This window comes from Vanellus vanellus, assembly GCF_965231255.1.
Source record: "Vanellus vanellus genome assembly, chromosome: 6".
In the NCBI taxonomy this organism is placed as follows: Eukaryota; Metazoa; Chordata; class Aves; order Charadriiformes; family Charadriidae; genus Vanellus; species Vanellus vanellus.
Window position 1 is genome coordinate 19,354,973 of NC_138911.1, and position 243,793 is coordinate 19,598,765.

At 39.5% G+C, this 243,793-nt stretch overlaps 2 protein-coding genes across 3 annotated transcripts; one reads left to right on the plus strand and one right to left on the minus strand.

The window, feature by feature from the left end:
- Window positions 1-35,402: 35,402 nt before the first annotated feature.
- Window positions 35,403-86,767, minus strand: AP2A2 (adaptor related protein complex 2 subunit alpha 2). Of its 2 annotated transcripts, none has more exons than XM_082485418.1 (22): window positions 86,638-86,767; window positions 68,911-68,979; window positions 58,339-58,481; window positions 57,520-57,713; window positions 55,731-55,860; window positions 54,690-54,791; window positions 53,208-53,316; window positions 52,564-52,711; window positions 51,967-52,135; window positions 50,715-50,852; window positions 49,888-50,070; window positions 48,853-48,950; window positions 48,446-48,677; window positions 47,442-47,615; window positions 45,322-45,485; window positions 42,522-42,604; window positions 41,627-41,742; window positions 40,699-40,808; window positions 39,789-39,905; window positions 39,514-39,583; window positions 38,898-39,032; window positions 35,403-38,096 (listed from the first exon to the last, which is right to left on the minus strand). In XM_082485418.1, exons 1-22 carry the CDS (start codon window positions 86,702-86,704, stop codon window positions 38,019-38,021), a joined length of 2,829 nt encoding a protein of 942 aa, XP_082341544.1. In that variant the 5' UTR covers window positions 86,705-86,767; the 3' UTR covers window positions 35,403-38,018. The 2 variants fall into 2 exon arrangements, with proteins under 2 accessions (XP_082341544.1, XP_082341543.1); XM_082485417.1 differs by having other exon boundaries at window positions 52,564-52,714.
- A 6,050-nt stretch (window positions 86,768-92,817) lies between these two features.
- Window positions 92,818-220,443, plus strand: CHID1 (chitinase domain containing 1). The gene is made up of 13 exons (XM_082485554.1): window positions 92,818-92,838; window positions 96,057-96,223; window positions 97,613-97,762; window positions 98,593-98,725; window positions 99,734-99,778; window positions 101,128-101,234; window positions 102,700-102,761; window positions 111,949-112,041; window positions 138,523-138,624; window positions 140,993-141,148; window positions 213,307-213,387; window positions 218,264-218,306; window positions 220,288-220,443. Exons 2-13 carry the CDS (start codon window positions 96,071-96,073, stop codon window positions 220,384-220,386), a joined length of 1,224 nt encoding a protein of 407 aa, XP_082341680.1. The 5' UTR covers window positions 92,818-92,838; window positions 96,057-96,070; the 3' UTR covers window positions 220,387-220,443.
- Window positions 220,444-243,793: the final 23,350 nt, after the last annotated feature.

Sequence of the window (243,793 nt, forward strand, 5' to 3'; positions counted from 1 at the left end):
AAGGAATGTACTTGAACCACAAGAATGAGTGTGTTCGAAAATCTCATTGTCCCTGTTATTTAGAAGATAGAAAGTACATCTTGCCTGACCAGTCAATAATAACTGGTGGGATTACCTGGTAAGTGTGTCAAATTTAAAGATTAACAAACTGAAAATGGAGACGAGGGGTCTTCTTATGTCTCTGTTGAGGGTTAATGGCAGTAAGCAGCTAAGCACGACACAGCTGCTTGCTCACTCCACTTCAGCTGGATGCAGAAGAGAATCAGAAGGGCAAAGGCAGGAAAATGTGTGGGCTGAGATAAAGACAGTTTAAGAACTTTATTAATAAGCAAAAATAAGCTTATTTAATAAGCAAAGTGGCATGCGCAATAAAAGCTAGGTAAGGAATTAATTCACTACTTCCTGTCAGCAGGCAGATGTTTAGACATTTCCAGGAAAGCATGACTTTGTCATGCATAATGGTTACTCGGGAAGACAAGCGCCATAACTCTGAACATTCCTCCTTCCTCCTTCTTTACCTGAGCTTTTGTTGCTGAGCATGACGTTGTATAGTATGGAATATCTCTTTGGTCAGTTCAGGTCAGCTGTCCTGCTGTGTCCCCTCCCACCTTCTTGTGCATTCCCAGCTTCCTCGCTCACAGGGCAGTGCAGGAAGCAGAGATGGCCTGGACATTGTTCAGCTAAAACAACATTGTGTTATCAACACTGCTTTGGTCACAAATCCAAAACCTGGCACCATCAAGCTGCTATGAAGAAAATTAACTCCGTTCCAGCCAAAATCAGTACAGTCTCCTTTCTTTTAATAGCAAAGGTTTATTTTTTAAGACATCTCTTTTGCCCTTTCCTAAAATACAAAAACTCTTAAATGAACAAAAAACATTTTACTTGACTTAAGCTTCAAAATATTAAGGAAAAAAATTAGAAATAGGTAAGATCTGATTATTCCTAGTAGGAGATTTTGTCAACAGCATCTGGACGGCTGTATACAAACCTGAAGGATGACTTGATAGGCCGTCATAATAGTCACTTTCAAAACTGATGTTACTGTATACTACAAAAAGTAAAGAGAGGCAAGTTGACTCCCATTCCATTTTGAAGAATGGAGAGGAGCTAGTAACATAAATGAAATATTTCCAATGGTGAGAAACATGAAGCCATTTAAAAAAAAAAAAAAAAAAGGAGAGAATTGCATTGAAATTCCTTTTATTTTTTCCCCTAGCTACTGCGTTAATGGGAGACTAAGTTGCACAGGCAAACCTCAAAATCCTGCAGGTATGGGTCTGATATGGTTTACTTAGAAGCATATTCCTTTCCCCTATGTTGTAAAATTGCTACTTCACAATCTCTCCAATTTTTTCCTCCTTTTTCCTAGAAAGCTGCAAAGCTCCTAAGAAATATGTATCATGTTCTGACACTTTAGAAAACAAATATGGAGCTGCATGTGCCCCTACCTGTCAGATGCTGGCTACAGGAATTGAATGTGTGAGTTTCACAGTTCTGGGATATTTGTCCTCTTGAGAGAGGAAGAATGGTCTAGTTGTTACTCAGAACTTGACTATGTTCCTTCTAGTAAAAGGAAAGGAGGTACTTTTTCTAACACGATACAATTAAAGATCAGACTTTTTTCCACAGACTGTGGACACTAAAAATTTACATATATTCAAGAAGAGATTACAGGAATTAAATTGCATTAATTAATGAATGAGATTATATTAAATAAATAGAATAAATATCCATTAAGGGTTTTTAACTACATGGCTATTGCCTCTGGCTCAGGTACTCCATAAGCTTTCCCAACTGTCTGCTGCTGATGGTCACAGGATGCAGGAGACCTAGGCTAGGTGGCCTTCTGCTCTGTCCTGATGGGGTTATCTTACGCCTTTGTATTAAGGAAACAGACTAATTGGAAGAATTCTAATAAGCTTCCTAGAATAAGCTTTCTTCTGTTGTGCTTTGTTTGAAAGATTGGTAGTAATGAAAGATAAATTTTTCAGAATCTTCAAGTATGTTTAATATCTCACAAAACAGGTATATCTGACAACTTCAGTGAAACTAGTTTAATTGACTAGTATATTAGTACAAAGAAAATTACAAAACTGAAATCAAGTCAAAACTAGAACTTAGGACAAGTTCACTCGACACCATTCATATACAAGATAAAAGATGTCTCATGCTTCTTTTCGTTTTGCAACTTATTGATCATTACCAGATACCCACTAAATGTGAATCAGGCTGTGTCTGTGCTGATGGGCTATATGAAAATCTCGATGGCAGATGTGTTCCAGCTGAGGAGTGTCCATGTGAATATGGTGGTCTTGCTTATGGAAAAGGTGAACAGATCCAAACTGAATGTGAGATCTGGTAAGAATCACACAGTTTTTTGTTGCGGAACCTCTGTTTCACTAAACTGTACAACTACATAACAAAAGCATTTAGTTGACAGGAAAGTAGGAAACAGCAACAGCTGAATGGAAGGAATACGGTGACAAAGCACAGAGGTCATAAAGAGAAGCTTAACATTTGACAATATACATGTATAGACAAATGAGTCATGGTACTGGCTTCAGGGATAATTTCTGCCATAGGCACATCCAGGAATAAGGCCATTCAGTAGGCCCTGTAAATATAAACTACATAAGGTCAAGGATTAACAACTCCACCTCAACAAAGACCAGGGCAAAATCTTCCTTCTTTTCTGCAGATGAAAGCAACCCCCCACAAAAGATTGTTTTAATCTCTTTAGCAGCATTTTCAAAGTACTTTATTCCCTTTCCAGTTACTACTCTAATATTAAAAAACCACCACCCAAAGTACACAGAACTGTTCTCATTAAGAGCAAAAATAAATGAGTTTTATATTCTTTCTTTCATGAAAAAGAGCAAAAAAGGCTTAAGATTTCTTCTTTATCGTGAATTAATTTTCTAGGCAGTCCATAACCTTTAGTTATGGATCTTACATTACTTGTAACTTGGTCACAGTGTACACAAGTCAACTAAATGAACATTTTATCTGTAAAAGTGCATGTATAGAAAAAGAAGTAGGTTAAGGTGGCATTTCATTGAAATCTGAATACGATTTCTCTTCTCACTCCCAGCTCTTGTACAAAAGGCAAATGGAAATGTGTTCAGAAATCAAAGTGTTCCTCAACATGTAATCTGTATGGAGAAGGCCACATCACCACTTTTGATGGACAGCGTTTTGTGTTTGATGGCAACTGTGAATACATATTAGCTATGGTAATCTACCTCTTACTGCTTACTTTGGCAGTATCTTAGCATCAAGAAATAGCTTGATTTAAATGGCTAATGAAAATATCCTAGGATGCATCTATAACCAATAGGGCGCTTTGACTCTTTATAAATACTTATTGTGGTTTTATATTTTCTGCTTATTTCAATACTTGAGATGAAAAGATTTTAATTCTCAAAACAGTTTTTACGTGCAATTACAACCAATTTTAGATTTAGTAACATGTTTAAATAGCCATTGATACATATGTATTCCATACTGGTCAACCATATCTTTTAGGGAAGCGATGTCAGTTTGACTACCAAATCAGAGGTCATCAGCTCCCAGAACAGGCAGAATCAGAGTCATGACATTGTTAAGCTTTCTTTAATTTTTTATGCTTTTATGTTTGAAGTTGGAAGACTCCAGACACAGTGTCTATTGGGTCTTTGTGCTCTTTGTGGTTTGTTTTAATTTTTTTTAGGATGGCTGCAGTGTTAATAGACCTGTTTCCTCTTTCAAAATTGTTACTGAGAATGTCATCTGTGGGAAATCAGGGGTTACGTGCTCCAGATCCATCAGCATTTACCTTGGGGTAAGATCTTCATTCTGCTGTTATCCAGCTCAATAGGTATTTTAAGACCATGTTTGCTTCTCTTTTGGCAGCTTTAGCTGGGTCTTTGAAGTGATGTCTTGTCAGTAAAATTACATCCTAAACTTCCATTTTAGTAGGAATTGCCATCATTTCTTTTTTCAATTCCCATGTCAATGTTTCAGTCCCTAAACTTCTTGCCTATGTAGAACCTGTAAAATTTTGAATTTTACTGACTCAGTGGCTCAGTCAAAAGATACTGAATTCGCCCCCTGCCAAAGTCAGGAAAACAATAGCATAAAATTGAGGAATTCTCATCATGGATGATTATCAAAATCTCTCCAAGTTTCCCTAAGTCCAGGTAATATCTGCAATTCAAAATATATCCAGATCTTACCTGAGATATATCCATGAAACTACAGCAATGAGCAGTTACCTCTTTTCCACTGCTGTGTGACATCTTCCAGAAGTGGGCAAGTTTTACTCTTCTCAGTTCTGTGGGACAGTAATGCCCAGTAGTATCAGATCATCTTAGAGTCCTTCATTATCTGACAAAGAGAAGAATATTGAACAGATGAGATTTTATCCCAAGGAACAGTCACTACAAGCAGTACACTTTTGCCACATTACTGACTAAATACTGGCAGTTTCACTTGGTCAGTGCAGTGCCGCAAAAGTTTGTTTGCTTAGGATCCAGTTTCATAAATCCATTCTCCAGCCAAATCTTTCTGTTGAAACACTGCAGTGTGACAGAAATAAAGTTATAAGAATACACATGAAGGTGGGAGATAGTGAAAGAGCTCAAGACAGTGCTATTTGCTTTATAACTTTTTGATTATTCTTAGGAACACATGAAAACATACGTCCTCTATTCTGCTGGCTGCATGTAGATGATGATATTATTCCCACCGAATGCAGTCAGAATGCTAGCACACCTAACAACAAGGGTAGAACAATGACAGATATTTTTGTTTCCCATGAGGATCTGAATAAGCATACAAAATAATTCCAAGGGGGTAAAACAGTCTGTAAAATAGAATCATAGAATATAATAGAATCATAGAGTGGTTTGGGTTGGAAGGGGCCTTTAAAGGTCATCTAGTCCAACCCCTCTGCAATAAGCAGGGACACCTTCAACCAGATCGGGTTGCTCAGAGCCCCGTCCAACCTGACTTTGAATGTTTCCAGGGATGGGGCATCTACCACCACTCTGGGCAACCTCTTCCAGTGTTTCACCACCCTCAGTGTAAAAAATTTCTTCCTTATACGTAGTATGAATCTACCCTCTTTTAGTTTAAAACCTTGTCCTCTCACTACAGGCCCTACTAAAAAGTCTGTCCCCACCTTTCTTATAAGCGTCCTTTAAGTACTGAGAGGCCACAATAAGGTCTCCCCAGAGCCTTCTCTTTGCCAGGCTGAACAACCCCAACTCTCTCAGCCTGTCCTCATAGGAGAGGCGTTCCATCCCTCTGATCATTTTTTGTGACCCTCCTCTGGACCCAATCCAACAGGTCCATGTCTTTCCTGTACTGAGGGCTCCACAGCTGGATGTAGTACTCCAGGTGGGGTCTCACCAGCGTGGAGTAGTGGGGCAGAATCACCTCCCCCACCCTGCTAGCCACTCTTCTTTTGATGCAGCCCAGGATACAGTTGGCTTTCTGGGTTGCTAGTGCACATTGCCAGGCCAAGTCCAGCTTTTCATGTACCAGTACCCTCAAGTCCTTCTCGGTAGGGCTGTTCTCAATCCTTTTGTCCCCCAGCCTGTATTGATACCGGGGGTGGCCCCAACCCAGGTACAGGACTTTGTACTTGGCCTTGTTAAACCTTGTAGGCCCACTTCTTGAGCTTGTCCAGGTACCTCTGGATGGCATCCTGTCCCTCAGGCGTGTCAGCCACACTACACATCTCGGTGCCATCTGCAAATTTGCTGAGGGTGCGCTCATTCCTGCTGTCTGTGTCATTGATGAAGATATTAAACACCACTCATCTGTCCAGACATTGAGCCCTTGACTGCTACTCTCTGGATGTTACCATCCAACCAATTCCTCATCCAGCAGTCAAACCCATATCTCTCCCCATCAAATCCATATCTCTCCAATATAGAGAGAAGGATGTTGTGGGGGACTATGTCAAAGGCCTTACAGAAGTCCAGATAGATGACATCCATAGCTCTTCCCTTGTCCACTGATGTAGTCACTCCATCACAGAAGGCAGGACCTGCCCTTGGTGAAGCCATGCTGGCTGTCTTGAATCACCTTCCTGTCCTCCATATTGCCTTAGCATAGCATCTAGGAGGATCAGTTCCATGATATTCCCAGGCACAGAGGTGAGGCTGACAGGCTGGCAGTTCCCAGGGTCCTCCTTTCTAACCTTTTTAAAAATGGGTGCAGTGTTTCCCTTTTCCCATTGACCGGGGACTTCTGTCTGCCAGGACTTTTCAAAAATAAGTGGTAATGTCAAGACAGTCTGTAATAGCACAGCATCTGATCAAATGCAATGATGTGACACAGAGTAAGGAAAATACTGAAACTTGCTACATTCTAACATCCAGATAAATTTTATTCCAGAATTTGACATTCATACTGCGAGATGAAACCTTCACTATTTCTGGGGAAAATCCTGGAGTAAGATATAACGTGAAAAAGAACGCCCTTCATCTGATGTTTGATATTATTATCCCACAAAAATACAACATGACCCTCATCTGGAATAAGCACATGAACTTCTTCATCAAGATCTCTAGAGAAACACAGGTATTGCAGAATAACTTCCTCAGTAAACTGTCCTTCAATTCAGATTGAACTGCACGTTTGATGACAGTTGCCTTGACTCTATATGATGGCAAAGGTTTTTCAGAGATGCTACTAGCAATTAATTTTCATCATTATCTCCAAACCAGCAGATATTTTCACTGGAGACTGATTTTTAAGTGATTATCCTACTGCATGCAGGAAATTTTTGAGCGAAGTGCTTGTATTCGATACAACTGTATGGTTGAATTTGATCTCTAAATTATAACAGTTTACATTTTAGAGGAGAAACACATTCATCCACTGGTGGACAGAACTTCATGCACAAGGTGCTAAGAATGTACGAGAGAGTATTTGTAGATCACATGCACTAAAAAAGCACAGGAAACTGTCAGTAATCAAAAGGGAAGGCAAGTAATTGTAACTTGCTGAACTGGCATGACATTGCTGCTTTCATTTAAACTAGGAAACTATATGCGGTTTGTGTGGGAACTATAATGGCAATATGAAGGATGATTTTGAAACTCGAAGCAAATACGTGGCATCAAATGAATTGGAATTTGTCAATTCTTGGAAAGAGAATCCTCTCTGTGGGGATGTATACTTTGTAGTGGACCCCTGTAGCAAGAACCCTTATCGTAAAGCATGGGCAGAAAAGACGTGTTCCATTATCAACAGCCAAGTCTTTTCTGCCTGTCACAATAAGGTAAGAATTGATTTGGCTTTCTTTTTATTTATAGGCACAATCTGTATTCTACCAAAATGCTAACACTCCAACACTTGATTTTCTCTTCCCCAAAGTGCTTTAATAATATATATATTAATAATATATATATATATAAAGTTTTATGGCTATGTTTTAATAAAATATATAAAAAATGTTTTGGGGCTCTCATTTATGTTAATCTGCATCTTTTCATATTTGCACTTCACCAGCCCTTTTGTAAGCATAAAAGCTAAGTATGGCCTTAACTGATTAGTTAAAAATATCAGCGTGAAAAAGTACCAGAAATTAGTCAATCTGTTCATGATACATAGCACTGATCAATGCACTGTTTACTCTTTTAAAACCATTTAGCCTTTGTTAGAATACTAAAAGCCTGAAAACACTTGTTATCATCAGTAAATCAACAGCACTATTTAGAAGATGCAGATCAGTCCAAGAGCAAGATATCATCGACCCCCCTTTTTTTTTTAAATTGCCCACTTTGTCGAAATGAAAATACCACAAGGTTCATCAGAACCAGGCCTTCTGAAGGAAAACATTCACTTTCAGGAGGTGAAAACAAGCGAGAAATGTGGATAGTGCTGCAGTGCTCATCCATATCCATGGAGGGTGCACAGCTGACAAACTTAGACACTTGTGCCTGAATGAATGTGGGGGGTTGCATGTTTTTTTTTAGCTGACTATACACAATATGTGCAGGACTAGCATGAATTTAGAAAAAATAGGAAAAAATAGCTTCTTAACAAATTGGCACAAAAGAATCCTAGAAAATTCATTACTTCATTTTCCAATGCAGGTGAATCGTATGCCCTATTATGAGGCCTGTGTTCGAGACTCTTGTGGTTGTGACATTGGAGGGGACTGTGAATGCATGTGCGATGCCATTGCAGTATATGCTATGGCATGCTTAGATAAAGGTATCTGCATTGACTGGAGGACCCCTGAGTTCTGTCGTAAGTTTCTTTAAGCTCTCTTTAAACAGGTTTAAAAGATTATTATTGATACAGTGAGTATTATTAATATAGCAACATAGGTAATGCTTAATAAGCACCTCCTAAGTTGCATTTTCTTTATGGGAAAATAGCTGACTTCAGTGACCTAGGTTTTGAAATCTGTAGTTTTCATTTATGCTAAATTAACCAAAATATTCTATCTCTTTTCACCACGGAGTAACGAGAGAGAAGATAATGTGGTAACAGAAGGCAGGCTGTTTCTTCTTCTGTCGCTGTATAGTGAACTGTCAGTTTGTCAGCAGAGGGAGTATGAAGCTGTAAAAAAATATGTTTAATTTTAGCTATGATGAAATCACCTTCTGTGTGCAAGTCAAGGAAATAAAGACAGCTGTGTTGGCTGGAACACTGTAAAACAGGGAAAAGATACCAAGGTATTCCAGAACACCGTATATGAAGGAAAAAAGAGAATGAGTATGTTATAAATCGATGCTAGAGTTGTCATCTTTGATGATTTCTTTTCAACATTTCACTATATTATGCATTAAAAATTGTGGAAATGCCTGCATAGTGCATTTGCAAAAAGGAAACTGACTTCACTGAAGCCTAAATTTCAATTTACATCAGAAGCTGATAACTTCAGTGACGAAATTTTTGATTCAAACTGTTTATTAATTTTGTCTTCCCCTTAGTCCTTTGAAAATAACATGCCATTAATTTGAAAAATGCTGATTTCTCTCTTACTTTTACCTTTTTTAGCTGTCTATTGTGAGTATTACAATTCTCATAAAAAAACAGGAAATGGTGATGCTTATTCCTATGGCTACAAGAATGACAACTGCACCTGGCATTACAGGCCTTGTAATTGTCCAAATCAAAACTACAAATATGTCAACATTGAAGGTAATAAGCCATACTAGTGTAAACCAGGAAACTGTAACATAGTAATTATTTTCAATGTTATTTTTTAAATCAGTCATGGTATTCTAACTGATGCCATTTTTGAAGCAGTTTTGCTGATCTTTACCTTACTACTACTACTTTAGATACATAATCAATTCAGTAGCTGTACTACATCTAGCTTTATATTGAGCTCAACCTATCTTGAGGAGAAGTTTTATGACTTGCACCAAATCAAAAGAATACACTGTACTTAGGTAAGAAAACATGTGGAGAGAGCAGTTAGTAGTCTTATTAGACAAATGGATATAGTTGGAGAAATCAAAAAAATTACTACATAGACAGACCCTTCTTCTGAGAAAGGAAATGCATTGGAAATGCTTACCTGAATAGATGATGTTGCAATCGATAAAACTTTTAATAACAGAAATGTAAGGTATCAGATTATAAATAGTATTAATTAAATGATGTTGTCTGAGAAATGTAAAAGAAACTTCTCTTCCCCTTTTTTCAGGCTGTTACAATTGCTCTCATGATGAATACTTTGACCATGAGAAGGAAAGATGCATGCCATGTGGTAAGCAGCAACCTATATACTCTTTCTCTACTGTAACTGGAAAACAATACTGAAACATTTGTATATTCTCAAAGAAGGTATTTTTCCTAGTACCTCTTAATTAAAGATGAAATACTGGAAGAGGTTGCCCAGAGTGGTGGTAGATGCCCCATCCCTGGAAACATTCAAAGTCAGGTTGGACGGGGCTCTGAGCAACCTGATCTAGTTGAAGGTGTCCCTGCTCATTGCAGGAGGATTGGACTAGATGACCTTTAAAGGTCCCTTCCAACCCAAACTATTCTATGTTAATAATGAGTGTTCATCTAACATAACTTTCAATCAAAATAACCCTATTATCTGTACTGCTAGTATGTAAAACTTCAGTTGGTAAATAAAGTAATGAAAAGAACTAGTTAAAAGAAAGATTAGCATAGGAAATGCTATAATACAGAAGCTGGATGAACCTGACTGATGTTAGTTAGCAACATGAAAAGTTATGTTCATTGTAAATGTGAGTACTTTTCAAAATGTGGGTCTTCCTGAAAGTGTATTGGTGTTCTGATATACGTGAGGGGCTGCCCCAGCAGAGCTGTGGGTCTCAGATATATTCAACACCTTTCATTAAAAAAGAGGACATATATAATAAGATCAGACCTAGCTAATGGACTCTTCTTAGCAAATCTCTTCTTAAGAGATTTTCTTTAAAATTGTTTTAACTTAAGGTTTATTACCATATGGTTTACTTCAGTGAAAACCTATCTTGTTAAATAATGTTTTGGATAGACTCTGTCTGCACAGTTTGGATTTTCATGCAGATGTAAAAAAAAAAGTCAAGGACAATTTTTCTCATATTACAGAATTCTAACCTATGTAACCAGGATGTCAGCTAGTGATCTCCTTTACATACAAAAACCCATGTTTCCATTATCCATGAAAAGTGGGGTGCCCTTAAACATAAAAATCAAAAGAAGGGTAGCAAAAACTTACTCATGTTCATTATTACTATGTAATGAGATGTATTGATTGTCATTGTTTAAGTCCTTTGATGTGAACTTTACCACTGAGATATGTAATATTGCGCATTTTCAGGAATATATTACTAACACAACCCCTAGAATCCAATATGAAATTTGGCTTATTTGGATTATTTTAATATGCTTTCATTCACAAACTTAACCTGTTCTACCTTTACACAACAGGATATGAAAGCACTAGTACCACACCTGAAACATCTTCACCTTCAACAGGTTAGTTTACGTAGTTGACCAAACTAGTATTTACACACTGATACCTGTCCTGATAAGTGTTTCCGAGGTAATATCCTTTTTTGTGTGATATAGTGGCATCACCAGTTTCATATGCATAAGTTACAATGATGAAAAATAAATTAGTATCATACTTATCACAAAAATTTTACCAGATATATCTTTTAGACATATTAAGAAAAAAGATTGTTGAGAGACAGTGTTTCTTGAGTGTACTGAGGCACTTCCAGATATCAGTAATGAAATATCTCTGTTAGTCAATAAGGACTTCTATCTTGACTCTGATGGACAGTCAGATCAAGCACACTCTCAGCAAATTTATAGATGACACCAAGCTGAGTGGTGCAGTTGACATTCCTGAGAGATGGGATGCCATTCTGAGAGACCTGGACAAGCTCAAGAATTGGGCTTATGTGAACTTCTGAGGTTCAACAAGGCCAACTGCAGGGTTCTGCACGTGGGTTGAAGCAATCACCAGTATCAGCACAGGCTGGGGGACAAAAGGATTGAGAACAGCCCTACCGAGAAGGACTTGAGGGTACTGGTACATGAAAAGCTGGACTTGGCCTGGCAATGTGCACTAGCAACCCAGAAAGCCAACTGTACCCTGGGCTGCATCAAAAGAAGAGTGGCCAGCAGGGTGGGGGAGGTGATTCTGCCCCACTACTCCACGCTGGTGAGACCCCACCTGGAGTACTGCATCCAGCTGTGGAGCCCTCAGTACAGTACAGGAAAGACATGGACCTGTTGGATTGGGTCCAGAGGAGGGTCACAAAAAATGATCAGAGGGATGGAACGTCTCTCCTATGAGGACAGGCTGAGAGAGTTGGGGTTGTTCAGCCTGGCAAAGAGAAGGCTCTGGGGAGACCTTATTGTGGCCTCTCAGTACTTAAAGGGGGCTTATAAGAAAGGTGGGGACAGACTTTTTAGTAGGGCCTGTAGTGAGAGGACAAGGTTTTAAACTAAAAGAGGGTAGATTCATACTACGTATAAGGAAGAAATTTTTTTACACTGAGGGTGGTGAAACACTGGAAGAGGTTGCCCAGAGCGGTGGTAGATGCCCCATCCCTGGAAACATTCAACGTCAGGTTGGACGGGGCTCTGAGCAACCCGATCTGGTTGAAGGTGTCCCTGCTTATTGCAGAGGGCTTGGACTAGATGACCTTTAAAGGCCCCTTCCAACCCAAACCATTCTACGATTCTATGATGCACAAAATCCCTCAAAAATTCCATCATGGTTCTTAGTGGTTACTGGCCATATAACATGTTGACAATTTAAGAAGGTCTTCGTGGAAATGTATGACTAAGTATACCAAAATCCTATAGCCTGTCCCAGGAAAGGAATCTATATGTACTTATCTTAAATTTGTTAGAAATTCCATTAATTTCCCTGAAGACAGATGGTATTGGGAAAACATTACACTGTTGGCTGTGTGAATAATAAAATACAATTCCATCTCTGCTGCTATGCACAAGTATTTATACCAAATTCACTTTAAAGTGATAAAGAAAAATGTATAAAGCTTCTTTAAGAATTCCTGTTTATTGTATTCACTGCACATAATAGCAAAGGAGTAGATGGATGACTTCTGTCAAATGTCTCCTCTAAAAGGTAATGGGTTTTGATAGTAGTTACTACTAATATTTATAGAGATAGTGGTTTTACTTCAAAAAATAATTTTCAATTTATATAGGTATGTTATCAATAGATTATCAAGAACTATTTCTTATTCTGTAATTATTTTTTTCTCTTAGTAACAACACAGCCTAAAGTTACAAGAAGCTCTACCACAAGTACCTTACCAACAGTACCTAGTATTTCTTCTTCTGTAGCTACTGTATCAACTGAGTCTACAAATCCAACAATAACCTCAAAAATCACAGTTCCAAGAACTTCATCAGTATCACCTCTTGTCACAACAAAGTCAACAACTGGTAGGTTTTTAGTGTTACTGTCTAAAATTATAGCAAACCCACTCAATACATAGTTGAGATATCACTCTATTAGGAAAGCATTGCAAGCTGTCTCAACACCCAAGAATAAGACTCCAAATCATGAAGTAGGCAAAGCAGGCTTTCAGAAAGGAGTTTGTAAATCAGAAATGTTCAGAAGTGTAGATCAAAAGTGCATGGAAAGAGAAAGGATGTAGACACTAGGTTAAAAATACAACCAAAAATCACTTGTGTGACTCATCTGGGAAGCACATTAGAAGTCCTACAAGTACTGAGCCAGCTCAGCTCCAGTCAGATTTATTAGCTCAGCTTCAGCCTCTTTTCCACAACAGGTTCAGTTATGCTGTCATATTCAAAGAGCACCCAACCTATTAACTCTAATTAATGTAAGCAGGCTCCAAAGCAGAATCACACAAGTATCAATGCAACAGATTTATCTAGGATTCTAGAGTCCTGCTCTCAGGAGGATGACTCCTACAACATAAATTATTTTCTGATTCTATTGCTTGTGGAGACTCATAAAAACACGTAGCTTCCTACCAACATGCACTTTAACTAATAAGCCATCCTGGACCCAGGCTGTCAGGAAAGCAAAGTTAAAAAGAGGTCCCACAGGAGTCAAAAAACAACTTCAAAGGCTGCTGTTGTGACAGAGGATTTATGCACTGGAACAAGGGAAGTCCTATAGTATGATGTTATTTAGATTTGTAATACAAATTACAGAAAGTTGAAACTGTGGCTGATATGGAACATAAGAATAACCAATGAAATTGTCATTTGGGCAAAGTCCATACAGACTTTAGCTGATAGGTGACAACAAAGCTAACTTAAAAAAAAAAAAAAAGTTGTATAAAAAATAATTTAATATAGGAAAAACATAGAAAATGAGAACAAAGAAAAGTATGAGATAATAGAAAGCAAATACGAGTAGAGAAAGATTTGGCAAGCTTATGAGAACATGAATACAAACAATTACATGAAAAATATTCAAAAGATCAAGGGTGAAAATGAGATCTCTGGAATACGGTAGCTTCTTCATAATTTATCTATTTTTAACTATTCAATGAATTGATTACTTACATTATTTATTTTCCTTTACTTCAAAAGAACACACAACATCAATTTTTACCACACCAAACATGACTACAACCATCACTACCCCTTCCATAACTACCTCAACAAAAAGAACCAGGACCACTAAACCAAAGCCAACACCTGTTGCCTCAACTGCAGCTTCAACAGAGACGGAAAAAGTAAGATTCACCATACCACCCTTCAAGAGCACTACCAAAAAGGAAACGGCAACCACCTCAATACCTACTCAAACCACATCTCCGATCACAGCGTTCAGCCAGCCTAAACAAACAACAGTAGGTAAATATGACTTTTTGATATCTGCCAGGTGAAGCCATCACTCACAGGACATATGTTTATGTAGTCCTTATAAAAAAAAAAAAAAAGCATTCTTACTAGTTGTCTTAACACTGCAAATAGATAGAAAAGTACATGGATAACTAAAGAAGTGCGATAAAATTGAAAATTTGTGTCTTGCGTCTGACATCCAAATACCATCTTAAACCTAACATTTCTCTTTGAGGTCATACTCTACACTTCCTCCAAATTTAGGCAAAAACTCACTATGTGTGTCCCCTAGCCATTGTAACAAATTGTCCCAAAAATGAACATTGAAAAAAGGAAATTGCACTTCAGGATGTCCAGTACTTCATAGACGAACAAGGACAGTGTCCTCTGAGTCTGTATGACAACATGAACTGCTAGGTTAGCAACTAACACAAAAGGCTATGACAGTGTGTGTGTGGAAGTATACTGCAGTGGGAGGGCAGGTGTACACTGTCCCAATCCATGCATCTCCCACAAAGTACTGTTGGGGTGCACACGTCTGGGTCTTCTTGTGACAGCAATTACAGCTTCCTCTGAGGAAGTATCACAACTCACTTTAACTAGGAACCTTACCAACCCCCAACCATTAATAATATCCATTACAGAGAGTGAGGGAACCCAAGCAACCACTCTGCACCACCAAGTCCCAGTAGGTGAGTAAGAGGGAGCTGAGAGATTGCCTTGGCCTAAGACTATGCTTCACTTACCCCAGATCTCCTAGGGGATGTTCTTACCCAGACTGGAACACCTTGGAGGGGAGACATGAACATCCAGAGAGATTCTTCTTCCCTCAGGAGCTCCAGGAAGAGGCAGGGGGTGCTGAATTGTCAGAGGGCACACTTCAGGCCCAGTTCTTGCCCCGTATTTCTTTGGGAGGGATTCATTAGCCCATTTCGCCCTCTTGCCCAGTAAGACTCAGTGGGGTCTAGTCCAGCCTTTCTTGCCCCAACCCATACCCTGGGGCTTCTGCCTGGGAATTACCCACTTCCTTTGCCTTCCACTCTTGCCCTGCCACCCTCAATCAACCTGTGTTTTTCTCTCTGCAGTTGTCACCCACAGAAGACCAACGAAACCACACGTTGTGCAGCATGTGGTCACACAGAAGACTACCCCTGCCACATTCACCAGCAGCACCTCTGTCCTGAGAGAGGCCAGCCCTGCCAGCAGCCCAGAAGTTCCACTGACAAGGATGTCTCCAAGCCCCAGCTCTTCACCTGTCACCTCAGCCTTATCTGCTTCTTCCCCCTCCTCAACTGTCTCCTCAACATGGTTGAGACCATCACATCCTGGTAAGGCTCCCTCCTGCCCTTCCTACTCCTCTGCCTGCTCCTTCCAGCTCCCACCATTCTCTCCTAAGCAGCATGTCCCACACAGGCTTCAGTTTTGGTGTTTGTTCTCAATTCCCACTACCCTTGCCATGGGACACCTGGGATCCAGGCAGGTCCTAGGACATGACCCTGCATGTGACCCCAACTGCATCCTCCTCCCTTGCCACTTCAGGGTTTTGGCTCTGGGGCACAGACCTTCATTAGGGTACGGTCATCTGTGTCTTCCTGCCCTACAGCTAGCAATCAGAAACAAGCTAACACACACTCCTTCCCTTTTCAGTGGTGCCCTGAGAATGCACAGTGTGGGGAACAGAAGGCAGTGAAACTGGCAACTTGTCTCTAGTTTACACCTCAGGACAGTTTGGGGTAGAAAGCATGCTTTCCATCCAATGGATGCCCAGGCCCTGGCACACCCATTACAATGGTGGTCAACAAATGCCACCTCCTTGCCCAATGCTGACCCTGGGTGCAAAAGAGTCACCAGTGGAGGGTGGGAAGAAGGTGTACACTCAAATCCAGGCTAAAGTTTTCCCACTACGACCCATCAGGCTCTACATGCCTGAGTTGTCTTGGCACTGAACAAGAAAGGCTCCTCTGAGGAGATACCACAACATGCTTTGCCCAGAATCCTTCCCAAGACTCAGCCATTCTTTTCTCTCATCCCTTTCTTTGTAGCAAGGGAGCCAACCAGAGCTAAGACTCCAACTAGTAAAGTAGTAACAGGTGAGGTCTCTGGTCAGGAGAGAGCTAAGAGTGATCTTTGGCCTATGCCTGTCTCTTCCGTAGCCTTGGCTCTCCCATGAATCAGTCCAGAACAATCTGCAGCAGGCAAATGGTAGATTGCCTGTCAACCAGTGGAATCCAAAATGAAAGTAGCAGTATCTCATCCCCATTCAAGAGCTCCAGGAGGAAGGAGTCACAGATAAACTGCTAGCGGTCATCCTTCAAAACCAGCCTGCAATTCTCAGAAGCAGCAGGATGGGATGGGACACATTGAGGCTCATGGCCCCGTTCATTCACCTTTAAAACGAGATTTACTGAGACACAGTTCTGCATTACTCATCAATATACCTCTCAAAAACCTCATAACCTCAGCACTGCATACATGACCTACATGACATTTCCATCTTAACTGGTTACCCCCAAGTGAACTGTGTTTCCTCCCAACAGCCTTCACCCACAAATTGACAACCGTGCCACACATTGTGCCACCTCTGACCACGCAGAAGACCACAGCCACCACCTCTGCCAGCAGCACCTCCAAGACCTCTGTCTCCACAGAGGCCAGCCCCGCTAGCAGCACAGAAGTCCCTCTGACAAGGACCTCTCCAAGTCCCAGCTCTCCACCTGCTCCCAGCAGCCCGCTCAGCACTCGGCTGCCACCTGCCACCACTTCCACAGTCTCCTCCGCATCTACCCCAAAACCTACACCTACAACCCTAAGGACCAAGCCCTCTTCCCCAATGACGAGTGCTGCACAAGAGTCCCCCGCATTGGAGACCTCTGCACCCTCCACAGCCAAAACCAGCCCGCTGCCGTTGCCTGCTGCTTCTCCCTCCTCAACTGTGTCCTCCACATGGCCGAGTTCCTCACAGCCCCGTAAGACTCCCTCCTGCCCTTCCCATCACTCTGCCTACTCTTCCCAGCTCTCACCCTTCCTTCCTTCTTGCCATACATTATCTCATCTAAGCACCTTATGACAGTTGTACATTTTTTTTGTTGCTTAGCCCTCCTTTTCTGTTTCCGTTGGCCAGCCTTGTGCATGGTGCATCTTGGGCCTATGTACTGGCTCCAGTTGGGATGCAGCTAAGTTTCTGTTTCTTAGCATTTTTCTGGTGCTTTGTTTTGGATGTATGTCCAAGCCAGCGTTGATTGCACAAAAGTGCTCTAGCTATTCCTGAGGAGTGTTGGCACAGCATCCAGGGATTCTCTGTTTCTCATTTTGCCTGCCAGGGAGTGGGCAAGAGGTGGGCAAGGTTTTGGCTGAGGACACATCCAGGATTGCTGGCCCAGAGTGGCCATGGAGACACTCCATATTACAGAACATCACGCTAAGCAGTAAAATAGGGCGGGGCAGGGGGGGAAGTTTTTCCCAAGTAGCCATTGCTCACAGACTGGCTAGGCATTACCCACCAGTGGGAGGAGGTGTTGCCTTTGCATCTCATGGGCGCTTTTTGCATTGTTTTGCCTTTAGTTTCTTCAGTTGTGAAAACTCTCCGTATCTGGACGTGTGTAGGTTATCTTTTTGCTTTTGCACTTCTGATTCTCTCCCCATTCACGCTCAATTGGAGTGAACGAGTGGATTGGGTGGGCTCTTACTGTCCAGGCAGGGTCAACCCACTGCTGACTGGAACATACATTGCCCCCCCTTCCCAGGACTAAGCAGGACAGGGAAACTTCTAGAAGGAGCCAGAAACCCAACCCACCCTCTTGCCCAGGGAGACTCAGTGCGGGGCTGCTTTTGTGGCATGAGGCCCAAGCCTGGGGCTTCTGTCCACCTCCTATACCCTTCCGTCTTAGCCTGCCGAACTCAGTTGACCCATGCTTTCCTCCCAACAGCCTTCACCCACAAATTGACAACCGTGCCACACATTGTGCCACCTCTGACCACGCAGAAGACCACAGCCACCACCTCTGCCAGCAGCACCTCCAAGACCTCTGTCTCCACAGAGACCAGCCCCGCTAGCAGCACAGAAGTCCCTCTGACAAGGACCTCTCCAAGTCCCAGCTCTCCACCTGCTCCCAGCAGCCCGCTCAGCACTCGGCTGCCACCTGCCACCACTTCCACAGTCTCCTCCGCATCTACCCCAAAACCTACACCTACAACCCTAAGGACCAAGCCCTCTTCCCCAACGATGAGTGCTGCACAAGAGTCCCCCACATTGGAGACCTCTGCACCCTCCACAGCCAAAACCAGCCCGCTGCCGTCGCCTGCTGCTTCTCCCTCCTCAACTGTGTCCTCCACATGGCCGAGTTCCTCACAGCCCCGTAAGACTCCCTCCTGCACTTCCTTCAACTTTGACTCATTTTATTGCTCTCATTCTTCCTTCCTTCCTTCCAGCCTGCCTTCCATCCTTTCTTCCTTCCTGCCTTCCTTCTTTCCTACCAGCACATGCCACTTGGCCTGCTGTTCTAGTGCTTGCCCTCCATTCCCACTTCCTTTGGCATCCATTCTTTCGTATGGCCTAGCTTTGGTTTATCCCTGGACACTGTTCTCTGCCACAGAGCCTGGCCTGCCAATCTGGGAGGCGGCAGATGGTGGCAGATGGTGGGCTGTGCCTGTTCCTTCGAGGGAGACACACACATCTGGAGAGGCTCCTCTCCCAGGGAGAGGCAGAGGGTGCGTGGCATAGGGAGGCATCCTTGAGGTGCTGTCCTTTTCAGATGCTCTCCTTGTCCCCCTTTTTGCGGGAGAAACCAGATGGCAAGGCTGAGGGCAGGAGCCAGAGAACCACTCCTCTTTCTTGCCCAGCGAGACTCAGTGCTGCAAGGCCCTGCCTTTCTTCCACATGCCCCCTGACAGGTCTTCTCCACGCTACTTTGCCTTTCCCTCTTGACCTTCTCTTCAAATGACCCTTGCTTTCCTCCCAACAGCCTTCACCCACAAATTGACAACCATGCCACACATTGTGCCACCTCTGACCACGCAGAAGACCACAGCCACCACCTCTGCCAGCAGCACCTCCAAGACCTCTGTCTCCACAGAGGCCAGCCCCGCTAGCAGCACAGAAGTCCCTCTGACAAGGGCCTCTCCAAGTCCCAGCTCTCCACCTGCTCCCAGCAGCCCGCTCAGCACTTGGCTGCCACCTGCCACCACTTCCACAGTCTCCTCCGCATCTACCCCAAAACCTACACCTACAACCCTAAGGACCAAGCCCTCTTCCCCAATGACGAGTGCTGCACAAGAGTCCCCCACATTGGAGACCTCTGCACCCTCCACAGCCAAAACCAGCCTGCTGACGTCTCCTGCTGCTTCTCCCTCCTCAACTGTGTCCTCCACATGGCTGAGTTCCTCACAGCCCCGTAAGACTCCCTCCTGCCCTTCCCATCGCTCTGCCTACTCTTCCCACGTCTCACCCTTCCTTCCTTCCTACTTTGCTACCAGCACACGCCACTTGGCCTGTTGTTTTAGTGCTTGCCCTCCATTCCCACTTCCTTTGGCATCCATTCTTTGGTAAGGCCTACCCTTGGTTTGTCTCTGGGCACAGGCCTCTGCCACAGAGCCTGGCCTGTCAATCTGGGAGGCGGCAGATGGTGGCAGATGGTGGGCTGTGCCTGTTCCTTGGGGGGAGACACACACATCTGGAGAGGCTCCTCTCCCAGGGAGAGGCAGAGGGTGCGTGGCATAGGGAGGCACCCTTGAGGTGCTGTCCTTTTCAGATGCTCTCCTTGTCCCCCTTTTTGCGGGAGAAACCAGATGGCAAGGCTGAGGGCAGGAGCCAGAGAACCACTCCTCTTTCTTGCCCAGCGAGACTCAGTGCTGCAAGGTGCTGCCTTTCTTCCACATGCCCCCTGACGGGTCTTCTGCCACCCTACTTTGCCTTTCCCTCTTGACCTCCTCTTCAACTGACCCTTGCTTTCCTCCCAACAGCCTTCACCCACAAAAAGACAACCGTGCCACACATTGTGCCACCTCTGACCACGCAGAAGACCACAGCCACCACCTCTGCCAGCAGCACCTCCAAGACCTCTGTCTCCACAGAGACCAGCCCCGCTAGCAGCACAGAAGTCCCTCTGACAAGGACCTCTCCAAGTCCCAGCTCTCCACTTGCTCCCAGCAGCCCGCTCAGCACTCGGCTGCCACCTGCCACCACTTCCACAGTCTCCTCCGCATCTACCCCAAAACCTACACCTACAACCCTAAGGACCAAGCCCTCTTCCCCAACAACGAGTGCTGCACAAGAGTCCCCCACATCGGAGACCTCTGCACCCTCCACAGCCAAAACCAGCCCGCTGCCGTCGCCTGCTGCTTCTCCCTCCTCAACTGTGTCCTCCACATGGCCGAGTTCCTCACAGCCCTGTAAGACTCCCTCCTGCACTTCCTTCTGCTTTGACTCATTTTCATTGCTCTCACCCTTCCTTCCTTCCTTCCAGCCTGCCTTCCATCCTTTCTTCCTTCCTGCCTTCCTTCTTTCCTACCAGCACATGCCACTTGGCCTGCTGTTCTAGTGCTTGCCCTCCATTCCCACTTCCTTTGGCATCCATTCTTTCGTATGGCCTAGCTTTGGTTTATCCCTGGACACTGTTCTCTGCCACAGAGCCTGGCCTGCCAATCTAGGAGGCAGCAGATGGTGGCAGATGGTGGGCTGTGCCTGTTCCTTGGAGGGAGACACACACATCTGGAGAGGCTCCTCTCCCAGGGAGAGGCAGAGGGTGCGTGGCATACGGAGGCACCCTTGAGGTGCTGTCCTTTTCAGATGCTCTCCTTGTCCCCCTTTTTGCGGGAGAAACCAGATGGCAAGGCTGAGGGCAGGAGCCAGAGAACCACTCCTCTTTCTTGCCCAGCGAGACTCAGTGCTGCAAGGCCCTGCCTTTCTTCCACATGCCCCCTGACGGGTCTTCTCCACGCTACTTTGCCTTTCCCTCTTGACCTTCTCTTCAAATGACCCTTGCTTTCCTCCCAACAGCCTTCACCCACAAATTGACAACCGTGCCACACATTGTGCCACCTCTGACCACGCAGAAGACCACAGCCACCACCTCTGCCAGCAGCACCTCCAAGACCTCTGTCTCCACAGAGGCCAGCCCCACTAGCAGCACAGAAGTCCCTCTGACAAGGACCTCTCCAAGTTCCAGCTCTCCACCTGCTCCCAGCAGCCCGCTCAGCACTCGGCTGCCACCTGCCACCACTTCCACAGTCTCCTCCGCATCTACCCCAAAACCTACACCTACAACCCTAAGGACCAAGCCCTCTTCCCCAACAACGAGCGCTGCACAAGAGTCCCCCACATTGGAGACCTCTGCACCCTCCACAGCCAAAACCAGCCTGCTGACGTCTCCTGCTGCTTCTCCCTCCTCAATTGTGTCCTCCACATGGCCGAGTTCCTCACAGCCCCGTAAGACTCCCTCCTGCACTTCCTTCTGCTTTGACTCATTTTCATTGCTCTCACCCTTCCTTCCTTCCTTCCAGCCTGCCTTCCATCCTTGCTTCCTTCCTGCCTTCCGTCTTCTTTCCTTCATTCCTTCTTTCCTACCAGCACACGCCACTTGGCCTGCTGTTCTAGTGCTTGCCCTCCATTCCCACTTCCTTTGGCATCCATTCTTTGGTATGGCCTACCCTTGGTTTGTCTCTGGGCACAGGCCTGTGCCACAGAGCCTGGCCTGCCAATCTAGGAGGCAGCAGATGGTGGCAGATGGTGGGCTGTGCCTGTTCCTTCGAGGGAGACACACACATCTGGAGAGGCTCCTCTCCCAGGGAGAGGCAGAGGGTGCGTGGCATAGGGAGGCACCCTTGAGGTGCTGTCCTTTTCAGATGCTCTCCTTGTCCCCCTTTTTGCGGGAGAAACCAGATGGCAAGGCTGAGGGCAGGAGCCAGAGAACCACTCCTCTTTCTTGCCCAGCGAGACTCAGTGCTGCAAGGCCCTGCCTTTCTTCCACATGCCCCCTGCCGGGTTTTCTGCCACCCTACTTTGCCTTTCCCTCTTGACCTTCTCTTCAAATGACCCATGCTTTCCTCCCAACAGCCTTCACCCACAAATTGACAACCGTGCCACACATTGTGCCACCTCTGACCACGCAGAAGACCACAGCCACCACCTCTGCCAGCAGCACCTCCAAGACCTCTGTCTCCACAGAGGCCAGCCCCGCTAGCAGCACAGAAGTCCCTCTGACAAGGGCCTCTCCAAGTCCCAGCTCTCCACCTGCTCCCAGCAGCCCGCTCAGCACTTGGATGCCACCTGCCACCACTTCCACAGTCTCCTCCGCATCTACCCCAAAACCTACACCTACAACCCTAAGGACCAAGCCCTCTTCCCCAATGACGAGTGCTGCACAAGAGTCCCCCACATCGGAGACCTCTGCATCCTCCACAGCCAAAACCAGCCTGCTGACGTCTCCTGCTGCTTCTCCCTCCTCAACTGTGTCCTCCACATGGCCGAGTTCCTCACAGCCCCGTAAGACTCCCTCCTGCCCTTCCCATCGCTCTGCCTACTCTTCCCACGTCTCACCCTTCCTTCCTTCCTACTTTGCTACCAGCACACGCCACTTGGCCTGTTGTTTTAGTGCTTGCCCACAATTCACACTTCCTTTGGCATCCATTCTTTGGTAAGGCCTACCCTTGGTTTGTCTCTGGGCACAGGCCTCTGCCACAGAGCCTGGCCTGTCAATCTGGGAGGCGGCAGATGGTGGCAGATGGTGGGCTGTGCCTGTTCCTTGGGGGGAGACACACACATCTGGAGAGGCTCCTCTCCCAGGGAGAGGCAGAGGGTGCGTGGCATAGGGAGGCACCCTTGAGGTGCTGTCCTTTTCAGATGCTCTCCTTGTCCCCCTTTTTGCGGGAGAAACCAGATGGCAAGGCTGAGGGCAGGAGCCAGAGAACCACTCCTCTTTCTTGCCCAGCGAGACTCAGTGCTGCAAGGTGCTGCCTTTCTTCCACATGCCCCCTGACGGGTCTTCTGCCACCCTACTTTGCCTTTCCCTCTTGACCTCCTCTTCAACTGACCCTTGCTTTCCTCCCAACAGCCTTCACCCACAAAAAGACAACCGTGCCACACATTGTGCCGCCTTTGACCACGCAGAAGACCACAGCCACCACCTCTGCCAGCAGCACCTCCAAGACCTCTGTCTCCACAGAGACCAGCCCCGCTAGCAGCACAGAAGTCCCTCTGACAAGGACCTCTCCAAGTCCCAGCTCTCCACTTGCTCCCAGCAGCCCGCTCAGCACTCGGCTGCCACCTGCCACCACTTCCACAGTCTCCTCCGCATCTACCCCAAAACCTACACCTACAACCCTAAGGACCAAGCCCTCTTCCCCAACAACGAGCGCTGCACAAGAGTCCCCCACATCGGAGACCTCTGCACCCTCCACAGCCAAAACCAGCCCGCTGCCGTTGCCTGCTGCTTCTCCCTCCTCAACTGTGTCCTCCACATGGCCGAGTTCCTCACAGCCCTGTAAGACTCCCTCCTGCACTTCCTTCTGCTTTGACTCATTTTCATTGCTCTCACCCTTCCTTCCTTCCTTCCAGCCTGCCTTCCATCCTTTCTTCCTTCCTGCCTTCCGTCTTCCTTCCTTCGTTCCGTCTTTCCTACCAGCACACGCCACTTGGCCTGCTGTTCTAGTGCTTGCCCTCCATTCCCACTTCCTTTGGCATCCATTCTTTGGTATGGCCTACCCTTGGTTTGTCTCTGGGCACAGGTCTCTGCCACAGAGCCTGGCCTGCCAATCTGGGAGGGGGCAGATGGTGGGCTGTGCCTGTTCCTTGGAGGGAGACACACACATCTGGAGAGGCTCCTCTCCCAGGGAGAGGCAGAGGGTGCGTGGCATAGGGAGGCACCCTAGAGGTGCTGTCCTTTTCAGATGCTCTCCTTGTCCCCCTTTTTGCGGGAGAAACCAGATGGCAAGGCTGAGGGCAGGAGCCAGAGACCCACTACTCTTTCTTGCCCAGCGAGACTCAGTGCTGCAAGGCCCTGCCTTTCTTCCACATGCCCCCTGCCGGGTCTTCTGCCACCCTACTTTGCCTTTCCCTCTTGACCTCCTCTTCAAATGACCCATGCTTTCCTCCCAACAGCCTTCACCCACAAATTGACAACCGTGCCACACATTGTGCCACCTCTGACCACGCAGAAGACCACAGCCACCACCTCTGCCAGCAGCACCTCCAAGACCTCTGTCTCCACAGAGGCCAGCCCCGCTAGCAGCACAGAAGTCCCTCTGACAAGGACCTCTCCAAGTCCCAGCTCTCCACCTGCTCCCAGCAGCCCGCTCAGCACTTGGATGCCACCTGCCACCACTTCCACAGTCTCCTCCGCATCTACCCCAAAACCTACACCTACAACCCTAAGGACCAAGCCCTCTTCCCCAATGACGAGTGCTGCACAAGAGTCCCCCACATTGGAAACCTCTGCACCATTCACAGCCAAAACCAGCCCGCTGCCATCGCCTGCTGCTTCTCCCTCCTCAACTGTGTCCTCCACATGGCCGAGTTCCTCACAGCCCCGTAAGACCCCGTCCTGCCCTTCCCATCGCTCTGCCTACTCTTACCAGCTCTCACCCGTCCTTCTTTCTTTCCTTCCTTCCTTCCTTCCTCCCTTCCTTCCTACTTTCCTACCAGCACACGCCACTTGGCCTTTTGTTGTAGTGCTTGCCCACAATTCACACTTCCTTTGGCATCCATTCGTTGTATGGCCTACCCTTGGTTTGTCTCTGGGCACAGGTCTCTGCCACAGAGCCTGGCCTGCCAATCTGGGAGGCGGCAGATGGTGGCAGATGGTGGGCTGTGCCTGTTCCTTGGGGGGAGACACACACATCTGGAGAGGCTCCTCTCCCAGGGAGAGGCAGAGGGTGCGTGGCATAGGGAGGCACCCTTGAGGTGCTGTCCTTTTCAGATGCTCTCCTTGTCCCCCTTTTTGCGGGAGAAACCAGATGGCAAGGCTGAGGGCAGGAGCCAGAGAACCACTCCTCTTTCTTGCCCAGCGAGACTCAGTGCTGCAAGGCCCTGCCTTTCTTCCACATGCCCCATGCCGGGTCTTCTGCCACCCTACTTTGCCTTTCCCTCTTGACCTCCTCTTCAAATGACCCATGCTTTCCTCCCAACAGCCTTCACCCACAAATTGACAACCGTGCCACACATTGTGCCACCTCTGACCACGCAGAAGACCACAGCCACCACCTCTGCCAGCAGCACCTCCAAGACCTCTGTCTCCACAGAGACCAGCCCCGCTAGCAGCACAGAAGTCCCTCTGACAAGGACCTCTCCAAGTCCCAGCTCTCCACCTGCTCCCAGCAGCCCGCTCAGCACTCGGCTGCCACCTGCCACCACTTCCACAGTCTCCTCCGCATCTACCCCAAAACCTACACCTACAACCCTAAGGACCAAGCCCTCTTCCCCAATGACGAGTGCTGCACAAGAGTCCCCCACATTGGAGACCTCTGCACCCTCCACAGCCAAAACCAGCCTGCTGCCGTCGCCTGCTGCTTCTCCCTCCTCAACTGTGTCCTCCACATGGCTGAGTTCCTCACAGCCCCGTAAGACTCCCTCCTGCCCTACCCATCGCTCTGCCTACTCTTACCAGCTCTCACCCTTCCTTCTTTCTTTCCTTCCTTCCTTCCTTCCTCCTTTCCTACCAGCACACCCCACTTGGCCTGTTGTTTTAGTGCTTGCCCTCCATTCCCACTTCCTTTGGCATCCATTCGTTGTATGGCCTACCCTTGGTTTGTCTCTGGGCACAGGTCTGTGCCACAGAGCCTGGCCTGCCAATCTGGGAGGGGGCAGATGGTGGGCTGTGCCTGTTCCTTGGGGGGAGACACACACATCTGGAGAGGCTCCTCTCCCAGGGAGAGGCAGAGGGTGCGTGGCATAGGGAGGCACCCTTGAGGTGCTGTCCTTTTCAGATGCTCTCCTTGTCCCCCTTTTTGCGGGAGAAACCAGATGGCAAGGCTGAGGGCAGGAGCCAGAGACCCACTCCTCTTTCTTGCCCAGCGAGACTCAGTGCTGCAAGGCCCTGCCTTTCTTCCACATGCCGGGTCTTCTGCCACCCTACTTTGCCTTTCCCTCTTGACCTCCTCTTCAAATGACCCATGCTTTCCTCCCAACAGCCTTCATCCACAAATTGACAACCGTGCCACACATTGTGCCACCTCTGACCACGCAGAAGACCACAGCCACCACCTCTGCCAGCAGCACCTCCAAGACCTCTGTCTCCACAGAGGCCAGCCCCGCTAGCAGCACAGAAGTCCCTCTGACAAGGACCTCTCCAAGTCCCAGCTCTCCACCTGCTCCCAGCAGCCCGCTCAGCACTTGGATGCCACCTGCCACCACTTCCACAGTCTCCTCCGCATCTACCCCAAAACCTACACCTACAACCCTAAGGACCAAGCCCTCTTCCCCAACGATGAGTGCTGCACAAGAGTCCCCCACATTGGAAACCTCTGCACCATTCACAGCCAAAACCAGCCCGCTGCCATCGCCTGCTGCTTCTCCCTCCTCAACTGTGTCCTCCACATGGCCGAGTTCCTCACAGCCCCGTAAGACCCCGTCCTGCCCTTCCCATCGCTCTGCCTACTCTTACCAGCTCTCACCCGTCCTTCTTTCTTTCCTTCCTTCCTTCCTTCCTCCCTTCCTTCCTACTTTCCTACCAGCACACGCCACTTGGCCTTTTGTTGTAGTGCTTGCCCACAATTCACACTTCCTTTGGCATCCATTCGTTGTATGGCCTACCCTTGGTTTGTCTCTGGGCACAGGTCTCTGCCACAGAGCCTGGCCTGCCAATCTGGGAGGCGGCAGATGGTGGCAGATGGTGGGCTGTGCCTGTTCCTTGGGGGGAGACACACACATCTGGAGAGGCTCCTCTCCCAGGGAGAGGCAGAGGGTGCGTGGCATAGGGAGGCACCCTTGAGGTGCTGTCCTTTTCAGATGCTCTCCTTGTCCCCCTTTTTGCGGGAGAAACCAGATGGCAAGGCTGAGGGCAGGAGCCAGAGAACCACTCCTCTTTCTTGCCCAGCGAGACTCAGTGCTGCAAGGCCCTGCCTTTCTTCCACATGCCCCATGCCGGGTCTTCTGCCACCCTACTTTGCCTTTCCCTCTTGACCTCCTCTTCAAATGACCCATGCTTTCCTCCCAACAGCCTTCACCCACAAATTGACAACCGTGCCACACATTGTGCCACCTCTGACCACACGGAAGACCACAGCCACCACCTCTGCCAGCAGCACCTCCAAGACCTCTGTCTCCACAGAGACCAGCCCCGCTAGCAGCACAGAAGTCCCTCTGACAAGGACCTCTCCAAGTCCCAGCTCTCCACCTGCTCCCAGCAGCCCGCTCAGCACTCGGCTGCCACCTGCCACCACTTCCACAGTCTCCTCCGCATCTACCCCAAAACCTACACCTACAACCCTAAGGACCAAGCCCTCTTCCCCAATGACGAGTGCTGCACAAGAGTCCCCCACATTGGAGACCTCTGCACCCTCCACAGCCAAAACCAGCCTGCTGCCGTCGCCTGCTGCTTCTCCCTCCTCAACTGTGTCCTCCACATGGCTGAGTTCCTCACAGCCCCGTAAGACTCCCTCCTGCCCTACCCATCGCTCTGCCTACTCTTACCAGCTCTCACCCTTCCTTCTTTCTTTCCTTCCTTCCTTCCTTCCTCCTTTCCTACCAGCACACCCCACTTGGCCTGTTGTTTTAGTGCTTGCCCTCCATTCCCACTTCCTTTGGCATCCATTCGTTGTATGGCCTACCCTTGGTTTGTCTCTGGGCACAGGTCTGTGCCACAGAGCCTGGCCTGCCAATCTGGGAGGGGGCAGATGGTGGGCTGTGCCTGTTCCTTGGGGGGAGACACACACATCTGGAGAGGCTCCTCTCCCAGGGAGAGGCAGAGGGTGCGTGGCATAGGGAGGCACCCTTGAGGTGCTGTCCTTTTCAGATGCTCTCCTTGTCCCCCTTTTTGCGGGAGAAACCAGATGGCAAGGCTGAGGGCAGGAGCCAGAGACCCACTCCTCTTTCTTGCCCAGCGAGACTCAGTGCTGCAAGGCCCTGCCTTTCTTCCACATGCCCCATGCCGGGTCTTCTGCCACCCTACTTTGCCTTTCCCTCTTGACCTCCTCTTCAAATGACCCATGCTTTCCTCCCAACAGCCTTCACCCACAAATTGACAACCGTGCCACACATTGTGCCACCTCTGACCACACAGAAGACCACAGCCACCACCTCTGCCAGCAGCACCTCCAAGACCTCTGTCTCCACAGAGACCAGCCCCGCTAGCAGCACAGAAGTCCCTCTGACAAGGACCTCTCCAAGTCCCAGCTCTCCACCTGCTCCCAGCAGCCCACTCAGCACTCGGCTGCCACCTGCCGCCACTTCTACATTCTTTTCTGCTGTAGTTCCATCCACCAGCCCAGTGCCTACCCCCCAAACCACTTCTTCATTTAGGTCTGCTGAGAGTACTACGTATTTCTCCTCCCAAAACACCACGTTTACTCCACATGGCAAAACATTTTCATTAGTAATTCCTACAAGTATCTCTGCCAAGTCCACTCCAGTTTTGATCCCAACTGTTTTATCTACAACAATTACCATTGCTCCCAGTGTTATCACTACTGCTTCTACAGAGTCCGTTGAACAGACTTCTTTCCAAACAACAACATTATCCACTACACGCACTACGTCATCTCCTTCTTTCACCTCTAGACTTTCAACATCCTTGTCTTCATCTGTACCATTAACTGCACCACAAGGTAAAGTATATTCACGTATTTTCCTCTATCATGCTTTTGGTTTTAGCACATCATTTCTTTCATGAGTGTATGAATTATTACATTACATATTCTTTGGATAAGATACCATTTGTATGCATTGGCTCCATCTTTTCTATTTTTCCTTTCCGCCGTTATTTTTTGTAGAGTAGTTTTCTGAAGTCTTTGATTTCATAACAACAGATTCCTGGCTATATACTGATGTAAATATTATAAAGCATGAGTTAAGGAGGTTGACAGGATGAGAGTCAAAGAATCGTTTGGTTTTTAATCTTAAAATCCTAGTTAAGCAGTGCAAGAAAGATAGCCTGTCCAAGTAAAAGGTATCTCTTGATGTACCCTGAAGTCCTTGTTAGCTCTCATACCCTTTCTGCACATGAGCAGTTTTTGGTATCTTTTGTATCTTTTCTGCAGGATACTACTTTCTCAGTTTTCAAGGCACAGTGGTGTTTTTTGGCTCCTGTGCACCATTAAAATCTAACATGTTTTGACTCAAGGAATACCACATTCTACAATTTCTGCACAATTTCCTGTAAAGGGTTGCACACAAACTAACATCGTCTCTACCGGTTTTAAATGGAACTGTCCTACTTTAGTATTTCCACTATAGGAGTCAGGAACTCTGGTGTGGATGCACAAGAGATATCTATACGTTTTTAACTGCATTTATATAGATAGCAGAGGCCTAGTTTCTAGTCTTATTTAGAAACAGTGAGGCAGAGAGTCTTCATTCAGTGCTTCCTAGGATATGGATTAACCCTTCTAAGAATAAACCAGAACGACATATGTACTGTTCAACCTATGAATAGAAGGTGGATTTCCTGTGTGGTTCTTTTTTGTATGTTTATTTCTTTTAACCACTGTTTTAGGACCCAGAAAAGATTTAACACCTTAATTTCAGCTACTTTCCTCTTGCCTTCTCCACTGCTATATACCACTTTCACTGTTCTCCTTTTCTGTGTGTTGAATTCCTAAAGAAAGAGCACCTTCACCTCCAACAAGTTACAGCCTTCACTTGCCTTACCATTTTCAAGAATTAAGAGGAATAGGTAGCATTGTAATAGGCCTGCCCTTTTCTACCCTGGTTAATAATGAGATTATAAGTATTTACATCTTTTTGTCTTTGAAGCACGTGTTCAAAATTTTTCCACAGACCTATTTCATTAGTTGTCATGAATCTTCACACAAAGTCCTCCGTTCCATTGTTCGAATCAGATCAACTGAACCAGAAATTTACCTCTAACAGCAACAAAAATGAACAAAGTGGAACACCATGCTCAAGTCATCCAAGACATCACCTGAGTCTTACTCCAGAAGACTGATTCACACAAATTGTCCCAAATAGTCACCTAAAGAAGCTGTATTTGTGTTTAACTACTACTCTCATTCATGTGAGAATCAATATATAACAGTGTATATATATAGTCAGCTGTAGCAGAACCTTTCATCTGTTTTCGCTGTTAACCTTGTCAGAAGAATGCAGCTTGTACAGGTCCGTCAGCTCAGCCCCAAGGCATGGCAGAATTAGCTATCTGCAGAACAAGCAATTAAATGCACACTCTGTCCTTCTTCCTGCTGTTACACAAGTAATGCAGTACCAAAGAGGCTGGTTTCAGGTTTTTTTAGCAGAAAGGAGACTCAAATTGAACGACTGTGTGAGCACTGCGAAATGTAAGTTTGACCCAAGGAGATGGGATTCTTTCTACTGCCCCTTGCTTTCCCCACATCCTCATACTTTTCACCTCACAGAACAGGAATCTCAGTAGGACCTCTCATAAGCAGAAGGATTTTCCCCAGTATAAATATGTTTTTCATGCCTGCTTTAGGTTTTGTTCACATTCTCTTTCTAAGAGAACTGTTTCAAAACAGTGTCTTTTCCTACCATACTATTACCAGGTTTGTTCCTTGCAGTTAACCGACAGTACCTCCCAGTATTTATTGCAGGAGTTCAGAAAGTTGCTAACAAGTTTTTCTCCTTTCTGTGCACATTTTTCAGACCTAAACTGAGCAATTATGGTACTTTTCAGTCTTGCAGAGTATTAACAATACCTTTCAGTCCCGAAAGAAAAGTTAAATAGTGGCCCACTTCCTAGCTCTTATAAATTAAGATATAAATTAAGAGATACAGGTATCGTACCTTAGTCTAGCATCCAGTTACTAGTTGCCTTATTTTCCAATGACAAATTCCCAAATTCCTACTATAGTATTAACTGAGCCTTCTGCACAACAATGTTCAGGTTTCATTCATAACCCTTCAAGTAGGGAACCCGAACGTGCTTAAAAGTGCATTGTACAGAAGCAGTGCAAGAGGTGCCTAAGTTGCCTTCAATAGTATTCAACATCTTTGTTCTCCTCAATATAAACTTCAGACACAGTCTTCAAACTCATTGGAAAAACCTGTGTTTTCAGTCAGCTCTTTGCTTCATGAAGTGCTTAGTGTCTTGCTTCAAGTCAGGAGAAAATGCAAGATCAATCAATACATATCATCATTACCTGCTACGTAGCATTACGCATTCCATCTAGTAAGGAAAGACAGACTTTGGGCAGGCATTGCAATTGCGAACTTTTGGCTGCCTATAACTAAATCATTAAAATTAGTAGATTAAACATTTTTCAAATAAGTAAAATTTATTACAAATTCTGTGAACCAGAACTAATTCCCCCAGAATTAGCCAACTGGTTGTTTTATTTGCATCTTTGTGTTCTCATCAGTGGATTAGAGATTGTTCCTCCTGGACTGAATTTGCACTATATTCTTAACAGGATGTTTTTGCTTATTTGTAACTCCAGGGACTTGCATTTTCTTAGCTATCCTCCAGGGTAACTATCTTCAGTGCCTAGTTTAAAACCTTCTCTTGCTGTGTTACTCACCTGTGACGTGTTAATTGTCTCCTGCAATAGGAATGGTTTTCCGTGAAACAGAGTATGGAGGCTTTTGGCATCCAACAAAGGTCATTCAAGACGACTATGACAGATATAATTTTTTCTTTTTACATTTGACAGAGCGTTGTAGACAACTCGAGTACGAAGAAAAAATAACTTACAAAGGCTGCTCTACAAATGTCACTTTAAGCAGATGTGAAGGATTGTGTCCATCTTCAACAAAGTAAGGATAGTTTAGAGATTGTATAGTACTAAAGTTGTTTCTTTCTCTTATTTGGCCATCTGTAAACAGAGATATTTGTTAACTACCACTCCTTTATAATTCAGGGAGAAAAATGGGGTTGGCATCTGCCCAGCAGTGCAATGTTGCAGTTTAAGCCAGCTAACTAAAACCAATGCTAATAAGGTCATTTAATAGGTAGGGATTTACAATTTAAACAAGGAATGTTGTCTCACTTCCTTATTTTTTTTACTTAAAAATCCATAAGTCAATGCTGCAGTTTTGGGGGCTTTTTTCTTTGTTTGCTTTTTAAAGATGGAAAAGGTCAGTTAGACTACAAATACCTGTTTTCAAATAGCCAAGACAGCAAAATAAGAAAATTATCTCACCTAAATACATAACGTCACTTCAGTTGTCTCATAATATTCTCCTAATAGTCTAATTCAGGGATATTTTATAGTTACAAATGTGCTGTCTCAGTCTGTGCGGTTCTACTTGCTCATTAGTAGACTGTTCAGGCAGGGAATCAAGGCTTCAATCAAACTGAACTGACTGCAGCAGTATTAGAGTTCACAGTTATTTGGGAAAAAAAAAAATAATTAAAATTGTTATACTACCAGCAATCCAAGCAAATACAACATTCAAGAATAAAAAAGCAATGAAGTGGTTCACTTTTGCAATAGCTAATTTAAATTAATCCTGAAGCTAAAAGCTATCCCCTTCAAAGCGAGTTCAGGTGTCCCCCAACATTTTGAAAACTGAGTGAGTGACTTCACACCTTGAGAGTTTTCAAAAGGGCTGTTAAGCCTGGACAAACATTTTTAGAGTTATTAACATTCATCACAATCCCCAAGAAAGTTGTGGTTAAAAACCTGTTCTGTTTTAGTTGAAACCAGGCACACTTTTCTCCCCTTTAGGGAGATTTTTACATAAGTATTTTTTCCATACCACTCTTGTTCCCATAGCTGAATTCTAGCCTACATTTATACAAATTCTCACTGACCAAAAAACCCAAATTTGTTTATTCAAGCTATCACTTCACCAACCTGTGCTTCATTCCTGCTAATTCAGCAACATACATGCAAGACTACTACTGACCTCGCAGCCCAGAATTGACATTATGCAGTCATCAGCTTAAATTCCGGTGCTAACAGTTCAGAGGAAGAAAGGCATTTTCCTTCCTCCATGAACTGTGCAAAAGGAACATACACAATTCAGCATCTTTGTTAACAGATCACACCAGAGACCTTTTGCCAACTGTAAGTAATCCAGTGCACAGCTTAAAAAAATTTAAGCGTGTAGTTACCTTATGATTTTCAGAAGTGCAAAAGGAGAATGGGGAAATAAAATCCTATTGGTTTTCCAGTGAGGTCTGAGGCCTAATAGCTATAAGCCCTTTGAAAATTCAGTCTTAAAAAGGAAGGCAGAAACTCAGTATACCTGAACTTCTACAGTCGTCAAGAGAACAAGACAATTGCTGCACTGTTTTTTAGTTCTGTAGCTGACAGAACTGTTAAGCTCAAAGGGTTGTGCTCTTTTCTCTAAATGTTCCACCATAAGAAAAAAAAAAAAAGTTCAAATACTTGAAAAGCTGAAAGCCTAAAATACTATATACAAATCCTAACTGATCCTCCCTCTCTTCCAAACAGGTTGGATGTTGAGAAGATGATGGTTGCCACAGTATGCGGCTGCTGTAGGCCACTTCAACTTCTTAAGAAGGAATTCCAACTACCTTGCCAAGACCCAGATAACCCTGGAAAAAGGCTCATTACAGAAATAATTATATTTAATGGCTGTGTTTGCAACTTTGACAGTTGCATACACTAGCCAAACCTCCAGCTGGCCTCAGACACCTTTTTTTTTTTTTTTTTTTTTTTTTTTTAAAATTAAACACTGATCACAATTTAACACTTCCACAGTGACTGCTCATTTCTGGGAGTTCTCTTGTGTTGATGTTGCAGTGAGGCTTCCTGAGCAGCTACCTGAACTGTCAATAAAGTTAATAGATTATTCCTGATCAGGAGGAGGTTGGGGAAGGAGGGGTGGGGGTGCAGGTGGGAATAAAAAAAGAATGGGGCAGGTGGGGGTTGGGAGGGAAAACCATGTCAGAGACTGTCTGGCTTTGCTCAGGGTGAGATTTAACCAGGGGCTAAAAACCGGCCTATGCACTGTGCAATAACAGAAATTTGACTTTCAAATAAAGTAGAAGGAATTGAATTTGCTAACTTATTTCTCATTATTTAACCAATTATTTTAACTGCAAATAGTCTGCTTGGTTCACTACAGTTGAGCTAGGATCTGTGGAATAGCCCATTACTTCCCTGGGAGAGGAGACAACTGAGGTGACCCATTCCCTTTCTTCTGAAAGTGAACACAGCACTTGTGCTTGTCATCCATGCACAGCTGTTGTCAGAAAGCAAGGTGCTACATGAACCAAAAGCTAATTGTGAGGTTTCTACATGTTTCTAGAAATGTCCCACCACATTAAGGGTACATCATTAACACAGACACACCGCTTTTGGACAAAGCGGAAATTTGATTTCTTGCAGAGAAATGCCCTGCAAAGACCATGTGTTTAACAGGACACAGGTAGTTCACTCACAAGAAATTTCTACTTGCTACTAGTAGAGAGTACTCTTCATGACTTTGTTTGCAATTCATTTAAAAAAAGTTGTATGAATGCACAAAAGCTCATAGTGCCCAGGGTTTTTTTTGTGTGTTTTTGGGGGGTTTTGTCTTCTAGCAAGTTTTGGAGAAGTACTAAGAATCTGAAATATATATTTAAAGTTTGAGTGAGGTTATTTAGCAGTGTAGATACTCTTCTTTTACAGCAACATCAATGTTTTTTTACATGTTCTGCCTCTGCGTAATACAGGTGCGTGCTTCATAGTCTCAACCATACTCCATCGTTAGACCAGTTTAGTGCAGCAAGTACTGTTAATATACTTACTGTTGTTAAACACTATAGGAAGAAAGATTTTACACCAAGTTTAGTTGTTTGGGCTTTGTTTGTTGTTTGTTTTTTTTTTTGTATTACAGCAGAGTATTGCAACATGTGACCAAACACACCAACAAAAAACCCATAAACAAACTCACTGGGGCAGCAGAGATTTGCAGGCCAGGTAAGACTCAACTGAACACAACCCACCAGTAGTTTGCGGGAAAGAATTTACCACTACACATCAAATGTTGTTCCATAGCCACCATTCCATGCAAGTATTCTTTACACTTCCATGTCCCCAGACAAAAAAAGGACAGTTGTATTACTGTTCTAATCATTTATTTAATCTTAATACGTTCTTCTGATGAATATAGTCTAATATATAGTCTTCTATATGAAAATTCTCCACTTAATTTGACAGAACTTTGTTTTATACAAATAAGACAATCACCATAGATGTTACATACTGGAGTGTAGGTCAAGAATGAACATGCGCTACCTGTTTTGCTATTCAGTTATTTTCACATGTCAATGCCTAAAAATACTGTACTTAAAAACAATAACACTGTTTACTGCAGAAATTACTTTGTCTGCTTGACAGGATACATCACTTTGGTAAGTTAACCATCATTCACAAAAAAATAATCAAGTATTTGTCCTTAATTTTTTCATGTTTCTGCTCATGGCTCCATTAAGCTGACATTTAATACAAAGCATGAACAGTCATAAGCTTAACACAGTCACCACTGAAAAGACACTTTCCCTTACCCCCCGTCCTTCCCACATTGTAGCACAGCTTGAACCAAAGCAAAGTGAACTAAAGTAGTGCAGTGTTTCACGGTGTCCTTTTACGAGGGCACAGAACATTTTCAGGGGGACAGATATACAACAGGATTTGTAAAAAATGAAGTAGAAGCTCCTCCCCTGTCTTTGCTAAGACTTCCTTTACTTCTGCACATCAGATTTTTAACATCGCAGCCACCAGCATGGTTAAGGTAACAGGACTAATGAAAAGACACATGGCATCCAAAGGATAAAACATAAGGTAGTCCATTAGAATTTTGCCAACTGTCCAAGATGACTGCAGGAACTGCTCATGATTTTCAAAGACAATGTTTGTGATCAGAGTCTTGATTAGCTACTTGAAAGGCTATAAAAGGGCCAATTTTCAAGACAACTTTTGCAGAAAGACCAGGTCTATAGCCAAGTTTCCACTCATAACATCTAGAGTTACCAGCCATTTCTGGAAAAACAAAACAAAAAACCCCACCACCTCACAAAATCCACACACCACAGCCAAATCTTTGTTCCTCATTTTTCACTTGCACTCAAACCAAATTGTATTATGCAGTTCCACCATTTAATTCAAAGCACTGAAGAAAAAAAAAAACAAGGCACACAATCCCGTAGAATGCTGTCCCCTGCTGTGTGCTGGCCAGCATGACAGGAGCCTCATTTAAATGTATTTTCAATGTCATCACTATCACTCAAAACCTTTATTTCATGGGCATACTTGGCTGTATGTGTTGTGAGACACCAGTCCCAGGCTTCCTTTAAATAACCTCAGGGAAATCTTGATCTGAGGTTCATTTCTCATGTCAGAAGCAGCTGACATTCATTGTGACCTGCAGTACTCACTGTCAACTGCCCACAGTTTCTAACTGCACTACCTCAACTGCTTTGTTTTAGCAGCCTTTGTTGCATCTCAAGGCTTGAAGAGTGTGAGCCAGAGTTGTGTCCACTTACTTCTGCACAGAGGCTGCAAAGACTTTGCTGATGTGGAACAAGTTACATAGGCTTTGGTTGTAAAAACCACTATAAAAGCTGAACTTTTTTGGTCCTTCTACTCTCCGTCTCAACACAAGTCTTCTACACCATGTTGGATATTTTTACCACCACTGACAGACTGGAAACTGTTCAGATATCAGTTATTCAACCTCTCAAGTTTTAACATTACTGTACACCGGGGAAAAAAATATTGTTTAAAATTACATTTTCATCTAACAGTGCATGCCTTACAGCCCCTCAAGGGCCCATTTCTTCCCACTTCTCCTTTTATACAATACCAGACTCTGCAGTTAGTTATATCACACCATTAGCACTATTACTTGCTAAGTCTGATGGGAAACAGAATAAACACAGAATAGAATATTTAACTTCAGTTTGACTAACAATGAACAAGCATGTTCTCATTCACCACCTACCAGAGAAGCTCACCTCCTTATTTGAGATAAGCAGAGGGATTAAGAATAGCTTTTGTGTTCAATCCACTTTCCAAAGATCAGAAAACATTAAGATGTAAAGGATTACAAGATTAATTCTTTAAGACTCTGGCCCTGTGGCATATTTCAAATACAAAAATTGGTAACAGTTAACATAAACATTCACTTGAATCAGATTGAAACACATCTTGGAATCTGCCCTTCCATCCAGTACAAGACTCGCAGCAATGTTCAACTTTACAAAATGTTGACTCCGCATTAACATCTGAATTAACCTTACTGAGCAGCATGACATTGGATTCTTTCAGCCCAGAGCAGAGGGAGTACCTGTTAAAGGTGCTAAGACCGAACAGTTACTAGCCATTTCCAGTTGAAATCCTTGGTTACCACATCTAAATCAATTTCCCTTTAACAAGTTTAAAAGTCTGACCTCTGCAAAAAAAAAAAAAAAAAAAAGGAGCACAAGACAGCCCTCCCACCCTTTGTGTAACACACTAAAAGCCATTTTTAATGTAAAAAGTCACTTCCCTGTACTGTACATTTTATAGTCTTAATTTCAAACAAGGGTCAAGTCCTATTAAGGCAGGGAGCTGGTATTGGTTAACATTGCAGTACTCAGACAGTGATGTACAAGACATTTATTTGCAGTATGACGACAGCGATATAAATGGAAAAACCCAAACTGACACGGTTAATATTAAAACTGTTCCGAGAGCAATTCACATAATCTCTGAGATACAGCTTCTTTACTTGTTCGTAGTGTGAGCCTATACATCTGAAAAAGAACATAAAATATTATTAATTTTTTAAACAGTTTGACATTAAATGAATGCACAGTCAACTAGTGAAAGCTAGCAGTTACCTCTTACTTGTTTTCTTAGATTTGTTAGGAAAAAGACCTCAAGTTAAAACATTCAGAGGCAGCCAACCACTGAGTAATACAGCATTTTCAAACCACAGTCTGGAGTACGTCTTCAAACCCTTGTTGAGAGTTACTATTGTTCTAATATTTTTAAGCTTTAACAGCAAGGTGTTGTCCAAAGTTTTTCTTTAAAAGGAGTAAATGTTGCGGGAAAAGTCTAAAGACTCTCTGCCACCACTTCTTCAGAAACCAGGAGACTTGCCACCCAAAACTTCTAAAATTTTGATAAAACCTCTATCAAAATGCTTGAGGAAAAATCTTAACATTGTGTTTGTTTTCTTGTTGTCTCTTTTAGCCAATCATTCCTTTATTAATCCAAAACAGCAAAGAGAATTATACTTAGTCATCTTGTCCAAGGTGCACAAAACAGAAACATTAAATGTTTTCAACTTCCAAGAGAAGATGAGACTCCAATGGACAGTCTAGAATAATACAGTGATCTCCTCCAACAGGAAGAAGAATTGCTATTAAGAAGCAGCTTACCAAACTGGGCCAGGACCAGCTGCTACAATTCCATTTCATGTTGGAGTCCGTGGTCAAAATTAGCTATTGCAGTAGTAATTTTAAATAAATACCTTAACAAGTTTCAAATATACCCAGATATTTAGTGCAAATAATAACTTGTATTCAAGCTGTAGACACTTAAAGAGATACCTGTGCCTGGAGGTTGGGCTCAAGGCGCAGCAAGCATCCAATCTGAGTAGTTTTTGTATGTATGATACCAGCACCAACAAAGTTAGCAGGATTGGGATCTACCTCCTCAAGTAGGGCTGATCCAAAGCCAATTATCTGTGAAAGAAACCCAGAAGATTTAGATGTGCGGACAGCAGGACACCAATACCAAGTCTACCCAAGCACAGCCACCACCAACTAGCAAAACAACTGAGAAATAAGCTAGATTCAACAGAAGTCTCTCCTGTTTTTGGTAAAGCCATTCCTGTCTCACACTAGTCACTTCTGTTTTGCCTGAGGCAGCCAGTTCTACGAAAAGTCACTTTTTTCTTTTGTAACTGGTGACTCTAGTATAAATTAAGGCTTTAAGTATCTTCCAATTCAGTTTTAAGCACCAAGTTGGAGTTTTCTTAAATAGCTTCAAGTAAGACTATATCTAATTAAAGCTACACTGAGAAACAGCCCACTCAACCCAGCACTGACAAGGGTCAGGATCCTTTAAAAGGATGATTCAATTGCCATATAAACCAAGATGGACAAAGTTTGCTTATACCACTACGCTTGCACTACAAATTAAAAATACCACACTACCACCCACCTTTGCTTTTGTGATCTCTGCATCCATTGGGTGTTTTGCTTTAAAGATATTCTGTACTTCTTGTTTCGGACTGCAAGACAAAGCAAGATCAACACATAGTTTAACATGTGTATTATGTACAGCATTGTTTTACAGCAACTAATTATATTGGGAGAGTTTATAACTCACAGGATTAAGTATGGGATTGGACACTGCACCAGCTACATTCACAATGTACGCCTCCCCCTGCCCGCCCCCGCCTTGGCCCACAAGAACCCCAACCCACAAGTTCTTACTTGCTCAGTTGCTTCCAACGCTGAAAAAAGTCTTGAGAAGACATCTCTGTTGGCTGGAAAAATTTATTCAGTGTGATGGGTAATTTTACCGAAAGATTTTGAAATGTTCCACCATACCTGCATATGGAATAGGAAGAACAGGGTGTATGCAGCACAGTGTCACCAGTCTCTCAGCCTAAATCAACCAAGCAATTGAGGATGATCACTAAGGTGCAGTTGTTTATGATTAAAATCCATCAACTGCAGATAACATTATTTCTAAGATACAGTTTTAATCCACTGTTAAATATATTTATTTCATGTGCCATCTAAGCAGAGCAAAGTGAATTGGCAGAACTTCTAATAAGGATCTCTCAGTTTCAACATAGGTTGTTGTCCTTCTAGATAGCACCCAAAGGAGTGAAAATATATACCTGTGAAAACACATCAGTAAGAATCAGTTTAGACTAGAATAACAGAATGTAGCTCAGAAATGAGGATTTCCCAAAGGCTGATGTTGAGTGGACATAATGAGATTCTATTTTTGGCTGCATGCATTTCCAGTCCAAGTTGTTTGCAGAAATGTTCTTGGTTTCCAGAAGGGAGAAGTTACTATGCATATTCCTGTCAAGATTTCTTAAGCAAACAGGAAGACTGTTTTATACGCATAGCGGAAAGAGAAGTCATGGAGACATTTTATCAGTAGCTGCTTCTTGATTAGGTGTTTGTTGGTTTTGGTTTTTTAACCACATTGTTCCAAGTGGATTCCCTACCTTCCCTAGGTAGCTTAAAGCATTGTTAGATCAATTTTTCAAGTAAGTAATCTACCCAAGACAGCTTTATGTGTCCACATTCTACAATTCAATCAGAAGACCAGGACAAATTTAATATCTTTCATCTAATTCACTAGCGTTTGAATCCTGTGTTTTACCTGAATTGAATGTTCAGGATTGGAGCTTCCATAAAGTCTGACACACATTCTATGTTCACAACCTGTTGAACCTGTGCTCCTCCATCCACTGTGGGGTCAACAGGTTTTGTCTGAAGATTCAGGCATAAGAAGTGGTTAAGGAAACTGATCAATGAATTGATAACTTTTTTTTAAAAAACAGCATTTCTTCTAATAAGCTAGATGAGGAATTAACATCGTGTCCACTCATTCTCTACATGCTACTTATTATTCAAAGCTCAATCCCTGTACAGCAAAATAAGATTTTTTTTCACACTGACACACCTAGAAGCCATAACCCCCACAACTCTCAGTTATATGGATATTCTTAAAGAAAGATGCCCTCAAAAAGGTATGAAGGCACAGACAGATTTCATGATAAAACCCACAAGACTATCTCATTTTGATGTGAACATTACAGTGATGCTTTGAGTCAAACAAGTTTGATTACATAATCTCCAAGAAATCCTAAATTTGCATGACCAAGTGTTAAGGACAAACTGTAAATTAAGAGCTTATTTTAAAGTATCATCATCTTTGTGTACATGTTTTCTTCCAGCTCCACCTCAAGTCTGAGATTATCTGCTAATGCAGGACTTGAAGGACAGACACCACGCTTACAGCCCTGATACTTCACTACAGTGGAGAAAGCTACAGTGTTACATTACATATTTAGTCAGCCTAATCTCTCCTTATTTCAACAGTGAATTTTGTGTTTGTAACCAGAGCTTTAAGGAGAGAATCTTCCATCCCCGCTCAAGACTTGTTCTTTCTACAAGAAGTTTACTTTAGAAATGTTATCAGCAGAAAGAGGTTTCTCATTTCTTCATGTTCAAGGACACCATGCCTCAATCCAACAGCTTGATTACAACTCTGAGAGGCATAAAACACAAAACCCAAATAAGAACACAGACGCGCTACTGCATTTAAGGATATTTGACTGTAGATCATCTGAGCAGATTACTGTTGGAGTAAAATTCAAGAACTGTGTTGATGTCTTATTACCATAGAATATGAACATGCGTCCTAGAAAGAAAAGAATCAAAAGACATCAGAATTTTTAGGGCTGTCACATGTAATCGTATTGAACTACTTGTCCTTCAAGTATTTAATACACTGTCTTTCTACCTTTCTTTAGAACAACTTTTAAAAACATGCCATAATTTACATGGTTTATCTTACCAAGATATTAACAGTTCAAAATGAAATAACAAATTAAAACAAATCAGACCTCTCCCACAGTAGCTGTCCCACAGGCAGTTAAATAATCAGTAGAAGTCTTTCAGTTGCCAGAGAACATTACTGCTTATGCAAACAAGCTATTATAGTACCAAAAGTGATGCAGAAGGGGAGAAGCAAGCAATTCTAGTGCTGGCCTGTGTTTGATTCCCAGCTCCTTCCTAGATGTTTTTGTCATCTTGTGCATTAATGTATTACGATAGACATGTCTGAAATGTATTCTGTATCATATTAGAATAAGCTATACTGTAAGATATAAAAAATGAGGAGAATGGTCCTTTATAACCCCGGCTGTACCAGACTTACAACCAGACAGCAAGAGCTGGAGCTTACAGTACCCCTTAACACTCCCATTTCACCTCAGCTGCCAGAAGAACCAAAAAATTTAAGGAAACAAGAACCCACACAGAAGCCAGGGACACACAAACAGAGAAGATCTTACAACAGGTTAGGCCTGAAATCACATTTCCCCCTAAGTAGCCAAAAAGTCAGTCCTATCCGCAATATCATGCTTGCATTGGGTTGATAATGCAGACAGTTAACCACTTCACCAGTAAAGTTCTTACCCAGGTTCTGTCGAAATTCAGATTTCAATCCAATTTGTAGCAACTGATTTTCAAATAAGACTCCATTATTTTTACACACAAACCTAGGGGAAGAGGGGGAAAACATGTTGTATATTGACCCATATTAAACAATATTTAGAACCACAAAATTCAGGGTTTACACAGAGGATGAAGATTGTGGTTAACCTAGAGTGCATCAGTCTGTGAGAGAGGCCTTTGCAGAAAACTGCAGTTAGAAACAGCAATTTTACAACCAAAACCACCACTTGTAGGATACTAAAAGAACTGAAATTTTTATTTGATAGGATGTCTGACAAACTACGAAGGAAGCCACAATATGCTATATATATACACACACACACACACACAGAGTCTATAAAGGACCAGGCAACAGACTAGGATTTTTCTTATTCATATTCGTGACAACTTATGAAACTCATTACGTTGGTGCAGAATTGAAAAGTTTGAAGCTTTGACTGTTTAAACCTGAAAGAAAAAAGAATCCCTTGTTTTATCAGTTCTGTATCACAGAAGTCAACTGAGAGCTGTATTTTTTTTTTTCCATTTTCAGAGAGGAAGCCCATTCTGCAGTGGTTTCAGTCCTTTCTGTCACTCTTCACTTAAAAGTAGAAGAGGTGGTGAGCAAATATAAGCCTTTTGCATACAAGGCATCTTAAACATACTCCTAAATATCAGTACTTCTGACTATTTATCCTTATGTTTTTCTTTTATTTGTGAATAGTTGCAAAACTTATTATACAACTGGCATTGCCTCATTTTGGAGCAGTCTGACAGCACTGACTCAGAAAGGCAACTCTAACCTGTGCATTCCTGACCTTGTCATAAAAACCACAGCATCTACAGAAGTGTTCTAGTCACAAGCCTGACAGTACATGTTTCTCTAGTTTTGCTGGTATTAAGTTAATGCACAATATAGTTTTGCTTTATAACTATATTCTGGAAGTTGCCCAGCCTTGCAAGGTTTTAGTATTGCTTACTTGTGAAAAAGCTCATCAGCATCATGCACAGTATCAGCTGGTTCCTCAGAAACTACCTCAGATGAAGCCAGGTCAGGGCTAGTTCAGGCAGCACAAAGGAAGAAAGGCAGTAGCGACAGAGATAGCAGGAGTTAGTAAAGACAGCTTAGTGCTTAGTTATTTCTTTTACCTCCTTCCTCAAAAATGGCACTGTTGAGTTTAATGCACGAAAAGTTTATTAGCTGCCCTAGCTCAGTACACCTAGAAAAAGGTATTAGGCAATGTGGTCCCCCGCTTCTCTCCCCCACCCCACCCCTCCCTGATCGTCAGGGAGCAGCAATTCTTCCCCAAGAAAGGAGACAGCTGAAAGTGTTCGGTAGCTTAAATTTATACCTCTTAAAGAACCAAGTCATTTTAGGTGTTTAATTGTGACAGCAGAAAAGTTTTAGTTCAAAACCATAAATGTAGATCTATTTTAATTACTACAAATGTGCGCTTTGAAGCAGAGGCCTCACCAACCTTAGTGGCACTTTTAACCATAGCTGCACAATCCGTTCTTAAAAACACGCAAATATTAAGTGTAGGCAAGAATATATGGGCACACAGAGAATGACTTACCCAAGTAACAGATTAGAAACAAAAGTGACAACAGCACTAAAAAGAGGCAGGAAACTGTAAAAGGCAACTTCTCAGTATCATTAGAGAAGCGTTTCATCATCTACAGACAGACCAAGGGGTTGGGCAATGCTATACTTTCTTCTGCAGAAAGAGAAAATTCTTTTTAGGTAACTTTTGCTTATGAAGCTACTAGCACTGGTTTCTTTTCTTCCTTTTTTTTTTTTTTTTAAAAAAAAAAAAAAAGCTCTAACAAGCTTGTGTATCTTCTTAAAGTCTTTGTATTTTGTAGCACAATTAAACATTGCTTATTGCCTTCCAAGAGAAACACAGGATCAAGTCTTAATCGCTGCAAACCTGCAACAATGCATTGTCTAGTATAAAATTTTGATGAAAGCCCCGATGATCCAGGCAGATTAGTTTCACTAATTATGTCTTTTATATTAAGATAAATTCCAAATTTGTCATGTCAACATTCAAAATTTGGACCTTGGCAACAGCAATATGCTCTCCGGCCAATGAGACAACAGATTTTTAAAGACATTCTGTGATCTTATACTATTTATTTCCAAAATTTTAGCCAAAGAATATTCAAGCATAGCCACAGTGGCTTTTAATATTAAATGGATTGACAACACATTGCACCTACACTAGGTAACATAACTAGGAAGATACTTGTATCAAATCCCCTTAAAAAAAAAAAAAAGGCACTCTTTTTTCCACCCTTTTCACACTTGTTTGTCAGACAGTAGCAGAACAATTTAAGTATATCTTGAAATTCTGAGAACCAGTATCTCTGAATATACTCTATCTCACTGTTCCAGTATCAGCTAGCCATAACTGGAGAGACACAAGAATACTTTATGGAAATAAGATAAGAATAAACGTATGCCTATCAGGCCAGATATATTGAGATGCACAAGCAGCTTAGTTTAACAAAGAAGCAAAATCAGCATGAAAACTAGACAATACTGTGTGGCTAATATCCTCAGGTTGATTACTACAGACTCAGTTTTTCCATGAGCAGAGATATTCTGTAAAGATAGCACATCCAGCACAGAGTTCAAGAATACCCCTCTTGCTGCACAACTACCAGGAATGCATTCAATAAGCTGGAATAAAACCAAAAGTTATTGTATGTCTTTTTCTCTAATCTTGTTTTAGCAGAGAAATTATTTTTCAGATTCCTTACAGCATGACTTAATTACCTTGCAAAGTTGTCATCAGAACCAGGAGCAAGAGGTGCAACTGCAGAAGGTGAATCTGAAAATACATCCACCAGCAGGCTACCACTAGAGGACGGTGGGGGAGCTGAATTGGTGAGAGGAGCAGCACCCAGACCCAGAAGATCTGCAGATGGAGAAGGAGTAGACTAGGGAAGACAAGACATTTTGGTGTTAACACTAGAGCAAAACTAAAACAAAGCTGTCTCTTTTGCACAGACAACTAAGCTATGACAAAGTGCCTCCCCCCACCCCAAATCAAGCTTTGAATGGATGAAGGAGGCTTCAGGAAGGTAGTTATCACCTTGCATTTCAACTTAAGGTCATTTACAGATGTGGGTTTGTTTTTTTTTTTTTTCCCTTTGAAGAGAGTTATGTCCATCTAATCATTAAATAAATAATAATAAAACCAAAATTCATCTGTCTAAAATCTGATTCTGCAAAAGAATGATGACAAAGTTTTTCTTCCTCTCTTCTCCCCTCCTAATTTCAAGGGCATTTAAGTACTGTAGGGAATAAAATTCAAGTGTGTTGCTTTTCCTTCATGAAGAATCCAGCAAGAAAGGCAGTGGCTTTTACACAAACCTAAATTAAAACATCATAGCATCTTTAAATTGACTTTCAGTTTAGTCCTGGGTTTTTAAAGCTTGGTAAACCTTAGAAAGAATGTAAAACCTAACCATCACAAAAGCAGAGCCTATAGCCAGTTCAAGCTGTAAACACTAAAAGTACAGGCAAGACCTTTACTTTTTTTTTTTTCCTCTCAAATAGAACAAATCAAGTAGCCAAAATCATGCAACAGAAGCTGCAGGTATGTGCTCAAGTCATGTGCAAGAACAAAGCACAGACTTTAAAGGTTCATGTATTAGACATCAGCAGCCCACAATACACCAGATACGCTGAAGGTGAGTCATGAGATGCATTTGTATTGAGTCTGAAATTTTGTTTTTGTAACCCAACTCAAAGTTATCATATACTCCAAAGACTGAATTTGATGCAGTGTAATGAAAATTTCCCTGGCAAAAAAATTTTCAGAAGCCAATCAGGAAAAACTACCAAAACCAAACAGCTGAACTCCATTTCAGAACATATTCTCAGCATCTAAGCCAGGGTCACACCAAAGCCACTGATGAAGGTAACATAGTGGAGTTTCTTACATGGCTGCAATATGTAAAGTGAAGCTCATAAACCCCAACACAATTTTAACTGCCAGTCACCTCAGTCAATTTGGCATGTAAAGAAAATTTGGCAACTTTTCTGCTGGCAAGGTATTTCTCTCCATTCAAAGATGTTGCACTTGAAACATCTACTCGTACATACTGCTATGACTAAGAGTTAAAGAATTATACTTTAACAAACTGGGCAGGGAGTGTGCTACAATACTTCCTCCTCTTAGGTAATCTACTACTACATCTCAAATATAATTACAAGTTACACTAGTCATTAAAAGCAGAAACAAGTATTACATCATGGGAATGATTCACCCTACCAGCTTTAATTGACTATAAAATGAGAAGTTTCTGCTCAGAAAAAAGTAAGACTGTGGCCTCGTCTACCATAACTGAACTCAAATAGTACTGTCAAATAGACAGTACTAACATTATGTTGATTTATGGACATTCACATTAAGTCAAGTGTTATCCACTTCTAGTAAAAACAGTAACAACCTGAAACAACATGCAAACGATCTACCATGTTAGACAAAGCAGAAGAACAGCTAACATTATGAAATTTAAATTACTCTTTGTAAATACGTTAATTTAATCATCTTACCTTCATGGCAATTTCACCAGCAAGGAAATTCCCATTTTTAAGTTTATAGCAATATTTTTCAAAGTAACAACATAAGGAACTTTTTTTAGGCTGCAGACATTTTGTCTCCATTTACGTAAGATTTCCAAAGGAAAACTGCATCCAAGCATCCTGGGGGGGGAAGCAACTATATGCTCCCCTACTACTTTATAGCAAACACTCAGTGTCCTAAATTCGAGATGAGAAGTTTTAAACCCCAAAAAAGCCACTTTAAGGAAACCATTCTTTTCTCATTTACGCACTGTCAATTTGTGCACTGTCAAAGTTAGTGAAATAACAGCTTTTAAACTCACAACAGCACTGGCATTGACAGAGGCAGGTTCAGCACTTCCATTCATATCAGAGCTCCTCTCCTTTTTGATTTCTTCCAGGTCAGTAACTGTGCCTGGGCCTTTCTTCTTCTTGAGTTTAGCCAAAATAGAAGACTCCCTCTCTGGAAAGGGAGGCATTTCTTCCAGCACTGTAGCCTTATCACAGAAAAAAAAAAAAAAAAAAAAAGTATTAAACTTACAGAAAAAGCCAAACCAAGTTCTGAGTCTTTGAAGATATACACCCGTATAGATTACTTCTGCTTTTGCCTCATGCAATTATCTACACAGAAAACAACTATGTAGTTTACTGTACAGTGATGGAGCAGACTTTTTTTTTTTTTTTTTTAAAAAGCAAGAGTTACTTAAAACTTTCCTCCCAAAGCAGTTGTTAAAGAGAACAGAGCATATCACTTCTCTGGTACAGTGCTATTAAAATAAAATAAAAAATATAAGTTAGATCATAGGAGACTTAAGGACCACGAAGTCAAACAGACCTAGACTGAAACAAAAAAAAAAAATTACCCAAGGATCTAGTCAGCCCTAAGCATTTATTAGCTGTCAAGACTAAGCGTACTATGGTCTGGCCAGACCTGAGATCATCAGGTTAGAACTGTGAAGAAAATCAGAAAAAAATACAAGTTTCCTGGCTGCCATCAAGTAAGTCTTCAAAACAAAGCACTAGTCATCTTGGTATCTGAATACTGTGGGACTCTATTATGCCACCTTTCTCTGGCTTCCCAGCTCCAGATTAGCATGCTGTAATGGTCATTTGTCCCACTAAAGCAATAACAACTTTGGGTTTAGCTCTAAATTAAAGATGATTGCAGCTGAATTAGGTACACTAAAAGAATTGGCACCCACATTGTGGATCCTTAATCCTGCATTAAGATTTCTGAGCAATCAGGTAAGGTTTAGCAGAGTTTAGTTGTTGACAGAAGACACAACTAGAGTTCTGCATAATAAAGAAATATTATCTTTATACCTACCAATATATCAGTACTTGCAATAGTACTGAGCCTCAAATACTCAACAGCTCTCTGCTGCAGCTCAACATCAGCATTCTTTAGCTGACTGTCACTGCGCAATACATCTTGAATTGTAGTTTTGATTTCTGGAAACAGGTTCACAAACTTGATGTAGGTAGACAGAAGCAGAGCTCGGGTAGGAACACTACACAGGTGAAACTTGGAATGTAGCAAGTTGAACTGGATAAGGGGACTTTAAGACAGGAAGAGAAAGAATTCATTCAGTTTTTGTAGACATGATAATTCTTAATGCATTACTAGAAAGAGCTGAATCATTTTTTAACTGGCATTTAGGAATATTAACTAGACATTAGATTCTTTACAGAATGTGTTACTACTTCACTTCAGTATTGTAGGAGGTGTTTTACCTTGATCTTGGATCACCTGCTATCAGATTTCCGAATTCTCCCAAGATGTAGCCACCTACTTTTACAAGATTCTCATGGCATGCTGGAGCTTGGAGAGCCTGTAAGAACACACTAGTAGTCAAGGGTCTGCAGTGTATCTAAAGAGATCTTTTCTGTCATTTCCCCATCCAGTTTCCTAGTCCACTTTCCTGTAAGAGCAGGCCATAGATCTAGGCACTTACAAGAAAAGCACAATAGATAGTATGACTTTATAGAAGACTCTCTAACATAAGTATTACTTAAGAGAACTCTTAGGCCCATCTAGCAGCACTGTGGATTTTTGAGGACAGATACAGCTGTTTAGGTTTCCCCTTACATCTTTAGGGGTTTCAGAAGGATATTAATATACTTAATTAAAAGTTCTGAAAGTCAGCTTAAACATTCAGGAAAAGAAATTAAAAAAAAAAAAAAAAGTGGAAAGCCTGCATGAAGAGTCCAAATGAAGTCAGAGCAACAAAGCTAGACATTTGGAAGTGTACTCCTTTTGATAGTTCAAATTCCAGTTCTATCAGATCCTGAACAGAAAGAATGGATATGTGCTTCCAAAAGGATCATCAAGTTAGCATGAGTGTTTTGGATTCCTGCATGCAGAAAACAAAACAAAAAAAACAGCAGCAAGCCACGCTGTAAAAGGCTTCTATTGTTACTACATTTCAGTAATTTTCCAGGTGATGTAATTTCCTTACTAAGCCACCCACCAAAATAATAAAAACACCCGAATAATACAGCCTGCCCTCCCTCACCAAAAGCAGAACAGCACCAGGTGTATTCTACATTACTTAAGCCAGAGAAGCTTCTCATCACCTTAAGACAGTATCTGGCTCTGAAATCTATGATGCTAGTTTTACAGAGAGCTTCAGTAGTGTTTTGTTGAAACACTCGGGATCCTATTTTATTCCTCCCTAACATGGGGAAGCATACACACCTGCTAGATCATGTGGTGTTTACTTAATTCCTACCTTGTTTTGAAAGCAAATTGAAAACAGTTATACTCACCTCAAAAACAGTCTTTGCTGCATACCCTTGAACATCATCCCTGTTGATGACAATCTGAATAACTCGATACCACACTTCTTCACTGACATAGTCACCGGCAATGCGAATCAGATTCAAGATTGTATCCACATACCAGGTATAATCCACTGCATACTTCTCAGCTAGAATTGCAACTTTCAGAACCTGAACACATGTAAGAAGAAAGAAGGTTGACTAGCTTCTACTATAAGCTATATACCAAAATTCACTTTCATATACACCTAGTGATACCCCACAGTAGCACAGAAGCCTCAGTTTCAGATGCGTCAGCTTGCCTACTTGCTCCCACAGCTAAGGGGAAAGATGAACATTGACATTCTGTGCCAGAATACACTAGTTGCCAGCTACATTAATGCTTTCCTCATAATGCATTCGAGTATGTTGCACCTGTGGCTTTTCAACTGTGTACCTAAGCGATCAAGAGTGATTTATTGAACATTTTTGTTTGCTATTAAAACACCATCTAAACCATCACTGAGACAGGACCAAGTAAGAAATTAAAGACCTCTTAAAAAAAAAAAAGGGGGGGGGTGGGGTGGGGGGGGCAGACAACGATGACATAATGGGACACTAAAATAGCAGACCAGAGTCACCAAAATACAGCTAACTTTCAGGTATTACTAAGATTCCTATAACCTGAAGCAAACAATCAGCGTAGGAAGAGACCTCCACATAATTTGTTATCAGTTGCATTTATACTGACCTATTCTTTTAACAGTAGCAAATTAACAGAACAAAATTCACATTATCTGCCAAGTCAGAAAAAATTAAGGAAACAAATATCTCACAATTTCTTCTCTAATGGAATAATCAGCAGTCTCCAAGTAATTGAGCATTTCAGCCACAATCTGTTGGGCGTTACTTCGGTCACACATTGCGTATAGGAGATCTACAGCTCTCTGTCGCACACTTACATCTCTTTCAGTCTGTAAAAGTACACACAGCAAAAAGTCATGATGATTTCATCTTTATTTGGAAAGCACATGCAACTTACTATAATCCAAATTTGAAACAAATGCATTTTCATAATCTTTCAGATGCAGAATACCCTTCACATAAGCTATGAGTTTCTCACAATAGTCTCATTTTCAGTCACCTAGAAAGAGGTCGCTGGAGACTCAAGACAGCTTCCTGCTCTTAGGTAATATTACAAAAATTCAAATCATCAGGTTTTGTTTCTGTAGTATACATATCCAAATCAGTACAAGTGCTGAAAGGATGGAGGATTTTGTACAGAATACTCCCACTACTACCCTAACTAGGGTGAATGAGTTTGCGGTCCACTGTACACTGCATAACTGGCATCACTGGCCACAAATGTACTAGTAACTGGATGAAATTGTCAAACTGACATCAGGCCAATGGGCAACTAGCTACCTGCAGGCTTAGTGTTGGGCTTGCCTTGTATCAACAGAAGTCCAGCTAAAACAGGTATGTACTTTGAAGTTAGACAAATATATTAATATGCTACAATATGAGCTTGGAAGATGACAAATACATGAAAACACTGAAGCATGCAAGTAAATTTAGACGCGAAACAGTCTTCCTCTTTTGACTTCTGCTTTTTCACATAAACATGGCCTGGGAATGCGTCTTTCTGGTTTCTTGACTTTCTGATTCTGCAGCAGGAGGTGATCTGCTCTACTCCTCCCCATAAGCTACTGCAATGAAGGAACAGTGTCTGAGACCAGCAAGAGTGATAAAACAAAGTCTCCCCAGAGTTATCCGTTTTGAAAATCCATGTTTTGAGAGTTTTTCATCTTCAGTCTACACCAAAGTGTTACAGGGGCCACAGCTACAAGTATCAGGTTTGCTAGTGAGCTGCAGAAATAAACTGAATCTGACCTCCATCATTGCCAGCACAGCAAGATTTTGCAGGATTAAGGACAAAAACCTAAAGCAGAGTTCTTAGAATAACTCATTTGGTCCCCAATTATTATTAGCTTAATTGGGGATGGGGGGCTTGGGGTAGTGGAGAAGAGGGCATTGAGGCAGGGGAGAAGACAACACTCAAAACAGACAGCACATGTAAATATTTACCTTCAATGCATTGATAACTGTTTCTATGTGTGTTTTCACAGCCTCATGTGAGAATTCAGAGCTGGCAAGCGTGCACATGCTTTCCAGTGCTAGGTAACGCAAATTAGTTTCCCGGTGCTGCAAGAACTGACCTAGTTGGTTACAGGCACGGACTAGTAGATTTGGCTCACTGCACAGAACAGGAGAGAAAGTGAAAGGGTTAAAAGCAACAGGTTTGAGAACACCCAATACAGAACACTATTTCTGCAGTGGAAATTTCTTACAATGCTTTACAGAGTCTGCTAGAATGCCCCGATGGTGAAATGAAAATTCAGATACTGTGAGCAAATAATCTCTGTTGGATTAGAGTGGTGGGGTCAACACAAAACACCAAGAAAAAAAGAAGCAGCAAGAAACAAAGCAATAAAAAAAAAATACGCTGACAGCACAGTTCATTAATACTGTTCAATTCCATTGCTGTGGCTGTGTTCTAATATAGCAAACAACTTTCTGTTCTCCCCACTGCACCCCCAGTAAAATTCCCCTCAGTGTTCAAGACAAAGCCACAGCTTTTCCCTTAAAAAACCCTCTCATAATAAAAGTGTTCTCACAACTCACCTGTCATGATGTATAATTAAGCTTATTGCCTCAAACAGCACAGCATTCTTTGCATTTGAGTGTTGTACTTTTTTTGACTTTGGTGGCTCCTGCGCTTTGTTAAGAATAGTTTCCAGGCATTCTGTTAGACGACCACGTACCGCAGGGTCTTCTGGAGAAGAATAAGCCGTTGGACAACTTCATTTTCCTCAATACCCTAATCCCTACCTTAGGCCTTCCACCTTGTTAAATCTGAATAAACCAAAGTATTCTGACACATTAAAAACAGTTCACCGTCTCCCAATATACAGTTGGCAAAAGAATTGTAAGCCACAGTTCTATTTGGGTAAAAAAAGACAAATATGATCTGCACTATAATATATTTCAAGGCTTAAATATAGTTGATAACATTAAAGAATGTTTAAAATGGCAGTTGCAACTGGCTTGTAAGATGCACACTGGTTTGACACTTTAAGCTATGTTACAATTAAACAAAATATAATTCAAAAGGCCACAATCTGAAACATTCGATTGTACAGACTTCAGTATCCTTGTCTTAAGGCAATGTGCTTGCACTCCAAGTTATGGTAACACTACAGCACAGTAGCTCTTTGGAGACAGTGTACTGCATAAAGAGATGACCACTGTTGTGATTTGTGCATTACCTGGAGGTGGATAGCACTGTAACAGCCTCAGAAGTTTCACAGACAACCAGGGAGCAGGAACAAAGTAGTAAGTATAGTCCTGAAGATCAGTTGATGCAGAAGTTACAATCTGTGAAATAAGCAGAAAGCATGTCAGCTACTGAAGTTAAGTGATGCACAATCACAAGAAGGACCCAAAGAACACTGTAGGTCACTTTTGACAGAGGCTTATAAAACTGCATCACTAGCAATGTTTAATTCAGTAAATTAGTTAAGTGCAAGTTGTTATACTGTGAGTATACCACCAGGTTGCCTAATAATAGAAATTCAGTTCTAGAGATACAATAGTTGAGGAAGTCTCTTCCTGAAAGCACACTTGCTTTTCTTAAGAATTAAGACAACCATCTTGTAATGCCAAAACGTTTAACTAGAAGCTTGAGTTTCTTCAGTTCAGCAATTCATAGATTCAGCCAAGAAAAGCCTAATATAGTGTTATAGTTGACTGCTGATAGGTGAACTTGGAATTCCAGCACAAGATGCTATAACAGACTGAACTAAAGCAGAAGGACCAACTAACACCTTCAGCAATATTGATACTCCAGAGCAAAGAACAGAGAGCACCCCTCTTCATGGTTTTCTTCCCCCCCCTCTGATTCTAGGGCAAGCATGAGTTTGGCACTAGCTATGCTTGAAGAAATCCTATCTAATTCTTGCTGCTCCATAACAGATAGCATTGTGCTTCCCTCAGCACTCCCTTGCTTTTTAAGTATTAGACAAAATCTTCATATTTGAGGAGAAATTAAATTTCTCTGAACTACAAGTAATTTTGGATGTAACACTGATAAATCTTGTTCTAAAATACACTTGTGAAGTAATATCCTCCCATGTCTTGCATACCTTCCAAAAGACAAGTCAGATAAAACAGTAACAATGTTTTCCAGCATGAAGATGCCAACTTACAGAAACGTCTCTCCATTCTTCCCCGCACCCTCTGGCCCTGCTTAACCCCCTACAGCCATTTACAGAATATCAAATATTTATAATTATTAGCCTAGCAGCAGCTCAAAAGAGAAAATAGGAAGAAGATTCATCTTGCAAGAAGCTTAAAATGCAGGCTGTATTTTTGAGGGTTCTGTGGAGGAGTTTGCAAAATCAGTCTTTGATCCAACTACTCTTTGGTGCTAAGAGTAACATAAAATGAGGATTAAAAAAAATAAAAATCAACAGCATCATGAGATTCTTTCAAATAAAAGTAGCTGAGAAAGACACCTTTTTGCTACATAGACTTGGAGCATAGCAAGGGTTACACCAAGAAAGTTTGGGCTACCTAATACAGTTTTCTGCCCTGGTAAGCAACAAGTGTTAAAAGAGATTAGCTGAACCAGCTACAAGAAGTGAAACTGAATCATCTTCACTTTTAATGGTACACTAACCTAACCTGACCTAGAAAGCTGAGTAAATTAAGCAACAGTGAAGTATTATCAGGGTTATCGTTGAACTCACTCTGCTTAATCTAGACACTGCCAAGGAGACTGAAGTTTTAAACTCTTCTGGGTTCTTCTGTGCCAAAGTCGTGATCAGACTTGTAGCTGCTGTAACCACACCCTAGAAAAAAACCAAAGCAATACATTCAATTTTATACCAGTTTAAGACGCTGCCCATTAACACCTTTCACTTCAAGTGTTTAATGTACAACAAAACTAAGTTTATCCCCATGACAAAGTCCCACATTAAAAAGCCCTTTATTTGGCTACCAGCTAGATTAATTATACATCTTCAAAATCCAATAGGAATTTCAACAACATTATACTGCCATGCTTGCAGAGCATTTCATGCTATTTTTGCATTAGCATTGCCTCATGTTTAGATAGTACATCTAAACCAGAGAGCTATATTAAAATAAAGTCTAGATGCAAACTGTCTTCTTACACATGAAAAGCATGAGTAGAAGAAATAGGATGCAGCAGATCATCCAGGAAAGAATTCCCAACATGAAGAGAAAGCTTTGTGTAACACAAGCATTTCATATTACTGCTGAAATACAGGTCTTAATTTCATAAAGTAGCTAGACAGGGGGAAAAATAAGAGTGTCTTATCTAGAACAAAAGGTTTCCCTGAACCAACAAGATAAGAATGACAACATGGACACCACAGGACAAGGAAGTCCAACCACTGACAAATCAGGCCTTGCATTTTTAGTGCCGGTTTAACCTTAAAAGGCCTAGGAAAATTAGTATGCAACGTGACTTGGGATCACAGGGCAGAAGATTAATTTATTTACAGCCAGAGTAAAAGAAGAACTGGTGTATACCATTCTTATATCTCCAAGAAAAAGTAAGGTAAAAAAAGGTTTATTGAAAATTAATATATACAGTAATTAAAAAAGGACAACAACTCCTTTTATTTCTTTCCAACCCTGAAGAAAACAGCAACCCACTTGCTTGAAAGACTCGCAAAAAAATAAACTAATAGTGTATTTAACAGCAGAAATGACATCATTCTCTATATAGAGTAGGCCCAAGAAGCATAATGAAGCTGATTTACCAAGTGCTGGTCATTGAGGAGATGTACCACTCTAGACGTCCAGTCTCCCATGGGAACAAGGTCAGGAGAAGTTCTATATAAACGCAGCAAGCACAAGGCAGCACTCTGCTTCACACTATCCATAGTATCTCTGGATTTAAAATACAGTGGTTAAGTCACAGCAATACTTTCAGGCCATCATTATGCATCACTCTTTGCACTGACTCAGCATCCCAAGCCAGGTAGCATCTTGTCAACAAGAGTTGGAACAGAAGTTCACCAAATTCTTCCTATGTTACAGCATTTGTCCTTAACTTTCTCCAGCAAGTTTAACTAGTCAAGTTTTCAACCATTACGTATGTCAAATAGCCTCTACAATGATTCTTTGGAACTTAAGAGTGACTTTTCACGTCTTTTTAATTAGAATTGAAAGGTCATCATTAGATAAGCACAAGCTGATCTAATCACAAGAACAAGCTTCTTCCAAACTGGCTCAAGTCAAACAGTTGAGGTACACTACATTATGCACGTGACCCAAGCTGGATCTTCTGATAGGTCCTGCATATCAGATACAAAGCATTATCTACTCAACAGCTTCACTACCTACAGCTAGCATGCAAGTCAGGTAGCTATCATCAAGCATGCAACCCGCAAATCCATTCACCTTGCCATCTGTGCTGCTGACACAGAAATGGACTATTTTAAGAGCATCATGCTACTATTCTAGTTCAGTGAACTCCCTCTCACAAAGTAGAGAATTAAGCATTTTTTTATTTTTGCACAAACAAAAGCTAAAAAAAATGTACTGAGCACTGAACGTTTTAAGAGGCAGTTTATACCGTGCAATTGTGGTTAAATTGTTAAAATTGGTTAAATGTTCAGAAATCTCCGCATCCCCAGGAGAAGTTCAGCCCACCTATTCTTTATTCGTTTACCAATGTAAAGTTGTATCTTGGTTAATAAAAAAAAAACAAAAACAAAAACAAACCACACACCAAACGAGAAGCAAACCTGTTCCTCCCCTCCCTGCCCACTCTCTCCCTCCAACTTATATTCAAGCCAAGGGAGCTACACTAAAGTTGCAAATGTAGATGAAAGTGCTCACTCCGCATAAATCACTTAGATATGACAAGTACATATACACATTATATATATATTCTTTCAGAAATGCAGAAGGAATGAGGCTCTGAAAACTGATTTCAGAACATAAACTCAGCTCTAAGTTTAAACAAGTCTGAAGTGAAGGTGCTGTGCTCTGTGATTGATGACCCTAAGTAAAATTATCAGAACTTTAACGTTATCTTATTAAAACCCACGACTCATCATCACAGTGTTGTCTCCACTATGCTAGATGGAGAATAGCACCTGGCAAAGGCCACACAACAGAATATTCTCATGTGCCTTATGAAGACAGGACTATTTAAATAAGAGTTTCAGTTTATAACAAAATTCGTAGTGTAAACATCTATGGAGGTTCATTTATTTCTTCTTTTCATCAGGAGAGATAAGGAAAGTAAAACATACACATTTCAGAGGAGTTCACTGCCACACATTTACACAGAACAAAAACTTGATCACCACACAAAGCTGTAAAAGCCTATTCAAGATATTGACGTACTGTTAATTTTCACGTTGTATTTGTACACTTATACACCCAACTCCACGCTCAGGTATATCAAAGTATCTGCAGTTATTGGAAATTGTAACTATTTGCACTGCAAGCCCAGGGATGGATTAAGCTGCTGAAATGGAACCGAGTTGCTGAAAAGGTTTATTGGTGTTGTATTTGAAGGTGGTGTGTCATACCTACCCAGCTACAAGTATTTTTGGAATTTCTCCAGCAAATGCTTCCGCCATCTCCCGGCTACCCACATTAGCAATACAATGCAGAGCAAGCCCCATGAAAGTGGGGTTGCGGCTGGCCAGGTCATTCTTGATCGCATTGTTTATTAAGCGGATCAGCTCACTGTTAGAGTTCACTAGTACGGAGATGAAGAGATATCCCTGTGATTCAGAAAAAGGGAAATTAAAATTGATTTTAGCTGACTTAAATTATGTTTTCTGTTAATGCCACAAGTAACTCAGACATACAGTTCTCCAATATCAAATATAAGGGCAGAAATAGATATTTAGACAGTAGAGCAAAGGCTAGAAAGATTAAGTGAAGTAAACAAAAATGAGTAAGTTCAGCATTACCGTAATTTATCAGTTTTAAGCATTGCATAAATCTATTTCAGCATATATTCAAATGATTATTTTAGATGAACGATAGCAAATCAAGAATTTGGCTTATTATTCAGACACTAGTAAGTTACATGTACCTGATAAACACAACCTTACCTAGGAAGATTTAAAGAGATATTCTGAAAATTAAAAGTTTATTTACCTTTTAATGCAAGACTCAAGGCACTTTCTTATCAAGAATAATAATTTTACAGAGTGCACATTTTAGCTTTTAAATTAGTACAAGATTCCCTGTGCACAAAGGTGTTTGAATTTTAGAACCACTGCTAGATCTAAAATAAGGCTTTAAGCCGGGGTTGGGGGGGATGAAACAGAGCCCTTTACAAACTATACAGCTGAGGCAGGAACAGAACAGCTTATCTTTTACAGAGACCGAGTTACTCACAATTTGTTTCTCTGTATATCTATTAGAACTGAGCAGGTTTACAGCCTCCATGTGACCAAAGTCAATGTCATGCCCCAGCAGAAAGATGAAAAGCAGTTTGCAGACGTATTTTTTCTTACTGTAACCATCCAGAGCCTTGTCACCTGGAAAGCAAGAAACAAAGAACAATTAAGCCTATGTTGTTCCTATATCTGCTTCTCCCCCCCCCCCCCCCCCTCAGTTCCACTGACGTACCTCATCACATCCTACAGTAACAAGACTTCCAGGTACACCTAGCAATTAAGATTGACATTTGATTCACTATGTACCACCCTACAGAAGAGGGACAAACTTAGGCTTCAACTATTGCAGTACCTAAATCTCACAAATTCTAAATGTATTATTTCAGCTTTTATTCACTCTATAGTGAGCAAAATACTAAATACATCCACTTATCTCTGACTTAAAGGACTATAAGTATTCACATCATTTTGTGCTGAATACATGAATGTTATCACAAACCATCAACAGATGTCAGACAATCAAACAACTCCTGGGTTTTAAAAACAACTATTCCCCACCATAGAACACAGATAGCTTCTAGCTCTTCCTAATGGCCCAAGACAGAAAAATATGTAATTCTAAAAAAGCTGAGCTGCCACTGATTCAACAAGACATTCACATGATACTAGTTTTAAATATTTATTTAAATCTGAAATTCATTTAAGGGAAAAAAACCCAAAAGCTGAAGATTAGATTAATACTAATTCCATTTACCATTATATCTATCCTAAAAGACAGTCATAAAATAATGCTATCATCTAGTCCCTGAATTATCCTGCTATGTCCTTAAAGTATTTTCTTGCTAAGAGGCAGTACATACATGTTTACTCAATTTTGATTTTCCTGTTTCTGTTAAGAGCAGCTATGTCTTCTGTACACGTTCTTATTAAATCAATTATCAAACCGTTATCATAGTAAAAGGTCTTAACACACTTCCTGAAGTACACCACAGTAGAGAACCCATTAGCAACAAAATAAAAACAGAAAGTCTTTTTAGAAAAACAGAACGATAGAGGTATATCCCAAAGCCTTGAAAAGACACATAAAATGAGATTACTATGAGAGCTTTAAAGTGTTTGTAAAATGAGTGTATTCATAAGTGTTTCAGTTTTAGAAGAAAAATGCATCCCAAATTAGTTTGGGCTTATGTTGCAGTATTGCTGTATTTCAGAAGCTTGTAAAAATTACATTGAACAGTACAGCAGCTTACAGTTCATCAGGCAGACCACTTCTTTTCCTGAAGAAAAGGGCAACACATGAACATACACTTTTTGCAGAACATTCTCTCCCTACCCCAAATCAGGAGACAAAGGAGTGCGCACTAAATCAGGCAAGCCTGAATGCTAGTGAGTTCAGTCAGGGTAGCAAAATTTTGATAGATGCTGCTGCCTAAAAGGCTATATAAGCTCCTCAGCCTCTGCATTCTGGGCCCAGAATAACTAGTCTGTCAGACCAGTGTGCATTCCTTAGTGATGGGCAAGTTCAGCCAGAATAGCACTGCATAAAGTAAAGCTTAAATAGGATACGCCTAAATCATTGCCCTTACCAAAAAAGCGCCAAGCTGCGTGTTTTTTTTTTAACTTCAGATTTATGTAATAGACAGCTAAATAGATCATAAAGAATCTTAAATACTATTAAGTTTCTCCTCCTTCCTTCTCATCCACGGGTGCAGAAGCAGGTTAGATTTCCCATGCCACATACATCTACAGCTCCCAGAGATTTTTTTTTTTTTTTAACATGAAATTCACTGACTGTATAAAAACAGGAACCTTACCACTATAAACTAAATTTACAGTTTGTGAAGGAGTGAACACTACCATCAATATGTGAAGCTACATAATGTTGGTGAATCAAGAGAAAGCACACTGAAGTAGACAATAAAAAGTTGTGTCTAAAGGCTGCAACAATGCATTTTGGGGGTTGCTTTCTATTTTGAATCTAGAAACTTCTATTATTTATTTTTATTTCAACTGAGAAAAATTAAAGCACACAATTGCTATTTTAATACATACAGTGATACCCTCAAATCTGAGTCTTTAGACACCCGTTGATTTTTATTTTTTTTTTTAAACTGGCACAGACAGCACATCAGTTGCCAAGAAAAAGAAGCTTTACCTCAAAGCTATTTTTATGCTGCACAAAGAAAAGTTGCCTTCAGGTCCATACCATGGAAGCCAATACATGTCACATTTTACTTAGATACATGAGGCAGTGTTACTGAGGATACTTGTGACTGAAACCCTGCTACACTGGATCCTGTCAAGATCCTCTGACAACAATCAGCTCTGCAGAAAGCTGCCCAAAGACACATTTCCTTCAAGTCACATTTACAGTTTGCTGCCATAAGGCTATTTTCCTGCTGTGTCAGCAAGCAAATCCAGGGCAGTTTGCTTTACTAGACATCTGAATTAACATCAGAAGAACCGCAGCTGAAACATCCAGACTGAAGGCTGGGGAAGGGGGGGTAGAACGGGGAAAGTGGGTCACACATTCCCCCCCTCAGCCGCCCCCCCCCCCCCCCCCCTTTCTTTGGAAGCGATATGGCCAGAGGGAAAAGTAGATATGCAGCCATGTCTGTGTCTCCTGTGGCCTTCAAACAATGGCTTGAGCAGCAAAGGAATAAAAGTTTTTTGTATTTGTAACAGGGGAAATAAATACCTCCTGTTTTACTATTTTCCCAATAAAACGGTACTAAAGAGCAGAAGCTTCCTCCCATCCCATCATGGTAGGGAGGGGCAGATCAAAGATAGATTCCTTAGGAGAGGCAGAAAAAGGCAGAATGAGGGCTTTAGTTTTTAAACATTTTTCAGCTGCTTAAGAAAAGTTTCTACAAACTCTTAGGATCTGATTTTCAATTGGTCTTCTGCATGAGATCTGGAGGGAAAAGAAATAATCAGTGAGTAAACCAGGGGGTCTTTATATTACTTAGCAATAAGAACATGCCAACTCATGACAAGCCAGCTGTTTCCAGGTGACTGATTAAAAAGGAACAGGTGATGCTGGATACCTTTACCAGATACTGCTATGATTCACAGAAGGGGATGCTACATCAGCTGTATCTATTTTAATCAGTGCTCCTCTAGTGGCTGAAAACCACACAATTGAAGACTTGCTATGGTATTTAATAGTATTAATATCATTAGTTGCTTCTCTCAGATACAGATACACTGGAAGGCATCAGAAAGCAGCTTCACATGAACTTTACCATAAGCAAAAAAGAAAACCCCAACCAGTCTCCAAGACTGGAGTTCCCAGGAGTCCAAGAGATTGAACTGCAGCTGCCTGTTAGGGTACAATCCATCAGCAACAATCCATCAGCAACACACAAAATCCACAAGTATAAACCCTATTCTCTCATCTTCTCAAACAACGCTGGTGTTGACTTTACAAGATCAGAAGGGAAGAGGGAGTATAGAACACTGCAACACAATTGCCTAATGAAGAACGCAGCAGATGAAGGTACATATACTCTGAACCACATGGACTTTCATAACAAAGTATTTGTCATGGTTTGGCAATGCCTTTTTTCAGGTTTAGGACCCAGCTACTTAAAGCATTATGTCCTGCCAAGATACTACTATTTTAAGAGCTCAGATTAGCAAGGTCCTTGGATCTTGGGGTATTTGAAGCACTTTTGACAGAAACTACGCCATGCAATCAAGCTCAAAACATATCACCGTTCTACTAACAAGGAAAAAAGCAGCTTCATTCTCCATCATGTGCTATCAAAGAACAATATTATAAAATCAGTAACTGAAACACTTTTAAGACAGAAAAAAAATAGTTTACTGCTTTCAAAAGCTTCTCTCCTTTGTATGCAGAACTGAAGGCAATCTGAAGGTTTTCAACAACAGGCAGGTTTACAAACTAAGCTAAGTAACAGTCGCTAGAACTCTTCTTTAAAGCCTTATTAGTTCCCAGCAATAACAGAACAACATCGTCTTTTTAAAAATTTTATTACTTAATTAGCTGAGCAATTTGACAGAGAGCATGGCAGTCAAAGGTACCCCTGTAGTTGTCCAAATCCAGCTGTGTTTTGAAGAAGTCTTTAAATCAGGTTCTTATTGAAATTTCAAGTATACCTATTCAATTCCTCTGCCTCCCATGTAGCATTTACAAAGAGTAATAAAGGTTCTATTTTAAACATTACTAACAAGTCTCATTGCTTAAGTATATGCCAAAGCAGTACAGCTTCCCCCAGCCTCAAGCAAACATCCGAACAAGAGCCGAAGGAAGTCTCACACGTTCCGTTATCTTTATTGCAAAACACAATCATTTCATTTAACTCAGCTCATTTTTAAAAGTTTTCAGGAATATTTGCAAGTACTGCAAATCAAGTCAGCAGAAACAGGAAGGATTCAGAACATACATCAGCAGGTTTTGAGCACAGTGGACATTTCAAAGGCTACTTGCTTTCCCTGGAAAGTTTATTAATAATTTCTTTCTTAGAAAAATGACTAACAGCTGACCAGCAAATAATACTATTATTAAGAAATAATTATTGCTTTCACACTTCTGTGCATCACCTCTCTACCATTTCAACAGGGAAGTTTTGGTTTCAGTGCTCATAGATCTCTCTCACACAGCCTTCCAAAAAGGATGAAGTAAGGCACAAATGCATTATGAAACCCTTTGGTTCCCAGTCAGCACACTTTCTGCCTCTAATTTGGACCTCAAGTTAAAAAACAGCACATGATTTTAAATTTATTCCGGTATACTTAAAAGCCTGCCTGCTGCACTGTTACAGAGCCTGCTACCAGAGCCAGAGAGGGCAAGAACACAGTTTAGTCCGGTGGGATGTTCACTGGGGGGGGGGGGGGCATAGAGGGTAAGGGAGGCTGACAAGTCCAGTCTCACTAACATCCAGATGGTTGCTATCTAAAAGACAAGACAATCTTAGCTTTTAAAACTTTTTTAAAACTGCAGTAATGGCTTATGCAAAACAGAATGGACAACATCCTGAAGCGTTTCTTTGCATTCAGTGTGCTTCCTTCCTAGCTTGACACTGACCTATGTTCATGCAGTTGACAGCAATCCAGTGCTATACTGTATCAGAAAGCCTACTACTAGCTCAGAGGTTAAGAAAAATTAAGTATATACACATATACAAGATTTGTCTTTCCGTAACAGTAACAGTCCAAGCCCTTTGAATTAAAGGCTGAATATTTGTGGCAGACAACCCATACAAATCCATAAGATAGTAATTAGTTACTACACTACTACCACCAGAACAGAGTATTGCTAGAGCAGCCCTACAACTCAGGTGATATTTGAAGCCTAGTTTTACTTCCAACAATTTACTTTGTCAGTGAAGACACTTTATTATTTTACTGTCTGATTGCATTCATACATCTCTTAGATGATCAGAAGACAGTGTGACTAACCAGACCCACCTTAAATATAAAGACTACACTTTCATAGCCTGCCAGGAAAACAATTTACTCTTATACAGCTTCTGTTTAAAACAGGTATTTAGAGGCTTATCTTGAACTTCCTGCAAAGGGTTACTGTGCAGTTTGGGACAGAGAAATTTGGGAAAACAAGTGAGCTGAAGCAAAAAAATAAAAGCAGAGATTATCAACTAACACTGGGGCACTTCTGCACAAGACAAAACTAAGATACACTAGCATGTCTGAAATCTAGCAGCCACTCTTGTAACACAAACCCTATTAAGCAGTCAAAACGAAACTAAGATCTAATGCCAGACCTGGAAAAAAGAACAAGCCCAAATCAAGCAGAGAACAAAGTTCCTTTGAGTGCAGAAACAGCTTATAGATTTGTGGGCAATTTCATTAGTACTCAAATTCCACCCTGAGAGATCAAAATGACACAACAAATTAATAAACCAGGTATTTTTCCACTCATTTACAAAGCAATTACTATTCTGACAGCCAGACTTCCAGTTTGGCTCAAGCATAAGAGCAAAATCAGCTTACAGTCTGAACATGTAAAACAATAGGAATAGTATTTCTCCACTTCACACTTAACTCCTACAACTTCTGCTTTATTACAATTGTGTAGCTTCTCTCTACTACACACATCTTATCTCAGTTAATGCAGCAGCATTTAAAGCAACCGTCAAGGACACATTGACCTCAGCTATGGTGCTTCCTTGTGCTGAAACAAAAGACAAAGTCACCTTTAGTACAGAGATCCTAGATTCCTTCTGAGCTCAGAGCACAGAAGCTGGATCAGAACCCAACACCAATGGTGTACAATCCGTCAGATCAAGAAAAGTAAGACTTCTCCAGAGATGTGCAGCCCCATCCCAGCCATGTATACAGGGTATTTTAAATAGCAGGTTACCCAACAAAAGCAGGTAACAGGCTTGCCAGCTACCTGCATGATAGAACAAAAGTAGAAATACTTAGCCTCTGTCTGTAACAGTGTAAGAATATACCTTGCAAGTTACATGGGGTGGGTGTCTAGATACTGCAACAGAGTTTGCCAAAGAGTATAAAGGTCCAGAGGAAGGAAAGGATACTTGTGGTATACCAGTCTCTTATGCCAGTGTCAAGCAAGAACATATTTGTGTCAAGAGGCACTACTGCCAGCCTTGCTTCTTACAGTCAGACCTTCCTCTGGTTATAGTAATGCAGCCAGTCCAACAGCTGCATCTTCAGACAGGTAATTAACCCAGAGCCCCAGTATTCCCCATAATTATTTAGCAAGGGACTCCATCTTAAGTTCATAGTCACACATTTTTCTTAATCTAAACTATTTAAAAACATTTTTAGAAGTCAGAGCTACATAAAAAAAAAATGGGTTAAACTGAATGATCTCCTCTTAAACCAAGAATAAAATGCATTATGAAGGTCTGTTTATTTTTATACAGCCCTTCTGCAAGGAAGGGCCAGGCAGCACCAAGCCCACGTAGAACTTCTGCAACAGAAAGATACACAGCTATCACCTCCTCACACTCTCAGGGCCTGAAGCAGTTACACAACAAGGTGTCCAAACTCAGCTTCTTCCAAATTGTGACATTTATGTCTAGTTTCCATTCAGGCTATATCAAGTTATTGTCTTCATTTAAGTAAGATTTTTCACCTAACAATCCATACAAATTTGGTAATAAAGTGGACATTATGAAGGTTTAGTCATCTTCACTCAAGCTACTGAATGAGCACATACTGATATTTATTCAAAACCATTTAAACTGTGCTTAAAGGATGCTACAGAATGTATGCAGGCTAAAGTTACTGCACTACTTTGCTGAAAGCACCTCTACTCTCTGATCATTGTTTCGTGGTTCTACACAGCCAAAAGTTCCTATGATCGTTTCTCCCCTGCATTGTGATTAACCAGGGAAGAATTTACTGTGCGTGTACTTTTAACTACTTTTGTACTTAAGCCACAAAATACCTTGCAAAACTGAGGCACAGAACTGAACGAATTTTTTTTTTTTTTTTTTTTTTTTTTATGAACTGTGCCATCAACAGCTCTTTAACCTATGACTACTCAGTGATAGTACAGCTACCAAACTACCTATGATAACCAGAGAATGCTATTCTGACAGAATTCAGTTCACTCCAAGTTTCATTACTACCAACTTTTCTTAAAGTTAGTAGTAGAGTGGCTTTATAAAGACATTCACAGAAAAGAACTGTGAAGGCTAGTTCTATCGTGTTAGGCAGCCTTTCACTGGAGGTGATATTAGTAACCTACTGAATATATGTTCGTTGACTCTCCACAGAGCAACACTCAGGATGACTGACATTTATGAAATACTGAATTGTATGTTGGTGTTCATTCCGTGATCCCCAAATGGAATTTTTGCACTTTACCAGTAAGTGCACTCAGAAGGCATAACTATTATTAGCATCAATTTTAAAGGTTGTATTAATTGCTGTTGTACCCAAACAATTCAGATTTAACTCTTTCACACTCACAAGTTTACAGAAGTATGCAGGTGGACCCAAATAGAGTTTAACTTGTGTTACTCAAAACATGTAAGCTATCATTTTTTCTAGAATGCTTAGCTTTCATATGGAATAGAGGTTTGAATCTAGCTTCCCCATTTCAGTTTGTGGATTAAAGCTTTTCACATCAGGTGCAAACATAAGGAGTTGGACTCATAAGCAGCAAGATACTAACTGCTCCTATCTAAAGGAGATTACCTAATAGGATTTGATCACAGCCAAACAGTAAGAACTGGAATATATACCTGCAAGTCAGTATTTAAACAGCCTTAATCATTATGAATTTTCCTGCAATTCCTTATCACATTCCTTTACAACAGCATGTTTAACTCTGTCAGAGAAGTAAGCAGGTCTGACTGAACATCCTTCAAGCACACTGGAACACACAGTAGGCAGTGAGGTTCTACAGGAGCTTTAATAACTTTTTTTTATGTCTTTTGAAGTTTTCAGATTTTCACCGAAAACTGAAGACTTAGTCTGATGAACACTTCCAGTTTCATTAGTGAAAAATTGATTAGGTTTTGCAAACAACCTAACTCATGCCCATCAACCAAATAAAGATAAAAAAGGTGGTGTAGCCTGAAGTTAAGTTGCTGAAGAACTAGATTTCTGTGTTAGTGTGATGGCAGCAAGGTTTCCAGCTAGGCATTAACTCTAGTGGTTCCTAATAACAGAAGGGCATAGGTGGAGCAACTGTTAATATATATACAGGGAAAGTGACATCCTGCTTTCTAGAAAAACCTGTGCTGTTTAAACAATTAAAGAATTTAGGTGCTGAAATGAATTTCAGCAACAGCCAATAACCAACAATGCTGCTTTCTGACAGCAAGTAGTTTTACAAACACAGACTAAGAGGAAAAAAAAAAAAAAAAGCAGTCTTGGTGGCTGCAACTTCCCAATTAATCAACTTCGTAAAATTAGTTGAAAGATAAAGTAACATGAAACTTTGAAGGACTTAAGTGTACAGAAACTTCTTAGAAAGTTTTTAATTAAACTCAGTCTCTTCATCTGAAAGACATACTTAATTTGTCTAGTATTGATCTTGCTTGGAGATTAAACCACTTTATTCAGAAGTTACAACTTTATGATTAAATTTATTAGGCAATAATATGATCCACTTTAATCGTACAGCTGGAACTAAGAAAAATGGCTGTTCCTCTTGTATGCAGGTTTCTAGTAGACCCTTGAACTATGTGCTAGTTGCTCAGTGTGCATGCATACTTAGTACACAAAGGCAGTATCTGCTGGTTACTGTCTGGAAAATGGACACAAGTTTTAGATAGACTACTCCATCACCCAATCCAAGACTAAAACAGACTATGCAAAGCCTGCTAGTTATGGCAAAAATCAGACCAACAGCAGTGTTAGATGGAAGCTTTGCAATGAAAAGGAAATAAAATAGAATGTGACAGCATAGGGTGGTAACTAAATGAAATTTCCTTTTTCTATTTACCCTAGAAAAAATAGCCATTAAAGTTTCCTTGCTTATCCTATAACTGAAGTTACCAAACTGGATAAAGTATGCTGGAATTTCTAAAAGAAAAACATTAGCACAGAGGCATGTAATGGCTTCTAATTTAGAAGAATTTAGTTTTTCTTGAGTGTCTTGCACTATGGTCAACTTTTCCTTCTGAGCTGCTGTTGACACCCAAGTTTTTGCAGATCTTCATATGCCTTTAAGACACATACCACTTAAAGAGCAGCAACAGATCCCTATGAAGTTCAAGAAAGTTATTTCAGGCTTTGCTAATGCATTGAGTATTCCAAATACATACACTAGTCTAAGTCAGGATAGATAACTAAGGTAAACCAGTATACAGAAAATTCTGAAGCCGCATATACGACCTTTACCCTGCAACGCTTTATCTAGCTACACACACAACCTCACATCTATTTAAATGGAACGTTTGCCACAGTCACTACTGGCAGAACTCCATTCAAAAGCATCTCAACCACCGCTCAGAATCTTTAAAATTTGAAGCTACATACACCAATTGAATACAGTTACAGCATGAATTTTACCATGTGTTGTTTAAAAGTGAATTGCTGCCCCTTGGAACTCAGACGGATAGAATCAGTCACTGCATATACTTTGCTTCATATGAATAATTTGTATTGCTGTTGCTTATGGGAGTGGTCAAGATGTATGGCTTCATCAACTACATATTTTTATCTTAATTCTGCTAGAAGACAGCCTAACCCATTACTTGCCTAAAGCGGCTGGGTCAGGGCGGGAGAAGTTTAAACAGATTCTGTTTTACTGGAAATAACTACACCCACCCACATTTCTTCAAAATAGTTCATGGCCTTCTGGAAGAAAAAAGGCTGAGTAGTCACATGGTTAGGAGGCAAAGTATCAGAAAAAGTTTGTGAACAGTAGCTCAATTCTTTGATACAGCAGGAAGTTTTCTTCTGTTATGGCCAAGAGTCATAGGACTGTCAAGAAGTTCATTCGTTAAGAGAACATTTTCAATAGTTATTCTAACAGCCTGCTCCAACGTTTTGCTTGTGTCAGCAGTTGATAAAGATATCTAAATGTGTAAAAATGAAAACCCACAGAAGAATGTCATATGAGGAAATATGTATAGTTTAGTATGATTAATTCACTTACCTTTAAATTTTGACCGAATGTTTGCTAGCTCTTTATTTATCCTCTTTATCTCCGCTTCTTTACTTTTGCCTGAAATCAAAAGAACAGACATCAGGATACACTCTTTTAGACAGCCCTCTGCCACCCTAAGCTTCTTTCCACCCAACCACGCTGTGTGAACATACAAACGTCAACAGGAATTATGAAAAAACTGAATTTTACTTCCAATTTGACTACTAGGTCTACAGTGGTCTGAAGGAAAAAGTCTCCTAAGCACAATCTTACAAACAGCTTGAGTTATTCCTCACCTTAAGGACAAGCCTATTTACTGTTTCTCTATTGAACGGTCATTCAGTTCAACAGCTTTAAAAACACTCTTCACCAACAATGAAAAGGAAAAGCAGTGAACTTATGAGTAGCCCAAAGACCTCAGATAGATAGGATACATGTGTAATTTCAGACTTTCAAAATGTCCTATGAAAGTCACTTGAAAAAACAGAAATATTTAAAATCCACATTTTTATTAGGTGACTTTACCACCTCAGGCTTCTCAGCACAGTTCATATTTCATATGAACTTTTGATTCCAAGAATGGGTATTAGCATATCTAATGCCAATTCAAATTATATATTCAGAGAAAAAAGGTGCAGTTTGAATTCTGGCAACACAAGCTTATTCAGGTAATACTTGCATTGTCCAAATCAAAGCTGCTGATTAGCATTTTAATTTTTGTTGATTGATATTCTATAGAGGTCTGGCTCCATTATCTCCCACATGGGTAAGCAAGTAAAATATCCAACTTGGTTGCTTGAAGTCCGAGGGAATGCAGCAACACAGAACAGGTTGTCTAGTTGTGTTGGAAATTCAGACCCGTAACTACTCAAACTTTCAAGCAGTTTCCAAAACTTCAACTAGCAGCAGAAAAAAACAGCTTCCTTTATTCTTCATCACATATTTGGCTACAAGATTACGAATAGAAGTTTCCTGGGCCCATCTGAAAATGTTCCAACCTCATGAGTAGTCGGGGATCACATGCCCTGCTTTCACACCACTCTGACTACAGCCAGTGCAAGGCTTGAAGAGCAGATCAACACCAGCATTCTGAAGCACCTCCAATCTCACCTTTTTCTTCCACATAAGCAAAGCAACAACTCACAGCATTTAAACATCCTATTACAGCATTTAAACATCCTATTACATTTGCATGTCCAAACCTCCCGTGTCACCCAATGACTGTTAATCAAACCTTTACCATTCCAAAGATGATCTAACAGCAGGCCAGATGACAGGTGATTAAGGAACTCAAGGAAACAAGTGCCTCAGGTAGGTTAATAACAAAGTATTTAAAGTATTAGGGAATCCCATGCCAAAAAAAATTAATCCAGATTGTAATTTCTTGATTTAGACTCAAAAAAAGAAACTCACATTATGCACTTCTGAAGTCAACTCTTGCATAAGATGCAGAAAACTGGTTTATATTATTATACCTATAATAAAGGCCACAAGAGTACAGACAGGAAGACTAGCACACTGTACAAATGCAAACAAGTTGGGCCCAAAACAGAAGCAACTACTTCAGTTTGCCTTGTCATTTTAACAAAATAGCTACAGATTTGCTTAAAATGGATTTTTTCCCATTTACAACACTGTTTTATAAAGGGCACTGCTCAAAATACTGAAGTGCAGGGTGCCTTGACAGGCGCTCCACATGAAAAAAAAACAAAAACAAAAACCAAACCACCCCAACTTCCCCATACCCTAGACTGAAAAACTACCTACTTTTACCTACTCATCCACTTACTGCTTTTAAGATTTTCAGAGCTCAATAACTCATAGTACCTGTTCTAAAGCAGGTTGCTATCTCTACGCATCTTGGTTTTCAGATAAAGCAGGAGATATGACCACAGTTTCAATCTAACCTAGAAACTCCAATTAAATTCTAGAATGACAAGGCTAGGGATCACAGTATACTTCCATCAGTTATAAGATGCATCTGATGGGACCACAAAGTTTAACTAGTTTTCACTAATCAGTAGAAATATAGAATAGTTTAGGTTGGAAGGGACTTTTAAAGGTCATCTAGTCTAACCCCCCTGCAATGAACAGGGACATCTTCAGCTAGAACAGGTTGCTCAAAGATCCATCCAAGCTGACCTTGAGTGTTTCCAGGGACGGGGCACCTACCAGCACTCTGGGCAACCTCTTCCAGTGCTTCACCACCCTCAGCATAAAAAAAAAAATTCTTCCTTATACCTAGTCTGAATCTACCTTCCTTTAGTTTAAAATCAATATGCCTTGTCCTATTGCAACAGGCCCTACAAAAAGTCTGTCCCCACCATTCTTATAAGCCCCTTTTTAAGTACTGAAAGGCCGCAATAAGGTCTCCCCAAAGCCTTCTCTTCTCCAGGCTGAAGAACTGCAACTCTCTCAGCCTTTCCTCATAGGAGAGGTGTTCCATCCCTCTTGATCATCTTTGTGGCCCTCCTCTGGATCCACTCCAACAGGTCTATGTCTTTCCTGTGATGAGTGGTCCAGAGCTGGATGCAGTACTCCAGACAGGGTCTCACAATAGCAGAGTAAAGGGGCAGAATCACCTCCGTCAAACCACAGACCACCCTTCTGTTGAAAGCATTTGGCCTTCTTGAACCTCACAAGGTTCATTGGGGCCCATTTCTTGAGCTTCTCCAGCTTCATCTAGATGGCATCCCATCCCTCAGGTGGCTCAACCACACCACTCAGCTTGATGTCATCTGCAAACTTGCTGAGGGTGCACTCAGTCTCACTGTTTATGTCATTGAGGAAGGTATTAAACAGTACTGGTCCCAATATGGACAGCGTCCCTATACACCTCCCAGTATACCCGTCCCTGCTTCCACTGCCTGTGCATTTCACACAACACATTATGAGTTTTCTTCTAATTTAACTTGCCAACCTAAAGTAAGCTGGTTTTAAAGCTTTTACACTATTCACTGTACCATCTAACGCTTGAAGGCCTAAACCACGACATCTACTATAGATTTTAGATTTGTCTTAATTGGATTAGATTATTTGTCCTGTGCACATGGCAGAGATGCTCAAGTGTTTGTGTCTAAGATACTTGCCAGCATTAGGAATTCACTACTAGACTGAAGCAAGTCTTTTGCTCTTGAGTCCGTGCTCTATGAACAGAAGGCCATAGTAACATACACCAGAAGAGTGCAAGTGTTTATGTAAATAAAAAACACTCCAGTTTTGCTAAGCTATCACATTAGCACTTCCCTTATTTCAGCAATCCATCTCCTCCAGATGAAAATTTTAATTCCTAAAATTATTAATTTATTTTCCCTTTACCAAGTGAAGAGCACATCTCATTAAAATATTACCACTGAGTCTGGACATTTTGTACTTCGTTTAGATTAATGGGGCAGAGAACATCGATCTCAGTCTGGGATATTGCTAACCTGAATAGGATACTTAGTTACCCAAGTTTGAAAGCTAGGTCCTTGGTCTATATTTTTAGGTTCTGTTTGCAAGGACAGTGCATTGCAGTATTTACTTTACATTATTAGCAACTGTTTCCTCTAACCTCAACAAGCAGGGCAATAATCACTCATGTTAAAGATGGGGCCATAATGGCCATAATTTTATTTTAAAAATCACCAAAACTTCTCAGCAAACATTTCAAGCAACATTATCTACCCATTATGCTCGCAGATTATCAGTTACTGGCAGAAACTGGGTTCTTTGTGTCCTAAGCAAGCAACAGAGCATTAAGGGAAGTCTGACTAAAATACTTCAGGAATTTGTGAAGTCAGCACCTTTGGTAGAAATGGATTGCAGCCTCAGCAACATAAGAATCAAAATCCCACCCCCTGTGCACACAGCTGTAGCAGTGAGTTGACAGGAACAGTCATATTAAACAGCAAATTCACATCTGAAGGTTTATTCTCTCAAAGTTAAAAACTTGCACAGCATATGAACAAAAGCCTGTTTTGAATAGTTCCTTCAGGCTGTTCCTATTTTGAATGCTGTATATAGTCTCATCTAGACCTTCATGAAACATAAATAGCATAGCAACTAGCTGGTGATAAAAGTTTAACTCCATACATTGGAAATCAAGTTGAATAATTAAGTCTTACATTATTACCAATTACAGTCTATACATGCCTGAAATTGCAGTTTTAGAGAGCAGCACTAGTATATTGGGTGTTAAATGTCACTGAGGATAGTCATATAACAATGCTTAGGATAACTCATGAGTTAAAACCAAGCTGAAGTATCCAAAACCAATCCTGAACTCCAGCAGTTATATTGCATAGTAACCTTATTCAAACTTAATTTACTGTTTACATTAGAGGATGACAAAGCAAAACCTCACAGTGACAGCTAGCTTCAGTTTGTTCCACGTACAGAAAAAAAGAAATCAAAAACCCAAAGACCAATTTTTAGCTCAATCTTCTGTCCCACTAAGCACAGTGTGGGGAGGTAGGAGGGTAGGCAGGGGCTGTTAAAATGTGTTTAACTGAGCACTTCTCATCACATTACTCAGCTGTGGTAGCACTCACTGAAGAAATTTCTATGAGCATATTTGATTTTTACCATCACTAGAAACACATAAGTAACCTTAAGGATGGTTAAAAAGGAAGATGACCACTACTGATGACAGCTGAAGGAGTGCTGTGCTGCAGAACTAGAGGCTTACATTTTAAAGCTTTCAAAGGCAATTGCTCCACCTCACTTCCAAGCTGTTACACAGCTTCCAGTTTCAAGAAATTATCAGAGCTGAATTCCAACAAAACATGCTGTATCTAAGCTATTCAACTTGGAGAGGCTTAATAAAGGTCATGTCATGTATACAAACTGACGGGTAGAACAGTATTTAAGCAAGAGCACAACATGATTATGTTCCACACCAGTTCAGGTGACCTGAGCAAACAGGTACCCAGTCACAACATTGTCCAAGGCACTTAGGCGCCATTACTTCATATCTGGCAGTTTGTCAGGCTTCACACTCTCCTGTACTGCCTTTGTTAGGCAAGGTAAATTTAGTCAGTAGTGCACAATTATCTTTAATTACCATCTTGTTTAACAAAGATAGACTAGTGAACATCAAAAGTCATCCAGCTCTTCAGAGAACCAATTACTATTCTTAAATCTAGCAATCCAGGCTACACTTAGAGCTTCAGTACTGCACGAATAACACCTCCATATCTCAGTTTGGAATTTTCCATCACAATTTGCAGAACAAGACACAGGAAAGGGATTTTTTTGAGTTCATTCATTTGAAGAGAACACTTGACATACCTTAATACTGACTTGGCAGCAGGGCTGCAAGACTAATCAAATGCTTCAAGGTTGGAATTAGTGGGTTGCTTGTGGCTCACTTAAACAGTGACCTGCTCCATCAGGATTAACTTGCTATACTAACTGTAGAGACTGCCTAAGCCAAATTTGAGGCACAAAGCGCATCTGTGCTGAAATGCTACAAGTTCTTAGCTTTCATACAAACCATTTGGAGCCCAGTATACTTCTGGCCAAGTCTACATATTTATTTCCCAAAGGAACACAGAAGCACTTACTCTATACAGGTCTCTACACAAATACTGAGCAGAGTAGATTTCTGCAGGCACGTTCTTGAGAGACAGGTATATTAACAACATTTAAAGCAAAAAAAAAAAATTACTCCACAAAACTTCAGATGTTCCCAGTACTCATCTGGCTCCAATCTGATTATGGCCAGCAGCCAGTGTAATTGAGCCCACCCAACAGTTCATTTACTTTGAATTTATGCACAGGTCAGAATGGTTACATCATGTTACCTCTTTGCCTTACTTGCCCCATGGCCATCTGACAATCCTATGATTATAAATGTGCCATTAGTGTGAAGAACTATAAAGCATGTAGGGTAGGAGGCTCTATTAGCATAAAAAAGCTTGTCAGTGTGTTCTCTCATGCTTCTTGAAGGCAAGTAGCAGTGTCAGTTACTATCTGTGGCACTACCATTTGTCTAACAGAACGTGTTTGTTCACATTCAATGATCGAACAAGCCTCAAAGACAAGACAACTCTTATTTTGTTTAGGAGAACAGTAGTACAAATACTGCCAAGGCTAAGAGCAGCAGCTTCTCCTCTGAGCTCCACAGTGGCTAGGAACATCTACTTGGGAAGAACACAGTTCTTACACAAAAGATAAATTCTCAATTTTAAACATATTGTTACACATTTCCTTGAGAGCTGTGAGCCATTGTTTTCCAAACGTAAGATTTTTTTCTATTTTATTATGTTTCCATCAGCCTCTACATTAGGAGCATCTAAGCTGATTAGCAAGTTAAGTGTGAGACACACCACAGTCAAACTGCTACTAGTTTCCCTTCAACAAAGTATGTTGATATAGTTTCATAATCAGTTTGATTAAAGGCTATACTTCTTAAAAGACAAGAACTCCAGACTGTTCCTTAACACTGCTCTCCTCCTGGCATACACATTCCTGCTACTTCCTTGTACTGCTACAGGTCAGTTAGGGAGCCAAAGAGCTGAAAGCAAAATTGATTTATTTAATATCCAAAGGGTAAGCCATATCAGCTTTACTACAAGTGATAATGACAGAAGAATTCATGACCAGGTAGAGAACAAGTTCAACACATTCACCATCCAAACACATTTTAGTTAGCATAAAGCAATCAAATTACCCACTTCCCTTACCTATTGCTAAAATACCTTACAAGCATGATGCTAAGACTATACTGCATTCTCAAACCCTGTTGTCAGAGGACAGAAAGTGGTTGAAAGAGGGGGTCCAAACCAAAACAAACACTAGCACATCTGCAGTAAAAATGGTAGAAATACTTATAGGAAAATATGCACATAAAAGTAATCAGTGCATCCATTCTTGCCTTTGTGAAACAGCTTTTATAGTACTTATATATCATATCAGTAAATTAAACCACTACTTTAACCTGTCAGCAGAACAGATACTCATGTTACAGCCCTAGAGTATAGATTAGTCATTTGCTATGCAGATCATTAGCTTTGTGAAGTAAAACACCAAATCCATCCTCCACCTCTCTAATCCCTCAGACAGCTCTCAGCAGAGCAGGGAAGAGGGCCAAAAGGGATGCAGGTTACTTAGCAATACATTAGAGTGATCTGTTCACTGTATGCCTGCCCTTGCATTACGTGAGTTTGTCTGTGTAAATTCCTTCATTCGGCAAAACTATCTAGAGTACTATAATAGAGGTGCAAGTTCCAGGCCCACCTGAGTATGTCTGCAGGAGGATACTGATGCTACTGCTTATAAACTCACTTTGCAACTAATCCAAAGAGACTACTATAAACTACTGTACCTTCACAATGTTAGTATGGCTTCAGTTTTGTTCAGAAACTGACCAGTTCAAAAAGGCTGCAAAACAAGATGCTTTTTGCTTAATGATGTATTAACATCCTGTTACAAATGAAAACATGACCTCATGCTGTCCTTTCACAAGGTATGTTTGATCAGTAGGAAAAAGTGCCTTTCTATCATGTTGAAGGACATGAATGGCACAGAGACAGCTCAAGACTGATGTGCCTTGGGACATCCTGTTGTGATTAGATATACATTACTACAGATAAAGAGATGATCAGTGACCTACTGATCACATTTAAGAACTCTGTAGTATACATTTTCTAATATTCTGCACTGTAAGTGAACTACTATCCACAGAACTGACTTCTTTCTCCAGTATGCTGCTTGAGATTTGCCCCTATAACAACACTTCTCATGAAATAGCAGGGAGTCACAGGCTTTACTGTAATCCAGTAATCCATTAACTCCTTGTCCTCAGAAGGGGAGGTAAATAAATGCAAACGAGTACACAGCAACTTCCAAATCCTATCACAATTCAGATACTGTAATCGCAGCCATTTAATACAAGTTTAATAATTTTAGGTGCCTACCATGGATGTTGTTTTCTAGCTAGGCACCACAAGTTGAGAAAAACACTACAGCTCAAACTGTGAAAGAGTTTGAGGACTAACTAGGTAATAGGCTCTAGCTTAAGACTAGATCTTTCCCCAAATGAACTGAAAGCTTACTGGAAGCTCACATCTGAGTGACTTTATGACATACAGAACATCTATTTGGCAGTTAGTTGACAAAACGACATTGACTCCTATCAAAAGAGCAGCTTTAAGCTACGAAGATATGCAAAACCAGAAGTGCAAGGTTAGGCTACTACATAAAGCAGCTCTTCCTCCTTCCTTGACTAAGTATTTAAGTAGTCATTTCCCTGAACAACATTTTCACACTGTACAGTTACACTCCCTTCAACAGGGTAAGGCCATTTGCACTGTTTTAGTACAAGTCACTGTGGACTCATTTCAACCTTAGTTCACATTCAAATACTAGAAGAAGAGTTTCAGGCTTATCCAAAGCCTCCTAGTTTAACTATCACTTCTAAATGAGTATTTCAGGGGCCTTAAAAAAAAATCCTGTATGAGCTCATTAATTGATGCAGATATGTAATAGTCTCTACAAAGGTCCTGAACTTCCTCTTGCCAGTCCTGATGGGCAGCCTTTATCCAAAGGATTTCAAATTCAGCAGATGTTATTTTTTCCAATGTCTCTAATAGAGAGGTTGTACATCACATGAAACATTCTCACCCTTTACTACCTCTCTCATCTATTAATTCTTTGCCTAGTCTCTTTTCTCAGCCAAACATGCACAAATTCAAGAAGTAAAAAAAAAAAACACCAAACAAAAACCTCAAACAAGAAAACAACCCCCAAAAAAGTGAACACTCCCAAGCCCTTCAGAGTTCCATGAAATGACCAGAAGAAAGCTAAGACAGAGAAGCCATAGGCAGAACACATCCTCCTCAGATTAATCTCATACTAATTGTGTTTTCCTTAAATCACTCTCCTGCAAATAGTAGCAAGTGATGCAAGACTTAGCACTTATTATAGCTCTAAGCAGCACGCTCTTCTTAGCGTTTTTTCAGGCCAGAAACTGTCTATATTAGATGAGTGGCCATAGCCTTGCAAGAGAAATATTACTGACACAACACATAGCACTAAAAAAAAGCTGTATGTGCCCAACTCACCCTATGTGAAGTTTGTTTCACTGTGTGGCTGTTCTCACTGAGAACAAATAACTACACACACAGGGTCATTTAATTTATGTGCATGCCCCTCTAACATAAACAGGTAATGCAGTCCATTATCTACCATTGAGTCAAAAAGGGTGATCATCATATGATAAATTTCATGAACCAGTCTTCTTTAATCCCCACTTGCTTATCCATAACCTGATGCGCCAGTCCCAATTCAGTGCAGCAAAGCTACTGAAGTCAGATTTCAAGAGGCTCAACACTCTCCCTGTCCAGTACAAAGAAGAATTAATGCATTAAGTTCTATGAGAAGAGATAGACCTTTGTTTAATATATCTGTTGGGTTTTATTTAAGTAAAAAATATAGCCCGAGGAGAAAGGAACTGTATCTTAGAAGAGAACATATACAGAAATATTTGGAGAACAAACTAAAGGAATCCTTCTTCCCTCTATCCAACTTTTAAGGTGACACTGAAAAGCTAAGACAGTTATCTAAAGCAGTGAGAGAAATAAACAACTAAATATACATAAAAAATAACTGTCTTGTCCTACAAGCCCGAAGCAAAAGCAGCTTTTCCCTCTGTGTAGGCCCATTTCATCACCCCAAGAGTAGATGGCTTCCTGATTTTACAGTGGAGGAGCAGGTTACCAGTAGCACACTTAATATTGTAATACAAACTATTTCTACACTACCACCTCTAAAAGAATGGAGAAAAGGAAGCTTTCCCAGTTTTCAGGTTGAATAGCAGATAATACTGTTGTTGGAACCGAACAGCTTGAGTGCCAAATGACTTGAAGTACTTCATCACCAGATAAGCATAAAGCTATCCGCAAAAAAAAATAATGAAAAGACTCCTGATGATGTATCCGTCAGCTAAGACAGCTGAAGAGTTTATAAAGCACCATCTTGCATAAGCCAAATCACTTCAGCAGCTCTGCAGTACATGCACAAAAAAAGATTTAACATATTATATAAGTATTTCTTGCAGGAGTCCATATGCTTACAACACACGTGGATCTCATTGGGTTTTAGTTCATGAGGCACTTCATCCAAGCAGTGACAAGGACTCTTCCTGCCCTGAACTCCTAAATCTGGATGGCACTTTCACCAAACCACACGATTCAGAGCTTTCCAGCTCCTCTACCACCACAACCTGTTTTAGAGCATAGGCATGCCTTGCTATTTTCTCAGTGGGCCACATTAACTAAGTGCTGATTAACAGGCCTGTCTTAACCAAGTACTTCAGCTTTCAGTCTATAGTTTTCTCTGGTGTCTATTAAAGATAAGCTAAAAAGCTATTTGCTGTATAATTTCATATATATTATAAAACAATCATACTGAGCAAGTTTCTAGAAAAGCCCATAACATCTACTGGAAAGTTGTCGGGTATCTAAAAGTGTTATTTTCTTAACCTTTTTTTTTTTTTCCATTTGTCTGCACTAGGATGTCTATATGTAAAATACAGAGCCTACAACAAGAAGCTCTCCAGAACTCTGTTTCAGGGCAGCTATCAGGAATAATTCTGCAGTTGCAGGATAATTCATTTTCTAATACTATCAAATTTTGAAAAGTCACAATTTTGAAAAGTCATAGTTGTATGAACAAAGAACATTTTGCTTCAAAAAAGTCACTCAATATTACAGTTTCACAGAGACTAGAGCAAAGTCAAACCGATGAGGCACTTTTGCCCCACAAATATTTTACAATTGCTGCTACAAGTAGTATCCTGATTTTTAATGAAAAGCTTTACAGACTTCTGAGAAATCAGCTTATTTTAAGCAGACTTTATTTTAAAATCATAGAATAGTTTGAGTTGGAAGGGACTTTTAAAGGTAATCTAGTCCAATCACCCTGCAATGCACAGGGATATCTTCAACTAGAACGGGTTGCTCAGAGCCCCATCCAAGCAGACCTCAATTGCTTCCAGGATGAGGGATCTACCGTCTCTGGGCCACCTCTTCCAGTGCTTCACCACCCTCAGCATAATATATATAATATCTAATATTATAATATCTAATATCTATATATATCATAATATTATATCTAGCCTAAATCGACCCTCTTTTAGTTTAAAACCATTACCCCTTGTCCTATCACAACAGGCCCTGGTGAAAAGTCTGTCCACATCTTGGTTCCAAGCCCCATTTAAGTACTAAAAGGCCGCAATAAGGTCTCCCCAAAGCCTTCTCTTCTCCAGGCTGAACAACCCCAACTCTCTCAGCCTGTCCTCAAAGGAGAGGTATTCCATCCCTCTGGACATCTTTGTGGCCCTCCTCTGGACATCTTTGTGGCCCTCCTCTGGACATCTTTGTGGCCCTCCTCTGGACATCTTTGTGGCCCTCCTCTGGACATCTTTGTGGCCCTCCTCTGGACATCTTTGTGGCCCTCCTCTGGACATCTTTGTGGCCCTCCTCTGGACATCTTTGTGGCCCTCCTCTGGACATCTTTGTGGCCCTCCTCTGGACATCTTTGTGGCCCTCCTCTGGACATCTTTGTGGCCCTCCTCTGGACCTGCTCAACACATCCATGTCTTTCCTGTACTGAGGGCTCCAGACCTGGATGCAGTACTCCAGGTGGAATCTCACCAGAGCAGAGTACAGGGGCAGAATCACCTCCTTCGATCTGCTGACCACACTTCTTTTGATGCAGCCCAGGATATGGTTGGCCTTCTGGGCTGCAAGCACACATTGTCAGCTCATGTCTAGCTTTCATCCACCAGTACCCCCAAGTCCTTCTCAGCAAGGCTACTCTCAAACCATTCATCCCACAGCCTGTATTGATACCAGGGGTTGCCCTGACCCAGGTGCATGACCTTGCACTTGGCTTTCTTGAACCTCACGAGGTTCACATGGGCCCACTTCTTGAGCTTGTCCATAGAATCATAGAATTGTCTAGGTTGGAAGAGACCCTTGGGATCATTGAGTCCAACCATCTACCCTACTCTACAAAGTTCTCCCCTACACCATATCCCCCAACACCACATCTAAACGTCTCTTAAACACATCCAGGGATGGTGACTCAACCACCTCCCTGGGCAGTCTATTCCAACGCCCGACCACTCTTTCTGTGAAAAATTCTTTCCTAATGTTCAGTCTAAATCTACCCTGTTGGAGCTTGAAGCCATTCCCTCTTGTTCTGTCATTAATTACCTGTGAGAAGAGACCAGCACCAACCTCTCTACAGTGTCCTTTCAAATAGTTGTAGGGAGTGATGAGGTCTCCCCTCATCCTCCTCCTCCTCAAACTAAACAGTCCCAGCTCCTTCAACTGCTCTTCATATGATTTGTTTGCTAGGCCCTTCACCAGCTTTGTTGCCCTCCTCTGCACTCGCTCCAGCAGCTCGATATCTCTCTTGTATTGAGGTGCCCAAAACTGGACACAATACTCGAGGTGTGGCCTCACCAGTGCTGAGTACAGGGGCACAATCACCTCCCTACTTCTGCTGGCCATGCTATTTCTAATACAAGCCAGGATGCCGTTGGCTTTCTTGGCCACCTGGGCACACTGCCGGCTCATATTCAGCTGCTTGTCAATTAGAACCCCCAGGTCTCTTTCTGCCAGGCAGCTTTCCAGCCACACTTCCCCAAGCCTGTAGCGCTGCATGGGGTTATTGTGGCCCAAGTGCAGAACCTGGCACTTGCCCTTGTTGGAACTCATACCATTGATGTTGGCCCAATGATCCAATCTATCTAGGTCTCTCTGTAGAGCTTCCCTATCCTCCTGGCAATCAACAGTCCTGCTTAACTTGGTATCACCTGCAAACTTGCTGATTATGCACCCTATGTCCTTATCAAGATCATCAATAAAGACGTTGAACAGAAATGGTCCCAACACTGAGCCCTGAGGCACACCACTTGTGATCGGCCGCCAGCTGGATTTAAATCCATTGAGCACCACTCTTGGGACCTTCCAGTCAGCCAGTGCTTGATTCAGCAGATCATATGTTCATCCAGGCCGTGTGAAGCCAGTTTTTCCACAAGAAGTGTATGGGGGACAGTATCAAATGCTTTTCGAAAGTCCAGGTATACAATATCAACAGCCTTTCCCTCGTCCAATATTCTGGTTATCCATCTGGATGACATTCCATCCCTCAGGTGGCTCAACCACACTACTCAGCTCGATGTCATCTGCAAACTTGCTGAGGGTGCACTCGATCCCACTATGTCATTGATAAAGGTATTAAACAGTACTGGTCCCAATACAGATTGGGAGGGACGCCTGAGGGACGCCACTTGTCACCTATCTCCATCTGGACATTCAGCCATTGACCACTACCCTCTGGATGTGACCATCCAACCAATTCCTCACCCACTGAACAGTCTACCCATCAAATCCATATCGCTCCAATTTAGTGAGAAGGATGTTGTGGGGAACCATGTCAAAGGCCTTACAGAAGTCCAGACAGATGAGATCCATAGCTCTTTCTTCCTTTGTCCACTGATGTAGTCACTTCATCACAGAAGGCCACTATGTTGGTCAGGCAGGACTTGTCCTTAGTGAAGCCATGCTGGCTGTCTCAAATCACCTCCCTGACCTCCACGTACCTTAGCATAGCATCTAGGAGGATCTGTTCCATGATCTTCCCAGGCACAGAAGTGAGGCTGACAGGCCGGTAGTTTCCTTTATAAAGAGAGGTGCAATGTTTCCCTCTTCCCACTCACCGGGGACTTCATGTGACCGCTAGGACTTTTCAAGTATCACGGAGAATGGCTTGGCAACTCCATCAGCCAATTCCTTCAGGACTCTGGGATGCATCTCATTGTGTCCCATAGATTAAACCCGATCTTCTCTTACATTGGGACAGACTTTGGTCTCCTGGCTACTGCCTTGAGTTCCATCCCCTCGAGAGCTGTGGGAGAGACTTGAGGTTGAGTACCTCAGCCTTCTCCTCCTCTGTTGTTACCAGTTTGCCAGTCTTGCTCAGCAGGCAGGGATATGTTTCCTTTGACATTCCTTTTTCTGGCTGACATACATGTAGAAGGCCGCTTTATTATTCTTTGCATCCCTTGCCAAGTTCAGCTCCAGCTGTGCCTTAGCCTTCCTGACCCCATCCCTACACTCTTCCCAGGTTACCTGTCCCCACTTCCACTGCCTGTGTATTTCCTTCTTGGCCTTTAGTTTGACCAGCAGGTATCAACTCAGCCATGTTGGTCACTTGCCTTCCTTTCCTGATTTCTTATACCTGGGAATCGAGAGCTTTTGTGCTCTAAGGAAAGCATCCTTAAAGATCTGCTATCTCTGTTCTACTCCCTTGTCCCTGAGGGCAGTTTCCCAGGGGGTCCTACTGACTAACTTCAACAGCAAGAAGTTTGCATTCCTAAAATTCAGGGTCCCGACTTTACTCTTCACCTGACCCATATCCCTCAGGACCGCGAACTCCACCAGTGCATGATCACCGCAGCCCAGGCTGCCTCCAATCTTGACATCAACGATTAGCTCGCATTGGTGAGCAACAGGTCCAGTATCGCATTCTCTTTGGTAGGGCTTTTTATTACCTGGCTTAAGACGTAATATAGAAAGTAACTGGTCATGTATAGAGGTTGCGTAGAAAGTAATTCTTAAATATAAGTCATACATGGCATAGAAGCATTTAAACACATAAATCAAGAAGTTTAATAGATAACCCAAGTGCCAAAAACATGCCTAACCAACAAAGAAGTGACAAACAACCTTTTAACTATTAAAGACAGACTGGCAGTGTCAGCTGTCTGTTTGGTCACAATCCACTGCAGTTGTAAGCACTGAAAATTGCTATCAAGGAAGACTTTTTCTGAAGCCTGTAACAGACTGTTAAAACCAGACAGGCAAGACAAGCATCACTCCCAAACCAGTAATACAATAAACTTCTAAGAGGATGATGCATTATTTAGTGCTGCAGACATTGTAGGTACAAATGCCCAAGAAATAAGACTTGATGTAATAAGATTAAGCATTTCCAAAGGTAGACAGTCTAAGTTTACATAATTATCCCCCCTGGTTTAGGTTATTTTATTACCTTGAAATCACATGCAGTGCATCCACCTGAGTACAGTTAGCACGCAGCAACTGCATTTTCATTTTTCAGCAACACCTATAATGTAGATCTGCTATCTATGCAAAATCTTTCAATAAAACCAAACACACACCATGTTTCAATATTACCCATAATCTGGAAGGGCGGTATGCAAACTAAAACCATCAGACCCTTATGGTAGTATTACAGAGAGATAAATGAGTCCAACAAAGCCAAAATTAAGACTGAAATTTAGAATGCCAGTAGACATTTTGCACATCAGTGCAGCTGTCATATATTTAGTCCAACATTAAGGCCAGAAACAGAGGTTAAGAGCTGCACTTGGTGTTTAACTTCCCTCCCATCTCAGAACAGGTATATTTTCTAAGATTTACAAGTCAAATATTCTGTTCACCTAAACAGCTTTTTGTTCTTGACAAATATCTAGCTCCCCACTCTGAAGAGGGAAATATGGAACTTAAGCCAATACCCATGCCTGCAAAGCACAGTCTCTAGAGAGTGCTCTCAAGTATTTTTGGGAATCGTAAGTCAGCGCACACCAGCTCGTGGTTAGCTGGCAACAATTGGAACTCTCCTAAAGAAAAAGATTCAAATGCCATTAGACAGCTATTTGGAAAATGCATAGATCACCTACTAGTGGGAGCTATCAGCTCTTTCACATCTAACTAAGATGAAGTTACTTTCTTCATTACAAAACTGAGAAAGATATAAAAATAATTAGAGCTCCCAAATAGCTGGCTGGACAGGCATAAAACATTTGAGAAATATTGATACTTGTTTAAACAGTGAAAGAATTAACATTTTATTTGTGTCACAACAGAGTTACATCTTTATCACTTTCACAGACACCGAGAGCATGAGAAGTTTGTTGTCCAATCTGGACAGAGAAGTGGTTGTTCCATCAGTTCCCACACTGCCTACACACTGGCAAGCTTGTGAGGAAATCAGTACTTAATTTGCTCTATCCTACTACCTTAAATCTTGTTATTCCACATATCTAAACATAGGTTAGGAACCTAAGAGCTTGAATGTTTCTCTTGTATTCCCTTTTACTGAATTCCACTGGAACAAGAGCAGAAAAAATTGTTAACCAAGCCATAAGAGACATTGAAAAATAAAATACTACTACTTCTAGCTAAATGAATGAAAACAGTAATTAAAAAATTAGTAGGCAGATACAACAGCAAGTCTTAAATGCTGTAACACCAGGTGAAACTATATTACACATGCAGCTTGCATAGTATACCAGGGCACTGCAAAATTTTCAGTAAATAGTTGAGCCAACCAGACAAAGCACAAGAGCACTCATAACCTTGAACTGATATACAACTCATTTTATAAACTGCCTTCTACACATACAAGAGTGAAGTCTGAAGAAATCTAAGGACCTGCAACTCTATTCTGAAAAAACACTGAGACAGCTTTTGCTGTAAGGAAGACTAACAACCTTGAATTTTACATACAAGGCCTCTGTTTACATGGTTAGCAGTCCAAATCACCTGAATTTAAATGGTCTCATTTTACCAGTATAATTTTCACCCCAGCTTTTTATATTAGAAGTCATCAACATGAAATTTTCCAAGCTAGTGTGGTTATCCCAATACAAGCTTAGTTAGATCATCATAATTTGCTTTAAAAACTTCTCCACACAAACATTCATCTGTTAGTGAGGAAACACAACTACCACTACTTTTAAAGTAGCCTCAAGTAATCTACAGACACACACAGGTGGACAAAATAGAGCTGTTTCATCACACCAACCACAGTGACCTTAGCCCTTCCCCAGGCAATTCCTGCCACATCATACACTTAGATCTCTGACTCAGATTAATATTAAACTGCTATCACATGCAATTCTCAGTGAAAAAGGAAAGCTGAGCACTGGGGTGTGCTCCCAGACACACACCTTTCCCCTCACACAACAAGCAGCAGCAGATTTGTACTCCTTTCTGCCCTGCACACTAACAGGCATGCTCCCCCTCTTCCCTCTGGGGGACACTTACTCGCAACCCTCTCCATCCCATTTTTAATTACACAGATCCTAAGAGCTGACTTCTATCAAGGCTGAATTTTAAAGCCAGTTTCAGCCAAGCCTAGGCATACCCACAGAAGGCGCTGCTCGCAGGCACCCTTACAGAGGCCTGCTTTCCATCAGTGACGTTTTGAATTGAGAGCCCTTCACGGATTTGGAAGGAGACCAGAGATGCTCGTCTCTGTCCGGCTACAAACCCACCCGCACCCCGAATACACGCCGGATTCGCTTCAGCGCCTTATAAACAAGGACCACGGGGGGCACCGATCCCTCGCCCCCCCCTTCCGCCGGGTCGACGATCACAACACCGAGCGCCCCTCCTCAACGGCGCGGGGAGGGGAAATACCCCAAGCAACGCACCCAAAACGCACAAACCAACCCAAACCCACAGCTAAACCCCTTAGGCTGCGGCTTCCCCCACCCCCACCCCGCACCGCCTCCCCCGCCGCCCCCCGGGGCGCGTCGCCATTTCGTGAGGCAGGAGCACTCCGACCAGCCCGCTGCGGGGGGTAAGGAGAAGAGAACAGCATTAGGGAAGGGACTGAGGGAAAGAAGCCCCGGCCCCACGGAGCAACGGCCCATGGCAACGGCCGGCCCGGCCCAGGCCCCAGCCCCGCCGCGCCCCAGTCGCCACTCACAGTTCCGGATATCGGAGATGAAGACCGCCAGACCCCGCATCCCATCGCCCTTCGACACCGCAGGCATCGTGGCGCGCGATCACAGCCACCCAACAACACACCAAACCGCCACAACTACCACCACCGCCGCCACCACCCGCTCTCCCCGCGGGGCTCTTCAGGCCGCTGCCACCGCCTCTGCAGCGCGCAGGCGCCGGGACGGCTCCCGCGCCCCCGCGGGCGGCGGGCGCGCGACGCTCTGGCGCCACCTGCCGCGCGGAGGCGGGGGTGCTGCGGGACGCGCTAGGCCTCTCCGCCGCCGCCGCGGCCCGCAGCGTCCTTGGCCTCTCCCTCGGCCATCCCCCGCAGGAACCCGGGCGGTACTGCGGCCCGCGAAGAGTGGCTGCTTAGAGGCTGGGCCCCGGAGATGGGGCAGGGGACGCGATTACCGGTCACCGCCATCAGGGCAAACGGGCCCAAGGCCGACGTGAAGGGTGGCGGGCAGCCAGCCCTTTCCTGTGAGGGGTCGGCCTCAGAGCGGCTTCAGCTGCTGGATCCGTGGGTGAATCCACTGCATGCTCCCTGCTCAGGAACGGCCTAATCCCTTCCTCATCCGTGCCCTTAATGATCGAGAAGTTTAATGATTTCTGAAGGAGAAATATCAGGGTTTGTAGGTGCCTCAGAGGATGTAAATTCTGAGGGAGAAGGAAAGGGATGGCAGATCAGGAGATAAGAAAATTTCACTTCATCAGTATGCTTTGAGCAGTCTGTTAACCTAAGATGTTATTTCCAAGATGTGGAGAGCGGGATACAGGCTCTCTGTGGTACAGTACATAAGATCATGCTTTCCACAGGGTGGAGTGATAGAGGCTGTGCCTCAGTCCTCCATCTCAAAAGGGGCTGCAAAACAGCACATGCTTCCTTCCTCTGAACATTTGCAAGCCCAAGAGCTACTATATGCAGAGCCATCCTTTGTCACATACCGCTTGTGAGCCTGTCCTCAGCTGTGTAAGTGATGCAGTTGCTCTGCATTACATGTGGCGATTCAGACGCTTCTGACTCCCTGGGCATGCAGGCGCTCAAACCCAGGGCCACGTGTTTCTCATGAAGGCTGCGAACACGCAGAGCAACACAGTCCCACGCCACATCTGTTCCTGAGATTGAAAACATTTCAAGGTTAAACTGTCTTAAACAAGAGGTAGGACTGCGGCAGAGCATTTAATCTCATCAGCTGAAAATAGATTCAAAGGGTGTCAAAACTGGCCTAGTCTGCCTAACCAAAAGTATGCTGAGAGTCTCGGTCATAATGCAAGTGATTATTATTCTATATGGACCTGTAGAATCATGGGGTTTAGGGCTACTGGAGATCAATCAGTCATTTCATCTGTTTTCTTGTATACTTCAAACCTTTTCATTCTACCTGTTCTGTTTGGTGGCGGGTTTTGTTTTTGTTTTGTATTGTTTTGGTTTGGTTTGTTTGTTTGTTTGTTTTGGGGTTTATTTTTGTTGGTCTTTTTTCTTTTCTTTTTTCCCTGAATTGAGCCCAGTATCTAGCTTTTGGCTCCAGACTATCTTCCAGAAAGGTACTCAATCTTGATCTGACACCATCAAATTCACTGTTTCCCTGCATAGTTTGTTCCCATGGTTAATCCTCCTCATTTAGAGATGGCATCTTATTTAAATTTATCAGGCTCCAGTGCCTTTAAGTTAACGATACATTTTTCTCTTGTAGATAAAAAGAACTACATAATAGTTGATACTATCTGATAGTGGCTGTACATCTCAGGTCACCTGTCAAGTGTGTTCTGCGTGTTTTCAGTATACATTGTTACATGAGCACTTTTTAGTTGTGTATGTAGCTATTAGAAAGACAAGATGACCTTATGTGGTAGTCACGCATGTATCTGTTTCTCCCTGGATCCATTTTATAGACCACCTGCAACTACAGACAGTCATGCACAACTAGTCTTACATTCAACTTGGATTCTCTGCATCTGTAGGCTTATATGAAGAAAACTCTCCTTTTTCATAGCTTTACAAACAGATCTTGATGCCTAACAACAATTTCCATTTACCTTTGAAACTGAAAACTGAAGATGTTTGTATCCTATATAGGAGTTTCTGTTTCAGAAAAAAACATCTTTTTTGAGCTAGCCAAAATGTTGAACTAATTTCCACTCTTAACACAGTGACACCTAAAGGCTAAGTATATCAGTCCTGTCTGGCTGTATTCCAGTCAATTCTGTAACTGCAAGTCATGCAGGTACACTTAAACTGCCTTTCAAATGATGACTTAAATGCTGCTAGCAGAATAGCTGTGACAGTACCAAGCTAAGCATGCACTGCAAATTCTGCTTGAGAACGGGGGTAAATGCTCAAATAGTTAACCCATGTGGAGCTCTCTACCTTTGTAACTATGCTGCTAAATATTTCATTTGAAGTGGCTCAGTATGCAGTACACATACCCTGGTTATTTTATGTCAACCTTCCCTGCCTGTCATTTGAGGCTTTATTGTATTCATCCTTGCTCTTGGTCTTCTTTTTGCCTTAACAAAGGCTTATGCAATTATAGCAAATGTGTAAGTATATGTCTGCCCTTACTGTCTTATAATTTAGAATTTATTAGCCCATTTCAGATAGTTTTGGTAGGGAGAAGATACAAATTTTCTGTGAATAAATAGCTAGAGAAAAGAGAGCCTGTAATGGTCTCTAGATGCGTCCTGATTGAAAGAAACATTGTAATGTGAGCTCTGCTGTTTTTAATACAGCACAGAGCGGTAGGGACTAGGCACAGCCTTTTACAAATGCACCGAGTTAATAAATCTGGAAAACATTTTGGTTTGAGCTTAACATCTATGAAACACCAGTCTGTGAAAAAACAGACTTCATCAGTTCCATCCATCCCAAGATGTCATGATTTTTAAAGAGATTTCTAATTACTGTAAAGTCAGCATTAAAGGGGAAATAGTCTCAAGAAATGCCTTCCTATTACACAAAATGTTTTGCAGCATATTTGTTTGCCAATAAATCCACAATGTCTATCCTTTCTTTCCCATGTCATACATTAGTTGCTTCAATCATTTTAGAATTTCATTGCACTTTGGTACAAAGACTTGAATAATTACACTGACCTTCGTAAAACTATTACCATTAAACTGAATGGATTCAGCTGGTGAGTATCCATATGTGGGAACTACAAAAAGGGAATTGTTCCTTTCCCTTTGTTACTTCTGTCAGATTTGTTCCTTGCCCCATCAGTTACTGCTTTCTTCTGTCGTCATGGTCATCATAACCACTACTGGAAGCAAAAAGAGCTAAGGAGAGAACAGAATTGGTGGCTCCTCCACATGTACACTCAATTGCGTTTCTCTACTTGACATCTAACATTCATTATCCACTACCAGAGAGCATAGGTTTATCAGCAATGCTTTCTGCCATGTCAGAGTAGCAGATGTGCTGCTTTCAAGATTAAGAAACACAAAGTTCAGATAATATCACTATCATGAAACACTAAACTTCCAGAAATTTGGGAAGGATCTGCCTAGATCTTTTCTTTCCAGTGAGGTCCTCAATGACCAGAAAGAATTTACACTCAAAACACCAGGTTTATATTAAAATGTAGAATATATTACTTAAGCTTTAAAATAAACTCTAAGAGTAGATGAGATAAAATAAGGATGAATAAAGGTTTTACAAACAAGATCTCTTTTGCCACCTGCATGCTGGCAAAGTAATGTTTGACAGTTGGGTGGCTTTGTGAATTGCAATAAACTCCTTCTAGTTCATAGGATTTTTTTTTCATTTAATATCTGAGGTCCTTCTGCTCTTTCTCTTCGCTTTCTTTCTCCTTAACTACAGGCTTGCACTCCTTTCTTGCTGCCAAATATTTTTATTTTCTGAGTATGCACAGTTACTTGCCAAGAAAGCAGCATGCTTCTACTCTCCCCCAGGTGTCCTATCTTACTCAGGTACTGCTTTTTAAAAAGAATAATAGTGTACAGACTGAAAACACAAAAACTAATATGGTCTGGTCTGTCACAGGCAACCAGATCCCATTTTAAAAATTATTTATGCCTCTTTGAGCTGGCCACAAATGCATAGAATTAAAGTAAAAGATTTATTGTCAGTAATAATAATCAAAATCAGTAACTGCTAGAGTATGAGGAAAAAAAACCAGAAAACTGATTAGTATTTTATGTAAAATACTAATTTTTGAAGTGCAGGGCTTTGCATTTCTAGAAAGAAAAAAAAGCTAAGAAGCATAAGATACAATTGCAGGAAAAGCAAAGTGAAATATAATGAGTTACAATTAGTTACACAAGGGGAACTTAGGTGCTGAGATGCCCAGCTTTGTGGCGCCCAGCCTTCAAGTACCTGGTTCTAGGAAAGGAATTCAGTTCAGTTCAGTTACTGAATTTGTTAAGTAGTGCATGGGATAGACAGTGGGGAGTTAAATAAGATACATTCATGATTCCCAGAACAGATACAGATTCTTGGCTCTTTGGAGAACATTGAAAATGTAGAAGTAAAAAGATCCCCTTATCTTTTAGTCTTGCTTAGTAGAATGTCAGCCTCTGGTGGGGACTGCGCAATACCTCCTAGATGTGTTAAAAATTTGGGTGCATCCTTACCTATAAGAGATAAGGTCTGTGATTCACTTACAGGTAGCTACAGGCCTCCTCAATGGCAGCATGCACCCTGTCAACTACTTGCAGTAAACCTTTGGATCCGTCCCGCTAAGGCTACAAGAGTCAATAGGAGAATATGATGGGAATGCAACACAGGAAAAGATAGATTTCATTACAGAGAGACTGGAAACAAAACTGATTTTTCACGCTCTCGTGCCTTATCTCTGTCGTTCATGCTATTTAGTGTTACCTGAAAGCATTTAAAGTTTGTGAGATGAACACCATGTTATGAAACAAAAAGTCTGGTAGCACATTGATTGTAAATTACTTTAGGTACTGCACTTATGCACCTTTCAAATTATGAAAATGTACTATGTTTCAAACACGCCTATCAAGCAGTCCTATGAGATGAAAAAAATCATCACTTTTTGAGTAAAAGCTGCAAGATTCAGAGGTGTTTCGGTGACACTAAAAAAGTGGGATGAGATACTGTTTTTTCCTGCTCTTTAATCTATAAGTGTGTGGGTTCAAATGTGGTAGTAAGTACCAGTTTCCTTTCTGAAGTCCTTGCTAGAATTTAAATCTGAGTGTTTTAGTGCACAGAGAAAGTATACATCTTCTTAGCACTTGCCAGAGAGACCATACATCCAGTTCACTGGCAAGACTTCTGTGCAGAAGAAAAACATTTCTATTTTTCTTTTCAGCGCTGAAGAATGTCTGTGAAAATATTCATTACACAAGAGGGAATGAAAGAGGAGGATAGATAGGAGAAAATAAGGTGGTCTTCCAGTTCAGCTGGAAGGTCACACCAAGTTGTAACCAATACAGAAAATAGGTCACAGAAAGTCTTCTGCTGGGAAGCGCACTGCCAGGATACGCTAGGCTTGCCACTACATCACAACATAACACGTCTGCTTTTATCAAGTCTTTTGACGTAGTATTAAGTCCCTGCAAGCAGCTGGTGAAATAACAGGGTTACATCGAAACTTCCGCTGCAGTAAAAACAGTAGCACAGCCATGTTGTATGTAAAAACATGAAATGTAGAAGGTCAAAACAGAAGATAATAAAAATAATTTTAAAGCCTGTTAACTGCCATCTGAGCTCCGACTCCTCCTTTCTGCGTGCCTGGGGGTTAGCAATATTGCTTGCTCACTCCCTGCAGCCTCGTCTGTAACTACCATTTTGTCTCCAGGCCAGTGTGTGTATTTTAGCCCGGGCTCCCTGCTTACCTGCGCTACTTGCTACAGCTTGGAACAAACCAATAGGCCCTACAAGCGAATTTACGCTTAGACCGCAACTAGCATTTGCTTTCCTCGGGTATTGATTAGCACCAACACAACCGGCACTCGGGGACAGCCCAGCCGGCGTCTGTCCCCCCGCTGCTCGGCCGGGCGAACAAAGCCGGGGCCGCGGCCCTCGCCCCGCCCCGAAGAGCCGGCACCCAGAAGCAGCCGCGTTCATCTAGCCTCCAACCTCCGCCACGGCTCCGCCGCCATGTTGGCGCAATCGCCGGCCGCCCGCCCCGCCTCAGCACTGCCCCGTCAGCCGGCGGGGCGGTACCGTCCGCCTCTACTTCCGAAGCGGCGGTGGGCGGTAGGTGGTGGCAGCGGGCCGGCGCTGCGAGGCAGCGGGTAGCCGAGGGCTGTCGGGGGGGAGGGAAAGGGGCGGGCGGTAAAGCTGCGCTCCGGCGGTGTGGTGGCCTTCGGCCTGCGTCGCAGTTGAGGGGGGGGTGACATGGTGGTTGAGGGTGGCCCAGGTGGCCCCACGGGGTACTAGCTCGGGGGTAGGCCGCGGGGGGGAGGCTCGCTCTGAGGGAGCCTGCTGGCTTGGCGGGCTGCTGGGGGCCTCCGAGGTCTGCGTGGAAAGCTTTGGTGTCTAGAGTCAGACGAATATGGGTGGACATTCTTATTGTCAAAGTAGAGCACCTTACAAAAGGAAAGGGAGTGATGTTTACACAAGTTAAAACCGGGTTTATGTTCACTCTTTTCACTCCTGACTCTAGCTTTTGTTGATTTAATTTTAAAACACATCAGCAGGATGCTCCCTGGGCTTCCTTTACAAAGTGATGCAGCAGTAGTTAGAATTTAGTTTCTTCTTTAGAAATAAAGTATAAACATGAAGTTGTGATTTCCGAATAGTTACTGTGTCAGCCTCCAAGATTATTTAGTTTCTTTGGTTGCTTCTTTTGGGCGGCCTAAATCTATGCTAGCTTTTCTCTCTTTTAAAAATAAAGATGCATTTAAAACAGCTGACTAAAAGTATGTTACCTCATGTGAAGACTCAGGTTAAATAGCATTTGTGACCTGGCTCAAGAGAAACCTGGGCTTCAGTTCAGTTCATTAAAAGATGTTTTAAACCTTAAATTGTCCATAGTATCAGTTGAACAAGGGCACAAACAGAGTCAATCTTCAATTTTGCTTGTATTTTGCAGTGATACAGGAAATAAACAAGGGTGCTGAGCTCATACAGTTCTAGTCAGGTTAGTTAGTTTGAGGAGAATTAAAAAATGATGAAGGAGTGGCGATGCAGAAAAAAAACTTGATGGGGATCTGGTTTTGTAAAGGTTGCAAAATTAATGCTTATAGTTTCCATAAAGAGCATTTAAAGTTTGACTAATTCATCTTCATGTAGTAGAGCCATGTTGTGGCTCTACTTAATTTTCACTAAACCAATGTCATTAAAGAGCAGATTATCAAAATAAGGTTCCAACCAAGAGTTGATATTGGACTGTCACTGGCAGAAACTGTTTTGCCACAGGCTCAGTGCTTCCTATAGATCTAGGAGTGGATGTGACTTAATAATAATTGGCAGATGGGTATGATCATGTCAAAGAAATGAGCACATTTTGATGTCTAATTAGAGTTCAGTGATTTTTTTTAAACTTCTGTGCTTCAGCTGTTAAATGTTAACTTCTCTTCAGGGCAGTGGACGCTGTTGCTAATTGTTTCTGAAAGTAAAATAAAACACCTCCTAATCAATATAAACCAGCTTCTGGAAGAATTGATATCCTGTCCAAATAGTTAAGACTTGTATTGACTCTTCAGGCTCTCAGTTGTTCCTCTCTGCAGCAGTTTATAGATCCTGCCAAGCTAGATGAAATAGAGTAGATGCTCTCAAGAGCAACCTGCTTTGTCTAATGTTTTAGGTTGTGGAAAACAGGGGGGTTACCAGTGACCTTGAAGCCAAAGTAGAAGCATAACTTCTTAACTCTTAAGAATAGTGGTATACAAATTAGCTTTTATCCCACCTTCTGGATCCAAGAAGTGTTAGAAGGCTTTCTGCTTTGCTTTTGCAGTCTTTACAAGACTTGAATAAAGCCTTAAAATAATTTTGTACGTGAGGTTTTTGATGCCTATGTTCTTTGGTGCTAGTGGCATTGTTTTTTTCAAGCACTTCTGCTGCTATCACCCTTCTGCTTTGTTTCCCCAATCATGTACTCCTGTCTGTTTTCCAGTATAATCCCTAACTCCTGCAATAAGTATCTCTGTTTTTTAAAACCTCACAGCCAGGCACATCCAAATATGCTTAAGTTTATTGTGTTGTTGATCTCATCTCTGCATTACCACTGTTGGCCTCAAATAGCTGCTGTTTCATTGAGTACACTTCCATTTAAACTTTAAGCCACCATGTGACTGCCACAGTACTCCTTTAGTGTTCAGACTGCTGTTGTGGGATCCCTCACCTGATGTTTTGTACAGAAGCAAAATACTGAACATTTGGGCAGCAGTTGTTACCAGTGCCAATAGAACAAGTCTTGTAAATATGACTTGAAGAAATGAGCTCATAAGTCCTTAAAATGAGTGGTAGAAATGTACTTCTTCAGACTAATACAGGAAGCACAAGAATTTTTTAAAGTTTGACAAAACTTCAGAAAATTATGGGAAAGGTAACCTTTTTATGTATCTAGAGCCACTAGTTTAATACAGATGAAAGCTGGTCCCCCATTTTGATAATTAGGACTTACAGAATTAGTAACAGGTTGCTTTTCTTCATTCTCATATTTTACCTCCTTTCACCCTGGTTCTCCTAATGCTAAATATTTTTTGCCTGTTTTCTTACTGACTTCTGGGAACTAGGCTGGAAAATCATTATGACTTACAAATGGGTAGAGGTTGAAAAACAATCTCTGTCTGTATTTGAAATTTTTTTCGTAAAGTCTTTCCTCTGACAGAGCTAAGGTGTGATAGATAGCACTGAACATAACTGTTCTCTATTAGTTCTCAATTCTTCCCATCTGGAGCTGGGACAAACTGTCAAAAGTCATTCTTCTAGACCAAAAGGACCTCTATTTTTTTTTTTAATTTTTCAATCCTGTGTGTATCACTGACTTGTCAAGGAATTGAAAGCAAAGTTCTCACTTATTAAAGGCACATAGCTATAAGCATATAGCTATAATTCTTTCTGTCTCAATTAATTTGTCACTTGCTGACTGGGTTAGGCAGGAACAGAAACAAGTGGTTTCTCATTTGCTATAGAAAAGGTAAGGTGGTACTATAATTGTTCTGCATAGCAGAAATTTGTGTCAATTTCAGCTGTAAACTGTTATACTTATTTAGGGATTCTTTAAAAGGGAAGCTGTGGGTATCCAATCCCCTTTCTCTGTGATACACCTACTAAAATAAGGGACAAAAAACTGTGTTCGACCCTAGGGATCTCTTAAAATACTTTGCTATTTTGCTGCCAGAGCAAAAGCACTATTAAAACACTTCTGCCTTAAAAAGTCTGATTCTAGAGGGCAGAAGACAAGACAATTGCTTGACTTTTCTTAGACAAGAAGAGTGAATTAAACTGTTACATTCTTCTGTTTGCAGAGGTTTGAACCCTTATGTTTTCAGGGCAGGGGAATCTTGACATGTGGAAAAACACCAGGAGGCTTCTCTGTATTTCACTTTCTCTTACCATGATTTGCTGGCTAGCTGAAAGTACCCTGTCAAAAACAGATGCAAAGAAAGGTGCTACAAAAAGCCTGGAAGAAAAGGTAAGAGAACTGAAACGCTCATCTTATCTAACGTGTCCAGTGAACCAACTGAACTTTGGCAAAGGGACTCTCATTCTATCAAAACAGTGTTAAAAGCAACTGTGCATTTCCATTGAAGCCTATGCTCACAAATAAAACTACCTGAAACTGTCCTTTCCTTCAGCTTTTGAATGTCACAAATGGGTCACTCCTTAAACAAATGTAATGTAGACTTCTGGAGCTTTATCCCCCATGCAAGCTGCAGAAGCATGAAGATTTTGTCCCCCTCATGTGTAGCTAAAGGAGACATACTTCCATCCCTTTGGAAAGCGGGGGACAGGGAGCAGTAGTTTGGGAGAGGAATGCTAGGTCATTTACTAGTGGAAAGGTGTTCTCAGTGTTGCCAATGGGAAGGCTGTATCCTCATAGCAGAGTCTGAAGAGCCTTCTGACCAGCAGTTTCTTTGCAGGCAGAAATGGTTCAGAGATCTGTAGCCATCTAAGCAAGCGGAGCCAACACGCTGAAGTCTCTCTTAACCTGCTGAGCATGTTCTTGTTTCCTGCCTGTTTTCTTTCAAAACAGCAGTGCAAAAGAAAGGGTGTGTATGGAGAGGAAGTATATTTACCAGTGCATATACCAAATATATGTACTTAGGGTTGCAAAGCGTGTGATGTAAAAAAGTAGTCATGTTCAAAATCCTCTCCTTAAATTACAAGTGTAGTTAATCCTTCATTATGCAGATACATCTCTCATTGTTTGAATTGCTTGCTTGCCCAGTGTCTACCAGGAAGATGATCTAGTCTGCAGGCAGCGAGAATAATACAAAGTGTTTAGACAGGCCTTATCTTTAAAGTCCTTATGGTGAATCAATAGATGGTTTCTGCATACTCACCATGCACACTTTATTAGGCCTTCTCACTCTGTTTCTGTCTGCTAAAACTACTTGTGCTGTTTCATTTGAAGCAGGTGTTCAGAACTTTGGCCTTCAGTAACCAGAATGAAGCATACTCAGTCTAAAATATATCCAGTTTAAAAGTCATCTTCAAATTATTGGTTAAGAACTCCTAACCCCTGTTTATCATTTCTGGGGTAACATGCTAGAAAGCATTGACTAGAGAGCAGAGCACCATCAGCTGTGGTGAATGATGTTCTTTAATCTTATCAGTTCTTGATTATTTTTTTTTTTGTTTATGTGCTTTTTGCCTGGCAAACAAAGTAAGTTTACTGATGGTGACAAATAATTTCTGAGCACTTTTCTTTTTCAGTTTTAAATCTAACCATTCTGCATGATTTAAAAGGAGCACCCAGAGTTTAATGGTGTGATTTATTTTTTTTTTCTTTTTGAAGTCTGTTGCTATTGAAAGTGACTACTTCATATAGCTGGTTCTAAAAATTGTCTTCTCCCCCAAGATGCTCCATTCTGATAAAAATGTGCAGGACCGGGGACTTGTAGTTGTGGATCCAAAGGCAAAGGATATTATTCTGGAACACAGAAGTTATTGCTCCAAGAAGATGAAGGAAAGACATTTCTCGGGAGATGTTCTGGGATATATTACTCCTGTAAGTTAATAAAATGGATAAAATTGGTTCTTTGAATGAATATGCGATAGACTCTGCTAATCTGCAATCTTGCATCCCTGCTTTAAAAGCTTTTTTTGTAATAATGGGAGCATCTGGTCAAATACAGCCAGTCAGAGAATTGTTTGATAGCTGGCTTGGGATTCAGGTGGTCTCAAACCCTTCTTCTCCCATCCATCTCTTGGAGGATGTCTAGGTTGTTTTTCTTCTCACTGGTAAAACGGAAATTATAGTATTCTCTTGTCCTTGATGAGCCATGTGAAGTTCCAGTAAAGTCAGTCCAGGAGGGCTAAGTGTCCTCATACTATGCAGCTACCAATTTGAACTTTCTAAATAAATAGTAAAAAATTTATGCTGCTGTCAAACTGATCTCTGTTGCTATCCAGTCTTACTGTTATTCAAAGCATCCTGTCTTAAATAATATATGTTTCTTCCTGTTGTTTAGAGGATGCTTTTCACTTGCTTCAGTCTTATACTGCACAGAAGAGAAATAGGTGCCCTGTAAATTTTCACCTTTCTCAAGTTCTCTTAAACATAAATGCAGAGTTTGTAAATTCAAAACTGTGTTGGAATCTATGTGGAAATTCCTGTAGTTCAGGTGAATTTGCACAAGTTGAAGATTGCCTTTCATGTAGCTATCAGAGTTTCCAGAGTACTTTCTTATTTAAATAAAAATAACGTCCTCAAACTAACAAATGGGGATCTAGCAAATGATTACATGTATGTTAAAGAATTTGTATTGGTCAAAAGTAAAGTGAACTGTATATCTTGCTTTTGAGTCTCTCACTTTTTTTCCTCCTTTCTTTTGCAAGTGGAACAGCCATGGCTATGACATTGCTAAAATATTTGGAAACAAATTTACACTAATCTCACCAGTCTGGTTACAAGTGAAAAGGAGAGGGAAGGAAAAGTTCCAGTTCACTGGGCTCCATGATGCTGATAAAGGTGTTATTTTCTTTTTCTTTGAATATGCATTGCAATTAAGATTACCGGTCTTGTTGCAGACTGGGTAGCTTTGGCAATATATGCATGTGGGTTTTTCTGAGTCTGCCTCATGGTGAAGTACTTTGATCCGTTACATTTTTTGGGGAGTTTTCTTGAGTGAACTTCTTTCTGTCCCTACCTACTTCCACATGTGTACATAGTTTATCTGTCCAAAGAGTAAGTAGAAAGATTGGCTCTTCCAACAGGCTGTCTACAAAGCCCCTCTTAAAAAAGGAAGGGAGAAAGAATATGTACAGGCATAGAAATCATCTGTCTTTGGTGTTTGCACTGTGCAGTTGTTTACCTGTTGTGTTTTTTTTACCTCTGCAAAAACCTTTGAGTGAATTTGTTTTCAGAATGGAAGATAAGAGAATTTTTTCCGTCACTATCAAGAAACTGACAGCAAGTTCAGATTTCAGCTAGTATGCTCTTAATTAATAACTAAGTAGTTTATGTTTTTGAAGTTGATTGAAACATTTGTCTGTGGAATCTCATTTGAAACAGCTATAATTCTAACCATTTTAGTGCCTGCTAACAAATTCATTCTAGTGCAGTGGCTGCCAAGAGGAGTGGATGGGACACTTGAAAGTGCCATCTTATCCCCCTGCCCTCAAAAAACCCAAAAATTGCTCCCAACTGATGCTTGGTGAGTATAGACGGGTTGTTCTGAGTGGGCAGTAAGATAGTTTCCATGATGAGGCAGAGCTCTAAGCAGCAGGGAGGGGTTTCGTAGGGACTACTGTAAGATTGTAGTAAATGTTAGTTATGCCGTGGTGGAAGTGAATAGCTTCAAATTCTGTGCATCAGAGGATGTTTCATCTGTGTTGGTTATGAACTAGTAGTTTGTGGCAGGAAGACGGCTATAATGAAACTGTGCTACATTGTTTGAAGAATGCTTGAAAATATGTTGTCATTGTCAACATCATTTATATTTTAACAGTTGTTCTCTTACTTGATACTGTTTGACAGGCTGGATGAAAGATGTCAGAAAAACCTCCAAAAACATCAAAATAGGTGAGTCTCTGGTTTATGTTTGTTTGTTTTTCATCTTCTTTAACTACTGGCAGAGCAAAAGAAGGCTTTGTTACAGGTGTATATGGGAGAAAGGGAGGTTACCTTAGCATAGTTGTATGAAGGAAGAAGTCTGAGAAGAAAAATAAAAGCAATTAACTATAGATAGTTAAGTAACTGAAGTGTTGATCCTGTTGGTGCCCTAATGTTTTGCTTTAACCTCTTGTCTCTGGATAAGTCCTGGATCGCAGGTCCCTCTCTGGAGGGGTACTTCGTATACAGCACTATGTGCTTACCTGGGCAAGCAGTTTTCAAACTTGTTGCTCAGGGGTTCTGCTCAGTTAATAAGAAAAAAAAATAATCCAAATCTGGGTCAGTCGGACTTTCCTGCATGGTAGTAGAAAAGTCCTCCTTTGGCTCTTCTCCCCTTGAAGCTGGGAACTCAAGGGAGGTGCCACAGTGTGTGTCTCTAGGGAAAATGGCAAACATTGCTATAGAGGTAATACTGTGTTAGACTATTTAGATTTGTCTATAGCAAGAATTCTGTGGAACTGTGAAACCCTTTTTGATTCAGAAGGGAGTATGAAACTTGAAATGCATTAGAAAAATAGAATGCTCAGTCAGATATTTTAAATTACTTCATCTGCCAGATGATAAAGCCTTTGAAATCTCTCTAAACTCTTCTACAATACTCTTTTACATCCTTGGTAGTTAGAAAGGGCTTTAACATAGCTCTTTATGAGTTGTTGGCTTTTCCAGCGTGTATGGTTGCAGACTGTTCCAACAGCAGTTTTCCTGACTCGTCTGACTATGTTGTTAATGTTTTAACTGTGTTAGAAAAAGAAATTACATGAGCTGAAATGCCCATGTTTTCCAAAATAAAAATTTGTCATAGGGTCTTGAGATGAGAAGAAGAGTGAAGTAATATAAGGCTATGTACAAAAGAGTAAATTAGAGTTTGAGGTGAACTTTTCTATCTTGTTCTTGTGGTAGAAGAAATGCACAACTTACAGGAAGATTGCTGTTTCATCTTGGTGTTTTTTTAAGACTCTAGTTGGGGCCCTAAGTGATAGTTCAATTAAGACAGTTCAATCAAGTGAAGGTGTCTGCTCTTAAAACTTGCATCTGTGTTGACCTTTAACTAAATATAAAAGGAAGAAGAGTGTTCTATAGTGTCAATTTATCTGTGCTGCTAAAGTTGATCAGAGTAAAAGAGCAATGATCTTAGTCATGGAATATGTTGTTTGGTGGCATCTCTGCTTGTATCTGATGTATTCTGTTTCTGCAGAAATATTCCAGTGTAGATAATAAATTCTTATTTTTCCCTACTGATTGCTGACTTTGCTTGATAGTGCCTCGGATTTTGTTTGATGGCTGGACTTATCAGGACTTCGAGAGTGTTTTTGGCAGTGAGGATGAGATAGAGGAACTTTCCAAGAACATGGTTCTGCTAGCCAAGGTAAAAAGAGTTTTTGCTAACGCTTATAGAATAGCGTGAGATGATATTTGATTCATTTTTTAATGGGTATTTTCTCGTTTTCAGTAGTTTTATGTTCTAGAAAATAAAATTCTGCTCAAAACACTAATGAGATAGGACTCTTAAGTGCCCCCTAATACGTGTCCAATTCCTGTAAATATGAAGTATAGCAACGCTTAAATGCAGTTCACTACAAGTCTAAAATGAGACTACGTAAGTCTGATCAACATAGCCTTGTTAAGTTATTGTTGGCGTCTGCTCTGGTGACTTTTGCCTGCTATAAATTGTGATTGATAAAAGCTGTTCCAAACAGCTGACAGGCTGAATGTTACATAGGCAGTAGTGGATACCTGATAAATTTCTCATGGAGGTTGCCTAGTGAGCAGACTGCTTTCTTTTTAATTTATATTAAAAAATAAAACTATTAAGCATGGACTATACTGGTTAGTGCTGTTTTTGATACGCAGAAAAAGGGTCAGGGATGCAACGAGTGCTGTTTTCTGTGTTACAGAAGTACATTCAGGCTCAGTGTGCTAAAGTTAATGAGCCACTTCTAATACCAATAATAACTGACTGAATATCTGTTACTGTACAGTTTTGCGCAGGTATGAAAAAAACAGTTTTCCTAAAATGTTAAGAGGCTGGGGAGAGGAGAAGAGGATTTCCTTTAAGGAACGGTTACTGTTTGCTAAGGTTTTCTGGGCAGCCCTTTAGCTAATGGCTTTAGAGCTATGCGAGTGTAGGACCAAACAAGTTGTACCCAAAAGACATTCAACTTCAGTGGTTGATTCATGACAGCATGCTTAATTACTATCAGAGTAAGTTTTCTCACTTGCTACACCATGTAAAGAAATCTTAATGTCCTCTAGAGGAAGATGGATGTAAACTGAATAGTTTCTTAAAATTTGTAACCGATACATCAATTTTAGGTCCTCAGTAGCATTTGGCCTCTTAAGGAAAGGGTACTCAAGTACAACAGTATCCTTGATCATGCTACACATGAATTATCACAAGTGAGATTTATTGTGGGAGATGTTTGGAATCATGCCTATGCCAGGTTAGCATTTGCATCTTTAGACTCAAAAGCTCATGAGTTTTTTCCCAATATACATGTAAATGGGTGTCAAATGATTTACTTAACAACCATCTTTCATTAATGGCTGAATTTTCCCAATCTGATACTGGTTTATCCTGCAAGAGTAGAAGTCATGGATAACTTAGAGATTTTCATCTTTTGCATATTTGTTAAATAATGTGTGCTTCTGTGATTTCTTCATGAAATGCTACATTAAAGATGAAGCTGGTATAAGAATACAAAGCATGTTCAATCTGTAACAGTACAAGTAAAACTATAGTAATTATGTGCTTTGATGCTGTATCTCTGATACAACCCTAATGAATAAGCATGGTGATTAACTGTATATTGTTGTTGATTCCCTTTATTTAGAATGAAAATTTCGATGGTTTTGTAGTTGAAGTTTGGAGTCAGCTGGGAAATCAAAAGCAAACGTGAGTATAAGTCTCTAGGATGCAATTGCTAAAAATTGACTCTTTAAAGCATCTTTTTAATTTGTCCATATTGATTTCAATTTGCCTTTATAAATAAATACACATTCTAGGACAAATGAAGATTATTCCACTTATAGAATGAAGTAGAAGAGTCTACTTCACTCTACATGTGCTCAAAGATTACATAATAATCTTTACAGTGGACCTAGCAGACCACATTAGCCTTTCATATTTGAGTTCTGCAAGATGTTACTGTTGTACAAGGGTGAAGAGGGTACCTCAAGTGCATGCTTACTCAGATGTTGGCCCTGGCCTTTATTATAACATTGATTGGTTTGGGTTACTGGGGGAAGGTTGGAATCATGGGATACTTTGAAGACCACCAAATCTGAGTTGATTAGGAAACCTTCCAAACCTTTATATAGACATCTTTTAGACATACTGAAACTAAAACCCAAATCCCCAACCTGAAGCAAATCTAGGGAGAAACTGCCTTCCAGTTCTTGCAAGCACAGTATATTTTAAACTTTCGAGTAGTTGATCTACCTTTTGGTAGGTCCACTATGGAGTTTCAATGAGTCTGAATTTATTGTAGCGACTAAGACTGAAGGGCTTATCCATAGTAAGCTGTTTCCTGACATGTTCCAATCAGTTTTCCTTGAGCAAAAGCCCCTTGGCTGTCTTAACATCTTGGACAGAGTCAAGGAAAGGCAAGTTCCAAACTGCTGCTTCAGGAGGAAAAGGCAGAACAGAACGTGTGGTGAAATGAATGATTCAGTGCAGCAGTCTGAAGATTTTGTGTTAGTTTCCTCAGGAAATTTAGGCATCCATTCCCTAAAGCACAATATTCCTACCATTTTGCTATTGCCTAAAATGTCTGGGGGAACATAGCTTAAAGGAAAGCTCCACAGAATGAACACTTCATTATGGAAGACTTTCACCTTTCAAAAATGGTTACTTCTGGTTATTCTGCTTAGGGCAAATGTTATTGACTGATGGCGTATAATAGTTATTTCTGGAACTGAGTGTGCTATTAACAGAGTCCTACATTTTCCCTGTAAAATCAACACTTGGGAACAAAGAATTGAAGCTGCAGAATATTTGTAGCTTTGTCAGGGGCTCCACCATTTGCAGTGGAACAAATAATCCTTAAGATAGATGCTTTTGTGCATAATTAGGTAATTTGCCAGGTTGTTCCTAAGTGTTGACCTCTATACTGAGCTCTGAACTTATTGCAGTATCTTAATAAGACAGCCAACAAGGTGATTTAAGCCATTAGTAACTGCCAGCAAGAAGTTTGGTGTAGTGATCAGTTTATCCACTGTGCTTACTGTATTTCAGTAAAATTGATGCTTTTCCTATTAGTTAACTTACACGAATGTAAGACAGACTGTATTACTGTAATTTTAAGACTCACTGAAGACCAGCTTAAGCACTCTAGCATCAAAGTGCTGTATTGCAAATGACACACGTGAACAAAGCATACTTTTCTGTTAGCCCCAGGGTGAGTTTACTTGTGGCATGGTAAAAATGTTACACTTTATCAGGAGTAATGCTGGTTCAAAACATCATTGTTTGTCCCATCTTGTGTGATAAGAACTATTTGTACTAGAGGAGGTACTGCGGTGTAGTTGCTCTAGCCTTCAGTACCTGAGTGTTATTTAGGTGAAGTAATAGAAGCACCACTTACACGTTCAGTGTCTGTTACTGATAGACAGGAGTGGGAAGTATTTTCCATAACTTCAGAGAAGGAAAGGGTTATTCTCATAGAGTAGAATGGTAACTGCCTTCTTTGCTCTGAGTCAGTGATGTTTGATCATATGTGGCTGCCTGTGAACAAGACTTTAGGATTATCCTAACTAAAAACGTGAAAGATGATGTTTGGCAGAAAAACATGAAGAGAAACAAAAGTTAAGAACTGCAGATTTTCCTCCTCTTCAAGACCAGTTTTGATTTAGGTGCTTCATTGTAAATTCATCTGTGTTTTTTTTCCTCCTGTTATTGCCACTCCCGTAGAAATGGTTAGGGTAAGTTGCAAAATACTTTGTGTTGGGCTTTCTGAATAAGACTAATCTAGGCAGCAAGCTGAAGCTAGGCTTTGTGTGTGGCAGAACAGTTGTTTTGTGAAAGTCGGAGAAGCTCATCATTACATTAAGATTTTGTCTCATGATGCTTTTAAGTTATGAGACCATTTTGAGTTTAAGTCAGTTTGTCTATCACTTGCTCTAAAACTGGATGCCTTGGGTATCCAATGTCCCAGGGGTTTTCCCTATCAATGTTTTTTGGAGTGAACAAGTGCTTTGAACAGATCTTAAGGGGCAGAATTAACTGAACTTAGCACCATGGCAAGCCTGTATTCTTATTGCACATTGGGTGCTGTTACTTTGGGATCTCTTAATTTCCTTTGGAACAGCGGGGAAGAGATACTCCCGATAAATGGGTAAGCATGGATGATGGTCTTTTGCTTTGCTTGTCTCTGTCACAAAAGAATTGGAGCAGCTCACGGCCTCTTTAGGCCACAGAGTGGCAGTATTGTAACGTGATTCATACCTGATCTTCCCTGTCAGATTGTGTATTGTGTCTTTCGAAAGTGAAAAACAGCAGTAGTTAAGCGTATTCTTAACCCTTGGAAGGGTTGTGATCAGTTGACAGGTAAGTGTCAAGACAGGGATGACCCCTAATCCTTCAGAGATATGAAGCATTCATAGGACAGCAATTCTCTATGCTCCATATAGAGCTTCTGTATTAACTGTTAGGTACATAGTGTAGGCTTTCCGGATTCAGATCCTTCAAGGTCAAACACCTGAAAGTAGTGTAATCTACTTCCAAGTAGAGGAACAAAAGGTCATAATGATGCTAATAGTTTGTCTGCAAATTACTTTCAGAGCTGTCTGACAATACAAGGAGACCTGCCTAGCTAATACATTTTATTCCTGTTATTTAGTGTGAACATGTTTTATTTTAAAAAGAAAATAAAAAATCAGATTTTTTTTTTCTGAAATACAAGGAATAGTTAAGCAGTTAGCAACAAGTTATTGAAACTCAGATGCATAAAAATATCTGGGGATATGCTGCAGCTGCCAGATTGCCTTACGAAATGACAGGGTGGTGGTGTGGATCTAAGTAAAAAATATTTCACTTAGAATCATTATGGCTTTCATTTCTCAAAACCTAAAGTAAATGGATACCTAGCTATGAAATTAATAAATAATAAAATGACACTCATTTATTCTAATGCATCCTTTCATGTATCTGTGTTGAGGGGAAAGCTATGGAAATGACTCCTCTTATTTTTCTAATAGTGTTATGGAAAAGACCCACGATCCTATCCAGTGCACTACTTTAGTGGTGCAGGAACACTTGATATAGCACAAATTTCTTTATCAGACTTAAAATGATGAGAGAGTGGGATTTGCTTATGGAACATTTGTGCTTGGTATGGTGTTTCATGAAATCAACATCTACTCTCTAAAGTGATGCTTTTTAACAGAGCGCACCAATATTTCTTGAGGTAGGTGAGTCTGCAAAAGAATCTGAAAACCTGCAAATTAGTGTCCTAACTAATAAACTGGGTTATGGTTTGAGCGCTACATATATCAGAAAGCTGGATTAATTGCAGCTGAAGCTGTCTTCTCAGTAGACCTCAGCTGAGTAAGTGTTCCCATGAGATACCTTTTTTCAATAGCTGAGCATGAGTTTTGGTTGAATTAGAGAGGCATGATGACATCTTCATAACACATGCTCTCCCCATTGTCTTGATGTTGGGGCTTGAAACACTGAATTGTCTGAAGACCTTCTGACAATTAAGTTTTGTAAATATCTCCATATAACAGGGTAACAGTGTTAGCTCTGCACGAAGTTTCTGTAACCCATAAATCCTGTGACTAGCCTCTTTAAGAACCTGTGATCACTGAGTGTTTTTAAAATGTGGCAAATTTAGACACTTCTATGTCAGCCCTTTGCGTGTTTCTAGAAAATCTTGGGGTTTGAGTACTCACTTCAACATGAGAAATGAACGAAAATTCTTCCAGCAAGGCCTGAGGAGTTATCTAAAAAGAGCCTTCAGTTTCCTGTTTATCCTAGCTGGCATTACAGATGAGATAAAACGTTGCTAAGAAGCTACATGCTGGCATCCACTAAGACATGAAATTCTGTGGTTTCAGGATCACCACGTATCTTCTGGTCTATATCTTCTTAAGCAGAACTAACATAATCTGGTTTTGTTTGTTTTCAAGAACAAAAAATTCTCTAATCATTCAGATTTGGGGTTTGAATTGCTCTGTAATGCTCAGCAGACTAAAGTCTTAAATTGTATTATTATCTTAAATTATATCAATCATTTGTGGTGCTTTCTTTTGCATATTCATTTAAATGTTGATTTTACCGACAGTATAAATTTTATATAAGAGAATTATGTGCCTAAATATAGATATGTTAGATATCCTCAGCAGCCTGGTCTCTGGCTGTTCATGTAGGGTCCCAGATGCCTCGAGTCTTACACAGCAATCCTGTATGCATGCTTTGTATACCTTTGGATCTATAAAATGGCATTAGGTTCTTACATTTAGATGCTGAAATACCACCTGTTCTATCTGAAGAACCTGAATTGTCTTTGTGTGTGTATGTGGACCTAAGCTTTAGGGTGTTTATACTGACCAGTTCAGGCTCCTGTAGATGTCTAATAGAGTACCTTCTATAGTACTGTGTTTTCTGGGAATAGAATTATTGATTATTGATACACAGATCACAGTGAGGTCAAATTTAATGTGAGGTGAAAGACTGCATCTAACTGATGCTGTCTCCTCTTATGCTGACAATCGTTGCAACAGTGAAAAAGTATTCAGCTTCCCGTCTTTTATTCTAACACGTAGGAAATTAGTCTCCTAACAAAAATTTAAATCAGCCTAGATATCCAATGCAGGTGATACCTCAATTCTAATGTGTTTTGCAGCTTCTTATAGTTTCAACTTGCTTCTTAATTAAATAACTGTCTTTTATCTAAAACTTTATTGACTGATTTTGCAGTAAAATATTCCAAGTTATTAATCCTGTGGCATTTAAGTTTAGAAATGTACAAGGCAGAAACATTGAGATAACTGAGCAAGCAAAGGTTCTCCTGCTTATTTAGTTAACAGCTAGACAGGATGATGTCTCTCTTGCTAATCTCACTTGTGAGTTTATTGGGTGTTTTTTTTTCTCCAGAGACCTCGGTCATGTTGTGAAAAAGACATGAATGTGCACATTATTCTGATCAGTCTGTCATTAGCTGACAGATGGCACTGCCATCACACAGAATCAATCTGAAAAACGTGATATTTTTGTCACCACGTGCTGCAGGCACTTGGTATCATGCAGAAGATGACCTTCAGACATCTTATGAATGTTGGTAGGAGTATAGGAGCAAAAAGCTCTTCTGGCAGTTCTATCCTTCATGTTAGTCCCTGAAAAATTAATCTATTAATCAAAGATTTGCCATAATTCACTCCGGTTTCTTGGTATTAACTAGGCAATGAAATGGCACAAAAGGGCAATTTCTTCTTGAAGCAGACAGCTTTATTCTGTCCAATTTTCTTGACAAGACATAAATTTTAGGGAGTACTGACTACCAACTTGTACAAAAAAGTGGCTGAAGTTGGAAAGTTGCAGAGTTCTGAAGGGTCACACAACTGAAGGGAAAGGTATAACAGCCTTATGTGTCTTCTGCAAGGCTTTTCAAATACACCTGCAGCCCAGTCTCATGCACTGAACATGTCTCAAACACATTAGACCAGCAATGCCAGAAAAAGGGAGTTCTGAAAAAATAAGCTTCCCTCAAACTTTGGGTGATGAAACTTTGGAGGTCTGTGTACTTTATAGGGAACAGAATACTTTGAAATCATGAATGCTTGGAAAATTGACATACCAAATAGTAGAGATAATAGAAGGCCTGAAATAGTAGGAATGAAGTAGACCTTAATTAGCTCAAGATAGAGTCTTAAAGCTGCCAATGTTTTAGTAGCTACTCTGAAGTTATATTTGACAATGGTGAAGTCTCTGGTAAATATTTAATGAAGCCTTTTCAGGAAGACTGATTCTATTCCTACTTTCCTGCACCTCATTATAATGTTTAAAATGTCAGTAGCTTTTCTTTCAAAATTACCAGTGGTAATATGGGAAAATATTGTGTTTAAAACAGTGGAAAGCACTGCTGGGACACAGTAAAGTTTTAATGTATAGCACACAATAAATGAGCATTCTGCTATTGCTGATTGGAGGAGAGGGGAAGAGTGCACATTTGATTTACATAATCTGTCTTGGCTGACAAATGGAAAGGAGCCTAAATTAAGTCTTTAACCATTAATCCTGCCTGATTTGCTTAAAAGGTTTCAGGGCCCAGAGATCTGGCTTGACAGGTTAGTGAGTAGATGTTAATCTGGGTTTCTTGAGCAAGAATCTGCAGTTGTCCAGCTACCCCTTTTCTTCCTGACCTCCTTTGGGTTGAAGCTAATTATTTTTTTGGCCAGAGCTATACTGCACAGACTTGGTGGCAGGAGAAGTGGCTGTTTTGATGGAGTCTGGTTTTAGTTAGAGTCCTGTGTGCTAGCTACAAAATAAAACCAGCAATCCAAACTGCACTCCTGCCCCTTTAGCAGGCCACAAATATCTGTCCTTCATTTACAGTTGTAGGTTGTGGTTCTAAGCTGTATGCCTTTCTAGTATTAAAATATGACTGCATTTGTGCAGTCACTGTTTTTGTGGGTGCATCACTGCTTTTGTGGATATATTTTTCTCTCTGCTGGCTACCACCAGTGTCTGACATTGCCAAGAAAGTCAGAAACCTTCAATTTAATATTCACTTGATTATTTTTTTTTTCTCTGCATCTGGTTCAAAGTAATTCCAACTGCTTTTCTTCTTATCCTTCCAATCATTGCTGTCTGGATAACAAAATTTGAGGAGCTGAGGCAGATATGTGAAGATGCACAGGGGGAGCAAGGGTGTTAGCTCTGTTTCTAAATGAAAAAAAAAAAAAAAAGACCAGGTATTATCTTGCTTTGCACCTATGTTAGGTTCTTTTGTCCTGTTCTGCCCCTCCTTCTATCCCCTCACCTTATAAATAATTAAATTTAAAGTCAGCAAATGTTTTGCATGGTGTAGAGGTCTCAAAGCTCCTACAGCTAACAAAGGCAGACTGGCAGAGAAGAGAGATCCCTGCTGATGAACAGTGTAGAATAGTCTCAATGCCAGAGGAATTGCTTTTTTGGTCAAATTTATCTTATATGTAGCATCTCTGACATCTAATAAACGGTGCACTCATACAGCAGTTTGGGCATAATTAGTTAAAAAGGTCATGAGACACAAATCAGTGGGAAAGAAAGCTTAGCTCATTTTAATACTGATTATAGGTTTTGATAAGATTATGTTATGTGGGAGCTGTGATGTGTATGTTGGAATCAATAAATGTCTATTTAGTTTAGTGTTGTCATTTTTTTATGTGTTCCTATGGAAAAGGACTCTTCTTTGCTATAATTGATTTGTCTGAATCATGACACTGTTAATGTGGAATGCATATGATAAGGAAATGGGAGGGAAAGCTGTTACTTTCCCAGAGCAAGAATGGTAAAAGTACATGCTGCAGACAGACCAAAAGCTGATTCCTGTAATCTCATGGCCCTCACCGGAAGAGAAATATAGGTGGCAGTGTGACAGGTCATTGTCAAGAGCTGTTCAGCACAGCCAGCTGTCAAATTGTAAACACAAAATACTGATGGTTTGGGGAAAGTGATAAAACTTGCTTTGTTTGTTTGCCAGAATTTTGAGAGTAATGGCTTTTGTAGCATCCTTAAGAAGTTTTCATCAGGCGTCAAACCATTTCAGGGAAAATGAAAATACTTGGTTACCTTTGGATGGTGTCTACATTGTGCAAGTCAAACATCGTTACTGTGATTGATAATTATATTGGAAGATGAATAATTTCAGAAGAATATCTCTAGGATGATGCTACCTTGAAAGGAAGAACAGTAACAAAAGTTGTTTCTGAGAGTTCAGGTCTAATCCAGTTTAAGTGGAGCAAACAACTTGGATGATTGCTTATGTATAACCTGCCTTTCCTGCTTTAGCGCTTTAAGCCTACTGTAATGGGTTGTGAAGTTGCTTTCTACTTGGTTCAGGTTTAAGCATAGTTCTGAACAGATCTAGAATTCTGTGCTAATATTATCTCTGACTCCTTTGTGGATCCACCCTACCAGTGGGTAAATATGAAAGTTGACTTTGTTATGAAAATTCAAATGACTTAAGGGAGGCGCACAGAAAGGCCTTATAGTGCACTTTATATTGTGAATTGAAGGTAGTATTGGACTCCTCTGAAGATAACAAACCATCAAATAGCCATTAAACTTTTTTGTTTCTGCAGTCGGTGTCTGAAGGATTTTCTGTTAACATCACCCTTCAAATCAGGAAGACTAAAAACAGTTTACATGAGAATTTTGGAGTTTATTTTCCTATTGAAATGTTTAGAATATGGATATGAAAATCAGCCTTTGTGAAAGTTTTTAAACGATGCATATGGAAGGTGATACTTTCAGATATGACATTGTCAAACATTTATTTTGTAGTTATACAGTAATGTATTGAGAAACAAAAGGATTGTTTATACAGAAAAAAACAGCTGCAGAAATGTTTCTAAACACAGGCTTCAGAAATATCCTTTGAAGATTGCATATCTTGCTGTGAAAGCATCTTTACAAATTCTTAGACCTCATGTGTAGTATTAGAGTGACAACTTGAATCTATTCAATAGCTGCTTGTTTCAGAACTGTGTTTGATTCTGCTATTGATTTAATTCTTTTTACTGAAAATGACCTCAAGAGGTGAACTGCTCTGATAAGATAAGCTGGTTTTACATGCTAACAATGCACAGTTAGATTAAAATAAAACTAGGAAATGTTTTAGCCCCAAGGTGATCAGTTCCAATAAAACTAAGACTGTCTCCAGCAGTTCAGTGTTCTTAGTCCTGGAAGATGGTAAACCTCTGATCAGTCATCTTGATTTTTTTTTTTTTCTACTGTGGTCATTCACTGCAAACTCTGTTTAGCTCTCTAGCCAGCTGCGTCTTTTCAATTATTTCTGCAGTTATTTGTTAACTTGCTCTTGCCAATCTGTAGCACCAGTTTTACTGCCTTTCTCTCTAACAATATATTTCTATTTCAGGGAGTTGATTCACTTGCTCATTCACCTTTCTGAAGCTCTGCGTGAAGCACAACTTAAACTCATACTGGTCATCCCTCCTGCAGTTGCAGCAGGGTGAGTATCACTATTTAGGTGGCAGGTTCCAGATGAGATATTTTCTTGTCTGATACACAATAAATTGAAAGCTGTGTATAGCTATGCAGTTTAAACAAATAAGAAATAATTTGAGTTTGATTGGTAGTCCTGTCTTCATGCGTGTTGCACTGAATAGCCTTAGTAACTATTAGTTACTAAGTTTATTTATATTTATATAAGTAACTATTAGTTACTAAGTACGTTTATATATAGCTCATAATTTTGATGATGAAATATCCTGCAGAGGAACCTGCTATTGTGGTGTTAACCCAAAATGTCTGGTCAGAACTTCCAGAATAACAAGAGCAGAAACAGTTGTGGAGCTTAACTTGTAGCCCAGAAACAGCTGTGGAGCTCAGCTTGTTGCCAAGGAGTGTAAAGGGTGTCATAAAGGTAGCATGCAAAAGAACTTTCTGAGCCTCTGGGCACAATTGCAGCTATGATAGATAGTAGTTATTCTTTAAGTAAGAAAAACAGAGCTACAGGAAGGAATTGTATCTGTAATGGGGCTGTGGGTTTTTAAAATTATTTATTTTGACTTGGTAGTTCATATGTACAGAAAATGCATTTAGTAAGAGGATAATATTTAGAATTGTTAATGATTCTGTTTATTTGTGCAGTGATTTCAGTCTGATGGATGTAACAGTTTATATGCTCTTCTGGCTTAACAGCAGTAAGCAGTTCTTATCTTGCAGTGTTTATAGAAGAGATATGTACTTCCTATGATTGTATTTGTTGAAAAAACAAAACCCACATGGAAAATGAGAATGTAATTTCATTGTATGTGGAAGGAATTTGAATCCTCTTAAAGTTTTTACATTTTTGGAAAAGATTTCACATTATCTCTAAGTGATCTACAGTAAAACTGAAAAATCACAGCTTTACTATATCTCTAGTCTTTATCTGCAAAGAAAATGGCACTCCAGATTTCAAGGAGATTGTGTCTAGTCCTTCAAGGTTTTGTATGATCAGTCACTTAGTACATCCATGTGAGAGTGAGCCGATAGAACTGAAGACAAGGGTGAAAAGTGATTCAGAATACCAGCAGAGTGATGTGACTTCATTATTGTGATCTCAAATTGAAATGTGGGCTATGCCAATGCTATACAGATTTATTAGCAAGAGTTTTCCCAGTATCCATCTGCCATTTGGTAACATTTGTTCACATTTGGATGCCCTTCCAGGTGAAAAGATGCATGGTATTCTTGCATCACGAGCATAGCTATCTGTTGTGCTACCATGTGGAAAAGTGTTGATGTTATACAATAGCGCTACAAGGATATACAAGGAATACATCATGCCTTTCAGAGCCTCGTGACAGTAAGGGTTATCTTATCCCCAGGTATCTACCAGGTTCTGAATCTCTGTATTCCACTCTCCCTTTCCTTGCTTCTCAAAGGGAATCTCAGAATTACAGAATGGTAGGGGTTGGAAGGGACTTTTGGAGATGATCTAATCCAACCCCTCTGCCAAAGCAGGTTCACCTAGGAGCAGGCTGGACAGGATGCATCCAGGCATGTTTTGAATATCGCCAGAGAAGGTGTCGTGGTTTAGGCTGAACCAGCCACTGCAAATGTGGGACACCCCATATGGAACCGACGGATGCTCCCCCACATATCTCTTCAAAGGCAGAGGCAGAAGAGGCAGAGACTTCTGAGTTTAGAAGGAACTAAACTACTTGAATGAAATAAAATAATAAATAAATAATAAAAATAAATAATAAAATAAAAAGAAAATAATGAAATATATACAAAACTATATGTAGCTCCCAGGAAGACAATCACGCCACCAGCTGGCACTGGTAAAGTCCCAGATGACTCAGACAGGAACTGGATTCTGGATCTGGATTCAGGATTGGGATCGAAGGCAGATGAACAGACAGAGTCCTCCTTGGACACCGGCCATTGAAGAAAGAGGGCCGACCCTTTGACCCCTCAGCTTTTATACTGAGCATAATGCAGATGGGATGGAATACCCGGTTGGTCAGTTTTGTATCAGCTGTCCTGTCTGCTCCTCCCTGCAGGCGGGACCCCTTTACGCCTGTCTGCTTCCGATCCTTCAACAGGGCAAATAGCAAAGTTAGCTGGCCTTGGTTGTTATAGCAATAAGTATAAGCAAGAGCCTCTCTGCATACCATCTGTTGGCATCAACTATAAACATAGGTCTTATCACTCTGAGAGTGAACAGTGTCTACAAAATATGCAGCCAATTTCAGTAGTTAAAAAAGGCCCAGCTAAGAATCAAAGTTACTGAACAAAATTGGTCCTATTTTACCTCAAACCAGAACAGAGGGAGACTCCACAACCTCTCCGGGCAGCCTGTTCCAGTGCTCTGTCACCTTCAAAGTAAAGTTTTTCCTCACTTTGAGATGGAATTTCCTGTGTTCCAATTTGTGCCCACTCACCCTTGTCCTGTGGCTGGGCACCACTGAAAAGAGTCTGGCCCCATCCTCTTGACACCCGCCCTTTAGATATTTCTAAGCATTGATGAGATCCCCTCTCAGTCTTCTCTTCTCCAGGCTAAACAGATGCAGCCTTTCCTCATAAGAGAGGTGCTCCATTCCCTTGATCATCTTTGTAGCCCTCCGCCAAACTCTCTCCAGTAGTTCCCTGTCCTTCTGGAACTTGAGGGGCCCAGAACTGGACACAATACTCCAGATAGGACCTCACCAGGGCAGAGTAGAGGGGGAGGATGACCTCCCTCAAGCTGCTGTCCACACTCTTAACGCACCCCAGGAGACTACTGGCCTTCTTGGCCACCAGGGCACATTGCTGCCTCATGGTCATCCTGTTGTCCACCAGCACTGCCAGGTCCCTCTCTGCAGAGCTGCTTTCCAGCAGGTCAGCCCCTAACCTGTACCAGTGGATGGGGTTATTCCTCTCTAGGTGCAGGACCCTACACTTGCCCTGTTATACTGTGGGTAGGCGAAATGTTAAAGTTATGTATATGTCACGAGTGATGGCCTTTTACTGTCAGAGTGAGAAGCTCCAAATACCTATTAGTTGTTTTTGAGAGGTTTGGTGGGAGCTCTTGTAATATGGGAATCCAGGATAATGAAGCATAACCTGTTGTAGAGGATTACATAAAAGAAACCGTCTTCGTAGGTAACTGAGTATGTTGCAGGGTGTTTGGCTAACTGTAGAATAGGTGACAGATGGGACACACGTGCCAATCCTATGTTGTGCTTGTCCCTTATCTCTGTATTTTACCTAATGGAATAGGTACCTCCTCCTGGTTATGCAGTTATTTTTGGCTTAGTGGGGTTGACTTTCTAATCACAATAACTGGAGAAGTCTTGTAATATTTGCATAGTTGGCAATGCAAGATTATTTTTTTTCCGAGTTTCCTTTTTCCTTCAAGCTGTTCAGAAACCTTATTACTGCACGTGAAAATTCAGTAATGTAAGTCAATCTTAGAGAGCCATTATTAGGCATTTTCCAGATAAGAGTTAGCAGACAGCTGAAGAAAAATATTACAATGACTTATTTTTCTCGCCTTTGGCTGTATAACAGTGTGGACAGGCTCACAGTTGCTACAGTTTATGACAGTTTAACAGCACGGTTTCTGGATGATGGTGTACAGCCTCCTAAGTTTCTTGTAGGCTGTCACAATCTTCCAGTGTACATTTATTTTCAAGGTGCCAAAAAGGCTGAGAAAATGGAATGCCTGAGCAGGCATGTCTCTTCTGCAAGCTGGACTTTTCTCTGCAATGGTCTCAAGTTTTTGTTGAGTTTTGTGAGGTCCAATAGCACGAGGGGGAAACAAAGCATTTCTCCCTACAGGTATCTTAAGTTTAAATGCTGCCTGCTGAAAAGATTCAAGGACTCTGTAGTAGACTAAAAAGTGGTCTATGTGCTGAGATCAGTTAGCGTCTGTACTGCAACTGTGATGTCACCTCTTCAGCTCTCAACTGAAGTTTGAAGTTTGTGCAAACTCCTCAGATTGATCAGACCTTTTCTGTATGTGGTATTACCAGAGCTGGAGGCAGTAGTCACTTGACCATCACGCAGTTATTTGAAAGAAAGTTCAGGCCATAAGATGCAGAGGATTTTAAAAAGAAGGAAGCTTTTAATCAGCACTGTTTCTCAGGATGAGGCATCACATGTGTTGCAAGTAATCAGAGCTACAGGGCAGGTGTGTTGTTCCTTACTGTCATGCATGTCTTTGGCTGCTGAGACCCAATTTTGTGGCTTGTAATATTTGAGTCTCAGGAAGCCAGCTTTCTCTGTCAAGAGAAGGTTGATAGTCATTCAGATTTGCTTCAGAATATAAATGCGTAAATGAACTTCTTCTGATGCATGGATGGCTTTGCTGGTAAAACTTTTTACTACAGAGAAGGTTTCAAGAACTGAACCACGCTTTTGGCTGTTGTCCTCTGAAATGCTGGCATGGTTCCCAGTAAGCTGAAGTGTTATATGCCATGTTGTATTAAATCATTGCACCACAGAGCGATAACTGCAGTACTTCCTTAAAAATAAAGACATGGAAACTAAGTCCTTAAAAATCTATTTCTGGCTCATGAGGTAACCTTTGCAACATTCACAGACCATTAATACTCTCATTTCTTGCAGATTTCTCTGGAAAATTGTGGCTGGTATGCCTTTGTGTTACATGGATGTGCAGTGGCGATAAATACTTTGAGATTCTAGTGGTTTGGCTGTCAAAAATAATGAGAAATTACTGTCTTCTCTCCTGTCTGTCATTTATTCCAATCTTTCATGCTGCCCTCTTATGATCTACATTTCATCCCAATTGATAGTTCCTTTTTAAAGCAATTTTCTATTGCTATTAATTGTAGTCTATTACAGATAAAGCAAAGGAGAACACTTTAAAACATTTTTCTAAAATGCCTTAGCAGTCACTTCATCACACATATGCTTTTTAAAATGCTAATGCATTCTCTGGTAGAATTTAAGTAATTGCTGTAAACAGTGTTCACATTAAAGTGCAGTTGCTCCTTTTGGTGGTAGGGAAAAAGTAGGCAGTAGTACAAACCTTAAGATTCCTGTTCATTGTGATGCCTATTGACATTACCAGATTCAGTCTCAAAGCCAGAGGGACCTAAATCTGTTTTGTTTCTATACAGTCACATGGTGCTCTACAGTCTAGTTTTTCTGAATTCCGAAACAAGACTTGAAGCCACTATAAGCCCTCTGGATTCTTAAACACATTTTGCATTGACCAGAATTTGCTTTGTTATGGTAAATGAATCTTTCAGGACTATTTTGCAATCAAACACCACACTGAGGTTTGGACCTTGTGTTGTCATTGTCCCTCCTGCTGCTGTTCTGCATATTGACAGGGTAGTGGGTTCAGAGTTCCAAGACCTTTCTGAACTGGAATTTAGAGATGCCCTATTAGGTCTGGGAAGAGCTGTCTATCTAAAGTGCAATTTTTAGCCTGAAATATATCTTACATGCCTGTCCCTAGGTGGCCTTATCTGTAGAGAAGTAGTGAAGTATTCCTGTTTTCTAGCTGCAGGAAGGAACACTCATAGTTTATATGAAAGAACCTGAATGTCTCATTTCTCTAAACCAATTATTTTGTTTCTTTATGTATTCCTAAAGTTTCTGTGATTTATTCATAAACCTGTATTGCCCAGGAGAATGCATTAGTCACATTCTTCCCAATTAATACTGTTATATAAGCCACCTGTCTGTCTTCCATGCATATCTTCCTATTGCATTAGCTAGAAAAAACACTTTTGCTTCCTGAGTAAATAGGTAGCTGAAAGTACATTCATCAGTTACAGAAACATCCTAAAACGTTCACAATGTCTGTGCATGCTTTAAAGCTTAGAAGGACGTTGGATTTAATAATATCAATAAGCAGAATCCTGAAATTTTTCCTTCTGCCTTGCTTGACTTCTTAGATAGTAGCTGTACTTGAAAATTTTTGATTTATAGGATAACAAGGCTTCAACTGAAAAGTGCGTCCCATTGTGTATTAAATATCTCATGTTATCAAATTCTTTCTGTCTTGAAATTCATTTTGGGTTTTAAAACTTACACATGATTGCAAGTGTGCTTTAATACATCTTATATTCTTTATTTGTTGGAATCGCTGTGGACTGTTAATCAAAAATATAGCAAAAGGCATGGAAATAAGTACCATCAAGAATCAAATAATATATTAGAGTTCAGCGGCTGGCGAAAGACTGATAAAGGAGACCAGAGATGTATGTGGAATACCCTAACCAGCTGGGATGCTAGGAGCTGAAGTATTGTTCCTTTTGTGTTCTACCCGGATTAAAATTTAAAGAGAGAGCATATTTAAATGTAAGCAGTTTATTTAGGAATTTGTAATTTAGAGTCCTTTGATATGCATTAAGGTCAAAGCAGTCTGACAGTAAATGTTATCTGAAAGGAGACACTTTTAAGACCTAAAAATACTGGTTTGCTTAGGGAAAAACAGTCTGGAAAATGCAGCATTGCACATGAGATCAAGTGCATGATGCAGGAAGGAAACATATTGGGTCATCTCTTTAACTTCTTGACTTCAGCTTTTGCAAACAAGAACTAGGTGAGACTGGTCCTCTGCCAGTCAGAAGAAGAACTATGTGAGACTGGTCCTCGTGCTTTCAAAAATGAAGGATCTGGTGGAGTCCTTGGTTTTTGGTTTGCTTGTGAAATATTCTGGGCTAAAAGAAAAAATAATTGTTTTTTAAATCCAGACATTTTATATATTCCTTTACAGCATTTTTTCCTATATCTATTTATGGCATTGTCCAGAGACAGTTGCACTGGCATAATCAAAGGGTGGGAATGTGTGTGGAGGCTGATCAGGAGGCAGGAACCGCTCTAGCAAGCTTTGCTGTCACAGAGAATACATGTAGAGCTACCATTACAGCAAACACAGACTGAGATAGTTAGTATTTCCATCTACCTGATGTTCAGGAATTGCATGGTTTTCCTGCAAACATAAGTGATTTGCAAGAGAGAGGAACAGCAGAAACCAAAGCTAGGCTCTAAAAAGTGTGTGTTACACTGTGATTTTCCTTTGGGAGGGGAGACTTGTGGTTGTATATGTCTGAAGAGAGGTGCTAGGATCGCTGTGTAAATGGTTGCTAGACCAGATGGTTTGCTGAAGACTTCCAGCCTGTCTTTCAACAGATTGTCTCAAAATGTTAGAATGTTACTGCTTTTAACATGCATGGATATGGATGCATGTATAAACTATATGAGTACCATTTCTAAAACAACAATGTGTAGCCAGGCATATTCTGCCCGTTGGTGGTGGTGGGTAAGTCCATTTGTGCTGACTAATCCTGGGCTTCATTAAATTCCTGACTTAAATATGTACATTTCAGTCATTATTGTACTGCAGAAATCATACTGGTGAAAGCTGCGTGGATGTTTTTATATGGATATCACAAGCCTGTTTCTGAAATTTGATAGCTGTGCTGGAGTGAACTACCTTTATGCCTAAATATGTTGTTGAAAAGAAAAAAGATGGCAAATGGGACTTGAAATTTGGTTGAACCTGTTCTCTTAAGTCTGTAAGTCACAGGGACTCAGTTGGTTATTTTATTTTCTTCTCTACACTAACATGCTTTATAATATGTTCGGGATGCTTTTTCAAAGGCAAAGAGTGAGACTGAATTTGAATAGTAACTCTTTCTTGTCTGCAAGTAAATTAAATTTAATCTGACTAGATCGTTACATATTTTGTCCAGGTTCAGCAACCATTTTACCCATGGTGTTTCACAGTTACTATGAAGAAAACAATGACTAAAGAAAATTCATAAGTTTATTTAGATACACTATAATCGGAAAGAGCATCAGTAATACTCCTGTCTCCTGCTGTCATGAGAAAAAGCAAAGGCAGACAGAAAGCTCTTAGTATCTGTAGGTAGGATGCTGTCTTCACAGGGATTCTGAATCTAGTTAGTTGTTTTGCTAAACACAGTGTTAAATAACTCCATAGTTATGGACAGGTTGTTAGTAGTCACTTTTCTTGGACTTGTATTGTTCCCTAAAGTATAATCCTTTGCAGAAAGTAGCAATAAAAAATGGCATTGGCTGTGTCACCTCATAACATAATACTGTGCTCTTTACTTGCATTTTGACAGTTAGGATATGCGCTAAGAAGTTTGTCCTATGTGATGTCCTTTTAAAACACCTGTCCTTACGTTACAAGACAGTAGCTGCTCCTTGAATAGCAGATGATTCCTTATCTCTTGAAGTTGTATGGTATCTATAAATGAGAAAAAGTAAAATCTCAAGTAAACAAGTGAAGCATCTCAACTTATTTGACATACCATTGAGAACTTTTTTAAGGAAGATTACATTTAAGATACTAAGAACTTGTTTTGTCATACCCTGAATATTTGATGAAGCTACAAAAAAGCACTGGTTACTTTGTCGATATTAAGAGTTTTAAAATTACAGATTAAAAGCCTGCTGCATTTCTAAAAAAAAAGAAAATAAAAAATATCTGTTTAAAACCTCCAAATCTTTGGAGTTTTGTATGTATTAATCATAATTAAAATGCGTGGAACACAGTTTTAAAAGTAGATTGTTTCAATTGGTTAAGAAGCCCCAGGTAACACAAGGCAACTTTACACTTTATTAAGTTTATCAAGTCTAGCATGATACTACTAGATATATGTATCAGACCCTGATCCTTGGTTCAAGTGACAGTATGCAAAATAGCTGCTGTTCTTACCCATGTCTTAATAACATGCTTACCAGTTCAAAGCAGAGGGTATGTTTTCATTTAACCTTCTGGGATGTGGTATTTGGGATTATTAACAAAAATTAAGCACATTGTAAACAAATCATACTTCACCTCATGAAGTTCTCAAAAATACTACTACTGGTAAATTGCATACAGTTTAGCTAGAACAAATTATTATCTCCTGGCCAGTCTCTGATAGTATCTATTAAAGTAGTATTTAAATTAAAACCAAGCACACTGCTTCTGATAAAAGGTACATTTAAATGCACAGTTTCACATCTGGCAGAAGGACTGAGAAGCATTAGTGGAAATATGAAGTATGGTTTCTCGTCTCTAAAACAAAAGCTCTTAGTATGAATTTGATGTAAGTGCCAGCTTTCTTAAAATAGTCCACTCTGCAGATGTGCGACTGTTGGACTGGGATGACATTTCAAGTGGGACCTGTCAGCAAACCTTGTATGCATTAAATAAACCAAAGTCTGTTAATGTTTTAGTATCAGTTGTATTTTCTAGATCTTGGATCGTTCTTCTCTGGACTCTCTCTAAATCTCCTATGTTATATATATATTAATCTCCTATGTTACTTAATATATGGTTCCCCGAACCATATATTTTGAGCTGTGGCCCTCATTTTTCAGGAAGAAATATGTATCCGTATGGTATAGAGCAGAATGTATAGGACAGCCCAGATCAATTGTGTGGCATGTGCCTAGCAAGTCTAGTATGTTCTGGATACATTAGACCTGTTGTATATGCAGTATAAAAATCAACCTTGATGGTCCTCTGCTGGACCTCTTTAAAATCTGGGCTAAGGAAATGGTGGGGCAATACATGTTGTATGAAAGTGACCTAAAGCAATTTCCTAAAACAGTAATGCCGGTGGATTGTTTTTAAGTTTGTGGAAGATGCCAGATTGGTTAAGTAAACATTTAACAGGAGGTGATCAGATCTTGAAGTTATTCCAGAAACATTAAAAATTACCTGGGATTAAGTAAAGATGGATATAGAATACTATTTTAAGGAGGGAGAAGTAAAACATGGAAATGCATGGGAACTTTCTGGGCAGACCTGTCTTGGAAGAGGATCAGGCAATTTCAAAATGCTGAGACAGCAGTGCTGTGAGATGTAGGGAAAGGGACACTTCATTGTGAGACAATTGACAGGGAGCTTTCAGGGTGACAACAGGTAATTATTCTGCCCTCAGTGCTAAGCAGTTCTCATGGAAAACTAAGTCTGGGTACTATGTTTATATGAGGATGTAGAAAAATTAGAGTGTTTAGAGGAAAGTAAGAAAAATGGCTACAAGTATAGATAATGTCTCCTTTGAGGAAAGTTTGAAGAACTGTATTTAGTATATTAAAAAGAAGAGCATCAGGAGACATAATACATCTTCCAATATATCAACAGGGGCTGTGTAAGTGACAGTGATACATTGGTCTTTACATCAGCTTGGAAGAAAAGGATAAAAATACTCTTAGTTCATGATAAAGAATTCTTAGGTTGAACACTAGAAAAAGAGTAACGTCAGATGGCAAAACACTGTGGAAACATGTAGGAAAATTTTTGAATCTTCATATGCATTTTGAACTTGATGATACATCTAGGTAGCAGGTGATGCACAGCTGTGTGAAGAGAAAAGGGAGGGCAGCACCTTTATTAATTTCTTTGGGTGGCAGAATTAATGCTCCATATATGCCTGTTTGGCAGAAGAGTACAAGGAAGCAGAGCTGAGCCACTGGGAGAAAGAAGACAAAGGATAGGCTATGTTGTGATATTTTCTTCCTCCATCCCAGGAACAAAACAAACATTCACAAATACACCTTCCCCCTGTTTCTCTTGAAGAGCTGTGGGCAGCTCCTTGTGCAGGGGATACACCTAGGACTGAAACTAGCCTTATTCTTTTTTTAAAAGATACTTCTGAAGGCTTTCTTTGTTAAGCCTTCCTGCTAAATTTTTAGGTAAGCTAGAAATCTAGATAATTTTTTCTTTTAGGTGTGATTAAAAAATGGTGGGTAGGGCAGACACAGTAAAGGAATTGAGAGAGCTGAAGATATGTTAAGTCAGATTTTGGCCTTCTGTTCTTAAATTGAGACTTTATGGACTTGCTTTTAGCCTCGGTGAATTAAAAAAACAGGTAAACATTTCCAAAATAACATCTAAAACACTGAAGTGGCTCATACTGTTAAATTTATAACCTGATGTGAATTTTCATGTGTTGTCTAAAAGTGACAAAACACATCTATGGCACAACATTTTCTGTCAGATGCAGTGCTGGCTGTTTTCTCATTGTTCTGAGAAGTTTGTCACATCTGTATGTGAAGCACAGCATCGCAAAGTGTGTTTCTGCTTCCCATCCATTCTCAGCTATGTGCAGTAATATCCCAACCATCATTTTTAACTGCTGCTTCTTACTGTGGCTGATATCGTTTGATTGGGAAAAAAAGTTGACATTCATAGCACTTCTTACATATTAAACAGTCCGAAGTCCTAAGAATTGGTAACTCATTTGGGTTATGCTAAGGCTAAGTGTTCTTCACACTACATTTTTTTAAAAGCAATGAGAAGTTGCTGGCATAGAATATTTTTGGTTTACTTATGCATTATGACACAAGGGACTTTGAGGGAAAAGTCATGGAGGAGGTAATGGAAAACAGGAGAGGTGCCTGAGCACTGGAGGAAAGCTAATGTCACACCAGTCTTCAAAAAGAGCAAGAAGGAGGACCCGGAAAACTACAGACTGGTCAGCCTCACCTCCATCCCTGGATGTCATCTCTAAGCATGTAGAGGAAAAGAAGGTTACGGGGAGTGGTCAACATGGATTCACCAAGGGGAAATCATGTTTGACCAATCTGATAGCCTTCCATGATGGCATGACTGCTGGGTGGATGAGGAGAGAGCAATGGACATTGTCTACCTTGACTTCAGCAAGGCTTTTGACGCTGTCTCCCATAACATCCTCATAGGTAAGCTGAGGAAGCATGGGTTAGATGAGTGGACAATGAAGTGGATTGAGAACTGGCTGAATGGCAGAGCTCAGTGGGTTGTCATCAGCAACGCAGAGTCCAGCTGGAGGCCTGTAACTAGCAGTGTTCCCCAGGGGTCAGTACTCAGTCCAGCCTTGTTCAACATATTAGTCAACAACCTGGGTGAGGGGATAGAGTGTACCCTCAGCAAGTTTGCTGATGACACAAAACTGTGAGGGGTGCCTGACACACCAGAAGGCTGTGCCGCCATACAGTGACACCTGGACAGGTGAGATCTGAGCGGAGAGGAACCTAATGAAATTCAACAAAGGCAAGTGTAGGGTCCTGCACCTAGAGAGGAATAACCCCATCCACCGGTACAGGTTAGGGGCTGACCTGCTGGAAAGCAGCTCTGCAGAGAGGGACCTGGCAGTGCTGGTGGACAACAGGATGACCATGAGGCAGCAATGTGCCCTGGTGGCCAAGAAGGCCAGTAGTCTCCTGGGGTGCGTTAAGAGTGTGGACAGCAGCTTGAGGGAGGTCATCCTCCCCCTCTACTCTGCCCTGGTGAGGTCCTATCTGGAGTATTGTGTCCAGTTCTGGGCCCCTCAAGTTCCAGAAGGACAGGGAACTACTGGAGAGAGTTTGGCGGAGGGCTACAAAGATGATCAAGGGAATGGAGCACCTCTCTTATGAGGAAAGGCTGCATCTGTTTAGCCTGGAGAAGAGAAGACTGAGAGGGGATCTCATCAATGCTTAGAAATATCTAAAGGGCGGGTGTCAAGAGGATGGGGCCAGACTCTTTTCAGTGGTGCCCAGCCACAGGAAAAGGAGCAACAGGCACAAATTGGAACACAGGAAATTCCATCTCAAAGTGAGGAAAAACTTCTTTACTTTGAAGGTGACAGAGCACTGGAACAGGCTGCCTGGAGAGGTTGTGGAGTCTTGTTCTCTGGAGATATTCAAAACCTGCTTGTAGGCATTCCTGTGCAACCTGCTGTAGATGGACCTGCTTTGGCAGGGGTGTTGCACTAGATGATCTCCTAAGGTCCCTTCCAACCCCTCCCTGGCATTCTGTGGTTCTGTTAAAAACCAAAAATATCTCAAGAGCCATCACTGCATCACTGGTTTTAGAGTATGGAGATTACAAAGCCTTGACAGTGTTTTACTGTAATTCAGTAATTTTCCTCTTTTCAGCCTCAAAGTGTTTTTTATTTAAGCTATTAAAGAGAATGCATTTTGTGTTCAAATGGCACTTAGTACAATTTTGAAAATGTTAATTATAGTATCCTCATTGTTTTAGGAGCTGGATCTGTTGATGTTCCTGAACAAGGTCAGGAGGAATGTTCTGTACTTGTTTTGCTTTGGTTTTGTTCCAGTGGGGCAGAGTAGGCAAGACCGATTCTAAATTACTGTATTTTTGTCATGAAAAGGCTAGCTGTCTTGTTTGATAGCTTTGAAATGGCATTCTTCATTCATTGAACAGTAAGGTTTGCTATGGTGAGATGTGAATATATGGAGAACACAGATTCCTATTTAGTGTCATGCACTTTAGGCAGTAGTATTCCAAGATTGATAGTAAACTGCTCAAATATTTAGTCTGTCCTGAAAAAATATATTTGAAATTATTCCAGGACTGTATGGGGATTGTAAACGTTAGAGTATACTAATCCTTTCTTTGGGAAGGAAGAACTTGTATTTCCAGGAAAACAAGACATGAGCTTGTTAAAAACTGTTCTTTTGGTGGAGTAGAAAGCAAAGAGAGAACTTTTCTGGAGAAGCTGGGAAGCTTTTACTAGTGTTACTGCTGTTTATGAAGAGATTTTTATGTAACAGGGTTTTCTACCTTTAGACCACCATTCAGAATAGGTGGATGTTTCTTTGTTTTTCATTTGTTGTGGGAATCAGCTGCCTCTTAGACCTCACTGTAAGTTTTATAGATCAAGATCCACCTTTGTATTAGGAGAAATCCTAAAATTGTTCTGTATGCTGTCAGCAAGGTGCATAACAATGGATTTTGGGGATGGACACCCCCAGCATTCTGAAGTGATTTATCTTTTTAAAATGTTCCTGCTAAAGTTCAAGTCATTACTACCTTTGTTATGCTAAGCTTAGTATAATGTCTTAAGAGAAATACAAGAAGAAAATGCTCAAAGAATATACATTTGCTCTGTGAACTTTAAAAGAAAGCCAGGCAGCTGAATTAAATGAAAGTCACTTGTTAAGCAGCTGGAACCAGAGATTGCTGAAAATCAGGATTTTCAATTTGTGCCAAAACATCCTGCAAATAAGAAGTTTTGATATGCAGCTTCTTCAGCTTACTGCACTGTAATGCTGTGTTAATACCTGTTTGGTCTTTAGAGAGTTTGCAAAATACTTCTCTGCTATGCAGCAGTCTTGCCCACAACTTGTTACTTGCTAGTGAAACACATGCAGTTAAATCTGTAGTTGAGCATGTCTTCCGTTCTTCATTTTTTTTAGAGTCTAGGCTTTGAAAAGAACATATTAAAGCTACTGCAGTCTTGGCAAATAATCCATATCAAATTTGTCTGTCTTCATTGGCTTCTTGAGCTTCACAGCAGTAATACAGCTGCATTTATTTGAAAGGCACAGGAACCCAAACCACTTCTTATATCAAATATTTGCATATAATATATGTTCCTCATTCAAAATATGGCAAGCATCCCTAACTTTGGATGTTCATATTTGAATATGTAAGAGTGGAAAAAAACATCTACAGCGTCTCTGCCTGTTAGTTAAAGCTTCTCTATGTAAGCACTCTCAGTATTTTCCACCTCTAATCTTCCACTTCTCCAAAATTAAGATCTTAGCTACTCAGTTTGTTCTTGATTCTTGTTGCAAAAACATTGCGGATGTGAAGGATTGTCTTAAGTAGCTTCAGTTCTTTCTTTCCAGAGCTGCTGTGCAATGAAAATTACCAGAATCTATGCAGTCTTCATTATGCTATCCAGTAGCAATGGATATCAGCTTAATTTTGCTACCCTGCCTCTTGAGAAAGATTTACAGCAAAGCAGCCAACTTGTCCCATGTTTTACTTTGTACTGTCATGCCCTTTTCCTTCTTTGCTGTAAATATACATACATACTTGGCTGAGAAGTAGGAAGAGTACATGATGGAAAACTGCTTGTTGCCCTCACAGTTGCCCAGCTCAATGGATGCCACAACGGACCAGTGTTTTGCATATGTGATAAAGGAAACAGGTGTTTTAGTCTCCTAGAAGTTGATTATGAATGGATATTTGTAATTATTAAGGTAATTTGTATTTTTCACCAGGAGTCTGTCATCTTTAGAAGTTGCTGCAGATTCAATTGCCTTGCCATAACTTTGTGTATCCAGAATTGTATGTTTGTGGATTCACTACTCTAGTATATGCAATGTTTTCCTTAGAAGCACTTGTAGCAAGTAGTAATTCTGATGCAGAATATGCAAATAAACAACAAGGTAATTTTTATTATAATGTATGGTAAATAAATTCAATTAAATTATAAACAGCTTCTAAGATGTCTCTGTTTTAGAGTGAAATAGGAACCATCACTTATTTTTAAAATCATTCCCAGGCAGGACTATGCAGACCAGAATTTAAAGCCTTGAAATTTTTGGTAAGTAAATAATGCCAGGGATCAAAACAACAGGAAACCTATTGCTTGTTTCAGATGGAGTTTAAAAGTATCAGATTATGTCAAATAACAGCATACTAGAAAAACAACTTTGTAGAGTAGTGTTTATTAAGTAGGGGTCTGTTTTACAAATACTTACACTTAACATTATGAAAGGTTAAAATGTTTATGAGAAACTTGGCCATAATAATCTTATTTTGTTGGAATCAGTAAGACCCTTGCTGCGCTTTTCTGATCTTTCTACATGTCTGATTATCTTTCTTACTTTTCCTTCCAATTTGACAAATGAGGTCACATAATAGCAGGCAATTCTAAAAATGATCAGTGTGTATTCATTGTAGAATTAGTGAGTATATACACTAAGTACACCAACCCATACTTGCTGTTGCTAATAAAAAAATTGATGCCAGGAAATTGATACAGAAAATGGGACTTGGGAAGGAAAATCTGAAAACTATGAAGCTTCCTGTTTGTTGTGCCTACTCGATAATAACACATTGCCTTCCATCGTTCCTGTAGTCATTAATCTTCCTGTGAGTATCCTAGAAAAAAAGGCACTGTTAGGAATATGGAGAGTACAGTTGCATATCAAGAGATTTTGAAATTGGGCTCTGTGTACAAAATTCAGCATTCAAGAAGGCATAGAAATGACTCTTAAGTGGGCTGTCTAGGTTAGCTAACTGGCATAATAGTTTTCATTGCATATTAGAAAACCTGTAAATTATGTGTCTTGGATCACAAGATACAGCTTGAGATATGAGTTTACATTGAGGGCAGCAGAAAACTTGGTAAGAAATGACTACTGACTACTTCTGAGTAACAGTTACTGGAGAAAATTTAATAAACTCTTCAAATTATAGTAATACTATTGAATCATACTTAGAGTCATGCTGTTGGGCTTATGGGTTTTGTTTCTTCCCTGTATAAAGGCTTAAAGTATAGGTCTGCCAGTCACATCTCTTTTTAAACTGAATTCTGTTAGCTACAGTAAATCTGGATGCTTGTTAACGACTCTAAACTATGTTTCCCTTGCCGATGACTTCCCTGTTTTTGCTGCTGTTTGTTGGGCTGCCAGCTCAGTACAGCGTGGCTCTGACTGCAGTCATGAAAAGTTCAATGCATTTTGTATAGATTTCGAAAGGACTTGAGAGGAACAAAGCTATTCTTAGAGGTGGCTTTTTAAGACTGTGCCTTACTATATAAAATTAATCCAGCCAAGGTCTGACTACACTGTGACATGTGCTGAAGCAGGCATACCTGTCAGTTTTTGAATTCCCACTAGGGAGAATCTTTAAAATAATCTGTAGGTCAACAAACAATGGTCAAAGAGAAGAAAGAGTGGAATGTATTCCTCACCATGTCTGGTGCTTGTAGCTCTACCAATTCTGAGCCAGCTGCTGTAGAGCAATTACTATATAAGTTTCAGTGTGAAGTTGGAAAATTTTCAAAAAAAAAAAAAAAAAAGAAAAGAAGATGAGCATTTTAATCTTTGCAAGGAGGAATTAAGCCTACATTTAGTGAGTTCTTAGATTAGGCTCCTATGCTTCAGGGTACAAGCTTGTTTTGCATGATGTTCTGTTACTGGAGCATGGCTTGCCTGGGCATTAAGCCCTGTCATGAAAGTCTCCAGAATAGTTTGGAAATTAGGAGAACCAAATGGTGATGCAGTGGATGTTCATTTATGCATAGTCTTGCTTAAATAACTGCTCTGAAGAGGCTGAAGCAACATGACAGAAACAACATTAAAAGGAGAGCGGTTAACCTCCCCAAAAATGGAAACAGTAAATACAATGACAAGTATCAAAAAAAACTTTTTCTTGTTTGATATTCAGATTGTCTGGTTTTGTCCAACAGGCATATTTCTTATGTTGGCTTAAGAGTTTCAGATAAAAATTCTTAAGTTTCTTGAAAAATAACAGTGTAAGTGGTGCAGACTGGTCTGCCAACATGCCTCAGGTCTGAGGACGGCAGGCTCATTTGTCCCTAGGTGTCTGCTGGGATTTCATGCTTTCTTTTCAGGACGTATAATTGTTGGCATGTTTCTCCTTCTTGACTTCTGTACTGGTTTAAACCAGATGGGCCACAGGTAATTAGTTTGGCTTCACGAAAACTATGTAGGCTACTTCATGGCAAGAACAGATCTTGTGTTTCTCCCTGTTTGGAAAGCAAGTACTGCAAAAGCAACAGCTGGGATGGGATATGTACATTAAGGAAGAGTGCCAGCCCTCAATGTTCTCCAAAAATTTCATTTAGTACACAAATACCAATTTGTTTTTTGATGAAAACACAGCAAGTTTTTACTTGTCAGTTTGTTATCATTTACAGTCTCCTAGTGATATGAAGCACTTACATTATGTGAAGTAACCACTCCCAACTCTTTTGTAGGGTTGCAGATTTTTATTTCTGAATTTAAGCTACTATACTGAAGAGTAGAGAATAGGTGCATTATCTTAAGGCAAAATAAACTATAACTATGTGACTTTCAACACAGTCTCCCACATCATCCTCACAGGCAAGCTTAGGAAGTGTGGGTTAGATGAATGGACAGTGGGGTGGATTGAACAGTGGCTGGCAGATAGAGCTCAGAGGGTTGTGGTTAGTGGTGCAGTCTAGTTGGAGGTCAGTAACAAGTGGTGTCCCTCAGGGGTCAGTACTGGGTCCAGTCCTGTTCAATATATTCAGCAATGACTTGGATGAAAGGATAGAGTGTACCATCAGCAATTTTGCTGATGACACAAAACTGGGAGGAGTGGCTGACATGCTGGAAGGCTGTGCCGCCATACAGTGTGACCTGGACAGGCTGGAGAGTTGGGCAGAGAGGAACCTTATGAAATTCAACAAGGGCACGTGTAGGGTCCTGCACCTAGACAGGAATAACCCAATCCATCAGTACAGGTTAGGGGCTGAACTCCTGGAGAGCAGCTCTGTGGAAAGAGACTTGGTAATCCTGGTGGACAACAGGATGACCATGAGGCAGCAATGTGCCCTTGTGGCCAAGAAGGCCAGTGGTCTCCTGGGGTGCATTAAAAAGAGACTGGCCAGCACGTTGAGGCAGGTCATCCTTCCCCTCTACTCTGCCCTGGTGAGGCCACATCTGGAGTATTGTGTCCAGTTCTGGGCTCCCCAGTTCCAGAAGGTCAGGGAACTGCTGGAGAGGGTCCAGCAAAGGGCTACAAAGATGACTAGGGGATTGGAACATCTCTCTTATGAGGAAGGGCTGAAGGACTTGGGTCTTTTTAGTCTAGAGAAAAGACAACTGAGAGGGGATCTTATTAATGCTTATAAATGTCTAAAGGGAGGGTGCCAGGGGGATAGGAACAGTCTTTTTTCAGTGGTGCTCAATGATAGGACAAGAGGTAACAGGCACAAACTTGAACATAAGAAGTTCCATCTTAACATGAGAAGGAACTTCTTTACTTTGAAGGTGGCAGAGCACTGGAACAGGCTGCCCAGGGAGATTGTGGAGTCTCCCACACTGGAGACATTCAAAACCCGCCTGGATGCCGTTCTATGCAACCTGCTGTAGGTGACCCTGTTTTGGCAGAGGGTTTGGACTAGATGATCTCCAGAGGTCCCTTCCAACCCTGACCATTCTGTGATTCTGTGACTTGTCATAGAAGTTTATCTAACAAACTGTTATAATCTACCAGTGAATGAATGTTATTACAATGCTCCTGGACTACCTGCACCTTTTAGAAGGTTCTCCCTGTTGTCTAACCCAGGCTTGCTAAAGTAATTATCTTGGGATATTCAGGCTGTTCCAACTCATTAGAAATGAACTGCTCAATTGTCATGTTTCCATTAAAATTCCTCTTTTTTCATTTGCTCATTCTTTTATAATTTTTATCTCTTGGGAGTTTCTCTGACTTATTAACAATAAGGTAGTCTTTCATATTACATATTACATGAGCAAAATATGGAGATACTAAGAAGATGGGAGTGAGCTGGGAGGGGAAGGAACCTCTTGCTTTTGTCTCTGCCTCCATCTGTCCCAACACTTTTAGTGTGTGAAACTGGGAGAATGTTCTAAGAGTAGAACCAGATGAAAAGACACGACTGGAAGAGTGTATGGTAGCAGTGGTGACTGCACTGATTTTATGGAGTTACCTTTCAGTTTGATTTTTATTTCTATTTTAAGAGGAATGGAACTTTCATACAGATTGTAAAAAAAAAAAAAAAGGAATAGATTTATGCTACCTTGGAATTTGTGTTATTTTTTTCTCCTGCAACAGACTGACCTCAACACTATGGTTCAATGGACTAACATTTTGGGGTTTGTAGTGTACAGTCCCTAATTTGTCATATTGATCTGTGTTTGTAGGCCACAAAATCAGATACTGTGTTTAAGCTCTGATTTAACTCAGATTTGGATCCTATCATTACACATAGTTCTTCAGCTCTTGCAACTTTTTGTCCTTAAAAAGGAAATAGAGAAAAAGAATGCTGTATTACAAAGGCTTGTGATCATATTTGAATACTAAGCATTAGCATTTTCCAAAATGCTTAATGAGTAACGTGCATCCCTGTAAAAGCCTTGATATGTTGTCTGCAAGGATGTGCTCACTGAGGGAGAGGGGTCAGAGATGGAGATCATGCTGTGCTTTTTAAAATCTCCAATGAACAGCTCCCACTATGTATTGAATCTATTTTCATCTATCTCAGAATCTCTCTTTTTTTGGTTAATCATTCAGTATGGTCACGTTCCTTTTGACAGCAAGGATTAGATCTGTAATTATCGTTCATGGCTTTGAACAATGGTATTGTGTCAAGGTCCTGTTGTTGACTTGCCTGCTTCATGCAATACTATTGCAGACAGAACATAATTCTATTTTTAGCATGATTACTGAGGAAACAAGGTGTCTAAACTTTATCTCTTCTGTTCTTCATCTCTCCACAAAAGGCATTTTAGCATTTGACCAGTTTCAAACAAAATTGATGTAGACAGAGTTTTGATAGTGAAGTCCTTGCCACTTCGTGAAAGTACGTAGCTGAACAAATGAAGATGACCCATCTTTTTTCCTCAAGACCCAGTAGTGCGAGAGCATTATAAATGGAATATCTATAAGACACCAGAGAATGTAGTTGCAAAACATCCACAGAAACCAGGATCCATATAGAACTGTTTTCTACATACTGATAGGGGAGAATTACTTCAGTGAGCTGTCATCCTTACAGAGTTTTGGAGAACCTAAAAAGAGATAGGGTAGTTACAAAACTGCCAAGAGGATTTTTCCTGATAAGAAAGTGGTTTCAGGTTTTAACTTGTTTATGCATTTGGCTATTTCATTATCAATGCCTATCATTGTGTGATGCACAGGGTAGAGATTTTAGCTCTTTCTCCTATTTGCAGTAGAACAGACTGGATGCAGGAAGAAAAGGTGAATTTTATTGAATGACTGTGCATTAACTGAATTCAGTGGTCTGTGTTCATAAAATGCAATAGCATTATACTTTAGTGCAGCTAACTGGAAGGAACTATGAAAACCAATGATACCTGATGGTGAAGAAAGATGAGAGAAGGGAAGATTTGCAAACTTTTGCTTTACAGAGAAAATAGAGAATTATACACAACAAGAAAATAAAGTCATTACTGAGAAGATGACTTCTGAAACAGATATATACAGGAAACAGAAAATCAATCAGTTTTCCATTATGAAGGACTATTCAAAGACGTGAGGATACAGAAAACTCTTTTATAAGAGAGGGAGAAGGTGAGGTAACCAAACAAGAATGCAGTTTGAACTTGCTGTCAGTTACAAAATGTTTTTTTCTTATCTTATTTCATCTTGAGAGTAATCATAGTGAGACAAGAAGTAATTGAGAATGTAGATTCATTTGAAAGTAAATGAAAATGTCTTGCATGGTTGAAGTATTTTTTCCAGTTTTTCAATATGAAAGACTAGAAAGTCAAAACCTTATAGAAATACTTACAAGTAAAGCACTGATGGCAATTTTGATACATATGACCATATGCTATTTGGAAGATTCAGGTAATAGACATTCTAGGCTATGAAACTAACTCCCCTGCACTTATTTTAGACTTGAAAGTATAGAATGGTGAAATTCTAAGCTGCGTATACAGAAATACCAAGGAAAACAGGTGATTTCTTCTTTTAAGTCTGTGATATTCCCCCTATAATAGTTTCTGTATATACATATAACAGCATGCCATCAGAAGATACTGACAAACTGTCAGGAATATGTACAAATAAGACTTATGCTCTCAGGGGAATAGTTGTTCCTCTCTTGCTGTGTTGTCTAGCAGAAAGTTGAGTGAGGAGCATACAAATGGAAATGGAATATCTCAACAAAGTAAAGGAGCTTCTTAGTCAAGTCAAAAGTGACATAGGTAAGAATGAATACTGGGCCATGTAAACAAGCTTTCAATAGGAAAGTCGGTATTTTATCCAAGAAAATGCATCTCTTAAAAGCATGTGGTGGAAGCCTCATCACCTGTCAAGGGTTGTCTAAAGCAAAGGTATTGATGTGTCTCAAGGACAGCTGTTTGCTGTACAAGAAAAGGACTCTCACTTAACTGGAAATATTTCTGTGTCTTGAACATTATGCTTAAAAAGTAGAGTGCTTTTTCTCTCAGTAACTCAGTGGTTCCCTATAAAAGGACAGGAAAGATAGAATATAATAGAGTATTTCCCATTGGAAGGGACCTACTGTGATCATCTAGTCCAACTGCCTGATGACTTCAGGGTTGACCAAAAGTTAAAGCATATTATTGAGGGTGTTGTCCAAATGCCTCTTAAACACTGACAGTCATGGAGCATCAACTGCCTCTTTAAGGAGCCTGTTCCAGTGTTTGACCACCCTCTTGGTTAAGAAATGCTTCCTCATATCCAGTCTAAACCTCCCCTGGCACAGCTTTGAAACATTATGGCGCATCATGTCAGTGGATACCAGGGAGAAGAGCTCAGCACCTCCCTCTCCATTTCCCCTCCTCAGGAAGCTATAGAGAGCAAGGAGGTCACCCCTCAGCCTCCTTTCCTCCAAACAGACAAACCCGAAGTCTGTAGCGGCTCCTCCTATGACATTCCTTCCAGCCCTTTCACCAACTTTGATGCCCTCCTCTGGATGCATTCAAGTACGTTAATATCCATCTTAAATTGTGGGGGCCAGAACTGCACACAGTACTCCAGGTGAGGCTGCACCAGCACTAACTACAGTGGGGTAATCACCTCTTTTGACCAGCTGGTTTTACTGTGTGTGATGCATCTCAGAATGTGGTTTGCCCTCTTGGCTGCCAGGGCACACTGCTGACTCATATTGAGCCTGCTATTGATCAGCACAAGCACCTGGGATAATGTCCTATATACATCATGATGGACATTATATCAAGACCTCAGCTGAAATGAATGATTTGTTGTATGTATAGTATCAGAGGTGTTTTTTACTGCAGTTAAAGTGCCATAAATTTCATGTAAATGGTGAATTTCTCCTCATGAAGCAGCTGTTACTCTCCATATAGATGTACCGTATAGATGGCCGTTTCCAAACCTGAATAGTTAGGGTTTTTGCTTGCATTTAATAAGTTTCAGAGTTGAAAAGTGTTACAACGATCACTTAAGAACACTAATACATTTGAGCAGAATGTTAAGGAAACTGAATGACAATTGCTTAAGGTATTGAGATAGAAAAATACAAATGTGAATATCATATGAAGTGTTTGGCTCTCAGAACAGCAATAAAAAGAATTTAGTATAAGCTAACAAAAAAAGAATACCCTTTTCTGCTTAAATTTACTTCTTGAATCCAAATTGTTTCATATTTATAGTGCATTTTGCATAATTTCAGTATATTTTTGGGCCAGTAGGAGCAGATTTCTTTAAACAGCAGATTTCTCTTGTATTCAGCATTCAACTTCACTCTTTTAACAAGTACATTTGTTAGATTCCATATGAGATGTAATTTTTGAACTGTGTCTTATGGTGAACTCAAAGATAAAGCAAACGAAGCAGTTCAAAGGTCAGGGTTAATTCCATGTAAATAGCCTTTTAGATATATTAAATCATTTGCTTTTCCTGGTATACATGTTCATACACCTGACTTCTGCTCCTTCACATTTGTGTTGTTAATAGTGAGCAGATAAAATCACCAAGGTTTTAGCCATCTGAAAATTTATTAACAAGCTGTCTTTAGTATGTATATTGTACAGTCCTGCTAAATGGTGGCGAAGTTTCTGCCACTTTACTGCATATTTTGGAAATGGTATTCAAGGCTTAGAAGAATGACAGGCTTTTAGCTTAGACTTGGAAACTTTTATTCTCATAGACTGCATATTCTGTGCCTTCTTTTGTCTTCCTCTGTTCTGGTTTTCTTAATGATGTAGTCAGTAGAACATACCTGCCCTTGAGGCAAGTTTACGATTAAATATCAGAATGATTAGGAAACCTCAAATAAGAAGCCTAACAGCTATTGAAAAATACGTAGTTTTTATCCTTGAGGGCCAATTTTCTTGAATCAGAACAGTTCTCAAAGCATGAATCAAATAGTCTTGTTTTTGCTCCAGTGGAAGGTTTCCCAAAGTGCTTGACTGGAGCAGAATTGACTGGTTGTGCTGATTGAGCTGGTGAGTGGCGCTTTCTGTTGAAAAGGGGTGGTGTTTTAACACTATCCATGAATGGACAAAGTGTATTCATTGCTGCCGGGTTTGTTCCAACTTGGAAATTTATGACCTTGCTCCTCAGATGGCATTCCTTTGTAGCTGAAGTAATTTTCTCCAAAGCAAGCTTGTAACTGAACTATGACAATATCCATTTTAACTTGGTTTTTTTTTTGGTAGGGTTTTGGGGTTTTTTTGTGAGTTTGGTGGGTTTTTTTCATATTCCTTGACAGTGTATGTGAAAAATGGTTGTAGAAGGCAAGTTACATATACAATTTTCATTAAAGTACTACTCAGCTTAATCTATAAAGCAATCCAACTTGCCCTAATATCTAATACGCATTATAATTACTTTTTATGCTTTTCCCTTCATGAGTAATCAAAATCAATTTACTGAAAATGTGTTTTGCTGGAGTTTGCAATGGGGAATTGAGTTGCCTACAGACATCCAAGTTGCCATGACATTGTTTCAAAGATGTCTTTTATTTTCTTTATTCTTGTAGAACAACTGTAGTTTGCAATTGCAGTAAATGACAAGCAGGTAACTATCCAAAAACCTGAGGTCCAGCAATAGGTTCCAGAAGTGACGATTTTTTTTTAATGTGTTAAAACCCCAGAAGGAAAGGGATGGGATTTCTCCTTAAATGACAGGTATCTGAAAACTTGAGAATTCCAGAACACCACTATGCTTCATACAAATTACAGCTACATAATCCAGTGTATGTTTGGTCAGGTTCATTGACCTGACTTGCAAATATCATTCATGCTTTACTCCCTTATAACATGACAGGCATGTTAAATGATTTATTCTGCCCCATTTTGTAACCTGTACTCTGTTAAACTCTTTCCTAATGTGATGGAACAGAAAGTGTCCTTCTAAACTGATAAATGAACGCTGTTATGTTCTGATGATCCATTTGGCATATATTGTTGGATGAAGAATTTGCACACTGATCCAAAAGTGATAAGGGTCAAAATAAGTGATTTTTCAATTTATTACTTGCATCTGTCACTGAGTATCTTTTTGGTTTTTACATTTAAGACTGACCGTGTGTGGTTTTAATGTGTATCTTGGCTAGACAGGGGTTGCCTACTCATTTCTAGATCAAGTAGAGGTTTCTGATATACTGGGAAGGTCTGGATTCTTCAGTCTCTCTCCTCTACTCTCTATAGGAGTCTTGTACGATTCTCTGTCTGACTCTTAAATGACAGAGTCGCACCACAGAGTTTGTAGCTGTTAAACCACCTTTTTTTTCTTTTTCTTTTTCTTTTCTTTTATAATGGTCACCTATGAATCCTGCTCTCCCAGGCTATTTAGGACAATATGCTATTTCTCTACCTCTGCTTCAGAGCCCTTTGGCTAAGAACACTGTTCTGGTTGCAGCTTCTCTGTTTAGTTCAGTCCCATCTTTGCAGTGTGATTAAGGCTTCCTTCTAGTGCAAGACGTCCCTGCCCATGGGCAACCAACCCATGGTTGGGAGGTCCAACCTCCCCATGGCAGGGAGGTTGGAACTAGATTATCTTTAAGGTCCCTTCCAACCAAATCATTCTACGGTGATTCTATGTTCCCTGCTGTGCTGTGTGCTGCTTGTTTGAAGGTACAAATTCTCTTTGAAACAGATTCAATGTTTTCAGGCAACTTGTATGCATTAATTGTTTCTGAGTTGAATAGTTGAAGGAAGTCAGTAGTCTCTATGAGTCCAAAACTATCAAAAATATACCCCCTCACCCATGAAGCAAGGTAGATATTAACCCAATGCTAGATTTTGTAAATTAAGAATAAGCAAAAAAAGGGGGAAGTAACAATTGTGTTCCATATTTCATACAAAGATATGCTGAAGGCATAACTACACTTTTGTCTAGAGAAGGTCATAGAATGGATTTTTTCTCTTCCCCCAAAAGAAGAAAGAAATGGATGTGGTGTTGTCTAAAGAAAAGAGGTTTGTATAGTCTTTTGCTAAAACCAGGCAGCTGCATAAGCCTTCTGCTTTTTAGGACTTTTTTGGAAGGGAATGAAAAGAAACTAAAATGCTTTTCAGTGGTGAGAGAAAATTTCTTAAGTACAGTACAAGCTGAAATTACTGTTCCTTTTGAAATTAATAAAAAAATTATCTCTGGTTTATGTTTTTATATCAATAGCTGCACCCATCCATTTATTAAAGTATGGCTCAGATAACTTAGTTTTATAAATATCACAAAGCAGTTTGACAGGCCAAGCAATTAAAGGTTTTGTAAAAGCTTTTAGAGTTCAGCTGATTGCTACCTAAGGCACTTTGATTAGTCCACAGCCCTTATAATCACTATTGTACCCATGATGGAAACCCTTGTTTGGTAAGTATTCTGTGGAAATCTGATTCTTCCCACTGGCAACATAAGTAGCATTGAATATTTTTTTTACTTAGGCATTTATGTTAAGAATGTCACTGAAATATCTTTTTTTTGCCACCTCAGAATGAAAGATTTTTTGTACCTGATCAAACGTTATGAAACCCGAAAGAGAGAATAAGCCAGGTTATTGTAGTAATTTATCTCTTCCTGTTGTTTTTGTTTTGCTTTTTTTTTTAAAAGGACTAACCAGCCGGGAATGTTCACAAAGAAAGAATTTGATCAGTTGGCCTCAGCAGTAGACAGCTTCAGTCTCATGACATATGACTATTCAACACCACAACGGTAAGACTCCATCTAACATTAGAAAAAGATTGCTGAAGGAACGGATTCCCTCTTAAGTCACTATTAAATCTATGGCATGAGTTCATTTTTTTTAGTAAAGTGGATAGTATGTTTTAACTGTATCAGATACTAAAGTTTTGGATTAGTAATTAGGATAGGTGATTTTTGAACAAGCCAATAACGCAGGACGTTGTTTAACAGCAGTGTAGATTTGGCACCCAGATATTGTGAAAGGCTTTGTACTCAAGCTAAAAAAAATATTCTTTTACTAGTACTGTGAAACTTATTCTTTTCCAGGCCAGGTTCATTTTGTTTTAGTTATTTAGCACAGTTCTGCAGGATAGGTACAAGAATAATCCAGTGCATATCATTGCCGAAAAAATTAGCTTTAAAGCACAACTGACAACTCATTTGCTTCATCCTGAGGCAGCAGACTGCCTTTTGGCAACACTGGTAATGTGGATGTGCTTAAACATGTTTTTCCATTTTTCCACTAGTCCCTCCGTTGTACTGATATAGCTGCTTGTGCAGTAGCTCATCAAACCAAATCAGGGAGCTGATCTGACTGAAAAATAACACAAACCCCCACTTTTGAATATGAATATTCATTTTCAGGAACTTAGAGTTTTTAACTGTGTGAAAGTGGAACAGCAGTGTAGTTGATAAGTCCTTAAACTCTACAGAAACTCAATGTTACTCTTCTCCAAAACCATGGTTCATTTCACCTCGAAATTGCATTTAAGGACATGCTTTTGGAATTCCTGGGAGATTCTGTATTTCTTGCTTCAAGGTGTCTGTCCAGAGTTAATATTTGTGGCAAACTGGCAGATTTAGAGATGCCATCATTTTTGTGTTTATTACATCACTAAAACCATTGTCACCTGTAGTATATTAGCATTTTGATAATGTCTAGACAGGTTTAAGAGGAAGGAACTTTTGTCTCTTCTGAAAATAATTTATATATGTCCTTCCTATCTCTTCCCAGGCCTGTCTCTACATCTTCAAGGCTAGTGACCTAGGGGAGGACAAACATAAGCAGTAATGGGTACTGAAGTTAGAACAGTGTTTCTGTTACTCTCTGCTGAAATACGCAGCATAAATGTATCCAGTTTAGGTTTCCTCTAGGTAAATCTGACATCTATGAAGATGAGGTGCTAAGGGCTTTTGTACAGGCTATACAAACCCATCTGGAAACCTGAATGAATTTTGAAATACCGTGCTGTAGGCTGCATCCTTCCTGTGTGGCAAAGCTACAGCATGCTTTATGCCATGTTAAAAATCACAGGTTCTGTTATGGTACAGTCACATCTTTAGGCTTTCACTGGCACTTTAAGTTACTTAGGTCTGACTTGGAGCTGCTAATCTTTTTTACTTGAAAGGAGGAAGAAAGCATTCTTCAGTTAACACACCCATTGTATTTGAAATAAATGTAGTTTCTGAGATGTAATACTTCTAGTGTGAGAAGGGATTTGATAAAAAGAATTCAAATTTTTTCTGCTTGAATTTGCTTTGATTGGTCTGAGTATATGAAATACAGAATAATACATATGTTTACTCACAATTTTTTTGCCTTTAAATATGAATACAATTTCCAGCAGCATTCCTATACTGTAGTAGCGTATTGAGTTTTAATGGCACAGATATCCCAAAGGCTTTGAGGCAGATAATTAGTGGGGAGTAGAGTGCTGATATTTGTAGGACTAGAATATGCTTTTCCTTATCCTTGCGATAAAACCCACTCTCCTCTCTGATGAGGTAGGAATGGAATGAGCACGATATCCTGATACTGTATATATGACAGTTCAATTACTCTCTCTATTAAGGCTCTACTCTTTTTCTTAATGTAGCTTCTTGTTAGGTAATTGCCTATTTACAGTTTTATCCATAAAAGTTAAACAATCATTGAAACACGTATTGCTTACCCAGTCACTGATTTTATAGTTCTTTCTGTAAGTAAATGGTGGATTGTGTCCAGTATGTTGTGCCAATTTACAGTAAAAATATTGAGGGTAGTATTGAAAAAGAACTGAAGTCATACAGAGTTTTGAATTACTGTGTAGGCATTGTGCCAGGCCCAGTGACAGCAAAAATGTGCTAGGTGGAAACCTTTTCTTACCGACTGTAAAAAGTTTTGCGTCCCTTCACCTTAGAATTGAATCATAAGCCAAGAGTGGGGCAAGCATGTTTTGTGCATCGGTACTTCAAGCCACTGAAGCATGTGCATTTAACCTTCATAGGATTGTAGGTTAACCACTGATTTTTGTGTGCCATATTTTGCTCTTTACAGTTACACTAGTCAAAAAAAAGAAGGCTGAGGCTGAATGTGTACTGTTTCTGAAAACCTGTTTGATTTTTGCTAACTTGACAGACCTGGTCCAAATTCCCCTATTCCCTGGGTACAAGCCTGTGTTCAAGTACTGGATCCTGATTCAAAATGGAGGAATAAAATACTTCTAGGGCTGAATTTCTATGGCATGGACTATTCTGCTTTGGGAGCCTCTGGGGAGCCAATCCTCGGTAGCAGGTAAGACTTCTCTGGATAGTAAGTACTTATGTATGATACAGTCTCACAAAACTCAGAAATTCGCAAGTATTATTGTTTAGAAATATGGATGTGTTAGTGACATAGAAATGGCTAAAGTGATAAACCTGCACATGAAATACTAGCTCAACAGTTAGAGTAAGACCTGTAACTTCTCTTCCCTGTACAGAAGTGCAGATAGATGGCACAGTTATCCTGTCAGAACTCCTATGGAAAAATGGTTTATGTAATTTTCTTTCTTTACTCTATCCATGCCTGTACATGCAGTTTGCCATCCTTGTGTTAAAATGTTTTGCAGTATTCTCTTTTGTTCTGTATCATTTTGGGGGTTCATGCAGTTGACCTAAAGATTGTTTATCTCAGCCCCTGAAGTTGTTACCTGTTACTTTGAAATTTGATACTGGTTTCAAACAGCAATATGCCACCAAGTTTGTTTTGAGTAGAAAAAGCTTCAATAAGCTCACCTGGAGACAAAAATCTATAACAAGATAAAGGGAAGTATTCCAAAGCCAGCCAGAAATTTTTTATTGATTTGCAGAGGAAAATGATTGGTTTAGTGTTCAGTAATAATGACCTATAATAACAATGAGCTGTGTAGAAATACAGTCAGGGTATAGTGCATCAAGCCAGAAGAAAAAGCAAGAAAAATGGGGTGAATTTGACAGGAAAATCAGGTTTGTTCAGAATTTTGTTATTACTTTATAAAATGGAACCAAGCCAATTGGAAACAAACCTAAAGCACAAGAGATGACTATTCTCACTTTCAGGGGTTGCTAAGTTCATTACACCAGGATATTTCAATATAGTAACTGATTGCTTGTTAGGCATTGAAATATTACCTGAGCTGGATTGTAAGGCCTGAACTTTTTATGTCCGTGCCTTCAGTTGCACACTTTGTCATCATTGCACTTACCTCTCCTGTCTTCCTGCTTCACCTTGGCTGTTTGCAGGGGTATAATACTGTAGACACAGTTTTCTCCCAGTGCTGAATTGTGTCTGAATCTTGCCGAATAACAGAAAATGACTACAGGGTGAAGAAAAGAAAGCCATTGTCTACAGTGAAAGGTATATATCAGAATGGCTTCTGTAAAGTTAGTTGTAGTGGTTAGGCAGGAAAAATACTAAATAGTCAAGGCATTCTTGATTTACAAACCTAATTATATAAGCTCTGCACAATTAATGTAGCTTCACTGTAATATTTACAGTTCCTTTTGCAGCAGGAGGATTGCACTATCTGGCAGAATAAAAGGATCTTTCTTTTTTCTGAACTGCAACTTTTGGAAGGAAGTTTCCACTCGAAAACATACTTCATACTAGGATGGCATCTACGTTTACTTTTCATAGATTCTTCTGGATTATATTATAGTATTAATTCATGTTGCTTTTTAACTAATGGCAAAAATATCCTCGCTAAGAGTCATGTATGATTAATCTAATGTTTACCAAAAGAGGTATGTAGGGTACTGACGCACAGTAGAGGACAATATGTTTTATACAGAGAACGGTCCTGTTAACATATTCTTCGTTGACAGACCATGATACTGTAATTTTTAAGATATCTACCAGAAGCAAGATTCTGGACAAAGTCTTTAAGAAACTTTGAGTTTAGACATAAAACACATCAATTTCCACTTTTCTGCCTTACCTGTTAAACACTGGCCAATGGTTAAGTTTATATTCCCAAAAATATATTTTTGAGCATGCACAGTTATGTATTATTTTTGCTGTATATGTCATGTGTAGTAATGTAATAGTAAAATAGGTTCAAGGTAAACCAGCTTCAAAATAGGCCAAGCTTCTGGAATAAAGAAAACAGAAGAAAAAAGGTTATTAGTGTAAAATAAGCTTTCTGCCATTTAATTGGTAACATGCTGTTTGTAAGGAAGTCCTAGTTTTTAGCATTTGTGAGTCTCTGAACACTATCAGTATCACATCCAATTGAATACCACGATGGGCACAGCTTGTTCAGAGAAGGTCTTCCACCCTTCCTCCGAGAAAGCTTCCTTCTTATTCCATTATTAATACTCTGGCTACATCAGTTTTTTTCTTTCTCTAAGATGACACACAGCTGAGGCTGATCCTATTCCTTCTTATTTTTGTATCTGCTTCATGCTACATAAAAAGGCTGCTCAGCTGTGTCCAGTAGAAGTGGATGATTTGATTATTTATTTTTCTGCCCTTGGCTCCTTAGTGAATTTGAGCTTCCTGTTTCTTGGTGTCTGTAATCCAGTGTTAGTCATGACCTGTAAAAAGTGTTGAAGTTTTGAGTCATGGCTTCTTTAAGGCACCCTCCATATGTTGTAGTGATAAGCTAAAGTACTAGTATTAAAATGAGTTCAAAATCTATTCAGTTAAGTGCAATATGGTGGGTATCAACTTTTATGTTGTAGGTTTCTCTTCAGGTTTTTGCATCTGAAACTTACTGCATGTACAGGTCTCTGACATGCCAGTGCTCCTTGGCACACTGTAAGGTGCGCACTCTCTTGTTGAAGCATATTCACTGGAATCTGGTCATCTTGTTATAATAAGAGAGCTGGAGAATTGTAAGCTTCAGTGACAAACTGTATATTCTCGAGTTGTTTGATGTAAATGTAGTATGGACTTAAATTGATTATTTGTGTAGCTTACATATAGGATTACATGCGTAGCACATAAACCTTTGCTGGTCTCATGTTTGTGTTTTTCGTTAGGATAGGAATTATGTCATGGAAAGAGGCTCTGAACATAGGTAGATTTCAGTTGCTGAATATTTTTTCAGTCCAGAAGTTCATAAAATAATATTCAGTAGAATTCCTACTTGCATAAAATATTATCTGGCAGTGTTTTTTTTATTGCAGAACATAATCTAAAGGTAGAAGTACTTGGTTACCATTTCGCTGAAAAGATATACAACCTTTCCTTCATACACACCATAAAAAGTAATATGTATGTGTGTTTGTACTTGTGTACGTGTATATATCAGGATTAAATGAGATGAAAAAAACAACTTTTATAGCACAATGTAGTTTGTCTTTGGGTGTTGTTACAGTAGGAACTGCAACTTATATTTACAGTAACAATGTATTCGTCTTGCAGCTCAGTCACAAGTATTATTTGTTAATACAGTGACTCAATCTCACAGATTATAGCACACTCTGGTGCTTTAATCAACCAAGTACCATTGTTGTTTAGCTGCAGGGAAGCTACATTCCTGTCTATATTTAGTTCTGACATAGTTTGTATGAAATGTTAAGCCTGAAATAAAGGTGGTGTTAAGCCTGAAATAAAGGTGGTGTGGCTGTGATTCCCCAAATCACCTCTAGTGCCTCTGGCAATGTTTTCTGCCCTCTAGCTGTCAGTAATCAAGTGTCTGAACTGGTAAGATGCAGTCATTAAAACTTACAACTGTATTAAAATCCTGTCAGAATATAACCATCTTGTGTTGCTGACTGGCTGCTCTAAAGAGCAGTTTGTTCCAGCATATCCTCTGTTGATAGCGCAACCTGAACACTATTTCTTCTTCACCTCAAAACTGTATGTCTTTGGGTAAATAATTCTTCAGTATATCCTGAAGCTTAAGAAATTGTTTAGCCTTTCTGCAGAATCTTTACCTTTGAGTCCTTTTTGAGAGCTGTAGTAGGTCAGCAACCCCCTCAATCTCATGAGCTTCTTACTTCTGATGTACTTTTTTCCCTTTAGCTGTCTGCTCTTCAGAATCTCTCTTAATCATTGGGACATTTTGCTTCAGTTGCAGTAATACCCATTGTTTTCTTTTGCCTTCTTATGGGAGGTTAGACAGCAGCGCAGTGGTGTTTTCCATTCCATGCCATCTAAAATGTGTAGCCTTTATGACCTGGGCTGAAAGGGAACTGATATATTTCATTGCCAGCTGCGAATTAAAAGCAATGTAGATCAAAGGCTGTCATGTGGCAATGGTCGTTTAATAAATCAGCCTTCTTTATTGAGCAGATCCCTGCTAAGTTTAATGTGTTAAAGACATTTTGTCTTTTTTTTGTGTGGTGCTGAAAGAGTGAAGATACATCTCTGATGTTCCGCATGACTGTATATAACTTTTGAATATATTATGCATCCAAGCTGCTTTTGTTCCAAATGTAGCTGTTGAAAATAGATATGTGAATAACTCCATTGTTGTGAGACAATGCTGTGTGTGCTTACCTTTTATTTAAAGGAATCTGAGTACGGATTTTTACGTTAATTTTTAAACACTGAAGAAGATTGATATAATAAATCGCCAGTTGAAGCAAGGGAGAAGCTAATTTGACAATGCAGTGTAATATTCAGAGATAGAAAATGAGATGACTTGCAAGCTGTGAGAGGATGTAGAGTTCTACTGAGAATTTTATTGGCTGCCTGCCATTCTGTAAATAGCAGGTAATAAAATGTGGTATTTAAACAGTTAGAGGTGAGCTTTTTCCCTCAATTAGAATCATAGAATGGTTAGAGTTGGAAGGGACCTTAAAGATCATCTAGTTCCAACCCCCTGCCATGGCAGGGACACCTTCCAGTAGACTAGGTTGCTCAAAGTCCCATCCAACCTGGCCTTCAACACGTCTAGGGATGGGGCAGCCACAGCTTTCCTGGGCAACCTGTTCCCAGTGCCTCACCACACTCGCAGTAAAGAAGTTCTTCCTAATATCTAATCCAAATCTGCCCTCTTTCATTTAAAAACCGTTACCCTTCATCCTATTGCTACACTCCCTGATAAAGAGTCCTCCCCATCTTTACTGCAGGCCCCCTTTAGGTACTGGAAGGCTGCTATAAGGTCTCCCTGGAGTCTTCTCCAGGCTGAACAACCCCAACTCCCTCAGCCTGTCTTCATAGGAGAGGTGCTCCAGCCCTCTGATCATCTTCATGGACCTTCTCTGGAGTCTTCAACAGGTCCATGTCCTTCTTGTGTCCAGAGCTGGACACAGTATTCCAGGTCTTTATTAGTAGCAATTTAAAATGATGTGGGCCAGCTGTGACTCATTAGTTTGTCTTACAGAAGGTAACAAAAAACTCGTGCAAGGGAGGCTTTTATTCTTCAAGCTTCAAGGCTTTTGCAACGTTAGTCTTCATGCTGTAATTCTCTCAGGATTTCCATTACTTCCCTGCATACCACGATTCTGTATCATACTTTATGTAAGATACAAATTTTTTAAATAAACTGATGGGCCAATTAGCTCTGTAGGATTGAACATCCTCTTGATCTGTTGTCCACCTCTCTGCTTCATTGGAGAAACTGTTAAGCTCTTTCTTCTTGAATTGTACTGCTGCATCAGATGGTAAAACCATGGCAGTGATAGGAGGAAGTTACAATTGGGCCTGGAATCGGAAAGAAGTTATTTCTGTATTACAAATATCTAAATAATTAATGAATGTTTTGAGAGGTTTATTCTATTAAATTCCCTTTGGGATATTCTGTTATGTATGGCTTCCATGGTATATCTCCCTTTAAGAATGTAAGGTGAGCGTGAGCTGTTCACTGCAAGACCAATTAATTCATATCAAGTAGATAGAACATCTTACAAAGTAAAATTATTGTCATATTTCAGCTTGTCCAAGTTGTAGATATGATGTTAAATACAAAGCTTTTATATTTTTTTTAATGTAGAACACATTCCTTATTTCTTTTGAAATGAGGGAAAGGTGGCTTGTGTTTATTAAGCAAATAATTGGTTCTGAAGTTCAGTTATACAATGGCATATTCGCTATGGGTGACTGTATATCTCAGTGCATGTGTTTTTTAAAAAATATAGTCAATTCTGATGTACATTTTAAACAGTGGGCATATTGCTGTGATATGTGCTCTTCTTTGTCTCTCAGGATCGTTTGTAGTAGTAAATTTGCTACAGGTAATATTTAGGAAGGCAAATGTTGACAAAATAATACTGATATAGTTCTTTACTGTCTCATTATACTCTAATCATTAGAAGATAGCATGATGGAATTAGGAAAAATACTTGTGTGGTTTAAAACAAACAAAGGGAAGAGCCAGAAAGCTTTACTGTAAGTTAAATTTATTTATGTTCATAGATCTGCATGTCAGTGTCTGCACCCACTGTTAAAGTAAAGTGAAAAAACCTTATTGCTTTGAAATCCTTATTTGGGCTTGTGAGATCACTAGTGTTGGACCTAAAACCACTTCTAGCCCTGACTGAATCTCTTCAAATAGATGGTGATTAACAGACAACGTAGAATAGATAACACTATATGTGTATCCATATTCCTCCACTATCAATCCCTTAGCTCCCATTGCTCCACCCTCTCTCATGTTCAGGGCTGAAAGGATAATGATTAATTTATTGCCTGGTGTTGACTGTCCCCCGTGAGATACTCATTCTGTTCAGTTCCATTGCAAATCAATTGGGGATGAGGGTGAAAAGGGCCTCCTGAAAATGCTTAGTGTCTTTATATGAGTTAGCCTAGAGCTGGCTAAGTGCACTGTGCTGACTTGTTGGATTGTGTGCAGTGTAGATTCCTCTGGGAAGCTTTTGGTTCGGAAGACATGAAGTCCTCCTCTTTTTGAGCCAAAAGACAGCAGCTTGGATGATATTTATCAGTCACCCTAGGACATAACCACTGCTGACAGGGATGTGTGGACTAGAGTGTTGGGTCCAGGCAGCTGGATATTTTTCTCTTATTTCTAACATGGGAGAGTTTTTGACTTTTTTTTTCTGAGAAAAATACATCCTGGGGTTTTGGTTGGTTGGTTTGTTTGTTTGTGTTTTTTTTTGTTGTTTTGTTTTGTTGTTGTCCGTCCCCTGTTGTGTCCTCCCCCCTGACTGTTTCATGTCTAAGTCACTTCCCCCATTGGTTTTGATGAGGTGGACCACTTTTTTGTTGATTAGCGTGCCTGATGATTGAAAAATTGAGCTGGCTTGAAAAATAACAGAATATATGTTTGTGAATACAGATACTGTAAGACAGGGCTTGTTTATCTTGCAACTTGAATAGAGCCAGATTCTGATTGTCTATTCTCTTTACTAGAAAATTGACAGTAATGAGTTCATTTGTATTTTGTTGAAGGAGGGCCATTGTTTGATGTGTAGTGTATACTTGTTTTTTTTTAACAGACAGGCTTTTCTTTTAAGTCTTAAAAGAAAGCAGCTCGGAGTTTTTCTAATCTTAAACTGATTTTGCAATCCTCATTACCTAATTTTAACATTAGTCCATTCAGTGAGTGGAATCACCATGATTGTTGGGGAAGCAGACAGAATTAGAACCATGATATGACTTTTTATAGGCCTGTTGAAACTAGTCTGAATATCACCAGTATAGATTTAAAAGTCGGAATGAACTTTCTTGGTAACTAAAAATATAATTTCAGTTGTGGTTGAATTTATAGGAAGGCAATTATATACTCCTTCATTTGCTAAAGAGCACCACTTTCAAAGCTTTATTTAGCAAACTCTGAACCTTAGGGTAAATCCTGACAAAGCACAGTTCTTGTCCTTTTTTTCTGATCCACTGAGTTCATGTCTTTATTACTTGGCTACATGTATGCTGTCAAGCAGGCTGGCACAAAAGTGTTGCTGGGGTCCCAATGCTTACACAACGAGTCTTTTTTTTCTTAGGGATTACTCTTTTTTTTTCTTAGGGATTCCTCTAGTCTTGTCCTATGGACTGCAACATGTTAGCCGTTAGAGTGCCTTTTCTGCTGTTGTTTCATCCAAAAAAAAGCATCCATTTCATGCACTCTGAGACTGCTCCATGATGCAGACCAAAGTGTGGTGTTAGTTTTTCTTGTAAAAGCTCAATCCTGATGTGAATTAGAAGTTTGGTGTAGACAGAATCATACAATCTAAATGCCTCCTTTCATTTTGACACAATACTTTTAAACACTACAATTGAAAAATATAAAAAAAGAAGGTTAAGTTAAAAAACTCATTGATTACTCTTTGCATAAGGCAGTGGAAAAAATTCTGTAAAAATATTTTAACATTTCTCAAAGCTGTTTTTTTTTGTGCACAGTCATTTCAGAGGGCAAGAATAAGCGTGCATGTTTATTACAATTCCAGAGAAAAGCAGGAATCGCAGCAACAACCTATGCAGAGTGATTTAATTCCTGGCTTCATAACTGAGGCAAGAGCCAGCATGGAAATGTGTAAGACTTAGGAACAGGCTTGAAGTGTTGAAGTAATACTTACAAAAACTAGTAATGGAGCTTATAGTTACACAGACTTTGAAGTAATAGAAGTGCAAGTGTGTTCCACAACATTAACAGCTTTTGATTTGTGCAAACAGCTTGTTTACACTTGGAGTTACACAGCATGTGATTGAATGAGGTTTCTGCTGATAACATTCAGTAGCGGTATAAGGTCTTTTCTTTATATTTTTATGAGACATTTCAGTATATTATTAACACCAGGAAGTAAAGGGATTTGGGGTGTTCCCCCCCCTCCAACTCATGCCTATTTTAAGAAAATGGATCTAGAAACGTGGAGTAAAAAAATTTTAGCTAAAATATTTTTTTGATTTTGTGCAATAAAAATAGGAGAGTTGCGTTTCAAAATGTTACTGAAATATAGTGTTGTTTGTGGCTAACATGGAAATCAAGGCAAACTCTGATACTTAATCTACTTTTAGGAAAAAATGCAATATTATGAAAATTATTACAAATTAGTTATTTGGAAACTGAATGAAATGTACAAGACTATGCCAAAATATATCTATATATCCTAAATACTTACCTCTTTCTGACAGTTTTATGTATGTCATTTCCATGTTTAAATCAAATGCTGGTTTTCTTACCCTATTTTAGAAAGCAACTGTCTTTGAAAAAACTAAAAATCTCTCCGTATGCCACATCTTTGTAAATCTTTTGCAAATAGCTTCTGCCTTTTGTTGCTTACCTGCCCTTAAGTTTGGGGAGGGGAAAGAAAATTCCTCTTGAATAGTATTTCTTGTAAAGTTCAAGGTAGTTGTAATTGCCAGGCTTAGAGCAGGTATGTGCACTTCCCTGTTTGTGGGTGAGGCTGTTGACGGGGGTGAGAGGGTTAAAATGGAGTCTGTAAGTTCTGCAACCCACTTTCTGTAGGACTGAGAATAGTCGTACTGCCAATCTCAAATACAGGGTGGGCACATAGATGGCAGAGGGTGCTTGCAATCTTGAATATAAAATTATCTACTGCAATGGTTTAAACCCAGAGGAGGTCATCTTATCATCAGTGTTTCCTTGTATTTACCAAAATTTAGAGACATTAGTGTTTGACAGGATAATTTTTTTTCCTGTTTGTATGAAAGCAAAATTTCCCTGAGTCCTGGGCTTTGAGTCCCAGTAACTTATTTTTTTAAGGTGTTTCTAGCTGAGTTGTGGGTTAGAGGTCTGTGCTTAATATGCTGATCACTTAGAGCCATAAACCTTGAAAGGTAAAAGTCAATGAAGCTGTCACTTTCCATATTCTTGCACTGCTTTGAATTAGTTCTAATGGATTTAGATATAGTTACATTTCACTAGATTCTACGTTTTATAGTAATGACGCACTAGACAGTTTAAGAAAACTCGATATAGAAGTGGAATATATTTTAGTATTGACAGTGTGAGTGAAAAGTTACGATTGCTATTGGGAATAATAATCTATAGAATTGGTACTAGATTTTAGCATTTGTAGATTATGAGCATATGGAGAGAAATCAATGAGACATGCATCCCCAGGGAGACCTCTATGTACCAAACCTGGGAAAGTAATATGATCGTTGCAAACTGGCATTGCTGGCCCCTCGTTACCCAGTGAATACACGGTGAAAACATCATGGGGAGCATAGTGTCTCTGCAGTTAACACTGAAATTTTGAGTTATAAATATCATGTGGGTGTCTCATACCACCTTGATTGCTGCTTGCTTACAAATAAAAAATCTAGTTTCTTCTGTATTGGGATTGCACTGGTTTTAATTTTTTTTGTTTGGTTGGTTTTTTTGTTTGGACATTTAAGTCTTAGATGGGTCCAAGCATTCTGAAGTGTTTAGTTTACACTGATTTTGTTTCTGTACTTGAGTTTGCATATTGAAGGCATCCGGAACAATTTTCTTTTTGCTGTTGTATGTATCCTTGGGAAAATGAATGAGAAGACAGGGGAATGGGTACAACAGTTAAAGATGAATGGTAAATTGTCATTTGTAATTGCTCTTATGTTTGACCCTGGAAACCAGTATTATACACATCTCTATGTGTGAAGTGTCTATCATGTTGTGAAGGTTTAAATCTTAAGTGTCAATGTCTCCGTAAGCCTTACTTGAAGATGTGAATTATAAGATTTTTAGAACTGTGAGTTGATAAGGGCAGCAGACACAGTGCTTCCGTTTAAAAGCATAGCCAAGTATAGCAGTATCTGTGTGATACTTTTTCTGATTTAGAAACAATTATACTCAAGAAAATTTTAGCTGTTCTTTTTATTCTTCCATGCAAGTCTAATCATGAAAGAAAACTGATCAGTCTGATGGTGGAAATTGTCACCCCAAACCAGTGTTGTCTTAAGAAAATCAATTAAAATTTAAGTCAGGAGAAACTAAGGTGCTTGGTAAGTGTAAAGTAAATTTAGTCTCTCCCCAGATAAAAAAAAAAAAAGCCGTGTACCACTGGTGGCAATATATCAAGCTTACAGAGCCCCATCAATAAATTTCAATCAGGTCTGAAAACCTTTCCAAAAATGAAGAGGTTTCTTCCTGCTTCTTACCCCTAGAGTCTTCCTTGAGGAAATTCATAAAGGGACTATTAAGAATAAAATATGCCTGGAACCATATAGTTGACTGGCACCATTTATTTAGCAACTGTATTAAGAATAATTGAAAATCTGTGGGTTTTTAAAGCAAAAAATGTAATCTGAATCATGATGTTGCCTAAAGTTAAAGACTGATAATTTACAAAGGAACCATTTGCCGTTAGTCTTTTGTGAAATGGTCGTTATCAAGCTGTGTAATAAAGGAGTGATTGCATGCTTTACTGGGTCCAGTAAGATTTTCCAGGATAAATAATATTTTGTTAGAATCTGTTTTATAGTACTGTAAGAAAGAGATGTATAAATAGGAGTGTTATAGGAACATAAACTTTAAATCTTCAAGTTCATTAGTACATAGATTTAAGCAGTAGGGATTCTGTTGCAACAGGTGAAACAATTTGTTCTGAAGGACTCCTCAATAATTTTGTACTTGAATAGGAAAAGAAGTGATCTTTTAGCTGCAGTAAGGAAAAGTAAATGTCTTCAAAAATAGTAGTTTTGGTGCGTAGAAAAAAAATGGGGGGTTCTGGAGCTGGCATGGAGCCATTTGTTTCAAATGACATTAATGTGTATATTTTGACATGTGCTGTTCAGAATTACGTTCTAAATAATTTATTTTCCATTCACTTTCTCGAAGTTCACTGCAGTTAGTTAATAAAATTCCCTTCTTAGCAATGGACACAATTTAAGATCACCCTCTCTGCTCTGCTGTATGTTGACAGCTTCTCATTTGAAATGAGAGTATTTCTGTTCACACAGGTCAGATGGGAAGTTATCTTTGGAGCTTTAACACTGTCATTTCTGTACATCCTTCTAGAAAAACCACAAAAGTCATCTAGGGTAATTCACTCTGATACCTATAGAGAGTTTAAAATTTTAAAATGGGTTATTTCCGAAATATTCTTTCCTATCTCCTTAGCATCCTGTATTCCAAAATGGGCTTGCAGACTACTAGAGTTGTATTAGCGAATCTAGGCCATATTTTCTACTTGGGTGTTTATATTTCGACCACTCTTCTGAATCTTTCTTGGATTCTTACACTTATTTATCTCCTGTTTAAATGTCTCTGTTCCTCCTTGCTTGAGTTTGGAAATATCTGCAATTAAAATATTTTGGCAGCTTTAATTTCTTTGGGATCTGAATTTTAGTAATAGGATATCAGTTCTTGAGCTGAAAATTTTTAAAAAGGTGCTGATTTATACAACAAAAACTTTTTGTTCCCAGGATAATGTATTTCTTTTCAGAGCTTATTTTCACATTCAATTTGCAGCTTGAAACCTTTGTTTTGATTGTTATTAGGAGTGAGAAGCACATTTTAACATTTATCTATTTTAGCATATTTTACACATAAAGCCTGCAGCTCAGATAATCCACATCCAGTGAAAGACTATTGAAAATGAGTCCTCAGCTGGCACAAAATCAGACATAAAGGCAAGAAGAGTAATGGGAGAAATAGGTCTTTAGAAATCAACCTTCCCTCATTTATATAAATGCATAATGTGAAAAATACTGGTATATTTATTTTTTCAGTACTATTACATCAGTTTTAAAGCTGATTTTACTTTCCATAGTCTAATTGTATTATCTGGTAGCGAGTAATAGATAAGTTGAACTGGCAATATTTATCGAAATATGGGAAAAAATCCTTGCAGAAACAATATGAGTCATTCCTTGTGAGACCCCACCTTGTGAGACCCCACTGCATCATGCTCTGGAGCCCTCTGTACAGGAAAGACATGGATGTGTTGGAGTGAGTCCAGAGGAGGGCCATGAAGATGATCAGAGGGCTGGAGCACCTCTCCTGTGAGGACAGGCTGAGGGCGTTGGGGTTGTTCAGCCTGAAGAAGACAAGACTCTGGGGAGACCTTATAGCAGCCTTCTAGTACTTAGAGGGGCCTACAGGAGGGCTGGGGAGGGACTCTTTATCAGGGAGTGTAGTGATAGGATGAGGGGTAATGGTTTTTAACTGAAAGAGTGTAGGTTTGGATTACATATTAGGATGAAATTCTTTACTGTGAGGGTGGTGAGACACTGCAATGGGTTGCCCAGGGAAGCTGTGGCTGCCCCATCCCTGGTTGTGTTGAAGGCCAGGTTGGATGGGGCTTTGAGCAACCCAATCTACTGGAGGGTGTCCCTGCCATGGCAGGGGGTTGGAACTAGATGATCTTTAAGCTCCTTTCCAACTCTAAGCATTCTGTGATTCTATATTTAAAAAAAAATAATAATAAAAAGTAGGCTGACTGTTTCAGTGCAGGTCTGGGGCCTTGAAGAAAAAGAAAACCCATAAAATTGTGGTATAAGTGATAGAATTATATACTTATTTTCTGCAAAATGCTCAAATTCTAAATTTAACTTCTTTATGAAGCTGCTCATTTCAGTATGTGGAGTAATGATTCTCTGTATGTAACCCCTTTCATAGTTGTCAAGGGTTGCAGCATCTTGCCGTTTAATAAGATTATCTTTTTAAGGATGCATAAAACCCAAGTAGTTTTAGTATTAGATTATTAAGTGTAGTACGCGTTGTGGCTGACCATGTTATAATGCTTTACTGCAATGGCACAAAATGTCCTCAGTTTCCCTTGTTCTCTTTCGTCTAGTGTTTTGCCATTTTAATCATTGTAATGTACTGACTACTTTTTGTAGCCATGTTTCCAAATTTAATAGATTAATAAAGCAATCATCGATCAGTGGAATCTGTATCTGGAATTATTGTTCCACTGTTTCGACAAAAATGAACAGCTTCAAATAGTCAGTTTGTCCTGAAGTAGCCACCTAATTTAAGGGATGCATTTGTGACCTTCGACCAGAACTTTCGTATCCCATCACCTGAAGATGTGCTTCTGACTAGATGACCTGCCTTGCCTTTTGCACCTCCATTGAACAGTTTCCATTTATGTTTAAATACAACTTCTATTATTCTAAGTTCAAGCCATCCTTTACACAACCTGACCTTGTGACGTAGGACTTTCTACCTTCAGAATGTTTTTTTGCTGGGGCTGTGAGACTGAGGCGCACATTTTTCAGGACTGAATACTGCCAACGTGATATCTGAGGAGAACAGCGCTGTATAAATATTTTCCTTTCCTTTGTTTGTATTTTTGCTAGTCAATGTGTCTGATAACTAACTGTATTATACCAGGGGGAACAAAGCCCGTCATGCCCTCCAAAGCAAACTGTAATATAAGACTAGACCCTGTTGTGGAGTTTGGAAAGCAAATGATAGGAAAGCTTATTCAAAACACTCAGGCATCAGTGGAGAGAGACCCTCATTCTTTTGGCTTGCAAGATAAAAATTCAAGGTTATGTTCTGAAAGGAAAGGAAAGGAATGGAACATGGTGAAAAGGCAGAGTTTGTAACACAGCTAGACCTGTTCTTTTTCATTTTCTTTTTCAATTCTGCTGTTGACTTTGCTGTGAAACCTTAGCAGTTTATTTAACCTCTTCCCCTTTATTTGAACTGTCAGAAAAGCAAATGTGTATGTATTTTAATTCTAGGAGTATTGCCAGTAAGAGGTCTGTATTTGAACTTTGGCAAATATTGAGATTTTTAGTATAGATGAAACAGCTTGAAATTAATTTCAATATGCGATTTGTGCTTTTGTAGTGATTCTGTATGTCAAATTGGAAAGATACCACTTAATATAAAAAGACTGCCGTACATTGTTCAGAGCAATGGTGAATTCAGGTAGCACAAAATTCAAGAACACTGGGCAGTAATAGTATAATAAATATTTGGGTGTCAGCTAGAGACCTTAACTGGGCTATGCTTGTATTTTGTTTTGGGGTTTTTTGAGGTGTTAAAAGGAACATCTGATCTTTTCACTGAAAGCAAAGATGTGGTTTGCCTTACCCAATAATAGCTTTTCATATTTTTCGGTTTCTTGAATTATGTTAATTATATAAATTTTATCAGTTATTTAATGATTCCTAGGTATTATCTCTTTTTCTCCTTCATTCCCGATTCCTCTGATTTCTCTGAAACGCTCTTCCTATTACCCTCACTTACTGCCTTGTATTCTGCACCTTCAGACTCTTGCTAATTGTTTGTCTTAGTTTATTGCTAAATGTAATCTTCATGAATGGAATCACTTTGCTTTTTCTCTCCAGACAATTTGTCTGGAGGATAGATTTTTGACTGGGAGAAAAATGGTAAATGTGGAGTCTATTAAACAAGCAAAAATTCCACCAGAATTGCTATAAAATTGGGGAAAAAAAAAATAATTCACTCTCATGGAAAACAAACTGAACTTTTGCTTCCTAAACATGTTTCATACTAACAGTGGTTCTGTAAATAACTTTATCATGTAAGTGACAGTGCAAGAATCACCTCATGAAATGAGCCACAAAATTCAGCCTTGCTCTAGCCCTCCAGTGGATAACAATTCTGCCCTCTGTTCCCTTCTTTTTATGGTTGACAGAGTGACTGGGAAAGAATAAATAAAGGGAAGTCATGGAATATTTTCCCTTATTTGATAGCCTGCTGAAGGGGACCTTTTTGGACCATTTTTTATAGCCTTTAAAAGAATGAAATAAGTTTAGTGATTCACAAGTGCATTACTTTATGGTGGTTTTTTTTTTTTTTTTTTGTCTTTATTAAGAATAATCCGGGAATATTGTGCAACAAGGGATTTTAGTTTGGATTTTGAAAACATGTTTTTGAAAATGTTGACATTTGATACTTTCTCTTCCTTCACAATAATAACTGGCAGCATTTTCCTTCCTTATAGCTGAACAAGGAAGGTCATTTTATAGTGTTCTCTTTGTAGTAGAAGAAGATTCTCTCAAAACTATATGTTCAAGGATAGTATGGGGATGTTGTAATTTCTTCACCAACTTTGAAATGACTTTGAGGCAATTCCAGGTTTGTTGTTTTTTTTTCTCTATGCTAGTGTACAAAGTAAAAGTTTTGAATGCTGTCTATTCAAGAAAGAGAAAGAATACTCTTTGTCAGCGAAGGATATATGATACTGTCCTGTAGCAGTACCGGAGGCAATCCATTGTAATGGGTTACTTCTATGCTGGAAACAATTAACAGTCCAGTGATATTACCAGTTCGTTATACTTGCCACGTTGTTCTATTTAAGCTTGTTATTTGATGTGCAATTTTTCAGCTTTTTATTCAAAATCTTTGATTATTCTACTACATATTTTTTAATTTATATGTTCTCATCATGGCAAGTTCACCATACCCACGCATGATCTCTTATCCTACACCATGCTGAAGCATATTTAAAAAAAGTGATTCTGTTTATAGTTCCAAATTTTACATATTTTACAAAGTTTGACATATTGAAATAAAAAGTTTTCAGATAAGAATGTTTCAAGCTGGTCTTGAGAGTGGTGTTTTCAAAGCGGCTTAAACCTTCCAGTGTTGCAGTACCAAAAAGGAACATGCCTGGTGCCAGAGTTGGAATTTACCTAACTCAAATAAGGAATCAGAGTTCCCAAAGAAAGTGAATTAGGTTAATATCTGAAATTCAATTAAAGATCTGATGAGGGGAGCAGAAGAGCATGTTAATCTTAAAATAAATCAGAAATATAAATGAAATATTTGAAGTATTACAGGACTTTAGATCACCTTGACCTGCTTGTATTGAAAAAGAACTTTATTTTAGGCAAGAACAAACTTAAAAGGAAGCTAAGCAAAGAGGGATGAGGAAGGGATGCTAATAATTAATAGTTGCATAGTAGAAGTATAACAACATTAGAAAATCAGTAAGACTGGCTGAATAACTTGCATAAAATGTATTTATTTATTTACCCATGTTATGGCACTTTTAAATTGCAGAATTGTGCTTCTAATTGCTAGGAAATGTAGAATATGTAAAACCAAATTCCAAGTATTCATTAGAGTAGTCTGCAAAAAAAGTGCATTATTTATTGAGATGCCAAGGAATTATTTTTGAACTAGCAATGAAAAATAATATCTCTTTACAAACTGCTTGAAGTTTCACTTTTCTGTTTGCTTTTGAGGTGCTTATGCATGTTTCATACGTATTAGTGTTCAAATGTTTGTGTTTCTTTGATAAATTTCATATCTTGAATATTCTATGCTGCCATCCAGACTATTACTATTTTTCTTAATTTCTTAAGAAAATAAGTTTTATGATTCACGTTTTCTGTGCTGGTCAGCTTGTCCATGCAGTTGTTCTCTGCAGTGTGATTTGGATGTATGAACTACTTTAAACCAAAGTTGACAAAGACTGAAGATCTCAAAGATACGAAAACTTTTGTGAATATAGGTGGCTTAGCAGAGCTGTAAATTATAAGTTATGGTTGTGAAGAGAGTAAGCCTCCCTACCATAAGCTGGTTCACGGTTGCTAGAGAATCTGTGTAAAGCTCAACTGGGAAAAGTTTGCACTGGGTTAGGTAGAGGGAAATCCAGCTAGAGATAGGAAATCAGATTTCATGTGCTGTGCATGGAATTGCTTGCTGTAACTGTAGACCTTGATGTTTTCTGGGGAGAAAAGTTGTAGGAAACTTAACTGTTTTCAGTACTTAAGGTGTCCTGCTGTATGCTATGAACTGTGTACTTTGTTGGGCTAGAGTAGGTCTGTTTGTGCATTTTTCACTGTGATTCTTTGAATGTGAATTGCATGGAATATTGCAACAGCTTTTTGACTGGTAGACTTGGCTGAAGGGATGATTTCTGCTTGACAATATATAAATGAAAAAAGAACCTTGTTTGCTTTACGCTGATCTGAGACTCAAAGATATGATAAAAGTGTATTTGCTGTCAATTTGCGCAGCAAGCAATAATCTGCTGGAAACAAGGTATATAAACTTTTATTTTCTTAATCCTACTTAAATGGACAGGAATGATACCCAAATCTGCAAGCTTGTCTAAATGGTAACTGGTGTCAGTAATCACATGTAAGATGACCTCAGAAACCTCCTGTATTAGCTACTGTATCAGATATAGACTTCATCTTTCAATGACTATCACTAACTTGTCCTGTCTCCTGAAGAAAAGATTCCTTATATGTTAGTTCTGTCAGCTCTTCCTGGTACAATAGCTGAGCAGAATTAGTTTATCCACATGAAAGTTTCAACAGTGACTAAAAATAAAATTTTTTCAGTATTAACAATTCTGCTCACAGCAAGCCAAGTTATTTTACAAAGTTGTTTTTAAATTATAAAGCTAGTTGTTAATGTACTATTACTCTCATGTTTGGGAACTAGATCTTTAAAATGGCTTATTGCATAGTTGCAGATGTATTTGACAGCTACAGATGTAATATTAAGTAGATATCTAATAATTGGTGTATTTCAGAGGAAACATTTTAAATTTATGCCTGCTTTTTGTTTTTCTCTTGCATTGGTAGTGCTGGTCTTATTTCATTTTTCTCTCAACAAGCACTAAGTCTTGCTTTTCTCCTTATAGTCTTTCATTTTAAAGCCCACAAAAACTTAAAAAAAATAATTCTGAATAGAGCAAAATATTTTTTGCCAGACTTCTGTCATACATGTTTTGCACTGCAGTAGCATGTAGGAAACCTAGATGTGGACTCCATAAGCACAATACAAATGAAAAATATTCCGTATAGATGCTGCATTAGCCCTAAGTAATCTTTCAGCTTTTTTGTGTGTGTTTTTTCCCACAAAGTCTTTGCCTTACATGACTGCAAGCTGTTACTGGATTTTACATTCCTTAAGGAAAGGATTTGGAAAAAGTAGAGTTTTTGGGGGAAGCAAAAAAAAAACAGGAAAAGGAAGACTGAAAAAGGTATTCTCATCACATTCGGATACCAGGTAGATGAGGGGAGTTGTCAGTGAAGAATAGTACTTAGCCAGATTACATAATTTCTATTTATCAAACATACTGTTCTCAGAGACCTAAGGCTATTGATGTAGGTAGTTTGCTGGGAAACAGGTAAAAAGTAATTCTGTTTGTCTCAGGCTACGGATTGACCCTTCTTTTTTCTTTTTCCCATCTTCCTTTCAAAACTGTTTGACAGATGTTAAGGTTAATGAATTTTAATTTTAATTTGCCCTTTTCCTTGGGTTGCTGACAGTTCCTTCTACACCATGGGGACTTTTCTCTTCCAACTCACTTTATGTTTCAGTAAGAAGTGGAGTGTCTGATGGAAACTTCTTCATAAATAAGTGAACTCAACTGGAACACAGCCAAACACCATCAGAACTGGCTCCCTGAATCCCAGTCTTGTGTTTTACCATGTTATGAGAGATTAGATTCATTAACCTCTCATTAGAAACATGTCAATGCTAAAATCCCACATTGTGCTAGATTCAGCCTATTAGAAATCCCAAAAGACCAGTTAACGTAAAAGAATTAACATTTCTTATTCCAGAAGTTAATAGTAGCTTCCTCATTTGGGTCTGTTCCATTTGATTGATATGGAAACTTGTTAGGTGCTTTTTCCTTTAGAATGAGAAGAAATTTTGTTAATCCAGAAGAACTTTTTGATAAATAAGCTTTTCTCCTAGTGGAAATACAAGCACTTGCAGTATAAAAATGTTTATTTCATTATTACATTTTCTACATATGTGTATAAAGAGTATTACATGTATAGAGTATGATATATATTTTACCTATAAATATAATAATACTTGCAAGAGTTATCTCTGTACCAGAGATGTGTTAACTTAGACAGAACTCACTATTTATAGAAGGATATTAAATCCTATTTGAGCAGATCCACAGGCATCCAGATATTAAAGCACTGTGTTTAATTCCAGGTAGAGTTCAGAATATGAGGTAGAATGAAACATCTTTTACATTGCTTTTTGACCTAAGGAGCTTTCTCCTCTAATGAGAATAAGCACTGCAAAATAATTTGAGTAAGATGGAATTCATTCTTCATCAGTCATATTACATAGTTTCTGCTCAAGCTTGATGTGAATGCCAGTTAAAATCCATAAAACAAATAGCAAATGACCTTTTACTAGCAATACATTTTTGTGTGTATTCATCTGCTACTGTGAGCAAAAAAAGAAATTTCAATTTTGTGTGGTGGTTATAAGCAGCATGAAATAATGCTTTTGAATCACTTAATGTCATTACTTGCAATGGAAAACAGTATTTTCAAAGACATTGTACTTTGTTATGCAGAGCTACACTTATCAGCCACCATTGTTAGGACATTTGGCTGCTATTTCAAAGTAGGCAGGAGTTGAACACAGGGTCATTAGTAGGGAAATGAGAAAGAGAGAGACTGGTGGAACCATGCTCTGCCCTCCCTGAGACAGAAATGGGAATAGCCACCAGAAAAACACAAGATCAAGGGGATCCTGTATCCTCCTCCTGCTAGACAGAAGGCAGTAACTTAAAGGAAAGGAGTGAATGGAGGCAAGTCCATGCTTGGGACAGCAGGTGAAACCCCTCCTTGCCCACCTCGCCTTCCCAGGTGCTTGTATACAACAGGTATGAGGCTCTGGATGTGGAAGGTCAGTCAATGGATGATGTGGATGATGGTCCATCTGCACCAGAGGTGTTGCCAAGGTCAGAAAGCACTAACCCCCATATCATGGTGACCTCCATGAGGAAGAAAAGACAGGTTATAGTGGTAGGTGACTCCCTTCTGAGGGAAACAGAGGGTCCAATATGCTGGACAGACCCTCCTCTTAGGGAAGTCTGCTGCCTCCCTGGGGCCCGGATTCATGACATCACTAGAAAACTTCCTAGCCTGGAACAACCTTCGGACTATTACCCATTATTTCTTTTCCATGTGGGTGGTGATGAAGCCGCAGCAGGTAGTCCAAGGGCAATCAAAAGAAACTTGGAGACTTGGGGCCTTGGGTAAGGGAATCTGGAGCACAGGTAATTTCCTCTGTCCTTCCAATTGTGGGCAGCGATGTTGGAAGAAACAGATGGACCCAGCCATCCATGGCTCTGTGGCTGGTGTCACTGCCACAGTTCTGGATTTTTCAATAGTGTGATGGTCTACACAGCACCAGGCGTGCTGGCATCAGATGGGATTCACCTTGCTCAAAGAGGGAAGAGCTCATAAGCTAGCAGGGTTGACTGACAGACATTGAAACCAGACTTGAAGGGGGAGGGGGACAAGCCATAGGATGCGCAGGTTAGAGGGTTGGGGTGATAGTGAGAGCCTTCAGCCTCTTGCTCTGGGTACCTGCTGGGTACACTGCAACACACTTGAAGTCTTACAGAGGTGAGCCAGGGATTCCTGAGGTAATAGGAGCTAACAGGGAAACACCGGTGAAATGCCTCAAAGGAATTTACGTGTGTTCCTCTAAAATGGTGACACAGCCAACAGCCCAGCTGAAGTGCCTCTACACCAATGTGCGCAGTGTGGGCAGCAAAAAGGGGGAGCTGGAAGTCACCATGCTGCTAGAAAGCGACGACGTAGTTGCCATTACTGAAACCTGCTGATATGAATCCCATCTCCATCTGGACATTGAGCCATTGACCACTACCCTCTGGATGTGACCATCCAACCAATTCCTCATCCACCACGGGGTTCATGGGATTTTTCAGACTTATTAAGGAATAAAGTAAGAAACACCAAAACCCTGAAAAGAATCAAATTCAGATATTTTTTTAATCAATGAGAGCCTCTTGTCTTAGTTGCAAAGTGAAGTGAAACTTTTCATTTCAAAGACATGCTCAGGTCCTTGACGTTCTTGGCCTCTTTGAAGTAACTGATATGCAGGTATATAGAATCATAGAATCATTTAGGTTGGAAAAAACCCTTAAAATCATCGAGTCCAACCATAAACCTGACACTACCAAGGCCACCGCTAAACCATGTCCCTAAGCACCACGTCTACATGATTGATGTATTTAATTAGCTGCTAGGTATGGAGGTGGATATATATGTTTTCACTCAGAACCTATAATTTGTTAATTTAAAACGTGAATGGCAGAACAATCTTTTAAAGGCACTGAAGGTTGGGGTTTTTTGCCTGTGGCAAGCTCATCAGACTGCCCTAGAGATTTCAGCATTACTCACCAAGATTTCGCCATGCCAGGAAGTATTTTTGACATTTCCAGTTAACTTAAAAAATTAAACTTCTAACAGATCTCATCTTCGAAAGAGGGCAAAGAATTGTAGGACCATGTAGACTTTCAAAATTTTTACTAAGGTGATTACACACTACTGATTTGTAACTATTTTCATTCCCACTTTTTGACAAACAGATATATTTTTGCTCGTCCGTGAGCACTGTTTTCTTTCCTGGTTTTCTAGAGAAATGTGACATCTTCACCATAAATTCATGTCTCAAGACAGACTTTTCTTTTTGTGTTCATATTCAGATAAAGAGCTTTTCATGACTATTTCAGTGCATCATATTCATCAGGTCTGTAAATACTGTTAGGAGAATTGGGTGTTATTGGGATTGGCATGTCTTGTGTGCTGGTAATGCTTAACTTCCCTGTGACAGTCAGCTCTGAGACAGCTGAGAGTCTTGGCATGAGGTTATGGAGTGGATGGGAACAATCCGACAGGCCTGAATGTAGAAGAGGATGAAGTAAGGACAACAAAAGGGAAAAATATGAGATTATGTCAGTACTTCAGTAGCCATTAATAGAGTTTACGGAGTGCTGTTTATCAAGCATTGTTACAACTGATGGCACACTTGGCACTTTGTAGGGTGTTGCATCACTGTATTTGAATAAGTCTTTTGGCCACTGGTGCTTGGCCCCAGAGGTTGTGTTGGTCTCCTTCTGGATGTCAGTCTTGTGACTGTGATCTTAGTCATGTCAGAACACTACCACTGCACTCTGCTCTGAGGAAGTTTTATCTTCAGTTGCTGGAACAAGATAGCCACGTATATTTGGGTAAGGTTACTGAGTAGGTTGTATCTCTGGAAGGGGAAGACCGAATCAACCATCTGAATGGAAAACATGAGAGTAGTGGATTTATGGAAGTGTTTTCCACAGTAATTAAATGTATCAGCATCACCTGAGAAATGGATTTGTAAAATACAGAAGGGTTTCTGTAAGAATAAACGGTGACCTTTTGCCTGTTGGACGTTTTGAAAGAGGTATGTTACAAGTAATAATTTCATTTGTATTTTGATATCTTTTTGTTCTTTTAGAAAGCATCTGATAAATTGTCTCAAAAGATCGATAAAGAAACATAATGGTAGTGAAGTTAAACTGTCCTTTTTATGTATAATGGCAGTCACTGAGGTATTAAGAACAAAACAATCAATGTATGGAATAAGAAGTTATCAGCACTGTGATTTCTTTAAAATACTTTTTCAAAAAATGCTTGTGTGATTCCAGAATCGCACTCAGTAGAGAAGAAACATTTTAAGTATATATCTTCCAGTTACACACTATTGTCAGTATAATTTTAGGGTTTTGTTGTCAATATAAATTAATATTTTATTTTGAAGAGATGGATGTTAGGATGTTAGAAGTTTGGGCTATGTTTAGATTTAAGACATTAGAGAAGCTTTCTCCAAAGAAAATGCAGGGCAGGAATTCCATTTGTTTTACAGATTTCATCAAGCAACACAAAGTTGATTTCTGCAACAGGAAGTTGCATCTGTCTCAACAAAGCAAAGTATGAAAATACATCTCAGTTGCTTTGGTTTTTGAAACACGTTCGGATTCTGTTGTGCAAAACCTATAGAATTCTTTGTTCAGTAGTTTGTGCTTTCTTGTGGGAGGGGTTTTGGGTGGGTTTGGTTTGGTTTTTTTTTTTTTTGAGGGTAACTTTACTATTATTCTTTACAAAAAGTCAAGAAAGTTTTTCCTGGAATATTAAACAGCTGTAATATTTTCCTGGAATATTAAACAGCGGTAGAACAGCTATAAAGGAACAGCTCTCTTCTGTCTGTTGGTGGCTCTTAGTTGCATGTATGCTTTTCGGTATGTGGAATTCCTGACTTGCACGTTTTGAAAGTCACCTGTGGGATGTGCCTTTGTACACCCAAGTGGAACTACCATAAGACTTGTGATGAGTTTTAATTAAAAAGAGTTTTGCTTTCTCTGGTGTTAAATATCAGAGGTAATGTAGTATATTGCTTAAAAATAATAACATATAAAAATCATACTTGTCTACAGTATAATAATACTTGTCTACTTTTATGTACAAACAGAATCTTTGGTTCATTTTGTAACTCTAGTAAACACAGTTTATGGGGAGCTTCCATAGGACCTGAAAAGCAAAGCTGCTTTCCACTCACATGGAATATCCTGTGGCACTATGTAGGCAGTGGTTTTTTCCCAGAATTGACGTGATTATGTATATTATTCTGAATGTATTCATTTGCAGAGATGTGCTGCCATTTCAGAGTGGTATTTTGTAAAGCTCCTTGAGAGTTGATGTTGAATGACATTATCACTAATATGCTTTTAAGGACCTTAAGTCTCAAAAGTCTATTACTGTAAACACCTGCTGGTGCTCTACTTCTGTATTTTTGGCACTGAAGAGATAGTTTGGAATTTGATGGGCTTCTCTGTTGGATTTTAGAGGTTTAGTTTCTTTTCTTTTTTCATACGAAACAAACCAATCTACCACTCATTAATACATAACTTGTTTCTTAAATTACAATGAGTATTCTCATAACGGGCAGTGTCTACTAGTGATACACTTGGTGCAGTAAATGGCTGTGTTCCTTAATGCATTCTGAAAAAAAAATAAAAAATTGTCAGTTTTCTACTCATCATCTTCAGAGGTAAGGTCTCCAATACACACAGTATATTTTGCTAAGAGGCCAGTTGAAAATGAAAGGAGGTTGTACCTGACCTCTCTGCTCAGTCACAGTTCAGCTTTAATTTTATATTCTTTCACCTCTGGATGGCTTGAACTCCTGGATATAGCACTGATGGCAACATATGCTGATTAAATTTGCCATGACCTCTGAATATCGCAGGCCCACATAATTTTCTTTCCCCTTCTAGCACCTCATTCTTTTAGTAGCACTTTTTTGCAGCTAGGAGGATTCTTTAACTGATGATAGTGAAACAATGAGCAGTGTGATTTGGTGAAGGTATAGGTTGTTGATCATACATTGTATCTGCTGTTATTAATTTCCGTGAGAGCTCTGTCTGCTTTACATACATGTGAGTGAACATCACTACCCCTTACATGAAAGGTTTGTGAAAGAAGAGTTGTTCTCTGGAAATACCTTTTAATTTAAACAATTGTTAGATGAATGTTTTCTTTACATACATACTCTCATAAGTATTAGGCAAGCTTAGAACATATTGATGTTAACAGGCATAAGTTGCACAGAACACTTTAAGTCACTTTATGACTAGTCCATACTAGTGAATCCATGTATGATACTGAACATTGGAAACTCTTAAGGCTAGAGAAAAGAGGTTTCCTAAGGGAAACATCAGGATACTTGACATTCTACCTGAAAAAACAGTAAGCTCTTCCTTAAAGATGTCTTTGTCAGGACTTGTGTGTTAGCTGCTTTTCTGTTTCCATTTCTGGTCTTACTGAGTGATTCTGCTGAATTTAATCTTGCTTCCTTCACATGCAGGAGAACTTGCTTTTAAAGCAAGTGCTGGGTAATCTACTTGTGTAAAAATTGTGATTGTTTAGCAGGGCCCTGCAATGTTTTTTGCCTAGCTGAAAGTTGAAAACTACTTCCCAGTTGTTTACTGTCCTTTAGATCTTTACTTTCCAATTTTGGCAAAATAAGTCTTGCGACTTTGGAGCTTTAAGACATCCAGTATTTCCATCAGTGATGTTTACTGGGTGATTGATTCATAACCTGGCAATTGTTGCTAATCCAATGGTTCTGTGTACTTTCTGACCAGCTCTTTTACTAAGCCAAATTCACATATACATACAGTAACCATCTCAGTAACCAGGTCATGTGCAGTGTTTATAAATGAATGCAGATCAGCTGTATGTCCTTTACAGACACTAACCAGCAAATATATTATTGTGTATTTTTAGAGTTAAGGCAAGTCCAGCCTTCCAGTGGCTACCTACAATCTTGTTTTTCAATTACTTTTACATTCAATACTCATTCTTCATAATACAAGCTTATGTAAGATTTCTATTTTTGTCTCATTCTAAATGTGGCATATGAATAACTTTTAATACTCTCTAATAGCAGGGAAATTGCAAATACACACTTTAGGGCATTTTCTTACTGCGATTTGCTAGTGTCTGCAATTCATAAAGACCTCAGTGGTCAAACTGACTGTTCCCCTCCTGTCATTCAGCCTTGCATGGTGAATTGACATTCAGAAGCTTGTAGCTAATTACACTATATAATAAGTATACTTCCTTTAAAAGTGGCTATTAGCGGAGAGTGTGCTTGGCATTTTATGTATTCTTTCAATATGATACAATTTTGGAAGTGGCATCCAGGGAAAGATGGGTCAACATTTCTTAAATGATGTTAAGCAGATGGTCCTTGAGTGGTGTCAAAGAGCCGGTACTAGATGGAAAGGCATAGTTCTTGTCATGGACCAACAGAAGCATAACTGTCTCACATCAACAGAGTATTTCAAGAACAAAGAGGTATTATTAAGGCATTATATTTTGACTTCTGTAAAATGAGAATTAGTTTGCCTTCAGGTGTCAAGTGGTTTACAGAAGACAGCAAGTTCTTGTATCTGAATCACCATCTTGAATAACATTGGACACAAAATTTTATGTAAACTTTGTATGTGTTAGGACATTTTGACTTTCATTGTTCATGTGTCTGAGTGGGTTGTTAGGTATTCCTAGTGTTTTACATGGCCACACAGTGTTTTTTGTAAGTCAACCTTTATAATTTAATGTGTTCATAAAAAGACTCGGAAGACATTTATCCATTGCTTTATGTTCTAAGGGTGATGCTTACCACCTACAAAGAATTCATGTGTACTATATCCCTTTAGTTGCTGTGGTCTATCAGTATTCTCAGCGCCCTCTTGGCTGCCTTGGCAACGATTGCACAATGCCCTGGTGCTTGGCTACTCTTCATCAGCATCCCCATCTCTTCTGCTCCTGGGTGTTTTCTTTTTAAATCAAAGGCTTTAAATGCCTTCTTTCTTTCTTTCTTTTTTTTTTTTTCCTTTCAAATTTCATCATACAATGAAAGATGTAGCAGTCATCTTGGGGCTGAGGACAAGTGGCAGAACATGTATGCCTAGGATTTAAAATAGATTCTTAAGCAGCCTTTCTCTCTGAGGAAATGTAAGCTGGGTACAGGGATGCTGGATAATGGAATGATATGTAATCTGTAACCATGCATGAGTGTGCTCTACTGATGATGCTGAACGGTAATATTGAAGGGCTGAGGGAAGGGACAGAGGTATGCACCATCGTTTACAGCCATTCTTAAAAGTGCACTTAATTTGAACTGTTTCAGTGTTCAGTTGCAGTATCAGCTGAGAGTAGTGCATGCAGCTTCCATTCTTTTTTTATTACTTCTGTTGGAGTGCTATGATGTTGCTGTCTCAGCTATCTGCAGAGCTTTTGGTAATTTCAGGTCAAGTTAGTGTTCCAGTGTCTGTAGTTCTGTGAGCTATTGTAAAAGACAAACACAGTCTCTTTTCCTTAGAAGAAGACTGTAGTTAAATTCTTGATGATCTTTCTTTAGCAAATTTCTATCATACAGAATAGATCTGATACACACATCTTCCTTAGTACCAAATACTGTCATAATCAGTGAATCTCAACAAGCAAAAATGTTACAGAATCATCCAGAAACAGAGAATGGTAGGGGTTGGAAGGGACCTTCAGAGATCATCTAGTCCAACCCCCCTGCCAAAGCAGGTGCACCTAGAACAGGTTGCACAGGAACGCCTCCAGGTGGGTTTTGAATATCTCCAGAGAAGGAAACTCCACAACCTCTCCAGGCAGCCTGTTCCAGTGCATGTCACCCTCAAAGTAAAGAAGTTTTTCCTCACATTGAGATGGAATTTCCTGTGTTCCAGCTTGTGCCTGCTGCCCCTTGTCCTGTGGCTGGGCACCACTGAAAAGAGTCTGGCCCCATCATCTTGACACCCGCCCTTTAGATATTTCTAAGCATAGATAAGATCCCCTCTCAGTCTTCTCTTCTCCAGGCTAAAGAGACGCAGGTCTCAGCCTCTCCTCATATGAGAGGTGCTCCATTCGCTTGAATGGAGCCTTCCGCTGGACTCTCTCCAGTAGTTCCCTGTCCTTCTGGAACTCTGCAGGTGGGGGGTGGGGCAGAACTGGACCCAATACAGATGTGGCCTCACCAGGGCATAGTAGAGAGGGAGGATAACCTCCCTCGACCTGCTGGCCACACTCTTTTTAATGCACCCCAGGAGACCACTGGCTTTCTTGGCCACCAGGGCACATTGCTGCCTCATGATCAATTTGTTATCCACCAGCACTGCCAGGTCCCTCTCTGCAGAGCTGCTTTCCAGCAGGTCAACCCCTAACCTGTACCGGTGGATGGGGTTATTCCTCTCTAGGTGCAGGACCCTACACTTGCCCTTGTTGAATTTCATTAGGTTCCTCTCCGCTCAGGTCTCACCTGTCCAGATGTCACTGTATGGCGGCACAGCCTTCTGGTGTGTCAGCCACTCCTCCCAGTTTTGTTTCATCAGCAAACTTGCTGAGGGTACACTCTATCCCCTCACCCAGGTTGTTGACTAATATGTTGAACAAGGCTGGACTGAGTACTGACCCCTGGGGAGCACTGCTAGTTACAGGCCTCCAGCTGGACTCTGCGTCACTGATGACAACCCACTGAGCTCTGCCATTCAACCAATTCTCAGTCCACTCATCTAACCCATGCTTCCTCAGCTTACCTATGAGGAAGTTATGGGAGACAGTGTCAGAAGCCTTGCTGAAGTCAAGGTAGACAATGTCCACTGCTCTCTCCTCATCCACCCAGCAGTCATGCCATCGTGGAATGCTATCAGATTGGTCAAACATGATTTCCCCTTGGTGAATCCATGTTGACCACTGAGGAGAAGGAGACCTCATATCTGGTAATATAAGAAATATAGCTTATGGAGGGAGTGTTTCATGAGTGACAGTCTGATCTTCATTATCAACCCAAGTTGGCTGTCTGGACCCTCGGTGATTTACTTTTTTTTTTTTTAAACAGATGTTCCTTGATTGCCTTACGTATTGTGTTACCCTGTAATGGAGTGTTTTTGCAGCCCACGCTGCTGGTGGCAAAGTTTAGCTGTTTTCTCTTCTTAATGGAAAATTGCTTCATAAATGACTGATTTCCTTGCCAAAAGGCATTCTTGAATTGTTTATTATGTATGTATGAGATGAGAACTTTGTGTATATTCTGTACCTGAAATACTGCATATTTTCAGTGCAAAGAGAGAATTTGTAAAAGAGGTAAGCTCAATGTTGTTATAGCAAATGTCTGTCTCAGGTGTGAATGGGACACTTCAGGTTCTGAATATATTTTTATGATAATATGTGTAATTTTGCTAGGTAGTACAGTAGGTTTTTTTCAACTGTTCTATGATATTTCAGTATGCTTATTTTAAAATTCATGTGCATGCCCCCATTTTTGCATCACTTAAAAATTTTAATGAAATGACCCATCTTTTACCAATTAGATACTATTATATGGAAAATATGCTTGTATAGCAGTCTGCTAAATTATGAAATGTAAGCCATTAACTTGCAAATTTATTGAGGTAAGCATCTTCTAGACTTCAGTGTAACACACCAACCGTTTGATTTTAAGGCGGAGAAATAACGGCTCACTGTCTCATTCTCCACACAGAGCCAAAAAATAAGGGCATGGGCAGGAATAACTTCATTACGTGTCTCCTTAGATGCCATTGAAAAAGGCTGTATGCACTTATGGGTAAAATATACTTTATTAATTATTTAGGGTTAATTCAACTTTCATTTTAAAGACATCCATTATTCTCAGCTGGTTTAATGAAACTGGTCAGGGTGGACCTTCCAATACATTTGACTTCACATTTGAGAATCTGTCTTACTGCTTTACATCCATTGGCTGCACTCATCCTTGAGTGCTGAAAAGGTCATATTCATAGGAAGATGTATCCATTTCGCTGGGAACATGCATACTGAGCTGGAATGGTCAGCTGGCCTACTGGAGCCAGTACTGTCCTTTCTACTGTTCTGTGACAGTTGTAAAGTTTTCCCCGAAGTGTGTATCCAGCTGGAGATTTTTCATTATTTATGTGCCAATGAATGGTCAAAAAAGGAAGGCTTGGCTGGCAAGTGAAATAATTCCAAGATAGTAGTGCTTAAGCGTCAAGGGGAAAAGGATGTTTATTAAGACTGCAGGCACCAAGTTCATCTTCTTTCTGGGATTCGTAGAATCATAGAATGGTTTGAGTTGGAAGGGACTTTAAAGATCATCTAGTTCCAACCCCCTGCTGTGGCAGGGAGACTTTCCAGTAGAAGTAGGTTGCTCAAAGCCCCATCCAACCTGGCCTTCAACACAACCAGGGATGGGGCATCCACAACCTCTCTGGGCAACCTGATCCAATGTCTCACCACCCTCATAGGAAAGAATTTTTCCTAATATTGAATGTAAATCTACCCTCTTTCAGTTAAAAACCATTACCCTTCATTTTATCACTACACTCCCTGATAAAGAGTCCCTCCCCATCTTTCATGTAGGCCCCTCTTTAAGTATTGGAAGGCTTCTATAAGGTCTCCCCAGAGCCTTCTCTTCTCCAGGCTAAACAACCCCAACTCCCTCAGCCTGTTTTCACAGGAGAGGTGCTTCAGCCCTCTGATCATCTTTTTGGCCCTCCTCTGGACTCGCTCCAATACATCCGTATTATTTCTGTATGGAGGGCTCCAGAGCATGATGCAGTACTCCAGGTGGGGTCTCACTAGAGCTCAGTAGAGGCAGAATCACCTCCCTTGACCTGCTGGCCATGCTTCTTTTGATGCAGCCCAGGATATTGTTGGCTTTCTGGGCTGCAAGTAAGTGCACATTGCCGGCTCATGTTGAGCTTCTCATCCACCAACACCCCCAAGTCCTTCACCTCAGGGCTGCTCTCAATCCATTCTCTGCCCAGCCTGTATTTGTGATTGAGATTCTCCTAACCCAGGTGCAGGACCTTGCATTTGGCCTTGTTGAACTTCATGAGGTTCACCTGGGCCCACCTCTCAAGCCTGTACAGGTCTCTCTGGATGGCATCCCTTCCCTTCAGCATGTTGACTGCTCCACACAGCTTGGTGTTGTTGGCACACTTGCTGCAGATGCTCTTGATTCCCACTGTCCATGTTGCCAACAAAGATGTTAAATTTCGCCGGTCCCAATACCAAGCCCTGAGAAGATAATTAGAAGGTAAATCCTATGGAACTTGAACACTTTCTTAAGTGGAACAAGCACTATGCAGTATCTTTGAGTAGAAAATAAGAGAAAAACTACTTTTTCAGGTTTTGATGTCCACTTTTTCAAGAAGCTTAAGGGGCTGCAGTGCTTTCACATTGAGAGTGTGCATGTATTTATATATATTCTGTCAATGTCGTTTCTGTGCTTATATTAGGAATATGTTTTGCTTGCCCTGACTTTAAGAACTTTACTGATTAGCAGTTTAATGAATTCAGAGAGGAATTTGACTGTACTCATGATTTTCTTATTGACTTGTGTAGCCTTTGGCAAATTGCCTAATACTTGTATTTCTAGTATTTGAAAAATATTGGTACTTATTCTTGTATAATGCTTCTGGGGGAAGCTAGCTTTAGAGTGAAAAATTGCAGGATAAATTCATGTTTATTTCTATATATTAAACCCATCAGTCTAGGTTTTGTTCAATATTTAATTCCTCAGGCAGATGCTCAATTCAGTAATATCTTTCTGGTACAAAATGATTTTCAGGGGACTGATTGTGGTATTGAAAGTAGAGAGGAGGCAGAAGACATGGAATCGCATATTTTTTTCACGTATTCGTACTTTGACCCCCAGTAGAGAAGAATTTAGTTCCAAATACAGTGGTGGTACTGTTTTATATCAGAATGTCCAGATAGGTATGTGGCAATGGGAGGAAAGGTGATGTGTTATGACTCCAGAAATGCCCTGGGCATTGGCTTGAAAGTAAGAGAATACCATTTTTCAAGGAGGATTTGAAACCAAATATTAAAGTAATGGCCTTTGGTTTTTAATTGGAGTAAAATTTGGTCCTCATGCCTAATGCCTAATCAGCATTCATGGAAAGCAACTGATTTCTTTGCTGGAAAAGATGCCAGTCATTTTATGTAAGAGAAACAATGGACGAAATATCTCTGAAACAGTCAGTTTTCCATGCTTTCTGAACAGTAAATACCTGCATAAAGGCAAGCTGGGTTTTTACATCATGAAAGTTAGTAGCAATAATAGAAGTACTTCAGTATTTTCACCATAGTGCTTTGAATTTGGTTTCACTAGAGGTATATGGAAGAGTAAAAAATAATCTTACTTGAGAATATTTTCCTTGGCTATTTCATGAAAAAATTACCAATCCAAAAATGTATAAGGTACATAAACTAAGATGAGAATCTAAATGAGAGATCAGAGAAGTTCCCACTGCAGCACCATGCCAATTATATTTTAATGTTATGGACTACTAATGGATGCATATGCACAATATATATATGCATAAAATCTATTAAATTTAACATTTCTTTGAGAGCCTTCTTTTTCAAATTTTCGTATTTCCTGATGCTTATGTGTTTAAAATGTATTTGAAATCTCATGTCTATTGAAAAACTGTGACACCAGTTCAATTTCCTTTCTGCAAATATAATACTAATTTTTTTTGAGTATGTGTGATCTTGTAAAAGTAAAACTACAAAATTCTGTGCAATATATGATGAAAGGAGTGGACAGGTTTAAGAGACCTTAATCAGAGTTATCAAAATGAAAGCATTATGTATAGAAACTTATTTATAATCAGTAAGATTACACCTACATAGATTACATTATTGAAGAATGATTGGCTATGGAGGAAATAATGTCCTACAAATTTGAGTCTTTAATAAAAAGTATGGGATAACACTGCTTTTCTACAACTTCCACACGTGTTATCAACAGCTGTCTGCAGGCTTGCCAAGCTCTGTGTTATAAGTGCATGTAAAGATAGGCTCTGGTGTAACTAAGTAGTTACAGAAATACAAACGCACAAGGCATGGTGCAATTCAGGAATCAGACTTCTACGTTTGTGTGAACATGTAAGTGCCTGTATGTGATCTGTGTGCCTAAAATGCCGTTTTAGTAAGTGGAGCCTAGCGGTACACAGCTACTGGAGGACTACTAGTGAGATGAGTAGTCCTCTGTCAGAGGGGCAGCCTCCTGCTGCCTGCCTTCTCCAGCAAGCTGTCATAGGGCAGCCATGGTGCCAACGTGCAAGCATACATGGTTCTCCATCTCTTTAATGCCTCCTTGTGCTCATGAACCAAATTCCTTCACAATGTGCTATGATCGATTACTGTATGTTAGCAAAAGTTAAGAAAACAGTCATAACTAAAACTAGTGAAGCAAAGTAATAATGCTCAATGAAACATTTATTTAAACAGAGAGGAGATCAAATAGTAGGAGACATGATCAGGCAATCAGGCACATACCTCTATCACACATGACTCATTACAGTTATATGCTGCATATAGCCCATGCCATGGCTACACCAGAGAATTTGTACTCCTGTGCACCTTCTATGACAGCTGACTGCAGGATGGCACCCGTCTTGGTTGAGACAACTGATGAGGATGGGGTCATGCTGACCACTCAGGGCACAATATATACAAAATTACTTCAACCTAGGTCCAGCAACAAGGGTGAGTGCTTCTTTCCTTGGGGTTTTGATGCTGTATCCCTTGAAGTTGAGTTCCTGCACATAAGTTGTGCCTACTGTTCCTCCAGTTCTTTTTGGAAGGATCTTGGCCAAAATAATACAAATTTTTTACCTAGATTAGGCAATTCGTCTGTCTGTATTTCATTTAGATTTTTGTTACTGCACATTTTGATGCCCTTTGATAAGAGGGCATTTTTGATCTGTCTTTTTTCAAAAAATAAAACTGTATGTGGCAGATACAGACAGGAGGGGTCATGTCAACTAGCAGCAAAATAACTTGTCAAATTTCTCTCAATCAGCTTTTTCCATCCAAACCAGCAACTGTTTCAAAGAAAAGATTACATTCTCTCTGTTTTTCCTTCCTTTTTTTTTTTTTTTTTGGTCTTAGTATACAAATCTCATTGCATTCAGGTAATTAAAATGCTGTAACAGTTTTCACATTTCGTTGCCTAATTAACAGCAATAAAGGCCACACTAAATCAGGATGAATCTGTAATTTCAGCACTAATCGCACAAGTGTGAGTGTCAGCATCATAATGAGATGCACAAATCTGGAGGTAATGAGGCTGTGGCCGTCTGCAAAATTAGAGCAAGTGCTGGCACAAATTGTACAGCAAGGTTTATTCCCATTTTATTAATTATATGCTTGCGCAGGGAATTGTAACAAACTCAAATTACTTTAATTTGTGAAATTCATGCTCCAGCTATGAACTTGACATCTGAGCATGAATTTGGGTTCCCCATTGCTCCCTCAGTGCAAAAACAACAACAAAAAAAAACCCCAGTGTCCTGAAATGTTTGCTTAGATGTGAAGACTTTGACATTCTAGCATGCAAGGGTATTGCAAAGCTGATGGCAGTACTGTTGCACAGCGATCATTTAGTGGTGGTGGAGTGTCCTACTATGTAGGACGTCAAGGCTTTCTAAGGTGGAAAGGGGTTTCAGTAATGCTGAAGTTAAGAGTATGGCAAATAAAAACATTTGGGGTGCAGATAATGACTGGTATAGTGTAATTTCATGTCTTACCCAGCCTTTTTGATTGATGAACTGAAAAATACCAGCTTGACTGTTTTCGGTTAAGCAAAAGTATGCTTTTGCATTCTAAAAAAAAAAACTGTTGCATTGCTACAGACTAAAAAAATACTGATTCAAACTTGAGGTTGAATCACATGAGGTTGGTTGGTTGGTTTTATGAATAGATCATGCAAGTTCATCTGATCAAGATGGTTAAATGATTTGTGCTGATTCTATCCTGAGGCTGTATAATAAAGGTCTGGTTAATTTGGATTTATATTTCCTAGACTCTGTTTGTCATAATGAGAAGTCGTAAAGGTGTCAGTGAGGTTAAGGATTATCTTCAGTAGCATGATAAGCATTTTACAGGAAGAATACTGACAGTCCCACAGAGGTTAACATTTATTCTCTTTTACTAGATGAAGGTTGGTACTAGCAAGTAACTTCTTGTATCAGGAATTAATAGCTTAAAAAGTTATTCCAAAACCCATGGATTCTTCCTCTTCTCTAGTCATTTTGAATGCAGTGTTACTTTTTGTACCAGCTAACAGTGGTCATTAAATTTGAGAGAGAGATAGTATTTCCAGATTCAGATAGTCACTAGGAAGAGCTGCTGTATATTACTTTATAAAGAGTCAAGTTCTTGGTAAAAGACTGTATGAACAGCCATCTTGTGTGTTTTAGATGAGAACTATCTTTCAATCACAGCAAAACCTTGATGCATTTGATATTGCATTTTTGCTTCATACTGGCTTGTAGGTTTGCTCGTGTTTCCAATCATGTTAAGTCTTTTAGGTTTTGCATTAAGGCAAAATGATAGCCTTTGAAAACCTAATGGTACAAACTATCTGGGTTTTCTTAATCAGTCCAGCTGATTACTTAGTACTCTGCAGATAGTCTGTGTCATTAACCAACATGAGGGGTTGATCAAGATACAACTGAAAACATGCTAATGATTGCTCAGTGTAAATCCAGTACTCACATCTTCATCTAGTATTAACATGGTATTAGAAGAGGTTCAGTATGGTCTTTCATAAGGCTTGCTGACTGCTATTTTAGAAGAAAAATTTCTCTGCTTAGTTTCCTATTTGGCAAAACTTGCTCTTGAGAAATTTGACTTAAAAGTTGAAGTTTGACAAAACCATGATTCTGACACATACCATAAGGCTGGCTGTTCTGTCTCAAGATGCCATCTGTCAGGATCCTTGTTTTTAGGTTCCTGTTCACTGGTAGAAGATTTTGGAAATCACAAAGCTTTCAGGGTTTTTGCCCTAAAAGGACAGGTGATAGACTGCAATGTAAGCCACAGAGTCGGTGGTTGCGTGCTCTGCTCTGAGCTTATCCACAGTCCTTGATGCATAGCAGGCATGTCCTCTTGATTCTGTCTTTGAAGAAAAACTTTCAGTGTTACATCTTTTTCTCAATTTTTGTTCTCCTTCAGTTTTCCCTACAAAGTAATTAGATATTTTCTGAATTCAGCCTTGTCATGTAGCTGTACATCTTCTGTGACCTTTTCTTTGGCTTTAAGAACGCTCTGTTGACCATTGCTTTGGAATTTATTTGTTATTTGCATCCCAGTACTGATGTGCTATAATCGGGAGCTGAGACTCAGTTGGTCTCAGCTTGAAGCTTTGCATATCTCTGAATATCCAGGAGATTTCTGAGGCTTGGAAACAAAGCACAAGTTGAAAGAAAACTTCAGGATATGTTTTATCTTAGTATTTTTTTTTTTGTATACTGATTTAAATTCTCTTATGCAACATATTTTTTTCAATTATTTTGGTTGGATAGAACAGTGGATGTTGATTGCTGGAATTTCCCAAAAGCTGTCAGGAAGTGCCTCATGACATTAATACTATGCATCTAGCTACCACACGCAGCTTCTAGGAGCTTCAAGAGTTTCTGTTCACCTCAAACATGGAATTGAGATCCAGGAACGTGAATGCTCTTGAATCTCAGAGAAGCAGAACTGCGGACAATGTTCTCTTCCCAGATTCTGATACATTGTGTCTGTGCAGAATTAGTATTTTAAGGATCTTCATAAATTTGTACACTGCAATGGTGGAATTCTAGGAAATGATCAGAAAACAAGTATGAGTATAAGAGGGTCTGGGGTAGAAGCAGCAGCTCAGCACTGAAAAATGAATCTGGTTTTTATCTACAACTTATAGGTGGCAGTGCTAATCATATATCTAATTATTACATCTTTTCTTCCTCTTCCCTTGCCCTTAAGTAGGCTTAAAACATGCCTTTTTGAAGGGTAAGAAATGTTTGAACACTATTAAAAATTGAATACTTACATTTATTGGTAGAGGTGATCTAAAGTAATATGTGTAAGACTCTAAAACAGTAATAAGAATTGCAGTTGACCTAGTTTTTCCTGACTTGATAAGCTCATACTGGCTTTGAAATCACTGAGGCTTTCATACCATCAACTATTATTCTGAAATGTGATTATCCTGCTGAACTGTGGTTAAAATTCTTTGTTACTTCATTCATTATTCAGAAGACTGTAGACTTAATAGTAGCTTAAGATACATGTCATGTATTTGTAATGCATTATTTCACTTTCAGCATTGATCAACACTTAATGTATAATTAGCCAGCAGATTTAACAGTCTGCTAGGATGATACTCTGTTGCATAACTGTTGTGCTCATATCTCGTAAAATCCAGGGCAGAGAGAGGCCACAAGAGAAAGATTGTCTTAACTGCATTGTTGTTGTTCAACAAGCAAAGATAATGTGTTGCTGGATTTCAGAGTGTAGTATTTGTTGTATCAATATCAAGTTGGTACTGGAAGGCAAAGTAAAATGGAATATGTTATGTATAACACTCGCTTTAGAATTTCAATGTTGGAAAAGTGTAGCTGTGCTGCATAAGGGACATACAGTTTTAAAATGAACCTTAGATAATCTATAAAAATAACTGAAATTAGATCCCTCTTTTGTGTATGTATATTTTGCTGTCTTACAGTACCCTTTGGTAGCAGAATAATTGGAAGGTCTAGAGGGACTTGTTGCTAGAAAGATCCCCCCTCCCTTGATTCAGCTTGCACACTTGTAAATAAAGAAATTCACAGGCATAACAAGCTGTTCTCAGCTGCTGTGCTACTGCTTTTCACTCAACCTTTAAGGAGGAGTATCGTAGAAGTACTTTAGAGCAGTGCTTGAGGGCTTTATCTATTCAGACATACAGTGTTTGAATAGCTACAGAAGGAATAGATGAATGAATGGTTGAATAAATAAAGACTTATATGCATTTGCTTCTTAAGAATTTCTGTCTATAACCCTGTTTCAGAATAATACTTAGCCTGTGCTCTTTGCTGGTGAAAGCCTGGGTGCTGCTGCACAGAATGCTGCCCAGGATGATAAAATAGATGTACTAAGTTAGTGTGGGTTTGAAACCCTGAAATATTTACAGGTTCTAACAAGCAAAATCTTGATGATATTCCTTATGTCATTTTGACTTTCTGGATTGCTCTGAGAGCACTGAAAGAGTTGATAATCTCATATGGACATCTGCACTACAGCATGGCAGTCAGCTGTTCATATGAAACAGTTGAGAGCTGTTTTAATGAGCAAAAATACACTCTTGATGTATTTAAACACAATTTTCATATTAGAAGCAATTAGAATAAGTTGTTTATTGAGAAAGTGAAAAGTTTCTGCACATCAAAAATGATAATTTTATCTCTTGAAATAGAATTAAAATAAAATGACATCATATCTAATAATAATTGTGAAATATCATCATTCTTATAATTTCAGCTGGCCAACTGTTTGGTTGCTAGATGTTTTTCAGTGCAAATACTTGCTTAGCCATGTGAGATTGTGAAACAGCTGCGATAGAGGATTGGACAAAGATGCTGCAGTAATCGGTAGTCAGCTCATCAGAGCACTGACTTTCTGAGGTCACTACTTATCAAACCAAGACACTTGAAAGGCTTTTTTTTTTTTTTAATTTTCCATATGTTTTAAAAAGATTCTTCTGACTGCAGCTGTAACCTAACCTAGTGTTTCTCATAGGAACTGTTAAGAGGTAAAAACTGCTACATTATCACAGGGTACAGTACTGCAATAAGAATCTCCTGTAAAAGGAATATCAGACAGGTGGTGTTCAGGAGTAGATGCTACTGTAGACACAGAAAGAATCACAAGCATCACTGACAGCGGCAGCTGTACCAATTAGCCAATTAAACAGTTTTTATTGATGATCTGCAATAGCTAATAAACTTTTAACAAGCTATAAAACACCCCATGGATCAATCTTGCTAGTAAGAGGCTGGATCATAACCAATACTTATTAATTCTAACTAACATTATTGTTTGGAGGGAGTAAGTGGACTGTATGCCAAATATAAGAGTGGAGACATCATTCCAAATAAATTCTGGTAGTTTAGGGAATATTTATAATTTACTTCAGCAGATAAAGCAATCTCTTTGAAAAGCAGAGTTTGAGGGCATCTTTTTAGCTTTTCATGTCATTAAGCCAAGGATGAGACCTCCAGCCATGGAGTCACAGCACAATCACGGAAAGCTGATAAAGAAAACCAGGCAGGTTTGAGGGGATGGGGGGGGGGGGGTTCTATAGTTCCATATGACACAAAACCATCTTCAGGGGAAATACCATTCAAAAACACAGGGCTTAAGTAACTTTAGTAACTACTTGCCTGGTAATATATTTTTATCTGATTGGCTGCATGTTATTTTTCTCAACCAAAATGGTTACTTAATGTTACACACTGGCATTTAGGTTTTTTAAGGATAAATAAATAGAATGGGGAGATATTTAAGGATTAAGAGGTTGGTGAAAGTAAAACGTTAACAGATAAGATATTGCTTAAAGTTTAAAAACCCTGTACGTAGTAAAGAATTCAAGAAGTATTTAATCAGTCTTACTGTTATGGGCTAAATTCACTGGGATTCCTAGAATTCCAAGTGGGTGACTGATATAAGAGGTAACTGTGAATTCTTGGGTGGTTCTTGTCAAATTTCCAAACAGTGTCAATGTTACTAGTTTACATTTTTTGATGTCACATTTACTTGTGGTTAGTCCAGCATTGTTATTTCAGTGATACTATTATCAGTTCAGCTGAAAATACAGATTGTTTTTCAGGGAAATTGCCATGATCCATGTGTGTGCATGTGCGTACATACAATTATGCACTTAAAAATGGAAAATAATTTTGCTTAATTTAGGTCCTCTTTTTAGCTCTATGCATGAAAGGCACTTACCTCAATGGAACATAAAACCCATACATTAAGAGTTCAAACACGAAATTCTTGCATAAAAATGTAGGCTTCATATGTAATGTATGATGTAGCTAATACAGAATTGTTTCATGTCCCGGAGGGTTTTTCTTTATTTTCCTTGTTGATACAGCATTCTAGTGGAAATTTTCTGCATCTAAAATAACTGATGATCTCAGAGTTTTTTTACAAATATTTGCTTGAACACTTTAGAAATATTTGTTACAGTCTGCAAATGTTTGGAGTTGACAGTAAAAATAGTTGTAGGTAGAAGAAAGAAAACAGTGCCAGTGTAAAGTATGTGAAAGACACTGTTACACTACACCCCCCCTCGCTTACCAGATGAGAAATACTTCAAGAAGAAATCAATCACACTTATAACCAGCTGTCCCAGAAAAACCTTCACTTAGGCTACAACCGTTGCTAGTAAATTACCTCTGGCTTCTTAGCAGTGAGTTAATTGAAGGTATCAATAAATAATAAATAAAAGCAACTCTACTAAGAAAAGTTGGGGGTGAAACCTGTTACTAAAACAACTTAAGACTTGTCTGCAGAACCAATACAGAGGCTGTAGGAAAACCAATAAAGTATTGGCTTCAGTTGACTTCAGCATGTCTTTCTTGTTTTGAAGTCACTACAAACACAGTCTAAATTCAAAACAGTATAGTGTGTAAAATTACACTTGGTGGTAATAATGGTTCCATCTGCTGTGCAGTCAAGTAGTTAAACTTTTTCATGTGAGCCATAACTAAATGTTTTATCTGATGTGTGTGTTCCAAGAAATACTCAAATGAGTGGCTAGGTGGAGTAGATGAAAAATACAGCTGCAATAAGCCTGTTCCTATGAAATAGAATGTGTACACAGATAAGTTCTCCAGAACAGCTCACCCAACTCTGAGATAAGTTGAGATGTTGGTTTGTTTTTTTTTCCCACTCACAGAGGTTCCAATTAATGTAACTAATGCTGCTAATGTGGTGAGATTTTCTCGGGGATTTCACAGAAGAATTATGTTTCTGCATTTGGGACTTACCTAGGAAACTCTTTGCTGGAGCTGGAAACAAAAAAACCTAGGCAAGCAATGGAAATGATGGCAGAAGCACCGCTTGGTTCTGTTGCTGCCTGTGCAGATTGCTGGGTTTGAAGTTCACCGTCATCCTTGTGCTCATATCTTTGCTAGGTCTCAGTTGGTTACAGTGCTGTCATTCTCGTTGACTCCCTGATAGTTTTCTTGGAGGCAGATCCTTGTTTGTTCCCCAGTAACAACCTGTACCTTGCAACTGGCTTGTCTAAGTTCCCAGATGAGCATGGATCCTGCAAATTCACTGTTAGCACACACTTTCCCTCAGCTCCTATTGAACAATTTCATTTTACAGTTTGTCTTATCAGATATTTGTGATACTTACAGGAAAAACAAAAAGGTAAATACCCACTGGGACTTGCTAATGGGTCCAAGAAAACAAACACTCTTCACTTTAACTAGAAAAAGAAACATACAGAGGGCAAAATAATAAACGTCTATGTATTTCTTATGTTTTACTTTCCGCATTAAGTATTATTTGAAGTTAACATCAGAGCATCTAAGAGTTTATTATTCCCCTCCTGCACATAGTTTTTGCTCTTCTACTTAGAAAAAAAAATTGTCCCTTTGTTATTTTCTCCCTAAAGAGCCATTACACAACCCTTCCTTTTATAATCCCTTGTCTCTTTTCATGTCTCTTTCCCAGATAGCCTTGTCTGAGGATCAAAGTTCATTCATATATTTAGAGCCTGTTAGAATTTAAACCTAAAGTGAGTTTTGTCTTGTGTAGCGAGCCCTTCTCCAGGGTTGCTCCCTCTGGATAGCTGGTCAGCAAATGATTCTTCATTGAATCTGACCTGGGAGACTAGATGCTGCTCTGACAAAGAACTGCAAGGTGTGTACGCCCTGAGACCCTAAGTGATGCGACATTTTCGTAACCTTAAGCAAAATTCATAACTTAGCGACATTCTCTGAATTGTCAGAGGTAGATGGTGGAAATGCATCTTGAAGAAATGAAATTTAAAAGATTTATTGCGGGGTACGTTCTGTGACCTGCAGAATTAATCAGAGAATGTTCCGAAAAGCTTATTGTGATGGTGCTTTTGGATAGAACGTGGATGGAATGGTAATGCGAAAGGTTGTTAATGCAAGTGAAAGCAATATGGTATTTGCAAAGGCATGGATGTGAAAGAATCAAATGAAGACATGTCTGTTGATTACTTTCACAAAACGAAGTTTGTCAATGCAAGGATTCTGGAATCCATTTCTGTTTAGGTCTATAAATATTGCACTTCATTACAAGGAGACAGACTGCATGCATCATAGTTTTTAAATTGCTATTAGACAGCAAAAATGTGCTTTCAAAAGCAGAAAAGAAACATGAGGTGCACTCTCTTCTTCGGCTCTGGTTTTCTTTTGGATTACATTTGTAAATCCTATTCCTCTACTTTGAAAATCTTCATTTTCTATGTTTACTTAGTTAATTATTTTGTTAGTCTTTTCACTTGCACAAAATGACAAGTGGCTTCAAAACTCTGGGTTTTTTTTTTACACCTCTAGTGAAATGGAGAAAATGAATTGCATTGAAATCTCTCAGTTTTACAGGTAAGACATAGTTTGAGTTTGTTCTTTTGCCTATTCTATCTTCATTACGCAATCTACACAAGTTAGATAGGACTGATGCAAAAATTGTTACTCCAGGTGAAGTTTAAGATGTAGAATGTTTATTTGCCTAAAATACTAGGAAGAAGAGTGATGAAAATTATGCTCTTAATTAGTAAAGCTTTATGCTGACAAACCCCTAGTGCATATTTCTTTATCTTTTTGCCCATTTTACTTATTCTAAATGGGTAACTGATTTAGGCACTGGCAATAAAAACTGTCAGTCCTATAGGTGTGGTTTCATTTTGGAGGGGTGACAAAGTGGGGTTAAATTGTGACATGCTAGTTACTTTGAGTATTTAAATATGTACCATTTGATAGATTAACCTGGCCTTCTTGACAGGGAGAACACTCTTAATATTTTATGGTTTTATTTCTCATCAAGAAATGTTGCTTGCATTAACAGTCACAGTAAGCTGAAATTTCATAGGAGTGAACATTTACAGGAACACCAGGATTATCCTATGCTATAGCCCAAGACTCCAAGGTGGCAAGAAATATGTGTGCTTTGTGATCTCTAAAGTGTTTGCTGTTTATGGAGTTTTTGTTACTTTCATTTCAAAAGTAAAGAATTCCCATCTTTCGGTCTCTCTTGCAAGTTTCCAGAATTCTGAGCAGTCTGCACATTTTTTTTGAATCCTCAGATTTCACAGCATCATCTTAAGTATTATCACTCATGCTCATGATCTTGCAGTTGTGAAATCTCTGAAGCATATCGCAATGAAGTTACAACCATAATGTTCAACCATGGTACCATCATAATACCACCTCTGTTTATGATGTTGGGTTGCTTACATAAAGTTTTAGTATGCTACAGTTACGTTCTTCAAATGATGTTTGGAGTTTTGCAAATAATGTATTTGCTGCTTCTTTATCGTACCAATTGTAAAATAATTTTAATGTTACTGTTTCTTTTTAATGAAGGAGAGAAGCTAAAATCATTGTAACAAACCTATTTATATATTAACTGACATTACATTGGCATGACTTTTTTAGAGTCACTTTTTAGTGGTAACCAGTCTGTTTTGAAACTTGGTAATGCTCACAACGGGACAAGTGAAAAAAAATAGCAAACGATTAGAAAATGTAGCTTGTGTCTTTCTGCAGTTGACTTGCTGAAATACCATAACAGTGGCTAAAAATAACAGCCATTTTATCAGTAATCTTAAATTCCAAGTATTAACAGACTTTAATTTTGTAAAAAGTATGATTACGTTTAATGACTTGTTAGTGTTACAGAGCCCACATGTAAATGACAAAGCAGGGCTTATTCTCTTTTCAAGGTGTTTCTCAGCATATTTGCATGGTGTATGTTTCTAAAAAGCAAATGTTGTACCAAATTTCAAAATCCTTAATCCTTTAAGTATGTTGTACAATCAAGTTGGCAGATTATATCATTAAGATGCCAGGTCTGCTGCAATTAAAATAAAGAACCTGGTTCTGTTTTTAATGCTTTTCTAAATACTGTAAAGTTAACATGCTTACTTAGATTTATCTTGGAGTTTGGTATGTCTCCTGGCAAGGTTTATGCACCAAATCAGCACTCAGTTCAGTATCTCATCTCCTCTTTTCTAATTCCTCCTCAGCCCACAAACTTTTCTGGTGATTGACAGGTTCTATTAGTGCTTGTTCCCATATGGAGATTAAATCATGAGTAATGGAACTGTGCCCCAGACTTTTTCGTTTCCTAGATATGCAATGGCACCTACTTGCCCCGTGGGAAAACAAAATTGAAATAGGTGCTCAAACTAAGATAGGTTTTACATTCACCTAACTGATTGCAGTATGTATGGGCAAAATAATATGATTTCTGGTTAGTTATTTATTTCTTAGTTCAAGGGGATGCGTATCAGACAATGGCACTGGCTGGAGATTGGTCAGAGTCTGGTTAAATGTGACCCTTAGCTTAGTGTTGCTGTATAATTTGTTAAAATTATGAAAATGTACTTGATATTTATTATAGGCTTCTGGGCACCAGAACTGGGAACTGCATTCAGAATTCTTTATAAAGTGAATGAAACAGTTTATCACTTGTAGTTCATGTTTCTGCGTTCCTTTCTTACCAATTTCTAATATTCTGTTTGACTTCTTGACAACTTTTGAGTGCTAGACTGATGCTAACAGAGAACCACCTATAGAAACAGCAAGGTCATTCTTCTGGGTGATAACAACTTATTCAGAACCAGTACTTTACTTTTCTCATAGTTATTATTTAGTGTTTATTGGCATCAGATTTTGGTTGCCATTTTACTGCCACATAATTCATTGCTGTGAACTTCTGCAACTCGTTTCAGTCAAGTTTGGTTTTAATTGACTCTGAATATTTTTGTATCATCAGCAAATTTTGCAGTCTTACTAATTGCTCCTTTTTCAGATTTTTATGAATATAGATTGAACAGCAAAGGTCACAACAGACATATTTGTGAAATGCTGTAGCTTACTTCTCTGTTGTAAAATCGACCACTTACTGTTGCCAGATAAAAAGTCCGTATGTCTACTAACTTGATGAAGAAGCCTTATTCAGTGCAGAACCATGGATTCCTACTGGTACCTTCTTTCCATCTTGAGAGGGTTTGAAGTCAGAAAAAGCCAGGCTTCTGAGACATCAGAAATATAAAATTATGGCAGAAGTTCATACAACAGCTGTTCTCTCTTTCAGTGATGCATCAGTATGGCCAAAATGCCCAATATTACTTGCAGTCTGCCTTTCAGCTGCTCTTAGTAGGTGATATATGCCTACGTCTTTTGGTCACACAGATTAGTCTCCTTATGTTAAAGCAGTTGTGGCCTTCCAATTCTGTAATTTCACTTACTCACAATTAAATCTACACACCATGCTCTGCTCCCATTTACCCGCTGACAGAAAATGAATAGCAGAAAACTATAGGCTGAAAAACCCATGCATTATGGTTCTTTCTAAGTGACATTGTATACCCACTTGGTTGCTGAACCTGGGAATGCTCAGATGTCACAAAATGCTTATGCAGCTCTTTCCTGTGTATGGGCCAGGCTGGGAACCTTGGAGAAACACTGCCCACCAGTCATAGCTTTGCCATACTCTTCCTGTTGATCGCTCTGTAGACTGCAGACCAATGTGTAACTGGAAGTAACTGGATGGCGTGCAGGTATTTCCCAGCATTCCACTGCCAGCAAAAGCAAGTGACACACAAGTTTTGAGTTTGAAACACCTTCACTCATCCTCAGGCTTAGCGTTGCAGAAGGGCATGAACACTGTTAGGCAATCTTTGAATTAATGAATTTTTTCATGGGTGAATAATGCATAAACCCAGCTCTTACTGCCACCAACAATCCATGTTGTTTTGTAATGAAATATGCATTTCTTTTATATTTGAAAAATGTAAAGTACATTCATTTTGTGGGTAATGCAAAATTTATGATCTTCTTAATTATTAATTTCAACTTTTTTTTAAAGTTTGTAGGTATATTTAAATGACATGATAGATGTCCACCCTGTCCCTTACCAACCCTTGAAATAAAATATGATAGGTTTGGAACTCTTAAGGCCGACTCTTTTTCCTAAAATGAACCAGCTTGACCACGCGTACACTTCAACAACCACTCATTTGAAAGTTAACCATGATGATTTCAGTTGATTTGCCTGAAATAACTTAGCAAGACATTTTGCTGGATTTAGAGGGGTAAGACTGTACTTTAACTCTGTTACTTACTGGTTTTAACAAGGCTATATTGTTTTCTGATTCAAAGTTGTGAACTGTGCACTCCTTCAGTTAGCAAGATTGTTCCAGCATACTTGCGTTCATAGAATCACACAGAATCAAAGAATGGTAGGGGTTGGAAGGGACCTTCAGAGATCATCTAGTCCAACCCCCCTGCCAAAGCAGGTGCACCTAGAACAGGTTGCACAGGAACGCCTCCAGGTGGGTTTTGAATATCTCCAGAGAAGGAAACTCCACAACCTCTCCAGGCAGCCTGTTCCAGTGCATGTCACCCTCAAAGTAAAGAAGTTTTTCCTCCCATTGAGATGGAATTTCCTGTGTTCCAGCTTGTGCCTGCTGCCCCTTGTCCTGTGGCTGGGCACCACTGAAAAGAGTCTGGCCCCATCCTCTTGACACCCACCCTTTAGATATTTCTAAACAGATGCAGGTCTCAGCCTCTCCTCATATGAGAGGTGCTCCATTCCCTTGATGATGTTTGTAGCCCTCTGCCAAACTCTCTCCAGTAGTTCCGTGTCCTTCTGGAACTCGGCGGGGGCAGAACTGGACCCAATACTCCAGATAGGGCCTCACCAGGGCAGAGTAGAGAGAGAGGATAACTTCTCTCAACATGCTGGCCACACTCTTTTTAATACACCCCAGGAGACCATGGGCCGCCTTGGTCACCAGAGCACATCGCTGCCTCATGGTCATCCTGTTGTCCACCAGCACTGCCAGGTCCCTCTCTGCAGAGCTGCTTTCCAGCAGGTCAGCCCCTAACCTGTACCAGTGGATGGGGTTATTCCTCTCTAGGTGCAGGGCCCTACACTTGCCCTTGTTGAATTTCATTAGATTTCTCTCTGCCCAGCTCTCTAGCCTGTCCAATCTCGCTGTATGGCGGCACAGCCTTCTGGTGTGTCAGCCACTCCTCCCAGTTTTGTTTTATCAGCAAACTTGCTGAGAGTACACTGCGTCCCCTCACCCAGGTTGTTGACTGATATGTTGAACAAGGCTGGACTGAGTACTGACCTCTGGGGAACACTACTAGTTACAGGCCTCCAGCTGGACTCTGCGTCACTGATGACAACCCACTGAGCTCTGCCATTCAGCCAGTTCTCAATCCACTTCATTGTCCACTCATCTAACCCATGCTTCCTCAGCTTACCTATGAGGATGTTATGGGAGACAGCGTCAAAAGCCTTGCTGAAGTCAAGGTAGACAATGTCCACTGCTCTCTCCTCATCCACCCAGTCATGCCATCATGGAAGGCTATCATAGTAGTCAAACGTGATTTCCTCTTGGTGAATGTACGTTGACCACTCCCAATAACCTTCTTTTCCACTACTCTATATGCTTAGGGATGACATCCAGGATGAGCTGTTCCATCGCCTTTCCAGGGATGGAGGTGAGGCTGACCGGCCTGTAGTTTCCCAGGTCCTCCTTCTTACCCTTTATGAAGACTGGCATGACATTAGCTTTCCTCCAGTCCTCAAGCACCTCTCCTGTTCTCCGTGACCTTTCAAAGATGATGGGAAGCGGCTTCTCGGTAGCATCTGCCAGCTCCCTCTCCTGTGTCGGAGTGTTCCCTGGGCTTTGAGAACCTATACGGTTGTAGATTTCTTTGTTCACTTATTCCTGTACATCTGAATTCATGACACAAACAAATATGAAACAAAATCTTTCTTTTTTTTTGGTTAAAAGTTTCAGTAATGTTCCTTTCACGCAATGTACTGTAGGAATGTCACTCTAGGAAGGAAGCTGCCGACTATTTTGATGAACAGATCATTCAAATGTAGCAACTAATGCTGTCATAGAACAAGTGTTTAACACAGTCTAACCACTAGACTACAGTGTGCCCTCCCAAGTAGTTTCTTATTTCCCCTGAAATCATACTTAAATTCAACCATTGCCCTATCTGAGACATCACACTTGAGACACCACATGTCCTCTTCTACATTTGACCTGCTTCAGCTATGGAGTGTTCCACAATTTACTTAATTCTCTTTGCTCACATGCCTCACTGGGATGGCCAATGCCAGAATGTCACTCATAAGCATTTTTTTTTTTAATGTATTTAATGTTACTTTAGTGAATTAAAGCTGAGTTTGACATTCAATGCGCAATGAATGTCTTGGGGGCGACTTTGAGGTTCTGTGACAAGGCTTTTGCTGTTCAGTTCCATTTTGCATTATCTGGGATGCTTGCTGAGGATCAGACTTGCTTTCTTTGGCTATGAAAGTGGGCTAAACCGCATCCCTTTACTGTTCAACTCCAGCTGTGAAAGGCTTGATCAACAACTGCTAGCTTGTTCTGGAATGCTAATTTTAGAGATTCTCTAGTTGGCTTTTTGTGGCCAAAGTAAAACTGAAAAGCTTTACAACCATCAAGTATCTTACTCTAAAGTATTACCCAAGGTGCCTTACAATTTTTGAGCCTTTTTGCAGGGTATTTAACCTATTCCTAATGCCTTTGAAAAGAAGATAGAAAGTAGCACACTGCAAGCAAACAAGGTAAATTGTTAGATTTCATTTTTATTTTCTGTTAAACCTTCTATGCTGGGATTCTGTTTCAGAATTTTAACCAAAATAATTCCCATGTCTCAGTTATTGGCTCAACTGGGCTTCAGAGTTATACTGTAATGTACTAATAACTGGGAAGACTGATCTTAGAACTGCTGTGTCTAGTGTTGTTCTTTTTCTTTGTCTTCCAAATGTTTGTTCAGTTCTTTCTAATGGAAGATGGTAACGCTGGTGTTCATTCGACAGCATGACTTTCCTGACTGTTCATTTTTCCGATGTCTTATTTGCCCTTTGGAATTTTTCCCAATTTTCAAGGAGGTAGCTTGTATTTCAAGATACTAAGTCATAGATTTATTGAAGTGAAAATATCAATGAATGCCTGCAACAAGGTAACTAAAAAATCCCCAAAACTTTGTATAAAGATCAATATCAGTCACATTCTTTTTTAAAGTTAAGAGGTTGCTAGCTTGCCATTTACATACTGCAAGGAGTTTTAAATTATTGGGTTTATATGGATAGAAGAACAAGATGAGATCAGACTTCCACCAATCAAGGATTGCTGCTGAATCCTTCATGATCCTTTCCGATGTTAAAACAGTTCCAGAATCTCTTTATGAACAGTACATACAAGTTAGACCTGAGTCTGTTTAGGTAAGCCTGTAAAAGAACCTTGGAAGTACTTCATATGGGTATGATATTCAGTCTGAAGTCTAGTAAAAGCAGGTGTAACCTTATTTTATGATGAAGATATTCCATGTTCATAAATGAATTGCCTGTAACCACAAAAGAGAGGTAGGAGTAGCAAACCAGCATCAGTGTTTAACTCAGATAGCTGTCCTATGTGCTAACTCCTAGGTCCTGCTAGAACTAAACTGATTTGAGGAAAACTTGTTCTCAACATCTAGTTCAGCCTTGTAAAATCAGCATGAACTTCAGTGAGTCTCAGCACACAAACTAGGTATTAATGTTTCTTATGAGTAGTATAGTGAAAAAGATATTTTATTCCTCTGTCTCTAGCCATATAATCCACAATGTAAATTGAGTCTTTTTTATTCACATCTGATGTGAAACAGAATTTGAAGAGTGATGATTTTGTTTTGTATTCTTTTTAATACATGTGTGTATGTATATTGCCTTTTTTAGTACTGATATTTTAATACCCATGCTTATTAGTATTTTAATTGTTTTTCAATTCTATTAGGTCTTTAAGTCTTATACACAGTTCATCTTTCTTTAGTCTATTATAAGTTCTGCAGATTCTTATAATTTTGAATCTTCAAGTTCTATCCTTTCCCGACCTCTTTTTTCTTCTTCTCCTGCTGTACAAAATCTCCCTCCATGAGTTTCTTCTCTCCTTGATTACAGGCTAGCAATCCCTCCTAGATTACTACAAATGTAATTACCTTGGGTTTGTACTGTGCTTTTCTCTGTGTTTGTTTTTAACAGTAAATATTTTTTTTCAAAATGACACTAACTGTTTTCTAATACATTCTTGGTTTAGTAATGATCTCATTTCTGAAGTTCTTCCAGAGGTTTCCCAAGACATGCTTAGTGATTTCTGAATTTTAGCATAAAAAATGCAATAATTTTAAGCATAAAGTTGAAATGTTACACAAATTCTTAGAACTAGGAAATGTGTTTTATTTAAAACTAGAAAAACACTTGGAGAAAAATCATTAAGAGATTTATCATAATTCTTATGAGAAGCAGCTAAAATTTTATGTAATACTTTAAAATTTAGTTGGATTTGTGAGAATCAAACTTGATTTTGTTTAAAAACAGGCAGAAAGAACAGGAGAGATAGTGTGTACCATTACAATGACATCTGTACCCAGCCATATTTCACTTTGGTTTTTTGCAGAGGACTCAGACTAAGCACTGGCAAATAGTGACTCATATAAATACCCATTTGATTCACAGAAATAAAAAGGAGTTCTAAATTCAGCAAAAATACTTAAGCATTGGAAAGGTAGGACTGGGTGACTGAAAACTTCAGGAATCTTAAGAACTCAAGATAAATTAAGGAAAGATGCATGAAAACAAGCATGTATTAAGGCCCTTATAAAATGAAGTTAATTTGCAGAATGAAGTTAGTAACTGATACATTTAGGCCAAATTATTTCTGTCCATGAGTGGATAAACTTAATTTTGAAATCAGTGGGACATGCACTCATTTATTTTACAGTGGAGCATATCTCAAATATATACTACCACCCTTGCCCTGGATGTTTTAAGTTTCCTAGAAATTACTTTCTTGTAAGTACAAAACTACTCTTTGAAATTACTCTTTGACCCTTTCAGTGAAGATCTTTTTATGAATTAGAAAGTTCATGTCTTTTTGAAATAATAATAATAACAAAAAAAAAAGAACAAGCAAATGTGCTCAGGACCTACCTAACTTTTTTTTTTTTCTGTGAAAAACGTGATTTATATTTGTATTCAGGATTGTATGTCAGCACATGCATTTTCTATATAAATTCTGAACTTTGTAGAATCTGAAAGTGTTATGACCAACTGAAAATGTCCCTCATTAATTAATATAGAACTTGCTGGAGTGCCAAAATCATGTATTTCAGATATACTACTATATCACCATGGTTGTGTGTATCATATTTCCAGATACGACCTTTTTTCTCACTTTTCTGTAATGCAAATGAATCTGACTTTTCAGCTTTGTTTTGGAGGTACCCTGAATTGTGACACCATTTAGCAATAGAATGACTCAAGATCTTACATGTGCACATTTAGGATACTCATGTCCTGCAATACAAATTATTTTTCAGGTAATAATTCCTTGTAATAATTATAACTCAATTAGACTTGACACTTGACATACAGTGTGGCTGTTCATAGTGGACTTTTAAAAATGTGGTAAGCAGGAGAGAAACACTGCATATAGACTGTGGAAAACCAGCCAACCAAAAACCCCCTGTTGATCATCTTTTAGTGAGAAACATTTAAAAATAGCGTGATGTATTTTATTTTGGCTCTGGAACGCACTTTTGAAGTTAGTCTTCCACATCATCTCCCATTTCTGTTACTTTAATTCACATTGCAGAGCAGTCTTGAAATACACAAAATTAATTCCTTTTGAACGAGACAGAAATGGAAGCACGAGTGCATTTAGTTCACTCTCCTCATGAACCTTCTGTCTGTGAAACCAAATTAGGGCTAGTCCAACGTAACTCCTCCTGAAACACGCACTGTGTGAACATCCTCAACCCTAATTGTTTCACTGCAATTTCACACAGAGGTAGGAAGAGCCTATTTTTTCGTTGAAGCAACTGTGTTCAGGATGTTGATATGTTGGTGACAATCCTAGTAAAGAAATCTTGTTCTGGGAGCATGTGTCGAGATTAGGCAAGACCTTTGGTCTGAGGCTCTTTGCCTCTGAACTCATGACAGGAAAAAGGTTGCAAGGCACTTGGCATCTCTCACAGCTATGCTCAGTTTCAACAGAAGGAAATATAGTTGTTCTCTAAGTTGGAATCTAGTTACAACCTTGGCTTGTGATGTGATACTCAAACTGGTGAACAAACCAAGGATTAATCAAGAGTAAATTCTTCTTGTAAATATTCATAGAATCATAGAATACCAGGTTGGAAGGGACCTCAAGGATCATCTGGTCCAAACTTTCTCGGTAAAAGCATGGTCCTGACAAAATGGCCCAGCATGCTCTCCAGCTGAATCTTAAGTGTCCAATGTTGGGGAATCCAGCACCTCCCTGGGGAGATTGTTCCAATGGCTAATTGTTCTCATTGTGAAAAATTTTCCTCTTGGGTCCAATTGGAATCTCACCTGGAGTAACTTTTACCCATTACCCCTCATCTTTTCCATGTGACTCCTTGTAAAAAAGGGAGTTTCCAACTTCTTTGTAGCCACCCTTTAAATACTGGAACATGGTCTCCCTCCCCAAAGCCTTATTTTCTCAATGCTGAACAAACCCAGTTCTCTTGGCTTTTCCGCATAGATCAGGCTTCCCTATCCTTTGATCACCCTTGTTGCCCTTCTCTGGACCCTCTCCAGCCTGTACACATCTGTTTTGCATAGCAGGGACCAAAACTGAAGGCAGTATTCCAGGTGTGGCCTGACAAGCGCTGAGTAGAGTGGGATAATGACTTCTTTATCTCTGCTGGTGATGTCCTTGTTCATGCAACCCAGGATCTTGTTGGCTTTCTTTGCCACAGGAGCACACTGTTCAGTCATACTGAAGAAGGAAAATGTTAATCAAGTGGGTAGTTGTTTTATTTTTTGACAAGTGTATTGAAATTGTGGATTACATCTGCTTCAAGAAACTATTTTGATGATAATCAGTCATTTAACGATACAGACCCACCATTTTTACAATGGCAGACTTCTGTTCCTGTGATGATTTTGAAAATAGCTCTTGCTGGTGACATAAGTTCACATCTCTGCCTTTTCCTCCATGTGGAGGATGAGATGCTCAGAAGGTTAATTCGATAATGCCAGGGAGGCATTTAGAAGATGCCAGAGCATTATGAAAATAACAGTTATCCTACCTGTCCTTGAAAAAATCTGAGGAGAGCTTTGACAAATAATTGTTCACACTTCTGAATTTTTCATAATTTTATAGAAAATTCTGGAATGGGTGAAGTAGTCTTTATGTACCTGTAAGATGTATTTTATAGCATTTTCTCCATTAGCAAAGACTTCTACTGTTTTGTGTTATGAGAAAGCAACTTTTTAATGACTAACTGTCTATCCAGGTTTTCTTGCATGATAAATCAAAACAGCAAGGTTCATTAGCCTCTGTAATGCTTTGGAATACAAAAATTATGAAAGTTATTAGTATGTTTTGCATACAGTGATTGCATAGTTATGATAAAATACGCTTTCAGTGCAGTCAAAGTTAAGCAGTCAATTAGTCAAGTTTAAGAGGTGCTGAAGTGAAATTATTCTGTTTGCTTGCATTCATGAAAATCATCATCTTAGCTATTTTCAGAAAAAGATGTAAACTCCAGTTTCAGTACTGGCCCATGCAGAAAGGTTCATTCCATACATAAGCACTATATTGTTCAGTGTATGTGGGGGTGGAGTGGAGTGCCATTAATAATACCATCCTACAGTCTAACAGATCTCCCGTCGAAGAAGTCACTTTCCATTCTTCACTAATGAGTGTATTGTTTTTTTAGTAGCTGTGAAAATCAAACTAAACAGCAGATCCCATAGTCTTCTATCCCCCTTTGAAAATACTTTAAGAGGCAACTCAAATAGTAGTTGATACTTGTTTAAATAGTTGTAGAAATCAGTAGTTGATGCTTGTTTAAATAGTTGTGGAAATCCTAAGCCAGTAGACTTCAGTACTGTGTGGAAAAATTGAAGATGTTTGTATTATACATAATATATAGTAGTTTGTATTATACTATCTTACCCTTCTGTAGTAATGCAGTAACACTGGCAGTAAAATGTAACGTCCCATATGCATCTGGTTCTAGCAAAATCTGTTTTTTGTGTATAAGCTGGTTTTAACCCTAATAGATTTCTGTCTTTTTAAAACACTTCTTTGATTCTTTTCATTTATTTTTGTTTCTTTAAATAAGATACATGTATATGAATCCTGTGGTTAATTCTGATGCACTTGTTGTATCAGCTGTTCTTCCACATTAATGGTAGGGTTTTAAAGATGGTGATATTGTCCTAATTTTTACCCCCCAACGTTCATACAATATGTCCTCCTAAGAGCTTTGTTATGAAAATACTCAAGTATTTTATACTGAAAGTTTTCATAGACTTTAAGATATGAATCTTTAAAACTCCAAATACATTTTAAGAATAAGCTTAGGTTTATGTAAGATTAAAGATCTTTTGAAAACAAAGCAAAACCGTGAACATGGTTTTTGTTATAGAATCAGAGTATTATGCTTAATAGTAGACACACAATTTTACTTGTAAATTGGCTGAGATGCATCTGAAAATCAAATTAAACAGAAAAAAAAAAGCTGTTGCTGTTAACACAATAAAAGATAACTAATTTTGACTGCTAAATAAACATAGATCTATTTGCTGGAATGAAACCATATCTGTGGTTCTGTGAAGCTTGTGTATTGTCATTCTGCACTCAAAATTATAGAACCAATTCTTTACTGAATTATGTTTCTGTATCTGTAAAAATTGAGCCTCTTTCTGAATTCCTTTTGAATTGCTCATTCTTTCATTGTGTTAAAAATAAAATTTGAATCTGCATGATTGACCTAATTCAAATGGCAAATAGTGTAATTTGTGTTAGCTATAAGCTAAAGCAAAGTGCTCCTGAAGTTACACAATCTTGTCATGTAATATACTTCCCTAAAATTGCTCTTCTGTTAACTTGGTAATGTCTTAGCTTCCACTTTCCCGCTGTGACCAGGCATACTTTTGGGGGACACAATGAAGATTATCTGGAATCATGTAAAGAAACTTCAAGAGTTTTTATAATTTTTTTATATCTGTCTTAAATTATATTTTTCTATACATCTGCTATTGCTGTTGCAATATTTCTAGAGAAATATTTATACATCGTGGAATATTTAGTTGCTGCCCTTGTAGGGAGAAGTCACTCTTCTATTATGCAAAATCCCCACAATTACTAACTGGATTGGTATCACTTTTGTGTAGTTTAATTTATAATATTGTCCCAGACTTCCGTCTTTCAGAGGAAGAACTTGTTTCCAAATATATTCTTTATTTTTATCAGTAGCCTTCCCACCTCTCTCTTAATTGCTTAATGTTTATGCATTATCCTGAAGTGTGAAATGCTGTGACAATTTGATGGTTTTATGAATTCTTTCAGCACTCTTCTTTTCAATATGTTCTTATTTTATTGTGGGTACCAAATAGCAAATTGCAACAGAGGTGATAGGTTTGAAAGTGGGACTGCAGTTCAAAACTGTTCTGCCATGGGAGGAGAATCTGTAATATCTGCCAGTCAAGTTCATTAGATTATGTTGTTATAGCAACTGGTTAGCCTCTTCCATACTTGAAGTATCTTGTGTCAAATAATTAGTACTGCCTAATTGTATTTTATTGCAAAAGAGGCAAGTAATTAAAGAGGTTCTTGCAATGGCTATGGGGCCAGAAAGGGTCAGAAGCTACTTGTAATTGGAATATATTTCATGAATATGAATTAATAGGTCTAATAATCTGTCTCTTCATTCCCCAGAATCCAAAAAAGCATCCAGCGTATTTGAATTGCTGTTGCTTGCTCAGAAACATTAATGGATAAAAATTATCTCTTGGCCCTACTCTTTTTTTTTTCCTTTGTCTCTTCTTGTTAGCTTAAGAAACCTGTAACATGTATGATGTATTTAGACCTTTCCTGGTGTGATAGCTGCATAGACAAATGGGCCAGTATCTGTTTTGGCCTTTTCAGTGTATTTCTCTGTATTTTGGCTGTCAGTCATGTGTTGCTGTAGGTTCTTTTGCTTTTCCTCCTAGTTTGGTCCTCTTCATGGAAACTTTCTGAGCATTTGATCAAAGATAGCAATCCTCATAATCCACAAATGTAGAGCTTTGAGGGGAAAAAAGATTCCTCAGAACATAATATTTGGGATTTCAAGTCAGCAAGTGCCAAAATCAATCAGAAAAACTAGTTCAACTGATCCAAGTTATGGAATCAGAGCTTATTGAAAAGTTGAGTACCTGCACTTTTTTTATGGTCTGAGGAGGTAATTTTTATTTCTCTTCAGAATTTCTGGATTTGATTCACCAACCATTTTTTGATGCTGAGTACAGAATCCGTCATCCATCAGTAATAGTTCTTTGCTTAAAGAGAAAACTGTGCCATCCTGAAGGGGAGGATTGAAATAAAAGAGCTTCTGAAGTGGTGCAGTAGCTGTTTAGTAGACTGCTATGTGTATAGAGCAGTATTGAGGTTTATTGCAATAGCTACAATGGAAAATTAAAGAGGAATGGATTACAGCCCTCCACCTTATGTGAAAGTAAGCACAATTAAAATAATGCCCAGCAAAAACCTTGCCAATCCCAAGCATAGATCAGTAAGTCTTTCAGTGACTGCAGTTGGAACTTTTTCATCTAATCCAAGCACTGTTCTCTGTGTTATTCATGTTCTTGCATTGTAGGGCTTTGCATTTTACAGTTGACAGTCCCATCTGTTTCTCTTATAGCTTTGCTATCATCCTCTTTTTAAGTTTTCTTTACTTAACAAGGTCATTCATACCTCATCTCTGTGCATACGACTGTAGCAGGAGCTTGTGATAATTAGGTATCTGGGGCACAGGGAGTTATTCCCAGGTGGTACCTCTGCCATATGGTTTTGAAATGGCTTTTTGCAATGAAAAATAAAGCTTTACTTCTCCCTTCAGGCCTTCCTTAAGGTAGAAGAGTTGACTTATTTGTGGCAATGAACCTCTTCAGGATTTTGCCAGACTTAATTCAATGGACTACATTTTATTAATTAAAACAATCAAATGCTTTTCTTAAGCCTTTGAAAAAAGAAATATTCACTGACAAAATCAGAATAAAAAATGAAAATTATAACCTTTTTTCCCAACAGTTGTTTCTAAATTGTGCTTTTAAAAAAAAAAAAAAAAAAAAGACAGTTTCTGTATTCCATGGAGTATCAGTCTCTCTTCCCCTATGCTTTTAGTAATTGATGGCTTGCGGGATTTTTTGCTTTTTAATTTTGCTTTGGGCTTTCTGGATTCACCTTCTTTTACATGCATATCTTAGAGTTTCTTAATATTTAACTTGTTTAGATTTACAATTAGTAAGTGTTTAAAGGACATTCTTTTTCTATTAATTACACAGCTGTACTGGTTATTACTCCGTGTTGGATGACTTGTGTAGGGAATGCAAAGTGATAGTATTTTGAAAGTGTTATTGCAATTTAATATGTTTGCATATGGAACCGCTTTAGCTACGTAAGTGCTCAACTGTTTGACCTTTGACAGTGTACTAGGATAAATTGTGAACACTTAGTGTCTGAATTTACTCAAATAATTACAAAAAGCAAACTTCTATCATTCAAACACAGCAAAGGGATTTATTTTCTAACTTCCCCAGACATTAACAAAACTGTAGAATGTAGACAGATCCTGCATATACCGTGAGTATAATTCCCCTTTACACTGTTCCTCTAAATCAACAATTTCTTCAGCAGACCAAAGATCCTGTGTTTACAGAGTGCTGTATACGTGGTAGAGGGCCATAATTATGGTAAATGTGAAAAGTAGAGCTGTCTTATTTAAAGATTAAAAAAAATATATATACACACCTGTTAGAAGTAATAGTAATAGTATTCTGCTTTGAAATTTCCAGTTAATTTAAAGGGAAAAGACCATAATTTTGTCCCTTGATTTGCACTCCAAGTGTTGCCATTTGATTTAAGTAACAGTTCTTTTGGAAGTAATTTTGAATAAATATATGCATATTGTTTTTTGCTTTAAAATTTAGTCTTAATCTTAACAAATTTTAGCAGCCGGCACAGAAATGTTCATTCAGCAGAAACTAAACAGATAAAAATATGCAAATATTTGTCAGGGTTACAGCAAAGATATAGAAGACGTTCCGCTGTTTTTCATGATGAAAATTGCCAGAGTCTTCTTTAAAACTGCCACATGAATATGTATTAGTTTAACTAAATATCAAGAGATTTAAAATCCATGTTCTCAAGTATTTACTTAACTGCCCTGATGAAGATAGTTTCTTAAAAGGGTGTAAATCTCCATTCTCATTGGATAGAGTATAGTTTATTACTTAATAGCCCATCTTCAATTCAAGTCATGCCAAAAATGGAGGAATTATATGCCACCCAGATTATTCTAAGGCATGTTAAAAATGTACTAACCCTTTGAGATTTGCATTATTTATGAGAGATTAATAGTCATTTGCATAAATTTGTCATCATTCTATCTTTTCAAAAAACAAAGGTTGAAAGTCTTGTATTAGTTCTATTGGTGTAAATCCAGAATAAATCTATATAACTGTGACTAAAACATGACCAACTGAGAGGAGAAAAATCCCTCTGCCAAGTATGAAAAATGAACTTGAAAGTCAGCAGGAGCGTTCTTCGTTCTTCACTTAACTTGGTCCCAAAAGATGGAAAAGAGTATATAGTTCATAGCTTCATAGTACACTGGGGGTTTGTAGAGTTTAATGATCTGCCATAGATTTTCCTTTAGTGTATTTGCCTTCTTTAGTTACAATCCTCCCAGTCAGGGATTGAATTTATGACTTCTTTCATATGAAGGTAAAACTATCTGCTGTATTGTGCTTGATCATTTAAATTTATTACTGCACATCTGTAACTCCTTCATGCCAAAAAAAAAAAAAAAATCCCTGAACTGTGGTTCTTTTATCTTATAGAAAGTGTCTGGTGTTCTGGTCTTCAGAGGTTGAACTTGAGACAGGACAGATGGTATTGAAAGACATGGAGCAGCTTTGAAACATTTTTTCTGCCTTGTGAGGGCTAGGTTGAAATACCAACATTTAATTCACATGCCAGCTAATTAAAGTAAAAATTGGAACAAAAGAACCCTGAGAATTTTCAAAAAATACGTGTGTGATAACCTGGAAGTCCTATTTTAGTCAGATTTATCAGCAATGAGAATTTGGCAGATTAACCTCAGATGTAAGAGCAAAACTTCCTGGGTTTTGGTCTTTGCTACCTGTAAAAGTCAGAGAATATTACAATATGCTTTCATTTAGGAACGTAACCTGAAGTAGGTTTTGAATGCATTAGCTTTAAGAGATCATGGGTAACATTTGTCAGCAAACTAGAGCAGCACAGTAAGATGCACAAAGCTTGAGCAACTCTGTAATTCCATAGCTGCTTTTACATAGTTTATCACTCGAATCTTTTTTTGGTAAGGAATTACTTAAATACTACTATTTTAATAAGTATTCTTGCATTTTGAAAGTTTTTACTGTATACTTTTCAAGTGAACAGAAATAGGTACAAGTAAACGGTGGATTTTTTTTGTCCTTATTTGTGATAGCAGCACTGAAAATTACAGTCCTAGGGCCCTGATAGCTGGGAGTATGGCAGTGTCCCAGATGGAGGAAATAATACCATGAATTTGTTTATTGGGCTGATGTTAAGACAAGTCAAAGGCATTTGATTTTATGCATTCAGCAGGATGCCTGGGATCTCAAGGATCTGCAGCAGAGCTCCCCAAGGCAGTGATGAATGCTGCCTTCTTGCTTCTTGGACTATTCTTCCTGTAGTTTAAGAATGAAGCATGTCTTACATGCCGAAATGCAGGGCCACGGCAGCAGAGGCCGCCTTAAAGAGATTTGAAGGACATGGATATTCCCACTGCTTTAAAGGGAGAGGACTGTTCAACAACTGGATCACTTTTATGGTTTAGCATTTTGTATCAGCTTTGCTTTCACAGGTCACATTTTACTGAAAACCCACTAGTCATGGGGCCAGAGAGAAGCAGGCACAGATACTGGTGGTGGAAATTGTAGGCCTGACATTGTCAGCTAAGGAATCTGAACGCTCTTCTGAGGCTACTTGGAAGTGGCGATCTATTTCTGTGTCTCATTCTCAGCTTCTTGTGAAGCAGATGGAATCCAGATAGCAGTCAGCTTTCTCAGGCTGCAGTCTCCTACTGTAGTTACTTTTGTCAATCACCTGAAGTTCTGGTTCCTTGCAGACAACACTGCTTCTGTCTGGCCTAAACTATTTCTCCTATTTCTGGAGAGAGAACAGAGCCAGCATTTCTCTCCTAAGGCTGTTGCTGACTTGGTGCCTTCTGCTGCTTGCACCCAACATATGTTCCCTTTCATTCTCCTTTGCTACCAAGTGCAACCTTTCTGTAACCATGCCCTGCATGGGGCTTGGTCCCTGCCTGTCTGTCTCAGCCAGGTCGTTTTAGCAGCTCTGTGGAAACAGCGGGCTGGAGCACCTACCTGGCACAGACCTCCCAGCAACCATAAAGGTTGTCCTCCGTTACCCCAGAGCCAGTTCAGACAGGGCTGAGGTGGGGAGATTGGAAGACGAACTGTGATACGCCCTGGTACAGGGCGAGGAAAAGATGTTCCTGCTGGCTTTTGTAGTTGTTAAATCTGATGGGCGACATTGCTATTGACCTTGTGTTTGTATTGGTATGGTTTTAATTCAGGAATGGTTGAAGAGCAATGCAAGAAGCAACTGGGAGAGTTAGTAGTGATGTTCACTGGCATTAAGATCATCTGACCTTTTAGGCAAGGATGGAAAAGAAATGTAATTTTTTTCTATCTACCTCTTCTAATGAAGTAGACATGGAAGAATTGAGAACATCAAAGTAGGTGACTGTGCACTCAACCTTCATTTTCATAGTTGGAGTGGATCAAAATTCATCTCCTATACACTGAATTAAGATCATCTAAATCTGACCAGGCTCCAAATCCAGTATAACACAGTTTTCATAGCTAATATGTGTAGCACTGCATTAATATAGCTGATTTGTATATTTTGAGCAAGAGGAAAGTCTGGAAAACTTTTATGATGTGTCTAAAAAAACCCCAACAAACCCAACCTGACATGCAACAGAACTAGCATAGTCTTAGGGTTTTTATTTAGAGCTGAAGCTGAACAGCAGATATATTAGTGTATCTGAACTTTGTTCAGCCTCACATACAAAGAAATAGAGCCTTACTTTTTCTATGCATCACCTATTAAACCAGTTCGCAGAAGAATGGAGCACTGTATTGTAGAATCGTAGAATCATAGAATAATTCGGGTTCGGAGGGACATTTGAAGGTCATCTACTCCAACCCCCCTGCAACGAGCACGGACATCTTCAACTAGATCAGGTTGCTCAGAGCCCCATCCAACCTGACCTTCAATGTTTCCAGGAATGGGGCATCTACCACCTCTCTGGGCAACCTCTTCCGGTGTGTAACCACCCTCAGCATAAAAAATTTCTTCTTTATATCTACTCTAAATCTATCTTCTTTGTGTTTAAAACCATTACCACTTATCCTATTGCTACAGGCCCTGATAAAAAGTCTGTCCCCATCTTTCTTATAAGCCCCCTTCAAGTATTGAAAGGCCACAATGAAGTCTACACGGAGCCTTCTCCAGGCTGAACAACCTCAACTCTCACAGCCTTTCCTCACAGGAGAGGTGTTCCATTGTTCTGATCATTTTTTGCTCCTTTGGACCCACTTCAACATTCTATGTCTTTCCTGTGCTGAGGGCTCCAGAGCTGGACATAGTACCAGTCTCACCAGAGTTGAGCAGAGGGGCAGAATAATGTCCCTCGACAACGCTTGTTTTGATGCAGCCTAGGATATGGTTGGCCTTCTGGGCTACAAGCACACATTGTCAGCTCATGTCCAGCTTTTCATCCACCAGTACCCCCAAGTTCTTCTCAGCAGGGCTGCTCTCCAATCCCTTCATCTTCCAGTCTGAGGTTGTCCCAACCCAGGTGCAGGACCTTGCACTTGGCCTTGTTGAACCTCATGAGGTTCACATGGGCCCACTTCTTGAGCTTGTCCATCTCCATTTGGATGGCATCCCATCCCTCAGGTGTGTCAACTGCACCACTCAGCTTGGTGTCATCTACAAACTTGCTGAGGGTGCACTTGATCCCACTGTCTATGTCACTGATGAAGTTATTAAACAGTATTGGTCCCAATACAGACGCCTGAGGGACACCACTCATCACTGATCTCCATCTGGACATTGAGCCGTTGACCACTACCCTCTGGATGTGACCATCCAATTAATTCCTCATCCATTGAACAGTCCACCCATCAAATCCATCTCTCTCCAATTTAGTGAGAAGGATGTTGTGGGGGACCATGTCAAAGGCCTTACAGAAGTCCAGATAAATGAGATCCGTAGCTCTTCCCTTGTCCACTGATATAGTCACTCCATCATAGAAGGCTACTGTGTTGGTCAGGCAGGACCTGCCCTTAGTGAAGCCATGCTGGCTGTCTCGAATCACCTCCCTGGCCTCCATATTGCCTTAGCATAACTTCTCAGCCATGCATATTTTCAATTCTCTCTTAGACATAGTCATTCCCTTGGAAGCCTGGCAGCACTTTTAAGGATAACATGTCTGTGAATAAGCTGCTTCTCTTCCACATAGTAGATGCTTGTTACATAACTTATACATTCTGTATATTTATTTTGACAGCACAATTATTTATTTATTATCCAGTGGAAATTCATATGCTAAAGTCTTTGGTGTTGAGATGATTCTTATCCTGGGTTACAGCGGCCACTACTTTAGTACGGTAGGAGTAAGCAATGCTTTCACTGCTCGAAGCAAATTCTGGCATTGCACTATAGCATCTTCTGATATAATAATTCTGAAACAGCATTGGTAGTCTGAGGCTTGTCCTGAAAAGAGGGTTATTTCCCCAGTGCAGTTATCCATGACTACATGGAGGCATCCAGAAAGATTTCAGTTTGATACAGACCTCCACATTGTGTCCTTTTTTTTCCGTATGCCACAAAAGATCCAGATTACAAATCCTATCTAGAGAGAGAAAAGTAAAGAAACACCATGTATATATCTATACAGAGACCTAATGAGGCAAGTGTTTTGTTTTTTTTAAGTAAAAAATATTACATTCTGAAAGAAAGTTAGGTACTTTATTGACAAATCTTTTTGCTGAGTATTCTCATTCAGACTGTTTTTACCCTAATACTTTTGTGACTAGAGTTAGTAAAAATGAGATATACTTCTATTTTTTCCTAGTATCATAACAAACAGTTGAAACAGTACATTGATATTAAAGTAAAGTATAAAATTTGTATGCAGTATTTTAATAACTAAGTACAGATTATATGATTTGACATACAGTGGGATAATAAGTACTGCTGTTGACACGTATACATATTTTGTTGAAATTGTCTTTTCGTTAGTAGTGTAACAATATGCTTTCAACTGTATTTAGAACAATTTGCATGCAGATGTTAAATATCCCACAAAATAGCACTTGGCTTTTGATCAGCCCTGCTAGGAATAACTACATTGTGCTGGTACAATCGAACCCTTGAACTGCCACTATCCTTTGCAGTGTAAACAAGCTATATTGTAGGATTCAGACAATAGAGAACAGGTGAATCAACTTGGTTATCAACAGAGACAGCATGCAGTACTCTAAGTGTGTTTGTATAAATAATGGTTTTATCAAGCCCTGTGGACCAGTGAACCTCTGTGGTGCAATGTTTAATTCCTTTTAGGGGTGATGGTCTTTAGTGTGTGCTGTAGGTTTTATATTAGATTGAATATATCGGTGGTTTCTGTTGGTGATGGTGGATTGTATGAATTTGGAGGAAAATCAGTTTGTTTTCACAGCGTACTGCGTTTTAGAGCTGCAAAATGTAGTCTGACAATCTGCTTTAAACGAGGCTTTTCAAGTTGTCCCTGACGTACAGCAGAGACAGTTGTGATGGCTAATGAAAACATTTTTAATTAGGAAATAGGAAGTGAGAAAGAGGGCAGGATCTACCTCATATCAACTTTTACTTTATTAAATTATTTACATTAGACTGTTTTACACATGTGCTATCTTTTCTCTTTTGTGCTATTAATTTCAACTTAAAACTGGGAGCAGGGGGAAGATTCTTGCGTAGAAGTGAGCACATAGGGAGAGTTCTGTCTGGTATAGTTCATAACTGAAGTGAGTCAGAAAAAATGTTAACCTCGAGTTGACCTGTTTCCTAATTTGAGAGAGAATATTGTTACTCTTTCTTTGCTGAGTGGCATGCCTACCTGGTATTAATTCTGTGATGAATACCAGAGACAATATCATATTTTTGTTGAACAGTCATGTTTTTTAAAGTGTGCACAAAGGCAATCAAGACCAAATGGAGATATGTATTTACTGAAGACTCCAAATTGACCAGTATATGGAGTTCATTTAAAAAATAAAATAAAATAAAAACCTTTGCCTGTGGAACCTCTAGCCTCTAACCCACAGTCAAATTAAACTTTTTTTAGTATGACTAAATAGACTAATTAGTTGAGCTAGTAAATAATAGTATGCTTTATTTCATTTAGTTCTCTTGTGCTTTTTTGTTTCTGTGAGCTTGCCTGAATCCTGCTTTATGTTCTAGTACAGTAAACTATTCTACCATTAACTTGTCTTCTGCCTGACAGGAGAGTGCCCTTTGGCCCGAGCAGAAAGAGAAGTCCAGATGATACAGCAGGCTTTTAAAGGCAACAAACTCATTCTTTCAAGACAGCAAAAGCTGCCAAAACCAAACTCCACTATAAATAGTGATCTGTCATGTGTTAGATTGGGTACATTTGAAAGAAAAATCTATGTCTAACTGAACAAATACAAGCATGTCTGATACGTTGGCTAGAAAGTTGAGACTTGGCAATGGTCAACAACAACAACTATTTCTGATAGAAAATATGCAAAGCTGATGCATGCGAATAAAAAGCAACTTAATAAACAGTTGTATCATAAATAATTTGCACTGGGGCAAACAAGTTCACATTTTGTAGCCCCAGGTGTCTTGAAATTAGAAGAACGAACCAAAAAACCCAAAACAATCTGTATCATTACAAAATGAAATGGAGCTGCTGAACAGCAGTGTGTTGTTGAAGGTATGCAAACAGATATGCAAACCTCTGCCTCAATCTAATTACGTGTCTTATCTTCTGAGAAATATTTATCGGCATAGAACTAAAGATCTTGTTTTCTTTAAGGAGGTTTTCGTATGTTCCTCTCATATCTGTCAGTTTGAGTCAAAACCTTAAATATATAAATGTTCACACCTTTTTCTGCCTTGTGTGTGATTACTTCTGTATTTTGATCAATATCTAACTGTAACTTTGTTGTTCTTTTTTAAAGAACCACCATTTTGGTTATGTTGAGAAAAGTTAGCATGCACTAGAGTACTTTCAGCTGTACTCACAGTTCCCTAGGGTAATTTGCCAGCATACCATTGTGTACACTCTCAGATGGGGCTTTTTATTTATAAAACCTCTGTGAAGTTAAATGAGAATAACGGGCCCTATCGACATGTAAACTTGCATGCACAGAAATGTTCTAATGATCGTGCTTTCTTCTGTAGCCGTAGTAAGGCACTGAAAGATTTTAAGGCTTGTTGTTTCCCCGAGACAAAAGCAAGAAGAGGATGCTTCTGAAAAGCTTGATGTTGTCTTCTGTGTCTCCAGAGTTTTATAAAGTAGGAGTAAACTGCCTCTCTGCAGTTGTGTCCACCAAAGTATTACTGCTTTTAAATTACTTTGAGAACGCTAAACAAGGTGCACTCTTGAAAAGCCCAGGATAAGGGTAGAAATGTTGCTGAGGTTCTGCTTATTTTCATTGGGCAAGTGCATCATGGCTTGGCTTGTGCATCGTAGCAAAAGTTAGGTCAATAGGTTTGTGTGATTTTGGTGGGAACCACCGAAAAGCGTCATCTATCAAGTCAGTGATAAAGTATTGTGGAGAAATCAGTGAGGATGACCTTATAAAACTTATGAAAGCAGCACACCCACAGAGAAACTGCTCTGTTGGAAATCTGTTACTATTAAAATAGGAAAAATACTATTACTGCCTTTTGAAACTGACAGAGCAAAGGTGCTGGCAACAACAGAGAGAAGATTAATAGAGAAAGATAATGCTTGCTTATAGATTTTTAATTTCTAGGCTGCTACTTGGATACTTTAACAGCTTTACCCAAGACACCCAGAGTAAAGAAAGTGAACAGATTGTGTCTCTACAAACTGTATTTGGTTTTGTTTTATGTGAAATAATCTAAAGATCTTAACTGAACTATTTTTTAATAACATATCCTACAGACACAATAAATAAGGTTTCTAGAGTGTGCTCTCCACTCAAATGCATAAATCCACAGAGTAAAAACTGTTTTAATGTTAGTGTGTTCTTTTGATTCTCTAGAAGATACATACTAGCTGTCTTTTTCTTGGATAACCTATTCACTTTCGGAAGAACTTGTGGAATTTGTGTTAATAAAGTCTGGATTCTTTAATGTTTAAGAAAAGGATATAGTAGTACACAACTTTACCACCTTTTAGAGTTGGAAGTTTATACTTAGATATTGTAAATACGGTGTTATTGAGTATTGAATGGTGGGATGAGATGAGTAAAAGGGTGCTTAAGTGATCCTGATGGGACCAGTGTAGTGAAAACTTACTTCAGTGTTCAGTCTAATACCAACTTTTATTACTGCACACTGTATAATACTATATACTACGCACACACACGTAATATTATGCTATTACACATAATATTATGCTATTACGCATAATATTATGCTACTAGTGACTCTGCCACTAGGCTTTTCATGAATTTCTGTGTGCTCACAAAACTATTCTAAAGGCTAATACCTAAAGATTGTTAAATTGCAAGGCATCTCTACCTTTTGCAAGCTGCAATTTTAGGGATTGAGTGAGAACTCAAAATCTTTATATAATCTTTTTTCTTTGTCAAAATTTTCTTCCTTTTGTGTCATACAGCTGTTCTTTAGAAATTATCTTCTAAAAAGCAGAGAAGCAGAGAAGGCCAAAAAAATTCTCAGTTTTAAAACTTTTTCAATTTAAATTTTAAAAATGTCTCCAGACTGTATTGTTTCTTGACATTTTCTCCCACCAAATAGGTAATGATTTAAAAAAAAATCTAAACAGCTAAAATATGAAAGTATTGTGGTAGTTGAAATTCAACATTAAATAAAAGGGGGTTTGACTCACGGGTTTTATATATATATACACATATATAGAGATGTCCCCTCTGAAAAATCTTGTTTCGAAGGTGGGTATTTGCCATTTCACATAGTGTCCTGATGTATGCAGAGCAGTGGGGAGACTGACCAGTACTGTTTGGAAGATACATACCAAGATAGGGAATGTCCTTTGGAGCACTACTGTGAAAACTGTTTTGGCGGTGTTTCTGTATATTTGTTTTATATCAGAAAACTAAACTCCTGAGCTTTAGAATACAGCCTTTTCTGTGATTTCTCTTACTTTTATTAAAAGATACAGCTCCCTGAAAAGGGGAAAGATTGACCCTTTTAGTTGAGTCAGTGCTTAAGTGATGCATAGGCACTGATGATGGTGACAGTTAATGGAGATGCAATTCCAGGTAGGTTTGGGGTTTAATGACTAAGTTAAGTCTATTGTAACTGAAGCAGACTGAAAAGAAAATGTGTGGTATAGATTTTCAAGCTGAATAGTACTTTTTATCCTTTGACTGAATCACGCAAGTTTGCTATAGTGGAAGATAAGCTTAGTTTGCTGCAGCAGGAGCAAATGATCCTTCCTTCTGATTAGAGCCTTGTTGCTTCTAGTCAGAGTTTTGTTCATGTGAGAACTGAGGAGAAAATGTAAAGTGTTAGAAAAGAGCATAACAATGGGATGTATGCTCAGTAGTGGTTTCCTTTTCATTAAAGCTTTTCTGCTGAAGAGTGACTCGGGACTAGTAAAGCAAAGCACCAGAGGATTAAAAAAGTTAACCTTTCAAAATGAATCCTAGTCTAAAAATTATATATGAAGCTATATACTTTCCTAGAATCTATATTCTTGTTGCAAAAGATGTACTAGAGACTTGTTTCTTTATATTCTTGGTGAAAAGCATTATCCATGAAGATAAATACCTTCTTCAGGGGAACTATAGATCATGGGGTTTACCTTAATATTTTCCAGTGCCATACCATTTTTCACATTTTGAAAGAAAAGTTTCTTAGAAAAGAAACACCAGCCATAAATCCTGAGAAACTTTCTTCTGGATCCTTTATTTATTAGTTGAACATGCAGCAAAGTGCAGTAGTGTGTAGGTGTAGCCGTATTAGTGTTGTTCCTATTCACACATCTTTGGCAGGACTGACTTTACAGGTAGTCCATCATATGTACATTTTGGCTTCTCATTTACTCTGTGGAAGAGAATGCTTGTTTTAGTCCAAGCCTGCCCACTGGGTTTGTAACCAGTATGAGAGTCATAACAGTGGGTGTCTGTAGACCAAGAAGTGTCCTTTTTGACAGTTATGGCAGTAAATTGCAGTAAAACACTGCAGATTTGAAGGCTTATATGAAAGGTGGCTGGCAGACTTAAAAATCATTACCCAACACTTTTGTATTCTGTAGCCATGTTTCTACTATGTTGTAACTTTAAAACTTTCAAAGCCCAGTTGTGACAACTGAATTGATACTTTAGCTGCTTAGCTATTATCAAGAAGGAATGTTTTGGGGAACAAAAATGTTGCTTTGGGTAAGTTGAACCAAGACCTGTTTAAATGAGCCAGCATGGTAGTTCTCTGAGAACAAGTATTTGCACAGTGGACATGCAGGTGACATCTGCCTTTTGTTACTATTCCTGACAATCCGTGCAAGTTTATCATTTATGCATACTGCACTGGCGCTTCATTAGAGGCCAGCATCAACGCTCCAGAGACTTCATTGTGCTGACCTCCTTGCAGGCTAGGACCAGAGAAACAGCATGAGTTTCTCTGCATATGGTCACAAACTTCCCAGAAAATATGTATTGCAAGGCAGTGAAGCTGAGTTTTCAGTGTTTATCGTACTCTTAACTGCTGAGGCAGCCTGGTAAAAAAAAGCTAGTAAGTTAGGAGCTGATGGATGAAGAAGCAAATAACTTAGTCTGGAGTATAAAAGCAGATGTGAACTGGGACAATGGCAGTAGAAAGAGGGATAAATTAGAAGGAGGGGAGAGAAAAATAGCAATAAATATGAGCTGAAAGGAGAAGAGTGAGGTGGGAGGTGGAAAGAAGGAAGGCTGGCTGTGATGAGCTCCCTGCCCATCCCTTTTCCTCTTTGAGAACCTGGAAATGAATCTAGATCTCTTGTACTCCAGGCATACTAATATCCCGTGCTTGTCTGGTTCAGTGTGATGGAAAATGTCTCTTTTTGGTTTTTTTTTTTTTTTTTAGTACTGCCTCAGTACTGCCTCAGCTAGGTGATAATATGTTAAGAATGTCAGGGTAAGCATTAGTTTGAGTCAAGCAAGTCTGTCGTCATACAAGTGCTACAGTTTTACACAGGAACCCTTCTGCTTATGATGCACTTAGTAAGATAGCACAGAGATAACAGGAAATGTGGAGTATCTGGGAGATGTTGCCTGTAAAGCTCCTGTATGTTTTACTGCAAGAAAATGAATAGTGACTGGGGCAGATGGCTACAGGAAGGGAATGGATTGATCCCAGGCTAGGGCAATAGAAAGCCTGTATGAAACAGCTCTGGTTTGTTGCTGCAACTCTTCCAGACTATTCACAGCAACCTTGTTGTCTGGTTGAAAAACATAAAATTGACTTTCGGAAGCATTGAGTACACAGTTGCAATTGAAGTAAATGGGAGCTTATTGATTTGAACATTGTACTTTGAATTTTTGTTGTCTGTAATAGAGACAATGTAAAAACCCAGTTAATACATTTCAAGTAGGTCCCCCGGAATTTATGGAAAGTAGTGACAATTTTGGACCTAATATTTATTTTTTCTCCAACTCAAGCTTGGAACTACTCTCATCATTATAGATGTGATTTGAAGATGAATTTGTTCATTTTTGCTCTTGTATACCGTGGTGATAAATGCCTGAAGGCAGGAGAAAGCGAAATAAATTTTCTGTGCCTGGTCAAGACGGGTTCTCATTAAATGTGGCCCATGCCTGAACAGCTTTAAAATAATAATATACTTTATATATAATAGGCTATAATAATTGCTTCAAGTTGCATTTCTAATTTTAAAGCTTATTCATATGTATGTTGAACACTTTAATTATGTTGGGATTTTTAGCAAGCGAAATTAGTATTTGCCATCTGAAGTCATACATTTAGGAATAAAACTGCATGCCAGGATGTCTTGGCTGGTAATTCTTGTCTTCTGGGCTGTAATGTCTTGGTCCCATGTTCTACATGAGCGTTGTCTCCAGTCACTACTGAAGTTGCCATTCTGGAATGGGGCAAGGTGTTAAAAGCTATCCTTAAATTTTAAATATACAAAACTAGATCTCTTTGCATATTTCTCTAGTGAGGCAACTTAAAATTTTGTATATCTTAAAAATGGATGGACAGGTTCCAAGGTTTAACTTGCATTGTTTGAAAAGGTGCATTGTTCCAGGGCATGTGTGTATTGAGGAAGAGTACAATAGTTGCTACCATGTGTTTGCTTATGTAAACACTTAAATAGCATGCCTGGCTATTTGTTCATTTGACTTAAATATTGGGTTCATTTGACTTAAATACAAAAGGAAAATATTTTCTAAAACTGCTAGCAGTAGGCAACAGTTTACCAATTTATGAATGAGCAAGCCATAGCAAAAGAGAGAAGATATTCCCTGCAATGCTGAATGTTGTAATTGCATTTAGAGTAATACCAAAGGAGAGAATAAATCTTTTCAAACTAACAAATACAAACTTTTTGTCTTTTTTTTGAAGTATATATTGAGGTGGAATTTCATCATTGATGCAGTCAGGATAGTGGCTGATGGAAATCAGTTGTAACACCCTTTACATAGGAGATGGAAATTACTTATTTAAAAATAAGATTATTTGAAGGCAAATTTCTCTATGCAAATCCTGTCATGAGCAGAGAAAGTATTGCAAGAATGAGACTTACTGTGGAAGAGATGGTTTTGATAGATCTTTCAAAAATAAAAAAATAATTTTAATGCTACCTTATGACCACTGTGTTTGCCTGTGATAGCTTTATATAATCATGATAGAGTACTAGCAATGAGACTTTGAATTCAAATTCCCAATACAATCCCCAAGGAAAAAAAGAAATTGATGGTGCCTGGCCTGTGGCCAGATAAATCCCCTAATGTTTAGTCAGGAAAGTTGTCAGCAGAGTTAAGTTCAGCCTTCTTGCGGGCCAAAGATGCAGGTTAAAAAGATGCAGAAGAGAAAGAGAGACGTGTGATAGAGACTCCTCTTATTTCTGTGACACCCATGTGGCCTCTCTCATTGGCAGTAGCTTGCCATCTTCTGGTCTTCTTACATGAGGCACCAAGCAGCTTCGTTTCCGTTGTGCAGTCAGAAATGCAGACACAAGGAGACACTGTCTCTACACAGAAAGGATACTGTGAGCTAACCAAGAACATGAATTTACAGCATACTAACTATTCCACAACAGTTCCCTATGCAGTTTTTGGGGTACAAGTAGTAGTCTGTCCTCACCTGGTGTCAAGTAGGTACAAGGTAGGTCATCCCACGTCCAAAATGTCCATGCAAGAGAATAAGGCCAAGAAGCTGGTGGTGGTGAAAATTCATATGCAGTTACTTAGCAGTAACTTTTTCTTGAAAACAAGATCTTTTTTAATTTCACTTTTAGAAGATTAACTAAGCCCCTTTTATAGAAGAACTTTTCTGATCACATAATAGTGGCTCATAATTAAGAATTGCATTGATTAGCCTTGGAGGACACAATTAAGTACAGACTAGGAATTACTTCAGTTCCTGTGCTTTGGCATATAGGAATTAGACTGTAGAAATATTGAAGCACTGCCTTTATATGCCTTTATAGATTTGTAAATTGATGAAAGTTAATTAATTCATTGCTTTAAAAAAAAATCCTAAAAATGCAAAACATGGCAAATTTTAAAGTGGCTGAGGAAATTAATTGTCGGCAAGAAGATAGTTTTGATACAGTGTTCAACATCTAGACATGAATTTTCATGTTCATGAATTTCAGAAATTTCTGCAATGTAATTTCATAACTACTTTTTAGAAAAGTTAATTCCATATTTATGTTTTTAATTTGTAGGTACATTGAAACCTTGAAGGAGCACAAACCAAAAATTGTCTGGGATGAACAAATTGCTGAACACTACTTTGAATACAAAAAGTGAGTTACATTTATTAACTTACTGTTCTGCAAGTGTTTTGGGCATGGCCCAGTACACAATGAATTACCAGTTAACTGTAGTATGCAACTGAATTCAGCAAATGGAAATTTTTCTGTTTGTGATCTGTATGTCAACACTGAACTGCAGCATAAAAGAGTGCTTCAGGCGAGAGAAGTAAATCAGAGGAGGATTAATGAAATAACATAAACTAAAGCAATTTTTAGAAGTCTGATGAATCATATCTTTAGAAATTATCCATCAAGGTTGTCTGCTGAGTGTCAGTTAATCAGAGGCTCTGAGATTAGTACCGTGAGCTGTTGGGTGATTACCAATAACGTGGCCAGAAATAAATCTAGGAAAGTCTGTGGTACAAGAGCCTAGTTTTACAAGTCCTAGTGATAAGATTGGTCAAATAACAGCCTTCCACTAAACGGAATGGACTGTAGAAAAATGTAATGCGAATAATATCAAGTGACTTCCAGATAAAGTTTTTAAAACAACTGAAAGCATGAAGAGAAAGGGTAATAATGTTCTTTGTCCTTCCTTTTTCATCATGAGATTACAAGAATATTCCTGATGGGAGGAAAAATCCATTTAAAGCAGACTTAAAAAAACCCCAGCAACATCTTATTAAGCTTCAGTGATAATTTGCTATTTTTGTATGTAAATATACAAAAATATGGTAAAATTATAGGAACAAAATCCTACTACATTTATAAAACTGTCTTGTATATTACTCAATGCACTGGTAACGTGAAGAAGGCATACCACTGAAAACAGGAGTAGAACACTTTTTAGGGTGCTTTAAGAAAAAAAAAATCGGAACTACTTTGTTATTTCCAAATCCCTTCTTGGTTTATATATTTTTAAATGTAAAAAACAAACAAACAAACAAACAAAAGAAATATGTCCTACTTTTATATTTTTCGTTTAATTTTCAGTGTTTCTCTCAGCCTGTAATTTTCTCCTGATTTCTCAGTAACACGTACTTCTTAACAGAAAAAAAAAATAATTTACCTGTTGGTCAGCAGTGCTTTAATCTATTTTCTGTGCTTATATGAAAGGACTGGGATCTCTGTTCCTTCATGGTTAGTTCTTTGGTATCCTATTGCAAAATTATTTTGTGCCAAACAATTACAAGGCTTTTCACGTTAACTAAAGAGGAATAAATCAGAAGCTTTGTTTTAGTGATCTTTAATGCACAATCCAACTGGAGACACAATGACCACTGGATGAACACTTGCTCTCAAAAGAGTATATCTGAGGGCTCTGTTTGAATGTTTCTGGGATTCATTTCTGAAACACATTTCCTAAACGTCTCCTTACAAATTGAACATGTGGGAGGGGGACAGCTTGTCAGCAGTACTACATCATTCACCTTTGAAAGCCAGTCTTTGGAGATTCTTGTTTGTGGGCTTCCTGGAGGAATTGTTGATGCATAAAGCACACTGGATCTGAAAATCACTCTAAACTTCGCTTGCTGTGCTGTGCTTTGCAGGCAGCCGCGTGGCTCAGCATGTCTGCAGTGGTTCAGCTGGCTGCAGGAGAGGGTTATTTGAGGGAACTCTTTTTTCAGTTACCACTTTGGTTTGCAAAGGTTCAGTTACATTGGATGGGGATGGCAGCCACGCCTGAAATATGCTTCACTGGTAAAGCATCTCACCTGGAAATCTTGCATGTCTGCAGTTGCTAGGAAATCAAATCATGAATCTTTAACCAAAGTACAGCTTTGTAGCTGGCAGAGACTAAACATTACAAATCATTACAGAAGTCTGTTCTCTCTGAGTATTTTGTCCCAGTGCACTTTAGAGGTAAGTATGCATTTATGTCAGCTGGGAGATTTTAGGAGCAATGCCTACTTGGTCTGTCCATACACTCTGCATTTCCTCCTAGCCTAACTGGTAAAGTGGTGCTGTGAGACCACTTGTAACTCATCCTTCTCATTATTAGGGGTTTAAAATGCAGCCTTGGTGTCTGTGCCTGGTGTAGCTTGCTCTGTCTGTATATTTGATATTGCTAGCATTTAATATAAACTGAAAGATAGTAATTTAGGGAACTGGGGAAAATCTTTCACAGTCTGCATCTGACAACCAAGTGTCTTCATCTTTTTCAGATGTGCGTTTAGTAGGCACAACTGTCTTTTACTATCTGACATTTTTATAATCCAGTTGCAACAAGATATCTCCATGTGTTTTCTTAGATCTAGTGTCAGACCATCTCTGTTGTGAGATCTTTTCTTGGATCCTCTATCTTTGCTGTCAGCCTGTTATGGTTTGAGAAACCCGTAACAATTTGTTGTCGTTTAGACAATTATTCTGATGACCTCTCCCCACCCAGGAAGGGGAATTGGGAAAAACAAGGAAACCCGGGAGCTGAAGTATAAACAGATTTAATAGAATAAGATTAGATAATTAACATTAATAGCACTAAAGAACCAATATTGATCCCAACACCAATACAGAATACGCAAAGATTATACTCAGCCAATTATATCAGTAGGAAGCTGTGCACTCCCAGCAGTGGACAGCAAATGTCGGACACTGTGAGCGCTATGGCTTCAGGAGGAAGGGAAGGCCTCAGGGGTCCGGCTCCGGGGAACGAAGTTCTCAGGATGGCAGCCTGCAGAAATGGCAGGGAGAGAGAGAACTTTGCAGCAAACTTTCTAATTTATAGTCAATGTGATGCTGATGGGATGAAATAATCCTGTTGGCCAGCTTGGGTCAAGTGCCCGGGTCTCGTTCCTCCTCATCCCTGCACCCAGCTAGCTCGAAAACACCGGGAGCTTGAAACCTACACACCACAGCTGGCTGCAAAGTAAATATTTTCACAAATTAAGACACTAGAGTCTTCTAAAAGTGCAGTTTTCCCAAGTATTAGAAGAGGAATTAGTCATGTGTCACTCAAACCAGGACATTCCACCCCTTATTTCATACCATATATATGTCACACTCAAGTTACTGTTATATTTGTCCTCTAATATATATATATATACACACACAAATATAATCTTCTAAAGCTATGAACTATTCCTCTAAAAGGTCTATTAAGTTTCTTTAGTGCAAAACTTGGAGTTCCATCTATCATAATAGTCTTTTAGGGTAGGAACTAGTGATGTGGCATTTTCTCAGTTGTCAGATCAGGACCAGGCCTCAATACAGGATGACAGACATGTATACTTCGGCGCAGCAATATAACGTGTTGTGCTCATGGCTAGTGTGTTCCCTGTCGCTGGATGCCATTCGATGGAGTTGGTTCCAGTTTCATTACTACCATGTTATCCTGAAAAACACTTATTGAACACTCTTAGTGTTATGTGACAATTAACACCACACATCTTAAAATTAAGGATTCTCACCCCAAATCAGGTCTCCTAAAGGTAGACATCAAACTTCTCCATTCTCCTGCATCACCCACCAGGTATGCCTTGGTCCTTCAGCAAAAGCAACCCCACGAGTGGGCCTGCCTTTACCTGAGGCTGGGGTAACCCAGACTGTTTTCCCCCCCAACATATTCTTTACACGCACCACAGGGACCTTGTCCCCTTCTACAGTAGGTAAAAGCTCTGACTGAGCAGGACCAGCTTGGCTGACAGTTCCCCTGGTGTTGACTAACCAGATGGCTTTTGCTAAATGCTCGTCCCACTTTTTAAATGTTTCAACAGTCATTGCTCTCAAGGTAGTCTTCAGTAGTCCATTGCATCGTTCGACCTTCCCAGTAAAGTAAAGTAAAGTAAAGTAAAGTAAATATTTTCACAAATTAAGACACTAGAGTCTTCTAAAAGTGCAGTTTTCCCAAGTATTAGAAGAGAAATTAGTCATGTGTCACTCAAACCAGGACACCGCCTTTTCACCTCTTTTAAGTGTTGACCTCCTTAAAGGCCACTAGTATGGGGTAAATAAGTATCTTGTCTGACTCTGCCTCTATTGTATTTCATTGTTACCAGTTCTTGGACGAAGTGCTACGCCCAAAGTTTAAGATTTTAATCTTAATCATGAAAGTTACCTGATTTTTTTCCCAAATGTTGTGTTGGTTATTAGGAAACTGTGCTCTGTTCTTTGGATGCTTTCAAAGGCCTTATCCTGAAGCTTTTTAAGGAATCCTTTTAGATAACCAGGGATTTTTGTTGTTGTAGTTGTGGCATGATGCAACTGCTATGCAAAGACTCCTCTAGCAGGTCTTTGACTCTATATAGTCATGTTTTGAACTTTCTAACTTTCCAGCTGCTAGAGTTGTCAAAGCCCATTTAAGTAAGATGATTTTGTCAGGAGGACCTTTCTAACAAATATTCCTCTAACTGATACCTACAGGACAGTGACACAGTTGCATACTTTTAGATATGTTGTGTACCTTGTCTTAACAGCTTTTCTTTCCCCACCACTTTGGATTTGTGTGCTGTGATGTTCGTATCTACAGTAGAAAAGGTAAAGGAGTAGAAGTTCTTATCTGCAGTAGAAAAGGAAAAGAAGTAGAGAAGATTTTGGCCCTAGTTTGCCATCAGTAGACAGAGTAGCCAGAGTGCAAGTATTGAATGAATGGAAGTTGATGGCAAGTGTGTCTGATTTCAGAGACAGAGTGCCTCAGCTTCCAGAGTGGAATGGACACTGGGTAAGAAATCTCAAAGAAACGAGCTACTAAATGGCAAGTAGTCTCTGTCTCTGATATGGGCATATTAATGCTCATGTGCTTAACATACTAGCGTATCTTATTTTTAATAGCAGTAACTTCTTCAAAATAAAATCGGCAGTTTTCTTCAGTACTGTCTTTGTTTCCTTTTAGTAGGAAGGAATAAAATTGGTTTTGAATTCTAACCTCAGCTAAAAACCCTATGGGGATCTATCAATGCTATTGTGTCTATTTGTTTTTCCTGTTTTGCAGAAATAAAGGAGGAAAACATGCTGTCTTCTACCCAACATTGAAGGTAGGTGCAACTTTTTCAGGTCAGAGGGAAAAGATGTTTACTCAACTTGTTGCATTATTGAGACACTTCAGAAAATGTTGAACTGGGTTTAGGCTTTTGTGAAAGAAGTTTACCCTGAGGTAGTCGTTATGATTCAAAGCTTCAGCTGCCTGTAGAAGATGATTGGTGTTTTGGAATCTTTGAAGATTAGCTAGAGATAAGACTCACCAGGGCAAACCAGTGCTCTGAGAGGAACTGTTCATGTGCACAGTTCATGTGCTAACAGACATGCTGATTGTCAGGCAAGAAACAGAAGAAATTTTTCTTCTGATCATGTTGGCTGCAAGCTTGGGGAACTTTTTTCTTCCTCTGTAATGGGGTCCTGATTCTACCTGTCAGCCTGCCTTACCATGTTTCCTTCAGTTCTGTTTCCCTGGAACATATTTTAGTGTTTTGAAAACTGCAATATACCGGAATACAGGATAAAATGGTTACTTGCAGCCTTAGTTCCTAGGAAGCTATCTTTAGATTTTCTCAAATTAAGCTAAAGGCAGTATGTGAAGTCTCTGCTGGCTTTTAATATTGGAAGGGAATTGCTTTTGTAGTGAAAGTATATCATATTTACAGAGAACAGAAGCATTTTATATGGTTAAACTAATGTGAAATGATCCAAGGCTCTGTTTTTCTGAACAAGATTGTTATCTTAAGCTCCATTAATACAAGAATATTTCCCTTTATTAATTTAATATTTGGGGATGTACTAGTGCGCATGGGATATTAATTACCATGTCTATGTTCTGGCTAGTAGTACCTGTCTTAGAATGTTAGGAAGTTTCATTGCAAACCTATCAGAGAAAAGGCAGATTGTGCTGCATGTTGTTATTCTACATTCTGTTTGGCCTTTTGGAAGGATTTCACCCTTCTGTTGTCAGTACTAACCAGGCTAAGAACATTAATTCCTGTGCATTTTCTTTCATTAATTCTCCTCTAACAGATACTCAACTGTGGTGGTTGGTGAATATATGGAAAAAGGTTTTCTTTCCAATTTCAGCAAGCTAGTAATGAAATATCTTGAGATTTGTATGCAGGGGCAAATCAGAGAGTTGTTCATATAATGGTGATCAAGATGGTCGGGGACGACTTAATTTTATTAGCCCATGACAAATGTGCTTCTTTCCTTTTTTAATGTTATAATCACTGGCAGGTTGCTCAAAATTGGTTTGTTCATGATTACTTAAAAGCAGTCATGAATGCCAGGCTCAGTGGATCTGTTAATGATGCTTTGATACTTTGTTCTGTTTTCTATGGAAATGAATTTTAAACACATCCTTGGTGTGAGCAGTTTAAACATTGTGGTGCTGCACTTCAAAGTAAGAAAACCTGAAACTAGAAGATTGAAAAATAATTATTTTTATTGTCTGAAGTAAATAAGTGCAGAACATGAACTGTGGCATTGCCTTGTAAACCAGTGGCTAAACTAACTCTAAATTAATGCTGGGAGCATTAAATATTAATCTCCCAGAATCTCTTTAAAATAGAATTGTGATAATGAAAATTGTGACTCTGTCCTGGGAGAAGGCAAGGGTAGGTAAGAGATCTAGATGGTATTTGACAAGTTGTTCTAATTGTCTTCAGTGATAAAGTTTTATTTTACCCCTGAGACATTTCTGTGAAGAGTTAGAATTTCTGTACATTGTGAAATGATAGCCTAAATTAGAATAGTGCTTTGCATAGTTCATAAATCTGGTTTATTTCTGTGGCATTTTGTCTGTTCAGCTGGTTATCTTCTATTAGGCCATTGAATTAACTATTGCAATTAACTGTCTCTTACTGAATGATTGCTTGCTAACCGGAGAGTATTTGAAATACAGACTAGGCTTTTCAGTATCTGGTTCAAGGATAGATTTTTTTAAAAAGTCTGATAGTAGCATGAAGAGATGGCAGCATGGAGTGTCTAATGTCTCTGACTAAAAGGTAATTGCTTTATGTGTCTTTGTCTTAGTCCATCCAGTTGCGCTTGGATCTTGCAAAAGAATTGGGCACTGGAATATCCATCTGGGAACTGGGACAAGGCCTGGATTATTTTTATGACCTGCTTTAAAATAAGAGATGATATGGAAAAGACTATTTGCTTCACTGAGACTCCACCTTCAATTAATTTGGGTATCCTGGAGAGGTGATTTTTAAAACATTTTTTGTAATTTATGTCATATCTGTATTAAGCTTGCATTTTTTCTCAATAAAGAACCTTTTCTGATTTGCCACATAGATGTGATTGTTGGTATCTGATAAAATTCAGAGAAAAAAAAACAACTAGAAATTTCTTTTAAAGCTCCTGAATTCAGAGTCGTTGAACATAGACCAATACAGCTGGGTTGCTGTTAGAGTTGAAAATACTTTCTGAAATGTTTTCTACACGAAATAAAATGGACAAGTTGATGCCATCTGATAAAAGTTTAAGATGGAGGCCTCTCAAACATTTGCTGATCATAACCAAAGTGAACAAATAAATCCATCAGATTATGTCCAGCCAATTTAATATCTGCTGGACCCTCTGTGTCTTGCTGTCTTCTGATAAGGTAAGTCAACATAAAATGTCAGGGGGGAGACCAATTAGATATCTTTCCCTCAAGCTGGCAGAAAATCAAGCACTAACAAGCTATTTTGTTAGCTCTGTTTGTTTTTTTCATGTTAGTAAATTCCTTAAGCAGATCAAAGTCACAGTAATTTCAATTTATTACTTGTTTCTAAATTGGTTTTGTTACAAGAGATGCTGTGTGATTTCTTTCTTCTGCTTAGCCTGCTCTTAGTTCTGTTACAGTATTTAGCACTAGTGCATGAAGCATTACTGGTTAGCTTGTGAGTACTGTAACATTTAGCACCAAAGGCTATAATGGAAATGAGAAGTGTGCACGTAATGATGGATTAAATGGATAGCCCCAATAGACAGAGCCCCAGAGCAGCTCTGACAACCTCTTGACTTAAGAAGGTGCTGTGAATGTGATCAGCATCTTTGCGTATAAAGTTGTTGTTCTCTAGCTGTTCACATCAGTGCTTTTGTCTCCATAATACAGAATTTTTATGAACCCAAGAGCTGTAACAACTCATCAGTTTAAAAACAAAGCCAACCCCCCCCTCCTGAAATCGTGTCCCTGCTTTTTGATTTACAGTATTTGTGTTTGTAGAAATACTCTGGCTTCAAGGCAGTTCCTTCTAAGGAACTAAGAGGTTCTGGGAATTTGATGAGGGTGTCATTGGTCACCAGCAGAGACTCAGGCAGTAGCTCTGTACTCCCACTGGTCTTCCTCTTGCCACTTACAGTTGTCACAAAGATAACTGTGCTCCTCTGTTTGCATCCACCCTTCCCAGTAATTAATCTCAGTGGGAAATTTATCTGCTCCTGCTGTTTTCAGCAGAATAAATCCCACTGTAATCCACCATTGATTAAAGAACTATTGATCTTCACCTCTCTGATTTAGTTCTGGCATCTCTCAACTTCTCACATTGCAAGTATCCAGCAGGGTTTACTAATCAGGCTTCTTTCTTCCATACCATTAGTAGTACGATAATTTGCTACGTGAATCCTTGTGTTCAATTAACTTGAACTTTCCAGTTCGTTCAAAAGCAATTTAAAGTCGCTTTGGCAGTGGTAACTAGAATAGAACAAGAATTAAATTCTATTACACTGTTTTTTCTGCTTTCACTGGCACTACTGAACCACAATGTCTCAGAAAAAATAGTCTGTAAGAAAGGGTGAGAGCGTGGTGAGGCACTGGAACAGGTTGCCCAGAGAAGTTGTGGATGCTCCATCCCTGGAGGTATTCAAAGCCAGATTGGGTGGGGCTTTGAGCAACCTGGTCTAGTGGAAGGTGTCCCTGGCCATGGCAGGGGGGTTGGAACAAGGTGATCTTTAAGGTCCCTTCCAACCCAAACTATTCTATGATTCTATGAAATGGAAGGGCTTGTGATCTGAAATGGCATCCATTTTTATATGAGCTAGTATGTAGCTTTCAAAATTGGGAGGTAAAGAGTATTTCATTTTAGCTTGTTGTCTTTCTAGAAAAGATACATGTCATTTATCACATTTTTCATATTTTTTAATATTCTGTGATGATTCTCTATGAAGTTCAAGATTCCTGTTTGTCTGTGAATACAGTTATGTTAGAAAGAAGTATCTTTTCCATCCTTAGAGATAGAATGAATACCTCTCTGTGTCAAAAAGATCAAACTAACCTGTGCTGTATTATGAAAAATAAATACCAGATGAGAAATACATTGTGATTTTGAGCCATCCATGATATATAGGTGCTTGAGGCCAAGGATGTTGCCTTTTGTCTCTAAAGGAATAACGTTTGTTGCTTTAGAAATAACATTCCAAAAGAAAATAAGTTGGCATAATTCTTTATTGTGAAGTTCTCTGTTAAAAAAAAAGGGGGGGGGACCAGAAGGCATGTGAGCTCCAGAATGAATGAAGATTGGCTTCTGATGGATTGGTCTTGTGTTCACTTAATTTTTCAGTGTGTGGGAATGTCACCTTGTCTTTTATTAGATATCAGAGAATCCACAAAACAGTGTGCCATCAGCAAGACACAATGAAAACAGGTTTCTTTTGAAATTTGCATCTCATTGCATGTATGAAAAGACAACACAGGAGAGGGATGCTGGTATGAAAGTGGTTTCTGCAGAGCATCTGTTTTTATGACTTTCCTCCAGACAAGTGAGGAAAACTGAGCGAAGGGCAGAATGTGGGTGGGAGTGCTGGAGTGGCACTGCTCTAAGGACCATGGCAGGTGACTTTCATTCCCTCATTTAAAAAAGAACAGAAAGCACTGTTTTACAATGCAAAGATATAATTTTTCTGTAAAGAAAAAAAAAAAGAAGTAAAAAAAAAAGAAAATAAATGTGCTTGTTCTTCCGAGTACTCCTCAAATGAGGAACTTGCAGGGAAAGGCCAAAGATGTTGGACTTAAAGAACCAAGGGTATGACTGGGGAGAAATATCCAGTGTTCCTATTAAAAGAACTTACATCTAGTATACCAAGAGGTGAAATGGAAGTGTGTTTATTTCAACAGAATATTTCATCATTCAGTTTTCTAAGATACATTTAAGAAAAAAAAAAAAACAACAAACAAACCAATGTGCTCTAAAATCTAGTTCTGTTGCAAGAAAGAAGAAAGATTTCTGTGTATTAGGGTAAGATCTCAGGTGCTATGAATGTAAAGGTTATCTTTTAGCTACCTGATGCTACGCAGAGCTTTCCTCCAACTGACCCTTGCTCTTGTGTTTCCCCATGTTTTATTTTTTGGGATTAGACTCACACAGGGTTAAGAGAAATACATTTTTCTGAACCATTTTTATTGCATTCACTGAGAAAAAGAAATAGCAGCTGATTTTGTTGCAGCTGGCTTTCAATATGAAGCTAGTATTTTTATTGTCAATTATCGTCCTACACATCATTTTAATAGTTAACAAAGGGGTTTTTTATATCTGTATACAGCTAAGTATCTTATCGAGACAGAAAAGAGGACTTCTCTGACTACTTGCAGGATCACATGGACCATACTCCTGGGATAACAGCATCGCATCTTATCTCAGGGAACATGTCTCTTGTGGTAAAGTGTATCTGTCTTGAAAACCGGAGCTGCCATAGCGTCTTTGTAATCAGAAGCAGTCTTAACAGAGAATTGTGGAAAATAAATTGTTTAGCTTGTCTCGCTATGAGATGCTACTTCTTCAAGGAAAATTGCTTTGTTACCTTGTTTTATAGTTCCTTTTTGTTATCATATGTAGATGTCAAACTCCAGAATTAACTGTAGCTTCCAGGTAAGAAAGTTGGGACTGAAAGAGGAGAGGCAAGGTTCACTGAAGGGTGACAATACGAAAACAGCTTCTTTAATCACTTCTTAGTTATAAAGAATTGTTGAGCAAGTTGTAACAATTTAGTGTTGTTTACGGGCTTGAATGAATATATAAAATACCTTTTCCATTTCTATTATGAGCTACTAGTGGTGATTATTTTTAAGACTGGGGGTGGGGTTTTGTGCATACTTCTCTGTGGAAAGTAGGCCAGTACACACAGTACAGCGTGGCCAGTAGGTCGAAGGAGGTCATTCTCCCCCTCTACTCTGCACTGGTGAGGCCACAACTGGAATACTGTGTCCAGTTTTGGGCTCCCCAGTTCAAGAGGGACAGGGAACTGCTGGAGCGAGTCCAGCGAAGGGCAACTAAGATTAAGGGCTTGGAGCATCTGCCTTATGAGGAAAGGCTGAGAGAGCTGGGACTCTTTAGCCTGGAGAAGAGAAGGCTGAGGGGAGACCTTATTATGGCGTACAAGTATCTAAAGGGTGGGTTGAAGGAGGATGGAGCCAGGCTCTTTTCAATGGTTCCCAGTGACAGGATGAGGGGTAATGGGCACAAGTTAGAACACAAGAAGTTCCATTCAAATACATGGAAAAACTTCTTTACGGTGAGGGTGACAGAGCACTGGCACAGGCTGCCCAGGGAGGTTGTGGAGTCCCCTTCTCTGGAGATTTTCAAGACCCGCCTGGATGCAGTCCTGAGTAATGTGCTCTGGGCAATCCTGCTTTAGCAGGGGAGTTGGACTAGATGATCTCTAGAGGTCCCTTCCAATTGTGAAAACTCCGTGATTCCGTGAAACCGCCAAGTTAATGGATGTTTGTAGGAACTGTAATTACAGTCTCTCCTGAATTTGAGATGTGTCTTTTGAAGTTTACTGTTTTGGTTAATACACAGTGCAGCTGCTTGACTTCAGCTAAACAAATGGCAGCACAAAGCAAATGGATTCTACCTCTGCAGCTTGTAGCTACTTCATGAAAATCCCATTCCCTCAGTGATCTCTTTTTTTATGTAGTAATTGCAAATTGACTAAGTCTGAATCGGTGTTCATAGAATCATAGAACGGTTTGGGTTGGAAGGGACCTTAAAGATCATCAAGTTCCAACCCCCCTGCCATGGCCAGGGACACCTTCCACTAGACCAGGTTGCTCAAAGCCCCATCCAGACTGGCCTTGAACACCTCCAGGGATGGAGCTTCCACAACTTCCGTGGGCAACCTGTTCCAGCGCCTCACCACCTTCATAGTGAAAAATTTCTTCCTGATAGCCAATCTAAATCTACCTTCTTCCAGTTTGAAGCCATTACCTCTTGTCCTATCACTACATGCCTTTGTAAAAAGTCCCTCTCCAGCTTTCTTGTAGATGCCCTTCAGATACTGCAAAGCTGCTATAAGGTTTCCCCAGTCTTCTCTTCTCCAGGCTGAATGACCCCAACTTTTTCAGCCTGTCTTCAAAGCAGAAGTGCTCCAGCCCTCTGATTATCTTTATGGCCTTCCTTTCGACCCACTCCAACAGGTCCATGTCTTTCTTATATTGGGGGCTCCAGAGCTGGATGCAGTACTCCAGGTGGGGTCTCACCAGAGCGGAATAGTGGGGCAGAATCATCTCCCTTGACCTTCTGGCCACGCCTTGTTTGATGTAGTGTTTTGTAGTCTTACCAGGCAACCGCTTTGATAGTATGTGTTGGGGAAAAATATATATCTTTAGGAAAAAAAAAATCTTTAATACCAAAAATAACTGGATTAGAATTTTATTAACAGTGCTTCAAAAGTTTACAAAATTCAAAAAGTTACAAAAATAAATAACATCACTTATCTTGTTAGCATTTGAGATTAAAAGCTGAAATATGCTTTTAAATGTATTCTATTGGAACGAGACATTATAACAAAATGTTATTTACAAAAAAACATGGGTGAATGGAATCTAAGACTCAAAATTGAAAACAATTAGTTGTTTTACATTCCTACTTATACCTTTATAAGTAGGTATACCTTTATAAGTTACCTTTTCTGGATATATTTTAATATTTATTTGGTTAGAATGTAACTTTAAAAAATATTTTAGAAAAAATACTGTAGACAAACCTGTATAATATTTTTCATAGAAACAAAAAAAAAAATGTTTCTTACAAGTTCTTAATGAAAAAAGATCTTACTCTGACTTCCAACACAGATCTAATTCTCCAGTCAACTGCTGACAGCAAAGCAGGGGGACACTTTTGAGTTGCCTTCACATGGCACATAGAGTATATTTTGATCCACCCATCGTGTGGAGTTTAAAAAAGGTAAAATTTAGCAATTGTCTAGTATGGGAAGGCAAATCATAAACTAGAAAGCTGCCTTTCTGTGTATGAATTCTCAGCTGGCTGCCCAGGTGGGAGTAGAACTCAATCACAGGGCATTACCTTGCCCACCTGCTTTTTTGAAGAACGGTAATGAAGCTCAGTGTAGATAAGCAGCATATTGACTGTCTAGAGATTTCCGAACTCTCCTAATTTAATTTACTAGAAGCCACTAATCGTAACAGACATACACGTGGTGGTAGAAGGGCACAGACCCTCCAATTTCTAGATTACGTGCCACGTGTTTTTTGCAGAAGTGACTTGCTGTAAGGTTTGTAGGATTGTTGCAGTTTTCTGCAAATCCAGGTACAGTTTCTTGGAGCAGGGCTATCTAATGTTTCAGCTCTATCATCTTTAGCTGTGAAGTTCCTCCTATGTTGCAGGCTGCAGGCTGCAGCAGGGACTGCCTGAGTGATACACCTTACCTTTCTGGAAGGTCAGTGTGCATGGAAGAGAACTCAGAAGAGTTTCACCAGTTTCCTCCAATATGTAAGTAAAGTCTGTATGTTATGGTTACCTCTGCTCAAGAAGGTAAGAATGAATTTTGTTTTCCTTTTTTTATTGCAAACACTTGCAAGTGTTAAAGCAGCTCAAAAAAGCCTTACAGACATCACCAGTTTTCACTAAACATTACTTTTTCCTTCTATTCTTCCTTATGATCCACATCTAGGAGTGGTCTAGGTAGGCCTTTTGATATATTTCAGTGAGTTTTCTTCCAGTGCACCAGTGGAGAGCATATACTCCACTATATGCTCTCTTTGCTTGCAGTTTCAGAGTATGGGACTGTGACTAAAGATAGCCAGCAGGCAGTTATGGCCCAGTGTAAGAAATTATTTAGGACTGTGTATAACCATTTGCACCTAGTCTTTAATGTTTTTTCTCTGATTTTTCAGGTTAGCTTATGTGAGGCAGAAAAGTTAAGTAGCTATAGATTATTTGAGTATTATTATAGTTTTTGCAACCTTTTTGCGTTTTCCTTTGCTCCTTTTGGGGAGCTGAACAAAACAAATGCTGTGAGCAGACATGCTTGTATATCATGAGTAGATGAAGGACCAGCAGTAGCAGGATCAGCATTCTTGTGCTGCGGGAGTTAGGGAAAAAATGCTTGGGAGTGTTGTGAGACCACACTGAGAGAGAGAAGGATAGACTAATTTATGTCATTTGCAAAGCTGGCTCCCTTGTCCCTGTAGTTACTACAGCGATATTGTGGGAGCGTGGCAAAGCTCAGCTACCTCTGGGCTGATTGCCCCCTTGCATATAAGTGCTGTTTCAGTTGCTGTAATGGGACCTCTTGGGTGAAACAAGTGGCTGTGTTATTTTTGCTCTGCTATTTCATGTCCTTATGTGAAAACCTCTGTGTCTCTCTTTCATTTTGCTCTCATTAAAACAACTGATAAATCTGGCTAAGTGAAAGCCAAAGTGCCTTTGTTTTGCACTAGAGCTGGAGCTAGTGACAGAGGTGTTTGGAATAACTAATGCACACCAGTTCTGCTAATGCAAGTAGACAAATAGTTTCTTCATAAGTGGCAAGCACCCCTCTTCGCAAATGTCTTATGTGTTGCAACTGTAGATACAACTTAAAATCTGTCAATTTTTCTTTTGAGTCCAGGTAGCTTGCTGGTATCATTAGCTGGAATTAACATTAGAAAGTGTTTTATTCAACGGTGCCTTTAGAATCACAGCACTAAATGGTTGTCTGTTCTATCAGGCCTTTGCATGCTGCTTCTGCTTTTAATTCAGAACTTTCTATTAAAATTAAATTGCTTTTGTTGTTAGCTTGGAATTGTTTTAGATGGACTTTCTGTATCAAATGGTGGCCCAGGATTTTAAATTCCATCAAAGTCCTCCTTTCTTCATTCACATCAATCCTGAAATCGTGGTTGACACGAGAATGCAATTGCACATAGGAGATTGGCTGAGCTCATGTCTTGAAAGCCTGGTTTAGAAGTTTATTGACTATTTTAAAGCACTGAGGGTTACATTATACCTTTAGTATTTGCTTTAGGATTTGGGATTACTACCTTAAATACAAGAGGGAATGGTCAGTAAGTTTTAAGAGCGTTGGTTTTTACTGAACCAGAATTTTCAGTTGTTTTAATAAGAGTTAAAACAATATATAAATAAAGTGGCAGGGAGAATATTCATCATCAAAATGAAGACTTTCCTCTTCTCTCTAACATAGAGTGCTTAAACCTTTGGCATGAGCAAGGTCCCAGTTTTGTGTTCAGACTTCATCTTCTCCCCTTGGCAGTAGCTCTTGAGTATATCTGCCTGTGTCTCTTAAGGTGGTGGGCAGGAAAGGGAAACAGAGTGCTCGTGGCTGCTTGAGGGAGATGAGAGGGAGGGAATGGGGTGAAGTGACTGCTTTCAGAAAAAACATACTTTTTCTTTTAGGAGCAGCAGAGAGCTAGACTTAGCAAAACAAAACCCAAAACCTTGTGTTCCCAAGATAGTCCCTGTGCATTTTTGAGTCTTGTCTGTCTTGGAGCCAAGGAATATGAAATATTTTGGCAGAGTCAATGCTGTATCTTTGGCAAATATATTTGTAAAAACTAAGGTTACTGTTCTGATGGCTTCTTCCAGTGCTTTTTGGCAGAGAGTTAAGTTACTGAATGGGTTTTGCGAATGATAACATGAATATTGTAAATACTCATTGCCTTCCCAGGTACACATATTGGCGTATAATTTGAATTTCAAGTGTGTGCAGTATTAAACTAATTTATCAGGTATATGAGAAGCCTTTCGCTCTCCGTCAGGAGCCCTTGGTTGTTAGGGATAACTGCATTGAAAAAACAGGTAGGCTTCCCAGAGTGAAAAGTTAGAAGAGGACAGTATTCCAAAGAGCACACAGCCTTAAACAGTCCTGGCAGACAAACGATGAAAGGGAAATAAAGAGGAAATTATCTTTTCAGTGTTGGGTAGTAAGTCTGTCACAAAGTCAAACGGGAGCCAAGGTTTCTGACTCTCTCTCCCATCACCTGCTGGCTAGACCCTGCTGCTGAGTCATCAGAAACCAGAACAGGCCAGAGCAGAGTTGGGTCCATTCCTCACTAACTCTGTGAGGGTCTTCTCAAAATCATTCACTGCAGAACAATCTGTTGACAGCGAGTTGGGGTTGTGTGCATGCCGAAGTGAACAGAGCATGCTGCCATTCTGAGTGATGAGTCCCTCCCCTCTCCACCACAGATTAAAGAAAAATGGCTTTGCTTGTACATATGGAGACAAGTAACTCCACAAGGGATAAATGGAGATAGTAATTTACACAACATGCAATCAGGTGGAGGAATTAACTACTGTAGTGAGTCAGAAAGCCATGGACAGTAGCTGGATCTTTAAAAGGCCTGAATATTTTCCTAGTCATTAAATCACTGATTATACACTTTAAAGTGAAAATAGTGGTGTTTTAGTCCTCCTGCAATTAGCTAAATTGTTACTTCTGTGAGCCACCTTCTCTCCACCCCATCCTCCCCAATACTTGAATGCTTTTTCTGACACCTTGGTACTTCTGACCATCTTCTGTATGTTATCTGGATAAGCTAGGGGAAAACAACAACAACAACAACAAAAAAACAAACAAACAAACAAAAAGAGAGAAGGTTCTGTCGTGGATCACGTTTGCATGGCTAACCTTGTGCTTTTTAATCTCTCTTGCGTACGCACTTCAGAGGATATACTTCTCCTTTGACAGTGACTCTGTGGTCTCTGTGTTTGTGTGATGTCTGAGTCAAACTGCTGCTCAACTTTCAGTTCCAAGCCATTTTCTTTGTAAGTAAAAACACTTTTTTTTTTTTTTTTGAAACACTTTCTTTTTTTTTGCTGGTGTTCAGGCACCATTGCTGCTTAAAGATTCCACAGACCCCATTTTGCCACTGACTTGCATGTCTGGGAGCCCATTTGTTTTCTAGGATTTTTGTTGTTTACAATTAAAGCAGAATTTAGCTGTGCAGCTGCAGCTTGATTGCAGCTCTTCTAATGAATCTCAAGCGAAAACATAATCCTGCTTCGTCTCCTGCAGTTGTGTTGACTCAGTGAGAATGGGAGGACTCAAAAGAGGTAATAATGCCTTTCCCCCATCCTGCAGAAAATTTTAAACCATTATTTGGAAAGGCAGAGTAGATGGTGGTTCTGAATGATGAAAAGGAGAACACTTCTGAGAACAGAGCTATGCTGTGAAGTTGTATAGCTCAGCCAGTTTCTATTGATAATGCTACTTTTGTAGTAATACCCTTTTGCTTTTTAAGGTATTTCCACTGGCAGCATCAAATAACGCACTTGAGGCTTTTCTGGAAGTAAACGGTTGCATCTGAAAGAATTTGCTTCTCATTTCAGAGCAAACCCAAAATAATAAAAGCTTTGCTTAGTGAGAAGCATTCTACGGTGCAGGTGTCAGGCACTTAAATTTGGGCAGTTTCTTCATGATGACAGGGAGATGTCACCCAGATTGACTGCAGCCACTACCCAATCGGGAAGACAATGGCATGACTCACTGCACATGAAAATGTTTTTGAATTTCTGATAGTATTGGAGTCATCTGGAAACACAGCGCTGAAAGTGAGCACCACATTGTAAGCCCTCTGAGTTCTCTAATAGCATCTCTCCATCTCATGCTTTTCTTTCACTGTAAAGCTTTCCTTTCTGTGAGACAGTAAAACTTGTGATGCTCAGCTGAAAGGCACGATTTCATAAGTAGCCCCTTGAATGTGCATCACCCTGAGAAAGGATGTTTGGTTTAGTTTCAAAATTATCTGTGTCCTGATAAATGTCTCATCCTTTTGCCATTACTATTGGAGTAGAATAGTTCCAGTTGGAAGAGATGTCCAATGATCATCTAGTCCAGCTGCCTGACTGCTGCTGAAAACATGCATCAGAAGTTTAGGAAAGTGAAGCTGAGGTTAATTATTTGCACAAAATTAAAGATCCCCATAACGCGGTGTTGAATCGCCTTTAAAAGTACCCCTGGTTCTGAGTCTCCATCATGGGCTGTATCCCCATATATGGTCTATCTCAAAATGTAAATTAGGTGCTAATAGATCTGTCTGCAGGATCTCGGTCTGAAGAGTGGTAATGCTTTGGAGAATAAATCCCTTTTATTTCCAGTATTTGGAACTGGCTGGTAAAATATGCGTTCATAATAATGGCTGTTCTCCACTTAATTTGAACTATTCTTTGAACTATTCCAGCTCATTTCTGTCAATGTTAAATTAAACTTTAAGAATTAAGAAGGAAAGAAATTAAATTGTGATGAGATAGGTCTGCCAATAGAACTTAAGCAAGGCAAACTTGGCTTACCTATCAATAGAAGAGATTATAAAATAATTTATTTAGAAAGAAGTTGAAAAATATTTATTTTTATTTAATGGATTGTTCTGCACGTTATCAAAATAATTACTTCCTACACTAAAACTACTACTTTTCTTCAAACTATTTTGCACCTCAAGTGTTTTGTCCATTAAAATGATTTTGTGTTTTGGTTTTGTTACTTCATAGAATCATATAGAATCATAGAATAGTTAGAGTTTGAAGGGACTTTAAAGATCATCTAGTTCCAACCCCCCTGCCATGGGCAGGGACACCTTCCACTAGATGGAGTTGCTTGGGCTCGATGGGGCTTTGGCCTTGAACTTGTAAACATGTATAGTGAGTATTTCTAAAGACTGTTCTTATAAAATAGAAACTAAGCTAGTGCACATGCAAAAAGAACTGGTAAGTGGAAGATCATTTTATTACCCAATCTGCAAAGTGCACTGCAGGAGTGTATCACTGAATTGAGTTTTGCATATATAGGAGTTAATACATGGGCTGTGCGTGTGTGTGAATGATACCAAATGCTGTGGCTGTTGTAATCCCCTGTTAATAAAGGGATTGATTTGCAGTAGAAAATGACTTACATAATTCTGCATGCTGTATTATCCCTTCCAAGGGTTTCGAAGCCTTATGTGTTTTCTAGCCCTCGATACCTCCGTATTTTATTGTAGTACCTGCAGAACTTGTTTTTATAAAATGTTACTCATGGTCCTCAAACGTGAATAATGAGGTACTTTGTTCCATACTGATGGGCATGTACGTGACATGGGTCAGGGAAACACAAGGCTGAGCCTCAGCTAAACCTCTAGCAAAATACATCCAAATGGTAACTTTGCATTTTGAGATCTGACAACATCATGGAAAATTTTTGTGAGTATATTGGTTTTGCAACTACTGTCTTGGGTTCACCTATAAATAGCGTAACAGGAACGGTAGTGTAATGGGAATGGTAGCGCTCAACCATGTCAAAGTGGTGTCGCCAGCACAGAGCCAGGGCGGTGTCTCCACCAGCCTGTGCTGAGGTCCTTGGTGTAGGCATGCTGGAAGAACCTCAGGCAGCTGCTTGGTGTTTTGCTTCATTGTGTTTTACCTGAGCAGTAAACCAAGTATTCTAGTTTTCATTCATCTCTAGGTTTGCGTATGTACACAGAGACTCTAAGCTTCTTTCATTTTTTTGGCAACATCCAAGTTTTGCCTGTGTGTGTGTAATGCTTATCTGATGATTGATATCTGAGCCTGTCTAGAGTCTAGAAAGGGAAATTCACGTTTATATTTCTGTTTGTAGAGAAGCTGCTGTACCTCTGATTCCTGGCAGAGGGCTTTTCGGCATGCCAGCCCACAGGGGAATGGCGATATTGTGCAGACAGGAGTGGATCTGGCTGCAGTAGAAAACTTGGGTTGGAGGGAAGGGCACAGAGAAAGAAGATAAATTAAGTGTCTGATCTGTGAAGATATTAGTTCCTCATACAGTGTAACAAGCCACATTCCCCATGAGCTGACAGTGCTGCTTGAGGGGGCAGCAGGACTGCTTGCACTACAGATCTCTGCTGATCTTCCCTGTAAGAGACAAGTGGGGGTTCTGCACCCTTGTGGGTACTCCCCGACCCCTTTCTGCAGGAGAGGTCCCAAACAGGCCCTTGATTTGCCACTGACTGCTTTCCTGGTGACCATGTGTCTCACTGTTGGGTCCAGTGGAATGCCTTAACAGTATGAAAAATGGAAAGTTTCAGCTAAAAGCTTTCCTGGTTTGCCCTACCTGGACTTGTGATCTGAAGTGAAGCAGCTGAAATACAAGAGGAAAGTAATTCATCTGACTAGATGTCCCCCCTTCCCTGTTAGGTAGAAAATTATTTTTTTCAGAAAGTCTTGTGTTGAATACATATCCAGTTTATGCAATTTCGTTAGCCTAATTTTTAAGCAGAAGCTATCTTGGCTGAATGCTTTTTTTCAATAACATAATGGAAAGTAACAGATATCAAATATCAGACATGCTGCTGGTCCTGCTACCTTTAACCAACCGTCTCTTTACCTGTAGTGTTTCCTGTCAGCATTATCAGAGTAGTGTGAATCCTGCTGTGAACCTCTTCCTAATTGCTAAACTGGCATTTCAAGGCAGGGGAAAAGTGAGCTTTTGTCCTTCAGAGGTAAGCCTGTGAACCCTGGATCTAGACGAGCGGGGACAATGTGACTGCGGAGACACACGGGCTGCTTTAAAATGAATGGATTTATTACACACTTCTGTTAGTGTGGAGACATTTGCCAATAATAAATATATTTTTTTAGTGCGACACTGTTTATCTTCTGTGCACTGTTTAGGACTTCTCAGTCATACAGAAGTACTTAAGATTAAGACCTTAATATTTAATAAGCTCTCTATTGTTAGAGAGTGAGAAAGCCTGCCAATGGGAGATTGGGCTGGCAGCTCAGTGGATTAACGGAAACATAGAGCTGGATTTAAAAGCCCTGAATGATAATATTTAAGTATGCTTAGGCATTGTGGTTGTGCAGTTTCCCCGGGGAATCATCATATTCTCTGCTTTAAAAATTGCACCGAAGACGAAACTGAAAGCACAGCATAACCTTGCCTACTGGCAAATCTACTTTCGTTCCTGGGGCTTAAATTCCTTCTGTGTACATCTGTACACCAAGAGTATCATTCCTTGTGGGTTTTCACTTCTTATTATATTGTTACCACAGGATCAATTTTACCCAGATGTAAAAAACAAGAGTTGCAGACCTGAGCAACTTTCCTACCTGAACAAAGATCTTGCTTTGGCTTTCAAATAAGCAAATGTTGCTATTTGGAAATACTGAAATGAGAATTATGTTGAAGCTTGTGATATGTGCTCTAAATAAGGCAGCCAGAGGAAATTTGAAAAAGACTGTCTCGGCTGGCTGACTGACTCTTTTTCTTTTTTTTTTTTTTTTAACCTCCTGTCTATGAAATTCTGTGGTGCTTCTGGTTCATGTAACCCATTTCAATAGTACTTCATTCTCTGATAAAGATCTGAGTAGTCCAAGTGCAATGATAGTGTAGATGCAATGTGATGCATTCTGGGATGTCTTCAGACAAATTGAAAGGCTTGAGAATATTTTCATTGTAGGAGATTGCTTTTTCTTATTTATATAAGAATTTACTAGTCTGAAAGCTGTCTGGACTTAGAGTTGCTTTACTTGTGTACACATTTCTGGGGATTATCTCAATTTCAATTTAATTTGCCGCTTCATGCTATAAAGCTCTCAGGGAATCTTTAATTTCAGTGAGAGCTCACTAAATTAAAATGAATATGAAATAGGCTTGCATCTTCAGCACTGAGAATGTCAGTATTGTCCTGAATTTCTGTTTATACTTTGCCAGAGCTGCTTGTAAGGCACCAGGGTACCCAGTTGTTTGGTACTAGATTGGATTCTGCAGCTGAACACCCTTACGTTCTGTGTAATTGCACTGATGTTAAGAAAGCTTTTTAACTTGCAGGACACTGCATTCCATGTGACCAGTGGCACATCAGCTGTGACACACTGAGTTCTTTTAAATGTCATGGATCTCAGCAGTTTTCAGTAATGTTTAAATTACATATAAATTCACCCCCACTGCTCCCTGGATTGATCTCCTATAAGGCTGGAAGTACTGAAGGTTGGAGGATATAAGAGAAATCAGTGTCTCGATGCCTCGTAACAGTTTTCATCGTCTGAGTATTCCAGTATCCTTCAGTAGCTCTGTGAACCTGCAGCACCTAGGAGGGGAGTAGATGGGATTGCAGTCTGAAGAGGACAGGAAAGCAGTTGGAACAGGATGAAAGCAGGATCAAGGAAAAAAAAAAAGAGGTAAACAAAATTGCACTGAACATTTATATGCATACCATCGACCTTCTATATGCTAGATGGGGTTGGTGACTTCCCCCTTCTTCTGGTGACAGTATCAGCTGCAGTGCCTCTGGTAGGAAGTTCCCTGTATGACTGCTGGGGGTGGTAAGATAGAGAGTGTATCAAAGGGGTGAACTGTTTGCCCCTGGCTGCAGTACCAGTAGGGCATCACAGGTGTTGACATACGGATCTGAATCACAGCATGCTACAGAGGAGAAATGCTTTAGTCCTAGAACTGAGAGAACCACCATCTACACAAGACTCAAAAACCCCAAATCTGCTAAATCATGGGGACTGGGAGGAACAGTTTAAAGAGAGGCTTTATACACGCTGCAGCCCTGATTCAGTTCTGGGAGCGTCTGTCTTTCTAAAAGCACACTGTGTCAGTTGTGAATGAGCTGACTGTGTATTTCATGGGATACTGCTCCATTTTTGTACCTTACAGCAGGGAAAAACAGTGTGCTCAGGTGCCAAGTGTTGTCTGCTCAGGTCTCTTGTCCGTTTCCAATCTTCTCCCATATTTTTTAATCTGTTTTTTCATACCTGTCATTTTTAGTTTCCCTTTTCTTCCTCACCTTTCGTGGTGGAGAAGTTTGGATAAACTGGAGTCCTGTGTCATCCACAGCAAAAACTGCTTGCATTGGAATACCCTAGTTCTGAGAAGAACATACGTACATAATTTTTTGAGCGTACATTAACTCTTGATTCCATCAGGAACAAGAGAGTGTGATGTGCAGCAAGCTTTTAATTGTACCAGTTTTTCATGTGATAATTCTTCTTTTAAAACTGCGAGCACTTATTTCAAAGGACCTTTTGATAATGAAGATCGTATAGTGTCAGAGTAACCAGCTGTGGTGCACAGTTAGGAACAAGAAGGTGTTTAATAGGGAAGAATTCTAATGCACAGACTTCAGAGGAAGGAGATTTAAAACTTCAATTTTTATTAGCACCAAATATCAAGCAAGTTCCATGACAACAAGCTGTACTTCCAAGCTGGTGAGTTATTTTGTTTAGGGAAAGTGAGTTGGTAATTACATGACACATCAATGCAGTCTATGAACTCTCTTGTGTTTGCATTTGCAAATCCATAATTCCTTCAGTTGTGCACAGGTCCCAGTTCACAATTTCTGTTCTTCCCCCAAAAGTAGTATTTTCAACCATGAGGTTTCAAGGCATCTCTGTTACTGAGAGACCCAAGAGCTGCTCACCTAGAAGCACCTCTGGCTTGTAGGGCGAAATATTCCAGTTTCTCTTTCTAACATACTTGCGTGTCCAATTCCTGCAGCTGAGCTTATAGCATGAAGAATTTTCCCAAATAGCTTCACTCGTAGCTATATGCAGCCTCACTATTTGACTAACGCCAATGTGACTTTCAGATGAAATTAATACAGGTGCAAAGACGGTGGCTGTTGGTGGGGAGGGAGGGAGGAAGGCTGTGTGGTGTGCTGAGGATTATAAAGAAGCTTTTAGTGTTTGACTGTCATAAGCAATCTGGTATAGGCTCACAGAGTGAGAGGAGGGGTTCCAAGAAAGCACTAGAAACAGCACCATGCTAAAGTGCTCTTTTCCTGGAGTACTTGCAAATGCTTCATCTTAATTGAGTCTGTAAACAGCTTTATCTCCCTTGGGGGGAGGCTTCTGTTCCTTCAGAAATGACAGCCTGAAAATGAGAGAACTGAGAATTGCATATTTTTTTTTTTTTGGTAGAAGTTATCTTGGACGGTTAGTCTGCCACAGTACAAAATGTGGGGATGCATATGCTGCTCCAGTCACATCAACAGTGCGTGGATGCACGTGAGCATTTCAAAAGAACAGCAATGACAACATTCCTAGGCTGAGGCATTTTTTCAGTATTCTGGGTGCTTGCTATCCAAGCTGATGTAATACCAGAATCAGTTAATTGCATCTGTGGATGATACAATAACACTGAGTGAGTTTCCAAGGTAAATTGGGTTAAAAGAAAAAAAAAAAAAAATCCCCGCAGCATTAGTCTCTCTGAAGAATGCTAAACAACTAGCGACAGTTTTGCTTGGTAACAGTGCTCATCTAGCAAATTGCAGGTTTGCACTGGGGAACTAAGGACACTGAAAATAATTCAGATTTAATTACTAGTTAGGTCCGCAGCTAGGCTGACATGAATTACTTGGTTACAGTACTCACTTTTCTTTGCTATGTAGGGACTATGGTCTCCTAACTCAATGTCAAACCTGAACTTTGTAAAGCCATGTAAGATGGCTATCCTTGAGCACTTAAAGTTACAAAATACAAATAATTGAATCCTCTCTGCGCTTGACATACTGGGACCTTAATTGACCAGGTATCCTTGTGTGCAGAACAGCAGATTTAAATGGTACAGCAGAGCTGTGAAGGGCTGGAGCAGCCATGGGCCTAAGCTTTACAGCCAAGGAAGGGTATTTGTGGAGGAGGGACATGATGAGGTACATCTGAACAGAATCACAAACCAGTTCCTGAAATCCCTTTATGTCTATATCACTTTTAGTTTCTTCAGGATGAATGCTTTACACCTGAAACTCTTGTCGCTGTCCATATGGAAAAATAAGCAGATAGAGATTTACAGTTGGTTTTTATGCTCTACTTTGTTTTATATAGTTTTAATTATATACAGTTATATATTTTACCTTGTTGACTGTGATTTGAACCTTATTCTGTAACAGCAATGCCATAGGAATGTAAGGGGAGGTTTATAGTGGATAAGGATCCCATCTTTTCAAGTTATTCTTGTAACCACAAGTACAAGGAAGTCTCTGTTAAGCAATTCTGTTGTAACAAAATGTTCTGCCTAAACAATTTCTGCATAAAAGATACGAGGGAGTTGGTGGAGAAAACAGTTTAACTGATCAGCCATTTCTTCATTAAAAAAGACAATGCATTGGAAGATGGTTTATAGGCCCTCTATGTAGCACTGGTGTAGATTTGGAGGTGAATGCTTTCTGGCTGTTGGAGGGAAGAATGCTGTTCTTACAGGTCAACAAACCGCATGATTTCTAGTGAGCAGAATAACGTACAGTATTTCTATAGGGAAACAGTTTTATTGGCGGGGGGGGGGGGGGGGGAGGAGAGGAGAGGAGAGCAAGGCTGATGGTGAAATGACCTACATAGGCAATTGATGGGATTTCAGAAAAACAGCCTTTCCAATTGCACTCGCTAGGTGAGTTAATAGTGATAGATTCTTTATTTGTTTGGGTTTTTTTTAACATGGTTTCATAGGCTACCCTTAAGTCTCTGAAAATTATTGCCACACAGACAGAAAGTACTCTGTATTACACAGCTAGTATAATCAGCTAAGGCTGATATTCCCAGGTTGTGTTAAGTACATTTGGGAAAAATAGCAGGATGTCAGCTGAAATGCTAGTCTAGTTGATGATTAAAATAGAAACACCTCTGTCTATACCAACATGTAGTTGAAAAAGCAAAGACAACTGAACTAGGATAGCTGCTGGGGGAAGGTACACTGGGCTTAGGTTTTTTTAAACAATGGGATCTTGAAAATCAATAGCGTACTCTATTACCCAGGTTTAAGCTTTAGTGGAAAGACAAATCAGGCTGTAAAGTTAATACAGCTGCTCTGTGCCCATATATTTCTGTAAGAATCATTAAGTTAGCATTCCTGAAGTATTGAACCAATGGTGAATAAATGAAATTGAAAGGCAACATGTTAAAATCCATATAAGAAGAGTTCTTTTAAATGTACGCAGCATGATGAAATTGTGAAATTCACTGCTACAACGTAAGACTGAAGTGGGAAGTTTCACAAAGTTGGAAATGGATTAAAGGTAGATGTGGTTAATGAGACCATCTAGTGGTACAGTTAATGAGCTGAAGAAAATTCAAGTAATATAAACGTGCCTACTGAATTGAGGGAGTTGTAGGAAACTTCCACCAAAGGTTTGGGTTATCTTTTATGAGGTTTCCTGCAACAACCTCCACTTTCAGACCATGTCTATCCATACACTTTTAATCATATGCCTGTGTTGTTGTTTAGAATGGACTCAGTTTCGAAGGAAATTTCACTTGTGAAGCTATTTGACCTAGAGGGTACAATAAATTGTATTGAAAAAGACAGTGTTATGACATGATTGCAGACAAGATACCTGGCTAACCAAAACTTTTTCTGATCTGACATAGTAGGAGTTCCTAGTTCCATTTTAACATGGTTTGGTGTAATTTTCTGTCTTTCTACATAATTTCTGAATCTCAGCAATACCTCAGAAAAAGAGGTTGTTTTGTTTCAAAATTATCAGTAACAGAAAAGTTTTAAACAGAAAATAATTGGGTTTGGGTCTAAGTATTTTGTTACACTGTAAACCTGAACCCCCAGTATTTTCTGGATTGTTATCAATTATCATATAATTTCAGGTTGCCCTTAAGAGGAAAAAGAAAGGGGTGTAAATTTACCTGGGAAAGGATAAGCCACCTAAATAACAATTTAAAAAAAAAAAATCTGTAAGGAAGGATAAGTTAAATCAAAGATAATGACAAAATGAGGAATGACCAAAAAAAGTATGCTGTGTATTTTTTTTTTTTATTGCATACACTGTGTGTGTGCACTTGCGCACACACCTCTTTGGGTACGTATATACTCACTGTATAGCTTGTAGTGTAGTTGATTGTAAAGAATACAAAAGACGTTCTGTTGTAAACTTTAAAGAATATTTAATAACTTTTAAAAAATAAAATGTATATTTTAAATTTTGTTCTTTATATGAATGCACAAAAATGTATCACTGTAGTTGCAGCGACAAAATCCAAAGAACGGAGGAGACCTGCCCACTGTGGTAAGTTACCAGTGACAATCTAGGAGAATTCACAATGGAATCCAAACAAAATTTCCCATGGTGAGTCCTGACTTGTTTTCATACTGTGAATTGTCTAACTTGGTATCTATGAAGATCATTCACACTTAGCAAGAATCCTTGCAGACAAAGTTAATAGAATCTGTTTTTAAAATAAATGCCACAATCAACTGCTGGTTTTTGTTGCTTACCTTTGGCGCCACATTTATAGCACAACAATGGACCTAAGGGGTAAGTGAATGGCTTCAACTTTCTCCACGCTACCAACCTTCTGGTCTATCTATGAATGGGGGAAGAGGCAGCCGGGAGCCACGTGCACTGGAAGATGGAGCCAGTTCTTAATTAGTTTTTAAGAAGTGAGACAGTTGGGTGGATTCCCATAGCAGCCACATTGCTGGCACAAAATAAAATATTTTTACAGCTTCTGTGCAGTTCCTTCCTCTCCATAAATCATACAATGCTGCATTCAAATGACAGTTATTAAATGGAAGAATAGACCTTAACAAGTTTATATTATTTGAGGGGGAGGAACAAAGATGTATTCATAGAACGGAAACTGGAGTCAATTTCCGTGATTGTGCACTATAAGATGTGGAGTTGAATAAATGTTGTACAAGCAGTAAGATTTGGTTGCTACTGACAGTTAGTGTACAGGAAAATAAACCATATTCTATTAAATATATATATATGCATATATATATAAAGTTGTGAAGATGAAAAGCCAGAAGTATATTGTACTGAATCTAAAAGCTAAATCCTGATGTTGCTGAATTTGGTAGGTACAGCTGTGATATCTTGTTATTAAGCAGAAAGAGCAATGAGTATAAATTCCTTCAATCAATATGAATCTTTCAATGTCTTTGTTGCCTTTGGTTCTGTCTTTAATTTAAATAATAGTATTGAGTCCTCCTTCATGTTTAAAGAAAAGAAATGAAAAAAAGACTTTACTAGAAGTATCAAAACACTAATGGAAGCAATCGGAATGACTTCTGTGTTGCTCTGCAGCCTTTTAAATGGGTATCACGTACTACAGAGTACTTATAATCAAACAATTCAACATGAAATTTTGTGGATAATATTGGTTTTTAAAATATTCTGACCTCATCAGCGGAGAAAATATGCAATGCTTTTAAAAAGAAAATATGGTAAGCTTGAGGCTTGTTATATGCAGTGTGTTCAGAGGTTTGGAATTGGATTGTGCTTGTAATGCTTTAAGCACCATAACATGTTTGGCCTGTATGAAGAAAATTATAGAAAATAGTCCAGTTCAAATTATAAACAAGTTGCAGTAGCAGTTGGCAGTGTAAGGGTAGTGTTTAAAAAAAATAATTATTAGCAGCAATGTGTGGTCTGGGTGATTTGTTTTTTTTTCTTTCTTTCTTTTCAGCTGTTAGAGCCGTATATTTCTGTTGCAGTGACTGGGATTTACAACATGAGTATTGCTTATACTCCCTATACATACATGGTTTTGAAAACTGAGGCAGTTTATCTTGTAAAGATACCTAAACTGTGGAAAATTATTAGAGAGAACCACAATGTGTAACTTTTCACAGTCTGTTTCTCATTTTGTTTCTTCTGTAGGTTTAGCTGAAGTCTAGCAGTCATCTTTGAGCTCAGCACATATTATCAGGAGACTCACAGGATGAGGGTTTGTGACGTCTCTTCTCCCTACACCATCAGGCAAATTGACAAAAGTTGCCCTTTGTGGGAGCTCTGTTGCAGAACAGTTTGCTCTTATCAACTGTGCCATCGTCAGCCTGCTGTATCTGTGTTAATTTTTAATGGCAGGGATCCCTACAAATAGACTTGTCTACCTTTTATCTTTCTTAAAAATCAATGTTTTATTAATGCATTCATCATTCTGTTATGCTGCTTTTCAGTGGTGGAAACTGAGCTGTCAGCGGGAGCACCCGTGTGTTACAAACTATAAACCATGGCAAGAACTAATGGTACATCTAACCTGGAATCATGTCTGTGTAGGTAAGAAAGGAACAGAGTAGAAGGAACTTACACCATCTTTTGAAGAGCAGGACTGTTGACAGGTCAGCCTGGGCTCAGGAAGCAGAGAGCATTGAGACTGTGGTGATTGTAACACCAAGAGTAAGTCTCTTGCTTGGGGTACAGGGTGCCTCTGTGTGGGCTGCTCCCTCGGTTTAACCTCTGTCTTGGGCCAAGATGTTAACATTAAATGTGTTAACATTTGTCAAGGCTTGTTAGCACGGCAGTAAAATCCTTTAGTAGTGGTGAGATTGCTGTGATAGTGAGTGGTTAGGAAGCCACAAAAAATGCACACAGGTAATACATTACTTTCAGCTTAGCCTGCACAGCTAAATGCTCCGTGCTACAGGGCCTGATGCATCCTTTATGGATGCACCTTAATGGGCGGTATGATTTTGGAATAAACTCGCTCTTTCACACACCAGAGTGTCCTAAGCACTTCCCTGCAAGTTTGGGCCTGAGGGCGAGAAGACTGCAGGAAATCAGCAAAGAGGAAAAAAAAAAAAACAACCCACACCCTAAGCAGTATTTTTCCATGGTGCAGGCCCAGAAAAGAGTCACTTACGGGTGTTAAGGAGACTGTTCAATAAGCTGTGGGTCAGCGAGTCCAGCTTTACTGCTGGAAATGCCCTTTAAATCAAAGTAAGCAAAACGTCACTCATAGCTGAGACCTGCTGTTTTAAGCGCTAAAGGTACAGGGTAACTTTTTTTTTTTGCCTGAACTCGATGCATGCTGCTAGTCTGCCACAGCAGGAATAGCTGCACTGAGCTTTCTGGGAAAACAGGGCCCACAGTTGTCTCTGGTCTATTGTCAGTAGCTGAGAGGTTCTCAAAGGCTGGCTGCAGGGAGCAGGCCAACTGCATTGCTCTGTTTGCCTCTCCCCTGTCACGTGTGCGTTATCTGGGGCTGCTTGCTGATGGGGAATTGTTTAAACAATAGCAAACATCCGATTCTTAACCTCATCACTAGAAGGTGTGCACAAAAGGGTATTACATAAATTACTTCCATTAGCAATGCAGGGTGGGGAAATTGGACAAGGAAATCTGGTTAAGGAAAGTTACGATTTTAATTTCGGCAAAGTCCGGAAAGTGTGGGGCATATTCTAGCCAACAGCCAGGTGGAGGGAGATGGGTCTGAAAAACAGAGAGGTGACTCCAGTTCTAAGAAAGACTGATGCGTCTTGGCTGTTGTAAGCAAGCAGCTGAAAAAAACCCACAAACCCAAACCGAAAAACCTAAGCATAAAAACATCTGAAGTCTCAATAACTCTCAGAAAAATGAGCAACGTGCAAAAAATGTTTCCTCAGCAAGGCAAACTCTATCATACCTGCA

Coding starts and splice junctions, on each gene's coding strand:
- AP2A2 (XM_082485417.1), bottom strand. CDS start 86,704: ATGCCTGCGGTGTCGAAGGGCGATGGGATGCGGGGTCTGGCGGTCTTC. Junction 52,715..53,207: donor ACAGTGCTATCCACCTCCAG/GTAATGCACAAA, acceptor ATTCTTCTCCAG/AAGACCCTGCGGTACGTGGT. Junction 45,486..47,441: donor CTGTCAATGCCAGTGCTGTT/GTGAGTTTAAAA, acceptor TGTCTTCCCTAG/TCTACTCCTTCTCCATCTGC.
- CHID1 (XM_082485554.1), top strand. CDS start 96,071: ATGTTTTCAGGGCAGGGGAATCTTGACATGTGGAAAAACACCAGGAGG. Junction 102,762..111,948: donor CTGGGAAATCAAAAGCAAAC/GTGAGTATAAGT, acceptor TTTCTATTTCAG/GGAGTTGATTCACTTGCTCA. Junction 112,042..138,522: donor CCTCCTGCAGTTGCAGCAGG/GTGAGTATCACT, acceptor TTTTTTTAAAAG/GACTAACCAGCCGGGAATGT.